Here is a 288,358-nt window from a genome sequence, read left to right on the forward strand (position 1 = left end):
CAATCAAGAACCACCGAGAGTCTTCCCGGAGATGAGCCCTCTAATTGACTGCCCAGTGTAAGGTGGTCAGCCCTAAAAACATGTGCATGAGTAACAATCAGCGAACTCAGCCGGTTGTGTTTATATAGTTGCGCGTTATAAGAAAAATAAAGAAAAAATATATAATTTGAGAGGGGGGTGGGGCGCATGAAAGAAGTTAGCAGGAGAAGGAATGGGGAACTAATGTAGACACAGTGCACACACGTGTAACTTCACATTAATTTATAATCTATGTGTGGCAGCATGTGCCTTTTCACCCAACCACCGGACAAGCAGAGGCGGGTAGGTCTGTGTAGGTTCGGGGTCAGACTGATCTATATAGCAAGTTCCAGAACAGCCGGGACTACATAGACACCCTGTCTCAAAAATTTTTAATTTAGTAAACAAAAAAGCAAATAAATTCTCTGTATTGTTTTGGAGGCTGTCCTGGAACTCGCTCTGTAGACCAGGATGGCCTCGAACTCACAGAGATCCGCCTGCCTCTGCCTCCCGAGTGCTGGGATTAAAGACATGTGCCACCGACACCCGGCTTGTTTTTTTTGTTTTTTTTTTGTTTTTTTTTTTTTGTTTTTTTGGTTTTTAGAGACAGGGTTTCTCTGTGGCTTTGAAGGCTGTCCTGGAACTAGCTCTTGTAGACCAGGCTGGCCTCGAACTCACAGAGATCCGCCTGCCTCTGCCTCCCAAGTGCTGGGATTAAAGGCATGCGCCACCAACACCCGGCTTGTTTTGTTTTTTAACTACACTTTCTCACTAAACCTGGAGCTCAACAGTCTGCTAGGCTGACTCAGCAGTCTGCTAGGCTGACTCAGCAGCCTGCTAGGCTGACTCAGCAGTCTGCTAAGCTGACTGGCTGTGAACGCCGAGGATCCTGTTGTTTCCACTTGCCCAGCTCTGGTATTGCATTTGGGCCCGTTTTGTAGGCAGCTGTTCAGATACAGGTGCTCGGGTTTGTGCAGTCAGTCCTTTACTGACCAAGCTGTCTTTAGAGCCCCAACCTCCTTCACAACCCCTTAAGGCCTTCATATTCAATTTTAGCGTAAAGAAAAGATGAAAACTAACACTTGGCTTTTCCTGACACATTCCTGTCAAGTAAAGACTACATTTGAACACTAACATATTTCAGGGTGGTAATTTCAAACTTTTCTAGAGTCAGAGACCTGTCAGCTTTGGCGAAAGCTATGGGAATCTCCGAAAGAAAAAAAAAAGAGAGAGGGAGAACTGAGGAAGTGTCTCAGTGGGTAGTGTGGTGCTGAGTGCTCATTCTGAATCCTGGGTTCAGTCCTCAGCAACACATAAAGTGGTGGACTAATCGGTAAGCATGTGCCTGTAATTCTAGCAGTTGAGAGGTAGAGGCAGGAGGATAAAAGTTCAAGGTCAACCTTGACTACAAAGTGCATTTCAGGCCAGTTTGGGCTACATCAGACCTGAATGGCTCTCTCTCTCTCTCTCTCTCTCTCTCTCTCTCTCTCTCTCTCTCTCTCTCTCTCTCTCTCTCTCTCTCTCTCTCTCTCTCTCTCTCTCTCTCTCTCTCTCTCTCTCTCTCTCTCTCTCTCTCTCACACACACACACACACACACTTTCCACACAAGTTTGTTTCCTATGTCAGTATTTTTTGGAAACTGTAGAAATGTGGTTGGGTTTTTTTGGGGGCCACAAATAACAACATAGAGACTTATTAATTATGAAGTTGTGGCCTTAGCTTTTTCCCAACTAGCTCTTATAACTTAAATTAACCCATTTATATTAATCTACGTTCTGCCACATGGTGTTACATTTCTCTGTACTGCCCATCCTGCTTCCTCTTCATCTGGCTGGTGACTCCACCTTTTTCTTCCCAGAGTCCTCTAGTCCTCTCTGTGTCTGGAAGGCCGGCCGATGCCTCCTGCCTAGCTGTTCGCTGTTCAGCTTTTTAGTACACAAATCACAGCAAGATATCCTCACACAGTGTACAGATATTTCACAACACTTTCCCCTTTTGTGTAAATAAAAAGGAAAGGGTTTGATTCTAACATGGTAAAACTATATACAATAAGAACAATTATCAAGTACCAAAAGGTTTAGTCTCCAGGGCACTCTAGGCTTCACCTTCACGGCTTCATGCAATGGTCTCTCTAGGCCTCCATACAGTGACACCCCTGACACACACCTTGCCTCAGTTGCTTTCCTTAGTTTTGGAAGGAGATTCCATAACCCATTTCTTATATCTTTGATGAGTACAAGGAAATAACGTTTTCTGGATACCAAAGGGAAGTTGCACGTATGACATGAACTAACAGTGGTTGTGACGGCGTGCACAAGACCTGCACAGCTAGACAAAACTCCCAGCATGAGAAGGAGGGATAACTGGCAATTCACAGCTACTGGGAAACACAGCACCAGGGTTTTGTTTTGGTTTTGTTTGTTTTGTTTTGTAAGGGTGGGGTTCCTGGTAAGTAAATTACACTCCAGGGCATCCACAAAGCCAAAAGTCCAAGGGCAGCATAGATTGAACTTGATACTCGCAGACACACATGTGCACACACACACACATACACACAGAGAGACACACACATGGGTGGAGTTGGAGAAGGAAGTTGACTATGATCAAAATTCTAAAAGAAGTAATAACAAAGAAGATTGATTGATGTGGTGATATTTTGTTTATGATCTCACAAATAAAGCTTACCTGAAGATCAGAGTGCAGAGCAGCCACAGTAGTTAGACATAGAGGCCAGCCAGTGGTGGTACACACCTTTAATCCTAGCACTGAGGAGACGGAGGCAGATGGATCTCTGTAAGTTCAAGGCCACCCGGGGCTACATGAAATTGATCCAGTCTAAAAGAGAACCAGAGCTCAAACAAAGGTGATCCCAGCACTTGGATGGACTTGCCTTTAATTCTAGCACTAAGGAGGTGGAGAGAGGAAGAGATCTGGCTGAGCAGAGAGACAGGAGTATAAAGTGGGAGGAGACAGGGAGCTCACGGCAGTCTGAAGATACAGTCTGAAGCAGGCAGTATGAGGAGCAGTGCAGCCTGAAGGTGCAGTCCGAAGACAGGGTCGCCCCTTTGGTCTGAGCATTGGTAGAGGTGAGAACCCTCTAGCAGCTGGCCACTCTGCTTTTCAGATCTTTCAGCTTTCACCCCGATAGCTGATTCTGAGCCTTTATCATTAAGACCATTAGAATTCATGCTACAGATTGATTGATTGATTGATTGATTGATTGATTGAGACAGGGTCTCATTATATAGCCCTTGCTGGCTTATAACTCTACAACTCACAGAGATTCACCTGCCTCTGACACCTAAATGCTGGGATTAAAGATATGTGCCATCACCACAGGCTGAAAATATAGTTTATATACCCAAGTATAAGTGATAAAAATTGCAGTAGCTTTTTGTCGTTCAGTTGTGTCTTTTAAGTAAAAATAAAGAAATAGCCATATACAACAGATTCCTTAAGTTAAAATAAATAACAGCATACGTTTTATATACACATGTGATAAATGCCTAATATATCAAATGAAATGAAGCAAGCATACATGTTTCTATAGTAAAAGCTGAGAAATTTAAACTTCTTGAGCACGATCGACAAAACCTTCCCAGAAAATCCTTTTAAGTGTCTCTTAGGTGACACAGAAACTTTTCTGTGATGATTTGGATATTTTTTTATTGACCTTTTGCTCTTCAGGATCTCAAAAAATAAGCTTTTTGAATTTGTAAACAATGAACTTTAAGCATATTTCTGCTGGCCTCAGAGATATCTCATTTCTTCAGCTCCTCTTGTACACGTGGGCTACTGGAGGTATCAGCTTGGGGTACTTCTGTGTCCCCCTTTAAAGCAGACTCAGCAGGATCCGAGTGTTCCTGTACACTGGATTTCACAGCATGAGCTGCATAGTTAAGGCTGGTACTTTTACTCCAATGCCAGTACCCTGAGAAGGGATTATAGAACATTCCTGCCACAGTTTGAACCGACAGACCATCTGAAAAAATAAAATAAAATCAGACTCAATAAACAATTAACATTCAATTCACAAGAGTCAACAGTAATTCTTCATATTAATAAAAATTTCCTATTTAGTGAAAAAAAAAACTTTGCAACCATGCTGGGGTCACACTTAACTGCAGGTGAGAATTCATACTCCAAAGCAGAGGACTGGGGTCAAACTCCAGCTCTGACACCTACTGTAATAGTGGCCCTTTCTGAATGCCACATATAGATCATGTATCCTGGAGCATTGGAATCAGAGGAGATATGGCTAAAATAGCTCAGTGCTCAGAGTTCTCTAAGTTCTCAACAAATATTAGCTATCACTTGAGAATATCTGTCAACAAGAGATTGTCTCCATAAGGAATCTTCTTTGGTTTGTTTTTACTTTTCTGGCTGGGCAATGGTGGTGCAGTCCTTTAATCCCAGCACTTGGGAGGCAGAGGCAGGTTAAATCTCTGTGAGCTCAGGGCCATCCTGGTCTACAGAGCTAGTTCCAGGACAGCCAGGGCTACACAAAAAAACCCTGCCTCCAAAAGAAAAAAAAAAGAAAAGAAAAACGAAAACAACAATTTTTCCTAGTCTATTTTCCACAAAATTACAGACATCTCTAAAAGCCACCACGATGCTGTGAACTGACAGAATTTTAAGTAAAATGGTTTGTTATGCATTTTTGTTAACAGAAGCATGGGGAATGGTGTCTACTCAATAAGATCTCTAAAATGCCAAGCACATGAACTAAGAAACATCACTTAACAGAATTCAACAAACAAAGCTTTTACTGTGCCAAAGCACGGTGAGGTGCCGTGTGGAGTACAGAAAGAACATTATGGGCCAGCAAAGAGTGAAAACTGTGAAAATTACATACAACCATACTTAGATCACACTTTTCTGCAGGTGTGAATGAATATATACTCCAAAGCCGATTGCTGGGTTCAAATACCAACTCTCGACATCTACCATGGTGACCCTTGGTCCCTTCTGCAGGTACCAGACAGAAATACATAAAGAATGGCATGGAAGTTGGAAATACATCTGAATATAGGAATCATAAACTAAGCTGAGATAAGCAAGGTTCACCAGGAGAAACTGAGCCATGTAAGTGATACACATTCACACCTATCCTTAAACCAATGAAGACTCCACCAGCCAGGCAAGGGTTTACTGCTCGCTGCTCAAGTCTACATGTGTGCCAGTCAGACAACGTACGTACATCATAAGACATAGCTGAAGAAATAAAACTGACATCTGAAAAAAAATGGTAACCCTCCTAAATAAGTGCCAAACTCTGAGATTAACAATTACAGTCACATTAAAGGTTCACACGGGACTGGAAGACAAACTTAGTACTTACTTGGTTCCAGAATACTCTCTAGCTTTTCAGGTGAAACAAACTTCTCCCATGTGTGAGTGCCTTTTGGAACAATGCCTGCGATTTGCTCTGAGAAAACAATTCCCAGGGCGTAGGACAGCTGTGTTTTGTTGACCGTAGTAATGAATAACGAGCCGCCAGGCTAAGGGGAGGAAACGTATATGCAATTAAAACAATGGCGGTGAAGAATGAAAAGTCAGGTACAACTTCTGAGTAAAGGCTTACTTCCCCACTCTCCTTTCCAAGTGATGTGGTTGCAAGCAAGATGTTTGGTAGATACAAAACGCAATTTACCAATATAGTATTTGTTTTCTCTCTTAGGAAAATCTATTATCACAGGAAATCTACTATAGACACAGTCACTAAGCACGGCTTTCAACTAAAAAAAATTTTTTTTAATTTTTCAAGACAGAGTTTCTCTGTGTAGCCCTGGCTGTCATGGAACTCACACTGCAAACCAGGCTGGCCTTGAACTCATAGATACCTGCCTCTGCTTCCCAAGTGCTGTGATTAAATACATGCACCACCACCGCCTGGCTCAAAATTCGTTTATTTCTATGACATATTTAAATATGCTCTTTTGTGTGTATTAAATAGTTTATCAATCAAGGATGATACATGTCTACATTTACATTCTTTTCCCCCTGTATTGAAAATAGACTTTTTTCTAACAATATGTTCTTATTACTGTTCTTCCTCCACCTCTTACTCCCAGACCCTCCCCATCACCACTCCCATCTGGATCCACGCCCTTCCTGTCTGTTGTTAGAAACAAACAGGCATCTAAGGGATAACAAATAAAATAAAATAAACCAAAAACAAGTCATCAGAATATGACAAAACATCCAATCAAGAAAAAAAAAGCCAAATAAAAAGCACAAGAAACACATTCAGATGCAGGGACACATGTTTGCACACACAGGAATCCCACCAAAAAAATCAAAACTGGAAGCCATAATATACAATGCAAAGGACTTGTAAGATAAAAAAAAATGCACTAAGAGACAAAGAAACTCCAATGGTAGTGACAAGCACACCCTAATATTTTTGTTCCCTTTCTCAGTTTGGATCTAGGGTAGTACTAAAAATTGCTTTTTCTCCCTAATCTGTACACACATTACCTATCTATCTATCTATCATCTATCTATCTATGTATCTATCTATCATCTATCATTTATCAATTTTTAATCTGTTGCAATCAATAGAAAGAGACAAAGACCCATAAGGTAATTTTGGAGTGGCATTTTATGCTCATTAGGCTATGAGACTTAGTAAAAGGAGGTACATTATCTTTGAGAATAAATACAGGAAATATAAATATTGTCATTACATAGGCAGATTAATACTCCCAGAAATGGTTTGCTTTCATCTAAGTGTTTATCTTGATCCCTTCATAATCTTTACACAAAACAAAACAAAAAATGCTTGGACCTTAATCATTAGTGGTTTTGCCAAAGAACTTTCATTTGCTGATGATATAACACTATACAAGCCTATGCTTGTCACTACCCATTGTAGTTCCTCTCTGTAAACGCTAGAGTTTTAAATCTTACTAAGAATGATTACCTGACTCAATCCCTGGGATCTACAACATAGGAGAGAATCAACTTCCTCAAGCTGTTCTCTAACCTCAATGCAGGATCTATGGCATGCACACTCATGAGCAAATGCAAACACACACAAATACCCACAAAATAAATAAATTAAAAAGAAATGAGCCGGGCATTGGTGGCGTACGCCTTTAATCCCAGCACTTGGGAGGCAGAGGCAGGCGGATCTCTGTGAGTTTGAGGCCAGCCTGGTCTACAAGAGCTAGTTCCAGGACAGCCTCCAAAGCCACAGAGAAACCCTGTCTCGAAAAACCAAAAATAAATAAATAAATAAATAAAAAGAAATGAAAAAGGTATAAAATGTCAAAGATGGAAGGTAATTAAGGAGACATAGTAACTAATGCAATGCGATTGCCTAGGTTGGCTACATGATGGGGAAAAAATAAATCAGTGGAGAAATTAATAAGCCCAGCAAGCTCCTTATGCATTAATAGGGCAATGCCACTATCTGTGTCTTAGTCTTTAGATCTGCACCAGGGTTATGTGCAGGAAAAGGACCCTGGAGAGGTAAGTGAGGAGCCTGGGGCACAAAGCTGAAGTCAGTGCAGGCTTTCAGGGCAGTGATATGTGGGCACCTGAGAGGAAGTGCACCCTTCAACGTGGGGCCCTAAGTACCTATTCAGACACAACCCGGAGTCTGCCCATATGTGGGCTGTTAACACAGCAGCTCTCAACCCTATCACAGAAGGCAATGAGCATTGCAACATAACTGAAGCACAAGAAAAGGACCTTAAGACAGCCTTTTATGACAGAGGACCATAAATAAATTTCTTTTTTTGTTTTGGTTTTGTTTTTTTTGTTTTTTTGTTTTTTTTTTTTTTTGGTTTTACGAGACAGGGTTTCTCTGTATTGTTTTGGAGGCTGTCGGTCCAGCCTGGCCTCGAGCTCACAGAGATCCACCTGCCTCTGCCTCCTGAGTGCTGGGATTAAATGCGTGCACTACCACCGCCCGGCTATGAATAAATTTCTTAATGAAATCTATACAAACATAACAGTAGGAGGAAATGAATAAAAAGTCCAAAACTTGAAAGTTGAAATAGAACCAATAAAGAAAACACAAACTAAGGGAAATCTGGAAATGAAAAATTTATGAAGTTTAACAGGAACCTCAGAGGCAAGCCTCACCAGCAGAATACAAAAGATGGAAGAGGAAACTTCACATATTAAAGACACAATGGAAGAAATGGACACCTCAACCAAAGACAACTGTAGGAGGAAACAGTGCTCCGCCATTAACCATGTGACTTACTAGAGGCGCATACAGATGAGGTAATAAAAGGGCAGTTTACCGCACTACTAACCACACCCACTTTAGGCATGACTAAAGACGTATAAGGACGTAGGCAGTGAACTACGGTACTAGCCAGGCCCACTTTTGGGCATGGCTAGGGGCATTACGGAGGAAGGTATAAAAGACTGAACAGTGGAAGTCTAGCTCTCTTTTCTGGCTTTCTGGCTTTAGTTCGGCGGTGGAAAACTACTCGGCTCATCTGGATTATTTTATCGTTGCAGCATCAGACAACATTAAATATAAAAATCTCCTGGCACAAAGAACATTCAGGAAATCTGGGACACTATGAAAAGACCAAATCCAAAAATAAAAAAAATAAAGAGAAGAAACACAGGTCAAAGGCACAGAAAATATTTTCAATAAACTCATAGACAGGCAGACCTATCAAAGTGCAACAAGCATACAGAACACCAAACTGACTCAACCAGAAAAGAAAGTTCCCTCAAAACATTAGATGTACAAACAAGAAAAGAATATTAAAAGTTGCAAGAAAAGAATATTAAAAGTTGCAAGGGAAAAAGACTAGGTAACATATAAAGGCAGACCTATTAGAATAACACCTGCTTTCTCAATGGAGATTATAAAAGCCATAAAGGCCTGGATAAATGTATTGCAGACTCTTAGGAGACCACAGATGCTAGCCTAAACTATTATACCCAACAAAACTTTCAATAATCATAGATGGAGAAAATATGACACTTGTGATAAAATCAAATTTAGTAATGTCTATATACAAATCCAGCCCTATAGAAAGTGCTAGAAGGAAAACTCCAACATTAAGAGGTTAGCCACACCCAAGAAAACACAAGGAATGAAAAACCTCAGAACAGCAAATGAAAAAGGAAAACACACATACATACTAGCACTAACACCATACCTCCACCCACTGCCCCCCCCACAGCAACAACAGCAGTCAACGAAGAGTGGTCATTGATATCTCTCAACATAAATGGTCTCAATCACCCAATAAGAAGACACAGATTAACAGAATGGATGTGAAAACAGAATTCATCCTTTGACTGTATCCAAGAAACACACCTTAACATCAACGTTGGACATTACCTCAGGGTAAAAGTATGAAAAAAGATATTTCAAGCAAATGGACCTAAAAGCAAGTTACTGCAGCCATTTTAATATGTGACAACATAACTTTTGAATCAAAACTAAGCAGAAGAGATTAGGAAGTATGCTACATACTAATCAAAGGGAAAATCTTCCAAAAGGTCTTGGTAAAGCTTAATATCTATGCACTAAACACAAGGACATCCAAATTCATAAAAGAAACATTACTACAACTTAAAATACATATTGACCCTCACACACTGATAGTGGGAGACTTCAGTACCACACTCTCAGCAATGAACAAAAACTAAACAGAGAAATGTTGGAATTAACTGACATTATAAACCAAATGGCCCTAACAGATATCTACAGAACATTTCACCCAAACACAAAAGGTCTCCTCAGTACCTCATGGAACTGTCTCCTAAACTGACCACATACCAGAACACACAAAGAAAGTCTCAACATATACAAGAAAATTGAGTCAGGCAATGGTGACACACACCTTTAATCCCAGCACCCAGAAGACAGAGGCAGACAGATCTCTGAGATCAAGGCCAGCCTGGTCTACTGAGTAAGTTCCAGAACAGACACAGAGAAACGTTGTCTTAGAAAGAAAAAAGGAAGAAAGAAAAAACCAATTCTATCTTACTTTTAATACTTGATAGCAGCACTGAATGAACATTTCAAGGTCGATCACGTGTTCTACGACTTCAGAAGCCACAACAGCATCAAAACCTTGCGCAGTCTCATTGACAATCTCCTCCAGGGCACACGCTTTGTACTCTATCCTCTTATCCAGGACTGGATCAAATGACTTATGGTGCTGTGCTATCTTAATGTTTTCAGCTACAGGATCGATTCCAATAACGGAGGCCCCCAGTCGCCCTAGAGGCTAATGGCATGAAAATTGTTATGCTGAACAAGAAAACAGAACACATGCTAGCAATAAAAAGTTTATCCAAAATACCTATCCAATACCAAGTGGTCAGCCCTAAAAACATACATGTGTGAGTAACACTAAATGGAATCAACAGTATCAGCAGCCTGTGTTCATATATTTATTCTAATACCTATATATAACAATAATAATTAACTTTAAAGAGGCCATAGATTTGACATGAGAGACAGGAGTGAAGGGTGGAGGGAGGAAGAGGAAGAGGAAGAAAGAGAAATGATGTCAATACAGTATATATACATATATACATATAATTTTTAATATAATTCTTTAGTAATTCAAAATTGCTATTCCATTTTCAAAAGGCAGCATATAAAATATGAAAATTATCAAGGATAATATCCATCAAAGATTAAGTTATGGTGCAAAAGATCCTACTGCTGATGAGGGCTATAAGATGCAGCTATAAAACATAAATATTCCTCCCTGGGACAGTAACCACACATCTAAGCACCCTAGAGCACCTAAGAGGACTGATTCCCACAAGTAGTAAGACTCTTGCCTGCTTTATTTGAGATGTATAAAAGGAGAGACTAAACCTGTATTTAATCTCAAAGAGACTGCCTAATTTCTTGAGATAGAAGAGATCAAACAAAGCTTTGAATGACCCATGCCCATTTATTAAAAGTAAACCCCAAAAAACTCCAGTATTCTGAAAATTTTTTTTCAATTTTGAAAATAGAATTTATAACAATGTTAAAATTAGTACTATTCACTTAAAAAATAAGCACTATGTTTGTTAAAAGGGTAAATGAAGCAAAAGGCCACTTCTCAATTTTTTACCCAGTTAAAATTAACAAAATTTTGATCAAAGCACATTAAATGCATATATAAAACTCCTGAGCTATCTGATGAACTAGACATCATTTGAAATGGATCACATTTTCAAACATACTGACATGACCCACTTATTGCTACTGGGATGATTTTAAGAACTGAGCTACTTTCAGTAGCACTGTCAGGCACCCCCAGCAATTCCCAGGTTCATGAAGAATGGAAAACACACTGCACGGCACTTACTTCAGTTAATAAGCCACCACCACAGCCTACGTCAATAATCTTCATCCCACACAGAGGCCTTCCTGGATGGTGACTAGCACTGGTTTTCAAAAGATTGTCTCTTTAAAAACAAAATTCAAAATATACAAAAACGGGTGACTACCTTTATCAACAAAAGGTTTTAGGATATATAATCTCCAAGGAAATATTAACCTTCATTTAATTTAGCTTGCTTATGTAGCTGCACTGCTTGGAGACAGGGGCTCACTACAAAGCTCAGACATGCCTTGAGTCCCCAATCTTCCTTCCTGTCTCCTGGATTCTGAGATCAAAGGAGTGTTGCCGCCATGCAGAGTCTGGAATTCTAATTTGAAATGAGATCATTGAAATTTTTACAAACATACTTTTTATTTTCAGAATTAAATGACCTATTTAGTTTGTACATTTTCAATATGCTAAGTTCTGAACGAATCCAGCATTAATCTATTATTGCTCTAGCAATAATCTAAAGAAAAATTTCAAACTAATCTAGTACAAGTTAAAATAATTTTATTCAAATACTTTTTCAATAAAAATGTCCCAACAATATGGGGTGAAAATTTACAGCCTCTGTTGGCTATGTTGTCAAAAGTTCCTAAGCCAATTAGATGTGTTATTTTACAGATTAAAAAAGCAGATGGAGGACTGGAGAGCTGCTCAATGGTTAAGAGCACTGACTGCTCTTCCAGAGGACCCAGGTTCAATTCCTAGCACCATATGGCAACTCACAACTGTCTATAACTCCTGTTCCAGGGATCCAATGCCCTCATATATTGCAGCCAAAACACCAATGTACATAAAATAAAAATTTTTTTTAAAAAGCAAGATGAAGTCCCACATTTATTTAAGTTGTCTACATTCCCGTCTTTATTATGTCTCTTTTAGTCTCCTAAACTAATGGGGCTTTTTCATGTATGACTATGTAGACAAGCACCAAAATCAAGTAAACTTACTCTAGTATAATCATTGTAATACTTTACCATATGCTCAACATATGTGCACATGCACCTCCATAACCTGATATACACTGTGTAGTATAGCATTGTAAATTAAGCTTTAAATCGAACACATAATTTAATTATGTTTATACTAAAATAAGTATATATATATAAAATGAGCATCTAGTGTATTTAGCATTGCTAGTAAAAGTAACTAAACTCTTAAAATAACCCAGACAATAGCTAAATAGTTCACTTCAGGATGTTATAAAGAAAGATCCTAAGCCGGGCGTTGGTGGCGCTCGCCTTTAATCCCAGCACACAGGAGGCAGAGGCAGGCGGATCTCTGTGAGTTTGAGGCCAGATTGGTCTACAGAGCGAGTTCCAGGACAGCCTCCAAAGCAATACAGAGAAACCCTGTCTCAGAAAAAAAAAGAAAAGAAAAGGAAAGAATGATCCTTTCAAACAGGCACAGAACGACTCTGCTATACTTCTCAGACCATACTGTTTTCTAATGACTTCTATTATGATGAAAACAAAATCCAAACATGCCACCACAGCTTGCACATGAGACGACCTGTTTTATGTGACACACAATAAAGATGCCACAGTAGTTTGCTAAGTTCTCAAACACAGTGATGCTGGAATCACTCAGAAGACCTGCTGAACTAAAAACTGCATCAACGGCAAGCCCTCTGAACCTTGCCTTTCTTTATCCCATTGAAACACATGGTCCACATTCCGTTTATCCAAGCAGCATTCACAGTCTGGTACTAGAGCCCCATGGATATAATCTCTGAAACATTCTTGTTGAACTAATCTGTCTCCGCAAGGTCCCCTTCATCAGAACTGCCTAAAGGTCACCAAGGCCACTGCAGATCAGCAGCTATAAGATGACCTGATGATGTAGCAATTTAGTTCCCTTTCATTAGGACTGAATTCTAACTAACCTAATAGGGCGAAAAAATGTTTATATTTAAGTTTCAAAAGCAACCTGGGTTTTAGTATTGTTTCTGCATGTTAATGTTCAAGAGATTTTTTTAAAATTTTTTAATTGTATAAAGTGACTGGTATGTGCATGCACCCAGCATGCCCATGGAAGCCAGTGAGGATGTCGGATCCCCTGGAACTGGACTGGTTTATGTAACATGTAGTCTTCTCGCCAGCCGCTTGGGAATGTCAGGTTATGAGCTGCCGGATGTGGGTGACAGGAACAAACTCTGGTCCTCTGTGAGCAGCCTGCCTTCTTAACGGCTGAGCCATCTCTCCACCCCCAAAGCTAATACTTTAAAATGGTGGACCCTAATGAATACCTCTAATTTCCAAAGCAAACCTAAGGTGTGGAATTTTGAAGTAAGTAAAGCTAAGGGGAAATGAATGCAAAATAGTGAATTATGCACCTTTAAAGACTTTTAAAAAAGCCGGGCGGTGGTGGCGCACGCCTTTAATCCCAGCACTCAGGAGGCAGAGGCAGGCGGATCTCAGTGAGTTTGAGGCCGGGCTGGACCGATAGCCTCCAAAACAATACAGAGAAACCCTGTCTCGAAAAACCAAAAAAGAAAAAAAAGGCTTCAAAGAAGTTTCTGGAATATTACCTAATGAACGGCACCCTCAGATCATTCATAGAATGTAGAGGCGCAAATGGTCCTTGCTCGTCCCACCACTTGTGAGCCAGGGCCAGGAAGGTTTTTACCTCCTTGCTGTCAACTGTTGTTTGTGAAGTACTGTATAAGCGTTTCCAAGGGGGCCTAAGGGATGAACACAAAGACTCAGACAATGTTGTTGCTCTAAAGAATATGTTAAACAGAATATACTGTATAGAAATATTCTAATGTATTAGATTCTAAATATATAGAGAGTATTGCTAAAATATTATGCTAAACAAAATAGGGATGTCCTAAGATATTTTATTAAGGGAGAAATCACTTATGTGAGAAACCAAGAAAACCGAGAACGCCTGCACGTTGCTTTCCTGGACGAGACCGGAATGCAACCAGAACCAAAAAAAGAGCGAGTGGCCTCCCCCCAGCTCTTTTATCCACCTTTAGGTTCTACATACTTGTAACCACACCCAAATGGGAGTAGCTAGCACTATGAGAACATAGATTTCTCCCTACAATAGAGGGCTCAATTTTGATACTTTAAGATCACAATCACACACTCAATATAAATTCACAATCTTTTGAGGACAAAGCCTGCCCTTCTAGGTCACATCTAACACAACAACAATAATAATAACAATAATAATAGCTTCCACTTATTGAGTACTTACTAAGTGCCAGGTACTTTCTAAGACATGCTATATTTTGGACAAATGTACTATTATCCTTATTTTACGGTTGAGAAAAGAAAAGTTGAGAAGTCAAGTAAGCAGTTGGGCCCCAACTTGAACACAAATGACTCTACCCTCCACCTCCTTCCCTCCACTTCCACAGCCATCAGGAAGTCTAAGTCCACCGCATCCTCCAACCATGGTCTGACTCTTTTAGAGTCTACTGGCTCCAAACATCACCACCTTCTAATTTGTTTTCCATGAGGAACTACAGACAGATTATTCTGAAATAAAAATCTAGATAATTTTTTTCACATAAAATGCTTGCAAGGCTTCCTTCCAATGCCATTAGGAAAAAGATTAAAACCCTTGGCACAGAAGAAAACTTAGAATTACAGAGTCCCCAGCTTCCTCCCTCTCAAAACTCATTTTCTCCTCATCTCCTCCCACAGCTAGGCAGCCTTTGATTGGCCAGGATTGCTCTTCCCTCACATACCTTGTGTGATGTCTCTTCTGTCTGAACCACTTTCCTACAGTCCTCCCTTTCCTCTACTAAGCACTTATGCCTCTCATCCCTCAAATCTTAATTTAGATAGAATATCATCTATAAAATCTTCCTTGATGCTCAAATGTGGGTCACATTCCCCATCTTAACTCCGCTGTCACTTTGCATTTCTTCACGGGGTTGTATTTCTTCATCCGATCACGCTTGTTACTCACCAGACTACCTACTGGGAAGGGAAAGCATGGGTGGTGCCATTCCATTTTATTCCTAGGGACAAGCACAGTCCCTAGAATGTAGCAGCTTCTCAGGAGATAATTGTCAAATAGATATTTGAAGAAAGGAGATCAGAAAAAGTATGTAATTTGTCCTCACTCTTTTAATAACAAGAAAAAGTGGAGCAAAATGAAAATTAGACACAACACTTAATTGCATGTCAGTACAGTGTAGAAAAATACCCCAAAGTTCTGCTTGGCCAAAGATAATTAGGCTGTTAAATCAGAAAAAAGAAAAAATGCCAGTCAACTCTTTATTGTTTCTCTTAGATTCATTTAGAGGCCATTCTATAGTGATCACTCTTTTTATTATTTAAATTCAAGTACCACATGCCAATGAGATGGCTCACTGTGGAAAGGCTCTTGCTTCTAAGCCTGACAACCTGCATTTGATCCTTGGGACCCACATGGTTGAAGAGAACTGACTCCTGGAAGTCATCCTCTGACCTCCATAAGGTGTCAAGGCACAAATGACACCTTCCTACACACACACACACACACACACACACACACACACACACACACACACACACAGAGAGAGAGAGATGAATGTGATTTTTAAAATGTAAATTCAAGTTCTCACTTTCCTCTAATATTTTCTTAGGACTATGGGTTTCCTTGGGCATGATGAAGTCAAACCTTCAGTCACCAAGACTAACTTACAAAAGGTAACACACAGTAAGTAGTTGTTCTGTTGACCAAGAAGAGTTTTACCTACACCTAATCTCAAAGGTTCTCACTCACGAGACATAAGGGTGTGCATTTAGGAAGTAGACTCAGTTTAATAGTACTGGGAGGTATTTCTCACAAGATTAGAAACTAATTTGTAAAATCTAAACACACAGTTTTTGACTTAATACTACTACCTAGCATTATAGACTTCCCCACCTTAGCCTGTTTTTGTTCTATCTCAGGGATTACACAGAAGTAAAACATCTCCATGTCCTAATATAGCCTTCTCTCTTCTCTCTTTTTCTTTTAGTGATAGAGAGGGGGGCTAATAAGAACGAAAAAGGCACTCTCCAGGATGGAAGTGGGCTGGTCAACTGGAAAGAGATGTGCCTAATCTTCTATTAAAAATAAAAATTGCCTCTGAAATTGAATAAATAGTATACTTGACTATATACTGTATTTTTCTTACAACTTTTCAATGAACTTGAAGTTTTCCAAACTGAAAAAGTATTACAACATATTATTTAAGGATATTTAAATGAACAAACACTACTTTAATTAAACCAATGAGCTTTTACATACTGGCCAAGTTTATTAAACACAATCAAAACTAAATTACCATTACATGGAGTCATGTAAATCTCTACAAGAATAATAAATAAACTCACCTGTAAGTTTTCATTCTGGTCAGACAAGAAAAAGTCATGCTGCTGGATCTAAACTGAATAGTCCTGTGTTCACACAATTCCCATGGCTTAATCTGTAGATTTTTTGAGGGCTGATTCCCTGAGTTAGCAGAAAACAAAGTTTAGTATCCAGAGAAAAGCACGTAATTCCTGCTATGAACATAGTTGAATAATTTTATTTTTTTTTTTTTTTTTGGTTTTACGAGACAGGGTTTCTCTGTTTTGGAGGCTGTCGGTCCAGCCTGGCCTCGAACTCACAGAGATCCGCCTGCCTCTGCCTCCCGAGTGCTGGGATTAAAGGCGTGCGCCACCAACGCCCGGCTAGTTGAATAATTTTATATGACATTCTTATGGTGTATTGTAACTAATAAACAGATGAGTTTCTTAAGTTGGGGTTTAATTAAAAACATAAAGATCTTACTTTCTTCCATCTAAAAATAAATTTAAATTATCAAAATAAGTAGTGAACATGTAAAATCTGTCACTGCTTTTTTAACATTGGTGTGTGTGTGTGTGTGTATCTGTGTGAGGGGGGGTTCCGCGCACACACATTATGCACACGCAGGTGCATGTGGAGGCTGGAAAAGGATGTTGGACCCCTGCAGCTGGAGTTATCTGATATGAGTACTGGGAACCAAATTCCAGTCCTTTCCAAGATCAGCAAACGCTCTTAACCAATGAGCCATCTCTCCAGTTCCTGCTATTAATTTTTACACTAGGTTTATTTTTTTAAAAATTCACAATGCCTTTAGTCCCAGCACTTGGGAGGCAGAGACAGGCAGATCTCTGTGAGTGCAAGGTCAACCTGGTCTATAGAGCAAGTTCCAGGACAGGCTGCAAAGATAAACAGTGAAACTCTGTCTTGAAAAAAGAAATCACAAAATATATTCAAATAGAAACTATTTCATCTTTTACAGTGAAATATTAATTTTTAGACAGTCAAAATTAGTTCAAATTCTGCCACTTCCATGCTAGCTACCTGAAATGATTTTGTAGAAATGCTTTTTAGAGAGGAACAAAAGTCGGTGGGAGGGGGGGACTAAACTAAAACCTCATAGACTGTACATTCAAACTTACATAGAAACATGCTTAATGGATTATTGTGTTGCCCAATTAATATTTACACAAAGTATCCTAGAGACAAAAATTACATTAATCATGACAAAAGACAATCCATCAAGATAATAAAGCAATTCTAAATGGGTATGTGCCAAACAGTGGTGTTTCAAAACAAATAAAGCAAAATTGACAGAACTGAAACAAGAAAAAGCAAACTCACAGCTATAGTGGTGGGGAGGGGCAACATTCCTCAGTAAGTGGAACAACCAGCAAAAAAAAAAAAAAAAAAAAAAAAAAGGCAAAAGGATACAAAACCCAACATTGTTGAGCAATACTCCACCCAAACTGCAACAGAACCCACATTCTCTCAATCATTCACAAACTATTTTAAAAGATAAACCAAACTGCAACTATTTAACCTCTACAGAAACTAAATCCATACTTAAAAGCCTTCTAAAAAATGTCCAGGCTTAGATAGTTCCACTATAAAATCTCCTCTGTGAGGGTGGCAAGTTCTCTTAACCACTGAGCCATCTCTTCAACCCATTCCCATAAAATAAAATGTAAACAATAAAAAATAAACCCACTGATGTTCATGCAAGCAACCCTAATTGAACCCAGAGAGTCTCACACAGAGAAAGACCTCACAGTAGGGAGAGTAGGGGTTATAATAGGGAATGACTATGATCTGTGTGTGTGTGTGATTGTGAATGGATAAAACATGTTCAATATTATATTAATGAAAACTAGGTATAAAACAAAAGAAAGTCATGGTGAGAACCACCCACCTATCAAAATGTCTGAAATTGGAAAGCACTGATATCATCAAATGTAGAGCAGGAATGAAGCTACTGTGTCTTTTATATACTGATAGTGGGCATGAAAATAGCTCAGCTACCAGCAGCCCCCAATAAAGCAAAACAGATGCTTAAGATGCATCTCAGCAACTGTACTAGGTGAGCAGTGATCTCAGAGAAGTGGAAATGTATATCCACACAAATCCATCTTGGAACTCACTCTGTAGAACAGGCTGGCCTCAAACTCAGAGATCTGCCTGCCTTGGCCTCCTGGGTGCTGGGACTAAAGGCATGAGCCACCACTGCCCATCTTATATATGAATCTTTTAACAAGTTTGTTTACAAAAGCTTGAAACTGAAAACAACAAATGTTACTACACTAGCTAGCTAGAACATAACTATAAACTATACGAAGAAATTGTAACTATAAACTATATCAAAATAAAAGACATATACTGGATACATGCAGACTTAGATGAATTTAAGGATACTGAGACCAAGTGAGAAAAATCCTCAATATCAAAAGAAACATATAATTCCACTTATGTAATACTTACAATTTTGTTTGTTTGTTTTTGAGAGATGGTCTCACTATATGACCTGGCTGGCCTGCAACTTACTATGTGTACCAAGCTGACCTCAAACTCATAAAGATCTACCTGTCTTTGCCTCCTGAAAGCTAGGATTAAATTTATTTTTTTTAATGTGCATGGGTGTTTTGCATATATGTATGTATGTATGCGTACTACTTCAGTGCCTGGTGCCTGCAGAGGCCAGGAGCCACATAGTGGAATAGCCACAGCTTGGGGAACCCCAATTTAGCCAGCCACAGATCCTGGAAGAAGGATAGCCCAGGGGAGCTATAAGAAAGATAAGCCTGTAGTGATATTATTCATGATTTATTAAAGCTTGCCTGAGGATTCAGAAAGCGAAGTCAGGCACACATCTTTAATCCCAGCAGCCAGAAGCTAGGAGGTGTTGGTACACACTTTTAATCCTAGGATTCAGGATTAAGAGATAGATGATCTGTGTGAGTCCAAGGCCACCCAGATCTACACAAGAGTGAATCAGTCTAAAAGGGTGACAGCTCACACCTTTAATCCCAGCACTAGAGGGGTATAAAACAGAAACCGGGTCTTCAGTCTCCAGATGAGGCATTCATTCTCCAGCCACGCTGAGGAGAGGTTACAGTCTGAGGCTTGGTGAGAGCTCATGGAGACAGGATCAGCCAGTTCAGCCTGAAGTAGAGGTAAGAAGCTAGTGGCCAGCTGCTTTGTTTTTCTGATATTCAGCTTGAAGCTTGAACCCCAATATCAGTCTCTGGGTCTGTTATTTTTCATGTTGCATGAGTCAAAGGGTCAAGTAGGTGAGGGGCTCGTTCAGGGCAGGAGTGCATAAGGCAAGCTAGCTCCACTCTTGGTGGGCAGAACCAGATTTCATCCGCTATGTCCCTGGACTTTGACAGTTCTGACACTGAGTCAGTGGGTAGCCACACTATTGACGATACGTCTCTGTTCTTCACTGCTGAAGTTCATGCATTCTCAAGTTCATACCCACACTGACATCCCTCCAGCAGGGTGCTTGATACTTAGGCCTTGTAGGTAGGACAACAGGCTCTTGGCTTTTACTCATCCCGGCGCTGTGGTCACTTCCCAACTCACTTGGGAGACACCCACAAGCTAAAACAGCTGCCCTGCACTGTATCGTCTGGAAGGTATGACATCTGCCTTGGCCACAGACGGCAAAGCTAATAGAGGCAAGCAGAGGCTTCTGGCACACAAAGAAGGAAAACACCTATAGTGAAGGTTACTCTGGAAGACACTGGACACTTAAAAACACCATGCAGCAATAGCATAACCCAAAGACAAGAGCCCACAAGCTCAGCTGGCTCTCCCTCTTTACGCACTGGACCAAAAGTCTCCAAATTTTGAGGGACCACAAGAAATCTCTCTTCCCCCCACCCTCTCTGGATGTGTGTGCATGTCCCCACTTCTGGGAGTTGGTTCTCTTTCCATCACGTGGGTTCCTGGGACCTAACTCAGGTTGTTAGGCCTGGCATCAAGAGGCATCTTACTAGCTCTTCATCATCTTCTTGTTCTATTAATTAATTAATTAATTAATGTAATCCTATCTATTATTGCATAATATTTGTTTAACCATGCAAAGATGTGTTGTATTTGTTTACCTATGTAAAGATATGGTGCATTTGTTACTGCTACAGAATATTTGTTTAACTATGCAAAGATGTGTTGCATTTGTTTAATTATGTAAAGATGTGTGGCTAAGGCACCTGACTGGTCTAATGAAAAGCTGAATGGCCAATAGTGAGGGAGAAGGCAGAGGCGGGACTTCCAGTCAGAGACAGTAAGTAGGAGGAGGAATTTAGGTTGGGGAGGGGGAGAAAGAGAAACCAGAAAGACTCCAGGAGCCAGCCAGCCAGACACTGAGGGAGCAGGAAAGATATACAGAATGAAAGAAAGGTTTAAAAGCCCCAAGGCAAAACATAAATGAAAAGAAACAGGTTAAATTAAGTTTAAAAAAAAAGTTAGTGGAACAAGCCTGAGCTAAAGCCAAGCATTCATAATTATAAGTCTTTGTGTCTTCATTTGGAAGCTAGTTGGCAACCCAAAGAAAATTCCAACTACAAATTATCTACCTACCTATTTATTTATTTTATGTATGCCTGGATGAATGTATGTGTACCACATCTGTCTAGAGGTCAGAGAAGAGGTTGTGAGCCACCATGTGGGTGCTGGGACCCAAACCCAGATCCTCTGAAAGAGCGGCAAGTGCTCTTAATCACAGAGCCATCTCTCCAGCCCTCTTCCTTTTATTCTGTGTATATCTGTCATTTCCCTTCATCATCTATTTATGCTTTTGCCCCCTCCAATTAAGGGCAGTTGTTTTTCTTATCCTTTGTTTCTTTTTTTCTCCTTCTCTATACTTGGTAGTATTTTGGCTTTACCTTCTGATATGTGAGTCTTTTCTTGTGGAGACACAAACAAATGTCTACTCAGCCCAGATAGGGAACCAAAGGCACTCCACCAAAGTCCAATTTTTTTTATTGTGGAAAAACAGACCAACAAAACTGTGAACTATACAGCACGCCCCTCATTCAGGCAGCTCTAGGACATCCTCTCCCCCTTAGCAAGGGTACAGTGGGCACATGCCTGTCTTCCATATGTCTTTGTGAGCCTTTAGGGAACTGCCAATCGGACTTTAAAGCTTTCCAGACACTCACAGGCGCAGCACTTGGCTTTTCATCTGGTTTCCCCTAGGAACTCCAGCTGGACCCAGACTGCAATGCTTGCTTTCAGCTAACTGGGACGGCACTCATTGTTTGCTTTCTCATTCTTTCGTCCCTTCCTGGGTGCTTCAGCATTTTATGAGCATGATTCAGATGCCAGGCTAGATCACTCAGGGCTGCCAAAGCCTATCCTACCATAGGATTCAGCAAAGCCACTGAAGCCCCTACTGAATCAACTTTCTTAACTTTCCTGTGGACATAGTTCTAACTGAAGAACTCTTATTCTCACTTCCCGGTAATGCATGTCCTTCCCATACTGTATTCTATTTCCTGAACTTCATGTGATCTTACAAGGGAATAACCAAGTGTTCCCAATGGCTTGCAATAAGCCGGTCCACCAGGAACTGACTCTTGTATTGCCTCGGGTTATACAGCCTTTATCTGCAGAAAGGATGGATGGTTCTCTTATTTGGTTTCTCTGCCTCTACAGCACTCAGACTAATCCCATCCATGTAAAACAGGATGCTGTAAACAAAGACTGTGACAGGCTTTAATTGCTTGTTTAAAAGTCTTTTCCAGAGCTGGCTGCAGTGATGCACACCTTTAACCCCAGTACTCGGGAGGCAAAGGCAGATGGGTCTCTGTGAGTTCAAGGCCAGCCTAGTCTACACAGTAAGTTCCAGGATATCTAAAGCTTCATAGAGAGTGAGACTTTGTCTGGAAAACAAAGTCTTTTCCAGGTCACACAGTTGAGAGACGGAATACGCCTTTGCATGGTCTCGTGGATTGATCCATTCCTACATGATCTACATGATCAGTCATGGATTTTCTCTTTCTCTTATCAAAGACTGGACCTGAGGGCTATACTTGGTAGTATCACCTTAACCTTACTTGATCTCTCTTACTTCCCAGGGTTCCAACTTCCTGAATCCCAGGAAGGCTCTTTTCCCTACACCCAACCGGCACTCCTCTTTCACTTGAATCTTGCCAACTGTGAGAAACAACATACTAACACCTCTGTTTCTCCTCTGTTTTTCATTTTCTTTTCCAGATTACTGACTTATACAGAGGCTAGAAACAACATGACTTGTGGTTTGCTTGCTTGCTTTAAAAAAAATTGTAATTCCTCCCTTCCTCCAACAACCTCTTTCTGGAAGACAGCTGAGCCCTCATATGTAATGTTATATTGCCAAAAACAAAGGCTATGTCACCGAAGTCATAGCCTGCTTAAGAAACTGACCCATACATTTCACTTTCCAGGTCTGGTGAACGTCCTTTAGTCCCCTAGCTATTTAGGGAGCATTCCCATAACCCAGGAGGTGGAACCCTTCACCAAGTACAGGAAGATGGCCATCCTGGAATTCCCAGAAACATGCCCCATTCCCAAACGGCTTGGCCTTGGTCACATGTTCTGTCGCCCATCCAGGCCTGAAACCAACACTACAGTAAGGAGGCACATTATCTCGGGACAGGTAGCCTTACTGGAGTTTCTCCCATGGGTGTTTCATCCTCCCATGGAACAGGCGCAGATGCATGTCTTGGTGCCCTGCAACCTTAGGGCCATGCAACCAATCCAACACACCTCATCCCTGGTTCTCTTGGTCCCTTCTTGGGTGCCAAGTGTGTTACATGAGATGTGAACAAACATCTATACACCCAAAATACAAATGGCCAGTAAAGCTTGAAAAAGTGCTCAACAACCTCAGCTCTCAGGGAAACCCGAAGAAACGTGTGCATTGACTATGGAGATCAGTATGGAGGTTGGTCAAAAAAGGAAGCAGAGTCATGGTTAGATTCAGCCACACTGTCCGTGGTGCATACCAAAGTCAAAGCACAGAATACCACCTTCACAACTGAACTATTCATGATAGCCAGGGAATGGAAGCAGCCTAGATATCAGGCAGCCAATATTGCTAGATTTGTTTGCAAACTTTTATCCATATGCAATTATTTTAATATATCAATTACTGTCATTTTACATAACATGCACATCCTTTTGTAGCTGGGTTTTTTTTTTTTGACTCTATCAGTTTTTTTGAGGGGACCACTTCATAAAATTGTATAATGAGGTTCTTTTTGCTTTAAGAACTAGACAGCAATTCATTGCCTGGTTGCATTATAATTTATTCAAGCAGCTCCTTATTAATGGACATTTAGGTTATTTCTTTCTTTCTAATACCATACCATGGGACTGATTTAATAGATATTTTTCTATATGTTCCTTTAGGAAAAAAAAAAGTCCAGCTGGGCGTTGGTGGTGCACGCCTTCAGTGCCAGCACTCGGGAGGCAGAGGCAGGAGGATCTCTGTGAGTTTGAAGCCAACCTGGTCTACAGAGTGAGTGCCAGGACAGCCTCCAAAACAATACAGAGAAACCCTGTCTTGAAAAACCAAAAAAATTAAAAGGTCAAATGTGTGCACATCTGCAAGTTTGCAATTGCCGTTCATAGACATTGAATCAATTTACAGCCCTATAGACAATGTATGTGAGTGAGTGTCTAGTGCCTGGTGACTCACACTGACCACACACAATGTTAACAAAATATTTTATCCTTGATAATTAGTGAAAATGGTTAACTAACGTAGTTTAACTCATCATAAATTTTATGAACATTTACATACCACTTTTGTCTTTTTGTGGTCAGCATACTTATCTTTAAGCCCTTCACATTTTATTGTTGTTGTGGCTATTTGCTTGAGTTGCTCTGAGATGGATATCTCACGATGTATCCCAGCTGTCCTGGAACTTGCTGTGGGACCCTGAGTGACCTCAGATTGGGTAAGATTTCTTTTAATTTTATGTGTTTGCCTATGTGTATATTTCATACACCCCATGCTTGCAGTGCCCATGGAGGTCAGAAGAGGGCATTGAATCTCCTGGGACTCGAGTTTCAAACAGCTGTGAAAAACCATGTGGGTACTGGAGTCAGCTTCTAGCATCCTTATGAGGGAGCTCACCACCAGCTGTAACGCCTGTTCTGGAGACTCTGCTGCCCTCTTCTGGCCTTCCCAGAGACTTTCACTCAGGGCAAACATGTGAAAAGCTGAGTGTGGCAATGTACACCTTTAATTCAAGAACATGGGAGGCAGAGGTAGACAAATCTCTTGAGTTCGAGGCCATCCTGACCTACATAGTGAGTTCCAACTGTTTAAAATAAACAAGCATTATGTCTCATGCTATATTCCTCTTGTCATTTCTAGTTTTCAGGATAGTCACTTTCTGGGAGTATACATGGCTTTTCAGGAGCTTGTCGAGTCCTGAAACTTTTTTTTTTTAAGATTTATTTATTACATATACAGTGTTCTGTCTACATGCCAGAAGAGGGTACCAGACTGAATTGTAGATGGTTGTGAGCCACCATGTGGTTGCTGGGAATTGAACTCAGGGCGCTTGGAAGTGCAGTCAGTACTCTTAACCTCTGAGCCATCTCTCCAGCCCCGAGTCCTGAAACATTTTGTCCCATTTCCTGACCTCTAACACATTTGTTCTCCACCTCATTCAAGACTTTCCCTAATCCCAAATATAGATTAGATGTTCTTCCAACAAAATTTGTAGAGGTTTTATTGGTTCTTTTTTAAAATTTCCGATTATATGTTGGGTGGGCAATCCTAGCACTTGGGAGGCAAAAGCAGGTGGATCTCAGCGAGATCAAGGTAAGCCTGGTCTACAGAGCTTGTTCCAGGATTGCCAGCACTGTTACAGAGAGAAACCCTGTCTCCAAAAACAAAAAATTTCTGATTATATAAGGCATACACTAAAGTATACATGTACACATATGACTAGAAAGATGGCTCAGATTGCTCTTCTAGAGGATCCGGCTTCCTTTCCTGTCAGCAATAGGACAGCTCAAGACCATCAGTAACACCAGTCCCAGGGGATTCAACACCTTCTTCTGGCGTCTGAGAGCTCGAAATACCCACATGGTACACAGATACACATTTAAGCAAAGCACCCATACACATAACATAAAAATCTTTAAAAATAAGTTTAGAAAATAAAAGCATATAAACGATGATAAAATGATACGAGACCACCTATCCCTAAAATTTGCCAAGCCTTGATAGGTACACCCAGCTATATTTCCACGTTTATGACTAATATTGATTTATACTTTGCTCTCTTAAAAAAAACTATCCTAATAATTTTTTCAGGTGAGTACAGGTAGATTTAAGTAGGTTTTGCTACCTTTAAAATTCCTATCCATACCACTCTACCGTATAGTAACTACACATAGTAACTACACATAAAGGATGAACTTAATTTTCTGCTTACTACTTGGGAGTTCAAAATCTATAGCACCAGATGCAACTAGTTACTTTTTAAAAATCTTATTTCCAACAGAGGAACTGTTATTAATCGAGAGCGTAAATAAGGCTGCCGGGCGGTGGTGGCACACAATTTAATCCCAGCCCCTGAAAGGCTTAGGCAGGTGAATCTCAGTGAGTACAAGGCCAGCCTGGTCTACAGAGCGAGTTCCAGGACAGCCTGGGATGTTAGACAGAGAAAAACAAGAAACAAAAGAGCACAAATGCCTTAATTTTTTTGGCGGGGGTGGTAAGATAAAGAGCACAAAACAGTGACAGGGCGCTCTGTGATCAGCAGGTGCGTCTCCCTAAGGAGAGCAAGCACCCCACCGCCTGGGGGCTCCAGCAAGCGAATGCCGGCGCGCGGCCCAGAAGCTCAAAGGTCGTAGGCCCACACGGCGGCGGCCCCGGGAAACCCTCCCCGAGGCCCGGATCCCTAGTTCTCAGCTTTTCCTCGGCTTCTGCGAACTGGAGGACAGGAGGCACCGGGAGAGCCCCGAGGTGAGGACCGTGGCCGAACAGGATGGCACCGGCGACCGCCCGCCGCTCTCTGCCGCGCCTGCGCAGAGCCGCCCCCGGCGACGGAAGGCTGCGGACAAAGTTCCGCAGCGACACTCACCCGACCAGGACGCTACACCAGGAGGCTCGGCTACTGCCCTGGGACACCCCAACCTAAGCGTTTCTAAAAAGCGAACCCCACGAGAGCTCAGCCTTCGACCGTTCCACATCGCGACAAGCATGCCTCCTCCCTTCCGGTCCCTCCTCACAACACATCCCCAGCAGAAGAGTTCCGCTGCCACACTCGCCGTCCGCTACCAGCTGTTGCATTTAAAATACAGTGTGTGAACTTTGTGGCCACTGTTAATACGAGCTCATCTGCCAAATTATATATTCCATGAGACAATAAACTCTCCCTTATAGCATAAAAAGGCTATGAAGATCTTCGGTTCCTACTTATCTCGCCTACATATCACTGTGTGCGGGTTTCAAATTTACCAGTTTATCTCCCCAGAGACATGCGTATTCTTGGAAGACCCCGACTCTAATACTCGAAATCACAAGAATGGACGCACCTCTTCCAAAAGCAGAACTTTCTGTTTCAAGACATTCAGGTATCACAGAGAACATAAGTCCAAATTTAAAGTATGTTTTCTGAAACTGACCTAATATTCTGTACAGCATACACCGCATGCAGCAGCAAAGTTTAGACAGATCAGTACACTTGTGACTGCACATGCTAGCTATTTGTCAACTTAATACTTTAGTCACCAGGGAATGCGGAGCCTCACTTGAATTGCCTTTATTAGAGCAGACTGGATATGTTAAATTTTTTCACTGACTTATGTGGGAGGGTCCAGCACTCCAGCAAGTGGTCTTGGGTTGTGTCAGAAAGCCAAATAGAAAAGACAGTAAGCAGCTTTCATTTAGATCCTGCCCAAACTTCCCTCAGTGATGGATTAGAATCTCTAAATCCTTTTCTCAAATTGCTTTTTGGTCAGTGTTTTATCATAGCAGTTTTTTAACCAGACAGTCTAAGGGAAAAAAAATTTTAAAAAGAGCCTTTCCCCATAAAGAACGGCAAATTTCTAACATTTAGGGCATCGTTCTACATTTTCATCAGAGAGAGTAACTAAGCTCTCATTTACATCTTCTGAGCTAAAACTTTAGCCTCGGAAGAGCAGCTGCAGACTTTTCAGCTGCTGTAACATATTCATGGCCATTTCTCCAAATTAAGGCAAAACGTTCTCCACAAAAGTTAACAGTCTTAATGCTTTTATTGGATTGACAGATTCAAGGGAAGTCAACAGTGCAAACATTGTTAAAATTCTAAGGACTTCCTGTATTGTACTTACAATAAATGTATACCAGTTTCACTTCAACCAAGGCAACCAGTGATACGCCTTAAATACTACTAGGAAGTAAAGAGCTTCCTAAACTCCAGCACATCAACAAAAAACTTTTCCGTGCTGTGTCAGAAATAAAATCGTGTTGACTATAATGCAATTTGTAGTTGCAAACATTTCCCAGAGTAACTCTGGTCTAACTTAAGAACAAGCTATAAACTAGATTATACGTATTTTAGAAAACCCAACACCTATTTAATATTCATGTGTTTTCTAGCTTTCCAATCAAAAATGAGTAATGTCTATACAAGTTTTACCTTTTGAATAATCTACTACTACAGCTGAACTGGTTTTTGTATTTACTCAAAAAGTGTATCACTTGGCAACTCTAAGAAACTCTATGCTGCCAAATTCTATTTAAAACTTAACTTATATGGAAGTTGGAGAGATGGCTGAGGGGGCCAAGTTCCTACACCCACCTGTAACTCACACCCACCTCTAACTCCCTATCTAGGGCATCTAACACCATCTTCAGCCTCTCTGGGCACCTAACATGGAGCGTATACATTCATTATACTTAGTTCAGTTTATAAATTTCAGTATGTTAAAAATACTTTTTAAGCCAGGCAGTTAGTAGCACATGCTTTTAATCTCAGTACTGGGGAGGCAGAGGCAGGTGGATATCTTGAGTTTGAGGCCAGCTTAGTCTACAAAGCAAGTTCCAGGACAGCCGAGAAACTGAGAAAGACTGTCTTTAAAACTCAAAACAGAAAAAGCAGTCAACAAGACAGTCAACAAAGGCAGAAGATACACACATTAATGAAAAATGCACAGTATTTATGTGGGGTCTGAAACAAATCAAGTTTCCTTTTCCAAATTACATTATCTTAATGGGGTGGGGCCTAACCATATTCCACAAAACACTGATTCCTACACTAGAGAATACTGAAATCTTTTAGAAGCCCCCTCCCCCCGCATTCATTGTGTATGTGTAGAAATGCACAAAGCATGTGTGGGATGGTTACAGAACATTTAGTTTAACAATTGCTACAAGCTGCAAGATCACACAGTAATTATACAGCCATCATATCACGAGATAAATCAGAAGAATTAAGGATTCTCCTGATGGATGAAACCATTACAAAATGGAGTTATGGTCTTGTGAATGAATTGACTGTTTCTTGCTGTGAATTCTTCCTGTAGCTTATTCCTTTCTTCTTCTTCTTCTTCTTTTTTTTTTTTTTTTTTTTTTTTTTTTTGGTTTTTCGAGACAAGGTTTCTCTGTGGCGTTGGAGGCTGTCCTGGAACTCACTCTGTAGACCAGGCTGGTCTCGAACTCACAGAGATTCGCCTGCCTCTGCCTCCCGAGTGCTGGGATTAAAGGCGTGCGTCACCAACGCCCGGCAGTTTATTCCTTTCTGCAACAAACTTGGGATTTACTTCCCACAGTTCAGCACTATCTGATCATTTACTGGGAACAAATTCTCCCATGCATTTGGAGTTTACTGATTACACTCCCTAGCTACGTGTGAAACCTGTTCTCCATTACCAGGCCCCAGTTTACTGATTGCTTTCCTTAGCTACCTGTGAGACCTGTTTCCCACTACCAGGTCCTTGTTCTCCTCTCCATTGCAACTGCAGAGATCTGCCTTCCTGCAACTATTCTTATTGATAAGCATTTGGTCAGTGTTCAGGGCCCAGGCAAAAGCATCCTAAGACATTCCCAGATATCCAAGGACTTGGAATTACTACATGTCCAAAGTTGTTGATTCATAGCTGCCTACATGGATAGATAGAAAAAATAAGCATGCCCTAGTTTTTCCTCACTGGCAAACAGAGAAGTGATAACCTAAACTCTGCACGAAAAGATTCCCAAACTTCTTGTATCAACTCAAGATTTTAGCTCAGAGTTACTGCTCCCTCTTGTCCCCCCTAAGATAATCAGCCCATTTGCTCATCCTCAGGGAAAGTAACTTTCTTGAAGGCCAGTAACACCACTGAGGCCAGAGCACTGGAAGGCCTTAGGTTTTGTTTCTTGTGCAAATTAAACTTAGTCCCTTTCCTTGACACACAGCCCTAAGCAACTGACGCTAAAAGTTCTCCTCAAAGTTTTAGTTTATTGCTGTGTGTGTGTAAATCTTATCTGTCTTGCTGAACCCTAGAAACATTGTATTGCAAAAAGAATTATTGTTGCAAACATATAGAAACAGAGAGCTAGAGAAACAGATGAGGAAGGAGAACAAGAAAGAGAGCAGAAGAATACAGAACAGAGGAGCAGCTGTGTGTGAGTCAATGCCTTTTCCCTTCAGATCTTAGTTCGTTTTTGAACTCTCAGAGAAAATTTTAAAAGCAGGCTTTTTAAGGTTTTCATTAAATAATATTAATAGTCAGATACTATTATTAAAGTAAAATTAATATTTCACTTGCAGATTGACCTGCAACACTTTAAGGTGTGAAAAGGGATTAAAGAACAGCTTTCAGAGTTGGTCCTCTCCTTCCACCATTGGGGTCTGAGGATTAAACTCAGGTTACCAGGATTTGTGGCAAGCACCTTTACCTGCTGAGGCAACTTTCAATAGCCCTGAAGAGAATCGATTCACCTCTCTCTAATCTATGCATATGCCTGTGTGTGTGTGTGTGTGTGTGTGTGTGAGAGAGAGAGAGAGAGAGAGAGAGAGAGAGAGAGAGAGAGAGAGAGAGAGAGAGAGAGAGAGAGAGAGAGAGAGAGAGAGAGAGAGAGAGATGTGTGGACTAGAGAGGGTGTCCAACTCACTAGTCCTAGAGTTACAGCAGACTGTGAGTCTGCTTAGGATGGGTGCTGGGAAGCTAATTTGGGTCCTCTGTAAGAGCTACAACAAGTGTTCTTAACCACTGAGGCCTCTTTCCAGACTTTCAAGAGATAATCTCTTAAAAAACAGCTGTGATTAACCAATTCAGACTGAATGTCTCAAACTGAAGGTATTCATTTTTAAAGGATGTCATAACCAAAGTTTACATATAATTAGCTTTTATGTATGATTTAGCATTCACATCCTAAATTACGCAAAGCCCTATTCTAAAATTACTTTTACACTCAGATAAACACTATGTCACATGTAAAAGAAATAATAAAATTCCACAAAAATCTGACAGATGGAAATAAAATCAATCATAACAAAGGTGTAGCTCCTAATAATCATGAATACTTCGTTGGTTTTTCAAGACATGGTTTCTCTGTAGTTTTGGAGCCTGTTCTGGAACTCGGTTCTGTAGACCAGGCTGGCTTTGAACCCACAGAGATCCACATGGCTCTGCCTCCCAGATCAAAGGCATGTGCCACCATCGCTCAGCCTTTGTTGATTTTAAAAATTACAGATTTAAGGATAAAAAGCATGCAAATTATTAAATAAAACTGGCAAAATCCTTTTGGCTCTCATTTATGTCTAAAAATGTATGTATCATAGCCAGCAGAATTTTTCAGTAAAATTTTATTTTGAAAATAATATTTCACTTGAAGTTTGATCTAAAACACTTTAAGGTATGAAAATTTTATACAACTTATCTATTACAAACTAATCAGAAGTTTTCAATTAGGTACACTGTTAGCTCACCTACATAAAAATATTGCACATTTTGTCTCCAGGTGTTACTGATGAGTAAACTATATAGAACTCCAAACTATTTATTCTGTGAAGTGGCAACTTTATAAATATTGGAACTGAATGCACTGTAAACAGCCATTTTGGTAAACATGCATTTATTCACAGATTTATTTCCTTTAGATAAATGCATAACTGCTCAAAATTAAGATGCTATGTGGAGGTACAAGCGCACACAAACAAATCTATCTGTCTTCATTTGGAGGAAACACTGATCTTGGCAGAATTATTTTTTAAATGCACTATTGCTGGTAAGAAAGCTAATACTTTAAAAACTTCTGTATTCTGCACTTGCACGTCTGTTTCAGTTAGAATTTAAAACCACTGTTTGCAGAGATTCAACTCTCACTGCTTAAATGTATCATCTTAAGAATTCAGTCCCTGAGGCAGCTGAACCCTTGTCAAAAGCCGACTACTCAGGGAGCAGTGACTCACACAGGACAACTCACTGGTCACAGTTTTTGGAGACTGACAAAAATAAGACCATCTTAACTTTATGTAATTGACACCATCCTGCATAATGCAGTATTCCTCCGTTAAGCTGAGGCCATATTACAGTTTAAAAATATAAATATACTGACTCACTTATAAGTCCTATTTCTATGGTAACCCCAAGGTGTTATGCATGTAAAACAGGAGTGATTATATAGTGTCAAATATTCATTACAAGTAACTATACTGGTGCAATGGCCTGATTGTTTCCAGCAATTTCATTTTACAGGAGTGAATCACATTTTATACACAGAGAGAATATATTACTTGAACCCCCCCCACCAAAAAAAATTTTGGAAGCCTTCAAATGAAAAGTAAAGCCATTTTCTGGCCCTTTCCCACACCCTTAAAAGTGGAATTTGACAAAGGTCCATGGGCATAATTTACAAACTTTGACAAACTATTAGGTTAAAACCATTTTCTTTGGGGGAAGATGTGAGGAACTTTTAAAACCTGTTATACAAAACTTCAGCTGCCTTTTTATAAAAGTAAGATTAAAACCATAGAATTAAGGTGCAAGAATTTAACAAAAATGAACTGAAGAGCTTTATTGACATCACAGTACATTCAAGAATTATTTTAAGAACATTACAGCTGAAAGAGAATGGCATATTTATAGTCTTATTATGTACTATTTCTTGAAAAAATGTAATACAAAGAAATCCTATTAACTTGGAGCAGCATTTGGAAAAAGACATCTATTTACACAATTAAAAAAAAAATCTGGTTTCACCTACACAGCCACAATGTGCCTCTATAATGAGACAAGCCCTTAAAACTCATGGAATTTTTAAAAACGGCATCATGGCATTCTTGCCACATCATTCCTCAGCGCTTACGACGGGGAGGGGTTGTCGATCTGAAAAAAAAGAAAGTGGGAAAAGACAAAATTTAAAAATAAAAATGTATTTGTACTTAAAATCTGCAATACAAATAAATACTGTTATACAGGATTGCTAACATTATTTAAAAATATTTAACAAATACCAAACTGAGTTTATAAAAGAGAGAGAGAGAGAAAGGACACTTTCAATTTTGAATAAATTCAAAAAAAACTTTAAAAAAATCAGACAAAATACTTTAAAAAGTATACTACCTTGATCGGGACTTAGACTTGTGTTTGCGGCTTGCCTTCTTACCAGACCTTTGAGATTTCTCCACGGAGCGCGACCGACTATGTTTAGGCTTCTTAGCCTTCTTTTCTTTGCTACTTCCAGGGGATTCAGAACTGCTCCTTCCACTAGAATCAGAACCTGAATGCTTTTTACTGTCTTTGGTAACATTTTTCTTACTATCCTGTCTAGAGTCGTGTCTTATGACTTTAACAGATATAGAACCACTCCTACAGAACATCCTCTCGCTTTCTCGCTTCCTTTTTAACCGATCATCCTGACTAGTGAATTTAAAATCTTTGTCTTCCCTTTTCTGTCTCTCTTTTCTTTTGTCCTGCTCACGGTCCCTTTCTTTTTCTTTCTTCCTCCTGTCTTTATCCACGCTCCGACTCCTCTCCTTTCGCCTGTCTAGTTCTTTGGCCTCGCCTTTATGCTTATGACTGCTCCCACTAAGATTTCCACGTAGATCCTCAATTTTACGCCTATCTCGACTCCTACTGCGACTGGAACGATTGGCTCGTCTATCCCTTGAGCGACTTCTGCTTCTACGTCTGTCTCGGGAAGGACTCCGGTTTCTTCGTCTTTCTCTTTCAATGCTACTTCTATTAGATCTCCTCCTGTCTCTTAGCTTCACCCTAGCTCTACTGCTGTCTACCTTCATTCTGCGAGAGTAGCTCCTGCTCCTGCTCCTGCTGCGTCTAGCTTTCACTGTGGGAGACCGGCTCCTACTGTGTCTCTTTTTCCTTTTAGGAGAAGAGGAACGAGAGGACGTGCAGCTGCTGCCTGAGCTGGAGCTGTATGAAGAGCTGGAGACGGAGCTGCTACTGCTGCTACTCCTGCTATTGCTACTGGAGCTGCCGCTACTACTGCTCCCTGACCTACTCCTTCGCTCCTTCTCTTTCCCTTTATGCTCTCTTTTGGGCTCTAGAACTGATGGAGCTTCATTTGGAGTTCTTTTCTTTTCGTTAACCACATCACCGTCTGCTTCACTTGTTTCTAGCAGTGATAAACTATTTTGCTCTCTGTGAATAAATTCATTCATCTCTTTATTAACCCTTTCTGTTTGTTGCTTTTCTTCTGAAACAGAAAAAGACAAAAAAAAAAGACACAGAAAAGCTAAATAAGATATAAAAAATACCATACTATCAAATTATAATAGTTTCATTTTTACTAGAATTAGGGTACAAACTACCTAAATAATTAAAAACTTTCTAACAGCTACATTAAAACGGTAAAAAATAAAGTACAATTAACTTCCACATTTCACTGACCTAGTTATGTCAAAAGTACTAATATTTCAAACACTGAATCAAAAAGAACCAAAACTTTTTTTTTTCAGAGAAAACCTTCAAAGTCTAACACTGTCTACCTATGTCAACACTTCAGTAGAGGGCTAGCTACATTTCAAGTATTCAATATGTACTGAGCTATCTACTGTTCCTGACAGTACAGTAAGGGTATCAAAATGCAGGGGCACATATGACACCAGAAAAGATTTCCCCTTTGCCTAGTACTAGTAAAGAAGAGATGAGCAGTAGGGCGTGGTGGCACATGTCTTTAATCCCAGTACTGGGGAGGCAAAGGCAGGAGGATCTCTGTGAGAGGTCAGCCTGGTATACACAGTGAGCTCCAGGACATCAAGGACTATACCGAGAGCCTACGTCTCAAAATATCAAAAAGAAAAGAAACAAAAACTAAATCCCAACATCAAAAAATTAAGGCAAAAGACAGGGACAGTGATTCTTGGAAAACTGTTAACAAAGCTTAGTCATTTCCTAAGAGTTGTTCAAATAATATTTTTTCAAAAATTAGATCCTAACATTCTTCCACTATTCCTATCACACATTTAAAAACTGTGCTTATGTAAGGGATATTTTAAATAAAGTATTTCTAATCTATTTTCCTTACATAGCTACTTTTGTTTGTTTGTTTGTTTGTTTGTTTTCAAGACAGGGTTTCTCTGTATTGTTTTGGAGGCTGTCCTGGAACTCGCTCGGTAGACCATGCTGGCCTCGAACTCACAGAGATCCGCCTGCCTCTGCCTCCCAAGTGCTGGCATTAAAGGCGTGCGCCACCAACACCCGGCACATAGCTACTTTCTAAGGAGTTTTATAAATATAATCCTTATGAAAGTCTATTTTCATTGCAACAATTTTAACATGAAATAAAGATCTAAATAGCCTGGTTTATGACCATGGCAATGAATGGCTCCTACAGCAAACTGAAACAAAATACAAAATACAGTGTGATCTTAATCTCATCTGTAATCACATATTACAATCAAACCTCCAGCTCTATCTTACTATATTTCTACTTTGTTTTAAAACTGAAACTGTGGTGATACAATTATTATTAAACTATCTTTTACATTCTAAGAGACTGGAACTTTCATCGGACCTCACAGTCAAAGTTACTAATACACTTTGAAGTCAGTTAAGACTGCTACCCTACTGTGTACTCAGACTATTTAACCTGCTTCTAAAGGGAAAACATAACAACCGACTCTACCTGCCTTGGATTTCCCAAGCAATCAACTTTTACAACCTACGCTAATGCAAAGATGTAATTTTAAATAACTACTCTTCTATTCCTCTGAGCCAGACTATGCTCATGTATCATTTGCAGCAAATACAGAGCTGATGGAAACTTCCTACAATTGACCATAATGGCTGCAAAAAACTCTGGATATTAATTAGTTGGTGAAGAGTCATGTTTGTGGGGTTGGGGATTTAGCTCAGTGGTCCAGCACTTGCCTAGCAAGTGCAAGTTCCTAGGTTTGAGCTGGGGGAGAATGATGTTTGTTATCTGGGTCTACTGGGATCGGTTGGAATCAGTGATTTGGCCCATTGTAAAACAGTTAAAGACAAATAGGTTTAGATTCACTCTACAGGCAGAGACAGAGACAGACGACGTGGTGAACATGAAGCAGAGGATGCAAATCTGACCTTTCTCTTGTTTAAATGACTCCAAGGAAGCCAGGCATTGGTGGTGCATGCTTTAATCCCAGCACTCGGGAGGCAGAGGCAGGGGGAAATCTCTGTGAGTTCGAGGCCAGCCTGGTCTACAGAGTGAGTTTCAGATAGGCTCCAAAGCTACACAGAGACATCCTGTCTCAAACAAACAGACTCCGAGGGGAGGTGATTTAACTTCTTTCCTTAATGAAACACTCATGTATTACTGGTGATTCAGATACATCACTAATATGCATAATTCACACATAAAGGCACTATACAAAAGCTACATAATCCTAACATTACCTTCCATCTGTTTATCTTGTAATAGCTGCTGTTCTTTTTCTTTTCTCCAAAAAGCTTCCTGTTTTTGCCGGATTCGATGCCGTAATTCTTCATCATCAGTATCAGATGACTCAGAGCCTCTGTCACTCCTCTCATCTTCACTGTCTCCTGATCCATAACCACCCAGTCCACCTGTGTGCATAGAACTCAATCCATCATATGAAAACGTTACACTACCCACTACAAACTTTTAAAGGTCTGAGAAGAAACTTTTTTTCATTGCCTTTTCCTGGAAGAATATGCTTATTCCAGGTGGGGAGAGGCATAAATTCAAATTTTAAGTTCTCAGAATCCTCAGACAATGGAGATATTAATATCTTATTATTTGGACTATTTTACATATTTCTCACCACCAAGGAGTCATAATAATAGTTTTCTTTTATTTTCCAGAGAAACCAACAAAAGCATTCAACATGGCAATAATGAAATCTTACTAAAGTTTAGCCAATCCAACTACTGTAATAAAGTTCAGGATGACTCTGAAAATACAGCTAAAGTTAATTATTTTATTGTTCAAAGTTTCCTGGATTCAGATAGGATACCTAGCAAATTTTCTCTAATAAATTAGAATATTACAGTTCTTGCTGGTATAGAAATGATATGACTACTCCCCACCCAGAAGTAGTATCAAAACTACATGGGCATTTCATTCTACCCATTTCTCTTGTTCCTTACATAAACTAACATGAAATGAGGATGTAGAAAAGGCAAATTCAAGCTTGTGAGTCTTAATACCGTGCAAATAGCAAATTATGAACACATCACTACTGCTGTAAAATAAACCCATTTCCTCTAAGATGAAACTTGATTTGCTCCAAAACAATTCAGGTAAATCATTAAATCCATTTCTCTCTAGGTAAATGTCTAAATATGCATGCTATAATTCTGAAAGGGAGTTTAGAAACTACCATGGTTAAACCATTCCCTATTAAATACAAACTATGTGTATGTAATATATAACACATATAATTACATATAGTATATTACATACACATTGGAGCAATTAATGAGGAAATGCTCTCTTCATCTTACCCAAACGAACTACATTAACTACTGCATTTATAATCATTTTACTAGGAATGCTTTAGTCAAATAAAGTAGATAAAGCTTTGAGACTGAAGTAAGTCTGACTTCTACGTTTCACAAACTAAACAGGAACAGTGCATTTCCCAACAGAACAGGTAGAAAGACAAAAGTCAGTGAGCCTCCCTTTAGCCCTCTCACACGCACGCAGAGGCACTTACCGAGGCCAGTGAGGGAGGCCAGTGCACTGGACTGTGCCAGCTGTTTTGCAGGAGCTTTGTATCACATCAACAACAGGAACAACATGTTAACACAAATAGCCACGATTTCATAGTCATGAGTCTACGGTATTGTTAAATCTACTACTATAGCTGCTTTTTGGGGAGAGAAGAAACATTAAAAACAAAACATTCATTTTAAACCAGTAACATGTCTGGCTTTGAAATTACAATTCTGATGTGAGCTGAAACTGTCTTACGATGAGGAAAAAGGTTGGTAAGTATATCTGTATTTCTTTCTATGACATATGGTACATAATTTATTTTCTGTATGCTTTTCAGTGTTACTAAAATCATATGGGAAGGTGGTTGACACTTGTGTTCTAAGAATTATAACTGATAAAACTAAAAAATCTGAAGGTTTGATGTCATTTAAAATGTATAAAGTCATATATCAATACAATGGTATCTAGTTTAAAAAAACAAAAACAGCCTCAGGTGAAATAGATTGAACATGAGGAATTTTCCATACTGTATTTTAGAGGAGTACAGGATGAATGCTATCTGTGCTTAGGTAGGTTAGATAAAACAAAGTACTTCTAGAGTTCCATGTTATCTACAAACTGAATTTTTCCCGAAGAGTTAACACATGCAAGGAGAGAATATTTAAGTATTTGGTAGAAATACAGAGGACAACAAAAAAAGTCCAAAATAACCAATGGAATTAAAATTCCCCTACAGAAACAAAACCAAGAACACCCATAATGTACCTTTCGTTGCTTTCCGGTGTGCATCTTTGGCTACATAATAAATTTCTTCATCTGTGACGTCCAGAAGAATTTCAGTTAGAAGCATTTTTGTCAGCACCATCTAAAGAATGATATTTTATATAGTGTTTCCAATTCAATTTTAATACATATGATTATTTTCAAAATAATTAAAATGAAAAGCCTCTTTAATTAAGATATTTTAAGATCAGATCAATCATTACTAAGAATAGAGTATCTTGAAAAACATTAAAACTTGAAAAAATAACCTCAAATTCATAGGTATCAAAGAATGACCATCAACTTGTGACTGGTTTATGGGTGCACACCTGTGACATCAGCAGTAGAGGCCAAAGTTAGGACAGAAGGATTATGAGCTATATATGGCATGGGCCACACAGCAAGACTTATTAATAATAATAAATAATAATAATAAAAGCTATAAACTTCTCTGCAGAGACCCTTTCGCTAGACACAAAAAGGCAAAGCTTGTACTAAGGAACTGTCTGTGGCTGGGAAGATGGCTCAATGGGTAGAGTACTTACTGTGGAAGCATGGGGCTTGAGTGTGGATCCCCAGCATCCACATAAGAAGTCAGGCATGGAGGCATGCACCTGTCATACTGGCTCCAAGAAGGAGGGACAGAGGGGTCCTGGGGACTCCTTTGTGATGGACTCTATCCAACTGGTGTCAGATTCAGTAAGAAACCTTGTCTCAAAAATAATCAACTAAATAATATGATAGAGCATTAGAGACACCTACCATAAACCTCTGGCTTTCACTTACGAATGCATGGGCACCTGCATACAAACATATCACTCCCCAAACATATGTGCATACATACACATGTGTGCACACACACACACAGACACAAATGTCCATAGGACATTTCATTTAACAATATTGGCAAGAATTACAATACCAGTTTCCTAAATCACATTTCAAGGTTAAACTAAAATTCTGTGGGGCAAAATAAGAAAAAGACAAAAACAAAGAACAATGGTACTCTATGTGGCCAGATGGAGTCCTTTCATTCTGGTCTAATATACTCATAACTGTAACAATATCCTAACATATTATAAAATAGAAAGTATAGTATATTTGAGTGAGAGATGGACTGTAGCTGTAGTTTGACTATCAACAATTATTTCAAATGCAGACTCTCAATTCTCAGACTTCCTGTGCCCAAGATCACTTATTAATAGAAATGAAAGCAGACTGAATTACCATGTTCCAGAGATTATGGGAAAAATCCCAATCTTACCAAATGATAATGTCTACATAGGCAAGAAAGGCTTCAAGAATTCTCACACACAAAAAACAGTGAACTCTGCTCAGCCTCTGTGGTAGTTTAAATAAGAATGGTCCCCACAGGCTCATATATATTCGAATGTTTGGTGCCCAGTTAATGGGACTATTTGGGAAGGATTAGGAGGTGTGTACACAGCATTTCTTAGTTGCATGTAGTTTTTGTCTAAGGTTGAGGCCCTTGGAGTTTTCCCATGTCCACGGTCCCAAGACTATTGGTGTTATCCTTGTTCAGGTCTTGCTTAGGTAGCAATGCCTCCATGTCATTTCTAGGAGATACAATCTCACAGCAAACTTCCTGTTCCTCTGGCCCTTACATTCTGTCCCTATGATTCCTGAGTTGTGACTAAGCATTATACAATCTCTTGTTCTCTGTATTTTGTTAAGTTTTGGTGTCCATCTGTTGCAAAGAGAAGAGTTTTTGGTAACAGGTAAGAACTACACCTGTCTGAGGGTATAAGGACAAATACTTAGAATGTTGTTAGGTGTTTTGTTGGTTTAGTGAAGTGCAGTTGTAGCGTCTCCTTCAAGACCCATGACTTCATTCGCCCCTGTAGTTGGCTAGGTTTCCAGTACGAGGCATGTTTCCCTCTTATTGAGTAGGCCCTAAGTCCAATGAGAGAGTTGGTTTCCACCAAGGTAAACATGCTGCCACTACACGATAGGGTTTTTGTGTCATGTCATTGTTGTCCTGCACAGGTGTCAAAACTGGGTAGAACATGGGTTGCTTCCCTCCCTGGGAGCTTTCATGCCTTCTTAGTACCATGAAAGTTAGTCCTCTGAGAGGACTTTCAGATCAGATCAGTGCAGCCCTGAGTCTTCTTCAGAACTAGGACTTAGTGTCATATTGTACGTGTGTGTGCGTGAGAGAGAGAGAGTGAGTGTGAGAGTGAGTGTGTGTGTGTGTGTGTATGTGTGTGTGTGTGTGTGTTTGGGGGGAGGTCAACAGCTAAGGGGGGAAAAAAGCCATGAACTTGATAGCAAAGGAAATATACATGGGAGGGACTGGAGGAAGGAAAAGGAAAAAAGATGTGATTATAATTTTTAAAAATTATTTTAAAAAAGACAGTGAAGGGGCTGGAGACATGGCTCAGCGGTTAAGAACTCTGGCTCCTCTTCCAGAGGTCCTGAGTTCAATTCCCAGCAACCACATGGTGGCTCACAACCACCTGTAATGAGATCTGGCACCCTCTTCTGGCCTGCAGACATACATGCAGGCAAAACACTGTATACATAATAAAAAAAAAGGACAGTTAATAACTACTTTACAGTTTGGTTTTGTACTTCGTGTATTATATAGACTCTTAAAGAGCAGAACAGGTATTGGGAGTAATAACAGCACTCTTTACACATCCTTTACCCAGCACATCTATACCTAAATAAGCTCTTGACAATTGCTTCCGAGTTCTCAGTTTACAGCCATTGTAAATGAACACTTGGGCATGGTGGGAGACATGCCCCTTACCATCTGATATTCCTTCTCTTCTTCGGTCATCTCTGGCTCACTGTGCTCTTCTTGGGGAGCTGGAGATGGACTTCTGGTGACTTTCCCACTGCTCACAGCCTCAGTGTTTTCAGCATCTTCATCTTCTTCATCACTATCCTAGGAAAACAGCATGGGAGCACAGATTTATCACTATGATAAAAGTTTACAAAACAAACATAACAGCGACTGCTTCCTAAATTACTGTCTGAATTCTTTTTTGGTGTTGGCTTCAAAGATGCTAAACATGTAGCCTATTGCTGACCTTTACCTTCAGCCTCTTTAAATTACATTAATTGTTCCTGTTCTATATTTCAGACAATCTTTTTCAACATATTTTCCCCTTGAGAAACCAGCTTCAAACTCATGACCTAGCCTCATGCCCTGGGAATAAATCCCGAGAACACAGTATATGCCACCATAGTTCAGAATTTGTACTATTTCACTTAATAATTGAAAGTGTAAACCTAGGGGGAATTAAGATTATAAAGTTTGATTTTTGTTATTATTTCTGTTTTTTCAAGACAAGGTTTCTCTGCATATCCCTGGCTGTATACCAGGCTGGCCTTGAACTCACACAGATCTGTCTGCCTCTGCCTCCTGAGTGCTGGGATTAAAGGTGTGTTTGCCACGATGCCTAGCTATAAAAAGTTTATGAAAGGCAGTTATTTTGTTTTTTTTTCTCCATGAATTTTGACCTCTTTTGTAAATAATGAGGAATATACATCAAATGCAGAGATGACTCAGTGAATGCCTTCCTCTTCATATGCACCAAATGCAGAAAATCAGTGAATGCCTTCCTGAGACAAAAGCTGGCAGAACTTTGGATACACAGACCACAGTTTAATTTCTACAGTATTAACTACATAACTAATCTGTTCACTTAACATGATTTAATAATATCACATCTCTGGCCAGATCCAAAAATCTCAGCTTGTTCTACCTGAAACTAAGTTCTCTTTGTTTTTTTAATTACAAAATAAAAAATTTTTAACCTTCATTTTTAACTATGTGTATGGATGTTCTGTCTTGTGCACCGTGTGCCTGTAGAAGTCAAAAGAAGGCCTTGGATCTCCTGGGATTGGAGTAATAGATGGTTGGGCTGCCATGTGGATGCTGAGAGTCCAACTCAAGTTTCTTGGAAAAGCAGCCAGTGCTCTTAACCACTAAGCCACCATCCTAACTTCCCTAAATTACATCTTTTGACTACATTATAGACAGATAGATAAGAAACTAGATCTACTTCAGATTGAGAAGCTGTCATGGTATGATTCTGGTACCAAGAAACCACAGACCATATGGTCACTCTTAACAACTGTACTATACTAAATTAAAAAGCAGATGATCATCTAAATACTACCATGTTTTGTTGAGTACTAGAACCAGAGGAAAATTTATGTAACACAAACCCAATTTAGGAAGACAGAGGAAAAACAATCTCTAAAAGAGTGGCTATCAACCTGTGAGTAAAGGTCACCTAAGACCACTAGAAAACAGATATTTATATTATATATATATATAAAACAGAAGGAAATACAGTTATGAAGTAGCAACAAAAATAATTTTACAGTTGGGGGTCACAACATGATAACTGTATTAAAGGGTCACAGCATTAGCATAGTTCAGAACCTCTGCTCTAAACAAAAGTTGACACATAAACAATCAAATCAAAACCAACCAACCAACCAACCAAGTACAGTAGAGGTCAACGGTCAACTTTTTTTATACATGGCTAATTTTCCCTCTTTACTGATGTTTCTTGTTTTTGTAACATCCAGAACAAAAGCTTTGGCATGGGTCTTTTGAGAAACATAAAATCTATGTTTATAAAAAAAAAAAAAAAACTGTATCTTGCTGTACTTAAATCTTACTTCTGAGGCAGTAATCAGCTTTGAAATGCAGCTCATTTCCTAAGACAAACACTTGGCCATGGGTTTGGTTAACACACCAGGTAACATCACTATAGAACAGAAAAATTACTAAACCACTCATGACACATAACTGATGAATAAATGTTAAAAAGATTTAAAGTCTTTTAACTGTCAATGTTTGTGTCAAAAATAATGAAAACTACTAAAGCTTCAGTCAAAAGTATGTATTTACAAAAATCCATCAATGTAATCCACCATATAAACAAGCTAAGAAACAAAAAAACCACATGATCATCTCACTAGACGCTGAAAAAGAATTTAACAAAATCCAACACCCATTCATGATAAAGGTCTTGGAGAGATCTGGAATAACAGGAACATACCTAAACATAATAAAAGCTATATTCAGCAAACCAACAGCCAACATCAAACTAAATGGAGAGAATCTCAATGAGATTCCTCTAAAATCAGGAACAAGACAAGGCTGTCCCCTCTCCCCATACCTCTTCAATACAACAAGGACATCTGTTCCACTAGGTTCATAGCAGCATTATTTGTAATAGCCAGAACTTGGAAGCAACCTAGACGCCCCTCAACCAAAGAGTGGATAGAGAAAATGTGGTACATTTACACAATGGAGTACTATTCAGCAGAAAAAAAAAAACAATGGAATCCTGAAATTTGCAGGCAAATGGATGACACTAGAAGAAACCATCCTGAGTGAGGTAAGCCAGTCACAAAAGACAAACATGGCATGTACTCGCTCATATATGGATTTTAGATATAGATCTGGGGAGTGCCAGCCTACAATCCTACGGCCAGAGAGTCTGGGGAACAGAACCTTCATCCAATGTCTGATGGAATCAGAGATAGACCCCCACAGCTAACCACTGAGCTGAACTCAAGAAATCCAGTAACAGAGAGGGAGGACTGATGAGCAAAGAGGTTAAGACTGGGCTGGTTTAACTCCCACAAACAGCTGACCTGACAAGAGTTAGTTCTTGAATCCCAGACTGATGGCTGGGAATCCAGCATGGGACTGATCAAGACCCCCTGAATGTGGGTGTCAGTGAAGAGGCCTAGGTAATCTATTGAGCCTTGGGCAGTAGATCAGTATTTATCCCTTGCATACAAATGGACTTTGGGTGCCCATCCCACAATGAGAGATGCACTCTCACCCTGGACTCTTGGGGGAGGGTCTAGGCCCTGCCCTGGATAAAATGACAGACTATGGACACCCCCATGGAGGGCTTCACCCTCCCGGGGGAAATGAGGGAGTATTAGGGGGGTTGGTGGGAGGGCATGGGAGGAGAGGAGGGAAAGGGAGAGAGACCTGGAATTGACATGTGAAGCAACCTTGTTTCTAATTTAAATTTAAAAATAAAAAAATTTTTAAAAAGTATGAATTGAGACCTAGAACTTGGGAGACAGAGGCAGGAGAATCTCTGTGAGCTCAAGGCAAGCCTGATCTACAGAGCAGAGTTTCAGGACAGCAGGAGCTGTTACACATAGAAACACTGTCTCAAAAAACCCAAAACAATTAAATATCTATACAAATTCTCAGTTAAACATATGCATTAAATAGCTATTGAAAGGTAAACTCATTCCTTTATGTTATTTAATATTGTTTTGTTTTATATGACCGACTCACTGTTAGGGAGCTAGCTGCACTATAATAAAAACATGTAGAGTATATTAACATAAAAACTAATCAGAACTACTGGAATATCTTTACAGGATAAACTTTTTTTGTTGTTTTTTGTTTGTTTGTTTTTTGTTTTTTGAAACAGGGTTTCTCTGTATTATTTTGGAGGCTGTCCTGGAACTAGCTTTTGTAGACCAGGCTGGTCTCGAACTCACAGTGATCCACCTGCCTCTGCCTCTGGAGTGCTGGGATTAAAGGAGTGTGCCACCAACGCCCGGCTCAGGATAAACATTTTAAGAACTCATTGCCTCCTCACTTTTCTCTTTTACATACCCTCAATAACATACACACAAAAATATAAATACACTGACAAACACATATAATAGTGGTGCACACACATATAATACTTGCGCTGAAGGATAGTGAGTTCAATGGCAGCCAGAGTATTTCAGGCCACCCTGGTCCAAGTAACAAGATCCTCCCTCAGTAAAACAAACACAAAACAACATCAACAACAAACTCCAAACCTCAATATACTTTGCCCAAGAACTCTCAAGAAACCAAGTAGTTTTCTGTAGGCTCAGGCCACTTTTCACACAGACAAAATTAACAATGTCATGTCAGGATCTACTTACAAATTTACTTCTCTGGGGTAAACGAGGGCCATCTCCTCCTTCAGCATCTTCTGTGGCCTTCTTTTCTTTTTTTGACAATTGTGAACGCTGCTGTTCCATTCTTTCTTTCTCTAATTTCTTCTGTTTTTCACGTTCCATTTTCTCAAGGCCTTCACGAATCCACGCTGGAAGAGTCCTACGTTTTACTGCATCTGTTTCACACAAGGGAAAGAATTCACAGGCTTTTGAGCTTTTATGAATGTCATTAGTAAAATTTCTTTACCATTGTACTTTAAAAGTCATTCTTCTGAAAAGGAGGGAGCACACTCTAACACTTTTTGCCAGGGCACAAGAGTGCATTAAACTGTCACCTCACTTCATGCACACAAAAGCCCCAGGTAAGGACTACTGTTCAACCACTTTTGTAGGTGAGGAAACTCAAGTTCAATGAGATAGTGATGGGGTTGCTCAGGGTCAAAAAGCCAGTGACGTGGGCTAGTTCAGACCCGAATTCTTACAGTAGGCAGCTTCTTAAAATATGACAACAGAGCAGAGTCAGGCAAAGGCACAGTTCATTTTCATACTAAGAATTCATCTAGTTAAATTAAAAAAAGCAGTAAGTTAGAATCTCCCTAAGAAAGGTTTAGTTCCTAGCCCATTAAACGGTAAGTGATTTGAAACTTTAGAGATAAAATGTGAACTAATATTAATTTGTCATTACTAGCTTTTTTTGGGGGGGCCGGGGGTTCAAGACAGGGTTTCTCTGTATTGTTTTGGAGCCGTCCTGGAACTCACTTGGTTGACCAGGCTGGTCTTGAACTCACAGAGATCCGCCTGCCTCTGCCTCCCAAATGCTGGGATTAAAGGTGTGCTCCACCAATACCCGGCATTACTAGCTTTAATGGAATTTAAAAATTGATTTGTTGTTGAATAAAGGAAACCAATGTGACGGAAGGCAGAGAACACTGAACTATCAACACTGAAGATGCTACGGCTAGCAAAAATCTACACTATATCACAAACTGCTGTTTAAGGCAAATAACCTGAAAGAAAACTGTGAAATACCCCTTATATTTATACCATTTATATTTAGATCTTTATCTTTCTTCTTTTTTTGTTTAAGATTCACGACTATAAAATGACAGGGTTTTAAAATACCATTATTTCTACCACATCAAAACAGTGCTTGAACAACTTAGGAAACCAAAACATGATTTTTCCAGTGATAAAGACAGCATGGTAATGTGGTTCATGGAGCATTAATAAACAGTTACCAATTTGGGGAGGCTCCTGCTTCACAGGAAGTGAGATTGGTGAGCGCTGCCGGTCCCTGAATGACGGTGGTCTCTCCCTTCGATTCTGTGCAGGTGCTGGAGGTCCTGGAGGTCCTGGTTGCCAATAAGGAGGATGAAATCCACCTTGCGGTGGACCAAAAGCAGCCCCATGCTGAAAGAGTATTGCATTTTAATTTTCCTCAACTTAATAAATATACCCTCTGGGACACACGTGTTATGAAATGGAACAGTAGAAATCCATGTGTGCAGCAAATCCAAGACTTCCATGGTTCTAACATCCAACAGTACTTCTGTAGCCCCAAGAACCTAGGCTTACTTTTCTCAGGAAAGACAAAGATTTTCTGCCTATGCAAATATAAACAGCATTCTATAACCTACCTGATAGATTATTTAAGAACTACAGAAAGGTACATACACAAACACAGTTATATATGTATACGAACATTTTCATTCTAAATTCTTTCATAAATAAACCCTAACACCAGTAAGGTAAGAAAAAAATCCTTTTTTCTATCTCTCTTTTAAGAAAAGCTCTTATTATATAGGCTGATCTGAAACTCAAGAGCCTCCCAGGTGCTAAGGTGACAGTAGGTATCACCACACTTAGCCAATTTTATTTAATCAAAAGCTGTTAAAGGCTACAAAACAATTCTGTTGTTGATAATTTCAACTTCCCACTGCTGAAGAATTCAGATTGTTTCTAAAGTGGGGCAAAATTTATTTCTTTACAACCCCAAAAACCATACTGAATTAACTACTACAGTAAGTGTCTGTTTCTCAATGCTGGTACGTTAGAGGCCTTCTAGGAGAAAGCTGCGAACAGGCTCTTTTCCTTATTCCCATGGGCTTCATCGTGCCAACCTAGGGTGAGAATGGGGCTCCTTGTCACTACAACCCTTCATAACAGAGCAAACCTGCACATGTGAATTCCAAGTGTGAGTACACAAGAATCTAATCCTGCATTAATGAGAGGACTACCATCTCAACATGAACATATTTTCAAATTCACCTCACAATTAATGCTTAAATATGCAGTTTCTAAAAATTTTAATTATGACAGTTTAGTGCATAAAGACAACTACAATTAGTTTTTTCACAATGACATCTAGATTTTTTGTTTGTTTTTCAAGACAGGGTTTCTTTGCATTGCCCTGGCTGTCCTAGAACTAGTTATGTAGACCAGGCTGTCCTTGCCTCTGCTTCCCAAGGGCTAGGATTAAAGTCATATGCCACAACCTCCTGGTGACATCTAGATTTTTAAGGGTAGACTCTAGCAAAGCAGATTAAGAAAATAAAGTTCATAAAATAATACTATTTGCCATAGAGTTATATGTCCCTAGGAATGAACAAAATGTCACAAAGGAAGCGATGAACAATTCCATTAATATGTTGGATAAGAATGGAAAAAAACGCTGAAAAAGAACAGCAATAATTCTACATAATTCTTTAACATTTAATATATCACGCTGAAACTGGAAAACAAGACATCATATAACTATTTGCACTTAATACATTTTTCACCTTATCCTAATTTTTTCCTGTTCGTATCATTTTCCTAATCAACTAAAAGTCTATTGATTTTAATGTTGGTAGATTTTCTGACACTGCTTATCCATACAACGCTGAAAATGACACACATCTTAGGAATTCTTGACAAGACATTTCCAAAGAATGAGTTACGTGCATGTCTATGATAGTAAAGTAACAAAATATCTTTCACCTGATAGTCAAACTGGTTCACTGGCCCCACTGCAAAATTATCGGGTGGTCCACCAAAGTTGTGATTGTTCTGGTTAAATATATGCCTGTTGTCAGGGGCAAACTCCCCACTGTCCTGACTGTTGCTGTCTTCAGAGGGAGGAACAATGTCCATTGGGCCTGGTGTTGGTGGCATCCATGGCTGATCTGGAGGGGGATGTGGGGGCTGCTGATGCATTCCCCATTCTATTCAGGATTTAGGCATAAAGACATTCAACAGGGGGTTATAACAAAATCAATGCAACTTTAAGATCTCAAGAAAGCTAGAAAAAGTTAAGACAGATTTAAAAAGCAACTTATGACATTTTGGTCAAATTCCTTTTGTATTATCTTAAAATAAGTAATGAATTAAACACTATCACATACATAATTTAAATAAGGTCACTCCATTCTAACTCACACTCTAAACAAAATGCCCAGTTATTGTTTTGTTTTGATACTTTGAGACAAGAATCTTGTTTTGCAGACCAAGCGAATCTGGAACTCTCTACATAGCCAAGATGGGTCTCCGACATGAGCCCCTTTGCCTCTGCCTCTCCAGTACTGGGATTACAGGCATATGAGACCACACTCAGCTCCAAAAAGTATTTTTAACAAATTCCAAAGCAACTCGAGTGAACTGCTTGGTTACTGTTCAACGGCAACAACATAAAAATATTACTTCAAATTTTATATTATTCCTTTTTCATAAATACATCATTTATCCTCACAACAACCCTGTGAGGTAGGGAGAAATTCTGGTATTATCTGTTTCAGAAGGAGAAACTGAGGCACACAGAGGTTAATAAGTTCCTTAGTGTCAAAAAACAAAACAAAAAAACCCAGTAAGGTCAAACTAAATGCAGCAGGAATGAAAGGAGAACCAATGATGCCAGGACGAGTAAACTTTTTTAACTTGAGAACTAAAACATTTTCAAAATTGGAAAAATCTGGCCTTCTACAAGACAAAAATCAACCATCTCATAGTATGAAAAGATGAGAATATTTATAATAATATTGAAAATATATCCCATGTTTTCCATTCTCACCAGTAATAACAGAAATAATAATTAAGGGGCTGGAACAATAGCTCAGTGGTTAAGCACACTGGCTATTTGTTCTTCCAGAGGACCTGGGTTCAATTCCCAGCACCTACATGGCAGCTGACAACCCTGTAACTCCACCTGTGTGTTACCCTCATACAGACATACTTGCGGGCAAAACACCAGTGCACATTCAGAAATAAATAAATACGTTCTAAAAATTAATAATAATAGCAAACAGAGGCTATGACTTCCTCAGCAGAATATCCAAATGTGAAATCTCCAGTGTGATGTGATTATTAAAAATACTAACACAATTATAGAAAACTGAATTAGCATTAAGGAATTTAAATCATACTGTGAAGCTTAAAAAAAATAAATAAAAAACAGCCAAGACCTTATGGCAAATCACCACTATCTGAAAAGGGGGTAGGAAAGGTAAGGGGGTGACAGGAGCAGAGCATATCTGACAGGCTTGTTTGTCATACAGTGGCACAACTTTTCTTTAATTAGAGGCTAGACATGTTTTACTCTGCCAGTGCTGCTTCTGAAAAGGCCAGAGGTTGCAACAGAGAGACAAAGAGTGCTCTCTTTCCCCTAGATGCCAAGTGAGGTTTCCAGTGTTCCCAGCCCCTGTCAGCCTAGGAATGAAGAACCAAGAAAAAAATCAAACTGAGTGCCACAATGCTAGCAGACTGTGAACAAAATAATTTAACCACAGAAATGTCAAAATAAAATCAAACTGAGACTATTTTTTAAAGAGCATTAATTTCAAGAAACCATAAAAGTAAACAAGAAAAGCAATGTACTACTAAACCTCATTTTAAGGCATCCTAAAATTTTAGAAACATAAAATAACAAACCTGGTTGCCACATTCTGTTAAAATTTGAATCCCCTTGAAAATTTCCATGATTATTTGGACCAGATTCCATTGCAGGCATATCCTGTCCATTTGGCATCATTCCTGGTGGTTGTTCTACGATGCTCTGCTGTCCTGAAGCTTCTCTTTGTGCAATCCAAGCTTGGGCCAAAGCAGCCCAGTCAATCTGGCCTAAAGTAAATTAACAGAACTTAGCATTCAGAGTGTAGGAGCAAAAAGAATAGCACTTCTCTATACAACATGCATCTCAACTATTCCATTAGTTTTCTTGTTTTCATGTATGTGTGTGTGGTATATATATGTATGTATGTCTATATGTGTATGAGTGTATATGCATTTGGAGGCCTGATGAATCTCTTCTTTACCTCATCTACCCTAATCTTTGAGGAAGGCTCTCTCAATCAAACCCAGAGTTCCCTGATAAGGTTAGTCACTACAGCCAGTTTGCTTAGTGATGCCTCTCTGCCTTGTAAGGCTGGAATTAAAGGTGAGCTATTACACACCCAGCATTTACCATGGCTTCCAGTTATCTTGCTTGCATGGCAAGTGTTTTAACTCCTGAACCATCTGCCCGGCTCCTTCCTTCTCTCTTTCTTCTTCCCTCAGAGTCTTCCCCTTTTTTTCTTCCCCATTTCTCTTCTTCCCCCTCCCCCTTTCATTATCCCTTATTACCAATGATACTTAACTATTACACAAAATTATGCCTATAGGATGCTTAGAAAATAATTCATGTTCAGACCAAAATACACAGGAGTTTCAGAAAGAACTCTATAAAAAAACACTCAGCCAGGGGAAGTGGCAAACACCTTTCATCTCAGTAGAGGCAGAGGCAAAGGCAGGAGGATCTCTGTGAGTTCCACCAGCCTCATCTACACAGGGAGCTCCAGGACAACCAGGACTACATAGAGCCTGTCTCAAAAACAAACAAACAAAAAAACCCAAATAACTCACTCTCCCACTCTTACTCTAACATTATCTCACAGAGAATTTGACTCTCTACCTTAGTTTACTGAGTTTTTAAAAAGACACACAAGCAGTACGTAAGAGCAGTATAAAAATAAGCAAACGCAATTACTTTTTCCTTTGGAATGCTCTGCTCTTTCCAGGCTGCCTTTGAACCTACACAAGATGGAGAGTGTAACTTTCTATCACTGTTCCATCTCACAGCTGTCCTTACACTCATTGCTATCAACAGAAATACCTCTTCAGCAACTTCAAAATTCATTGTTCCTACTATCTTTCAGGTTTTTCCTCTCCAAAATCTATACTAAAATTTTCAGACCTATCATTACTAACAACAAAGTAGTTTAATCAGGTTTCAATAAGCATTCTCATACATTCTAATGAAATAGAAAACTGATGTAACCTGGATGGACGGAATTAGAACTTGGCCAAATATACAAATATATCTTAAACTTCCCACTCTGTAACTATAATCTAGCAAATCTAGCACTTTCACTAAGAAAATACTTTGACAAATGATTAATGTTATGTACACAAAATTAAATTACCTGTTTTAAGCCTGGAAAGGTATAAACAAAAAAAAAAAATCCAGAAGTCTTGTTGTTGCTATCATTGTTGGTTTATATTAGAATAAATTCTTACATTAAGATGTATGTAGCTATCTAAAAAAAAAACAAATTGGGTGCGGTAGTACACGTATGTAATCTAAAACTTGGGAGGTAGAGACAGGAGCACTGTTTGAGCTAGCCTGGGCTATATAGAACATTCTTACCCAGTCTGTACAACATAAGACTACCTCAAAACAGGAAATATATCTCCCTAAGTACAGTGCAGTGTCCAAAACACAAACAAACAAACACACACACACACAAAAAAAAAAATCAAGCACTAAATGAAGCTCCTGATGCTTTAATTTTTACCTCTATATTTTTCTTTTTATGGTAGGGTGAGGTGTTGGGGTGTTAAGACAGGGTCTATGTAGCTCACACTATCCTGGAACTATATATATATATATATATATATATAAAACCCAGGTAGTCTGAAACACAGAGATCTGCCTGCCTCTGTCTCCCCAACACAAGAAGCTATCAGTTAAAAAATGTAAAACTATCAAAAAATTTTCTATCCTTCAAGAAGAATGCATTTATCACTAAATAGCAAGACTAACTCCATCCATGAAGTGATTCAATAAGGCAATCTGAATGCTATCATCATATCCTACCCATCTCCAAATGCCCACTCCCACCCGATTGCAAATGTAGTTATTTTTCCTTACTTGGATCCTGCTGGTGCTGAAATGACTGCATCCACTGTTGCTGGTTCAAAGGCCATTGCTGCCAAGGTTGTCCTCCTTGATCCCACATCCTTTATGTTTCTATGTCCAACAAATTAAACACAGTTAAAGCTGAGACTTTTCATATTTCAAAACTTACACATCAGAAACCTTATGATGATATATTTTACATGATAAATGAACTAAAGTTCCTACAAGTCCAATATTTATCTCATATAAACCTAATACTTTATCAAATACTGTATAACCCTGTTCAAGAACCAATAACAAATTAATTCCAGCATTCAGGAGGCAGAAAGACGATCTTTGTGACTTCTAGGCCAGACAGAGCCACGCAGTGAGGTCCTGTGCCCCTGCATCCCACACCACACCCGCCCAGGGAAAAAAACAAAACAAAAACTAGAAACAAGGCTAGAAACAGTTCAGCAATTAAGAGTACATACTGGTCTTGCAGAGAAACCATGTTTGGATCCAGCATCACATGGAGTGGGCTCACAGTCACCCTTTACTCCAGCTCCAGAGGCTCTGACACCTCTGGCCTCCAAGTGCAGCCACACCCACCCATAGACACACACCTAACACATAATTTAAAATCTTTAGGGGCTGGAGAGATGGCTCAGCAATTCTTGCAGAAAACTCAGCAGCCACACAGTGGTTCACAACCATCCCTAATTCCAGTTCCTGAAGATCTGAAGTCTTCTATTGACTTCTATAGGCAACAGGCACACCTATTAAATTAAATAAATACATCTAAAAAATTTAAATAAAAACAAATCATTAGAAAAAGAGCCAGTAACAGAGGCTCTTGTGTGTAAGGAGATGTACTGCCAGGCAAGAGCTACACTGCTCAGGAGTGGTGTCTGATAGATTTAGACTGAGAAAAACAGATGTCAAATATGGGGAGTAAGAGCCGAGATGACAATAAAAATCAAAGTACCAGGAGCCACTAAAATAGTTTTGTAAGTAGTTTATTAATTTTTATTTTGGTGTTTTGCCTACATGTATGTAAAGGTGCCAGATCCCCTGGAACCAGAGTTACAGACAGTTGTAAGCTGCCATGCGGGTACTGGGAATTGAATTTGGGTACTCCGGAAGAGCAGCCAGTGCTCTTAACCTCTGAACAATCCCTTCCAGCCTCCCACTAAAATGTTTTAAGTAAACCACAAGAATCCTCATGTAGCTCCCGGTGAATGAGGTAAAGACAGCCCACCAAATACCTGGGTCTTTTTGGAAGATTATGTAGCATCACAGTCTCTTAGTAAAATCATAAACATATCCCTCTAGTCTAGCAAATCCCTTTCAGAGACCCCACCAAGGCTGAATATATTCATAGGAAAACTATCTTTAAAATCTTAGCATATTTTCTAATGGTAAACATGTACTTTTAGTGAAATTTAACTAAAACTAAATATTAAGTTAAATAAATTAAATGGACTCTACTATGCAATTAAAATGAGTAGAGCTTTATACACTGACACATACTGATAACAAACTCAGTGAAAGAAAATTACAGCACGAAAACTACCATTTGAAGCTTCTTGTTTGTTCATATTACAGCATATATATATAAGATTCCTAAGTTATATAACCCTTAAGGTTCAGGAAAGCAGACAAAAGTTATCAGGGAACTTCCACTTTATACCTTTTGTGCTCTTTGAATTATTTTATAGTGTATAAGTTTTAGAAATGTATTAACTTTAAGATAAAAGGAATCAGGGAAGTGACAAGCACAATCCATAATGATTTGTTAGGAATAAAAATCACACAAAAGTCGCCTGGATGGAAGACAAACCACCTAACCTTTGTATATTTTCTTACAGAATCTAGAAATCTAGTTCTAAAGAGATTAACTTGCTGGTCATGAAAACTAAACTTTGAATTCCATTAGAAGTCTAAAGAAAACCAGACAGTAGTGACACCTTTAATCCCAGCACTTGTAGATCTGTTTGAGCCCAGCCTTGTTTACTTGATCGAGTTCCAGGACAGCCAGAGTTAGAGTTACACAGAAAAGCCTGTCTCAAGAAACCAAGAGAGTATGTGTTTGAGGGGATGGGGTTGTGGTGGTCTATAGAAAATAGATTAGCAAAGGGAATAGAATTTAGGCAAAAACTTGATTAGAAAAACAATGAATTAATCAAGCATGTAATATATACTTTTGTATGTTTTAAGCCAGCACAATTCTTAATAAACAGCAAAACGGATTCAATGACAAAGATTTAGAAGCCCTATTCTCTATTTCTTCATTCATGTTCACCATAAAATCTTTATATTAAAGAACAAATGCAAAACCTGTAAAACAAAAAAGTCTGACTCCTTACATACAGAAGTCAAAGCACACAGATTATAGTGCCAGGGGTGGCAGCCAGCACTATGGGGGCGGATCTCTGAGTTCACAATCAGTCTGTCTGGCCATATGTCCATAGCAACTTTCAGGCCAGTTTTGAGACCCTATCCCACAACCATAGATATTGTCCTTCAGTATCTGTGGATGATTAATTTGGTATCCACAGGATACCAAAACTTTAGGACGATCTGAGTATGTTTAATATAGATCCATTTTACCAAGTATTTCTGATCTGCAATTGGCTGTAAATCTATAACCCACTGACAGGAAATTCATCTTTTTTTCCCCTTGAGATAGGCAAAGGCAAGCAAACTATTGCTCAACTAAGCCTACAGACCCACTAAGTTTTAACAATAGACTTACAACATGAAAAATCCTAGTAATATACTGGGTGAGTAATGATTTGGAAAAATATCAACTGTTGAAGGTGGTGCTAACCATATTTTTGCTACATATTTCTGTCTAAAAATCTCTGTAAGTTAAAGGCAATATGCAGTTGTTTATAAGGGTTTTGTTCATTCATGTTTTGCTTAGGTTCAAACAAGAATTTTCTTGAGAACAGAGGCAATATTACTGGAATGCTCCACCGTGATGTTTTGTCTATATATTGAAAAGTTAGGTATTTTACTCATTCATTAGTTACCCACTGGATACATAACTTTAACCATGAAAAGTACATTTTAACATTACTATTTATTTCTTTACTATCAGTTTGATTTCTAGTGCCCAGAGAATATACAAGGCCTATATATAATCCCATATACAAACATATATATATGACCCATGACCCCAGTATGTATGTGTAAATATATATACATATATGATCCCATGTATATATGTGTATACATATATGACCCCAGTATGTATGTATGTATATGTGTGTGTATGTATACGATCCCCAGTATATATAATCCCTAGTATATATTGTCTCCAATGTATATACATACATACATATATACACACATATGTATATATATGATTACCAACATATATATGATCCCCAATGTATGTGTATATATATGCGTATACATGATCCCCAGTATATATATGATCATGCTCCCAGCACTCTCGCTTGTCCCCAACACAAAAAAAAATTCTGAGTCATGAAATGGCTCAGTAGGTACAGGAACTTCCCCACCCATCCTGGTAACCTGCATGAATTTGATTCCTGGAACCCACATGATGACAGACAAGAACCAATTCCTGCAAGTAACCCTCTGACCTCCACATGTCATGGTACATATGTCCACACATTTATATGTAATCATACAAAATAAATATGACAATTTTTAAAAGATTGAATCAACTTACTCAGTCTCCTTTCAGACTTATTTTCATACATAGATTATCAACTTTTCAAGTCTGAAAAAGTCTGATTACTTATGACACATGCAACAAGACTTTGTTGACAATATTTCCCTTCACAGGGTCAAGTTAATTGTGATGTACTTGAAAAACAACTTAAATTTGGTAAGAAGAGAAAAGCTAATAACCAAGGATTGCATCTGATCATCAAATGCATCACACTGCTGGAAAAATCTATCACCACAGTTATAGACTAACCTGCAGTCTTCCCAAAGACAGGCAAGTCCTAACCCATGGTATCTCTTCTTATTTGGAAACTGGGGTCTGTGCAGATTCAGTAAGTCAATTTAGAATGAGGTCACATTTGATTAGGGTAAGAACTAATCAAATCCCTAGGAAGGACAGACATAAGCATCCACAGGGAGAATGTCTTGTGTCTCCAATGCCAGAGACTGGACAAGTCTACAAGCTAAGGAACAGAAAGACAAGTGCCATGAAAAGTCAGAAGGAAGGTACCTCTTAAGCTTTGCTCTCATATTTTTTGCCTTTAGAACCACAAGAGAGCACATGATTTCAGTTGTTTTAAGCCACCTAGTTTGCAGTAATCTGCTACAGTGACCACAAATACTAATACAACCAGAATGATCATCATTCAGTCTTTAAATTACTCTATTAGAGCTACAAGTAAAAAACAAACCAAAAACCCCAGAGCTTGAGATAGCTGGACAATTAAAGAAGTGCTGGCTGTTTCTTAGAGAGGACCCAAGTTCAATCCAGCACCACATGGAGCAACTTATACTTCCTGAAATTCCAGATGCAGGGGACCCAGTATCTCCTGACCTCCACAGGTACTCACATTGATATGCATATACATACGCAGGCAGAAACACATGCACACATATATGGCATGAGTCATTCACACACACATATAAAAATAAATCTTAAAAGGAAAAAAATAAAACCTTCAATTGTTTTGAGTTTCCCAAAATAATTTGTTCAAATGATGACCACTAATATTTACAAAGCCCCTTATAGACTGTGTAACAATAAGATAGGAGACTTAAAATGTAAAGCTCTAAGGCCGTTAAGCTGGCAGTCCTGTGGCATGAAGGAGGCACCACCGAAAGCAAAGGCAAGAAGACTGAGTTGGAGGCTACCCTGGGTTGTATAGAGAATAAGACCCTGTCCTTGCCCCAATACTGAAACAAAACAAAGCTCTGTGGTAGCACATGTCTGTAATCTCAACATTTGGGAAGCTGAGACAGGATTGGTGAGCATTCCAGGCCAGTCTTAGTGACAGAGAAACAAAGAAACAGAAGATGTATCAGTCAAAGAATTGGTGGAGAATAGTAGACACCTCAGAGATTAAGCAATGGTCAAAAATAGAAGAATTTGAGTAACAAAATATTGTACTGACCCCAGACATAAAATAATTATTTTTCATATATACTCACACACACACACACACACACACACACACACACACACACAGAGTGGCTAGAGAGATGACTCAGCAGCTAAGAGCACTGGTTGCTCTTGCAGACACAGAGGACCTGGGTTCAATTTCCAGCACCCACATGGCAGCTCACAACCATCAGTAACTCCAGTTCCAAAAGATCTGACACTCTCCTTCAAGCCTCCACAGATATCCTCTCTACACATATACAGAAAAAAGAATTATTATTTTTAAAAGAGATTTTTAAAACTAAGGAGAAAAGCCGAGCGTTGGTGATGCATGTCTTTAATCCCAGCACTCGGGAGGCAGAGGCAGGCGGATCTCTGTGAGTTCGAGGCCGGGCTAGACCTACAGCCTCCAAAACAATACAGAGAGATTCTGTCTCGTAAAACCAAAAAAAAAAAAACTAAGGAGACAGCCATCAGTTAATAATGTAGCAACATCATTCCAGGTTTTTTGAAACAGGGTTTTTCTGTGTAGCTTTGAAGCCTGGCCTTGAACTCACAGAAATCCACTTGCCTCTGCCTCCCGAGTGCTGGGATTAAAGGGATGTGCCACCACTGCCCGGCCGTTCTATTAATTCTGACAAAAGTTTCATACAAGCGCATGCTACTGAGGAAAATATAATAGGTGGGGATGGTTATAAACTATCTGTTCAAATTTTTCTACCGTTAAATTCCAAGGCTTGGTGGGGTGGCAAATGCCTTTAACCCCAGCATTTGAGATCAAAGCAAGTAAGCGGATCTCTGAGTTCCAAGCCAGCCAGAGCCATAAAGTGAGGCCGTCCCAATCACTCACACTCAGTCCCACCCACAGGAAAAAAATCCTAAAATATTAAATTTACAAATGCTTTAAACAGTGCTTCTGAAGAATACCCTAGAACTCATTTATTACATCTCCCTTGTTGCTTAAAAAAAAAAAAAGAACCCCACAAACAATTTCTGGTTTGGTTTTTGCCTTGCTGTACTCAAGAGATTTCAGTATTATCTTGTTTCGCTTAGGGTTAATGAAGTATTAAACATTTAGACTCGCCAGGTGGTGGTGGCGCTCGCCTTTATTTCTAGCACTTGGAAGGCAGAGGCAGTAGGATCTCTGTGAGTTCGTGGCTAGCCTGATCTACAGAGTGAGTTCCAGGACAGCCTCCAAAGTCACAGAGAAACCCTGTCTCGAAAAAAAAAAAAAAAAAGGTTTAGACTGCCCATCTATCTAATCGAGCACTCTCAACATCTTTTTTTTTTAAGATTTATTTATTTACTATGAACAGTGTTGTTACCAGATCTCATTACAGATGGTTGTGAGCCACCATGTGGTTGCTGGGAATTGAACGCAGGTCCTCTGGAAGAACAGCCAGCGCTCTTAACCTCTGAGCCATCTCCCCGGCACTGTTTTAATTTTATTTTTAGATGACAGCAGTATCCACAAAAGGAACGACACAACTGAAATACGGGATGCTACTTGTCTCCTCCGTGATGCTGAACGTATAGCATCCATCACCGGAGAGCGCCCCGAGCCTACAAACACACAAAACACGAAAAAGGCAGGCCACGAAAACCCCACTTTTTCACCAGACGCAGCCGCCTCGGGCTGCGCCTGCGCAGTCCGGTTCGCGGGGCGTGCGTTCCCGGTCCCGGCCCCCGCCGCCTCCGCCCCTCGGCGCCGGCTCCCGGCCCCGCAAGTGCCCTCACTGCGCACGCGCAGTGCTTAACGGCCGGCCCGGAGCCCGACCGTCAGCCCTCGGCCTCCTGTGAGGAAGCCCTCAGTCCGCAACAGCGGCCGCGCACGCTCTCCCTAACCCAGGACGCTTGGTTTGCGGCGGAGCAGCGCTCCCGCTCACCGGCCCGGGCGGACGCCGGCGCCGGTCGGGATGGGGTCCCGCGTCCGCAGCCCGCCTGAGTCCCGCCACCTCCGCCACACACAAGCCGAGAGGGCGTAACACCTCCGGCGAGCCCCCTGCGTGTAACCTCCTCGGCGCTTACCCACTCCGCCTCCCGAATCCCGCCGGCGCCCCCGTTCCTGTGATTCTCTCCAACCCTTTCGAGGCTTCTACTTCTTCATGAACAAGGCAAGATGGCGCCCGGTGGGTCTCACCCGGAAGTGAATCGGAATAACATCCGCCTGTCGTCTGAAGCCATACTTGCCCTCAGCCGGGCTTGGGAGCGAGCGATGATACGGGCTAGACGAGCCCGCGCCATTTTTCTTGTGGGCAAACCTCCCCCGCGCCCCGCATTTCTGCAGCTGAGCGTACGTCCGTGGAGCCTGCGTCACACTCGACACATTTTCATCTACACGGCCAGCGCAGAGCCGAGAGCCTTGACGTGCTTAACTTTAGTAAGGGTTCCCTCCAAGAGGAAATGCGTTTGCTCCTACGGACATTTCCGCTTAGGGAAAAGTGTTCATTTCGCTTCTCCACGTTCAGACCGCAGAGGAGCCCCAGAGTCAAACCCGTCCAACTTGGAGCTCCTTGTGCCAGGCCCACGTGAGACAAGCTGCTGGCATCAGGCTGGACTCCGCTGAGTTCTGCAAGCAGGAGTTTGCCCGGGTCTCTTTGTTACCCTTCTGACACCGCGCCCCCTCGTGGGGACATCCACAGTTCCACTCTGCTCAGCTGCTCTTAAGTAACCGGGAAGCATAGCTTTCTGTTGTTCTTGTTTTGTTTGTTTGTTTTTACTTTTTATTTAAATTAAAATCAATCTTATTTTACATACCAATCCCAGTTCCTTCTCCCTACCGTCCAATGGTGCCCTCCACCAACTCCCGTTCCCCGGAAGCATAGTTTCTACTGGTCTCTACACCTCAACTACAAGGTGGCCTTCCGAAAGGAGGTAAAAGGGGTTTTAGCATGAACAATGTTCATATATCTCAAATGTCCGTTTTCCAGCCAGTAGTTTCGTTAAAAAAAGAAACGAGAATACTTAAAAATACAGTATTTTTAGCTTAAAGATTGGGAAATGACGTTCTAGAAATCTCAGCGTGACTGAAGAATTGTGAAGGAGAATTCCAAGAAGGAGGCTGTCTCCGAAGATTGATTAAAGCTGCAGTAATGTGGATAGGTTGGAATGCTATACTCTGGTCCGGAGGCTGAATGCCCATTCTGGACCTAGCTTTGCCCACTGAAGAGCCAGTCCTTGCCAACCTCTCTGTTGGAGCTAACATACTGTGACTAACAGATAAAAATCTCTTGGGACCTTTCACTTAGCTGACTCCTAGTTTCCACCAACTCAAGAACTAAGAATGTTATCAGATGGCATCTGCAGCCCAGTGAAAGTGTCCCCCATATTGTAACTTGCTCTGTGATGGACAGACCAACACCTTTTAAGCTTGACTTGATTTATGACTGTCTTTGTTCTTTACTGTCATGAAACTGCTTACCCTGGGCCATGATCATTCAAATATGGCTCCACAATAAGCCCTCTCTTATTCGCTTTAAGATGAGAGCTGTATTTTTTGCATACACGGACTACACTAAGCATCTAAGTATGTGAGTTGGGAATTGTGCACAACATCAAATGACTGTAGAAAACAAGACTGCAATTGGCTGGATACAGAAAAAAAAAAGGTAGATGTGAGAATAGGGATGGCCTTTACAAGATATTCTGTCATTCTTAAGCATTTGAAACTCAAGTAACCTGTATTACTAGAATAAAGTCCTCCTAGATAAACACCTGCTGGCCTCAAATTTAGCCTTCAATATGTAATGTCGGGGGAGCATAGTGAAGAAAACTGCCAACTATCTGACAATACTGTGATGTGAGTTGACAATGTTAGTACTAGATTCAAAAGGAAAGCTGTGCATTTTCACTTAACATAACTAAGACTCCACAGTCATCCTTTTTTTTTTTTTTTTCCAGACAGGGTTTCTCTGTGTAGCCCTAGATACCTAGATATCCTGGAACTTGCTCTGTAGACAAAGCTGGCATCGAACTCGGAGATCTGCTTGCCTTTGCCTCTGTATCTCAAGTATTGGGATTAAAAGCATGTGACACCACCTCCCATTTAATCCAATTTTTTAAAAATTCACTTTATGGAACAAAATTAAGACATACATACAACATACCAAAAGTTACCTCTGAGTTAGCTATGTGATATTCTGTATTTTTCCAGGTTTGTTTACCAAGAAACATTCTATTTACTTATCTATGTATTTTGGTTTGGTTTTTGGAGACAGGGGCCTCTGTATGTAACCCTGGCTGTCCTGGAACTGACTATGTAGACCAGGATGGCCCACCCAAGTGAAAGACTTCCTCCAACAAGGCCACATCTCCCAATCCTTTTAATCCTTTCAAATAGTGCCACCCCTTGGTGACTAACCATTAAAATATATGAGCCTGGTGGGGCTATTCTTACTCAAACCACAACATGCCTGTAGTCTGACTTGCTCTGGCGTCTGAGGGCCAAAAATCACTTGAGCCTGGGAGTTAAAGAGCAGACTGGGCCGCACAGTAAAACCATGTATGAGTCTGGGCAGTGGGAGGTGAGTGTTGAAATCAGAAAAGATGGTTTGTGAAAATCAAAACAGAAGAGAACAGAAGCAACCAAGCAACCAGTTTGGTTTGGGTTTTTTTGATCTTCTGATCTTTGTTTGTTTGTTTGTTTTTGAGACAGGGTTTCTCTGTGTAGCCCTGTTTGTTCTGGAACTTGCTATGTAGACCAGGCTGGCCTCTGACTCACAGAGATCCAACTAACTGCCTCTTCTTCCTGAGTGAGCTCTGGGACTGAAGGCATTCACCATCATACCTAGCTAAGGTTGGATTTTTTTTTTTTTTGGCAAGAAACAAGCCAAGCCAATATTGGACATTTATAAGTAAAAATAAGCCTCCATCCATGTGTGATTTATTTGGCAGCTGGGTGGCATGCCCCCAAAGAGCCAAAAGAGAAAAAAACAACTGAAAAGTACAGGATTAAGCCAGGCAGTGGTGGTGCACAGTAGCTTGGTCTACAGAATTAGTCCCTGGATACCCAGGGCTCTCTTGAAAAGCCAAGGGAGAGAGAGAGGGAGGGAGGGAGAGGGAGATGGAGGAGAGACAGAGACAGAGACAGACAGACAGACACACATACACACACACACACAGAGAGAGAGAGAGAGAGAGAGAGAGAGAGAGAGAGAGAGAGAGAGAGAGAGAGAGAGAGAGAGAGAGAGACGGGCAGTGGTACACGCTTTTAATCCCAGCAGAGGCAGAGGCAGGCAGATCTCTGAGTTCAAGACTAGCCTGGTCTACAAGAACTAGTAGGATGGCCTCCAAACCCACAGAGAAACCCCTGTCTCAACCCCTCCCCCCAAAAAAGTAAAGAGCTAGTAGGAGGGAGAAACAGAGAGAGAGAAGATTATTGGGGCTGGAGAAATTGTTCTCTGTTGTGGAGTATTTATCCAGACATGGGTTTAAGCCAATAGAAAGTCTTTATTAGCTGGCTGCTTACTGCACTGAGTATTTGGGATCCCTCCCAGAGTAGCCTGGAGCCTTTCTTGGGGTGTTTTTAAGCACAAAAACCATGTCCTAATTTGACATACTTCAATTAACAGGTAGTCAGATGCAGAACTACAGAAGCCAAAAAAAGCAAGGTTAGTACATTTAGAGACTCCCCCAGAACTCTTTGATGGATTATGCCTTTGTTTTATTTTGGCAGGTGGTGCTGTCTATATGCTGAATTTTACAGCCTGAATGGTACTTACACTATGGAGTCAGTTGTGCTAAGGTCTCATGGCCAAAGGTCTGGGGCCCTCTTACAGCTCAGCAGTTAAGGGCACTGGCTGGTCCTCCAGAGAACCCTGATTCAATTCCCAGTACCCACATGGCAGCTCACAATTGTCTAACTCCAGTTCCAGGGGATCCAATACTCTCACACAGACATACATGCAGGCATAATACCAATGCACACAAAATAAAAATAAATCATTAAAAAAAAAAGAAATACAGGATTACTTGCAAACATTTTGGGTATTTCTACTTGGAAATAATCCTTGGAATGTATGAAAATGCTTCCAGGAAACCCACAAACTTCTAAAACTGCAAATATTTGGCAAATATTGTTTTTCTGGGGACAGACAAATATCAAGATTTCTTTCCTCAGCTTCTGTTACAAGAGGGGACCCTAAAATTAAGTCTCACTCTTTTCCCTTTAGCTTACTCTTTAGTACTACCAGAGCCGTTATCATTGTGACATCCTTCTCTGCTAGCTGTTACTCTGGACAATTTGTCAATAACCTACTTTTATTTTGTGTGCATTGGTATTTTCCCTGTATGTCTGTGTGAGGGTGTTGGGTTTTGAAGTTGCAGACAGTTCTAAGCTGTCAAGTAGATGCTGAGATTTGAATCCAGGTCCTCTGGTAGAGCAGTCAGCGCTCTTAACTGCTGAGCCATCTCTCCAGTTTGTAAGTGTTTGAGGTTTTTTTTTTTTCCTTATGTTAGTTTTATGTTAACACAAGGTAGAGTCAGAGGAGAAGGAACCTGAAGTGAGAAAATACCTCCCTAAGATAGGGCTGTTAGGCAAGCCTATTGGGCATTTTCAAATTAGTGATTGATGTGGGAGGGCCCAGTCCATTGTGAGTGATGCCACCTGTGGGCTGGTCTTCGGTGCTATAAGAAATCCAGTGGGGCTGGAGAGATGGCTCAGAGGTTAAAAGTAATGACTGCTCTTCCAGAGGTCTTGAGTTCAATTTCCAGCAACCACATGGTGGCTCACAACCATCTACAATTCAGTCTGGTGCCCTCTTCTGATATGTAGGCAGAACACTGTATATTCAACAAATAAAATAAATCTTAAAAGAAAAAAAAATAAATCCAACTGACCCTCTGAATGTGGGTGACAGTTATGTGGCTGGATCTATTGCGGGGAGGGATGGCAGGGGCACCAGGACCTATCCCAGGTGCATGAACTGGTTTTTTGGAGGCCATTCCCTGTAGGGAGGGCATGGCTACAGGTGCATACTGGTATGTGGAATAAGGGGCACTCGCCCTCTCTTGGGGTTCCAGTTAGGTCTCAGAGAGCAGTGGAGCACTGACCTTTGGTTCTCAGTTTCTCACATAAGTGATTTCTCCCTAATAAAATAACATACAACATCTCTGTCCTGTGTATGGTAATCTTCCTCTTATAATTCCCTATGATGGGAGACCTTACTCAGCCTGGATATAGGGGGGAGGGGCCTGGTCCTGTCTCAACTTGGTACACCAGACTTTGTTGACTCCCCAAGGAAAACCTTACCCCCTCTCAGGAGTGCATGGGGTAGGGAGGGGGGAAGGTGAGGGGATAAGAGGAGGGGAGGGAGGGGTATGTAAAATGAAAAATAATTTTTTTAAATAAAAAAGAAAGCCAAATAAGAAAGCTGTGGAGAACAAGCCAGTAAGTGGCACCCTGATGACCTCTGTATCAGCTCCTGTCTCCAGGCCCTGCCTTGTGTCCCCTCTGTGATGTGGAAGTGCTACACAAACTCTCTCCTCCCCAAATTGCTTTTGGTCATGGTGTTCCTCACAGCAAGGGACACTGTAACTAAGACTCGGCCACTGACTTATTTTCTCATTACTCCTCACTTGAGAGATTTTTCTAGTTCACAGCCATAACCCTAATGCCAAACAAAGAGCAGGTATAAACAAACCCTTAAGTGCCAGAATCAAAATGAAACTATGTAACTTTCACCATAAGCCTCATGACTCCAGAAAAGTTAAACATGTATACAACACATTTTCTAGTGTACAATCCTATCTAAATAAATCATTCTGCCAGGTTGAACACTCACATTGACAGATACTACAAATGGCCCAGGTAAGGGTTTTTTTTTTTTTTTTTCTGGACTGAGGATGTAACTCAGTGGGAGAATTAGTAGACACAGTCCCAGCACTAGGTTGGGCAGACTTTTTATTTTAAATAGCGCATTCCTAAAACATGCAGGCTGCTATGAACTAAATGTTAATGCTCTATTCACAAACTCCCCCATGTGAGAGTTACATGAACCAGGGCCTTTAGAAAACTGAGTAGGTTATGGGTGTGAAGCCCTCATACATATGACGAGGACCCTCCTAAGAGAGATGTCATAAGGCTCCTTTTCCTTTTAACCAAGTGAACAAACACTGAGATAGCATTAATTATCAGAAAACCTGAAGTAACCTTCCTGTACACAGTGGCTCTAAAGTAGACCTCATGTAGACAGTGGATCTGTTTGTGTTTTGATCTTGAGCTTCCTGACCTCTGGAAGTGTAGGAAATAAATTTTTGTTGTTTATAAGCTCCTCAAATCATATTTTGTTTCAGCAAGCCAAGAGGACTAAAATAGACATAAACACATGTCTATTTAACACTATCAATAACACACATTGCAAAAACTCCAGTTAACATAATTTAATATTTATTATAATGTTTATATATACAGCAATGACAAAATGATGTTCAATAAGTTACATAGATTTTTTAAATACTGTAAAAATGGATAAGAATAGGAATGATACCATGAATTTATTATTCATACTTGAAAATAGTCATCTACCTTTTAAACATATTTGAACTGATGATTTCTACATAAACAAAAATAGTTTAATACAGAAATCATTTTTCCAATAATGCAATGGATGCAACCTAATAGCTTGATTGTTATTGCACATATTTGGCTTGGGTTTATTTGATCAGAGGTCATGCAGAAAAATAAACCTTGTATATAAAGTTCATGAAAGTAGGCAGGATGTTATTTTATACTACAAAAATTCAATGTGTAGTTTCATCAGGAGATTTTATGAAATAGTTGAATAAAATTATTAATTAATCACACATGCAAGCTAAAAGTTTTTAGATACAGTAATTTGGCTCTGTTGATATATTACTCTGAGCTGATCACTTTCTTGACCACTTAAATAGGTGGTCTTCATCTAATTTTTTAAGCATTAAACAACATATCTTAAATATAGATGTATATTTATGTCATTCACATAATTGGCACATCATCCACATTTTATCATTTTAAATATGGAAAAACCAAGGAGAATTGGGGCTAAATATACCCTGTAAACCAGTTTCTAACTAAAAACTTCTCTCTTTTACCTTTCAAATTCACTGTGCCAAAACATTAAGTAGTTGTATTAACCCGTAAACATCCTTGCTTATTTGCACTGTTGCCTGAGGTAATCTGGAAACTACTGTTATTATGGTAGCCTCACAATTATAAAATTCCTGATATGTGCTTTGGAAAACTTCAAAATAAAAACAAAAATTTAAGTGTAGAATTGAGTGATCTTTCTCTATTACAAAAACTTGATAAGAAATTTCTAGATACCAAAATCAAACCATTTTCTTCCATTTTTAGATGACAAGAAAAACACTCCAACTTTAGACCATAAAAGTACACTTCAGAATCTCAATTAGCACTAGGTTATAGATAAAAGCATTTTATTTGCATGTCATTGCTAGAATAATGTGTAAAATGACACAGATTTTAGGTTTTCCCATTTTACAGGGTGATAAAATACTGCTATATGTTAGGATGAGTACCTACCTAGGCCTAGATTGTGTCTGTCTGTCCTTTCTCTCTTTCTTTCTTTCCTTTCTGTTTGTCAAGACAGGGTTTCTCTTGTCCTGGAACTTGCTTAGTAGACCAGGCTGGACTTGAACTCAGAGATCTGCCTACTTCTGCCTCTAAGTGCTGGGATTAAAGGCATGTGCCACCACCACCTGGCCATTTTTAAAAATTATTCTTTCATTTATTATATCCCCATCACAGTATATCCATCACCTCTCTGCAGTATATCTCTTAATAGTATCTTTTCTAGGAGAAAAAAAGGTAACTACTTATTTTTGTTGTGGGGGGGGATGATGGAGAGTTCTATGATCAAGATGCCAACTTGAACAAAATTTTCTAATTAATTGTTCTGGTGCTAGAATATTCTGTCACTGGATTTTAATGAAACAGAAAAGTTCTCTTTAGAAGACACGACTGGGCTCTGCAGGTCGCCATATTTAATATGCAATGGTATTTTTAAATTTCTGCATTAGACAAATCACAGTTTCACCCATCCACACAAAGAGGCCACACTGGTGACTTTATAATGTTAGACATGTCAGAAGGTTCAATACTGGTTAAAGGTTTGCATGGTTTACAGCCTCTCTCCCTGACATTTGTCCCTTGTATCACCACTGGCACAGAGAGTTAGGATACTGAATCAGCCCCTTACATTTAGATTCAATCATGTGTCAGTGAACCGACTCAGTGATTATCTAAATTTGGGGGTAGTAATATTTCTCATGTTGAGTTTCCACAGTTCATTCATGTGTTACCCCTTAATCATTTAAAGGGAACAGAAGGACAAACCCTGTGCCCCATTACAGTAAAATCCAAACCCACCCAAATTTTGTATTTGTGTGGCTGGGGATTGAAGCAGGGCCTTGCACAGGCTAGGTGAGTGGTCAGCCACAGAACTACATCCCCAACTGTCCACCTGAGCTTTTTAATGATGGCTATGAAGACACCTGTCTGATATTTACTGAAGTATAGAAGTAGAAAATGACCTAGCTGGGCATTGGTGGCACACGACTTTAATCCCAGCACTCGGGAGGCAGATTCAGGTGGATCTCTATGAGTTTGAGGCCAGCCTGGTCTACAGAGTGAGTGCCAGGACAGGCTCCAAAGCAATACAGAGAAACTTTGTCTCCAAAAACCGAAAAAAAAAAAAGTAGAAAATGTATTATATTCCCTTGTTAATGATAAGAATATGATTTGATTTTCTACCATTATAATTTGGTCATGTATAGTTCAAAGGCATCCTTAAACTTTAAAGAATCTTATGTTCCTATATGGATTATCAATTTCTATTTACCAGTTCTATGTTACAATTACCTATATTTTATTTTGGCCTTAGGCAGTCACTTACAAATTATCTTTAATAGACTATAAGTAACTATGAAATGTTTCAATATTTTCAATGAAATATTCTAAGAAATAAGAAACAATACATTGCTTGTAAACTCACACTGCCAAAATTACAGTGGCTCTGTTTTACATGACCAAATCCCATAAGCTATGAAAAAGTAATTATGTTACATTAGGCACTAGTGCAGACTGCTCTAGCGACATTTCCTGTATAGTAATTACACACCATTGCAAAGCCCTGAGATGATTTTGAGTGGAGTGGTACAAGGATGAGTGCCTTTTCTTTCATAGTTAAAACTTACTTCAACTTTTTACTAGAAAAATAACAAGCCCATAAAAATATGACATATGATTTAAAACATGGCCAAGATTTTAAGAGGCTAAAACAAAGATTAAGTAAATTGTAACAGGAGACATAGTAGATGCACTCCGGAGGGGGTATTACGTTGAGGAAGCAGTATGTGAAAGGATGATTTTCACCATCATCTCCGAATGTATGTAAGGATGGAGATACATCATAAAGGGGACTTCTCCACCACTATCAAAACCTTTTTTCTTGAGGAAGGGATCTCCAAGGACACGAAAATTAGCATTTTTTTGTTCTGGCTTTTGGGGGGGGGCATGAAACATATTTTTTACATTTAAGAATATAGATTTGAAAGCATTAGCTAATTAATTTTTTTGTTTTGTTTTTTTGAGACAGGGTTTCTCTGTGTAGCCCTGGCTATACTGGAGGTCCCTCTGTAGACCAGGCTGGCCTCGAACTCACAGAGATTCACCTGTCTCCGCCTCCCGAGTGCTGGAATTGAAGGTGTATGCCAGCACTACCTGGTGTATTAATTTTTAAAGGATTCACCACATGATGAAAAAATTAGATAACGCTGGAAGGATACACTATTTCTAAATACTACAAAGGCACATTATATGTTATGCTTACCACCGCAGCATTAGAATACAGATGAGCTAACTAACAGTTAATGGGTAATTACAAGATTCTTTCATAGAAAAGAAGATAAGCTTGTGCGCTCAGTGCTCTTGACTCTGGAACCACCTGCACGTAAGTGTCGCTGACGTGGACCCAGTGGCTTCCCAAGTCACTGTCAGGTTCTTTCAAACCTAGCACAACAAAACGGACAATTCTACAGTTAGTTTATCTACATCCTCTAAATTGTAAACTGCAACACATTCACAAGAAAATATATCTAATTCTAACACTGTATTTTATTTTTCTTAGATTAAGTATTACCTAAGATGGACTAATGCTTTCAAAGCACCAATATCACTAATCAATTATACTAATAATTACTTCCAGCTAATAAAATTTTAATTTAAATATCTCATGAAATATGAGTCCTGTAATACTTAATTGCTCAGAGAAAAGACTCACTTTCTCAGAAAGGAGGAAAGAGGGGCTTGAGAGACAGTGCAGGAAGCATAGGAACCGGCTGTACCAACCTGGCAGCTAGTTTGATCCCCAGAACTCTCACGAAGGTGTGAGAAGAAAACAGAGTATACAGAACTATTCTCTGATTACCAAACATATGCTCATGCAACACAGTAAACACACAGAAACATGAATAATGAATATATTTTGAAAACTAATAAAGGAGTTGGGCATGATAGTGCCTTTAGTCCCAACACTCAGGAAGCAGAGGCAGGCAGATCTCTATGAGTTCGAGGCCAGTCTGGCCTACAGAGCAAATTACAGGACAGCTAGGGATACACAGAAAAACCCTGTCTCAACTCCCTCCCCCCCCAAAAAAAATCACTAAAAAGATACTACTTTGTGATAATTAAGATTCTTAAATATTATCTAAGCGAATTTAAAATTAATAAAATGAATCCTTTTGGAGATCTGTAAAATAATAACTCCTTTAAAAGATAAAACTAAGGATAAATTCTTTCGAGCTTAGGATGGCTTACCTGGTACAGTTTTCCTTCCGGTAATATATTCAGACAACTTCCTGGAGGGCACTCTCACTTTCACATATGCCGTGTAATGGCCACCTCTCATTGAGCCGCTGTGCTCCACGATACCATAGAGACCGTAGAGAACTTTCTCTCCCACATTTATATTCTTTCAAACACAAAAATTGGTAAAATTCAGTGAAATGAGAATGAGAAAGTAAATGCATAGGAGAAATTGTCTTAAAACAATACTGAGATACTTTGTGCTTCTCAGCGAACAGTATTAGCAAAACAGAGGGGAGACTATCAAACCCAAATTTATCCAATCTTCTATAATTACAAATGTCTGTATGTAAAAAACAATAATTACAAGGAGATAATTGTCAAAATCGAAATTGTGGCAAAATATAAGAAAGATTCCAAAAGGAGAAGAAATTATGCATTAAAATAATATTAAAAGAGTTGAGGTCAGCTTGGTCTACATGGTAAGACCCTATCTTAAAACACACACACACACACACACACACACACACACACACACGAGAGTCTGGAAGCTGGGAGAAAGAGAGAGATTGAGTCTCTGAAGTTGTTAAATGTAAATGGACTAGACATTGTTGATGTAATTATTACCTGTATATATTATATATACTTATTGTATATAGTTTTTCTTATGTTACTTGTAGCCTTGTTATATATTGTTTATATATTAGTTATATATATATATGCTAGTTATACATTATATATTATTATGATTTATTAAAGCTTGCCTGAGGATTCAGAAAGCAAAGCCAGCCTCTAGCACCTTTAATCCCAGCAGCCAGAAGCTAGGAGGTAGTGGTACACATCTTCAATCCTAGGACTCAGGATTAAGAGTCCTACTGACTACATGAAATTGATCCAGTCCTAAAAGAAACAGCACATACGACAGGTGCTGAGATCACACGCCTCTAATCCCGTCACTAGGGAGGTGGAGACAGGAGGATATGTAGGTGGAGAAAGGAATATAAGGAGGAGGAGACAGGAATTCAGAGCTTTTTGCCTCTGAAGATTTGTGGAGACAGGATTACCACTTCACCTGGCTAGACTGGATTGCTTCTCTGATCTTTACCTTAAAGTTTGTACCCCAATATCTGTCTCTGAGGCTTTTGTTTATCTTGCTACATCATTAGGTGCTGAAAGAGCCTTGGACAAAATCCAACACCCCTTCATGATAAACTTGAAGAGAGCAGGGATACAAAGAACATACCTAAACATAATAAAGGCAATGTACAACAAGCCAACAGCCAGCATCAAATTAAATGAAAACTCAAAGCACTGAAATCAGGAACAACACAAGGTTGTTCACTCTCTCCATATCTATTCAATAGCTAGAGCAATATGACAACAAAAGGAGATCAAGGAAATACAAATTAGAAAAGAAGTCAAATTTTCAGCATTTGCTGATGATAAAACAGTATACGTAGGTGACCCCAAAAATTCTACCAGTGAACTACTACAATTGATAAACACCTTCAGCAATGTATCAGGATAGAAGATTAACTAGAAAGAAAGAAAGAAGAAATCAGTATCTCTCCTATATACAGATGATAAATGCACTGCAAAAGAAATCAGAGAAACATCACCCTTCACAATTGCCACAAACAACATAAAATACCTTGGGGTAACTCTAACTAAACAAGTGAAAGACCTGTACAACAAGAACTTTAGGTCTTTAAAGAAAGAAATTAAAGAAGAGATCAGAAAATGTAAAGATCTCCCATGCTCTTGGATAAGTAGAATTAACATAGTAAGAATTGCAACCTTGCCAAAAGCAATCTACAGATTCAATGCAATCTCTAACAAAATCCCAGCAGAATTCTTCACAAACTTCTAAATACTCAGCTTCATATGAAAAAACAAAAACAAAAACCCAGGATCACCAAAACAACCCTGTACAATAAAGGAATTTATGGTGGTGTCACCATACCTGACTTCAAAGAGCTATAGTAATGAAAATAGCTTGGTAGTGGCATAAAAACAGACAAGTGGACCAATGGAATCAAATTGAAGACCTTGCTATCAATTCACATACCTACGAACACCTCTGTCTTTTTGACAAAGAAGCTACAATTAAAAAATGGAAAAAAGAAAGAATCTTCAACAAATGGTGATGGCATAAGTGAATGCTGACATGTAAAAGATTGTAGATAGATTCATATCTATCCCCATGCACAAAACTCAAGTCCAAATGGATCAAAGACCTCAATATAAATCTGTCTACACTGAATCTCATGGACGAGAAAGTGCGAAGTTGCCTGGAACACGTTGGCACAGGAAAATATTTCCTAAATAAAACACCAGTAGCACAGATACTGAGATCAATAATGAATAAACAGGACCTCCTGAAACTGAGAAGCTTCTGTAAAGCAAAGGACACAGCCAACAAGACAAAACCACAGCCTACAGAATGGGAAAAGATCATCACCAACCCCACATCTGACAGAAGACTGATCTCCAAAATATACAAAGAACTCAAGAAACTAGCTCACTATTGGCTCACTCAGAGGAACAGGAGGACACAGAGACATTATATCAGCTGCTAATAAGAAACAGGTAGCTTTGGTGTTTGGGATCCATGCCCAACACACCTTGTTCATCTTTGTTCCAAAGAACCAAAGTCATATTTGATGCATTAATATGTCACAATTACCTCCTCAAGAAGAGAAGCATATTTAAACAAAACAAAAGCATTTTCTAATAAACAATAAGCAGTATGCATTTCACCATCTCACTTGCAAGTTAATTAAATGTTTTCATATATCATACCTTACAGGCAGCGGCACAGAATGGTGCTAAATCAAGGGTAAGCGGAAAGTCTACATGCCTGTTCACTTTACGAAGACTCAAGCCAGCCTTAAAAAGACAAAATTATTATTTTTTTTAGTAAAACAAACTTAAGTTTAAAGTACTATGTTAATTAAAACCAAAAGAATTCTAGAAAGTTACTATTCTCATAGATATAAAAAACATGATTAATAATAGTCATACTGCCAGGCAGTGGTGAAACACGTCTTTAATCTCAGCATTCAGGACACAGAGGTGCAGTGGCATTTGCCCTGCCAGTGAACTTGTGGTGGTGGTCACACGCTTTGGGCGTGGGTTCAGATTCAGAAGTGACCCTTTATAAGGTAGAGGAGGGGCTGGCTGGCTTGTGCTCTCTTTGGTGTCTTGGGCACAGACCAAATCTTCTGGAGCAGGAAGATTGAGGCAGTTATTTACTCTTATCTATGTACGTGCTTCCCTAATAAATACCTAATTATCATTTATCTTGGGTCTGGTGAATTCATTTAAACCCCACCCTCAATTGGTGCCCACGTGGGTTGATCCACACCATCAGCCCATGACCCAAAGCCAACCACACCAGCCTCCCTGTGTTCACTAAGTTAGACAAACCAGCCCCCCTCTACCTTTAAAAATGGGTCACCTGAGACCATGCCCAAAGGTGTGGCCACCACCACAAGGTCACAGGCAAGGCAAGATGCCACTACACAGAGGCAGGCAGATCTCTGTGAGTTTGAGACCAGCTTGGTCTACAATGTAAGTTCCAGGACAGTCTCCAAAGCCACACAGAAAAACGCTATATATATATATATATATATATATATATATATATATATATATATATATATATAGAGAGAGAGAGAGAGAGAGAGAGAGAGAGAGAGAGAGAGAGAAAGAAGAAAAAAGAAAAAAAGGTTATTTGTTCACATGGAATTTTTTTAAAATCATGAATAAGGTAAACAATTCCTTTGTGTTTTTACAACAATTCATACAAAATAAGTTTAATGTGCTAAAAGCGAATCCTTTGACACATATTATCATGGAAATGTAGTCAAAGAGTCAAGGATTTAAAAATGAACTTGACTGTAGGCAACCTCATCTAGGTCAAGTCAGAAAATGGGGACAAACAGATCTTACTGAGTACTCTCATTTCTAAAATTCAATGATATTCACTCACTATGAAAGAACTTGAACACTTGCTATATATCTCAATAGAAGCAGACATTACAACATTACATAAAATCAAATGAACTTTCACGATCTTCAGAAAATCCTACTGCTTCTGTTTTCACTTCCCAAAACTAACCTGGAAAAATGCATGTTCTCCATTATGTGATGGTAATGAAAACTAGTGGCGGGCCGGTGACAGGTCTCAGCAGGCGAAGGACGCTTACTGTGCACACCTAATGGCCTCAGCTTGACCCCTGGGACCCACGGTTTAAGGAGAGAACCAACTCTCTGAAGCTGTCTTCTCACTCCATAAACCCAAAGGAGGCACAGCCATCATACCACAAGAACAGTTGCTCAACCATATTCATAGCAGGATAATTTGAATAGCCAGAACCTGGAAACAACCTAGATGCCCCTCAACTGAAGAATGCACAAAGAAAATGTACATGTACACAAATGTACATGTAAAACAAAACAAAACAAAAAACAATGAAATCTTGAAATTCAAAGGCAAATGGATGGAACTAGAAGAAACCATCCTGAGTGAGGTAACCCAGTCACAGAAAGACACACATGGTAGGTATTCACTCATAAGTGGATATTAGACAGAGCAAAGGATAACCAGCCTGCAATCCACAACCCCAAAGAAGCTAGGTAAAAGGGGGGACTCTATGGGGGACACACATGGAGGACCCCAGAAAGGAAAACTATGTGTACATGTACTGGGGATACATGTGAAGACCAGAGGACAACTTCTGGTATCATTCCTGGAATGCTGGGATGTCATTTCCTCAGGTGTCACCATTTTGATTTTTTTGTTTTTGAAACAGGGTCTCCTCTCTCTCTGTCGTCTCTCTCTCTCTGTCTCTCTCTCTCTGTCTCTCTCTCTCTCTCTGTCTCTCTCTCTCTCTCTCTCTGTCTCTCTCTGTCTCTCTGTCTCTCTGTCTCTCTGTCTCTCTGTCTCTCTGTCTCTCTGTCTCTCTGTCTCTGTCTGTTTTTGGCTTTTTGAGACAGTTTCTCTGTATAGATTTGGAGCCTCTCCTGAAACATGGTCTGTATACCAGGCTGGCCCTGAATTCACAGAGATCCACCTGCTTCTGCCTCCTAAGTGCTGGGATTAAAGTGTGCACTGTAACGTGCATTCTCCCCACCAGCCTGGTCCCAGAGCCGCATCAGTCCCATATGAACACACAGGACGCTATATTAATTATGAAGCTGTTGACCATTTGCTATGGTTTCTTATCGGCTAGCTCTGACTTAACTATTAACCCGTAACTGCTAATCTGAGTATTTCCACGTGGTCTTCTCTTACTGGAGAAAGGGTCCAGACCTCTTACTTCTCTCGAGTCCTACATAGTGACTGACTGTGCCTCTGTTTCCCAGAATCCTCCTCGACTCCTAGTCCCACCTATCTTGCTTCCCTATTGGCCAACACTGCTTTATTCATCAACCAATAAGACAAACATCACAGAAGGATTTCCCCATCAGTACACCACCACAGCCCCACAAGACAGAGTTTTCTGCATAGCCCTGACTGTCCTGGAACTCACTCTGTAGACCAGACTGGCCTTGAACTCAGATCTGCCTGCAGCCTCCCAGTACTGGGACAAAAGGTGTGCACCACTGCCACCTGGCCATTACTTTGCTTTTTGAGACAGGGTCTCTTACTGGCCTAGAACTCACCAATTAGGTTACACTGGCTGACATTTCAAAAACATACCAGCATGCCAAGTTTTTTTTTTTTTTTTAACATGGATTCTAGTGACCAAATAAATGCAGGTGCTTATGCTTATGTGGTGGGCACTGTATCGACTGAGCCATTTCTACAGTCTCCAGATGATCACGATAAAAGGATTTACAGGCTAGCTAATATGAAATTATGAGATCATATCCAGGAATAATTATTCAACCTACAGTCAATCTCTTTGCCTTCTTTTTCATCAGGAGACCTCTATAAGTGTCCAGTACCAGCACTGAGGTCATTCACACTAGTGTGCTCTCCATAGCCACTCTGAGATAGCTGAGAAACTCTCCCCAGTAGAAAGGTTTCTGCAAAGGTCTTTTCTAGGGGGTGACTCTTAGAAAATGTCGAGCATTATGTATGTAGTGTCTTGCCGTTTGCTTTTAACAGAATGATTCTCCCTAGTCATTAGAATATAAATCGGATATCCCAGACACTGAGTGCTTAGCTAAATCTTCCACCTAGCTTGATCTGAATAAGGAACGGCTATGCTGGGTCTCTGTCTACTTCAGTTCAAACATCTATCTGCTTCATTTCAAACATCACCTGATAGCCATTACTGACTGACGGTCTGGGTAGTGCTCCCAGCAGACTCCACTGATGGCTCAAATGCCCATCTAGCGTTTCTTTAGCCTCAAACAATTCTGTATCATTGCTGAAGATTACAATTAAGACAGTTACAAAAAAAACTCTCATTTTTCTATTTCATCTGTTGGAAAGGATGGGCCTATTTTGTACTTTACTGGAGTTTGTATTCCCTTTTCTGGAGCTCTACCCTTATTTATTGGGGTCAACATTTTTCTTAGCAGACTTTAAGAGCTGCTTGCAAAGTTATAAAAAATCAATTATTTGATATGTCTATGACAAAGATCTCTATGAGGTCTGCTTTTAAATATAAGTGGTTCTGATACATAGCCTTAAAGTTACTAAACAAAAACAATATTTTAGAGATACTACAGAACAAAATATTAGCTATCACTTAGGAACTCATCCCTGCCATTTCCAGCCCTTGGAACGAGGCTGTAGCTTTGCTGAGGTTACATTCAGATTAAGAACAAAAAGGGACTGAAGTATTCATGAATACTTCCCTTGAAGTACACAAGTTTTTTTTTTTAATTGTTCTTAAAGAAGATGCAATTACCAAATATAACACATTCTGCATCTGGCATGCCCTTCCTCGTTCATAGTCTGTGGAGATAAACTTACACTAGGCATTAGAATGAAATGCCTGTTTCTATAACTTTGGATATGGAGAATAATGATCTCTTTTGTTTAGTTCTTTTGCTGTTGTTTGAGACAAGGTCTCTCAATGTAGCTCTGGATATCCCTGAACTGACAAAGATTCCCCCCTGTCCTAACCAAGTACTAGGATTAAAGGTGTGAGCTTTAATCACTAATAAATATCTTAACTTTTCCCTCCTTCCCCATCTTCTTTCTCCCTCTCCTTCCTTTAGTGACCACTTTACCAACCAAAAGATTTCTCCAGTCCTCAATAACTATTTTAAAATACAAAACAAACAAACAACAAAAACCCTAACTTAAAAAAGAAGTTGGTGCTGGATGATGGTGGTGCATGCCTTTGGTCCCAGCACTTGGGAGGCAGAGACAGATGGATCTCTGCGAGTTAGAGCCAGCCTGGTCTATAGAACAAATTCCAGGACAGCCAGGGCTACCCCGTTTCAAAAAATCAAAACAACAACAAAAGTAATTACAGTACTTGGTAGTCTATACTCTTCTTCCAGAGAAATTGAAAGTCATTAAAAAAAAAGTCAGGGCTGACAACACAGCCTACAATAAGCTGCTTAGGAGCCAGAGCAAGAAGACTGCGGTTTCAAGGTCTTCCCAGGCTACCCAGAAAATTCCAGACTAGCTTGAGCAACTTCTCAAGACCCTGCCTTTAATTTTAAAAATAGAAAACAGGCAAGAGATGTAGTTCAGTGCCAGAACACCTGCCTAACATAGAGAAAACCCTGGATTCAAACCAAACACCAGGAAGAAAAACAAAAGCCAGCTGAACAAGATACAAGGATAAAATAAGTAGTTTTAAAAAGCCATCTTTTCTTTAACACTAACAACATCCAGATTACCAGCACCAGCAGTCTTGTAGACCTCCCTCGAAGCCTTCCTGTGCTGGGTCCCTATCAACACTGCTCAGCCCAAACACCATCTTAGCCCGGTCATGATAGCCCAAAAGGTGTGTGGGTTTTGCCCTTTTGCTCCTTGTAGTTCCCCTTACTAATGCTTAGTCTCCGTTCAAGCACACCTGTGACTGCACGCCTCTCAGAGGCATCACTTGGGTTTCTACCACTTACATCTGTCAATATTGGGTTTGTTTTTTTTTTTGGTTTTATGAGACAGGGTTTCTCTGTATTATTTTGGAGGCTGTCAGTCCAGCCTAGCCTCGAACTCACAGAGATCCGCCTGCCTCTGCCTCCCGAGTGCTGGGATTAAAGGTGTGCGCCACCACCACCCGGCACATCTGTCAATATTGTTATACAAGCCTTTTTTCTCTCCCAGTGCAGGACATCTCACATGACGGTATTTTTAATTCAAGGAAATGCTTAGCAATTTCCCATAAGACCTAGGGCTCTATAAATGTATCATGAAACTGACTACAGTGTTAGTAACTGGGCTCTTACCTGGTGGAATCTTTTAAGATGAAGAATTAGGATAGCTGGAACAGCAGATATAAGTAGTTGCTTCCTGGCATTAGTATAAACTCCTCCTGCTTTCTTTTCTGTATAAAATACAACAAATTTACTTGTAAAAGTCCATTGACTATATTACTTAGAATGTGATAGACATATAGTATTATACCACGTGGTGTGTGTGTGTGTGTGTGTGTGTGTGTGTTTTCTGGATAAGTGTTTTTCTGAATAGCCCTAGCTGTCCTGGAACTTATTCCATAGACCATGCTGGTTTCAAACTAAGAAATCTACCCAACTCTGCCCCCAAGTGCTGGATGTCATAATTTAAGAAAAGCAGCATGCAAGAGAAAGACACCATGGGACAGGGTTCAAGAGGAGGGTTTTTTATTAGAGAAAAGAATCATAAAAAGAGGAAAGGGAAGGGAGAGACCAGCTTCCTGAGACAGGAGTAGCGGGAGAAAGGAAAGAGGGGGAGAAAGAGAAAAAAGGGAGGGGGGAACAAACAGAGGGAGAGAGAGAGAGAGAGAAGGATGGGAGGTGGGAAGGGCCCTTTTAAAAGGGAACATAGTGAACATGCACAGGTGGTGCTCTTAGTGGCTGCAGCTGAGGGCGTGTCCTGTCAGAACCCCAAGGGCAGGCCAATATAGATGCCTGAATACTAACACTGGGACTAAAAGTATGAGCCACAACACCTAACTACACCATGTTTTAAAAATATTAAGAAACTATGTTTATATATGTTTCCATGTGTAGCGATTATGTGTTAGGGGGATACACATCTTGCACAAGCATGTGGAGGCCAAAAGGTGACAGTGGCTAGCAATCAAGTCTCCACATTTCTTTCTTTCTTTTTCTTTGTGGATAGCAATCAATTCTCCACATTTCTTTCTTTCTTTTTCTTTGAGACAGGTTTTCTCTGTGTAGCCCTGGCTGGAATTCATTCTGTAGACCAGGCTGGCCTTGAAATTACGTGTTGGGATTAAAGGCACTTGCTATCACCGCCACCATTGTTTTTGGTTTTTTAAAGGCCTCTGCATGTAGCCCTGGCTATACTGTAGCTCACAATGTAACAACAGAGATTCACCTGCTTCTCCTTCCAAGCGCTAGGATTTCAGGCATGCCTCTGCATTTGGCTTTTTATACAGGTGCCGGGGATCAGCACTCAGGTCTTCATGCTTGTTTCAGCAACCTTTCACCTACTAAGCCCTCTCTCCATCCTAAGCAACAATGCAGTCACTAGTGAGGCACTGAAAATGCATCAGGTGAGAGTCCCTACTTTTCTCTAATCAAGCAAACACTAGATTCGTAGCATAAACATACATAAGAACATCAAATACATATCTTGGATTTAGGACAAATTGATGGGATTTGTGAAGGTCAGTAATCTCAAATCCCACTAGTGATTCAACTGTAAGTTTTCAGATATTTCAGAAAGATTTCAAACCCCTCAGATTAGAATAAATGGGTTTGTGTTTTCAAGACAGAGATGATCTTCTTGGTTTGGTTACTGCAACATCTGGGAATCTACTTTGCCCCGCCAGTGTCCTAAGTGCAGAGACAGATGAGTAAGACAAGGCCTGTGCCTTCGGGCTCAATACACACAGGCCCTCGGAGTGCCCCATTAAGTTCCTATAGGCACTCATCACCTACAATCCATCAGCAACCTAGGAACAAGCAAGCTGGAAGTTCACCTGCAGAGCTGCTTTCTCTTTGGCACTTCTGTTTCTTCTCCGTACAGTCCTCACAGAGAAGCTTGTTGTTGCCCATGAGTAACTCCATGGACGTGAACTGATAGAGACAGGACTGCACTGAGCATTCTTTAGAAGTAGTCACATAGCTCTGAGAAAGAGTCTGAAAAGCATTTTGGGCGCTATGACACTTCATGTGCTTTCCCTCTGAAAAACACAAATTGTTGGGGATATTCAGTGGCTGTTTTTCCCTGTCAAAATCTCTATTTCCGATGACAGTGCTGCCCAAACGAAGTTCGGCAAGAGCTTCAGCCATCTCCTCATCGCCACCACGAGTCTCGGTGTTGTATGGCAATTCACTTGCCAGTGAGAGGTGTAGGTGCGGATCTGTGCGCCCACAGGAGTCGCCACTGGCTGGGAACAGCACAGTTTGCTTGGAAGCGCTCTCGGATTCAGAAGGCTCGCTGTCAGCATCGGCACTGCTTTCAGAAAGGCTGGCTTCTTTCTCGCTGCCGTCGGTGGCGCTTTCGTTCAGCGACGACTCAGTGCTCATGACGGTGGCAAACGGGCTCCCTTCACAGTTTTCATTCTTCCGACGCAGAACACTCTCTTCTCCGGATGGCAGTTTTCTTACTTGTTTTCTGTCTTGACTTAATTGATTCTGTAAGTTGACAGTATTTTTCAGAAAAAAGAATCTTGTGACCTTATTGAAAACAAATGCCCACACCACAGTTATTAAGTAAACATTTCTCTGAGATCCATTTCCAAATCTACCTAAATGAGAATCAACAGACGACAGACTAACTGGCTCTAATTTAAAGCTGTTACCAGGGAGACTAACAACAATGGCTGCCATGTGTGGGAAAGGGAATAGGACTTCTGTAGAACAGGGCTATGAGGGAGACTTAAACCTTTCTTATAGACATAAGACATCTATTTCCATCATTATGTATTTGGTTTGTTAAAGAACACATCATAAAAGATGAGTAATAGCTGGGTGGTTGTGGTGTACACCTTTAATCCCAGAACTTGGAAGGCAAAGAGAAAGAAGGATCTCTGTGAGTTTGAGGCCAGGCTGGTCTATACAGCAAATTCCAGAGACCTTGTCTTAAAACAACCAAACAAACAAACGAGCAAAAACCCCAAACAAAACACCACAAGCTAAAGAAAAGGCATTACACACTCATATAGCTTACTAGCCAACGCTTTTGAAAAGTACAACAAAAACTGAAGTGCCTTCGTCATTTCCAATCCATGAGGTTCCAATCAGAGCACTTCTATTCTTCTTTGTTAGAAAAGGCATGTGTTGAAGTATATTAAACATGCTAAGTATCTTAGGAGGTAGAAATGAGAAAGACTTTAACTGTAATCCTAACAAGTAGGAGGTTGAAGCAAGTTTCAAGACAGCCTGAACTAAATGCTGAGACTCTGTCTCAGAAAACAAACAAACAAACAAAAAAAACAAAACCAACCAGCGAACTAGGCAGACAGATGGACAGATGACTAGTAAAATAAAATAACTATAAAATTAAAACAACAAGAGAAGACCACACATTCTATCTTTTGTAGTTTTGCCACTTATAAGACTTCTAATGGAGTAGCTTCAATTTCACATGTTAGTTTGCCAAGTCAGTACAAATTAATTATCTAAGGACATTCTTCTTAGATAAAATACAAATTCAGATTGATTTCTATTTTAATACAATAGTTAACAACCAGACATGTCTCTAGAAAAAATATTGACAAGATGCTTGAATAGCTAGTAATATGAAAACAGACATACCAAAAGTTTTGTGTCCCTACTTGATTGGAATACATATCACCACTCAAAAATCAGTGTCTCTCCTGTCCTCTACCCAGCTCCATCTCCCCTATTTTGTTTTGTTTATAGTTTCAGAGACAAATCTTGCTACTATAGTTCAGCCCAGGCCAGAATTACTATGAAGCTCTGTAACATGCATTCTTCCCTCAAGCCTGGTCAATGAGCCTCATCAGTCCCAAGTGAACATGCAGGACACTATATTAATTATAACGCTGTTGGCCATTTGCTATGGTTTTTTGATGGCTAGCTCTGACTTAATTATTAACCCATAATTACTAATCTATATATTTTATAAGATTTATTTATTTTTATAAGGACTTATCAAGGACACAACTTTATGCATCCTCTCTTCCTGAGAGATCACATGGCAACTCTCACTTTTGACATTTCCCAGAATCCTCCTGACTCGCAGTTCCCACCCATCTTAAATTACTATTGGCCAAAGGTGCTTTAGTCATCAACATATACACAGAAGGACTTCCCCCATCAAAGCGCAACTTGGGATCCTCCTGCTTCAGTCTCTTGAGTGCTAGAAATACCTGGCTAGAAGTTGTCTTGCTGAAAATTAATCAAAGCTAAAATTTGGCCTCTCCACCTAAATGCAGTGGAGAGGAAGTAATGGAGAGAAAAGAGTCTGTCAGAACCATGGGAACTCAACAGCAAAATAAATTATTGTTGAACATGGGAAAGTACTAACACAAGGATCACATTGCCTCAGTAAACAGATTGAAGAAGGGAATCTTTAGATTATCAAGAGATTTAAAAAGTGTGCTAATCAACTGTAATCTGTTGATCCTTTTTTAGATTATAAATCCAAACTTTAAAACATGTTTGACATTACTAATGAGAGACAATTTCAAGTATATTCTGGTACTTTGGTAATATTTGTGGAGAGCATCTTCATTTTTATTTCTTTGTTGTTCTGGGTGGCGAACATTTGAGCTCTACCACAGGGATCTATCCCAGGCCCCTAAAATGATAACTATTAGTGATGTACTTTCAAATACATGCTATATCTGGGATTTCCTTCAGAATACCTGGGCTGGAGAAAGAGGAAGCAATGGAATATAGATGGTGAAAACATGATCAGCATTGATCTGGTTTTTGTAAAGCTGATAAACAGGAGGGTGGGTGTTTATCAGATACTGTGGTTTTGACTTGGAACATGCTTGAGATTTTTCAAAATGAAAGTATTAAGAACACCCCTCCCAATCTCACTTGCCTTATCTTTAGGTGACGGATGCTTCTTGGCAGCTCTGGGTTGATGGGCACTTTCTACAGTAGCAGTGTTGTTATCATGATCTCGGTCTGTCTCCTGTAAACCTCTGGATTTATTCATTTTTCCCGGAAGTACAGGTTTTGAAACCTATGCCACATGTGACATAAAACATTTTTAGCAAACGTTTCTAACTTACTAGAAATGTAAGAAGATAATTTCCTATTTAAAAAAAATACTTGCTAAACTATTTTATTAGTATGGGTGTTTTGTTGGCATGTGTGTTTGTGCACCACTTCATGCACTGCCCATAAAGGCCAGAAGAAGGTGATGGATGCCCTGGAACTGGAGTTGAAGAATGTGGTAATCTGAATGTAATTGGCCCCCATAATCTCATTGGGAGGGAGGGGCACTATTAGGAAGTGTGGTTTTGTTGGAGTGCATATGGCCTTGTTGGAGGAAGTGTGTCACTGTGGGGGTGGGCTTTGAGGTTTCCTATGCTCAGGACACTGTCCAGGATCTCAGTCAACTTCCTGCCTGTTGTCTGCAAGATGTAGGACTCTCAGATGTTCCTCCAGCACCACATCTGCTTACACACTGCCATACTCTCTGCCATGATGATAACGGACTGAATCTCTGAAACTATAAGCGAGCCACTTCAATCAAACGTTTTCTTTATAAGGGTTGCCATGGTCATAATGTCTCTTCACAGCAATAGAAATCCTACCAAAGACAAGACAGCTGGAAGGTCACAAATCATGTGGGTACTTGGAATTGAACCCAGGTCCTCTGGAAAGGCACACAGTAACTTAACTGCTGAGCCTTCTCTCCAACCAGCTTAAAAAGGTAATTTTCTTAACAATTTCAAAATACAAGTGCTGGATAACCTTTTTGTATAATGTAAAGATGTCTCTGTTTTACCTCACCCACTTAAGGTATCCTCTGATTGGTTTAATAAAGAGCTGAATGGTCAATAGCTAGGCAGGAAGAGGATAGGCAGGACTTCCAGGCAGAGATAGGGACTCTAAGAAAGAATCTGAGTCAGGAGATTTGCAGCCAGACTCAGAAGAAGTCAGACACAAAGCGGTGAAGAGAGGTAATGAGACACAGACACATGGCAGAACCTAGATTAATATAAACTGGTGAATTTAAGTTTTAAGAGCTAGTTGAGAACAAGCCTAAGCTAAAGCCAAGCTTCCATAATTAATAAAAGGCTCCCTGTCGTTATTCTGGAGCCGACTATATACAAGGCCTAAAGATCTGGTTCCAGTAAGAAAATACATACAATTTATGCACATGTACACAAACTTGACAACCAAACACACTATGCAAACACAGTTCTGTGTAAACTGTATGATTCTGAGATACAGACAATAGGCTCAACAGATGTTTAAAAAAATGAATGCACACTTTTCACAGGAGTTCCATGATTACTTCTCCTTACCCTTTCTTCTATAATAGGAAGTGAAATATCAATGAAGGGATCCTTCATGGTGGAGATCTTAAAAAGAAAAAGCAGATTGAGAACTTTAGTTAGAATTCTAACAGAGATACACATTGTTGTTAAAGAGCAAAACAAATCAAGCTTCCTAGGTGACTTAACATCTCAAGTTAAAACACAATATGAAGTGTTAAGAAAAAACAGAAAGCTGGGCAGTGGTGATGCATGCCTTTATTTCCAGCACTTTGGAGGCAATGCAGTTTAGAGCTCTGTGAGTTTAAGGCCTGGTCTACAGAGCAAGTTCCAGGACAGCCAGGGCTGTTGTTACACAAAGAAATCCTGAAAAAGAAAAGAAAAGAAAAAAAAAACAAACAAGTAAAAGCAAAAACAAAAAGCAGAGATAACAATGTTTGGCCATATTCCTAGGATAATTCTGTTTTAAAAGATACCTATGTGAAAAAGAAATCAGTGTCCATGCCCAATGCTCTATAAGCCTTAGTCAAAGTTATAGTCCCATTCTGTTTCAATATCATAGGCAAGAGAAGATATAAATAATAACCTTGATTTTCTAAAACTAGGGAAGGCAAAAAAAAACTGAACATTGTGACTCTTTGAAGATTAAGTCAAAAGTTCACATACCCTTTTGAACATCACACAACCCCCCCCCACACACACAAAATCAAACGTGACAGTCTTATTGTGCCACATTTTAGGGCACTGTGATAGTTAGTCATTTTCACAGAAATTTCTCTCTCACCTCAATCAAAACTAGAAGCTAATATATCCAATCACAGGCTTATCCGGCATGGTGGCATATAGCTGTAATCTTACCACCGGGGAGGCTGACACAAGAGAACTCCAGTTCAAAGTCAGCCTGGGCTACATATACACAGCACAATGAGGAGAGGAGCCCAGAGAAGTGAAGCCAGAATTTCTCAGGTAAGTCAAGAGGAAAAATGAAATGATTTAAACAAACAAGTTGATTTAGAAAAACTTAAAGATATGCTTACATTTTAGAAGTGGAAGGTATATTTTACTATGTAACCACCTATCATATCTTTTTTAATGATTTCAAGACCACATGTAGAAGGAAACCTCTTTGCTGCCATAATCACCAGCTGTTTTAAGAGGAAAAAGCTGAACTGCAAGCTGACTACAGGAGAAATGCACTCTACTCAGAACACTGTTGTGATCTTTGCCCGTCTGATGGCTACAGGAGAGTTAACTGTGATGACTGTTGCCATAACAGCATATTTCTACTTTCTTCCGTAACAGGTTCATGTGCTATAAGCATCTTTGAGCTTGAGTAAGCAGTTGAGTCTTTTATAAAGGAAAAGCAGCTCACTTAACACAAAACTACTTACTTTGAAGACATCACTATTGTCCTTTAAGTTGTTTCGCTTGTGTATGAAGCAATGTTGAAACTCTAAAGTTATTGAAAAGTAATTGTTATTTAAAGTAAGTCTATCAATTTGTCCGCTATCTATCTACAACCACTGTGATACTTGAGCAATAAAACACAATACAACAAAACAACATGATTGAGGTTTATTCTGTGGAGTGAATTCTAAGTACATACATTTGCACATTCTTCACACATGACTGTGCTAGTTAATTCACCAATAAAGATCCGATCTATGAAGTTCATCTTCACACCTTCTTTTCCATAGGCTGCAAAAAGCATCCATTTTTAATTAAAAAATTCACAAAACAGTCACTGATCCAACAATTACATGCCATTATTTATCTATTCCATTATTCATTTATTCAAAGGCCATCTGGATAAAGTATAGCTTCCATATTATATCCAACAATGTATTTATTATACTATGTTGCATCTTTCTCCTTTCCAGTTTTACAAAAGGAGACACGACAGTTGAGCACCATAATCTGCAAAAATTAACATCATGCAGGTCCCAGGGATTGAACTCATGTCATCAGCGTTGGCAGCACCACACCTTTACTTGGTAAGTCATCTTCCCAGTCCAAACTATTTTAAGAGGTAAAATAAATATAGCAGTAACTACTAACTCATATCACACCCCTGCTGCTCCCATCAATTTTCTTGATGCCTCTAATGTAAAGGTAGACAGAATAGGGAAAATAACTGTTTTTTGAGGCTAAATATTCTAGAACCATGGCTGTAAAGAAGGGATGTAAAAAGAAAGTTTGTGAGCCAGGCGGTGGTGGCACATGCCTTTAATCCTAGCGCTCGGGAGGCAGAAGCAGGCAGATCTCTGTGAGTTAAGAGACCAGCCTGGTCTACAAGAGCTAGTTCCAGGACAACCTCCAAAGCCACAGAGAAACCCTGTCTTGAAAAAAAAAACAAAAACCAAAAAGAAACAAAACAAAACAAAAAACAAGTTTGTGAAGTACAGTTAAGGAATCCTGGGCAACTAATAACTCATGTAAACATGTACATACATGTGCTTGGTGATTACTCTTAAAGGTTGAAATTATTTTGTTTATGAAGTACTCACAGATCAATGGAACCGGAGGAAACTAACCACACAATGTGCTATGGATGTAGTTACATTAGGCGACACACACACAAAAGGATGCACTGTGCTAATATTTCTGCTCTGACAGATATTTAAAGTTTTCTCAGTAAAACCTGAGACGGAAGTATATTAACAAAAGGGTTCATCTTGCTTTCAAACTTCTATCGTTTGCAAGCCTCTAGCATCAAAGTGTTGAAAATTAAGAGCATTTTCCAAAGCATTTAATAACTGAAAGACATACTTTAATACCAATAGACATTTTATAGTGACTGCTAAGAAATACAGCATTCCACTAGGAAAAATCAAACAAGGCATTAAAAAGAACTGACCCAAATGGGAAGAAACCAGGGCTGTTGCTGTCAACATGCACTAGATGGCAGCATCACAACACAGAGTAACAAGGCACACACTGGAGAAACTACATCTTCCAGCTGCCTCCCTATGTAGCTCTGGCTGTCCTGCAGCTCGCTCTGCAGATCAGGCTGACCACAAACTCAGAGATCCACCTGCCTCTGCCTCCCAGGTGAGTGCCACTACACCTGACTGAGGAAGTCAGCCTAAAACCTGTAACTACAATAGAATGTTAGAGCACTTATTTATAAATTATAGTCGTGTACTATAAGTAATACTACAAAAATAAAAGTTAGAAATAAAACACGATATCTTCCAGTGCCCTCTACAATGATGGCTTCATACTAACATTAGTATTTCAGTGCAGAATACAAACTAAGAGTAGGAATTGGATGTCACAGGATATAAACTCAAACTGCACTATCTATACAAGATTTGCTTAATCACTGGCCTGTCTTATGCTGACAGTCATGTAGCAAATAACTAGAGCAGGCAAGATTCGCTACTATTATTAGTCTATTAAATAAACAGTCAATCTGCAATGTCTTTAGAGCCTATAGGCATTTTGTGTACATAAAAGAAGGTAGTGTAGCTGCCCTCTGTTTTTATTTTTTTGTTTGCTTGTTTTTGTTTTGTTTTTTTGAGACAGAGTTTCTCTGTATTGTTTTGGAGGCTGTCCTGGAACTTGCTATGTAGACCAGGCTGGCCTCGAACTCACAGAGATCCACCTGCCTCTGCCTCCCGAGTGCTGAGATTAAAGGCGTGCGCCACCAACGCCTGGCTGTGTAGCTGCCCTCCGAATTGAACTCAAAACCCTCTCCACAAAAGTGGTGAACCAATGACTGATACTGTACGCATCAAAGTAGGTGAACAATGTAGTTACAGAGGCAGTAGCCTCAAATGGGGAACTAGACAGAGAAGCCCCTTTTTAAAACACACAATGCTGAGTGCACACTTGTGGCTGCCCCAGGATGCAGAAAATAGAGCCAGTGTGGGCATGGAACACTGAGGGAGAGGGGGCTGTGTCCAGAGGAAAGTCTTTTCCAACACTACCCTTTCTGCGGGCTCTTCGATGCTCCCCCACCCACCCACTCTCCAATGTTCCCTGAGCCTTGTGGGGAGGAAGAAACCTTTACTCTATTGCTCTAGGAAGAACTTAATAGAGTCAACATACCTTTGACTTTTTTTCTAGTTTCATCGTCAGCAGTCTTCGTAGTTGGGTTGTTAAATGCTTTTAAAATGCTAGCTTGTATCCTCTGTAAAACAAAGATAAGAGAATCTAGTGATGTTTAATGAAGATCTCATGCTCGATAAAAGGGCATCCGGATAGCAAGGTACACTATGGTTCCCACCCTGAAACAAAGTATCTGAATCTTAAATGGGTACTGATTGTTGGAATGTGTAGTTTTATTCTGTTTTGAAAGTTCTTTTTATGTGTGAGATTGAGATTTCCCTAACATATGCACATTTAGAAACATTGAGTGTATTCTACCTTTCAGTTCTAAAATCCCACAGAAGCACAAACCCCCTAACTGGACATGACACTGCATGTCTGTAATCTCAGCATTTGGAGGAAGGGACAGGATTGTGAGGCAGGACCAGTCTGGACTACAGAGTGAGACCCTGCTTCTAAAACAAATTAAAAACAAAAGGAATGAAAAGGCTCCAAAACCTCTCTAATGCCAAATTTTCACAGGTGAGAATCACCTTTGTGTTCAGGTTTCCTCTCAGATCTCAAGCATTTTTACCAGTTACAAAAGCAAGTAGCCCAGTTAGTTCAGCTTCTCTTCAGGCTTAGAGTGAGAGTCTCCCCCCACCGCCATCTCCTCCCTATATCTCAACTGGCATTCTTTATCAAGACAAAAATATGAAAAGAGGAAAAAAGATCAGATCACATGAAATGTCTTGTCTATGAAGAAACCTTAATATATAAGAAGCTATCAGACTAGTCACTGCTGTCTCTCCAGAGAAAGTGCTCACACACAGGGACCCTAGAATCCCGACTGTCAATTAACGTCTATCAAGAATTTCCCCAGTCATGATTATGGTGATCATTAGATGAAGTTGTCAGTAATGACTGTGTCTTCAGCTGCTTGCAGATATTTCTACACGTGTGTGTGTGCATGTATTCATATGTGATGCTGAGCTCTGAACCTGGGGCTCACACATGTAAGGAAAGAGTTCGACCACTGAGCCTCACACCCGCAGTCCTTATTTTTATGTTAGGAAAGTTCCAATCTCCCCCCCAAAAAACTTTCAAAATAGAATAAAACGATATATCCCAACAATAAATACATATTTAAGTCAACAAATTATTAGCCTTCAATTAGTTGGGCCTCTAATTAAGAGGAAAGTGTAACTTAACATTGTTACACAGGGTAAAGGGAAGCTTATCATCTTTCAAAAGACATTTTTTCTACACATTGATCACAGGTTTTACTATGTAAAACTATTGCCTGAGAGGTACATCAGTGGGGAGATGGTTCAGTGGGTAAAGTACCTGCCATGTAAGCATGAGAACCAAAAATACGAATTCCCAGAAACCCCACCTTCCACAAAGCCAGGGCGGGTGTGGGGGCCTGTGATCCTGGTATGGGAAAAGTGTAGACAGGAATCCTCTAGCAAGCTGGACTAGCTGAGAGGGTGACTTGTGGGTTCAGTAAGAGACACTGCTTTAACATACAGGAGGAGGAACTATTAAGGATAATATCAAAATCAACTTTGGGTCTCTGTGCAGAAACATACATGCACTCACACATGGGAACACACACATGAACACATATATACACACTCACCAAAACCCAACTCTACTGTCTGAAATCAACCTTAAACAAGGTTTATTATTTATTTATATGTGCCTATGTGTAAGGTATGTGCATATTTTCAGGTACCCATGGAATCCAGAAGAGAGCATTGGGTCCCCTGGGACTGGGGATCTATGGATCTATAATAAACTCACACACACACACACACACACACACACACACACACACACACACACACACGCACGCACGCACGCACGCACGCACGCACGCACACCACCTAAACTTACTCATGCTATAAGAAAAGGAAAGCTAGGGATGGAGTTGCTGAAACACACACGGCAGAGTGCAGCTAGCTGAGACATTCTGCCTTTGACATAATCTTACTCAACACTGAATTAAAATGATGTATCTTTAAAATAGTAAGTCTAATCTTAGTGAAAGCTCAAATTAGAAGGGGAAAAAAAAGCAAATAAAGCTTGAATCTGAAGGTGGAAAGGCTGCCCATAAAAGAAGCACTTATAGTAAATGTGATTATATATTCTGCACATACACAAACATGTGTAATTTGACCCCATGCCCCCTTTAGCATTATATTCAATTTAGCAGTATTACGTTCCTCAACCTTATAGTCACAAGAAAAGCCTTAAGGGAACTATACTGAAGGTCAGTTGTTTTAAGTCATCTCTCCACAATTCTGGTGGCAGACATAACAGTGCAGCCATCAGAAAAGCCAGGGCAGTGACACGGATGCACCACAGCACACTCAGCATCTGCACATTCCCAGGCAAGACAATGCAGGTCCCGTCTGCCGACCCACTGCAACCAAGCAGCGTGACTGTTCCGCCTGTGAGGCTAAATCCATCCACAGACATGACATTTTAATCTTGTCAAACTATCTATGGCCTTCAATTAGCAGAATAAGGGCAATATATACTGCCTGGGTTTTTATGATGCCGTACAGCAGAGAAAAATAATGCGTAGAAAAAGATTTTAATTTGTAATGATGTATGACTATCACATAACAAACATACTTCTGTAGAAAAAAACATAAAATCTGTAAGAAAATGTAATAAAATTTTAGCTCAGGGAAATGTTAATGTCTCTGAAATTTAATTTATCTTTTAAAAAAAACAGGTAAAACATGATGCAGTAGTTATCCACCAACTTATTCAAATGACAATACATTCAAAATAGCTACAAATCCCCAGGAAACCAGAAGGAATAATCTATATAACACTCCAGTTCTCATTAAGAGCTGTAATAAACTTGTTTAACAGTACCCACAGAACTCCATCTGGGTACAAAGGACGGACACAAAAAACGGGTTGAACTCCCGGATTTCAGTTGAAGAAAGGCAGGAGGGATCATATGAACAAGGAGGCTCAAGAGAATGATGGGGAAAACCACAGAGACAGCTGACCAGAGCTAGTGGGAGCTCACAGACTATGGACCGACAGCTGGGGAACCTGCATGGGATCAAACTCAACACTCTGAATGTGGGTGACAGTTTGCATGGCTTGATCTGTTGCGGGCAGTGGGACCAGGACTTATCTATCCCAGGTGCATGAACTGGCTTTTTGGTGACCCATTCCCTATGGAGGGAAACTTTGCTAAGCCTTGATGGGGGGGAGGGGGCAGGGTGTGGCTTGGTCCTGCCTCAATTTAGTATACCAGACTTTGCTGACTCTCCAAGGAAGGCCTTACCCCTTCTGAGGAGTGGATGGGGGTGGGAGGTGGGGAGGACAGGAGAAAGGGAGGGAGAAGGAACTGAGGCTGGTATACAAAATGAAAAAGGGATTTTTTTAATTAAAAAGAATGGTATCTTTCTCAGACAAACTTGTAACTCAAGAAAGGTTTTTAAAAAATCATACAAATCTTTCTTTCGTACAGCTGGTTTTTGAGACAGGGCCTCACTATGTAGCCCAGGCTTGCCCAGAATTTACCACCTTCTATCCTCTTGCCTCCAGAGTGATGGAATTACTAGAATGTGTCACCATGCTAGGCCATGACAAAAATCTTAACAGAAGGTAACCTCAGAATCTCAGAGTGCTGAAGAAGACGGAGTGTGAAGATCCAAAGGTTGAACCCAGTGAGTGAGTCAGGAAGTCAGCAAAGGGTACAATTACAGTGCACACTGTTTTGTAGAACACAGAAATCAACACAGCCTTTGCTGTGCAGAAATAATGTCTAAGACAATATTAGAGCCCTACCACCTCTCTCCACTAAAATGTGGCCATTAAAAAATATTACAGTTCAAAGAAACTGGACTTTTAAGAGTATTTGCTTAGCTTCTGTGGGGCGCTGGGATGAGTGAAGGGGGGAGAAAGGGAAATGTTACCTTGCATAACATTTATTGTAAGAACAGAAACACTTTGTTTACACTTGACTGCTATATTTCTGATTACTAAAAAGATTAAGAAGTGTACTTGCTTTGAGGAGAAGAGAAGTTTTTACCTTATTATCTATAACTAATAGAGTAGTTATAGTGTATGCTTAGACAGTAATTCTGAAGCTAAAAGTAGGCTTCCAACTGTTAGGAACCCTTAGCAATAACTGCTATAAGGGAGAAAATAGAGTGTTAGTCTATTTTCTGTTTCTGTAACAAAATAAATAAAATTAGCCTCAAATTCAAGGTTACTCTGGCCTATAAAGGGAGACCCATCTTTTAAAAGTCAAGGGAGAAAAGAGAAGAGAATCTTAGGACGGCCTTGGCGTTTGACATGGTGGTGGGAGGCATCTTAGGATGTGATAAGGGCAAATGTGCTGCTCGGATCTCTCCTCCTCTTCGTTCTCATACCTTATTTAGCTCTAATTGCCACCAAAGATCCCATTTCCTAATACCATTAACATGTGACTTTAGTGATTATGTTTCTAACGTGTACTTTTAGGGAATACATCAGAAGCACAGCAATGTAGGATATGTGCTGTGTATCTGACATCTTTAGTGTTTTGTACCCTCTCTGATAAATTACATATTATCTACATAAGATCCCCTAATGAGTTAAATTCCACTGATGTCACGTTAAGGCCAATAAACAACTAGCACACCACTGCATAGGGCTGGAACAGCACTCCCTGCAGAGCCTGCTTTAGCAGCTCTTCTTTGTGGAGACCGTTTCCTGACTCACAAAGCTGAAGTTCTACTCCCTGGCCACAGGAGGAAGCTAACCTAGTATGTGGCAAGGAAGGTTTACTCGGAGAACTCAAAATCACCACAGCCGGTTTAGGCTTTGCATATGTGACTCTGAATTACGATGAGAACTGCACTGGATTCAGCATGAGAAGTAAACACTGTTCTGACATCTGAAAAGTGAAAAAACTCTAAAGAGTCAAAGAAACTAGAGGAAAGGAGACTAAGGGGACAAGGGGACAAGGGGACTGCTTTCTAGACCATGGTTCGTCTTCCTGTATTTATATACCTTGGCCTCAATATTTAAGACAACCTTCTACCCTGCTCTTCCTTCCTTCCTTCCTTCCTTCCTTCCTTCCTTCCTTCCTTCCTTCCTTCCTTCCTTCCTTCCTTCCTTCCTTCTCTCTCTCTCTCTCCCCCTCCCTCCCTCCTAGCATTCTGAGACAAGGTCTCACTATGTGGAACAGGCTGGCCTCAAACTCAGAAACTTGCTTGCCTTTGCCTCTCTTGTGCTGGGATTAAAAGAATGCAACTCATGCCTGACTCTTTTTTTTTGGAGAGGGATCTCACTACAAACTCCTGAGTCCACCAATCCTCCTGCCTCAGCTTCTTGAGTAGCTGGGACAGAAGATATATACCACAGTGAGTTTTGTTTCTAAGCTACTTTGAGTTGATTTAAGAGCTGAAGGACATTAAGAAAAAGGGAAAACAGGGCTACAAAGTATAAAAGAAATAATCTTACTGAAGAAAGGCAAAAATATAGACAAAAATTGCTTGGCACTATACTTTAAAATTACAGAAATTATTCCAGATTATTATCCTTGCTTTAAAGAGAACACGTGACACACATTAAGAAATCTGACCTTTGTCTCCTCTGTCCTCACTGCATCCAACAAATGGTGCAAAAGCTCTTGACTGTCCTGTTGCTGGAACCCTTTAAACCGAGGAGCCCTAGGATGTTGAAGCAGAAGCAAGAAAGAAAAAGAGGAATAATCATTCCACAGATGACCAGTAACACATCAGTCTTACTTAAGATCACTTGGAAATAAATTAACGGTCAGTTTACCTCTTCCCAATTAAACAGACAAAATGCTCTTCCTGTCCCAGTGCAAATGAGAGCACTGGGCTGGTACTTACCTTCCATTAGGTACGTCATATAGTACTGACAGTTTTCACGTTTTACCCCCTCCCCCCAAACAATCCCACTCAGAAGTGCTCTGTTCTCAAGCTATAAGTAAGGGACCTGTTGTGGGATAACCGTTTTGTACATTGTGAAGATGTGTCATTCTAATTGGCTTAACAAAGAGCTGAGTGGCCAATAGCTGGGCAGGATTTTCAGGCAATGCTGGAAAGAAGAAGGAAGGGGTCACCAGTCAAGTGGAGAGGAAGCAGCCTGCACAATACAGAGTAAGGGCAGTAAAGCCACAAGACAAAAAGTATATGGATTTTAAAAAATGGGCTAATTTAAGTTGTAAGAGCTAGTCAGTAATGAGCTTAAGTGATCAACCAAGCTTTTACAATTCTGTGTCATTACTGAGGAGCTGGCAGTCCCATCCGAAGGGTCTGACTACAGGAACCAGAAGAGATATTAAAATAATATGCAATGTCACACAGCCAGCAAGAAAAACAACAAAGCCAAGTCTCTGTAATTTATTTTTTTAACTTAAAGAATGAAAAGATTAAGATACATTCTGTATCTTAATATAAATATTCATTTGTTTTTTATCTTGGAAGAAATACAGTTTCACATTTACATAATGTATCTTAATATAACTATACATTGATAAACATGTGCATATATTCCTTCTATGGATTTAATAATTAGCTTTCCTGTGTGACTGAATGAGATAGTTAAGTGCTATGCATGATAGCTTAAGAAATAGCAAAAACTAACAAGACTGCATGAAATTACACTTTTCACAGAAAAATTAACAGCCAGCAGCATGAAGAAAAATCCTTCCCATAAATTACTAGATTAGTATCTAGAATATCTACATAAAGAGCAAAAAAAAAAAAACCCACAGAAAACAACCCAGCAACATAAGGAGAAATGAACACTGAACAGAGCGTACACAGATCGCCAAGAAAATAGGGGGCAAAGTCCATACTCTTAGTCACAGGGAAACTCTAATCAGAACTACACACCCCAGTCAGATGGCTAACATCAAGAAGCCAACAAATGCTGGCAAAGATGTGAAGGAAAAGCAGCCCTCATATACTGTTGGTGGGAATGTACAGTGCCACAGCCACTATGGAGATCAATACAGAGGTTCCTCAGGAAACGAAGAGCAGAGTGACCACACGACCCAGCATTTCTTGACTGAACATTTAAGTCAACATACCCAAGTTATGCAAGTCACAGGATACAGAATTAGTATCAATATACAAGTGGATAAAGAAAATGCATGCTACACAAGAGACTTTAAAACAAGCGTAAAGAAAACTTTGTGTCATTTGCAGATAAATGAATGAACAGATCAAAATGTTAAGTCAGAGAAGCCAGACCCAAAAAGAATAATTTATGTTTTTCTCGGATGTGGAAATCTCAATAAAACAAAAGAAGATATGAAAGTGAAAAGGAATATTTGGGAAGAAGAAAGGGACCAGTGAGGGAGGGGGTGCAAAATTTGTATATAACAAACATGATGAAAATGTCATAATGAAGTCAACTGTTTATACAATGAATACAAGTGAATAAAAAGTTTTAAAGTCTGTATCAAATTCCAAAGTCAAGATAAATGTCTTAAATGAAAGTTAACCCTAGTATGCAGTCTAATCTAAGGTGAATTCTATGAAAAGAACACAGAATAGCATTTAACACAGTACAAAACAAATTTACAATAATTTCACTATGATATATGTGTGTGTGAATGTATATGTATATACAAATACATGTATACACATACACAGATATAAAATCTCCTTTGATATAAACAGCACGGCTAAAGACACTATAAAAATGAACTACATTTTTCTACTTGAGAAGACTGAAGAGGAACAAACTAAATGCCACCAGATACCAACCCAGCTCTTATGGCCCAGAGTCTAGTACTTTAAATAGTATTCCTCATTATCTCATAATTAGCATCCACCCTGCAGTGCACTGATGTGCCTGCCACGAGGCTATGCGAACTGGCAGTGACGTTAATGTAGAAGAGGAAACACCATTCCAGTTAGTCTTTTATTAGGTAGCTGCAAACAGCTTCGTGTTAGAGAATGGTTGTGGGAGTAGATCAGAGAAACTCAGGCTAGAAACAAATCCCAGTGTTACTTGAGCCTCCACAACTGGAATCACAAGAGGTAGAAATCCCATAATAGACTTGTGCTGTCAATATCAAGCGGCGCTAGTGAAATCAACTAAGACAGAAACAGGCATCCTTCTGGTATCTTCCTTCACTGGTGGTCTTCGAGCAGACAGACATACAGGGTGGAGATCACTTCTGAACAAAGAAGCTGCCTTCCTACCCCTCTGTCTCATTCATGTACAAACTGTTTATTGGCTTCTAAATAATTGCTAAACAAAATTAAACCAGGGTTTTTTTCTTATTATTATTCTTTTACTGAGAACTGGAAAACATAATCCAATACCTTATAAAATGTTTGAAGGAGCATATCTGAGGTACCAATATCAAGTGATCTTCAAACTTACTTTTAAAAAAAGTTAACAGATACTGAATGTATGAAGACATTCAGCCTATTAAATAGGAGAACATTCATAGGAAATGTGCCTTAGTATGTTAATTATTTTCTTCATCATGACAATATATGTGACAGGCACACCTGAAATGAAGGGAGCTTTATTTGAGCACAGAGTTCCAGAAGGTGCATTCCATCATGGCGGGGAGGAAATGGCAACTAGATCAGGCTGATTCATGGCAGTAGGAGTGTGTTATGCAGATTATTCACATCTTGGTGGATCAGGGAGCACAGAGGACACTGAGCCCGGACACAGGGCCTGGCTACAATACTCTTGGCCTCACTAAGGGGACCAGGTGTTTAAACACATGAGTCTCTGAAGGGCATTTCAGATTGAAACTGTATCACTTAACAAGAGTCGTGCTGCCCTGAGTGAGGCAGAAGAGCTGGAGGATGGTGCAGTGGTTAAGAACAACCGCTGTTCTCACAGAACACCCGATTTAAGTTCTCCATACCCACAATCACCTGTCACTCCAACCCCAGAGATCCAATGTGCTGTTCTGGCCTCAGAAGACACTAGTACATATGTAGTGCACATAAATACACACACATGAGAGGGCTTTTAAAATCCTCAAGACACAGGGGCTGGGGAGGTAGCTTAGCAGTTAAGAGCACTGGCGATTGGACCAGATGACCCAGATAAGTTCCCAGTTCTGAGTATGCTTGTCTTTGACAGGATGCAGGCAGGAGGTACACAGGCAGGAAATATGTTAGGATATATGCCAAACCCCCCCCCCCGCTCCCCGCAGGCAGGAAATGCGTTAGGATTTATGCTTGCTCCTGATTGGACCTGATGCAAAAGGTGACTCATTGCCATTTTTCTGGAAACTCTGGAATGGACCTGGCCCAAGTCCATCATCCTGACCAGTATTTAATTAAAGCTTGCTTCAAATTTGGCTTGAAAATTGTGGCAGTGGCAGGGCAGTCGTTGCCTATGCCTTTAATCCCAGCACCTGGGAGGCAGAGGCAGGTGGACCTCTGTGAGTTCGAGGCCAGACTGGTGTACAGAGTGAGTTCCAGGACAGCTAAGACTGTTTCACAGAGAAACCCTGTCGGGGGAGGGGAGGGCGTCAGGAGGGGGGAGTAGTGGTCTTATTATCAACCAGTGGCATTGGCAGTATGTTCCTCAGCCCCTCTAAATGAGCTTAATCTTCATCCCGTGGACAGGTTGGGGCCAGGCCCCTCACTGTTTCAGTAAAGCAGTCTCAGCCTGTTGAGACTGAGGTCTGCTTCTCTGCTTTAGTTTTCTTGCAGACATAAAGTCTGGTAAGCCCTTTATGGCATATGTTTATTTCCAGGCATATGAAGATTTTGCTTTTAAACAAATGCTAATACCTGCAGAAATCCACATAAGCTCTATTTGTCTTAAAGCTCATCTGTAAAATGAAGAAGGTAAGAGTCTGAGAATGCAGCTTGGTGGTAGACCTTGCCTGGCACACGTGAGATGCCAACAAAAGAATTTTTTTTTGTTATACTACTTTGTCGATTTAATATTTGGGCAATAGTCCCAAGCCATGAAGAACTGCTTAGCCCCAGCCAGACCATTCAGCTCCACCCCCAGAAACGCTACGTGCAGGTAGCACAAGCAACTCAGCCTGTCAAAACACAAAACAGCTGTAACTTCAGACCTAACACTATATCAGAGAATTGAGTCTCAGTTTTGTTGCCCGCATACTAGGTGTGTTGCCTAATTTCTGAGTCTGTTTCCTAACACATAAAATGGAATTGAGCAATCACTTCTAAAGAGGATGGTGACAATTTGCATAAGGCATACAGGCATGGCCTTGACAGATGTTGCTTCTTTGTCTTGGCAGTCTGGGCAGCAACTACAACAACAGAGCAGGGATAAAACCCTTGTTAAGTGGGAACGCATTGGGACTTTGTGGCCTCATTGTTCATATTAAGAATGTAGACACTCACTTCTGGCAAAGCTGGTTGAAAAGAACTTTAGGAGAAAGTGGTCCTTTTTCAGCCTCCTTCATGCTGTGAAGAAACAGGAACAAGGCTGAAGTCAATGGTCCAGGGCTTGAAAGTTCCACCACTAACGGATCCTTTGAAAACATGATCAATGCTACGTCAGACATACATAATTTTCAAACAAAATATTATCAAGAATCTTAATATCTAAAAGACTAACTAAACTGTCTTAAGTGTATTAATTTTAAGTCCTTCACATATAAAATATTTAAATATAGAAAACAGGATTAAGTGCTGTAACTGGCCTAGCAGAAATGCAGGTATTCTAAAGAGACGAGTCACTCAACTGAATCACTCAATGTGACTATATTGCAGTTGGAACAATGAACTCCAAAGAACAGAGAATTTCCCCAGGAATCTCATGCTTGGTATTTATACAAATTCACAAATAAACACAAATTATATACCAGATCTTCACCTTACTGTTGGGTCTCATTTGTTAGGGGAAAATGGCTGAGGAGCCTATCAAAGCGAATGTTGACCAGCTCTTCCATCACCAATCAGTGCCTGTGGCTCCTCCCGGTTCTCCCAGCATCACTCAGTGCCTGTGGCTCCTCTGGGTACTTCTCCCACCCCGTACCTAAACCTCTCCCTCTCAGAGGCTGGGCTTCTGCCTCCCTTTCCCCCAACTCAATTGCTATCATAACTCGGCCATTTTCTCTCCACTGGTCTCTTGGCCTCTTGGCTAGGCCACCTTAGTCAACTGCTCCTCTTGTAGTCTGGTTTAGTCTGCTGGCCATGTTCAGCCTGGACTCTGCCTGCATTCTCCCTATAACTATAACAAAAGTCTTCTCCATACTTCAGGAGTAGTCATGACCTCCTTTTATTTCATTTTTTAAAAATTCACTTACTTTTTCCCAAACCTTTCACTAATAAATGAAGGAATGGGGAATTACATGACAGAATTGGTATGTTACATCATCTTTTAAAGGAGATATATATAGCTCAATAAAGTAGCAATTGTGCTAAGGACTTTTTTCCCCACCAAGTTTTGTTTCCTTGATAATCCATCTGGGACTCCAGGGAGGTGTGGTCCAGATCACTGCATGAACCTCTTTTTTGTGGCCTCCAGGGAGCTGTGATCCAGATCACTGTGTGGCCACTCTTTTTTGTGGCCTCCAGGGAGGTGTGATACAGAACATTGCATGGACACTTTTTTAACTGCTCTCAAAAGCCAGATCCTGGACCATACTTTCTCCACTAATGTATTTGCTCTATGTGCACATACATACAAAGCAATTACTTTTCTATTTTATTTGCCTGGTGTTAGAGACTGAATGTATAATAAGCAAACACTCACCTTTGAGCTATACACCCAGCCCTGTTTGTTTTGTTTTGCTTTTTCAAATTGGCTATGACAGTGTTGCGACCTCCCAAGCATCCCCTGTACCTGAGCCTGCAAAGAATCTGGAATCCCACACACGAGTACTCACACCCTATGCCTTTTCTTTTCTTTCGTTTTCTTTTACTAAATATGAGGGTCTCACCATGTTGGCTAGGCTGCCTTGAACTACTGGGATCAAACTACCACCTTGCTTCAGCCTCCCATACAAATTGGCCAGGACTACAAGCACAAATACTACCTTAGCTCTCAATAACTACTATCAGTTACTAGTGCCATTCCATTCCAGAAAAAGTCCATTCAAAATGCAAATACAACTAAATAAAATAAGCCAACTACTTGTTGCTACGAGGTGGAAGGTACATTCTTGGTAGAAGGTACATTAGTGTCTCAGTAAGGGGGTAATATAAGAGCCTACAAAATTTGGACTTTGGTTGAGTAATCTGGCATAGAACCTAAAAAAAGAAGATTTTCTCTAGACACAAGCCTTCAGCAGACAGGTAATTCTACCAGACTACCTCATGACCAAGGTTAAGCTTGCTAAAGTGTCTGTTGTTCACTCTCATGCTATCCAACAGGGGCATTGGGTTTTCTACACGGCAAACTTCTTTCATCTGTTTTTAGATAAATTACAAAATGACCTTACTTTGTTCTTATTTTGTCCGAGGAACATGGCCTAGCTTTGGGTATTATAGGCCAGCTTTGACTGTCAGCAACTGCTCTTCCTATTTGACCTATGTTTCTGAACCATAGCATACCTTACAACTATAATTTCTGAAAACCTTACCTGATTATTTATTTTTACAAAGTACTTTTGAATTATGTTTTAAAGCCCTCATACTACAGTTCCATTCGGTAGCTTAGGGAAACAGAAAGAAAATACTTTGGAAACGGGTTATTATGTTTCTGTAGCTGCTGCACTTGCTACTCACCAACTGCGGAGCTGACGAAAGAGAAATCTTGAGCTTGGTGCCATCCTCTTTTATCTCGTTCATCAGCTCAAAGAGAACATGAGTCTGCGCCAAGTTCTAAACAGAGTCAAGCGTCCATCCAGTTAGTGTGGATCTGACGTGATGACGTCAGTGCTCTCTGTTCAGTCAGTGTGGTTCTGAAGCGATGACGTCAGTGCTTTGTGTTAGTGTGGTTCTAGTGTGACGTCAGTGCTCTCAAAGCTCCCAATCTCATCCAACACAGCAAAACATGTTTACTTAAAATCTTAAAGATGTAAATGAACATACTTCACATTTTCTGCCAGTATGACTAATGAAACTATCAAACAGGTTTCCGCCAGGTGTTGGTGGCGCACGCCTTTAATCCCAGCACTCGGGAGGCAGAGGCAGGGGGATCTCTGTGAGTTCGAGACCAGCCTGGTCTACAGAGTGAGTTCCAAGACAGCCTCCAAAACAATACAGAGAAATCCCGTCTCGAAAAACAAACAAACAAACAAAAAAAAATACAACAGGTTTCCAAGTAGCACTGTTGAGTACACATGTGATAGTGACCAACAACTACCGAAACAGAGAAAAACAGAAAGGGCTTTCTAGAATAACATTTCACAGTCATTGGGCAGACTACACTACAGGTGCCTTGATGGGGAAGTCCTGTGTATATGTAAATAAAGCACTGTTGGCCAATAGGGAAGCAAGACAGGTGGGACTAGGAGTCTTGGAGGATTCTGAGAAATGTAGTGAAGGGATTTGTCACCATATGATTCCCGAGAAGAGGGGACACAAGTCTGCGTTCTTGGTAAGATAAGACCTTATAGAACTATATATTAGTAATTATGGGTCAATCATCAAGTCAGAGCTAGCCAGTAAGAAACCAAGCAAATGGCCAACAGCTTCATAATTAATATAGCCTCCTGTATGTTCATTTGGGACTGACTCAGCTCTGGAACCAGGCTGGCAGGAAGACTACATGTTACAGTGCACCTATACTCATATTAACTAGTTCAGATAATTGCCATCATTCTGATAACTTACCTGAATGACTGCATTAAAAAAGCAAGTATTTCCTAAATTTGTAATTCCTTTCACAGATGGCACACAGCTGCCTTGTCTTCCCTTCTTTATTTCACCTGTTTCACGTTTTTCTTCACAAAGTTTTATGATTCTAGAAAATGCACCTATGAAACAAAAGTTCCAGAAAACTTACATGAGATGTAAAATGTGTCACTTGACAATTTAAATACATCATTTAAAATCAAATAAGACTGAATCTTTGAATCGGTGTTCCTGAAGGACAAGACCACAAACACAGTATCTTTGGTTGTATATTTTACTGTTGTTGAATTGAATATATTATTTTAATATAGCTATCTGTACCCTAACATCATGTTATAGAATAATTTCCTGATGAGTGTAAAAGCTTAAAGTGAAAACAAACAGAAAAGCTCTTCCTTCTGAATACAATTCCCCACAAGAGAAGAAATGAATACTTAAAGTCTCGGGTAGGAAAGGTGAGAAATGAGCTTAAAAACTGTTCTTCTGCCAAAGAAAACAGAAGGGTTCAAAATGATAACGAACACTTGAGTCATAGGAAGTGGAGGTAGGATGATCAGAAAGTCAAGGCCATCTTCAGCAATAAATAGAGTTTAAGTCAGCTTGGGCTACAAACAAAGGAACAAACCACTGACTTCAGGCTGCGTGATACATCAGTTCAAGATGTACAGAGTGAATATCAAAGTAATAAGGGTAGAAAAGTAGATGATTACAGAATGACTGCATATTGATAATAGATCTTTATGAGATTAAATGGTAAGAGGAATGTTTTTCATTGATGAACATGCCAGTGAACTACTTAGCATGCCTGATGCCCACAAAGGCCAAAGAGGGCACTGGATCCCCTGGGAATGCAGTTACACATGTTGTGAGCCCCCATGTGGATCAGGGGAAATCAAACCCAGGTCCTCTGAAAGAGCAGCAAGAGCTAACTGCTGAGCCATCTTTTCAGCTCCACTCGGGAAAACTTTTCTTTTTGAGACAGGGTCTCACTATGTAATCCTGGCGGCGCTGGCACTCACTCTGTAGACCAGGCTGGCTTCAAACTCACAGAGATCCACCTGCCTCTGCCTCCAGAGTGCTGGGACTAAAGGAAAGCATCACCACACCATGATCAGAGGGAAAATTTTCAATGAAAAGATGACAACAGAAGAAAGGACCAGGTCAGGAAACTACCTCCTTACAGTGATGCCCTTCGGTAAAACCAGCAAAATTTTCCTATGAGTTTGAAAATTTAAATGTTAAAACAGTTAATGAGATCACAGTATACTACAAAAAGTAAAATATCTAATAAACCTGAGTGCTGTGCTTTGTACTTGACAATTTAGATGCTAACTAATATAGATCTTAAAATTGCACTTTAATTTTGTTTTTGAGATGGGGTCTATATAGCTCTGGAGACAGGGTCTATGTAGCTGTGTTTGGCCTAGTAGAACTTGCTATGTAGACAACGTTGGTTTTGAGCTTGTCTCAGCCTCCCTAGTCCTGGAATTAAAGGTAAGTTAACACCACACCCAGTTGAAAATTGCATTATTAGTTTGTGTTCAATGATAATGTAAGAATGAAGAACAATTCCTAACATTTACACACTGACATGTTGTTCATATCTACATAAAAGATTACTGTGACTCAGGATCATCAGACAGAGGACTGTGGATGCAGCTTACTTCACAGACGGTTTGCTTAGCATACAGGAAAGCCCTAGGTTCATTCCCTATAACACAGAGCACCAGGCTGGTGGCATATGCAAGTAATTCCAGCATGTGGTAGGGGGAAGCAGGAAAATCAGAGAGTCAAGGTCATCCTCAACTACACAGTGAATTTCACACCTTTATAATCATCCCTTGATATATGCACACAACTTCCCCCCCAGAACACAGACACTCAAGTCAATCATGTACATTTTAGGAATTCATCAGGCACAAAAAGGCTGGATTTCTACTAGAGTTGTTGTCTGGTCTTGCAGATAGTCACTGGAAATGGATTCTTATTTCTTTTACTCACATATATTAATTTTATATAATAATGGGTGACATTTTCATGTATCTAATATGTTTTCTGCATTACTCACTTCCTTTATTAAATTCTTGGTTTCCTCCTACTCTTGCTGATCCCTGCTTCCCAGCTTATGCCATTTCTATGTCCCATGGTTGCTGTGCTGCCAGAGATGTTGTTGTGCTGATCCATTTTTTAGTGGTTCATGTAAGATCCCAGGTGAGGGGCCATTTACAAAAGCAATGGCTCCTTACAAGTGGCTACGCCACTAAGAAAATGCTTCTATGTCAGGTGTGGTGGCACATGCCTTTAATCCCAGCACTGTTTCAGACAGGTTAAGTGACCTGCTCAAGGACATAACAGTGATATTCCAATTATAAGTCCATCACCTTACAACCTAAATTCCTAACAATGACCCATGTTCCATGAAAGTAACTATAAAAGACCATAGGCTAAGCTTCTTACAGGTTTGGGTGCATACAGCCCTAAACAAATGAATCCTTAAAAAACCCTCCTTTCTTTAACACTCTAAATAAGTGCTGTTCTAATATGTAACCCATCTGAGACAAGCACTCACATAGCTTACCTGGGTGCGAGCCTCCTGCTTCACCCTCCAACCTTCAGGATTACAGTTATTAACATGTTAGGTTTTATTAAGTGTTGGGGACCGAACCGAGAACTCTTATGTCCTAGTCAAGCACTCTATCAACTGAACTCCACACTAGCCCTATCCGTTTACCTTTTCACACAAAAAACAAATGGTTGGGAGAAATAAGCTACAGAAAGTCACTACAGATAAAGACACAAATCTACTTGGAAAAGAACAGTCCTAGAAATAAGTAACATTAAAATTGTTTTGATATACACTTTGCGTATCTCTGTACCTCATTCATCCATCACTTTTTAAAACATCTGGGATGACATCCCAAAGTAAACAATGTTCATAAGACCATCTGGACAAAACTGCGGGCAAGAAAAAAAAGCATAAACATATGGAAAAACAGATTTTCTCCCTTCCCTTCAGCAGTGAGGAATGACAAATGTCAAATCTGGAGCTAGCCATGCTTCACTGTGCGATGCTTCACAGCACCACCTGGCTCTCCACGCACAGCCACCAAATATGGACCCCACTGCCAGAAAGAACATGCCCACGGGGCAGCAGCAATAAACACAGTTGATTTCACGGTTAAATGGCCACTTCATACAAGTGGCAAGGGTCTGTTTGTTTACTTTTACAGCAAGTCTATGAGAAAATATCCAGGATTAACAAGGCTATTAGGCTTATATATTAAATATGTCAGATAATTTAACCAGAAAACAGAGTAGTATTTTCTGAAAGCTACTTTTTATTTAAAATAATAGGGGAAGTTTCCCAATATGGAACAATTTAAAGCCAGTTTATGGAATGCCTACAGTGTGCCAAGTATTGTGTGAACCACTATTTATATTTATATAGAATACTTATGATTTATGACCAGAAAGCATAGAGCTGGTACATAAAACTTTGAATTTATGGTATGATCTCAGCAGAACTTTCAGGACCCAGGTATTCATTTTGTACATCTATTCACTAATGAACTGTCTGCTGAGCGCTAAGATTCCAGTTTAAAAGAGGGGGGTGTCTGAATTAATCAAATATTTTACATCTAAAGGTATATGTGGCTTTGTTACAAGGTCCAGTTTATGTGCTATTGGGGTCTGAACTCCTGGTTTCTATCCCTAGGCAAATCTAGGCGAGCATGCCAGAAAATGAGCACACCACAACCCTTCCACCTCATTTATAAACACAGAACCAAATATCCTCAAGACTAAACTCCAAGAATTTTTTGTGGAATGTGCTACAATGAAAAAGGCAAAGCTTCTATAAAAAATTTTAAAAAGCATACAATTTTTTTATTGCTGTTCATTTTTTTACCTCATTTTACCCACAACTAAAAATAAAAATGGTGCCCATTATTAGAAAAGGTAAGTTCAGGACTTCAAGGCTATTTTATTTGAAAAGCATATTCTATCTACAATATCAGCATATATTCCTTCACATTAGAATTCTATAGAATGAGAATGCACAGAACAGCGGCATTCTAGCTTTCCGCTTATTTCTTGTTTTGGTTGCTGTGCTGCAGACTGGACCATTACACTTATACCTCTATCGACACTTCTTACAGCTTTTGAAAAAAAATTTTTTGAGACAGGGTTTCTCTGTGTTGTAGCCCTGGCTGTCTTGGAACTAACTGTAGATCAGGCTGGCCTGAACTTACAGAGATTCGCCTGTCTCTGCCTCCTGAATGCTGGGATTAATGTGCTGCCACCACCCAGCAAACGAACCTTCCCTTTTTTTCTCTCTTCAAGACAGGGTTTCTCTGTGTAGCCGTGGCTGTCTTCTTACGGCTTTTTATAACTCTGTACCTCACCTTGGAAGTCTGTAGTCTACATACACAAAGAGCAGGCCTAGCAAGCCAGGGGGCACCAGCCAGTGAGCAGCTCCTCTCTATGGTCTCTGCATCAGTCCCTGCCTCCAGGATCCTGTCCCACCCAAGTTACTCCCCTCACAATTGATGATGAACTGTTTTATGGAACTGTGAGTGAAACAAACTTTCTTCCTCAAGTTGCATTTCATCATGGTGTTTTATCACAGCAACAGTAACCCTAACTAGGACAGACTGGTACCAGGATCATGGGTATGGCTGTGACCAACCTAACCATGATGTTTTGGGAAGAACTGTGGAAAAACTTTAGAAATTTGGAGTAGAAAAGCCATTGAGTGTTGAGAGTTCAGTGGGCTGATGTGTAGGATCTTGGAAGATGAGAGCGTTGAAGGCAGTGCAGACAATGGAGGCCGGGCTTGTGAAGTTCCAGAGGAAGCTCGAGTCCATGAAGACCCCATAGGGCTGTTTGCTATTTTGAATTGAGAATCTGGTTAGCTGGGGCTGAGGTATCAGCTGTGAGTAACAAGAGACCAGAACCACTGAAGAAACACACTTGCTTTGTTGAGAAAATAGATGTTGGTCAGACGGAGCGAAGATATTATAGTAGTGATTGAGAAGAAACCAACATCACTGAGGTGAAGACTGGGAAGTGTTGCCTCAGGGTCAGCACAGAGGCTGTGTTCCAGAGGTGGCTAAGGTTGTACCTTGTGCTGGCAGTCAAACTTGGTAGTGTAGGAGTCTCCTGGGTGGTTCTGGGTTTTGAAGGTGTGAAGGGGCCATGGAGAGCAGCTGAGGCTTGGCACTGTGAGGAGCCAGGATAGACTATGGGTAAAAATGCAGCCTCAGTGTCAGGTAAAGGTCCAAGACTGAAGAGGTCTTGCAGAGAAGCTGAGGCTTGGCACCAAGAAAAGAGCCTATGAGAGGCTATTGATGAAAGTGCAGCCCACTTGCCGCAGTAGATCCAGCATCTGAGATGCCAGTACCAGGGGATGGCCACCAAGAACAGTAATGAGAGGAGCCAGCTGGAGCTTGGAAGACAAAAGCAGAACCTGAGAAGTGACCCAAGCCCTTCTGAGGAGCCCAGGAGATCATGAGTGGATCCCAGATATTGGACACTTGAGTTATTCACAGTTGGGGGTTGGTTTTGCTTTGTTCGGATTGGGACTGTACCCTGGTTCTTCCCTCTTTAATTAAGAAAGTATTCAACTTATTTAATTTATAGGAGAAATGGGCTTGGTCAGTGCTGTGGGTTACGTGAGATCTCCACCTACAGGACCACAGTTGGAAAACACTGGATTTTAATAGTCTGGATTTTAAGAGAGACTGGCTATTTTAAAGAGACTAGATTTTTTTAAGTGTTTGAAATTTTAAAGAATGTGGAGCCTTTTAAGTATGGAAGATGCTCTATGCTGTAACGTCAATATTAATGTGTGATCTCGGGGATGAGTAAGAAAGGAAATGACGTGGCTTACAGTAAAGTACCTGTGTGTCAAGTTGACAAGAGGTCAGCTGTGCTGGCTAGTATCTAACCAATGTGATATAAACTAGAGTCACCTGAGAGGAGGGAACTCCAATTAAGAAAATGCCTCCATAAGCCTGGGCTGCAGGAAAGCATGTAGGGCATTTTCTCAGTGATTGATATGGAAGGACCCTGTCCCTTGTGGGTGGGGCCACTCCTGAATAGCAGTCCTGGGCTCCATAAAGAAAGCAGGCTGGCTGAGCAAGGCAGTAAGCAGCACTCCTCTCTGGCCTCTGAATCAGCTCCTGCTTCCAGGATCCTGTCCTTGCTGTTTTTGATGCGGAACTGTGGGTGACATCAACCCTTTCCTCTCCAGGCTGCTTCTGGTCATGGTGTTTTATCACAGCAATAGTGACCCTAAGACATTTAATCAGGTTGATCTGATGCTCAACACAAAGGGTCTCCACCAACCTGACACATGCAAGCCCAACAAAAGCCCACACAAGCACATAGCGACGGATGGGCTTGGCAGCCTCACAGATTCCAAGTGCGGAGTCTTCATGGATAAGGACAGACTTCAGCTCACCTTGCAAAGTAGTATTAACATCCATTACCCCTCCAGCAGCTAGACCTTCCTCTGCCATGGCTTACAGGTGAAGCAAACCCTGAATACACCTGAGCCACTGCCTCACAGGACTCTGCAGTGGCAGGGATGGAACCAGTGTTCATCTTGTGAAAATACAAATAGGAGCAGAATTTACATTTATGGCAGAAGAAACTGTATTTATCTTTTTACAAGGTATTAAACCACTTTCTAATTTTTACTATATAAGGTCACAGTATTTTAATCCTCAGCTTCAGAACCTAATCAAACCATTTAACGTTTTACTTTAAAAAAAAAGGGGGGGGGGAGTGGGGAGGCCATAAAAACAGTTTCTAAAACAAACACACTTCAGGTCTTTGGTATCCCAAGAAGCATTAGCATATTGCACTCAACAGTACATGCTTTGTTTTCTTCAGTCCTAATAAAAATAGTATCCTTCCAGCCTGACATTTTGAGCTAAATTTTGCTAGAAAGAGCGTGGAACTCTCAATCTTCTGTGTAGTTCACAAAAAGCAAACCAATATTCAACAGTATTCCATTAGGAATCCCTGTATTTGGTATTTGTATAATCTAGTTATACAAGCCTACTGAAGTAACGTGGCTTAATGAACCTTTCAGAGTACATGGGTCAGCTTACAAAAACAAAAACAAAAAAAAAAACTGTGAGCAGATTTTAAGTTCAAAGAAAAATGGACAGGCATTGGTGGCTCACGCCTTTAATCCAAGCACTCGGGAGGCAGAGGCAGGTGGATCTCTGTGAGTTCGAGGCTAGCCTGGTCTATAGAATGAGTTCCAGGACAGCCTCCAAAACAATACAGAGAAACCCTGTCTCGAGAAAAAAAAAAAAAAAGCCAAAGAAAAATGGAGCCAAGCACCCCATCCCCACACATTCAAAACCTCTCCATTATCCACATCCACCACCAGAATGGTCCATTTGTTAGGAATGATGAACCTACACTGACACTTCATTATCACCCAGGATCCACAGTTTACATTAAGTTTCCTCTTGGTGGTGTATGTCCCTTTCAGCTGGACAAATACACAATGACAGATACCGCCCTAGTCATATGGGACAGCTTCCACAGCCCTAAAAGCCCCCTGCGCTTTGTTTGTCCTTCCCTCTCCACGGGCTCTGCCAACTTTATTCACTCTTCTGTTGTTTCCAGGTCTTTGGTCTACTTCTTAACATCTATCTTTCTGGTTGGATCTTGCAAGGCTATTTTTTGCCCCTTTTCAGTCTTGTTATCCATGACCTTTTCATTACGCATATGACAAGGGTGAGCTCCCCGCAAACACACAAATTCAAACATCAGATGTGAGATCTACACAGCTGTAAGCATTCTTCTGGGAACCTGCACTGGATTCATCTCACTTGCTTAATGCAATTACCTAAACCAGTCATGTAGCATTAATGCTAATCTGCCCATTTCTGCAGCTGAAAGAAGTTTGAAGAAAAACTGTTTCCACCACAATCCCTCGACTTTCAATTCACCTATTCTCAAAGTCGAATTCCTAGTTAATTAATCATCAACTTTAGAGACATGTACTTATTTAGTTATATGATAAATGTCACTGATAATGGAATATCCATTTCTATCTGTCTTGCATTATGAGTCAAATAACCTGCTTAAAATATAACATTTAGCAGTGGTTCTCCATTATCCTAAGCACAAATCCTACAGGCAGGAGTCCCTTAAACATCTGCTCCTACTTTGATCCTCACTTCTCACCATCTTCCGCACCACCAAACCCATCCTTCCTGCTTGATAGACGCCCTCACCAACAACCTGATTCTTCTGCCTCAAACACAGCTTTCACTTTCTGACAAATTATAATTAAGTAACTTTCCGATCTTGGCTTAGAAAGCTATTCTACATAAATATCCTTGGCTCTTTTACTCGAGGTTAGATTAGATACCATTAGCCCACTGTACTTGCTGCATTATAACACACACAAACAAGCAGATATTCAGGATTCAGGGAGGATGGAAATGACAAAGGTTTTCCGTTATGCCCTCAGCAACAACTGCTTTGTTCCAGTTCGGTTTAATTCAGCAGGCACTACTGCCTAGCCAAGTTAGAGGCAGACAAAATGTCAACTAGAATCCACTCCTCAAAGACTATGGATTTAGGAGTGAAAACACACATGCACCCACGCACACACGCACACCCTCTCTCACACACACACCCTAAGCACCAAGTAAAGTGTGCTTTTGCTTGCTGTTAGAGTCTAAGTGTACTAAATAGATAATGTATCTCAAAACAAAGACAAGGGTAAAAAAAAAAGTAGTCAGGTAAAACTGAAGACAGAAAACACATATTAGTCTGAAGTTTCTCAATATGCCTGAATACACCCTCCTCCTTGGAAGCTCAGGGTTCCTAAGACCAAAAGTCCTTTCATAAGCCCAAGATGCTCCTTGTCTTCTCACTTTCATGGAGTCTTCACAGTAAACCCGTGGGGAGCGGAGGAAGCACGAGCGTGTGAGGTCCTAAGGGAATGTGTGCTGCTGACATGGGCATGGCCATGTCAAGGACTCGATGCCTCAGCTCCATGGGAGTGGTAAGGCCTTCCCCACGAAAGAATCAAAGGATTAGCAAAACCTTCTTCAGGGGTTTGTGTGTGAATGTTGATAGTGTAAGCTCAAAATGTCCACCATAGCCCCCAACCCCATGTTTACAGTGTGAAGTCTGCTCCTCTACAGAGACTGCTCCTACTATGATCAGCTATACCAGCCTCCCTGATCCAGCCGTACACTATAAACCCAGTCTATCTCCTTGATCTAGCCGTACACTATAAACCCAAACTGCTCAAATCAGCTGTCCATATACAACACTTCCTCTTTGTTCAATAACCACACTGAGCTTCTGGTTTCTCCATCAGAGCCTGGCCCACCCTGTCCCAGTTTTTCTGTGTGTCCCTTGCAGCTGCCGTCTAATGACTGGAGCTGTGCTGGAGCCACTCCTGATACAGGAACAAGATGACAGTACAGCTATTTCTGATGGCTGGTGGTGGCACACGCCTTGAATCCCAGCACTGGGGAGTCAGAGGCAGGCAGAACTCTGAGTTCAAGGCCAGCCTGCTCTACAGAGTGAGTTCTAGGACATCCAGGGTTACATAGAGATGCCTTGTCTCCAGCCAACACCCCCAAAAAAGTAAAACAACACTACTCATTCAACTTTGAAAAGTATTTATCATTCCTAAAAAGTAGTATTTATGTTAAGTGTCATGAAATTATTGACGTTTTTTAGTGAACATTCAAACTTTTTCATTTCACTTCTAACAAAGACTGAGAGACATAGCTACGTAACCAGAGCTCCTTGAGCTTCAAGCATTTTTCAAAAGTACAAAGAGGCAGCAACATCAAAATCTTCAGACTCAAAGAGCTCCTTGTTTTCAGTGGTGCATGGGGAACTAACCTAGACTTCCTATAAATAACATCAAAAGTGTTAGAAAGGAGGCCTTGCATCACTTGAACTGTGCTCATGGAGTTGGCACCAGCTTTCTTCTCAGTGATTATTTCAACTTAGTGCAAAACCACAAAAAGAATTTGTTTAATATCACTCTTTCCTACCCAAAAATGACAGGCAACTGAGAAAATCTGTGAGTGAGAGAGGAGACCCTCCCCAGGGACCAAACACACCAACTGGTTGTCCCGTGACAAATGGACAGCCCTGAAAATGTACATACAGGTAACATTACATATGCTCAAGAGGTTCTATTTGGGAATATATATGTATATACAAATACATATATACATTCTATAACAGTTTATGAAAAAAAGTGGTCATGAATTTGAAGGAGAGCAGGGAGGGGTTTGGAGGGAGGAAAAGGAGGAGGAATGTTGCAATTAATATACAAAGAAAAATTAATAAACAAAGAAAGAAAAAAAATCATTATTTTCCTCCCACCCAAGCACATATCCTTTTAGATTATGGTATGTGGCATTTGACCTGGATAAAGACCTCACAAATATTACTTAATAACTGCATGATCAGAGGTATCATTCTTCCAAATTCCTCCTTGACAGCAATTCTCATTCCACAGTATGACAGATTTCTTCCAACATGCCATGGGGTCTTATTCAAAACAGAACCTGCCTAAGCAGCACAGTAGCTGGAACTTTTGGAAACCATGAATTCAAAAATGTCTCATTGTGAAAGTCTCCTTCAGCTATCTTAAAGTTCCATTTCCTAGGTGCTACTCAAGGCCCCTCAAGCACTGCTGAGGCTTAGGCTACCACCACCTCAAGAGATTTCTTTTGTTCATCCTCCGAGAGACCAGCTGAAAAGCCAAGTTCACCCACTACTGCTTCCTTTCCCAGTGAGCACGCCTGCTTATGGGTACCTGGAGGGCTCAGAACAGCCATCAGAACTCCCAGTGAAGTTATCTTCCTCTTAAAAACTTGTTTGTCATTAACTTATTAGTGAGCAGTGCCTACAGAGGCAAAAGAAAGCATCAGACCTTCTGGAGGTGGATGATCTTGGCTTCTGAATTCATGGTTTCAATGTATTTTAAGAATTCTAAAGTAGCCCAAGAAAAAACAACCATGTGCTAAGGAAAGAAAAAAAAAATGAGGCTATAATGAGCACCTGAGGTCACACAGCTAGCGACTGAAGCCATCTGAATGCCAGGTCCCCTGACTCAAAGCACATGTTCTCAATACCTCAGTGGTTTGAAGGAGACTGTCTCACACAGGCTCAGACATCTGAACACTTGGGCCCCAGTGAGTGGCACCGTGGTACTGATGTGGCCTCACCAGAGGAAGTGTGCCAGTGGGGTAGGCTTTGAGAGGTCACAGCATGGCCCCACTGCCAGATCACTCTCTGCTTTGTGTCTGCAGTTGAAGACGTGACCTCTGGTTCCTGAACTGGCCCCTTGTTTCAACGCTTCCCCTCCAATGAAGGACTCTCACTCCTCTGAAACTATAAGCCTAGACAATCCCTTCTTCCCTAAGTTGCTTTTGGTCATGGCATTCTATCACAGCATTAGGAAAAGAACTAATCCAAATACGAAGCTCTCACCCAACTCTCATGCACTTGGCTTGCACCCCGGTGAAGGTTGCTATTTGGGATGTGCTAGTAACGGAAACGTTAGCAGGAGAGGAAGCAGGTCACTGTGAACCACATGCCCTTGTGGATTGTATCGTACCCTTCCTACCTCACTCCTTTCTTTCTGCTTCCCAGCCACTATGAGGTGGAAAACTTTCCTGTGGCACACACTCATACTACAGTGATCTTCTGACTCAAAAGAGAAAAAAAATGCCAGGTGGTGGTAGAACAGGCCTAACCAGCACCTGGGAGGCAGAAGCAGGAGGATCACTATGAGTTTAAGTCCCTGTTCTACAGAGTCAGTTCCAGGACAGCCAAGGCTGCAGAGAGAAACCCTGTCTCAGAAAAAAACAAACAAACAAACAAAAAAAACCAAACCAACTTACCATGATGTTCTGACTCAACATAAGTCCATAGCAAGGGAGCAAGCTGATCATAGACAAAAGCCTCTGACACCACAAGACAATAAGGGAGTTAACATGAATCCTTCCCACAAGTTTTTTCTCTCAGGTTTTTGTCACAGCAATGAAAAACTAACATACTGCCTTCCTAGCAGTCTTGCTGCAATTGAGTATTCAAGAAATCTGAAAACCTTAGGAGACCTAAGGTAAGAAATGCAGAAAAAAATGGCTTCCCCATCACTGCTGGCATGTGTCCTTAGGGCAACAAAGCAAATACAATGTGAGGTTCTCTGGATTCAATTGCTGAAGCACTCAGGGTCTTTCCCCACATCTCCCTGGTTCCTGGTTTCAGTAGAAACTGAGCCATGACTGGTAGACCTAAGACCAAGTAGGAACCATGCAAATGCTTGTCAAACAAGTTAAGTAGAGAAGTGATAAGATTAATGATTTCTTTTGCTGTCCAGAAGCTGGGCTTATATCTCCCCCTCCTGACTTCACCTCTTCAGAGCAATTGGGAGCTAACATAGACAACTACATACTGGAATACAATTGGAAACTATGGGGTTTTTTGCTCTTGTTGTTTTGTTTGTTTTTGTATTGTCCGACAACCAAAAGGTTGAGGATGTAGCTTACTGGTACAGTGTTTCCCTACCCCACACAAGGCCCTGGGATCTATCCCAGCATTTTTATTGTAACTATATTTTTATAAAAACCTTCCCACTGCTAGTACTACATTCCAAGCAGTTCATTTCTTCAAAGGCATCTCAAGGACCAACGGGATGGGGGGTGGGGTGGGGGTTGTTTAAGAGGACACGCTGCTGAGTCTGATGACATAGTCTGGTCCTCAGGACCCACATGGTGAAAAACAAGAACAGATTCTAACAGGTTGTCCTCCAGCCTCTACACAAGTACCCTGGAATGAGTATCCACATATGCACAGACTCCTCCCTCCATGTGGGTACCAGGGATTGAACCCAAAGTACCAGACTTGCCGGAAAGCATCTTCTCCCACTGAGTCATCTCACAGGCCCAAACAGACGTTAATCCTTGGAAACTTAAAAACTGGGGCCAGCAAGCAGACTGGAGGGCAACGTGATCCCTCAACAGTGATGTCCGGCCTACGTTAGGATCAGAACAGCACTGCAATTGTGCAACACACAACAGCAGACCGCGTTCCAAAACTGTGTCAGGACAAGTCCAGTATTTTCACAAACATTATTTCTAAATCTTCCCAAAGTATTACTGTCAAGCTTCACAACACTCCTCAAAATAGAATTCTTTTTTTTTTAGAGGGGAGGGGTTTCCAGACAGAGTTTCCCTGTGGCTTTGGAGGCTGTCCTGGAACTAGCTCTTGTAGACCAGGTCTCGAAATCACAGAGATCTGCCTGGCTCTGCCTCCCGAGTGCTGGCATTAAAGGCGTGCACCACCACCACCAGGCAAACCGTACCTGACTAGAAGCCATCAAAACAGAATTCTTACACCACTTTTATCATAGGGAAACTAAGGTGTAGAAGCCCACAGCCAATAGTGTAGGAGACAAAATTCAAACTAGGACTGTTACATGTTACAGCTCCTGCTAGCTACATACTTCTGTTTCTCACATTAGAAATACACATACCTAACATGATATGATAGTAAGATGAGACTGCTAGCTAGGGATGTATGAAAGTATGTTTCCTCAAATTACAGAATGAGAAAAGTCTAGTGAAGTCAAAGATGTGATTTGTTTTGTATTTGAGGTAGGTTCTCAACATGTAGTCCCGGATGGACTGGAACACACTATGTAGACCAGTATGGCCTAGAATGCACAGAGATCTACTTGCCTCTCCCTCCTGGGTGCAGGGGTCAAAGGTTTTTTTTTTTTAATTTTCTCCCGCCCCAAAGGTATTCTTTATGACCTCTTTACGCAGAGTACAAATCATACTTTAACCTAAATTGCTTTAGCAAATTGCTTAAGTTACCTGTTTGTGTTTTAGAAACATGTTTCTGGAGAAAGTCAACTATCTGAGCCAAAACCTTCTTGTTACACTGTGTCAATAATTTTTCGTTACATTCATAACACCTGAAAAATATAAAAGGCAAGCCAGTGTTATGAAAGCACTTTCAATAAATACATGCCAGGTATACACTTAACAATTCTCTTTAATTACATAGAAATAGGGAACTCAAAGGGGAAGGTAGGCAATAAACAAGGGACAGTTCACATAGATCCTCACCATCCAAATTTTGCAGTTTGTCACAAGGTTTCAGGCACAGCAGTTATACAGCCCGAGTTACACATGTACCCAATTCGTGGTGTGTGTGTGTGTGTGTGTGTAAGTGGAATTTTTTTTGCTTGCTTTGTTTTGGGCAGTATCCAGTACAAGGAGGCAGAGGCAGCAGGCAGATCTGTGTGAGTTCAAGACCACCTGGTTCAGTTCCAGAACAACCAGAGCTGTGTAGACAGACCTTGTCTCAAAACACAAGACAAAACAGCAACAAAGGTAGGGTCTCTCTTTACAGCATTTGCTGTCCTAGAGCTCACTCTGTAGACCAGGCTGGCCTGCAACTCACAGAGATCCATCTGCCTCTGCCTCCCGAGTGCTGGGATTCAATGTGCACATCAGCATACCTGGTCTTTGTTTTAGGTCTTTTTTATTTTTATTTTATGTGTGTGAGTATTTGATGCATGCAGCACCCACAGAGGCTAGAAAGGGCATCAGATCCCTGGGACTGGAGTTACAGACCATTGTGGGTGCTGGAAATTGGACCCAAGTCCTCTGGAAGAACATCCAGTGTTCCTAACAGCTGAACCATCTCTCCATCCCTGTAATACACACTCTTAACCTCAGAACCTTTTCTTTAGCCACTGTTTTCGGTCTTTCTGAGAGAGGGCTTAGCTATAGAGCCCAGGCTAGCCTGGAACTCACAATCACCTGCCTGTTTTTTCCCAGTGCAGCGATTTCAGTTGTAAAACACAATACTTGACTCCAATAATAGTTTAAGAGCATTACTGTGTAGGTTAGAGAGTCCCTGAACCACCTGAGTGCTTACAGTACCACCCTCCTCTTAGAAGGCTGGAATTCTGCATTAGTTCATTACAGAAAATGCAACAAGACAGACTTTTTCTTTATGGTACAAAGATTATGTGAAAGATAAGTAAGGTTTGTTTTTTTTTTAATTTAAGCCTTATGTTTGGAGGTAAAATTATGTTTTTTGCCAGGCAGTGGTGGTGCACACCTTTAGTCCCAGCACTTTGGAGGCCAGTCTAGTCTACAGATCTAGTCCCAGGACAGCCTCCAAAGTGTGTGTGTGTGTGTGTGTGTGTGTGTGTGTGTGTGTGTGGGTGTGTGTGTGTGTGTGTATGTATATATATATATATATATATACATATAATTTCTTAAATTATCCTACAGATTGTGTACAAGAGAAAAACCTTATACATTGGTATTACATTTTGATTTAGTGGATAAAGTACTAGTAAAAGTTAACTTACCATATGGTCCAGGTACTCAGGCTAATGACAACACAATGGGACTCTGTCCCAGGGCTCTGGAAATGTCTCAGTGAATGCTGGCTTTCTGAATTTTTACTACATCCCTGAAGATGAACAAAACGTTATCTGTATGAGTCACACAGAAGTTTATTTCGAATTGATCAAATCTTAAATTGCACAGTTTTTTGTTTCAAGCAAGAGGGGACAGTTTCAAAGAGCAATATAGATTTTTACCAAATATCATTATTTGTAAAGTAGATAACTTAATGTTCACTATGTATTTACCTGTAATACCCACAGATGATTGATTTCCCTGTCATTTAGGAATGGATGCACTCGCTGTCATATATATTATATACTGTGGGACACTGAGCATCCACTAGCCCAGGGGTCTCCTCCCCTAACACATATTTCCCAGTCCTCCACCCCAAGCCCACCGGAAATGGAAACAGGGCCAGTGTGGTAAAATCCCCCACTAGATAAGTAAGGGAACGAGTATTACATGAGAGGAACAGTTTAGGAAAGCATCATATATCTGCAAAAAGAAAGGGATATACTGTTCCTTCCTCATGAGCATTGGAGATTGCTATGTGACACACAATGCCTGAAGCATCTCCAGTCTCAAAAGCCAGAAAGCTAGAGATGACACAGTAAAACAATAGGAGGCTTGATTTTGAAAGTTTCTTTCTCTTGCTAGCTTTGAAGTGGCTTGACTTCTGTATTTAATTATTTTATTTATTTATCTTAGTTTTTGGGATCAGGGTTTCTCCAAGTAGCCCTGACTGTCCTATAAATAGAACTGGCTTTGAACTCAGAGATCTACCTGCCTCTGCCTCCCGAATGCTGGGATTAAAGGTGTGCGTCACCACTTTTATTTCAGTGGAAAATTCCATTATTAGGGTAAAGGAAACTGCTGATATCCATGTGTGTGTGTGCACAGCAAATTAATAATAATAGTAACAAAAAGGACATAAAGGAATGGAAAAAGGAATCCAAAAGATTAGATCCATTTCCTACAATTCAGGAGGAAAAAAAAGACAAAACAGGTCCAGATATAGCAAGTGCATTAGATTCCCTTTCAAGCTATGAACTACACATGATTACTTTCCAAACACAGCAGATACTTAACCCTCAACATGCCTAAGTCCATCTTAACACAGCAACCTAAATATGAGATGAATCTATCTTAAGGCCTATATCACCAGAAGTCCAACTCATAGTAGGCATTTTAAAGATAAAGATAGAAGACATACATAATAAATGACATGTTTCTTACCTGAAAACCACACTTGAGGCACAAGCAAATATCGGAAGGAAGCACGGGCTGTCCATCACAGAATCTTCTCTCTTTCAAACATTCTGAACAAACGGACCACAGGTTCTCAGCTACAGCCTTCTTCACATGATTTACACTGACAGCATAACTGACGTGTTGGCACGTTAAACCTACTGGATAATACGGGGCAAAATGAAAACATTTCCTCTGCTAGGCAAAAACACTACCATCAGCGAGAGTGCTCATTAGTTTATTAACTTGATACAAGCTGGAGTCGTCTGCAAAGACAGAACCCCAATTGAGAAATTGCCTCCATCAGATTGGCTTGTAGGCAAGTCTGTCTGTAGGCACTTTCTTGATTAATTGATGAGAGACAGCGCAGCCCACATAGGCAGTGCCATCTCTGGGCAGGTGTTCCTGGGTTTTGTAAGAAAGAAAGCTGACTGGACCGACAGCCTCCAAAACAATACAGAGAAACCCTGTCTTGTAAAACCAAAAAAAAAAAAAAAAGAAAGAAAGCAAGCAAGCAAGCTGAGCTAGCCGCAGCAAACGAGCCAGCATACAGTGTTCCTCCATGGCCTCTGCTTTCCTTCTGTTTCCATGTTCCTGCTCTGACTTTCTTCATTGACACATTAGAAACTGTAAGCTGAAATAAGCCTTCACCTCTTCAGCCATTTGTCACGGCTCAGAAAGCAAACCAGGGCAGTCAGCAAAAGCCTGCATCATTAAAATGATACTAAATAAAAAGCACGAATCGGAAAACAAAGTAGCTCAGAAAGATATATAATTGCACCAGTGCATATACATAACATCCTAGAAATAAAGTAATTACAGAAGAGATGAGGGTTCCTAGGAGGTGTGGGTGAGGATATAAATAGGTAACACACAGGATGGTGTAAAGCATGGCTCACTGACATATACAAAAACTACACACATAATAAAACCACAAGTGCACACACACACATACAAAATGTGGTATCTCGATAAGTTCAGGATGATTTCATCAATTTTGATATTGTGTTATAGCAATGTCAGATGTTAACATCGGGTAAGTACAAGTAAAGGTTAAAAGAGACCTCTATATATGTCTTTATGTCTTCATGTTAATCTAAATTAGTCCAAAGCTGGAAATATGATTAAGATTAATTAATATTTACTAAGCCAGGTATAGTGGCACATGCCTTTAATCCCAGCACTCTGAAGGCAGATCTCTGTGAATTGGAGGCCAGCCTGGGCTACATAGTGAGTTTCAGAATAGCCAGAGATACATAGTAAGACCTAAGGGAAAAAAAAAGATTTTTAAAAGACTATTTCCCGAACAGCTACAATGTCTCAAGCACTTTGAATGTCTTTACTGTTCACTAAGCAGTTCCTGTTCTTTCTTTCAGAGGACTAGAGTTCAGCACACACATTAAGAAGCTCACAACATCCTGTAATTCCTCTTCTAAGGGACACAGCACTTTTTTCTGACCTCCACAGGCACTCATACATGTATGACATTCACTGACAAATAAAAAATAATAAAAATTGGGGCTGGAGAAATGGCTCAGAGGTTAAGAGTACTGACTGCTCTTCCAGGGGTCCCGAGTTCAATTCCCAGCAACCACATGGTTGCTCACAACCATCTACAATTCAATCTGGTGCCCTCTCTGGCATGTAGGTAGAACAGTGTATATGTAATAAATAAATAAATCTTTAAAAAAATAATAAAAATTATTTTGAATAAAAATAATAAAAAATATTTTAAATAAGTATCCATATGGTCACTCCCCAGTTCTGCAAGAAGTAGCAGGAAAACACATATTTAGACCAGGAGTGTAGCTCACAGATAGAGTTTGTGCTTAGCACACAGCACCAGGCTCATTTGCTATTACCAATAAGTAAATAAAAGGATACATAAATCTTTTCACCTACATTCATTTTTCTATATCCATCATTGTTAGGATAAAGAAAAACAAAGAGTAGCATAATTTATAGGAATCAGTTCTTTTTTTTTTTTTTCCAGAGGGTTTCTCTGTATATCCCTGACTGTCCTGGAACTTACTCTGTAGATCAGGCTGGCCTTGAATTTAGAGATCCACCTGCCTCTGCTTCCCAAGTGCTGGAATTAGAAGTGTACACCACCACTGCCCAGCTTCAGAATTCTTCTTGAATATTCTCATATGATGAAAATTTATTTTGCCTAGTCCCTAAACATCATTTATAAAAGCTTCCACTACATAGAGACAAATGGCTAAAACTAAGCACAAATAAAACATCTTCAAATAATTATATTCTCCTCCCAAGGGTCCAGGTAATACTTACATTGTCCCCAAATACCTGAACACTTTAATTTCTCTACCTCAGACATCTACATCAAAACTACATTTACAAAGCCATAACCATCTACTAATTAACTAATTAACTAGAAAGGTTAGGTGTAGCCGGGAGTTGGTGGTACACGCCTTTAATCCCAGCACTAGGGAGGCAGAGGCAAGCAGATCTCTGTGAGTTTGTGCAGTTAGCTGTACATTAAAATGAATGTCATTCCTCACTAGGTATTTACAATGAAATATATAAAATATTAAAATTTTTAATTCCACATCAAGGGCAAACCATAAAAACAGACATGAAATGTAGGGGTGACCCTACAATACTGTCCATGCCCAAAAGGGCGGGGACAGGAGTATGGGCACAGGTGAGACATTTAAAGGAAGGAAAAGGAAAACCTCACTCTCTCTTGGAAGCCTGCCACGCTTCTGATCATCCAGCTTGTGTGTAAGTTCTTTCTCTGGTAAATAAATATATTAATTTCCATATTGCATTGACCTCCCTCATCAATGAAAGGACTGGTTCTGGAGCCTGGGTATAGCTCAGTTGAATGCCTGGCATTCACAGCTTTAGCCCCACTACCCTATAACACAGTATAATGACACAAGCCTACAGTCCACCCAAGCCCTCAGCGGGTAGGAACATCTGAGTTTGAGGCTACCCAAGGTTAGAGACCATGGCTCAAAAAGAAAAAGCAAAGCTGGGCGTTGGTGGCGCATGCCTTTAATCCCAACACTCGGGAGGCAGAAGCAGGTGGATCTCTGAGTTCGAGGCCAGCCTGGTCTACAGAGCGAGTTCCAGAACAATCTCCAAAGCAATATAGAAAAACCCTGTCTTGAAAAACCAAAAAAGAAAAACAAATATGTGTGTGTGTGTGTATATATATTTTTTTCAAATAGCAAGGACCCATGCCATTAAAGAAAGGAACAGCTTACAAAATGCCATTACTTTGTATGAATTTTATAATTTAAAATTCTAAAGTGAAAAGTCATTCTATCCTATATATCTTCTTCATAAGCCGTGGGATGGGTTCTGATCAAGATAATGTAAAATACTCTGATGCTGCCATTCAGACTTCTAAAACTGAAATCACTGGTAACCTTAGAAATAAGTGGATGTGCCACATGGTGGTGGCACACACCTTTAATCCCAGCTCGCAGAAGGAGGTAGAGGTAGAGGCAGAGACAGGCAGAACTCTGAGTTTGAGGCCAGCCTGGTCTACAGAGTGAGTTCCAGGACAGTTAGGGCTGTTACACAGAGGAACCCTTTCTTGAAAAAAGAAAAAAGAAACGCAAGTCCTAGCAGGGCAGTGGTACACATCTTTAAACTCAGCACTCAGGAGGCAGAGGCAGATGGATCTCCTGAATTCAAGGATAGCCTGGTCTACAGAATGAGTTCTAGGCCAGTAAAGGCTATGACACTAGTGAGACTGTCTAGAAAAGAAGGAAAGAAAAGAGGGAGGGAGGGAGGGAGGGAGGGAGGGAGGGAGGGAGGGAGGGAGGGAGGGAGGGAGGGAGGGAGGGAGGGAGGGAGGAAGGAAGATAGCTCTGCGGGCTGGACATGTGGCTTGCTGGTAGAACGCTCAGCTGACACATGCAGGCCCTGGGGTAGGAATGTAGCCCTGTTCCAACCATATCACCATAGAAATGAAAGGAAAAGAAGGAGAAAGTAAGGGGGAGAAGAAGCGGGGACAGTGGTGAGGAGGAGGAGGGTAGAGAGGACCAAGCAAGTCCTACAGTTAGCAAAACAAAACCTGTCCACCTCTGGTAGCTTAGAGACTTCATTTTAATGAGTCATGAGGGAAGACAAAGAACAATGTGACAATTTTAATATACTTGTAACTTAAAATCCTAATACGGACACCAACAATGGTTTTGTGGGGGGAACTAGACCAACTAGTTCTCAGATTTATGAAGAAAACGGTGAAAATACAATACTGAATTTAGTGACTGAAAAGCATCTGTTGTTCCTCCTTTACCCCTCTCCTCTGAGATGCCAGATACCACAATTTACCAGCAATGTCATCTGAAGAATCTTCGTCATGAGGTAGCAAGGGTCTTTTATTTCTTTTGCCTTTCTCAGGTAAGTCTTTGGATGGATCTTTTACCCGCATCTGTTATCTACTGAAAAGTTTAAAGAAAAATAATATTTTAATCTTCAAAATTAAACTTTTATATATTTAATGCATATTCAAACTCAATTGGTCTATAAATCAACAGAAGAAAAATAAGGTATACAAATCAGGTAAACAAACCTTTGAACCAATACACGACTGAGCACAACTCGGTGATAGAACATGAATGAAATTCTCGGTCCTAACCACCACCACCACCACACACACACACACACACACACACACACACACCAGTCAATACATAAATGGCACATTTCAGCTACACTGTTATAGATTCCCCAAGTGTCTCAAAATCCCTCTGCTGAAATCTAATCTATACTATGACAGTATGTGGAGTTGGGCCCTAACAAGAGTTAGGTGAAAGAGAAAACATTCATGCATTTATGTGAGGAAACAAGAAAGCCAAGACAAAGAGGTCTTTGGGTCTACCTTACCCTTGCTTGTAGCAAGGCTAGATAAGATCTGTCAGCACCTTGAGCTTGAATTTGCCAGCCTTCAGTACTAACTAACGTTTGCTATTAAGTCACGCAGTGGACAGTAACACGGGGGGGTGGGGGTGGGTGGGGGGGGGGTGTTCTGAACTAAGACATGCCCCCTTCCCCCAGCATCCCTGCAAACATGATGTCGCAGAGGGAAATTTTTCATCAAGGAAATAAGTGCTGCTTCTTGTAATGAGTTATATCCTCGCCCCATCATCTATGTTGATAATGGAAGCTGGAAGACTCACACTGGAGCAGAGAAACTAGAAGCTTAACTAACAGTCAGGAACCTTAATTGCTCTACTGCCTACAGGACTATTGACAGAAAAATTAATTCCTACTTTTAAATTGCTATATTTCTCCCCAAGTTCTCATTATGAATTTTGTTAAATCTACAAAAGTTGAACCATATAATGAATATTCATAGTGTCTAGATTATACATGTATTACCATTTTGCTATACTTGTTTTATCTAAATATCAGCATAAAAAGGCACACAATTTTTGTTGTTGTTGCTGTTTTGTTTTTCAAGACAAAGGTTTCTCTGTGTAGCTTTGGCTGTCCTAGAAATCAACTCTATGGACCAGGCTGGTGCCCAACTCAGAAATCTGCCTGCCTTTGCCTCCAGGGTGCTGATGAGGTTAAAGGTGTGCACCACCACACCTGGGTAGGAACATACAATTTTTAAAATGTAAACCACAGGCAGGATGTAGCCAGGCAGGAAGTATAGGCGGATCTACCCGACTTGGAAAAGGCTGGCTGGAAAGAGAGACTCAGAGAGTCAGTCACTGGGGAGATGCTAAAGAAGAGACCTGGGCAAGACCACTTGGAGATACACAGGTTAATAGAAATAGGTTAATGACTAAGAAAGAACTAGCCAATAAGAAGCCTGAGTCATAAGTCAAGCAGTTTATAATTATGATAAGCCTTTGTGTGTTTATTTGGAACTAGATGGCAGAACAGAAACTTAACACACACACACACACACACACACACACACACACACACACACACACACACTGATTGCCCTTCCAGAGGTCCTGAGTTCAATTCCTAGCAACCACATGGTGGGTCACAACCAGGCATGCATATACCTGTGTATGTGCATGTGTGTGATTATTTTTGATAAATATCTGAAAACAAGTTGTAGAAAAAATAAAAATTTATTCCTATATACTTAAAGATAGTGCTTTAAAAAAAATAGGGAGGGTTGGAGAGGTGACTCAGTGATTAAGAGCACTGACTGTTCTTCCTAAGGACCTGAGTTCAATACCCAGCATCCACATGGCAGCTCACAGATGCCTGTAACTCCCATTCCAGGTCTGACATCCTCACACAGACGTGCATGCAGGCAAAACATCAATGCATATAAAATAAAGATAAATACATTATTTTACAAAGTAAGGAATTGTCCTACATGACACCACTATCATATCTAGGAAAAGTTTTCCTAATATCTTTTATCCTAACATAGTCTAATTTCCTTATCTGACTCAAGTATATTCTATAGGGGTTTTCTGGATGAAGACTCAGCCATTATTTGTACTTCATCTGTTACAGTTCTTCACTCTTTATTAATACTGCTATCCCATATGAATCTCTTTCAAAGTATGTGTGAGGAATAGTATATGCAGATGTCCTTGATAACACACCTCAGCAAAAGTTTCTATACCTACAATACAATGGGGTAAAGGGGAAAGCTTCCAATACAGAACTGGTTTGTTTGTTTGTTTGTTCTTTTGGGTTTTTTGTTTTGTTTTGTTTTTCGAGACAGTTTCTCTGTAGCTTTAGAAGCTGTCCTGGAACCCTGTAGACCAGGCTGGCCTTGAACTCACAGAGATCCACCTGCCTCTGCCTCTCCAGTGCTGGGATTAAAGACGTATGCCACCACCACCCTGCCTCAGAACCTCAGAACTGGTTCTTTCTTTCTTCCTTTTTTTTTTTTTTTTTCCCGAGACAGGGTTTCTCTGTATTGTTTTGGAGGCTGTCCTCGAACTCACAGAGACTCGCCTGCCTCTGCCTCCCAAGTGCTGGGATTAAAGGTGTGTGCCACCAACGCCCAGCTCCAGAACTGGTTCGTAAAGACTTGCCCGAAGCTCCTGTTGCCTGACTATAGAAAATCAAACGGACACATTTAACTTCGGGTAAGTAAACAAACACTACATCACTCATTTAGCAGAAGTCAATTTTAGATGAACACAAGTATTCAGAAAGTCTTAAAAGAAAACATCCTGTGGGCTGGAGAGATGGCTCAGAGGTTAAGAACACTGATTGCTCTTCCAGAGGATCCTGAGTTCAATTCCCAGCAACCACATGGTGGCTCACAACCAGACATGCATACTAACGGAACACTGGATACATAACAAATAAATCTAAAAAAAGAAAGGAAGCATCCCGAGTCTGCCCCTATCCGCCACACCTCTCTCTGGACAACTTGTGTGCACTTCATATACTCAGCCATTTCAAACCCTTTTCAATCTCCTTAACCTCCAACTCTCCCACCTCCCCACAATGAGATGGCCATCTGCTCTTCCTACCTCTACATTTACAATCCAGCATCCACTAACTTTCCATTATCAAAACTGTGTCAGGAACTCTGCAAGACTCTTCTGGCATTGACGAGTCAGCACACGGTTGTGGGTTGTACTCGTGGACATTTCACAGAGCGTTTGAATGAACTCACGACCTGGTTAGAATGCACAGGGGCACTTTTCCATAACTTCCATAAGCTCTCACCCTCTGCGGTGGGCGAGCTTGCTCACAAGGAACAAGTTGGGTATGCTCCGAGTCTCTAATGGGTTCCCCTGAGCTCAGTGCCAAACCGGGACCAAGGCTGCAAGTAGACCCGACAAAACACAGAAGCCTCAGGCCTGATTGTTAACTCTTCACCATAAATACGTTCTGCCCGCCCCCTCCCCCGCGAGGTTTTCTAAACATCAAATGGTACAGCTTAAAAAAAAAAAAAACCTAAGCATTTATTTATTTTGTGGGTAAGAATTTGCACGTGTTTATGCGTTTCGCTTTGCATTCCTGAGGATCTCTTTCACCACGTGGTCCTGGAGAATGAGCTAAAACCTTTACCTGCCGAGCCACCAGCTTCAACTTAAACATTACCTAGTCGCCTGCATTTTCTCTAACACAGGATGTACAGCTAGCATATTTAATATTTTTGCTTTTCAACTGGCTACAAGATTCCCATATCCAAACACTGTTTTTTTTTTAAGTCTTGGGCTGCTATTCTCCAGCATGAGAAGAGGAAACGTAAACATCTTCCTTTTAGCTACCCGGGCTCAGAACACTCAAGAACCTTCTCCCAACTACTGCGAGATACGTCACGATCATCACTATCATCTTCCTCATTTGACACTTGAAACTGGACGGAGGTAAAGTGACTTGCAGAAGTCCGGGAGGCAGGAGTGGACTCAGGTAGCATCTACCCCTAACCTAATATTCGGTGTTGCCAGAAAGCCGTGGTTAGGCTCTCTTCCTCAGGCCACTGACGCACCCCAAGCTGGCAGATTGGAAAGCGCTGCAAGGTTGAGATCGCAAGGGGACGAGAGGCCTGGCTCCCTCCCCGGCCCCGGCTCTTCCCGCAGCTGCCAGGACCCGGCCGGGTGGCAGCCCGGTGCCCCTGTGCATGTGGACGCGAGGGCACGCGGGAAACCTCTCCTGCTCGGCTGATCCACCTAGAAAGAGGCCTGGCCGCCCCAGAGGAGACACAGCGAAGACACAAGGGATGCAGTGACCCCAAAGCCTGGGCCCCGACTCACCCCGCCCGCCGGGCCGCAGCTTCCACACGCAGGAGCTTCTGCGCCTGCGCGGCAGGCAACTCGGAGAAGGCGGGGCCTGGCATCCTGGGTGGAGCGAGGGCGGGGTCTGGTGTTTTGGATAGGCTGGGGGTCGGGTCTGGTGTCCTGGGTGGGGCGAAGTCTGGAGTTCTGGGCAGGCTGAGAGGTGGGGTCTGGTGTTCTGGGTGGGGCGGGGTCTGGCTTCTGGGTGGGGCGAGGGCGGGGCCTGGTGTTCAGGGTAGCCTAGGGGCGGGACTTTGGGTCCAGTCTCTGATCCCAGCTGCTCTTCCCGCAGCCAGGAGATCGAGCGAACCCGAGTGGAGCTAGAGGGTTTAATAAGGGGTGACTCCCTGCAGTAGGTTGGTACAATGCCAGCCACAGGGCCTGGGTTCAAGCTTGGGTGAGCTTCTCTGGTCCTTCTGGCCTGCCCCGCTTTCTGGGCACCTTTTGGAACGGCCTCCCTGGTCTCATCACCCTTCTGGAATTTACTGTAGATGAAGTTTGTTTTTCATGCAGTTCTCACTTCCGAACTAGACAATGCATCACACCTGTAATTCATCAGCGTCCGATCATCTGTTACAGCGATATGCACCTTGCTTTTGAGTAAAAACAATTAATTGGTTTGAAACTATTTTGTTGCAAGCACTAGTCGATGGGTCCTAGAAGTCTCAGCCTTTCACAAAGGACAAGTTGTGGCCTAATGGAGAAGGTGCTGGGTTAGAAGTTAAAAGATTGTAGTTAAGCGCCCAAAGCTGACTGTTACCTTAAAATTCTAATTCATCTCGGTGGGGAAACTTGTCGAAGGAGCTAGCTATTCGTTTACATTGTGTTTAAAGGAGCCAAAAATACAATACGCTGTTAAGGTGCTAGATATGGGAACACACAATTATCTTTTAGGAGGAAAAAAATGTTGCATCAGTAAGAACAATTGTGTTGTGATGTAATTTCAAAGTCAAAATTGTCTGTATGAATAAAGTTTAGCATGTTAATATTGAATTTGAAATAGAGAAAAAGATACGCAAAAGAGAAAATCTAAAATATTTGCATCCTAAATTGCAACAGGAATAGGTCCTTTTTTTTTTTACAGATGTACAAAAGCATCTATGCAATTACACATTAAATTCTGAGGAAACAGTAATGAAAAAATAAAAATGGATTGTATACTTAGCAAAATTATCAGTATGCTGGTAGAAAAATACCCATACTTGTTAAAGACATTTAATTTGCATTTCTATAACTAGGGATGCCTCACCCCAGACACAGTGGATCTAGTCAAGAAATCTGATGACAAATTCTGGTAAATATAGCTAGTAGGGATGCAAACTCGTGTAGCTATATGGAAATAAGTATGATGGCTCCTTGATAAATTACAATTAGACCTATGATATGACCCAACTATATGACTCCTTAGTATCTATCCAGTCTGAATACCTCACTACAAAGATACCCGCACCTCCAGGTTTTACTGCTGGTATGTATGTGATGGCGAAGAACTGGAACTAGCTTAGCTGCCCATCAACAGATGGATGTACAATGAAAATGTGCTTCATACACACAATGGAATTGCATTCAGTGATAAAGGAAAAGAAATTACAAATTTTACAAAAAATATGGACCTGGAAAGTATAACATTAAGCAGGGACACTCAGACTTGGGAAGACATGAACCACATCTTCACTGTCGTTTGCAGAGCCCAGCCTGTAATGCATGAAAGTTCCCATGTGCGTAAATGGGTGGAAATGTAGGCAGAGCCTAAACACCTAAAAGAAACCAAGAGGGCAGAGATGGGTTCTGAGGAATAGAGGTAGAGGGGTACAAAAGACTCATGTGAAGGAGGGACAGAAACTAGGGCTGTGCATTTATAAAGTATCATATTTTAATCAAGGTGGTGGTGGCCTACACCCCCCCCCCGCGCCCCAGTGATTAGTTTGATTTCTTTACTGCTCCTATATTCATTCAGCTACCTTGACATCTAACAGATATGCTCTTCATCTGACCAAAATCTCCAGAGACTGCAAGCCCCATTTAGAGTTGGCAATGGCTATTTGCAGGAAAGTGAACGGAACTAGAGATCGTGTTAAGTATCAGACTCAAAGAGACAAATATTAAACGTTTTTCTCATTTTATGGTTGGCTATTCACCAGAGAAGACTGCTCAGACATGGGTTTAAGTCAAAAGAAAGTCTCTGCTAGTCAGCTGTTACCATACTGGGTGTTCAGGGTTCCAGTGTAGCCCTGTGCCTTTCTCAGGATGAGCTTTAAAGCACAAAAACCATGTTCTGAGTTGACATACTTCAGTTAACAAGAACAGTTAGCCAGAAGCAGAAGTCAAAAGGCAAGGTTAGCCCATTTAGAGACTTTCTAAGAACTGTGGACTTTGAAAGTTTTGGCAGGTGGTGCAGTTTTTACAGCCTGTGCTGAGTTTCACAGCCTGAATGACATTTCTATCATGAGTCAGTTGTGCTAAGATCTCCAAGCCTACCAAGGTCTGGGGCCCTGTTACAATTTCATTTCTGTTACTGTGATAAAATACCCCAACAACAAGCAATTTAGAGGAGAAAAGAAGCCTATCATGTTGGGAAGTCAAAGCAGCAGAACTCAAGACAACTAGACAATAGCCCACTGTAAGAAATACCAAATATAGGACTTTTGTATCAATACTGTCAGGATTCAAGCATTATGCTGTCCTGCCCCTGTCACCTGGCAGAATGCACTCAGGCAGTACCTTGATCAGCCCCAGGGTTCCAAGGTTGCTAGCCTGCATGCAGGTACTAAGGACCCCTTTAAAAGAAAGGCCCCCGCCAGGCGGTGGTGGCACATGCCTTTAATCCCAGCACTCGGGTTCAACACCAGCCTGGTCTACAGAGTGAGTTCCAGGACAGCCTCCAAAGGCACAGAGAAACCCTGTCTCAAACAAACAAACAAACAAACAAACAAAGATCCTCGCCCACTTACACTCTCTTTCCTGCTCCTCTCTTTCTCTCTCTTCCCTGAGGTTCCCCTGGGGCAGACAGAACTTTTCCTGTCTCCTTCTTTTCTTCTGTCTTCTGTCTCTGTGTCTCTTTACCTCTGTTCTCTCTCTTTCCTCCCCCCTCCCTTTCTAATAAAACTTCTCACTTAAGCTCTGTCTGCCTGGCGTGTTAGTCATCCTCACCTGCCATGGAATTTGCCAAGGTTCCCCTTGCCCTTTATCATAACAAAAACTATGAAACTTGTGTTTCGGACAAGGAATTTAAATATTTTTACTCTCCCCCTCCCTCGCTCTTGTCAGACTTAGTTCAAATGTTTTAATTCCCATCAGCACCCAGTAAAACCTTTGTTTACACAAAGGTCCACTACTGCACTCCAGGAATTTGATGGCCTAGAGCAGTAATTCCGTTCTCCTTCACTTTCTAGTCACCAGTTCGTTTCAGTTAAGACTGGGACATCAGTCAGGCGTTGGTGGCGCAAGCCTTTAATCACAGCACTCGGGAAGTAGAGGCAGGCGGATCTTTGTGAAAGCCAGCCTGGTCTACAAGACCCCCAAGACCACAGAGAAACCCTGTCTCGAAAAACCAAAAAAAAAAAAAAAAAAAAAAAAAAAAGATTGCGACAGCGACTTCAGACCCCAGCCAACGGTTAACACCAGTCACCACCAAAGTTTGAATAAAAGCCAAGCGCACTTTCTGTGTGTTAGCTTTCCCAGTGCACCTCTTTATCAAGAGTCAGGTTGGAATGGTGGTCTCTTTCTTTGGGACCCTGCTCTTCCTTCTAACATTACACGCAGTCATGAGCAGAGAGAAATGAACACGTGCACGTTCGCTTGTTTGTGTACAGCTTCATGTTGCCACTTTTAAATAGTGGAATGTTTCTTTTTATGTATGTGTGTGAGAGTGAGTGCCAAGTGTCTATGGGTTTGTGTGCCAGCAAAGTCAGAAGACTGCATTGAGTCCCGCTCACTGATCTCTTCAGCCCTTCCATTCCCCTAGTCTTAAAATATCTCAGGGCCCTCTGTCTAGGTATTGGTGCCACTCAGAGCGGTCTGGGTCTTCCTATATCAGTTAACCTAATTAAGGTAGTCCTCCAAAGACATGACTATAGTAAAATATTAACTGTGTGGCAGTACTCCGTTCTGCCAGTGCTGACAGCGGGGCGCTCAAGAGCCTGGACAGCGCCGGTGGTGAGGAGGCAGGAAGGAGGAGGAGGAGGAGGAGGAGGAAGTGGTCGGCTGCACTAGGGGTCCCGGAGAGCCCTCGGGGATGCTGGCTAGGCGAGTGCTTGGGACCTCACGCAGAGCGGCGCTAAGATCCGTGGAGGCTGCGCTTGGAGGTGAGCTTGATTCCCGAGGAACAAAACCACCCGATTTCGGGTGCCAGGGAGAGGATGACATTGAGCGTGCTCTCGTTAGACTTCCAGTTATTAATATAAGCGAAGCTCGCCCCTCTTGGCACGTAAGGTATGCAGTGCCCACATGCTCCTTTTTCCCTCCGGATCCCATGCTCTCCCAGCCTGGAGATGCGCAGATGAACACAGCGACAGAGTAAACATGGCACCAGGGTTATTTATAATGAGAATGAATTGTGCAAGTTTGAATGATGAAGGTCAATCCGCCACTCAGTGGAGTCGGCAGGAAGGCTCCGGAGCGGCTTAATTTACAAACCCAGACTTTTAACTTACATTGTGACCTACCAGAGGATAAGCCCATCTCTTCATGAACCAGAACCCCCCCACACACAAACACCAAACTCTCTCTCTCTCTCTCTCTCTCTCTCTCTCTCTCTCTCTCTCTCTCTCTCTCTCTCTCTCTCTCTCTCTCTCTCTCTCCCCCCCATTAATTTTGCAAATTTGGGAGTAGGAGAAAACGTAACTGTTGACCTAGCTGAGTCTAAAGTTCAGTCCAGGCTTCAGCTCCTCCCCTGCACCCCTCGTTTTACTATTACTATTATTATTTTATTTTAAATACTGCCCCTTCTTTGACGTCTATTTTCTTCCACAGAAGCAGCTTTATGGGCCCAGCAAGCTAGCCTCTCTTGCTCCTTTCTTTTTTATTTTTATTTATTTATTTATTTTGGCTTTTCGAGACAGGGAGGCTGTCCTGGAACTCACTCAGTAGACCAGGCTGGCCTCGAACTCACAGAGATCCGCCTGCCTCTGCCTCCCGAGTGCTGGGATTAAAGGCCTCTTGCTCCTTTCTTAACATCTTTTGTTACTGAAGATGGGGTTTTCTGTGCAAACTGTCTTCTTTCACCTTTTCGTAGCAACACTAGACAAATCTGCCAGGCCTCCTAGAGGGGATACAACTCCGTAAGGAGTTCACATTTTATACGTGAGTGGGTGAGAGGGAGACAGACACAAGTCCACAGCCCAGTCCAGTGACTGAACTGAAAGAGCCTCGGATCTTGACTTGAACGCAGTGCCAGAGGAAGGTGCCTTTGTGTACTGTTTGTTTTTGAGACAGGGTTTTTCTGTGTAGCTTCAGAGTCTATCCTAGGACTCTCTTGTAGACCAGGCTGGCCTTGAACTCACAGGGATCAGCCTGCTTCTGTGTCTGAATGCTAGGATTAAAGGCTTGCGCCATCACTGCCTCGAATTTTTTTTTTTTTTTGTATTTTAGAAGGCACACAAATAGTACATGGTTATTTTCTCGCTAAAATAAAGCAAAATAACAAAACAACACATCCACAGATCTCCTTTAACAACTCAAATCCCACTCTTCAGATATGGACACAATGACTTCAAGTTTTTCTACAGTCAGAGACAAAAGTTGGCATTATATGTTTGTATTGTGTGTATACTTCTATATATTTTGATTCACTTAGCTATTTAGATTTTAAAACCTGCATATATTCCATAGTGGGCATGTATTACAGTTACTAACCAGTCAGTAATAAAAATTCTCAGTTCCAGATTTTTATTATAAAATTATTTGATCATCATTGTGTAAACTACCCTATGTATACAAACAAGTATTTTAGTAGAATGGATACCTAGAATTGTTAAAGGGAAATGACAAGAAATATTAAATAGGTATGAAAGGAGAGTAGGTGTCCCCTGTAGATATGAAGGGACAGATATTTCTTTTAGAAAGAGAAGTATGGTATAATTAATGAAAAACAGGAATAATTACTGATTGCACTATGTATATACATTAATTTTATTTAAACCCAACAGCATGTATTCATTAGTTTTCTCAGTGTTATAACATAATACCAGACAAAAGCAATTTCAGAAAGGGTTTATTTTGGTTCATGGCTTGAGAAGGGAGATTTTATATACATACTCCAATATCTATATAAACATATATATTCATATCTTACACATATATGTAAATATATATTCTCCAAAACTTAAGACTCAGTCATTTTTTTCTTCAGTGTAAGAACAGATGAATGTTTCTTTGGTTGAACACTAGACCAAGTGGTCAATTTACAAGTAGAGGATATGGTATACAAAACACTGATAGCTTGATGTGGAATAATAGTGTGCAGTGTAGGCTCATGCCGTTGAGAGACTAGGGGAATGTGAGAATAAAGGAAAATACATTGTTGCTTCACGTGTTGATCACTGACTGGAAAGGCAAGGACACTTGTCTTCATTGCCTACTACCTCACAAGTGAGTATAGCTGAATTACAGGAGGTTAAAAGTCTGCCTTTTGATTACAAGACAAAGATGTTATCTTTGATCCAGTTTCAAGAGCTCCTTGTTGTGGGCACATTTTCTATGTCCTTAAACAGGACTAGAACCAAGCTTTACATAATTAATGAAGTTACATAGTTTTCAGTTTCTTACCATGACACATAGAAAGTGTGTGAATTTAGCCTGCTGTCTTTTATTTGAATAGGTTGATTGTAACCTTTTAAAACACTAATTCTGAAGCTAGGCAGTGGTGGCACACATCTTTAATCAGTGCTTGGGAGGCAAAGACAGGCGGATCTCTGTGATTTTGAGGTCAGCCTGGTCTACAGAGTGAGTTCCAGGACAGCCATGACTACACAGAGAAATCCTGACTTGAAAACAAAAACAAAAACCTATATATTTATTATTATTTTATGTGTACAGGTATTTTGTTCACATGCATGTCTCACCTACATAGTTGGTGCCTGAAGAGGGGAAAAGATGGTCCTGGATCCCTCAGAACTGAGGTTACAGATAGTTGTGAACCACCATCAAATAAATCTTGGAATCAAACCCAGGTCCTCTGGGAGAGCAGTAAATGTTCTTAATCATTGAGCCATCTCTCTAGTCCCCCTTTAAGAGTTCTTAATGGCAATGTGTAAGAATCCATTTCAGCCTGGCTTGGTGGCGCACGCCTTTAAATCCAGCACTCGGGAGGCAGAGAAAGGCGGATCTCTGTGAGTTTGAGACCAGCCTGGTCTACAGAGCCAGTTCCAGGATAGCCTCCAAAACAATATAGAGAAACCCTGTCTCAAAAAACAAAAAAAACCAAAACAAAACAAAAAAAAAGAATCCATTTCATCAGACCTTGGCCAATATTTGGTATTATCAATACCTCTAAGCTTTACAGGCCTGACACAAACACTTATACCCCAACCACCCCCCTTTTTGAGACAGGGTTTCTCAATGGCTGTCTTGGAACTTGCTTCACAGATCAGGCTGGCTTCAAACTCACAGAGACCCACCTGCCTTTGCCTCCCAAGTGCTGGAATTAAAGTTGTGTGGCACCATGGCTGGCAGGGGCATATTCTTTATTAAAGATTTATGTAGGAGGGGCCAATCCACTGTAGGTGTGCCACCCCACGCAGGTAATCCTGGGGTGTATAAGAAAGCAGGTTGAGTACGCCATGGAGAACAAGACAACATGAAGCAATCCTCCACGGCCTCTGCCTCAGTTCCCACCTCCTGAATTCATGCCCCCGGCTTCCCTAAGTGATGGACTTATGAACTATGATATGAAACAAACCCTTTCTTCCCCAAGAAATTTTTGGTCATGGTGTTTTATGACAACAGAAACCCTATGACATACAAGTTGCTATCTTTATTTGCAAAGAGAAATGTAACTGAATTTTTCTACACTATTGTCATCTAAGAGTGGGATTGACAAACTGAACCGATAACAATTATTAAATGGTTGACAGGTTCCTAAGGTCTTCCTAGCTAAAGGGTTTGGGGAGAATCTGAAGTGGGAGGCCAGCTGTAAGCGTTAAGAACAAGAACACAGGCTGTCCACTGCTGCCCAGTCAGAGTGTGCGCAGATTGGAAGATGCTTTTCTGTGCTCTGCTTGCACCGCTCTCCTCTTAGGTATGTCAGGGCTGAGCAGGGGCTTACATATTATAATTTAATTCTCTATTTGAGTCTTAAAACTTAATTCTGAACCAACTACCCAGTTCCTGAAGGCACCACAAGGGTTTTGCAGCAAAACTGTCCTTATTTTAGACATGACTCCCAAGTCCTAGCTTTCCTTATTTCTGACCAACTGAACATAAATAAGATGCCCATGACTCCTTCTCCATTGTCAGTAATTCCCTAACAGAAATCAGGTAAGCATTTTTTATCAGTTTATTTTCAACGATTTAATAAAGAATACAAGCCGGGTGGTGGTGGTGCACACCTTTAATCACAGCGCTAAGGAGGCATAGACTAGTGGATCTCTGTGAGTTCGAGGCCAGCCTCAGGTTTATGTATCTAGTTTTTGGAGAGGCTCCAAAGCTACAGAGAAACCCTGTATAAAAAGAAAAAAGAAAAAGATGGATAACCTGCTGAAGAAGTCTTAGTATGAGATTGAGAGGAATCTTAAATGCAAGTGTTTCCATCTTCATGGAACTCGGGTGTGCCGTCTTTGTAAAGCTTGGACATGTTAACCTAGTAGATCTCCAGACTCCAAAGGTATCATCTCCCACTCTGAGAAGTTCTATGTACTTCCAAGTCAGGAACCAGGAACAGAGTATGTGTATCCAGAGTTTATTAAAGTAAAAACGTGAACTCAGTTATGTCATCTAACTATAACCTACTTATAGCTGTTTACATCAATGTCTAATTTTTGTTTTTATAGGTTTGAAGTCAATATGGGGAAGCAGCCAACATTTTTACTCTGCTCTTTCTAAGGATGTCACTTATAGGGAACTAAAAAACCTACTGAACTCCAAAAATATTATGTTAATTGATGTTAGAGATACATGGGAAATTCTTGAGCATGGAAAAATACCTGGATCAATCAATATACCGTGTAAGTGATGTGTGTTTTAAACAGATTCATTGGTATGCTTAATAACTGATTATATTCAAAACTTATTTGACTGCTGTAACATTTTCTTCCAGTGGATGAGGTAGGTGAAGCTCTACAGATGAATCCAAGGGACTTCAAAGAGAAGTATAATGAAGTGAAGCCATCCAAATCTGACAGTCTAGTGTTTTCTTGTTTCGCTGGAGTAAGAAGTAAGCAGGCCATGGACACAGCATTATCTCTGGGCTTTAACAGGTATGTGAATGAAGAAAAAACTATATTGTGCACTGTGGATTGCAATGTTACATAGCCATTTGGGATGCTGGGACTATAGCTCAGTGGTAGCATAATTATCTAGGATATAAAAAAGCCATGGATTCAATCTGCATCCTAACAAAAATGAAAATAACCATCTTAGTCTATTTAAGAATCTCATACTCAGGAGGCAGAGGCAGGTGGATCTCTGAGGCCAGTTTGATTTACAAATCTGAGTTCCAGGGCAGCCAGGACTGTTGTACAGACACCCTATCTTTAAAAACCAAACCAAACCAATCAAACAAACAAAGCAAAGAATCTTTTGGGGAGGGGGCAGGGCTGAAGAGATTGCTCAATGGTTAAGAGCACTGGCTGCAATTCCAGAGGACCCAGGTTTGGTTTCTAGCATCCACATAGTACCTCATAGCTGTCTGTAACTCCAGTTGCAGGAGATCTGACAGACCTGATGCCTTTTTCTCTTAGGGTGCCAGGTATGCATGTGGCATAGACAAAACACGTATGCACATATGAACAAAAATGCAAAGTCAATCAGAGCTACATTGATACCTTGTCTCGAAAAAGAAAAGAAAAGAAAGAAAGAAAGAAAGAAAGAAAGAAAGAAAGAAAGAAAGAAAGTGTCTTAGAGCTGGTGGTATAATTCAGTGGTTCCTCATGTTCTTCGCATGCCTGGCTTTAATCGCTACTACTATAGGAGGAAAAAAAAAACTGTTAATAAACACAGTATAGAGACATTTTTTTAGAAAGACAGAATCTAGATAGTATGGTTGAGTAGCTATTGCAAAGTTCCTCCCAATGTTCTGTTATGAAACCTGCCACTATTTTGTATGTTTTCAGTGCTCAGCACTATGCTGGAGGCTGGAAGGAATGGGTAACCTATGAAATGTCAGAGAACAAACAAGAAAATTGAGTTTTGGAATAAGAGACTCTGTCCTTGTATTCACACAGTCAAGGACAATGGATGAAGCAAAAGAAAACTCCAGTCTTGACATCAAAGGCTAATGGATTCTTTATAACCACTTTGGTAATTGGTTTCCTCGTCTGTGAACCGAAGATACTGCTCCGCTGGAACATCTTCAGTCTACTGAGGACTAAGATAATATGAATTGCCATTGAAATCCTCAGATTCTACACTCAATTCTTAAGTAGTTGGTATCCCAAAATATCAGGTAGCCTGTATTATCTAATCCAGTGGAATCATGCTAAAAGCAAAAATAGTGTGTTAACAAGCAGTCCCAATCTTAAACAACAACTAAGCATCGGTCTTAGATGCATACTTGTAGTTCCAATACTCAGGTGATTGAGGCAGACAGATGGCTCTAAGTTTGAGACCAGCATGGACTTCAGAGACCCTGATGCATGATCCTAATTAGTCTTAATAATAAAAATCCGGAGTCAGATATCGGGGTAAAAGCTGAAAGATCAGAGAAGGACTGGCCACACAGTCATCTCTTACCTTTCTGACTCACCCTGAAAAGGGCGGAGCTCCTGTCTACGCTTCTAGTACTTCCTCTCTGCCCTGCCTTATCATTATGTGTCCCCAGTCTGTGCAGACCTCCAGGCCTCTATGATTAACTAGTAGCTAGTTCCCACCCTCTGATCTTCAGCCAAGCTTTGTGTGTAAGAACGCAAACAAAGTATCACAACAAGACTCTGTTTCAAAAGAAAGGATCTGGGGTTCAAAGAAGTAAACCCTGAACAAGAAAACACATTTACAGCATCTGAAGACTCATGACAATGTGTAACAATGTAATTTTAAAAATGAAAGGTAATGTGAGGATACAAATTTCCCAGATTACGACTGTGGAAGGCAATCTAACCTATAGGTTCGGAAATTTTGTAGGATAGTAGAAATCTTCTGTGGCATGACTTAAATGTCGGATGTGTGTGTCAAAACTTACCAAACACAAAGGTATGTGTTTTTACCTTTTAAAACTAATAAAAACAAATACTTATCCCTGTTTGACTCCTGCTAGCGCAAATGTGCTTCTTTAGAATGTTAGGTTATATGCTTGTCGTCAGTGTGCGGGCATTAATAGTAGCAAACTTGTGTTTTACCACTTCTTCTGACCCCCCTTTTTTTTTCTTCTCATTTATATAGTTTTTTGGGTTTTGTTTGTTTTTCGAGAGACAGGGTTTCTCTGTGGCTTTGGAGCCTGTCCTGGAACTAGCTCTTGAAGACCAGGCTGGTCTGGAATTCACAGAGATCCTCCTGCCTCTGCCTCCCGAGTGCTGGAATTAAAGGCTTGCGCCATCACCACCGGCTCCTGTAAAATTTCTAATGGATATCAAAGTTTTAATTTTATGTTCATGTGTCACCAAATAATCATTCAACTATTTGAAAATATAATAAACATTTTTACCTCAAGGCCAGGCCAAAAAGGAGATACAAACCAGACTTAGCTGTAGGACAGTGTGTGGTTGGCTGAACCAGAGCTGAAGTTTTCACATATAATGTTTAGACTTCTGCGAAAACTTGTTAGGTACAATGTGGGAAGCTCTCTTTCTGGGGCAGCAGCCCACAGTTAGTACCTAAAAGGGGGAGTGTGGATGAAAAGACTGGATAAAGACGTTAAAAGAAAAGATAGAGACACAGGAATAAAATCAGGAGGGCAGATTCAGTCAATACTGAGTTTATTTTTCACCATTCTTAAATACCTTAAAGGAAAAGGGGAACATGGTATTATGTATACAGAAGAAACAGACTTCTTCCTCAATTATCCAAGGATTTGGTAACCACACCTTATATTAAATTTCTTGTTATCAAGAGTAACCACACCTCAGACCTACTCTGTTGTTATTTAGATAAGACCCCCAAGGTCAAAATGGAACATCCTACTGTAGCCACACTTTAGACCTTTAGGTCTTATGACTTACTGAGGGCAGTTTTGAACTCTCCCCTTGAGCCAAGAGTGGAGTCATCTTTATGAGACCCAACAGTACAACAGTAAGCAGGATCTTTTTGTTTTGGGGAGAGGGTTTTAACTTTGTAGCTCTGTCTGGCCCGGAACTTAGAATGTAGACCAGGATGGCAGCAAACTCACAGAGATTACTTGCCTCTGCCTTGCAAATGTTCAAGGTATGTGCCACCAGCAATAAATATGATCTTAAGATTGAAAGACAGTAATAGGAAAAAAAGAGTTGGGTATTTTGGTATATGCTTGTAACCCTGGCACTTGGGAGGTGAAGACAGGAGGAGGAGGAGAAGCTAAAGGACCCAGCTACACAGTGAGTTCAAGGCAAGCTTGAACTATACGAAACCCTCCCTGCCTCAAAGAGACCGTAAACAGAACCAGAATGATTTACATATTGGACTTTCAGACACAATGATTAACGTAACCATGACTAAAAAAGTAAAGTAGCTAAAGTATATTCAGTAATTTGATGACAAAAATAAGGGGAACTATATAAAAACACAAGAAGTATCAAACAGAAGTTCTAGAAAACAAAAGAACTAAGCTAGGCTCAGTGGCACATGCCTGCAATCTCAGTCACTTGCAAGGATGGGGCAGAAGGATTGTGAGTTCAAAGACAACCTAGGCAAATTAATGAGAACCTATTAAAAATGTAAAGAGGGTCAGGGATGTAGTTTAGGGATATCACATTTAGGCAGGAAACACAGGCCCTGATTTAATTCCTGGTAACCAAAAAGAACAACAAAAGACAACACCTAACATGTTTAAACAGGCTTCAGATCAGATTAGACACAGATAAGACTCATGTCGATGAAAAATTAGAGGTTTGCCTTTAATCCCAGCATGTGGGAGGCAGAGGCAGGAGGATCTCTGGTTTGAGACCAGCCTGGTCTACAAAGTGAGTTCCAGGACAGCTAGGGCTATACAGAGAAACCCTGCCTCGAAAACAAAACAAAAAAAGAAAGGAAGGTTCACACATTAAGAGCAAATTATAGAAACATACTATGTAGCCTATTTTTAAAACATGATATTATATCAACTACTAGGCACTTCAATATAGCTATGGAAATAATGAATGCCAATTTCATGATAGTTTCCACTGAGGGAAGAGAAACATATGTATTAACATTATTAATATTCTATTTAATGTTTGTTACTTATTACTGCCATCTTCCCTTTTTTATTTTAATTTAAATTAGAAACAATCCCTTCCATGCTCCCATGGCCCCCACTGGCCCCATCCCATCCCTTTTCTGCTCCATAGAAAGGATGAGACCTTGATGGAGATCATCAAAGTCTGTCACATCATTGGGGCAGAGCCTAGGCCCTCTCCCCTATGTCTAGGCTGAGAGAGTATTCCTTTCTGGGGAATGGGCTCCCAACGTCCACTCCTACACGAGGGATAAATACTGTTCCACTACCAGAGGCCCCATAGACTGCACAGGCCTCCTAACTAACTCACATTCAGAGGCCTGATTGCGTCCTGTGCTAGGTTTCGAGCTGTCAGTCTGGGGTTCATGAGCTTCCCCTTGTTCAGGTCAGCTGTTTTTGTGGGTTTCTTCAGCCTGGTCTTGACCCCTTTGCTCATCACTCATTGCTGACTCATTCCATGGAACAGATGTGAAGATCATAGTGTAAGGAGTTCTTAATTGGTCTAAATAATTTACTCAGAGTCAGATATGAAGGAAAATGCTGACAGATCAAAGGAGCAAGCCAAAAACCACCTTTTACCTCCTTGGCATCTCAGCAGACAACAGATCAAGTTTCTGTTTTTTCCTGCTTATATCCTCTTTCCGCCAGCCAGCTCACTTCCTGTCTGTCTATACAGAGCTCCAGACCTCTATGGTCAGCTAGTGGCAAGCTCCACCCTCTGATCTTCAGACAGTGTCATAACACTTAGCAGATACAGATTCAGCATCTAATGTACTAGAGGTTTTGTATTCTTTTTTATTTGTTTTTGGTTTTTCGAGACAGGGTTTCTCTGTATTGCTTTGGTGGCAGTCCTGGACACTCTGTAGGCCAGGCTGGCCTCGAACTCATAGAAATCTGCCTCCCATGTGCTGGGATTAAAGGCATGTGCCACCAACGCACAGCTTGTAAGAAAAAGATTTACCTGTTTTTATGTATATATATAGTCTTATGTCTTTTTCTGCACTTGGTAGTTCCTGAAATGTGTGCAATGCCCACAGATGCCAAAAAAGGGCGTTGGATCTCCTGGAACCATTGTTACAGGTGGTTATAAGCTGCAATGTGGGTGCTGGCAATTGAACCTGGGTTCTCTGCAAGGGCAGCAAATGTTCTTAGACCTGAGCCACCTCTCCAACACTAAATACTGTATTATCTTTAAAGACTTTTATTATTTTTATGTAGATGGGTATTTTGCCTGCATGTATGGCTATGCATCACTTGTATGACTGGCTCCTGTAAGGGTCAGGAGAGGGCATCAGATGCCCTGGACCCAGAGTTACAAATTGGCCATGTGGGTGTTGAGAATTCAGTCTAACAGCTAGTGCTCTTAACCACTGAGCCATCTCTCCAACCTCCCAAAATGATGTATTTTGTTTTGCTTTTTTTTTTTTTTTTTTTTTGGTTTTTCGAGACAGGGTTTCTCTGTGGCTTTGGAGGCTGTCCTGGAACTCGCTTGGTAGTCCAGGCTGATCTCGAACTTACAGAGATCCGCCTGCCTCTGCCTCCCGAGTGCTGGGATTAAAGGCGTGCACCACCAACGCCCGGCTTTGTTTTGCTTTTTTGAGACAGGGTTTCTCTGTATAGCCATGGAACTCACTCCGTAGACCATGTTAGCCTTGAACTCACAGAGATCTGCCTGCCTCGGTCTCCTGAATGTGCAGATTAAAGGTGTGCACTACCACCGCCAGGCAAAATGATGTATTCTTAAAGAAGTCAACACGGTGGCTCATAACTTTATTCCCAGCATTATAGAGGCTGACACAAGAACATCAGTAGTATGAGGCAACCCTGGGCTGTGTAAGGAGATCCTGTCTAAGTCAATTAGTACCAATGAAAAAGTGAACAATCCCCATGCCTGGCAGCAAAATATGTTGTTCCCTGTGTGGGGAAAAATATTTTTAACATTTTCAACATTGTAAGTTTTTTCAGCACTGAAACAGGCTCCCAGACCTTAGCACAACTTGATCCATCATGGAAGTACCATTCAGGCTGTAACACTCAGCAAGCAGACTGAACCACCAGCCAAAACAAAGACCTATCTATCAAAGTCCACATAGTTCTCGGAAAGTGTCTAAATGGACGAACCTTACCTTTCAGCTTCTGCAGTGCTGCTTCTGGTTAACTGCTCGTGTTAGCTGAAGTTTGTCAACCCAGAACACTTGTACTTAAAAAGCCCACTCTGAGAAAGGCTCAGGGCTACACTGGGATACTGAATACTCAGTATAGTTGCTATCTGGCTAATAGACTTTCCATTGCCTTAAACCCATATCTGAGCAGTCTTCTCTGGTAAATGCCCCACAACAAGCACCAAGCAAAGGGAGGGGGAGAGAAAAGGAGAGCGATTTCAGTAAGGAGGGAGAAGGGGAAAGAAGAGAAACTCCTAGAAGGCGATATCTTGGTAGACTTTGTTTTCTTTGAAGATTAAATCTGACAACAGTTTTTTTAAAAGATTTATTTATTATGAATACAACATCCTGCCTTCATGTATGCCTGCACGCCATAGAGGGCACCAGATCTCATTGTGGGTGGTTGTGAGCCACCATGTGGTTGCTGGGAATTGAACTCAGGACCTCTGGAAGAGCAGTCGGTGCTCTTAACCTCTGAACCATCTCTCCAGCCCTGACAACAGTTTTTAAAAAAGATTCATGTATTTATTATGTTTACAGTGTTCTATCTGCATGTATGCCTGCAGGCCAAAAGAGGGCACCAGATCTCATCACTGATGGTTGTGAGCCACCATGTGGTTGCTGGGAAGTGAACTCAGGACCTCTAGAACAGTCAGTGCTCTTAACCTCTGAGCTAATTATTCTCCAGCCCCAAAGACAGTTTTAAACTTTGATTCTAAGCTATCCTTATATTAACACACAGAGATTCCAAAATCCTTCTGTCTTCTCAAATATGTAGGACTCTTTAAATTATGACAACATTTTAACTTGAAACAGTGTGACTAAACCAAACAGAAGAAAAGGACTGTCAAGAAAACTATTAAAACTGGGAGCAGCCCGGCGGTGGTGGCGCACGCCTTTAATCCCAGCACTCGGGAGGCAGAGGCAGGCGGATCTCTGTGAGTTCGAGGCCAGGCTGGACCGACAGCCTCCAAAACAATACAGAGAAACCCTGTCTCGTAAAACCAAAACAAACAAACAAACAAACAAACAAAAAAAACCTGGGAGCAAGTAACTGTGTGGTAGTGGTGCACACTTTAAATCCCAGCACCCAGGAGGCAGATGCAGGCAGATCTGAGTTCAAGGTCAGCTTGGGCTACTCCTGTCTTGGAAAAAAACAAAACAGAGCAAAGAATGATTTAAAACCTAATACCCTTAGAGAAAGAACTGCACTCTCAAAAAAGAACAGGTGCTTTGCCTTAAAGGTCTGAAATATGCCTATCTTTGGTAACTACACAAGAGAAAAGGGGAATTACAATCCAGTCAGTTCTACGACAGCAGTGACACTTGGCTTGAAAGCAGTCATTCTTGCTCGGAGGACAATACACCCAGTAGTCTTCACTAAGTGTGACTGTTAAACTACAAACAACAAATGATTCTGGACTAAAAAAAAAAAGAAAAAAAAGAAAAAAGAAAAAAAAAAAAAAAGAGACACTAAACAAAGCCCAATAGTGGTGCATACCTTTAATCCTAGCACTTGGGAGGTAGGAGGATCTCTGTGAAGAGGCCAGCCTGGTCTACAGAGTGAGTTCCAGGACAACCTCCAAAGCAATACAGAGAAACCCTGTCTCGAAAAACCAAAAAGTAAAACACTATATATATAACCAAGGTAACTTATATAAAGTATCTTAAAGAAATCAGATTATAGAAGACTATTATCTATATACCTATATATACTGAACATTGTACACCTTGTCATTTGGAGATACTGTTGTTCAGGCTGGCCTCAAACTCTTCACATGTAGATCAGGTTAGACTTGAACTTCTGATCCTCCTGACTCCATACTCTAAGTGCTAGTACTAAAGGTGTGTGCCAGCTTAAACTGTATAAATAAATTGTAGAAGTCCCATCATAGGGGTGAAGGGGAAATGTTTGAGAAGTCAAGATCTTCCATCTTCCACAGCAGGGTAATATTTACTACTAAAAATAAGTAAAAGGGGAGGGGTAAGCAGAAGAGGTAGCAAGGTAGCGCATTTGGAGTTCAGACGCCTAGGGTTTATGGAACAGAATCTGTATCTAAGCTGTCGCTTACTTCAATTATGACTGAATGAGTTCTTTTCTCTGGAGTAAACCTACTGTGAGAACTGGCTCAAACTCAGCACACAGGGTATATTTGGCACACAGTAAGTGCTCAAATGAGCCATATTAAGAGCTTGATAATTGGAAATGTTGAAGTAAATAGCAAAGAAATGACTAAGTTAAAAGGAAAGCAGGAATGGGAAAGAGAGGCAGGCAGCAGGTGGGATGAGACAGGGGTCTAACATTTTCATTATTATCTGGCAGCAGCACTGTCCAATGCAAGCCACTCTGTGATTTTAAATATCCTTACATTTTAAAAAATTAAAAAGAAACAAGAAAAATTAATTTTAATAATGTTTTATTTAATTCTATGTATTCAAAATATTATCATTTAAAACATACTGGTTATAAACAAATTAAGATTTTAACATTCTTTTGTAATAAGTACCTGAAATCCAACATGTTTGCACATTTATAGCATATCTGCATTCAGACAAGCCACATGGTAACTGTTCAACCTTAAGTGGCTAGTGGCTATGATACTGGACAGTGTGCCTAAGACAGTAATTGATTCTGAAAAACAATACTTGTCATTAAGTGGGTGACAATACAGCAACGGCCACTATTTACTAATGGAAGAGACTGCAACCTTATACAGTAGTCTAGCCAAAACAAAGAGAATCTCAATGTGATCAGCCTTCATATTCAATTACCAATTTACAGACATAGGAAGGAAACAAAGAAACAAAAAAACCCTACATTAAATGGCATGCTAAAACACAGTAAAATTTAGGCTATGGGAAACTTAAAAGATGAACAAATGAAAACAGGGAATTTTTTGTTAATAACATGGAGGAAGAATCCATGAATATAAAACTAAAAGGATTTATAAATGAATACATAGAATGTTCTGCAACTTCCAGGAAACTGAAACTTTTAATATATGATCAGATAATTATTTTCATTAATTTGTAAGTAAAGTATACAAAAGTATATTAAAACTATAAAATACCTGTTTTAAGGAGCCATTACCTCTCAGGAGTAAATACTGATGAAATAATATATCTGGATTTTCTTCAAAACAATATGCAAACTAGAGACTGGTGTGGAAACTGAAATAAGATGAAACTGGCTACAAATCAGTAATTGCTAAGACTAGATCAGATACACATGAGGTTTATTACACTGCTTTGTCTGCTCTCATAAATTTAAAATTTTTTACAATGAGAGACTGCAAGGAAAACTATGAAGGACAGAGATTAGACTGTGATGAGCAATCACAGAGCATCCAAGCTAAGCTCAGATTAACTCCTTAAGATCTGGAGAGAGCTTGTTTTCTTGCTTCTTATCCTTCTACACCCTTAGGAGGTCCCATATTATACCAATGCATCATTTCCTTCTCAGCTCATCTGATACTCTCCATAAGGAATCAAGACATTTCTTGCAATTATTCATAAACCACATAAAATCACCTCTTTACAAAGCATAGGGGCTTTATTTAACATGCAGAAAGGCTCAGAAAACCTAAGTCAAACTTAACAAAATGAACTTAAGACACTAGGAAATATAGCTGAAGAACTTATTCTTTATTCTTCAAATTTTAATTAGGAAGTCAATGCTTAGTAATTTTTTCATGACTTATCTTTTAAAAGTGCAAAACTACACATTAATATCCTATTACTCCAAGTTTCTATGTCACTATTCCTTCAAGTCTGAAGAAAATGAGGAATTTATGAAGTTTCAGAGATACCAGTTCCATAAATGTAGCACCTGTTCTGAAGTCTACACTCAGGAAAATGAACAATAGTCAGTATCACACTGGCCTGAAACCTGACTAGGTTCTTCACTCAGAACACTTGCTGAACATCTGTTGGTTCTCACTACAACACAAAATTAGACTGGCATGTATGTATCTCATAAAAATTTTCAGAACAGATTAAAGATTAACATTAAAACTTAACTAAATTTCAATTTCATTGTTTAACCAAATTGCAAATAATTTTTTCTTTCAGGTCTCCCAGCATTTCAAAACAGCTAATAAGTCAATATAACCATTAAAATGTAAACGTATACTATACATATTGCACTTTTCTAACAGGCTGGGCTAGTATCTTCTGTGATGACACAAAAAGTACTGAATAAAATAATTTAAGAAAACAGTAAGTTCTAGATTAATTTCCCTCAAATTGTAAATATCATTCCCAAAATATTCTAGGTTTTCCTAAGATTTTATTTCTTAAATAAAGTTTTAAACTTAAATTGGGGAGTGGGGGGCTCTTTCTTTTTATTTGGTCCCTTGATTTCCAAAGAGGATTTTAAACAAATGACATTTCAGGTTTTCTGCCTCAATTTTTTAAAAGCTACTAGAGGTAGGCAGATCTCTGTGAGTTCTAGGCCAGCCTGGTCTACAGAGCAAGTTCCAGGAGAGGCTCCAAAGCTACACAGAGAAACCCTGTCTTGAAAAAAAACAAAAAAAAAAAAACCAAAAGGCTATTAATAAAAAACTTCAATTATCATAATCAAATATTAGTGTGTCTATATCGGTTTCTGTGTGAGAGAAGTTAACTCTGAAATGTCTGCTTATGTCTACAATAGATCCCCTCAGAGTTTTACTAAACTCTATAATTAAGATTTAATAATTGCTGGGCACTGGTGGTGCACACCTTTAAATCCAGCACTTGGGAGGCAGAGACAGGTGGATCTCTGTGAGTTCGAGGCCAGTCTGGTCTACAGAGCGAGTCCCAGGACAGCCTCCAAAACAATACAGAGAAACCCTGTCTCCAAAAACCAAAAATTTAATATATTACACACTAGAATCAAATTAAGTAAGGTAAACTTATTTTGTAAAAATTAAGTCAATTCCCAATATGCTTGACAAAACAAGCTATTCATTTGCATCTGATTTCCAATGAAGACTTTACTCAAACTGTCCAATGCTTTACTTCCAAGTGGTCCACTACAGGATTCTTCAGGGTGTTTTAAGATTGGCTGTAGCTAGAGTTCTGACTTCCATTTGGACCCTGTTCTCCTTCACTGTTCAAATGGGGAAGAAAGAAATTTTATGCCAATTAAGATTCATTTTCAACACCTGATAGTATTACTAGTTTCTGAAGTTAATTATTCTGTGGCACTATTCTACAAAACAAAGACATTTCTGATTATGACACAGGCGTAGAAAATTAAAATCCAGAAACTACCATTTGGTTTTATGTTTTTATTCTTCTGTAACTTTGGGCCCTCATACACAATAAGCAGTCTGGAAGTTAGTGTGCATATACATTAAAAGATTTAAGTTAGCGTTTGGGATTTCACTATTATTACAGGTATCACTCAACATAGAGATTACAAGTTCTGGACAATTTCCTACGAAATTAATCTGACATGTAAAACTCTATTTCTACTCTTTAGGAAAATCCAAAGTGTCTTTCAAAAAAAGAACAAAAACAAAACCAAACCAAAAACAAAAACAAACCTGCTGTCCAATGACATAATAAAATCATATGGTAGTGATAACAAACTTTTATACATCAAAAAATATGGTAATTTCCTAGAAAAAATGGTGAATATTAAAATAAAAATAACTAAAGCTGGAAATACCAGTAACTGTGACAATAGAAGATTGCCTTATCTTGTCCATCATCATCTTGCAGCTTCAGGCCCTGCCATTAGTGGAGAATCACTCAGGGAGCTTCTGTAAAAAACGCATCCAAAGGTAGCTGTTTGAATGACTGCCTTAAGCAGCTGCTCGTAACAGTTAAGCATCAGTTTCTTCTCAAGTGTAACATTGCGGTAAACAGCAGCATCTATAAATGCATCTCAGTGCTATACAATCTTTGAAGTAACAACTGAGCTGACAGCATTTATTTTCCTTCTCACCTTTTTCTCTTCCTTGAATGATCTGACACACAGTGAGGCAAAGAGCCATTCAATCAATGAACAGATTAATTTAAAACAAAAGTTTCTTAGCAGAGGAGATTCACTTTTGGCAAAATCATATGTAACTGTTTCCTATGGATCATAGGATCACTCAGAAGCCAACATTTATTATCTTTAGTATATCAGATCATCAAAAATTTTGAAAATGGCTACTGAAATGCATAAAATAATCATTACTGAAGGGAAAGGAATGCAGAGTCAATGTAAAGAATTATTTGAGCTTTTTATGGCAGAATTTCAAATGAGTTTGCCTAGTTCAGTTCCATTTATGTACAGAATGTGGCTATATGTTGAGGGATACCTGTAATAGACCTCCATTGCAAAAGGAAAAGTTACTAGACAGGATTTATCTAAAAACTGAGACATATCGCAATTTATCAAGACAGAAATTATATAAAGAGAAATTAAGAAAATTTAGTATAAGTTTTTAGAAAAAGATAAAACATGACACAATTTAAGGAAAATACAATTTGAGAACACTATATAATGGAATTAAATCAGTAATTAAGTCTACAATGTACCTGTTTGGAGGTGGTTTTGGCTTCGGCATCTTACTAAGAATTGTTGCCATCTCTTTTCTCTCATCAAAATTCTTCCACTGCTCATATAGTTTTAAAATAACCCTGATTATTTCCAAAATCTAGAAGAAAGTATTTGAAAACCTTTCAGTAACTAAACTAGCAATGTATTAGCATTTAAAGAACACACAACATGCCTTAACCTAACTTGGGAGAGAGAGGCAGGTGGATTTTGATGCATTGGGGCCAGCCTGATCTAAATAGCAAGTTCCAGGCAAGGCAGGGCTGTATAGTAAGACTATGTCTTCAAAAAAGAAGAGTACCTTCTCCATATCCACAGAAAGTTCTGCAAACCATTGCCTAGCATCTTTCTGTTGTACAACACAGGCTACATGTAGGCAAGCTAAAAAAAAAAAGAAACAATTGTTCAAAATTAACAGCAAACAGTCTTAAAAACTAAAGATTTTCATAAAGATTTTATCTTATTTTCCAGTACTATTTTTAAAAATATAGCTACATGTTGAGATATCTCTCCCCCCCTCCTTTTGACACACTGCCTTCAATGTATACTGGCCACTGTGAGTACCTCGAGGCACATTTGTTACAAGAGAAACAACTCCAGCCAAGAAATTAAACAGGAGCCGGGCGTTGGTGGCGCACGCCTTTAATCCCAGCACTCGGGAGGCAGAGGCAGGCGGATCTCTGTGAGTTCGAGACCAGCCTGGTCTACAGAGTGAGTTCCAGGACAGCCTCCAAAGCCACAGAGAAACCCTGTCTCGAAAAACCAAAAAAAAAAAAAAAAAAAAAAAAAAAAAAGAAATTAAACAGGAAAAAAAAATCATCTATGAAAAGCAGTGCAAAGTACTCATACCACACCCAGAAATCATTGCCAGAAAACAAAACCCTACCTCACCAATGAACTACTAAGTCTTAAAAAATGTTGGGAGCACAAAAGTCCTTGTACCCACAGATTGCTGGGAAAATCAGGAATGTTAATCATGCAGGGGTTGTCTCCTCAAAGGAGGAAATAAAATACCAGCTTTCCATGCAGCAAGTAGGGAGTGGACATTATTAACAACCTGGTGACCTTTTGCTATCTATAGAGGCAGAACCCACCCAAATACCCCAGAATGCTTATCCCAGACTTTCCCTCCCTAAACCTGTATCTTTAGCTCTCAATTAATGGAATTCATCCTTAAGGAACATAATCTAAATTTTAAAAAGTTAAATTTCACTTAAGCATTTACTGATCTTTGCACTACAGCCAATGGTTTGGTCAGACAAGCTTTTAAGATGGTCTTGTAGGCTGGAGAGGTGACTCAGAGGTTAAGAGCACTGGCTGCTCTTCCAGAGGTCCTGAGTTCAGTTCCCAGCAACCACATGGTGGCTCACAACCATCTTATAGTGGGATCTGATGCCCTCTTCTGGCAATAGTAACATGCGGATAAGGCGCTCCTATCCATAAAATAAATAAATCTTGATGGATGGTAGTTGCGCACGCCTTTAATCCCAGTAATCAGCAGGAGGCAGAGACAGTGGATCTCTGAGTTCAAGGTCAGCCTGGTCTATAAAGTGAATTCCAGGACAGCCAGGGCTGTTACACAGAGAAACCCTGTCTCGAAAAACCAAAATAAATAGATAGATAAATCATTTTCGCTAATTCAGAATACTACCAAGTCCAGTGCTTTACAAGAGTCACCAGTGCTGCAGAAGTGTTAAGTACAGCCCATGTATGACCTCTACTATTCTTACTACTAATAAGAAAGGAGCCAGGAAAATCAACAGGAGAAGAAAGAAGGAGCAGGAACTATTAAGTGCCTTGGATATAACAGACATTTGGTGCTCTATAGGCTGTTTCACTTAGCTCTTGAAGCAATTCTTCATGAAGTTATTATCCCTCCCACAATTTTACAAGCTCAGAAAAATTACATAATTGTTTCTACAACTGTAGAGAAAGCCATGTCTCAGTGTGGTCTACTTAACTCTAGCCCATCCCTGCATGCCTTCTCCACCCTGTGGGATGCCAGTTAACTTCTCCTAGCAACAGCAGCACAGGTGCTACTTTCTTTTTTTTTTATCATCATTTATTTATATTAAATAAATATTATATTAAATAGAAATGTGCAATGATTGACTGAAGTTTATAATACTGTTTGCTTGATTAATTTCTTTGTGAACCATTATGACCAAAAGATAAGTGTTGAATGGTAATTACATGGAATTTATAAAAATATGGAACGCTTCACGAATTTGCGTGTCATCCTTGCGCAGGGGCCATGCTAATCTTCTCTGTATCGTTCCCATTTTAGTATATGTGCTGCCGAAGCGAGCACTTGAGCTTTTACTGGATCCAGAAATGGGAGTCAGAACCAGTTACTTAAGACAACTAGTAACAGCAGATTTACACCCAAATTTTTCCCTTTAAGCAAACAAAAACATTGTTTAGGTACTGATTAAAACGTTTTAAATGAATTAAGGGGGGAACCTATCAAAAAAGGGATTGAGGATCAGCAACGCTAATCTGTTGTAGTACATATTACTGAAAGCTCACACTAAAGGATTAGTCTACCACTTCATAAAAACAAATTACAATCAGACGGAATGTGTTTTAGGGTGACCTAAATAGGCAAAAACAGTTTAACCAAGAAAGGCACTCCAAATTTACATACCTAAAGCTATCATGAAAGGAGGATACAGCAGACAAAGATCCGTCCTGTAGGTATCATTCACTATTCTCCTGTAGAAATGTAAATCTTATCATTACTAACAGCACAACTACTTCATTGATTACGTAACTTCTCCCAGACAGAGCCAGATTTCCATCTTTGTGCATTTACATCACTGTTCTATTACTGAGAAGAGTCACAAAGATGAAAACAGAAGCAAAATAATGGATGCCTGAATGTGACAACAGATACACTCACTGGATTAATGTACTAGTGAGCATATTTTTGATGTTGGGACCTCATCACAAGTTATATAAAATAAGTTCTTCATATTTGTGAAAAATAAAAAGTTAAATTAAAAAGTCATTATTTGAAATGGATTTGTACTGAATCCAATCAAAAAGTATTATTTTAAGAATAAATTCATTCTACAGGTGGTGGTGCAAGCCTTTAATCCCAGCACTTGGGAGGCAGACGCAGGCGAATCTCTGAGTTTGAAGCCAGCATGATCTACAGAGTGAGTTCCAGGCCAGCCTCAAAAGCTACAGAGAAACCCTGTCTTAAAAAAACCAAAAGACCAAAAAAAAAAAAAAAAAAAAAAAGAGAGAGAGAGAGAGAAAATTTTCATTCTTAATTTTCATGGAAAGTCTTGTTTTCCATCTGAAACATTAACAGATATACTTATCAAATAGGTAATTCAAGATATATATGACTTTATAACTCTATACCACTATAGCTATTAAAATTTAACAAGCACTTAAACTACTAAACCACATATTTAGTTGTCAACCCTCCTATCTAGTAACAGGTTACATATGAGTAACTTCTGTTCTAGTTACCATGCCAGGGGAAGCAACACGTCTTCTTGGCCCATGTCCTGCACATACTGGAGCAGAGGTCTATAAGGATGATACACTATCAAGCAACAATCCTAGAAACAGTTTAAAAACATGTATGTATAAAAGCAGATTATTACAACATAAAGCGTTATCATTTCCAACTAATTGTTCTGTGTATTTCAAACTAATTTCTCTTGCTTCTCCCTTCTTATTCTTTTACTCAAATACGACCTGAGCTACTGTGAGAGTGAAGGCAGTGCTCTCTCTGGAATACACCTTGGTAAATCAGTTGGCAGCAAGTCAGCATCCACTCTTCCCCTTAGAGACGCAAAGTGTCACATCTGCAACACACTGACACCCTCACTAGCCTATAACGCCATGGAGGAGAGCTCTGCCCAAGACATCATCTGACTTTAGTTCTGCATACACATACGTACGTACACACACACACACACACACACACACACACACACACCACGCAAATTGTGCACCCAGTTTGCAGTGGCTTAACTTCCTGGCTTATTTGCTTGTAATCCTTATTATAACTATATAAAATTTAAAAAAATTTCCCAGCCCAAGTAAGATATACAAATTATTTTACAGGCCTCAGAAGGAAAAAACAGGTGATAAAGCTATTATAGTTCTATGATTTTTGACATCACATATCATTTAGACAAATTTAAAATTTACCCCCTTCAGAATAACTCATTAAATTAAGTTTTACTGTATTATGGAAAAATATACATACCATTAATTCTAAAAGGTAGAATTCACATTCTAGTATCTGTTAAAAAAATCATCCAGTGCAAATAAGCATAATTATACGAATATTCCTTGTTTAAAGTAACAACTTCCACAGATAAATTAAAGAATTTACCAGTCTTATATAAAATTTCTAAACAAGAAAATAAACACAGCAATTTACATTAGCATTAACAGTCACAATAATGTTTTCTTTTTTGGTTTGTTTGGGGTTTTTTTGTTGTTTTTTTTTTTTGAGACAGGGTTTCTCTGTGTAGCTTTGGAGCCTCTCACTCGCTCTGTAGACCAGGCTGGTCTCAAACTCATGGAGATCACCTGCCTCTGCCTCCCAAGTGCTGGGACCAAAGGTGTGTGCCACCACTGCCAGGCAAAATACAGTTACTAGTTTTGTTTGTTTGACTGTCTACACCAGCTGGCCTCAATGACACAGAGATTGCCTGCCTCTGTCTCCTGAGTGCTAGAAGTAAATAGCAAATATGGAGTCCTGGTAAAAAATAGCACTTTACTGTTACATGTTTTAAATCCTTATAAGGAAAAGGCAATGTCATATGTTCTTCTTTTGGGGAATGGGAGTAACATGGAACTGAACCCAAAGTCTCAAATATGTTAAGCATTTACTCTACTACTGAGCTACGACCCCAGAATTCTCTCGACTTAAAAAAATAAATCCTGTTAGAAAGCTTAAAAAGTTTAAATTTGAGCCAAGTATGTGGCACCTGCCTTTAACTCCAGCATCAGAGTCCAGCCTGATCTACACAGACAAACCCTGTCTCAAACAACAACAACAAAAAAACTAACAAAAACTTCCTAAACTTCCTAAGGTGATTTAACTGGCATCCAAGATTAATAATCACTATTGTTAAGTATTGCCAGAAAAAGAGAAGTTACTGAGATTTTTAATATAAAATAATGTCTATGTTTTACATTACTTGAAACTTCCATTTCTAAGAGACTATGTTTGTTCTAACATAAAGTAAGTTAATACAAAGCTTTATATAATATACTTACATGATTCATCCTGTAAGGAAATTCCTTTGGAAAGGCATATGAAAATCTAGTTTTTACTATAAGAAACAAAACAAAACAATTAAAACCAAGAAAATGCCAACATTAAATTTGTTCAAAATGCCTTTAATGTAGCACAAAATGTCAGAAGGTATGCTGTATTTATTACTCGCAGTAGGAACTCTCACAAATACTTAAAAAAACCCGGAGCTTTGTTTTCAGGGAGGACAAAGCTGAGTGGTAGGAAGCACCCTTGCTCACACAACTGGAGAGCTTCAATTTCAGAGAGAAAAAAGGTTCATACTGGATGGGCCGGGTGTCTGCCCTCCCAGTACTTGGGAGTACAGACAAGATGACTGGAAAAGTAAAGGAAAAGGGAAGAAAGAGGGAAGGTGGGGGAGGGGAAGGACAGGGAAAGAGAAGCCAAGGGAAAGAAAAGCCAAGAAGGGAAAGGAGGAAGAAAAGGAAAAAGCTCCTATTGCTTTTTAAAGGATCAAAAGACTGAAAAAAAAATCACTAGATTCTATCATCTGTAAATCTTTTCAACTCTAAAGTTTTTCTATCTGCTTGTAATTTATCTTAGAAAGAATATAGGACACAATTTTAGATAGATTTATGTATGAATTTATTGGTTTTTCAATTCTGAGACAAGGGATCATTATGAATCCTTGGGGAGCCTGGAACCTGCTATGTAGGTTAGGCAGGCCTCAAGGTAATAGAGATCTGTTGGCCTCTGCCTTGGGTTGGTATTATAGGCATGCACCACCACACCTCATCAAAACATATTTTAATAAAAGCATCATGATACATGCAAAGTCTCTAGGTCATTTTCCTATAGAACATAGTTACCATTTGTAGTCACTAATAAAGTACAAATGAAAAACCACTGTTAACTATCATCTCAAGAAGTCAGGAGATACACACACTTAAGTACTATTGAGAAAACTGTACTCCAGTCATTTAGGTTCAAATACTTAAACCAATTAAGGTAGCAAGCTCTGGTTTATAATTTCTTCCACTGGTACAAGTGACTTCCTTCACTAAGAGGAATTCTGTGCTTTTTTTTTTTTTTTTTTTTTTTTTTTGGTTTTACGAGACAGGGTTTCTCTGTTTTGGAGGCTGTCGGTCCAGCCTGGCCTCGAACTCACAGAGAACCGCCTGCCTCTGCCTCCCGAGTGCTGGGATTAAAGGCGTGCCACCAACGCCCGGCGAAGTCTGTGCATTTTATGTATTACATTTCAACAAGGTAAAATAATGTCTATACAGGACTGGCATAGTGGTGCATGCTTTTAATCCCAGCAATTGGGAAGTAGACAGATCTCTGAGTCTGAGGTCAGTTTGGTCCAGATCCTGTTTCGAAAGTTTGTAATTGACACATATCATTAAACCTGGACTTGGACACCTAACACCTCCATTGATATCAGATTTACATTATGAAGTCAGCTTCTATCCCACTTAATACCAAAATGATATGATCCACTTTTTTTGTTGTTTTGTTTTTTGAGACAGGGTTTCTTTGTGGAGCCCTGGCTGTCCTGGAACTCACTCTGTAGACCAGGCTGGCCTTGAACTCAAAGATCCATCTTCCTCTGCCTCCCAAGTGCTGGGATTAAAGGCATATACTACCACCACCAGACCCACATTTTTAAAACATTTACTATTTATCTTGTGTTTGTGCATGCATACACATGTACACCCAATAAGGTGGAATTCAGAGAACATATTATGGGTCCTAGGGATCAAACCCAGGTCATCTGGTTGAGCCATCTCTCCAAGGTTATGTAGTAAAACTCTCTAAAAACACTACAACAAAACCATAATTTACTTGCTTAAGTCCTAATCCCTACTACCTCAGAAGGGGATTATACCTGGAGAAACCTTTGCAGCAATGGAGAGGCTTAGCGGTTAAGAACACTCATTGCTCTTGCAGATGACCAGAGTTCAGTTTTCAACCCACGTGACTACAGCTCCTGGGAATGCAACACTTTTTTTTTTAACTTCTTCAGGTGCCCATATGTACCACGCAGACGCAAACACCAAAGCACATACATAAATCATTTTTAAAAAGGGGTAAAGGTTAAATTAAGTCATAAGGGCAGGATGTAATTCTACAGGAGTACTTGATGTGGTTTGACATAAAGTATCCCCATGAGGCATGTTGAAGGCTAAGCCACAGCTGGAGAATGCAATCACTGACAGGTGGTATTTCACTGAATCACTGAAAGATGAAGTTTCTCAACACTAATGGAGTCATAACTGAACATCCAAATGGGAGGTGGTAGAGCCTAATTAGAGGACGTGGATCCCTGGCAGATTGTCACTCAAGAAATTCTTCTCAGCCCCAGTCTCCTCCACTCTTTCTGCTTCTTGGCCATCATGATGTAAGTACTCTCCTCTGTTACACCCCTGTATTGTGATGTTTCTGCCTTGCCAGAGGCCTAACAGTGACAGAAGCAGCAAATCGCAGACAGAAACTTCTGAAGCTACGAGTCAAAATGAACCCTTCCTTTAAAACTGCTTCAAAAAAATCAAATAAAAGAAAACAAAGAAACAAAAAAAGCCAACAAATAAAACTACTTCACTCGGTATTTGCAGCACCAAAACGTCTGTTGTCTTTTTAATTCCCCCAGAGACTGGGTCTCACTATGTAGGCCTGGCTGTCCTAGAACTCACTATGTACAAACCAGGATGGCCTCAAACTCACAGAGGTCTGTCTGCTTCTGTGTCCCAAGTGCTAGAACTAAAGGCATATGTCACCACACCTGACTACTCCTGTTTTAATGATATGCTGCAGAAGATACATGGGGGATGGGTAGAGATGGCTCAGTGGTTAAGAGCACTTACTGCTCTTTCTTGCAGAGGACCCAGGTTTGGTTCCTAGCACCCACATGGCTACCACTATTATGTCCAGTTCCAGTGGACACAATACTCTCTTTTTGATCTCCACAGCACCAGCATGGTGTACACACAGGCAAGATACTTACAGGTATAAAATAAGTAAGTCTTTAAAAGAAAGAAAGAAAGAAAAGCTGCAGGCACACAAAGAGCAATGAAAAAATGACCATAAAAGCCAAAACAAGAAGGCCAGAAGAGAAACTAAACTTGTTGGTGTCTTGATTTTTGAACCTTCAGACTCTAGAACTTTCAGAAAATCCCTTTCTGTTTAAATATCCAATCAGGTATTTTGCTATAATAATCCTACAATAATCCTAGAAAAGAAACAGCAAGGCATTGTTCAACATGCTGGTTTTATCCTCATAGTAACTCTACATCTTGCAGATGAGAAAAGAGATTAAATGTTTCCAGAAAACAATGCAAAGCATCATTAAGGTAACATAGAATGGTGTTATTAAACTTTTCCAGCAAAATTCTACTCTTAAGCCTAAGATGTGGTCTAGGAAGATGTGTCAGCAGTTGAAGTGCTTGCTACAAGCTTGAGGAAACCAGTTTGGATCCCAGACACACAAATGGCATGTGTGGCAGTCATCTGTGACTCTAGCCTCAGAAAGCAGAGACAGGAGGCCCACAGTAACCAGGCAAGTGACAACACTAGCCACACTGGCAAGCTCCCAGTTTAACTGAGACACACTGCCTCAACAAATGAGGTGGAAGAAAAATGAAGGATAATTCTATACACCAACCTCGGGTCTTGCCATGTATACATATACAAGGATGTATGCCCACCACATACAAATATGCATGCGTGCACAGCAAACCACATGCACAAGCTCGCAGACACACACATACATATTTAAAAAGGATTGATGTGAATGGAGAAAGATGGTGTGGGTTATGCCTGTAATCTCAGCATTTAGGAGCTGAGGCATGAGAACAACCATGAGTCAAGCCAAGACTACACAGTGAGTATCTGTCTCAAAAGTCTAAAAACAAACCAACCAACCTAAAGCTTTTGTTTTGTTTTTTTTTTCAAGACAGGATTTCTCTGTGGCTTTGGAAGCTGCCCTGGAACTAGCTCTTGTAGACCAGGGTGGTCTCAAACCTGCAGGGATTAAAGGCATGCGCCACCACCGCCCGGTTGAGCAACTTGTTTTAAAGGTTGTGTAACTGAATAGGGATGGACACAAATATAGAGAGACAGGCTGGAGTAAAAGTCGGCTTAACTGGGGTTAGAGATGACTCAGCAGTTAAGATCTTTTTTAGAGGACCCGAATTTTATTCTCAGCACCCACACCAGGAAGTCCACACTCTGTACTTCCAGCTACAGGTGACTGATGCCTCTGGTCCCCTTGGGCACCTACACACGGATTCACATACCCACATGCAAACACATACCTACTCGTAATTAAAAATAATTCTTTAAAAACACAAGAGTCACTAGATGTGAGGACAAGCCTTTAATCCCAACATTTAAGAGGCAGAGCTCTCTGAGTTCCAGGACAGACAGGGTTATACAGTCACACCTGTCTCAAAATGCCAAAAAGCAAACAAAAATGAACTCAGCTGACTACCTACTCAGCACTCTTTTCTATACCATACAATTTGAAGGTTTGAAAATATATAATTCCCATCAACACAGCTCATTTTTTTTTAACCACTGAAAAGGATTATTTTAAACTAGGCATGGCAGCCCATACCCATAATCTCACCAGGAGATTAACAATCCTTCTTGGTAAGTAAAAGCAGGAAGAGCCCATGTGTCAGATGAGATGATGTCTCAAAAAAAAAAGTAATATCATAATGAATGTAAAAACGTGTGTTTTAGGCTGGAGAGTTGGCTCTGGGGTTAAGAATACTTGTTGTTGCTGAGAACCTGGGTTCGACTCCCAGCATCCACAAGGAGGCTCACCACCTCCCTGGGCACCAAGCACAAATGTTTACAGAGACACATACAGGCAAAACATACATACACATAAAATAGTAAAAATAAATCCAAGAGACATTTTGGGGCTGGAGAGATGGCTCAGCAAATGGCTGCTCTTCCAGAGGACCTGGATTCAATTCACAGCACCCACATGGCAGCTCACACCTGTCTATAATCCCAGTTCCAGGCTTCTGACACCCCCACACAGACACACAATGCAGGCAAAACACCAATGCACATAAAACAAAAATATGTCCTTTACCTCCTAAGCACTGAGATTACAGATTTGTACTCTACATCAGCAAAAAACATCTTTTTAGACTTTTTTCCCCCATCTAACAAGCTAAGGATATTCTTTGGAGCTGTAATAAATCCACCTACATTTGGGTCATAAACAAAACAAAACAAAATCTGTATGTTACAGAGCCTTCTTTAGATTTCATCCTTCAAGCAGAATACACTTTTGCACTTACACACAGAAGTAGTAGCAGCGATCAATCTTGTATTTGAGACCACACCAAATTCCTAGAGAAAAGTGAATGAGATCAAGCACTTATTAACCCAGTAAATATTAGAGATATCTGAGATCTGTTCAAAAAGTTTTTCCAAGCTCCTCTCATGTCTACAGTCTGTTCAGTTGCTACCTACTTAATCTATGAAGCATTTAAATCTCTAAATGTATTACCTTTTCTTAAAATTCCAATAATTTGGGTTGGAGTATAGCTCAGAAATATATGGTTTGCTTATCAAGAATGTTCAGAAAAAAAAAAAAGAATGTCAGTCCTTAGCACAAGTAGTCAACCAACCAGTCAATTAATAAACAAATGCTGATACTACCCACAATTCTGAAAGAATGAAGCAGCTGGAATAAATATAAGGCTTCTTAGGTAAGTTATTTCCTTTTCAACCTGATATACTATCATGTAGTGTACTTTAAATATATTCTCATTTAATTTCAGATAAACCACTTAAGATCCTAAACCATTCACTTACTATAAAAAAATAGAAAAAGCAAGAATTGGTCCTTTATTTAAGAAGTTAAAACTATTCAAATACCTTTAATTAAAAATCTGTAATCTGCCAGGCATTGGTGGCACATGCCTTTAATCCTAGCACTTGGGAGGCAAAGGCAGGAGGATCTCTGTGAGTACAAGGTCAGCTTGCTCTGCAGAGAGAGTTCCAGGACAGCCTCCAAAACAGTACAGAGAAACCCTGTCTCAAAAGAAAAACAACAAAAAACAAACAAACAAAAAATCAAATCACCTGTAATCTAAGATGGGCAGTGTCAGTACATGCCTTTAATCCTAGTAGGAGGATCTCTGGGAGTTTGAGGCCAGCCTGCTCTATGCCTTACTTTCCTCATTTATAAAACGGGATGTAAGCGTTACAGCTCTGAGAGGAAAGGCTTCCCCTATGGAAGCGTCTCATGTATGCAGGGAACGGCATCCTGGCAGTCAGGAGCCAAGCATACCACAAAGTCACTCTGCACAACAAACTTCACACAGAGATTTATTGGGAGGGAAGAACCCAGGAGGGTGGCTGCCTCTACTTAGATGACAAACAGTAGGGAACTGAGTAGAAGGCAGGCTTTATATAGAGTTTCTTGGTGAACAGAGACTTCCAGGGTAGCATGGGATTGGTGGGATTTTTGTGGCCTGATTTTGTGCAAGTTCAAGGATTGGTGGATTCTTTTTCTTGGTTCTGGTCTCAGGCTTGGTGTCAAATCAGAGTCAGGGTGTTCTCTCCCTGGCTCTGGTCTGAGATCAAGTCAAGGTCAAGGCCCTTTTACCCTACTGCTATATACTCCACAGTTATAGGATTAAACAAAAACTTACAGTCTCATTAAAGCATCTGATACATAGTAAGTGCCATATTTATTAAATATATAAAATAACTTGTAAGATGTATATGTTGGGGAAGTCCTGTGCATTTGTCAATAAAGTACTGTCTGGCCAATAGGGAATCTAGATAGGAGGGACTAGGAGTCCAGGAGGACTCTGGGTAGGAGAAACAAGAGGAGTTCGAGATGTAACCGCCATGGGGTAGGAAGCCCGGAACTATTCTCCGGTAAGAGAAATACTTAGATTAACAATTATGGGGTAATTACTTAAGTCAGAGCTAGCCAGTAAGAAACAAGCAAGGCCAACAGCTTCATAATTAATACAGCGTCTTGTGTGTTATTTGGGGACTACAACTCGGCAGAGCCCAGGTGACTGGCAGGTGATAAACCACAGCAGCTAGCAAAGAAAACCTTCTCTTAACATGTATATATTATCTTATATAAATTTCCACCTATGATTTTCTATACAAAGGCAATATAAAAAATTAACCGTACATAACGATTATATTTTGATGAAGAACAAAAAATTGTTTTATACCTCTACTTTGGATGCCAGAAACACACATGTAGGAGCCATTAACACAGGATCGATACTTTTCAGAGAATACCTAAAACATGGTTAGACAAGAGTTAAATTATGTCCATTTGGAAGACATACTGGGTGATCGGGGAATCATAACTATATAGCAAACAAGTGACTTACTTATATATGGCATATGGAAATTAGAAAAGAAATCTCAAACAGACTAACAATAAATAAATAAATAAAACAGTCATACCTGGCATAGAACCTCTTGAAATAGACTGTAGCAGTAGCAATAACCTGTTGTCTTAATTTAAGATGTTCACCTAATGCTTGGATAACTAAAAGGGAAATAATAAAAATTTAGTGTATCATCTGGCACCATTATAACATTAATAATATTAACTTTTAACAGTAATTTCTACATGTTACAATTATGTCCACTCATAGCTCAGTACTCCACGACACCCCTGAACCACAGCTGCCTAAGACTTGCAAATATAGCAACATGCATAAACAAGAAAAAGAAACTGCCTACAAATTATCTTGCTATAAGGAGGTTGACTATCAAATATTCCTCTTTTAATGCTTCTCATATTATTTACATAAAAAGTCCTATTCTTGCAGAAGACCCAAGTTCCATTCCCAGCACCCATATGGTGGCTCACAATCATTTGTAACTCCAGTCCCTAGGGATCCAAGTCTCCTCAATACTATATAACATATAGTGCACAGATACACATGCAGGCAAAATATTCATACATAAAATACCCATACACAAACAAATAAAATTTATTTTAAAAAATACCAGGCAACAAAGGTATCCTAGCACAGTAAAGGTCTCTTGATTAAACCCCCTTCTTGCTAATGTAAAATTATAAGGTAAAAATGACAACTACAGGATGTCAATTTAATTTATTTTTACTTTGTCTTAACCAACCTTAAAAGGGGCTGCACTAGAAAGACCCAAGGAGATTAGCTAACACTGTGCTTCCAACACATAAAGTGCAAAAAGTGTCACCCAGCACACTAAAATGATAAATGTATAAACAAAAGCATTAACTACAGACTGTAATAATCCACTGAAAATAACCATAAAAGAATCTCAAAGGTGACCAGCTATACTATACTACTTCAACCAACTTAAAACTTTACCATTTGTAAAAAATATTTGTAACTTCCAATACTCTTCTTCTGAGAGAAACTTTAAGTCCTTCTGGCGCTCTTTCAACAGATCTTGTTTATCCAAAATCCACTGCAAACTGGAAAAAGCAAGGAAGATAAAACACAGTATAGAAAACCAACAAGCAAAAGCACCTAAAACTTTAAGATTTAACAAGCTGATCATATTCTAAGAAGTACATTCCTTCTTTTCTCCTCTGAGACAGGGTTAGTCCTGGAACTCACTCTGTAGACCAGGCTGGCTTCAAACGCAGAGATCCACCTGTCAACAACACCCCACCCCCATCACTGCTAGGATTAAAGGCATGTGGTACCACACCCAGCTTCTTTTTCTTCTTCTTTTTTTTGGAGGTACATCCCTTTTTGTTTGCTTGTTTGTTTTTCGAGACAGGGTTTCCATGTGGCTTTGGAGGCTGTCCTGGAACTAGCTCTTGTAGACCAGGCTGTCCTGGAACTCACAGAGATCCGCTTGCCTCTGCCTCCAGAGTGCTGGGATTAAAGGTGTGCGTCACCACTGCCCAGCCTGAGAGGAAATTAAACATTTTTCTAATGAGATTTTTTTTTCCACCAGAATTTTCACTATCATCCCTCAAGTTTCACAATCTTGTTGGTAAACCAATTTAATTCCTTTGGTTCTTGACACTACTTGTCAGGGCTTTGCTGACTATCTTCAGATAATTCTGTGTCAGTCTTTTGTGTTTGACTCTCTTTCTGCCTGGTCATAAATAAGGATGCTATGGATGTCATTTTAAACTCTCAGGGGAGTTACTCATCTGGCTTCTCTAGCTTTTCAGCAGCTCACATAGTCTCAGCAGGGAAAAAACAAAACAAAACAAAACAAAACAAAACAAAAAAAACCCAAGAGAACTTGAAGGCAAAGGATTGGCTTTAATCCCAGTACTCAGGAGGCAGAGACTGGGGAATCTCCGTGAGTTTGAGGTCAGATTGGTCTACTGAGTGAGTTCCAGGACAGTCAGAGCTGTTACACAGAGAAACCCTATCTTGAAAAACAAAACAAGACAAAAGAGAATCTCTTGATGTTTTTCAAAGGCTCTCTACCTCTTTCTGGATTTCCTTCATACTGTCATTCGCACAAAGAACCAGCACCCAGGTTCTCCTACCCTTTATACAAAGGCCCTTCCTCAAAGACAGACTCTTACTATATCTAAAGACTTACTGTCTGCTCCAGTATTACATCACTGAGACAGTTGATGAGGGCAGTACCCAAGTACCAGGATTACAGGCTCCAACTTTATCTAAAACATCTCGGTGACTAAAAACAACGAGAAATACTATGTCGCATAGTGATGCTCCCTAAAATCACTTTGTATCAAGGGAAAACATGCTTTCTGGAAACAGGTTAACAAATTCAGTTTCTTTTTTCCCCGTTCTTGGGTAAAGAGGAAAAGGAGCTAATTCAATTCACAGAACTAAAATTTCAGTTAGTTTCTTCATCCTAAGATTTACTTAAACTACGATGTCTTGTATCAAGTCCCATTCAGTTTTTATATATTCAGTGAAAAACCTCCTCAAAGCTTAGCCCGGTCACACAACCTCGCTGCACGTTTAACCAATGCATTTAGAGAGAAATGTCTCAAATGTTACTTTAGCTCTTCCATGACCACTGACGGGCAGGCACCCGAATTCATTCATTTAAATGGTTTAAGGAATAGATAAAATCTGAAAAAAATACACACTTTTAACGCAAAATGGAAGACACTGGCTAATGAATGAAAACTGTTACCTGTTGACAGCACCTGCGCTATATCTATATTCTAAGGGCATAAACGTCAATTAAGAAGCTGGGAAGTGGTGGCGCACACCTTTAATCTAATCCCACGACTCAGGAGGAAACCGCAGGCGGAAAAAAAAAACCAAAACACCAAACCAAAACAAACAACAAAACAAAAACCGGATCAACAATCTAGGCGAATGACAAGAAATTACTACGTCGTTGCTCTCAACAAGACCTAGCAAAAGCAGCCATACCTGCCCGGATCAGGCAACCTCACAACGCTACAACGTGCCCGGACCCACACATCCCGCTCACAGTTAAGCCCCAAATTCACACAGCCACAGTCTTCCATCGGACACCGGTCCTCTTGCCCATCCTTCAGGCTCACCCAGCCCCCGAGGCCGGCCAACAAGGCCGCCCAGTTTCCCCCGGAGGGCTCGCCCACACTCCAAGAGCGGCAGCCCGTAGGGAGCCGCAGGCCCAGTCCCCCTCTCGCCCCCAGAAGCCCCAGTCCCCCTCTCGCCCCCAGAAGCGGTCCCGCGGGAGCAAACGGAAGCTCACTCACTAGTGGGAACTCTGCCAGAAGTTCCCTGCCATGGAATACTGCCTGCCCCGATACAAAAGCACCAGCCAGCAGAGCGGCCCACGGAGCCACCATAGACCCAGTCCAGCCGGCCGTGCTCCTCAACCACACTGGCTGGCTGAGGTCCGCAGCGACCGCAGCCGGAGGGAGAGAGCAGCGCCGTCGTCGCCTAGACGCCGGTCGGCAACACGGAACTGCTTACACCGGTTCCGGATGACAATAGTTCCGGCCCGCCCTAGCGGCGGAGGAAGCGAGAGAAAGGCCTGAGATCGGAACTAGAGCCAGCAAAGGCGGAAACGCGCGGTGGAGAGCCGCTCTCCAGCGAGATTTCGGGGGAGATCCGCACTAAAGCAGCCACTTTCTGGATTTCTGTTCTTTTTTACAGTTTTTCATCTGGATCCGCCTAGGGATCTTCCTAACCCACCTGGTAGGCCTTCAGAAATAGTACTGTGGCATTGTAAGAAAGTGTGAATTTATATGACTGCTCGTTTTCCTAGGACTGGAAGGAGAAACATATAAGCGCCTTTAGTGAGTTCCTGCGGGCACTGAGCCTAATGAGTTAAAGGGTTTTAGTGTGGACATTTTAAAGTAGCAATCTTTTAATGTTAGAGCCATGGTTTGTCCACCTGAAACATACGGATACACATGTAGCCACACGGATGCACATGCTTGCCCCCAGAATTGAAACACTACAGAAATGCAATAATGTAGTTTTACAGAATAAATAATACCGAGTTTCTGTTATCATTGTAACATTGCACTGAGTACTGTACTTCGGTGGCTGAGGCAGAGACGGTAGGAATATCAGGCCAGTTCTTCTTGTTTGCTGATACCTGTCTCAGAAAAGAAACAAGCAGGTCAAAGGATGTAGCTAAGTTGATAGAGTGCTTGCTAGTGTCGCAGAAGCCCTGGGTGCAATTCCCGTCACTATATACACCGCCATGTTAAGGTCATGCTCAGCTTGAATCATCAAGACAGAGCCCCCATACACTTGCCTGCAGACCAGTCTGCTGGAGACATTTGCTCGGTTGAGGTTCCTGCTTTCCGAATGACCCTAGCTTATATGGAGTTGACAAAACCTTAACCAGGACAATGACAAATGATTCTAAGCACATTAGGTGTCTTGTGCAACTTTGGCCTCTCAAACACAATTATTAGGGATCATATAATAACTTTAATTAAATTGTTATCCTCATTATTCTGCCTTGAAACACGGTATTTGTTGTAAAAACAGCAGCAACAACAAAACCTTTCCCTGTATCGAATCATTAACCTTTCTCCATCATTTTAAATCCTGGATAGCTATGCTTGTTGGCAATAACTAAACCTCAAACTATTATAAAGTGTAGTAGTTAAGAACTCAATTTTAGCCAGGTTTGGTGATGCATGCCCTTAGCTAGGTATCAAACTGTGACAAACAGATGCGGTGCCTATTTAATGTATCAAAGCAGAGTCATCCTGGCTGGCACACCCAAGCCCTACCCTGAACTCTCCAGCCCAGGGAGCTTGGGTGCTCTTCCCTATATAATCTAACCATTTTGAATGCCTGCTTGTCTTTCTTTGTCCCCAACTTCAGCTCCCAAATAATGATATGGAGACTTATTCTTAATTATGAAAGCTTGGCTGATAGCTTAGGCTTGTTTCTAGCTAGCTCTTATAACTTAACCCATATCTTTTACTGTATGCTTTTAAAGGGCTTGATTGCCTTTACTTTGTAAAGCATGTGCTGCTTGCTCTGCATCCCTGGTGTCTCCTCGCAAAGTTGCCCTTCTTTTTCCCAGCATTCTTTGTGCCTGGAAATCATGCCTAGCTATTGGCTTGGCTGTTCAGCTCTTTTTTTTTTTTTTTTTTTTGTTTTTCGAGACAGGGTTTCTCTGTATTGTTTTGGAGGCTGTAATGGATCTCGCTCTGTAGACCAGGCTGGCTGTCTCTGCCTCCCCAGCATTTGGAAGGTGGAGGCAGGCAGATCTCTGAGTTCCAGGCTAGCCTAATCTATAGAAGGAGTTCCATATCTGGGCGTTGGTGGTGCATGTCTTTAATCCCAGCACTCCAGAAGCTGAGTCAGGCAGATCTCTGTGAGTTTGAGGCCAGCCTGGTCTACAGAGCAAGTTCCAGGACAGGCTCCAAAGCAATATAGAGAAACCATGTCTCGAAAAACAAAAACAAAAACAAAACAAAAAAAAAAAAAAGAAAGAAAGAAGAAAGAAAAAAATTCTAGGGCAGCCAAGACAACACAGAGAAACTCTGTCTCAATAAATCAAACTAAACTAAAACAAAAATCTCAATCTCATCAGGCATGGTTGTGAATGCCTCTAATTCCAGCTTTCAGGAGGCAGAAGCCAGCAGATCTCCATGAGTTCAAGGCCAGCGTGATCTACGTAGTGAGACTCTTTCTGTCTTTAAAAAATGAAAAGCCAGCCAGGCGTTGGTGGCGCATGCCTTTAATCCCAGCACTCGGGAGGCAGAGGCAGGCGGATCTCTGTGAGTTCGAGACCAGCCTGGACTACCAAGCGAGTTCCAGGACAGCCTCCAAAGCCACAGAGAAACCCTGTCTCGAAAAACCAAAAATAAATAAATAAAATAAAAATAAAAATAAAAAATGAAAAGCCAAAAGCAAACAAACAGAAGAACTCAGTCTTGGTCTGCAATATGGCTCAGTGGGTAAAAGCATTTTCATGATGACCTAAGTTATTTTTAAAAAGGTGCACTAATGGTGTTCCTCTGTAACTGGAGCATTCATACAAAGTCCTGTCATCCCTAGCTCATGGGCCCGCTAGCCTGAAGTACACTGTATAACAGGAACAGCAAGAGAGACCCTGCTCTGGGCAGGTGGATGGAGAGAACCAACCCTAGACAGTTGTCCTCTGACCTCCACGTGCATACAGTGGAATATTTGTCTGCACTCATGCACAGAAACAAGAAAGAACCCAGTCTCACAGGTATGATGACAAAGGTCCATAATCCCCGAATTCAGGGAAGGAGTCAGGAGGATTGGGTGTTCAAGGCCAAGATGGGTTACAGAATAAGCACCTGTTTAACAAACAAACAAAAACCTCAGTGTCTAAACTAGGGTGGCTTTGCTACATACTTCACTTGTAAGCTTAATTAAAACTTCAGTTCATCTGTAAGACAGGGATAATCAAGGTATCTAAGTCACGTGTTTGTATATTTTCAATGAAATTAAGATAATACCAAGTGCAAGGTAAGAATGACAGATTATTATATTTTCTTTTTTTGACATGGTCTCAATATGTGGCCCTGGCTTGTCTAGAACTCACTCTGTAGACCAAACTGTCCTGGAACACAGAGATCTGCCTGCCTCTGCCTCCAGAATGCCGGGATTAAAGGCGTGTGCCACCATGCCTGGCCTACTCTTAGCTCCTATTATATAAGAAAGTCTAAATTACAGTACAGATTAAAAAGATCTTGGTTTTAGTAACACAGTGCTGCCTTGATATGAGAAAGGACTTCTCTGTCTGACCACTAGCTCCTGATACATAAAGCAGTTATCTCTGCAGTGACCAGTGATTGTATTGATTTAGAGTATAAAATCCTAGTTCATGTCATTATCATTTGTTCTGCTCTGTAGTCCTAATTTTGGAGTGACTAAAAGTTTGGGGGAATTTCAGGATTCACTTTTTCGATTCAGTTAGTTGGGAATGGCTTTTGAAGAACAAAATAAGTGTCAATAAGACATTTTAGGAGAGGCTAGACAGATGACTCAGAAATTGAGTGTTTGTGGCTCTTTCAGAAGACACACACATCAGGTGGCTTACAACTACCTGCTGCAATGGCCAGCCCCAGGGGATCAACAACTTTCAACCTCCGTGGGTACCTGCATCCACTGTGCTTGTCTACATACACACACACACACACACACACACACACACACACACACACACACACAATCTTTTAAATTTTATTTTTAATTAAAATATAGTTATATTACATCATTCTCTTCTCCCTCATCTCCCTCCTTGAGTGGACTGACAGTCTGGTTAGTTCCTACCCTTGTGTAGTATGAAGGTCAGGGGTGTAAGCATAACCAGCAATCTTGGCCAGTTTCTAGATGAGATTGATTAACTTGAAAGGTGGGACTCTGACCCAGCTGTGGTAAATGCTTTTGAAGGGGAGAGGTGGGTGGAACCTTGGCCCAGGGAGGAGATCTTTGTTGAGACCCAAAGGTCTGGGAGCCTGGGGGCAGTTTTTTTCTAGGTAGTAAGTCTATCTCCAGAGGCCCTTCCTGTAGCATAGAGTCTGATTCATCAGGTTCTCCCTACTTCCCAAAGCCAGAATATTGAAGGAATTTTTTAGACCTTTAACTTATGGCCAAGAGGTTACATTTCCTGTGTGTGTGTGTGTGTGTGTGTGTGTGTGTGTGTGTGTGTGTCCATTTGCTTTCAGAAAGGTTCTGTTTCACAATCCTAGTTTTTACAATGGAAATTCCCTTGTTTTTGGTGATTAGTGGGCCCAGTCACAGGGAGTGCTTATAGTATTGTAAACTCTATATTTTTATCTCAAAAGATAAATGCCCACATCTTTCCTTTCCCTAATACAGCCAGACATTTAAAGTGGGCATCAGTGAGTAAAGATCAAGATGAATATGAGTTGTAGTCTTGATACCCATCACCTCTCCTATAACTGTCTTCATTAGTTTTCAGGTCCAGGCTTAGGGGTGGTGGAGGTTGGATCAGGACCCTGTATTCATACCAAACATAAGACTCAGGAAGAGGTAGAGGGGTATGGAGTGGAAGGACCACGGACCCAATAAAACCTTAATTTTAATGTAGGCAGAATTTCTCTGTGTCTCGGCAGCTGCCCTCAAATAGCCATCCAGAGACTTGTTATTAATTACAGATGCTCAGTCGGTAGCTCAGGCTGGCTAGTAGCTGACTCTGATATTATAAATTAACTCATTTATATTAATCTGCATTCTTCCATGTGCATCTCCTGTTTCCTCTCTGTGTCTGACTGCTGACTCCTCTCACTCTGCCCTTCTTCTTCCCAGTGTCCGTAGTCTGGTTTTTCCACCTAACTTTATCCTGTTCAGCTATTGGCCAGTCAACTTCTTTATTAAACCAATCACAGGCCGGGCGTTGGTGGCGCACGCCTTTAATCCCAGCACTTGGGAGGCAGAGACAGGCGGATCTTTGTGAGTTCGAGACCAGCCTGGTCTACAAGAGCTAGTTCCAGGACAGCCTCCAAAGCCACAGAGAAACCCTGTCTCGAAAAACTAAAAAAAAACAAAAAAAACAAACAAAAAAAACCAATCACAGTGACATATATTCACACAGTGTAAAGGAATATTACATATTTCCCCCTTTTTGTATAATTAAAAAAGGAAAGCTTTAATTTTTAACATAGTAAATACAACAAAAAACAGTTGTTAAGTAAGAATTACAGTTACGATATCCAGTCCATTTGTATTTGGCAAATTTAGAGAAAATACTCTATTATTTATCTTTGTGAGTCTAAAGTTTTATACCTAATTTACCTTTTATCATAACTAAGTAAATGGGCGGTGGTGGCACACACCTTTAATCCCAGCACTGGGGAGGCAGAGGAAGATGGATCTCTGTGAGTTCGAGGCCAGCCTGGTCTACAAGACTTAGTTCCAGGACAGCCTCCAAAGCCACAGAGAAACCATGTTTTGAAAAAAAAAAAGAACTAAGTAAAAAATTTTGACTATGACTATCTAGTCTTTAACTCCATCAAAGACCCAGAAGGGTGAAATATTACCTAATGACAGGGACATCTGGCTGCCTGGACAGTCACTGTCACCAAAGTTCTTCTGTAATGTTGGGGCATCCATTTTTGGCCTACAGGCCTAGTATACCTGACAGAATTTTCAGAGAAGCAGGAAATTTTGAAGGACTGTCCTACCCCGTCTAGGTAAAGTTTGACAGTCACTTTCTTTTGCATCCTGCTGGTCCAGTTTGAACTATATATTGTCAGCAGTTGAAGCAACGGTAGTTTCTTGCCCAAATGTCTAGCTTTTGTCATAAAGAAAGTAAACTCCATAGTGAGTTTCTTTGATGCCCATCATCTCATCTGAAGCAGATTGGTGCTGTCAGGAGCAGATGTGTCTTACTGTCATGAAAAGCCTTAGGCTATTAAATATAATAAATGTCATATTCTTCAACACTTCAACTTTGAAGTCTTTGAAGACTATCTATCTACTTAAATATATTTGTGTATGACCTTGAAAACATACTTAACATGACTATAAGTTTGATTTTTATAGATGACTATTAATCTGTATGTTGTAACTACACATTACATGTTAAAATGAGCTGTATAAGCATAATACCTTAACAGGAGTAGAAACATATGTACAGTATAACAAAATTAATTTTAAATTTGTATCAATAAGTTAAAATCCACATCAATGTAAAATATTTTGAGATTAATTTTTTTGTATTAGATTCAATAATCTATCCTTTTATCTCATCATTCCTATATCATAACTAAATCTCTATCACTCTATTTCACCAATAAAAACTTGGGAGCCAGAGCTGGGGTGAAAATTTGCTAACTCAGAGAGGCAGAGAAAGCAGCCAGCTGACCTCCCTCCTCCACCGTCATCTTAGAAAGAGAGCTCTCTCCTAGACTGTCTGAAACAAAACTCCTCCAACCAGATGTCCCTCCCCTCTACTTCCTGTGCCTCTCTCTCTCTCCCACCTCTCAACTTCCTCACTCTCTATGGTACTTCCAGCCAGTTGATTGTATTTAAATAATATAATCTCATGGTTCACAGTGTGGCAGATACACCACGGTAGTTCTCCATTGTTGAACACCTTTTGAGCTATCACCAGCACATTTTCTGACTTTTATAACTATTTTTCTAATTTCTGCGACCAACTAGGTGACAGGGAAAGTATTTTTAGCAGGTAAAAATTCTAAAAAGGACCAAGCAAAAATTGTTTAAAGTATCCTAGGTCAGTTTTGGACAGAAGGAAAAATCCATTTTATCCAGACTGCATTGTGCAACAGAGATATCAACTCTCACATACCCCCAGCACTTATCCACAGCATGGATTTCTCCTTTTTTTCCACACAGTGGTAGGTTTTGAGATTTCCAATTACATGGAACAGTGGCTGAAAATAAATCATGAAAGAGGAATGAATAGAATTTCCCCTTTTTCCTCTTGGGGAACTATTTTCCTTTCCCTGTATGCATCCCTCTGAGATGGCCGTGGACCCTAGATAATAGGCCTGGCCTCTCCCCACCTCTACACAGGGACAGGAACCTATCTAGACCTTGAGCAGAAGTAAAGAGAGCAATCCACTTGTGGGACAGATGCAAGTTTTTTTGTTTTGTTTTGTTTTGTTTTTGGTTTCTCTGGGTGACCGGGTAGAGCCAGAAGGATTTGAGTCCCCAACAAGAAGGCATAGTTCTTAAGTTGGTGAGGGGAGGAGTCCTTGGAGTTGGGGTGTCTCACACCAGAAAAAGCCACAGGGGAACAGAATCGACACAAAGACAGACACAAGGAGAGACACACAGTAAAGTCAACCAGGGGTGGCCACCATACAGTCATATACCTGAAAGAACCTGGGGTGGGAGTTTTAGCGATGTCCCACCTGAACCTGGACACTGCATCAGTGGCCACATCCAGCCTTCCCTTTGTGTTCCAAACAGAGGGCGCCTTACCAGATTTACCTTTGGAGGTGACAGACCAGGTGCCTTTCTAATTGATTTCCCTTTGGGGTAGATGTGTCAGACTCCTTTGAAGTATTAGGCAGCAGTTGACCACAGGGATTCCTGGGGCCATGGTCAGTTTTCTCATCCCCTAGGAGTCCTCTGACCACTCTTCCTCCCTCAGAGTGGATCTGAGACCCGCAGTGTCTTGGGTCTGTGAACGAAAAGAGAACATGACCACTTCAAGGTATGATTAAGGAGAAGGGATTTTGTTTTATTGTAGACATGAGGGAGACATCTGGAAGAGTCCAGAGCAGCAAGACAAAGTAGTAGAGCAAGCATGGTCAGCAGACATAACTGGGCCATGAGAGGAGAAAGAGGGGAATAGAGGAAGAAAGAAGGACCAAGAGGGTGCATGGCCAACATAGCAGGTTTTCGTAGGGATCAGAAGGTGGGGGAAGAGAAGCAAAGCCTCTGGGCTGGAAAAGGATAAGGGGCAGGGTGAGAAGAGCTGAGGGAGCCAGGACTCTGTAACAGGCTATTGCAATGTAGAGAGAGCCTAGAGGACAGTATGTGCTTTTGGTGTGCTAATAGGCACCACACTTGGCATTTGTCCCTGGTTTCTTTGGGACCTGATATTTTGGTCTCCGGGGATTTCACTGGGGCCTCCAGAAATGTTGTGGGGTATCCAGTGAAGACTACATGCCAATAGAAAGTCTTTATTAGCTGTCCAGAAACTACACTGGGTATTATGGAGCCCAGTGTAGCCTGATTCTTTCTTTCTTTCTTTCTTTCTTTCTTTCTTTCTTTCTTTCTTTCTTTCTTTCTTTCTTTCTTTTTCTTTCTTTATTCCTTCCTTCCTTTCTTTCTTTCTTTTGGTTTTTCGAGACAGGGTTTCTCTGTATTGTTTTGGAGGTTGTACTGGAACTCACTCTGTAGACCTGGCTGGCCTCAAACTCACAGAGATCTGCCTGCCACTGCCTTTCACAGCGTGAGTTTTTAAGCACAGAAGAAAAACAAAACAAAACAAAAACAGCAGCAGCAACAACAAAAAACCATATCCATACTTCATGTAATAAGAGCAGTTAGCCCGAAGCAGATCTACAGAAACTGAAAAGCAAGATTAGTACATTTAGACGCTTTCCCAGAACTATGGATTTTGATGAATTAGGTCTTCATTTTCATTTTGGCAGGTGGTGTAATTAACATGCTGTCCTGATTGGTTTTGAGTGTCAACTTGACATCAGAGAGGAAGGAGCCTCAAAGAGGAAATGTCTCCATGAGACCCAGCTGTAAGGCATTTTCTCAATTAGTGATCAATCAGAGAGAGCCCAGCCTATGGTGGATGGTACCAGCCCTGGGCTGGTGGTCCTGGGTTCTGTAAGAAAGAAGGCTGAACAAGCCAGGGGAAGCAAGCCAGAAATCAACACTCCTACATGTCCTCTTCATCCGCTCCTGCCTCCAGGTTCCTGCTCGAGTTCCTGTTCTGACTTCCTTCAGTGATGAACAGCAACATGGAAGTGGAAGTTGAATAAATCCTTCCCTCCCCAGCTTGTTTTATTTTTGTCATGGTGTTTTGTTGTAGCAATAGAAGCCTTAACTAAAACACATGCTGAGTTTTATGTCCTAAATGATACTTTCATCATAGAATCAGTTGTGTTAAAGTCTGGAGGACATATAATACTAGTAACTTAATAACTCACATGAAAATTCCAGAACAAGAAGAAATCACACCCCAAAGGAGAAGATGGCAAGAAATAATTGCTCAGTGCTAAAATCAGTAAAATATAAATGCACAAACAAAAAGCCCTGGAAAAAAATCCAAGAATCAAGGAAACAAAGATGTGTTAGTTTGAATGAAGATGGTCTGCATAGGCTCATAGGGAGTGGCACTATTAGGAAGCTCGGCCTTGTTGGAGGAAGTCAGTCAATGGGGTGGCACTTTGAGGTTTCAGATGTTCAAGACAGGTCTAGTGTCTGTCTGTCTGTCTGTCGTCTCTTCCTGCTGCCTGCCAATCCAGATGTAGCACTCTCAGCTACCTCTCCAGCACCATGTCTGCCTGTGTTCTGCCATTCCTGCCAGGATGATAATGGACTCAACCTCTGAATTGTAAGCCAGACCCAATGTTTTCTTCATAAGAGTTGTTGTGGTCATAGTGCCTCTTCACAGCAATAGAAACCATAAATAAGACAGAGTGTTGGTTCTTTTAGGAAGTCAATTAAAATTGGCAAACTCTTATCCAAATTAACCACACCGCAGAGAAAGTATATCCAAATTAATAAAATTAAAAGTTAAATAGGGGTTATAACAAAAGATGCTGAGGAAATCCAGAGAATCATAAGGACATAGTACCCACCAAACTGGTGAAACTAAAAGAAATTGATAGTTTTCTCAATAGGTACCACTTACCTATGTTAAATCAAGACCAAATAAGGAATTTAAACAGATAGAAATAGAAGCAGTTATTTCAACAGATAGAAATAGAAGCCACACAATCATGTAACTAGATACAGAAAAGGCCTTTGACATAAATCTAACATTCTTTCAGTATAAAACTCCTGGAGAGATTAGGGATACAAGGGACATAACAACTTAATAAAGGCAGTTGACAGTTCACCAAGCCAATAGCCAACATCAACTTAAATGAAGAGATACACAAAGCAATTCCATTAAAATCAGAGACAAGACAAGGCTGTCCCCTCTCTTCATGTCAATACGATATAGAACTTGGAGTTTTAGCTAGAGAAAGAAGACAACTCAAGAAGATCAAGGAGATGCAAATTGAAAAGGAAAAAAAGTCAAAATATCTTTATTTGCAGATGATATGACAACATATATAAATGACTCTAAAAATTCCACCATCAGAATCCTATAGCTGATAAACTTCTTCATCAAAGTAGATGGTTACAAAATTACCTCAGAAAACCCATCAGACCCCCTATATACAGATGATAAACAGATCAAGGGAAAAACGCCTTCCACAATAGCCTTAAATAATATAAAATATATCTGGCTAACTCTAACCAAGCAACTGAAAGATTTGTATGATAAAAACTTTAAGACATTGAAGAAAGAAGTTGAAGAAGATATCAAAAGATGGAAAGATCTTCTATGCTCATGGATCAGTAGAATTCATAGAGTAAAAATAGCCAACTTACCAAAAGCAATCTACAAATTCAATGCAACCTTCATTAAAATTCCATCAAAATTCTTCACATATCTCTAGAGGAGAATTTTCAACTTCATATAGAACTCAAAAAACACAGGACAGCTAAAACAATTCTGAATAATCAAATAATTGTTGGAGGTATCACCACCCCCAATTTCAAGCTGTACTATAGAGCTATATATAATAACATATTACTACATAATAATTTATGTAATAAAACAGCATGGTATTGTTCTTATTAGATACACATTGATCAATGCAATCCAATTGACATAAGTCCACACACCTATGGGTGCCTGAGTTTTTATAAAAAGGCCATAAATATATACTGGAAAAAAGACAGCATCTTCAACAAATGGTGCTGGTCAAACTGGATGATTGCATGAGGAAGAATTCAAATAGACTCAACTCCAAATGGATCAATACCTTAATGTAAAACTCAATACACTGAACCTGATAGAAGAGAAAGTGGGAAACAACCTTGAATTCACTGGCACAGAAAAAGACACTGAACAGAACACCAATAGCACAGGCAGTGAGACCAATAAATGGACCTCATGAAGCTGAGAAGATTCCACACAGAAAAGGACACCATATTTCAGACAAAGAAGCAGCCTACAGAATGGGAAAAATTTTAACAACTACAGTTCAATAGAAGGCTAATATCCAAAATATATAATGAACTAAAGAAAAACCCCTAAATATCAAGAAAAAATAACAAAATTAAAAAGTGGGCTATAGAGAGGTGTTGGTGCACACCTTTAATCCCAGAATTTAGGAGGAAGAGGAAGGCATATCTCTAATTTTGAGGCCATCCTGTTCTACAGAACAAGTTCCAGGACAGCCATTACTACACACATAGAAACTGTCTAAAAAAAAAACCCCACAATATCAAAAAAGGCTACTCAAATGACAGAGAAGACTTGAAATGTTCAGCATTTTTAGCCATCATGGAAATGACAATCTAAATACTTGGAGATTTCATCTTAGACCTGTCAGTTAGCATAGCTAAGGTCGACAAAACAAGTTGGAGTACAAGCTTGTACAGCTACTATAGAAATCACTGTGGTGATTCCTCAGGAAGATGGAACTTGACCTACTTCATGATCCAGCTATACCTCTCTCGTACCTAAAGGATGCTTCATTCGACTACAGAGATACTTGCTCAACTGTGTTCACTGCTGCTGTATTCATAATACCCAGAAACTGGAAACTAGATGTCCCCCAAGAGAAGAATGGATAAAGAAAATGTAGTACATTTACTTAATGGAGTATTACTTTGCTATTTAAAAAATGACATCATAAAGTTTGCAGATAAATGGATGGAACTAGCAAAAAAATCATCCCAAGTAAGTACCCCAGATCCAGAAATACAAATATGGTATGTATACACTTATCTGTAGATATTAACTGTGAAGTCATTGACAACCAAGCTTCAATCCTTAGGACCATAGAGTTTAGGTATGGAGTAAGAGACTAAAGGGTACAGATAGATCTCAGATAGATTAGGAAAGGAAAATAGAATAGTGTTTATGGATGGGGTAGGTTGGAATGGGATGATCAAGTGGGGGAGGTGAAGGGAAGAAACAGTTAAAATCAAGGACCATTTGAGGGTTAGTAGAGAAAATTAATACAGTTGGAGCTTCCTAAAATATATACATATATGAAGGTGATCTAAATAAAATAATTGGGGAGACAGAGTCCTAAGTGGCCATCTCTTGCCATCAAATGAAGCTTCCAGGCCTAGGATCTGATATTACTAGGAGACACAATCTCATACTAACCAACCTTATCCTCCTGCTCTTACAGTCTTTCTACCCTCTCTTCTAGAATGTTCCTTGAGCCTTAGTTGAGAGTGTTATGTAGATGTATCCATTGGAACTGGGCTCCACTCTGCATTTTGATTGGCTGTGGTTTCCTTCGGTGGTCTGTCTGTTGCAAAAGGAAGTTTCCTTGACGTAGGGTGAGGACTACACTACATAGACTCGGCTGGTCTCAAACTTGCTGTGTAGACCATGTTAGCCTCAAATTCATGGAACTATGCCTGTCTCTCCTTCCTGACTTCTGAAATTAAAGATGTGTATCACTATGCTTGGCGCCCACTTTTAATTTTAAAATATTTGTGGTTTTCTGTGTGTGGGTGTTTTGCCTGAGTATATGTATGCACACCACATGTATGTGGTGCCCAGATGTCAGAAGAGTGACTAGATCCCCTGGGGCTAGAGTTACAGATGTTTATGAACTGCCATGTGAATGGCAGGAGTCAAACTCAGTTCCTCTGGAAGAGCTGCCAGGAGAGTTATCTCCTCAAGTCCCCTTCCCATTTTAAAAGTATTTCATTAATGAGTCTAAGAGCACAAAAGGGAACCCCAGTTTCCATGGTAACAGTAACATCTATACATCAACAACACTTTCTTAATTTTTTATTCTTTTTTATTTTTTATTTTTAAATTTAAATTAAAAACAAGGTTGCTTCACATGTCAATTCCAGGTCCCTCTCCGTTTCCCTCCCCTCCTCCTGCGCCCTCCCACCAACCCCTCCAATATTCCCTCATATCCCCAGGGAGGATGAGGCCCTCCATGTGGGTGTCCATAGTCTGTCATTTCATCCAGGGCAGGGCCTAGACCCTCCCCCAAGAGTCCAGGGTGAGAGTCTCATTGTTGGATGGGAGTCCAAAGTCCATTTGTATACCCGAGATAAATACTGATCTACTGCCCAAGGCCCCATAGATTACCTAGGCCTCCTCACTGACACCCACATTCAGGAGGATATCTGTGGGTTCAAGACCAACCTGATCTACAGAGCAAGTTCCAGGATGGGCTCCAAAGCCACAGAGAGACCCTGTCTCAGAAAGCAAAACAAAAAACTATTTTTTTGACTTCAGGAAGAATTTAATGTCCAAATTGTAAAGTCTCTGTGAAATAAGGATGGTTATGATTTACTCAAAGCTCTGACATCCAGCTTTTCATCTTAGCACAACAGGCCATGGCAGTTAGAACTAAGATCGTACCCTTCTTCATATTAATAAGTGAATGCAAGACTCTCTAGATCTGACAAGTGGGTTTCATTTTGAAATAAGACATTTGCATAAAAATGTGCTAGACTGAAAGGGAAGGAAGCCCACTGCTCTCAGCATTGTGATATACTCTTTCCTAAACACTCACAATCATGTACTACTTCCTGCTTTACTTAATAGAATTGTTCCATCAAAGGTCAGCTTCAGTGTGTTCAGCGTTTCAACTATCCCCAAGTCCTGTCCTGTGGAATGTTTCTGTCCAGTGTATTTTCCAGTTACAGACAGCATGAGAAGAACATGGAAGGAGTGCAGAGGTCAAAACAAAAGGTGTCTGCTGTCTTTTCTTCATAGAAAGTGTCTGCAGTTTAGTCACTCTCCAAGGCCACCATGGAAATTAAGATCATTGAAGGAGATACTGTCCAGAGTTGAAATATCAAAAATTTTAAGAACTGATTCATTGGTTATCTGAGTAATTCATCCTTGACCAAAAATCTATGGTTAGTAAAAATGGAGCAAATGCTAAAAACTGTAAACTATACCTTGAGTTTTTTCATTAGGAAGTAATGTCACTTTGAGGATCCTTTAAATATTTCTTTTCATTCACGTGAAGTCTATACATTGTATTACCGTTAAACACACAGGAACACTCGAGTTATCCCACAGTCCATCTCTACAGAGACTGTTATTACAAATGTTCCCTGAGCTTATACTTGCTCTCTGATGGCTCTAAAGAGATTGTCTGTGTTTTCTCCCACATAAGCATCATTTATTTGTGGTAATGAGAAGTACTCCTTGTTTTGGATTATAAGATCTAGAGAAGAAGGTAGCTTTTAAATACAGCTAAATGGACAAATAAGACAGAGAACACAAGTAGGAAACAACAGCTTTCATACATTCATCTGTTCTGATATCAACATCAGGTCAAGATGTTCTTTTGGGTTTAATTGAGCAACTGAGAAGGGTCACTTTTTTGTTTTTGTTTTTTTTTTTGAGACAGGGTTTCTCTGTATTGCTTTGGATTCTGGCCTGGAACTCGCTCTGTAGACCAAGCTGGCCTCGAACTCACAGAAATCCTCCTGCCTCTGCCTCCCGAGTGCTGGGTTAAAGGCGTGTGCCACCAACGCCAGGCCTGAGAAGGGTCTTTCTGACTTTATTTATGTTACATATTGCATATATTTGTTTGAATATAATAATAGTATAATTTTTGATGATGCTACAGGTCTAACCTTGTGTGTGCTAGAAAAGCATGCTACAACTGAGACGTATCTCCAGCATGAGATAGGGTTTCATTATGTTTCTCACGCTGGTCTTATAACAAGCTCCCAGACTTTAGCACTGCTGACACCATGATAGAAGTACCTTCCAAGCCATTAAACACACAGACAGCAACATCTGCCAAAGTGAAAACAAAGATCTATTCCATCAAAGTCCACAGTAATGTACTAACCTTGCTTTCTTGGCTTCTGTAGTTCTTCTTCTGGTTAACTGTTCTAACTGTTCTTGTGAATTGGAGTATGTAAATCCAGAATATGGTTTTTGTGCTTAAAAATTAACTATGAGAAAGGCTTGGGCTACACTGGAATCTCAGTGTAGGTGCCAGCTAAATAATAAAGACTTTTTTTTACTGACTTAAGGCCATGTCTCCAATAGGCTTCTCTGTTGGATACCTTACAACATTTCTGGAAATTTCACTGAGGTCCCAAGAGACCAGACCTCTCAAGACACAGGGAGTCTTGGAGTCCCTTGTTGGGGAAGAGTACAGTGGTCAAGGATCTCCTAGAGGGTGTGCAACTTTAGAGGTTAGTTCCATAGCCCCTGGAATCCCTTGGGTTATTTGTTGCTTAATGTTTAGGAGGAGTCTGACACCTCTACCCCCAAATGAAACTAATTAGAAAGTCACCTGGTCTGTTACCTCCTGAGGTAAGTCTGGTTAAGTCATCTTCCATTTAGGACACAAAGGAGATGCCAGACATGGCCTCTGCTTCAGTGTTAGGGGTCCGTGTGAGAGGTCACCAGACTTCCCTACTCTGTTTAGGTGTATGAATGTGTGGTTCCTGCTTCCTCAGCCCGACTTTACTGAGTGTATCTTTCGGTGTGTCTCTCTGTGTGTTTCTGTCGGTTCCATTGACAGGAGAAACAAATCTAAAATGAAAAGGGGAGTGAGTCATCCTTAGACTGAAGCCACCCCCTGCTGTCCCTGGGACTACTTCCCATAGACTCACAGTCAACACTGCATTGTGCTGCAGCTGCAGTGGGTGGCTGCTGCTGTTGCTATGGTGACGTTGATAGCGAAGTTGGGCATGGGATGCCTTGATGCAATGAGAGTTTTGTTGCTGAGGATGGATATGCTGCCTGTTTGTCACACAGAAAAACTCCAGACCTTCTGTGAAATCAACTGGCCCTCTTGTGGAGTTGGGTGACCCAACGATGGTTCAGGCTGTCTGGAATATGAAACCCCTACCACCCTGACCAGTGGCTTTTCTCTGGTGCAAAACCCACACTGGTTTGAGACCTGTGACATCTTGTTGGGGACCAGAATCCTTTTGGTGCTGCCAGATCTCCCAGAGAAACCCCCAGATCCCTTCATGTTCTCTCAGCCATACCAAGGAAACTGACCTCTTCCATTCCATTCCCTGAGTGTTCACTTATTTGGATGCTTGACTCCCTACTTGTGGTCAGATTCCTGTGTGGAGGTTGGGTGGGACTTGGCCTCCTAACTGGGGTAGGGGGGCTGCCATCTAAACAGACTGCAGATACTGAGGGAGAAATAGTTCCTTAACCCCACCTGCCCTACCCTAAGCAGTCTGGAGGGGGGAAAGTTCTCCCAGGCCCTGCCCTGGGGAAAAGAGAAAGTTTCTACTCTTTCCTCTTTCATGGGTTTTGTCTTCCTTTCAACCAGTAATCTGTATTATTGGAAAAACTCAGAACCACTGCCAGCACTTGGGAGGCAGAGGCAGGCAGATCTTTTGTTACACAGTTGGCCCTAGATATTAGAAAAAACTTCAAATAATTAAAAAGATTTACAAATATAAATATGTCTCAAGGCTGGAGAGATAGCTCAGCATTTATGAACACTGACTGCTCTTCCAGAGGTCCTGAGTTCAATTCCCAGCAACCATATGGTGGCTCCCAACCATCTGTAATGAGATCTGGTGCCCTCTTCTGGGATGCAAAGATACATGCAGTCAGAACACAATATACTTATGTATAAATAAGTAAATCTTTAAAAAAAGATTTAAAAAATATAAATATGTCTCAATTATTGGAGATTGCTAAAATACAATATAAAAGAGATCCCAAACGATAAGCCAGAGACATAGGAAGGGTGGGGCTTGCAGCAAAAGATGCCCTGTTCTATAAAGGGGATCCTCACCCAGGCACTGGGACCCTAAAGGAAGCCAGTTGCCTATTTGTCCAAAAAAACTTGACTGTGTTTCTGCTGGCAGCAGGCTTGTTTGCAGGCAGTGCCAATAAAAGCTAACAAACTACCTTTGGGCCAGGAACTGCCCCTAACCGCCCCACACACTGTAGTGGCTCTCTCAGGGGAATCCCAGAAGGTTGTATATACAACACTCAAATAACACATTATCAAGCATTTTTTTTTCTGGGGCCAGCCTCATATCCAATTCTGTAAACCTTCAACCATCAACCCAGCCAGCTTGCTGCTTGATGATACCCCAGCAGTGATGGGGATGTCTTCTGTATATATGTTTCTCTTATTGGTTGATGAATAAAACACTGTGACCAATGAGGTAGGAAGTATAGGTGGGGCTAGGAGACAAAGAGAATTCTGGGAAGTATAGACAGACAGCAGATGCCATGTGAAACTGAGAAGGTAGGGCGTGCCAGATCCTTCTCCATTAAGATAAGACCACGTAAATACTTAGATTAGTAGAAATGGGTTAATAATTAAGACAGAGTTAGCCAATAAGCCCTAGTCATTGACCAACAGTTTCATAATTAATATATCGTCTATATGTTTATTATGTGGAACTGGGTGTGGTGTTCCATAACACAACAGAGCCTCTTCCTTGGAGGGGCAAGTTAGGTTCACTGAACTCCACCAACCAGATAGCAGCCTGGTGGAGTGTGGTTTCTTGTTGGTACTGTGGATGTGGATGTGGTCCTCTCGCACCCATGCTTGTGGGGAGTGATGCCCCAGCTCCTCTGTCTTCAGCTAGCAGGAGATTGAAGCTCAGCTTGTCCAGGCAGGCGTGGCAATTCAAAATTGCTCATGGCTGCAATGAAAGATCAACTCAGCTCCCACTTCCTGCCCGTGCTGCTGCCGCCCCTACAGCTACAGCCGCTGAATCCTCTGCTCTGCTCCAGGATGTGGACCCTCTGGCCTTTGTCCATACTTTTGATCTCTACTTTCACTGAAAAAGACTGAAAGGGTCCAATTGATGAGACCTGACCTAACATACAAGAAATGGAAGTGGCGCTGTACACTGGAAGGAGCAGTTTTGTTCAAGATGAAATCTGGTATGCCAGGACCTCAGTTGTCACCTCCAACAGGATAACATGGGTCCAGTCCTTCAACCGAGGCACTTTAAGACAAAGGGTTGAGTTTCTGAAGTTAGCCCAGGCACTTTGCTGGGGGAAAGCTATTACTGTATACATGGACAGTCAGTATGCATTTTCCATGGCCCATGCCTGTGGGGCCCTCCATATAGAGATGGGGGCTCCTCACCTCAGCCAGGAAGGGAAGAAGGGGTGTCCCCAGAGGCCTGAGGGAACAGGGAAGCAGACTGGGCCACTGGGAAGTCTTCCTTAAAATCAGTGGGGTCTTTCCAGATCTCGGCTATCCTACCTGAACTTGAATTGTTCCAGGGCCCAACCCACATAAAGAAACAAAGTAGACAAGAATGAAAACTGCCAAACAGGAGACAAACAGGTTCTTGCTAGATGAGAACCCAGTACACCCTGCCATTATCAGGAGATAGATGGCTGCCAAACTCCACCTGGGAGTAACTAAAACTGCAATTACTCAAACTCAGATATTATTTCTAGACTTGGGTTGCCCCTCTCCCTGAATTATGACAATGGCCTGGACTTCAACAGCCAAAGTTTGCTTAAATCTGACATTGGCCCTAAATGTTGATTAGCAATTACATTGTGCCTATAGGCCACGATGCTAAGGATAGTTTTAAAAAGGGTTGGAGAGCACAGAAACAGTTGATCTGAACAAGGGGGAGTTCTTGAACCCCAGGCTGATGGCTGGGAATCCGGCATGGGACTGATCCAGACCCCCTGAATATGGGTATCAGTGAGGAGGCCTAGGCAATCTATGGGGCCTTTGATAGTAGATAGTATTTATCCCTGGCATACAAATGGACTTTGGGTGCCCATCCCACAATGAGAGATGCTCTCAGCCTGGACTCTTGGGGGAGGGCCTAGGCCCTGCCCTGGATGAAATGACAGACTATGGATACCCCTCCATGAAGGTCCTCACCCTCCCTGGGGAAAGGAGTGGGGATTGGGGGAGGAGGGTAGGGAGTTGGTAGGAGGGTGTGAGAGGAGGGGAGGGAGAGGGAGAGGGAGCTAGGATTGACATGCAAAGCAACCTTGTTTCTAATTTAAGTTTAAAAATTAAAATTAAAAATTAAAAAAAGGGTTGGGGAGGTGGAAAAACACTTTTAAAATATGTCCTTGAGACCAGAAAAACTTGTGCTAACTTTCTACCTTCTGCCTTCCTAAGGGACAGGTGCATCCTATATTGAGACGCTCTTAAGATAAAAATTGCTAACCATTTCCTCTTTGCTTGTTCTGCAACAGACCCAGAGGGTTATTCATCAGAAAGTTCAAGAGGCTGTATCCTTTCCCATGTCTGAGCCTGCCTACAAATTCCAACCTGGTGACCTTATTTGGGTTAAAGGGAATCTCAATCTGAAATAGCAATGAAGGTTTCTGATGTCACTCCATGGACCCACTGCACCCAGCTGAAGACTACAGATGATAATGACAGATGAGTTGTTGCCGGTCCTCCAACCTCCTAAAGATAAGACTGACACAGGCTTTATAGTTACGGTCTGCTCATAGGCAAAACCCCCAAATTCCATTAGCTAGGACTGTGGTTATGAGAATTAACAAAGCCAACCTATCCACAGAGACACAACCCACCTTCTCAGTAGATCTCTGAAAACATTTAGAGGCTACTGGGGGATGGCTTGCTCACTCTTAGGGAGATGCATGCCCCCAAGGGTTTACACATGAAGAGACGGGCCTCTGATCTATCCAGTACTATACCTGCCCAGCTGGTGCTCCCCTGAGCTGCCAGAAGCCGGGTAAATACCATTGTGCTCCATGGGGTTACAAATCCCAATCTTCCTGGGGTCACACAGATTTCTTCATAATACTTACCTGTGGAAACCAGGCAGTTCCTTATTCATGAAGGTCAGGGCCTGGCAGGAAGCCAAAAACCATTATTGGAAAACCAGTAGAACAAGAGGAGTCAGATTATACCTGAATGGTCCAGACCCAGGCAGTAAATTCACTATCAAAAGGAAACCTGCAACTAGAATCACTGGGCCCACTTGGCCCAAAATGACCCATCTTGATACCTCTGTAATATGGAGCCCCAAACTCCAATTTCCCCAGGAATTCCTTTGATAACCTCAAAGATAAAGGTTCAGAAGGTAGTGGAAGCCAGACCCTCAGCATTCAGGATTCTAGGAAGAGTATATAATTTCCTTAACCATTCTCAACTGGACATAGATCAGGACTGTTGACTGTGCCTGGACCCCAAGCCCCCATAAACAATAAGCTCCACTTCTGACACTAATAGCTGTAAATGTTCCCAACCCAACATCACCCTGGGCAACTGTCTTAGGGTTTCTATTGCTGGAAAAAACCCACTATGACTAAAATGCAGCTTGGGGAAGAAAGAGTTTATTAGCTTACACTTCCATATTGTTGTTCATCATTGAAGAAAGTCAGGACAGGAACTCAAGCAGGTCAGGATCCTGGAGGCAGAAGCTGATACAGAGACCATGGAGGAGTCCTACTTCCTGGCTTACTTCCCCTGGCTTGCTCAGCCTGCTTCTTTATAGAACCCAGGACCACCAGCCCAGGGATGCTACCATCCACAATGAACTGGGCTCTCACCCATCAATCACTAATTAAGAAGATACCTCACATAGGAAGATACCTCACAGTCAGATTTTATGGGGGCATATTCTCTCTCTCTCTCTCTCTCTCTCTCTCTCTCTCTCTCTCTCTCTCTCTCTGTCTCTCTGTGTCTCTGTCTCTGTCTGTCTCTCTCTCTCTCTCTCTCTCTCTCTCTCTCTCTCTCTCTCTCTCTCTCTCTCTCCAGGGTTTCTCTGTATTGTTTTGGAGGCTGTGGGCATTTTCTCAATTGAGTTTCCATCCTTTCAGATAACTCAAGTTTGTGTGTCAAGATAACATTGGACTAGTCAGCACAAATACCTCCAGGGGAAGGGTGCCTGTTTAATATCACCAAGATAGTCCCAAGATAGTCCCCTCATGAAGATTCCTGTAGCCACTCACAGGTGGTTAATTCAAGAAATGGCAATGTAATGTATTTCCAGGCCCCAGAGACTACCTGGCTTGCTTGCACTAATGGCTTAACTTAGTGTGCATCTTCTGAATTGTTTACACAGGAGAAAAACTCACACCATTGTTTCATCGTGCTTGTTATATTTTCATCGTGCATGTTATATGCCGCAGGCAGCCATCTATAATGAAAAAGAAGGCAGGGCCCACCTAAATCTCGATTCTGGGCTCTCCCATGTGAGATGAGCCTTCACCCTTTTCATTCCCCATTGGTAGAGGCAATGTAGACTGGGGCCATCTAAGTGTTTGAAGCTTGCGATGAAGATCACTGCCAGGCAATTTGGAATGTAAATAACTATGTACAGGTTCATCTTTAGCTGCCTCCTTCGTTCCGATATACTTGGATTTTGTGAATCGCTTCATGGTTTTAACAGTGATTAGGGAGAGTCAGTTCCTTTGCTTCCCAACAGGAGGCGTGAGAGCACCAGGATGAAAAGCTAACGTTACGTCTCTCTCCTTCCCTCTACCAGACTACACTAAGAAATGATGCCAGCCCGAAGTGCTTGTTTTGTACGTGTTACTGCCACTTGACGACAAGGTTAAACGCTAATAGTTTTGCATATGAAATGTATCCTCTGTACTGTACAACTTTATATGTTCATCTTTAAAACACTGTGCCAGGTGAAATAGTCCAAAAACAAAAGGACAACTTTTGAATGAGTTTACTGTGTGTGGGACCTGGTATGGTCAAATTCGTGGAGAATGAAGGTAAAAGGCAGGTCAGCGGGTGGAGAGAGGGTGGCTAGGGGACAAGAGTTGTTATTTAATGAATACAAAGTTTGTGTTTGGAGAGTGGGTAGTGAAGCTTGCACAATGGTCTGAATGTATTTAATGCACCGAATGCTACCCTTAAATGTGATAGAGGTGGGAATAAATGAATAATTAAAAATGGAAAAAAGACTACAGTAAGGAGAGGATGGGTTGAACTCAAACACAATTATATATATGAATATTAAAATATTTAATAAAAACTACATTAGGAAAACACGACGAGGTGCAAAGGGTAGCTGAATCTCTCACTGGCTTTGGACAAGCATAGCTTTTCTGTGTTTCAGTTTCTTATAAAATAACAAGAAGACTGGATAAGATAATCTTTAAGGCCCTCTCACTTTTGTGATTTGGTGAGCAGTAAGAAGGAATGCTATGAGGTTTGAGTTGCTGAAATTCTTCTCTGTGAGATTAAAGCCAGTCTGGTCTGCAGATCCAATTCTAGGACAGCCAGTGCTACACAGAGAAACACTGTCTTGAAAAACCTAACCACAAAGGAAAACCTTTTAAACAACACTGCTTAAGAGGAAACCAGTCAGGCGGTGGTGGCACATGCTTTTAATCCCAGAACTCTGTGGGTTCAAGACCAACCTGGTGTACAAGAGTTAGTTCCAGCACAGCTTCCAAAGTCACAGAGAAACCCTGTATTGAAAAACAAAAACAAAAACGAACAAACAAAAAACCCCAAACAAACAAAAAACAAAAAAAAAGGAAACCATCTTCATAGGCGAAAATGCCCAGAAGAACATATTTTCTTTTCTTTGTTTATTTAAATTAGGAACGATCTTACGTTATATGTCAATCTCAGTTCCTTCACTCTCCCATCCTCCCGTACACCCCATCCACCCCCATCCCATCCCCCTTCTGCTCCATAGAAAGGGTGAGGCCTTCTACAGGGCATCATCAAAGTCTGTTACATCATTCAGGGCAGGGCCTAGGCTCTCCCCGGTGTGTCTAGGCTGAGAGAGTATCCCTCCATGGGGAATGAGCTCCCAATGACCATTGGAGAACAGGATACTTTCATGAGATAATCACACTGCATTAAAGGCATGGGGATCCCCAACATCCATTCACACCATGCCAGATACCAGAGAAAAATGGCAGCAGCAAACATGTAAAGGCACAGCAGTAGCAAGAGACATTTTGGGGCCAAAGCCTTGCCCATCTGAGATTCACCCAACAGTGCTTTGCATCCTGGTGGACCAAACTCCTAAGTAAGCTGCCACCTGCTGCTTCTCTGACACGGTCACTGACATCCAGTCTTCTTCACCTTAGTAAATGACAAAGCCGCATCTAACAATTTGCTTTTGTCAAAAACCCAGTAGCCATTTGAGTCCTCTCCCCATTACACCCTAGCTACTTCAATTAGGAAATCTTGGAGTCTACACTTTAAAGACATTTTTTCAGAAATTTTCTTCTCTTCAGCACCATCACCCCCTCCCCATCACCACCACTACTTGTATCCTGTTCCATACATGTTCCTTCTGTATATTACAGTAGATTCCCGGAAAAATTCCTCCACTTTTGTCCTCATTATCTTATTACCCATACTATAGCCAGCACAAACATTCTCACATAAAATTATCACACATTTGTGCAAATCCAGATGATTTCCATCATAAGAATATCTATAGTCTTTAATATAATTCAAAAGAACCTGCACAAATAGAAGTCATTTTCTCTTTGCTATCACCGACCCCCTACCCCTGCACCGCTCACATTTTCTGTTCCACTCACTTTGGCCTTCTTGCTAAACTTTGAAACTACAGGGTGCACTTCTAACTCAGGGCATGTCTTAGTTAGTTTTGCTGCAACAAAACACCATGACCAAAACCAAGTTGGGGAGGAAAGGCTTTATTTGGATTACTCTCCCACTCCTCATCACTGTAGAAGTCAGGACTGGGAGTCAAACAGGGCAATAACCTGGAGGCAGGAGCTGATTCAGAGCCCATGGAGAGGTGCTGCTTATTGGCTTGCTTCTCATGACTTGCTCAGCCTGCTTTCTTTCTTTCTGGATTTTGTTTGGTTATTTGTTTGTTTGTTCCCAAGATAGGGATTTTTTTTGTGTAGCTCTAGCTGTCCTAGAACTCTTTCTGAAGATCAGTCTGGCCTCAAACTCATAGAGATCTGCCTGCCTCTGCTTCCCAAGTGTGGGGATTAAAGGTGTGTGCTACCAACACGCTCAGGTGGTTCTCATAGAACCCAGGACCACCAGCCCAGGGTTGGCACCACTCACAATGGGCTGGGACCTACTCCATCAACAACCTTATAGCCAGATCTTATGGAGGCATTTTCTCAACCAAGGCTCCCTCCTTTCCAATAACTCTAGTTTAAATGTCAAGCTGATATAAGACTAGCCAGTACAGGGCATTTATGTGTGCCCCAACATTTTACAATGACTGTCTTCCTTCCTTCCTTCCAATCAAATAATGTCAGAGAGATCTTTTTTGAGCCACTCCATATAAAACAGCACCTTCTTCAGTACTGGCCTTGCTTTTTTCTGCTTCATAGAACTTACTAACTGAAGGACCTAATGCATGGTGGTGAATGCCTTTAATACCAAAGGTGGAGGCAGACAGAGAGCTGTGAGTTCTAGGTAAGACTGGTATACATAATGAGTTCTAGGACAGCCAGAGCTGCACAGTGAGACCCTGTCTTGAACTTTCCCCCACCGAAAAAAGAAAACCAACCAACCAAAGAAAGAAACTTACCACCTGAAGTACTATTTACTAAAAGGTGGATCTGCTGTAAATTGATTAAATTAGTTGTGGCACAAATTCTAATTGTTCTTAATGATAAAATCTCAGAGTCAGATATTGGGGTTAAAGCTGAAGATCAGAAAAGCAAAGTGACCAAGCCACTAGAGAGTTCTCATCTCTACCAATGCTCAGACCGAAGGGGTGATCTTGTCCTCAGATTGCATCTTTTTGTTTGGGATGGCGGAAGAGAAGCTTTGTCTGAGATACCAGCTAAAGAGGAAGGTGAGTTGGTTACTCCTCTGCCTCTTTGAGCTAGGAGGTTCCCACCCCAACATCTGACTCCCAGGTTTTTATTGGTAAAATCAAGGTTAAAAACAAAATGTACATCCCCCAAAACTTGGTCTCATGCCTTTAGGGCCAGACAGGGACACTGTTACTCTACTCATAAACAAAAAGAACTGTCATTTCCGATTTAAGGTAATCAAGACTCACCTATTGGGGCTTAGGGGAATCTAGAATTTCCTAAATCTCTCCTTGTAGGTGACCTTTTTGAGGGGATGTAAACTTAATATTACCTACAAGCTGAGATGACTTGGAAGAAACCTAAAGAACGACGTATCCAAGTTTATCTGGCTGAGTAAAATGACTTTTATTAGTGGTTGCTTACAGAGTCATGGTTGACTACAGACAGGCCCATTTCCTACAAGTGGCCAGCTTCAACCTTACCAGGCTCCTATTTTTTTTGAGGCTCTCAGGCTGCAGCATAGATCCTGCAAACTCAGGTTCAGAACACTAACTTGTGTCAAAGCAGAGTCAGACCATTTAAGACACAGACAAAACAAGACTCTGGGGGAAATATAGAATTGTGTGCATTCCATTCTTGCACTTATCAGGACTCTACTTTTTAGCTAGTATTCTTCATGCCAGCCTGGTCCCTGCATCAACCCCAAATAATACATAGAGTCTCTATTGGTTACAATGCTATCAGCCAATGTCCAGGGCTTCTCATTAGTTCTGTCTTAAGTATTAACCAATGACTACTAATATATATGTATATTTCTATAAGGTCTTATCTTACTGAGGATGCCAGCCCTCATGGGTCCTCTTTCCCTGGGATCAGTCTCTACTCTTAACTACATTTCCCAGAATCCTTCTTGACTCCTAATCCCACCTATCTTGCCTCCCTATTAACCAACAGTGCTTTATTTATCAACCAATAAGACAAACATATACACAGAAGGACTTCCCTTATCACTATTTGGCTAGGCAAACACCATCATTTGGTGGGAAACATGGCTAGTTTTGCATGCCCCCTGGCATGCTAAGTGACGGGAGAGCAGGAAAAGGCTGCTGATGACTTGAATCCCAGAGGATCTCTCTAGCCTTCCCTGCCTTCTATCTTTGCTGTACTTCATTTAAGGAAGTTCTGTTTCCTATTCCTAAATAGTTAATTATACAGGAAGTTAGTGACAAGACAATGTATGCTCCCACAATTTTGCAGTCTGGGCTGTTCTTACCTCAATGGATTGTTACTCATCTTACGTATTCTAACTCAAATGGCTACAGTCATTGGGTGGACAGCTGGAGTTTAGGACTCTGTCTTCAGCAGCTTTTTTAAAAAACTGAAAATAGATTATTTTCTCATACGATATATCATGACCATACTTTCCTTCCCTCCACTCCTCCCAGCTCCCCATTACAACCTCCCCTCTCCCCAAGATTTACCCTCCCCGTTTCCCTTCAGAAAAGAGCAAGCCTCTAAGAGACAACACCAAACACAACCAAACAAGATACAGATACAAGACAAGGCAATAGGCCTTATGACAAAGTTGGACAAAGCAACCCAGTAAGAGGTAAAGAGTCTGAAGAGCAGGCAAAAGAGTCAGAGACATGGGGCTAGAGAGATGTCTCAGCGGTTAAGAGCATTGCCTGCTCTTCCAAAAGTCCTGAGTTTGATTTTCAGCCACCCCATGGTGGCTCACAATTATCTGTGATGAGATCTGGTGCCCTCTTCTGGTCTGCAGTCGCACAATCGAGGGCAGAATAATGTATGTGCAAATAAATGTTTTTAAATTTTTTTTAAAAGTGGGACTTTTCTTACATTTTTGAGACTAAGAGGTGTGTTATCAAAGGAGAAAGATAAACATCAAACCAGATACAAACCCTGTGATCAACACTGATGACCCACCTGCAAGATAAACTGGTGAGATAGTGGCACAAAAGTTGTGGGCGTAACTGATTGGATTTAAGGGTTAAGGCACATTCTATGAGATGGAACTCATCCCAACACTGGCTGGGTGGCCAAAATCCCAAGACTAGGTAGGCTAGAGACCTATCAGAAAACCAAATATTACTGTTCTACTAAAGGAACAAAGCAATAAAATGGGTCCTAACAAAATTCTGCTATACTCATAGATTAGTGTCTTGTTCAGTCATCATGAAAGAAGCTTTCTCCTGCAATAAATGGGAACAAATACAGAGAGAGACCCACAACTGGATAAGGTGCAGAGAGTTTGAGTCCTTGGAACACTCAGTGCTAAATGGGATGTCTCTATCAAATCCCTCCACGGACAGATGCACATATAAGCTCACAGAGACCGTGACAAGACACAAGCCAGATACAGTCCCAGCACTGAGAAGGGGAAGTGGACACAAGCCCCCACAACTGACAACCACTCACATGTGAAAAATTAGTTTTTTCCAAGGACATCTCACAGGTAAGGGCAGGTCCCATGCCCAGTAGTAGATGGTCTACAAAAAACAAACTCAGTAGTATTTTTGGAGAGGTTTTTTTTTCCCTCTGATAATGTTTTGCCTGGGCTTTTTTTCCATTACAGATCTTTTGCTTATACATTATGGTTTCTGAGTTTGTATCTTTATGGGATTTCTGTATGTGCTAATGTGTGTATCTATGCATCTGTTTTATTTCTTGTGCTTTCTCTTTGGCTCTTTTTTCCCTGTTTGTTTATCTTGTCCTATTCATATTTGTTTGTTGTTACTTTATCTTATTTTACTATTATTTTTTAGATACTTATTTTCTAATGAGAGAAAGAAATGGTGTGGATTTGGAGAGGTTGGGACGTTCTGGGAGAAGCTGGTGGAAGATAAGCTATCATCAGAATATATTGTATGAAAATAACTTATTTTCAACTAAAAGAAAAGACTAGATGAAGTCATGAGGGTAGGGTCTCTATAATATAATGATTAACTTTGTGAGAGGATGAGAGACCCAGGCTGATAAGCTTGTTCTATCTCACCACGTGATGTCCTGTTCTTTCTCTCTCTGTCTTTGTCCCTGTCTCTGTCTCTCAATAAAGATGCTAGTTTTAAGTAGTTTGTTAAAGCAACAGAAAGCGAACTAACACAAACTCTAAAATCATGATGCTAAAATGATGCAATCCAGTCACAAAAGAACACATATGAGCTGGATATATGAAATACCTAGAAAAAGCAAATCTTTGCATATGGAAGATACATTGGTGGCTGCCTAGAATATATGTTCTTGCAGTTGGAAATAGAAACTTTCTAAAAATAGATAGTTGCAATGGTTGCCCATGTCTGTGAATCTACAAAATTTTGAGTTCAAATGGGTAAATTTACAATGTGGGGACTATTATAATGTGGGGGTTAGGAGTTCAACTCAGTAGCAGAGCACATGTGAATCCCAAGGCTTGATCTTTAGTATGCCCCCAAAGCACTGTATCTTTATAAAGCCATTTAGAAAGAAAAACAATGTTTTTGTGAATTTGCATAAAATTTCATTTTTATAATCTTATCTATGTTTTGCATTACCATTCCATATATTTGAAAGAGTCTTTGAATGTGAACCCCTACTGCATAATGAGCATATAACACTCAAACAGGATTTCAGGAGTCTAAGCCTATCACTCACTTACGAACACAGGAATACAAGTGATGTAGCTGTTCATGCATGAGACAAGCCCATGATCGGTAAGGAGCTAGGTTCCAGTGGTAAGGTTGTTAATTGTTTTAGGAGATGGAGCTTACGTGGCTGAGTTTAGTTCATGGTGGTGACATAGCTGGAAATTTCTATTGCTTTGCTCCTATTTCCATTGTAATGAATATCCGATAAACTTCTATCATACATAGTTTGCTCCAATTCCTACAAATATGTCTCTACAGCTTCCTTCCACCTTCCAAGAAGTTAGACAATAGCAGCTAATAAGAAGGATGAACATGATCAGAGTAAGTCAAGAATATATATAAATTCCACAGTGAAACTAATCACTTGGTACAATTAACATATGCCAATCAAAAGATGTAAAGAGGGCTCGTGAGATGGCTGGATCCTGGGAACTAATGATAAAAGGAGAGAACTGACTGTATAAGTTATCCTGTGATCTACACACATGTGCAACAGTACACACACACACACACACACACATACACGTAAATAAATAGATAAATGAAATGTAATAACTTTTTTAAAGGAATAACGAGTAACGACAGCAACAACAAACAAAATTTCAGGAAGGTCTGTTTTCTATAGAACACAGACTTGTGCTCTGTAATGATAATGCAGGCTATCCTGGGAAGAAAGGAAACTTTGAGTTCTGTTGAGGAATTGAAAAGGGAAAATATCTAACTCCTGGGAGTTTGTTCTCGTGTCACATGGTTATCTCTTATCCAGAATCCCCAACATAGTTGGAAAGCACAACTTTCCACTACAGTCTCTTCAGGGCTTGGGAATTCTGGATTTTGTGTGGTTAGTAAGGTACCAGAGTCAGAGTGGGAGTCAAATCTTGAGTAAGAATTTATCACAGAAGCTACCGGTTACTGTTTCCTCCAGAGCCTTACTTTTTCCTTCCCCTTGCACTCAAAGAGTCATCTTTGAGTCTTAGTAAGAACTTTTATTTTATTTTTAAATTTAAATTTAAATTAGAAACAAGGCTGCTTCACATGTCAATTCCAGGTCCCTCTCTCTTTCCCTCCCCTCCTCCCACACCCTCCCACCAACTTCTCCAATATCCCCTCATTTCCCCAGGGAGGGTGAGGCCCTCCATGGGGGTGTCCATAGTTCTGTTATTTCATCCAGGACAGGGCCTAGACTCTCCCCCAAGAGTCCACTTAGTAAGAACTTTTAATTGAAAATGTATTCTTGTATGGTCTTACTTTACCAAATCCAAAATGGTACCCAAGAGAGTGTGGTGAGAAGTCTCCCTCTTATTCTGTGCCCTGACATCCAATGCTTCTAGAAACCAATCTAAGAAACCAATGCTTCTAGGTGGAGTCAAACAACTCAGAAACCAAGAAAATCCTGAGAATGCCTGAAACCCTTAGTGTTTACCTTATCTTTTAGGTTTCTCTGCTCTTGGGGGCTGTCTGGGGTGGGGACTGGAGGAGGATGCCATTGCTCTGTTTGGAAAAGTGTCTCAGCCTCAGCTCCATGCCAGTTCCCGGCTTTTAAAAGGTTTTGTCACCTCATCCCAAAACCTCAGTGCGCACTTCTGTACTGAGATTGGCAGGTAGACCGTAGATCCAGACCCACAATTTGTCTTCACATGAAGATACGTTTTATTCATATGGTTAGTCACTGTGCATATATTTAACACACTGATCAGGAAACTTTCCCGGGATTATTTGAACATGACCTTTTCATCATGCAAAAGTTACTTTTATTTCCTATGTGATTCCTTGCTGTCCGTTTCAAGTCTGTGAAATATGGTATGACTTCTTCTTCGAGAGAGTGTTGCTCTGGGGTGATGAAGAATGGCAGCAGAGATAAGGAGAAATAAAGGCAGTTCCTTCAGGGGAAAGAAAAAAAGGAAGGGGCGTTTGGGAGCCTCGAGAACATCTTCATTTCGCCTTTTAACTCTCCGCCTTTCAGATTAGAGTTCGGACCTGCTCTTCCCCTCCCCCCTCACCGCCCTCTCTCAATTATCTGTAGTTTCTTTTCTGCGAAGCCGCCACCTCCACTAGCTGAACTGCAGCTCCATCCTGGGCCCTTTTCCTTTCGTCTTTCTTTCCTCAGTTTCTCCCCGCAATCTTTATAAATCTCCCTTGGAGGAGGAGCGTCCGAGCGGGTGGAAGTCTGAAGACAATGCAACCTGAGAATTTCTGTCAGTCTCTGCATATGCTCCTAAGTGCTTTAATCCCAATTAGGGGCGGCTGACACACGGTCCTATTCATTCCCATCAGCTCTTGAATACATTTGCCTAGAAATGAACTTCACAAATAGAGGAGCTCCTAAATGTGCCCAATAGCAAGGAAAATCGAATTGAGCGCGGGCTCCTCGGGCAGAGGCCGGCAGAGAAGCGTGAATGTGGAGGTGCCCCAAGACATTGCAATTCAGCAGCACGCTCGCTGACTTTTCTTTGCACCATGTCAACCGAAAGAACCAAGAAATAAGTTGGGGAGCTCCGGTTAAAAGGCAACTTGAGAGGGACTCTGAATACTTTTATTGAGTCGTTTCCAATGGCAGACTTTAAAAAAAAGAAAAGAAAAAAAAAACCAACCCCAAAACAAAACAAAACAAAAAGGCACCACAAAACCCACCAGCGGTGTCCGGGCTGCGTCCTTGGCTACAAGTTTGAAGACTCCCGGCCGCCGCGCACCCACCGTCCACGCAATTAAGGGGGAAAAAGCCTCGATGCGGGCGCGTCATCTGGTGGCGTTCCCAGAGCCTGTCGCAGCCTCCCTATTCAGAGCCGGTCTTAATGTCCCACCCGCGCCTCGGGGGCAGAGCAGCTGGTCTACCCCGACCTGGCCGCCAGGCCGCCACAGACACCCGCAGGGGGCGCTTCCCGGGCCAGGGCAGTCCCGAAGGCGGCGGCTGAAGCGGCGGCTCCGGTCCGCTTACGGCCTCCCGGGCTATCCCCATCTCAGGTGGGGGCTGTGCTGCGCAGTAGCGGGGACCTGGCAGTCGTTCGGTGACTCCTGAACCCACGCTGGGCAGCCAGCTCAGCCTCCTGGGGTACCCCGAGACCGAGGCCTTTGCCTAGCCGAGACCGATCGCTCCCCAAAACATGACGAGACGAACCTCTGCGCTCGGCCCGGAAGGCCTAGGGAGGCTCTTTCCAGTGTGGAGGAGCCCCGCAGGTCGTGCGAGCTTCGTGGCTAGAGCCGGGCGAGCGGGAGCTGCGGACCAGGCGGAGCCGCTGGCTTTCCCGCCGGCTGCGGCTCTCTGTGAGCCAGCCTCCCTAGGCAACCTGTTACCGCCGCGGGAGCCGAGTACCATCCGCGCTGGGCAGGCTGCAGGACCGCCCCAAACCACGCTGTCCTTGCACCTCCGTGTTGGACGGATTTCGCTTTAACAGGGCCTCTGGACGCCCATTTTAAGTCGATAAAAAAGCCGAGTGGAATGTTTTGATTGAGTCTCGACATTGTCTTTGAATAAGGCTGAGACCATGTAATTAATGTGTCTTTTTAATAAGGGACAATACGGCCGTTCAAGCTATTTAATTTCATTTAATTTTCCATCCCATTTGCTGCACAGCCCGCTTTTACTTTTAACACCCAGCCTTTCACGGCCCATCTTGCTCCACTGGGCACATTAGATTGGTTTCACCCTTGCTTTTTAGGGGAGGAAAAATAAAAGAAAATGTGTTCCTTTTCTCCTTTGTGGACAATTTATTTCACTTGGGGAACTGCAACTCTGAGCCACAGGACAGAATAAAACTCGGCGAGCTGGTGTGAATGCCTCTGGCGCAGTGTCTTTCTTCTCGCAGAGCTGGGAACCAGTCACAATTGGCTATATTAATAAATAACTTTCCTCACAGTCGGCCTTTACATGGTCCTATTGATAAAATTGTTCGCGTGTCGTTCACGCTTTTTCACTGGTTAAGAAGGGCTAGGGAGGAGCCCCGAACCCAGGCCCTGAGCTCGCCCCCTTCTCGCTCGCTCTTGCAATGCTGGTAAGTTAAACTGGGTGTCACTCGGAGTCGCCAGGCCAGAGGTTAGAGGGACATGTTCATGGCTTAAAATTTATTGCCCTGGACTCATCGGAGAGACTTCCTCAGCCCGCCTCCCCCTCCCCCAGTTTAGCCATTCATAGGCCCTGGGATCAAAGGCTCCTTTCTATCTGTGGAGGATAGCCTTCTTACCCCCCCCCCCCGAGAAGCCATTGGAAGGTTGAGCGTGAAACTGAGAGTTTGCCATCTTAGAAAACAGTTCCGGGCAAGGCGCACGGTCAGTGACGCAGTTATGACTGCTCAAAGCTCTCCGGTGTCCCAAGCAGGTGAAGCTCCATAGGCCGCAGAGCGGACACCAAGTCTGCCTTCTTTGTGGTCTTGTCTTGGTTTGCTTAGACTTGAGACCTTTGACCTGGCCTGGCTTTCCCATTGCTGCAAGCAACGAGTTTTGTGGCGTTCTTAGTGCCACTGTTGCCCACTTTGCTGATAACCTGGGGTGAATAGTGAAAAGAGGCAAGGGACCGGTGACACTCAGCACTCCCACTTTAGAGATCTGAACACCGAGGCAACAAGTGATCCCTGGTCCTGTCTGTTGCTGTGAATTCAAGTTTCCAACAGAGAGCAGCTTAGGGCCCTCCCTCTTCGCGTGCCTACTAGCCAGAGCCACTCCTGATCCCGGAGGCACAACTGCCTCTTCTTGGGCAAAGCCACCGGAAGGAACCAGTGAGCGTGCTGCCCAGGCTCCTCTGTTCTGTTTTCTGAGAGGGGATCGGGGTGGGAGTGAGGACACAACATTATTGGAGCCTCTGTAGGAGTGTCCTGGTGGCTTCGGTGGTGCCAACGTGGGATTTGGGAAAAGGTGCTCGGAGTTGACCCAAATGCCTGCTATGACTTACCTGGGACCTTATTGAGAGACTGCGATGTTTTTTTGGTGGTGGTTTGTTTGCTGAAAAAAAAAAATAAGTAAAAACCCAGTCTTTTGGTTTTGGAGAAATTAGTGTCAGGACTTTCTCTTCGTGTTAAACTTAAAAGCAAAACAAGGTTTGAATTGATGAGTCGCCTCTGTGTGTGTGTGTGTGTGTGTGTGTGTGTGTGTGTGTGTGTGTATGGGGGGTGATTAACAACCCAGCAGAGAACTCCCCTCCCTTCAAGGCTGCAGCTTGATCCGCAGCACAGCACATCTCGTATGAAGCTCTTGACTCTGTGGCTGCCCCTACCCTCAGAGAAAGTGTGGGCCTTGAGTGCGACCCGACCCGGAGCAGTGATACTCAGCTGGCTTTGCCCTCTCCAACTGTTGTGGTGGCTTCATATTTTGGGGGCAAATCGGGGTATAAGGAACAACCAAAGCCGTTCTAAATGGTGGACTGGCCTGAACCCAATCCCTGAAATGGTGCTATGGTCGTTATTTAGAAAGTGTAGGTATTTTCTGGTGTTTCCCCATCAAGTACCTGCCTAACTTCTGTATGGCACACGCCAGAAATCAATAGAAGTTAACAAGTCCTCCAAACAGTCTCCATCTCTTTGTTTAATCTCCTTTACAATAAAGCCAAGGGGAGAGAATTAAGAATCTTTGAAGTAGACCAAGGCTCAAAGGAATCAGCCAAGTAGACTTAAAGTAGTCACTTATTTCCCAAAACTGGTTTGTCGGCGAACAATAAAAGGAAGTAAAATTTATGGAGAAATTATACAGTGGATTTGTCACTTAAAATATCGTAACTGTCTCGAGGACAATACCCCATGCTGAGGATTAATGGTCCCGCCGGACCTTTGATTCCCCAGCGTCTTTTCTTCGCCCTTGACAAATTGGATTTTTAGGAATGGGAAGGTCGCCTGGACCATTGTGTGCTAGCCATTCAGAGGCCTCGATTATGCAGGGGGCTGAGGGAACCACTCCATGTGACCCTCTCGGGTGGGACTCTGCAGCTGCTTCACAGCACAACTCTCTCACCAAACTCCGCGCCCTTGCGCTGGTGGTGCCAAAAGGCGCCCGCCCGGATTGAAAAGGCGCAGTGCATGCCCGCCCGCGTCACTCGGCAGGCAGAAGACGCACGTCGGGGTGCGGCTCCTTCATCGCATGAGGCTGCTCCTGGTTCTGTCACTCGCTCCTCGTGGAGGACCCCGCGAGTCCCAGCGCTTGCCTGGCGGCGGTGGCAACAATGCACGGAACTTCCCGCACTCCGGCCACCAGCGTGAACGCTGACTGCTGCATCCCCGCTGGCTTGCGCCTGGGGCCCGTGCCTGGCACCTTCAAGCTGGGCAAGTACCTGTCAGATCGCAGGGAACCAGGGCCCAAGAAAAAGGTACTGGGCCATTCTGGATCTCCGTCCCTTGCCGTTCTCCCTCCATTGCTGGGATCCAGGAAAGGGAGAGGAAAAGCGGAGAAAAGGGGGGTACCTGTTAATTCTGCAGGGTAGAATTATTCGACTGTCCTTAGAATGTCGCATAACTGAGCTGAGGGCTGAAGGGAGGGCAGAGCTGAGCCGGCAAGGCACAGACTCTAGTTCGGTGTGCCAGGGTCTGTAGGTTTGGGGGCCCGTGGGAACGGATAGTTTTCCCAGCGCTCTGCGGGTGTCCTCGACAAGGTGATGAGGGTTCCTAAGTTCCACCTCAACCCTTGCTTCTCTGGGCAAATGTACCCATTTTCCTCCGGAGGCATAGGATGGGAAGGACCCCCCCCCCGCCTCCTCCCTCCCTCCCCGCGGTTCTGTTCACTAGTTTGAAACTTACATTTTGCTTTAAACAAGTTAATCCCATTTCACAGAATGGATACTTCTTGTTGAGGCTCTTAGTTCTTGGACTGTACCAAGCCCCCATTTGCTTGCAGGTTTGGGTAGAAAATGGGCAGAGGATGAGCCAGGTGGTGATTAATTTTGATGCCAGTTGAGAGCCCCACCCTCGAGGGGACACCCATTTGGGACTCTCAGAGTCCAAGATCCCAGCTGAGAGGTGCCAGGGACAACTCTCCAACGCTGATACCCGCCTCCACCCCACCCCGTCTTGATCCCTGGCTATAGAGGGAATTTAAAGTCTCTTGCGGGGGGGGGGGGGGTGCCTTAGCTGTCAAGGACTGGCAGACAGCAACCGGGAAATTAAGTCAAAGGCTTGTTTAAAAAGGGAAGACCTTGGTTTTAGTAGCCGCCTAGAGCTTTCTTGCAAGAAGTGTTGTCTTCCGTGTCTGAGTGCAGGACCTTCCTTCTGGTGCTGGAAAGCCCCCCTGCCTCTCCTTCTGGTCACCCGGTTTTTTAGCTAACCACGCCTCTCTCTTTAAAAGCGATTTAATTGCTTTTAAATGGCCTGCTAGCTGCAGGCAAAATTTCTCTGTGCTGGCTTTGTTCTGAGCATTTCACCGCGGAGGTCACTTGCACCTAGGAGCAGCAGTACCAGAGAAATGGAGGGTTGAGAAACAGTGTAGGGGCACTGCACCAGGCTTCAGGACCAGCCTGGACCCCAGAACTGCACGTGGGGAGAGGTGGGGAGTGTTTTACAGCCAGATGCATCCCGGAGCTCTGAAAGGATGCCTTTTTCGGCTGGTGTTTCCAAGGTGTGTGGTGGTGGCCACGGTCCATGGTGGAGGTCCAGTCTACCACTCATGTCCCTTATTTCCCCATCCTCTAAACTGGGGCCCTAAGGAATTATTCTCCTAGCAACTCATAGAGGTTGGGTCCGAGAGGACACAGCCATTTTCCTGAGTTGGGTGGGATGGAGGGTAATCTTTCCTCTGGGCTGGGAGTCTGGATGTGGCAATGTGGGAGAATGACCACTGCTTGTATTGCAGGTGCGCATGGTGAGGGGGGAGCTGGTGGACGAGTCAGGGGACTCCCCTCTGGAGTGGATAGGGTTAATCCGGGCAGCCAGGAACCCCCAGGAACAGACTCTGGAAGCTGTGGCGGACTTGCCGGGAGGACAGGTACTGTCAGTGCCCCTCATTCTTGTCAATTCCAATTCCATCCGGAATGGTCCTCCCTAAGGCAGCCAGGCTTTTTATAAGCAAAGAACTTTGAAAGGCAAGAGTTCTTTAAACGTGCCAATGACCCTCCCTGTAAGGAAGATATTTTTGTTTTGCCATTTGAAGAATGAAGGATGAGATTGAAAGCTGTCCAATAGCTTCTCCAGGACCACAAAGTCAGCACTTGAACCTTTATTCTCAAGCATCAAGAAATAGCAGAGAACGTGGTTGTTGTTGTTATTACTATTACTATTATTATTATTGCATCCTAGATCTTCTATCGAGCATTGCGAGATGTCCAGCCAGGTGAAGAGCTGACTGTGTGGTATTCCAACTCCTTGGCTCAGTGGTTTGACATCCCCACAACTGCGACCCCAACTCATGATGAGAAAGGTACTGCCTGTAAGATGGTCTCCCCAATTGTGAGCCTTTCTGTAGAGAGGGAACTGCTTTGTTAAAACCAGCAGCAAACGATAACTGGGTAGTAGCCTGGTCCTCAGTGCAGAGGATTACTCCCCAATGAACTTCATGGCTTCTTTCTTTCCCATTGCATGCCCCAAATGACAAGTATTTAATTAATGAAGAACCAGTAAAGGAGATTTAATATGCTGCAGCAGTTTCTTCTTGAGTTCTAGACGCCAACGTTTAAACCTAGAATACTTTTTTAAAAAGTTCGAGGGTGCTCTTTATGTGTTAGTTTTTTGGGAAAGCATTGTCTTTGGCAGCGTTTTAGAAACATTATGGTACTTACAGCTGGTTCCTTGGCAGGTACTGGTTCCTTTAAGGTCCTTCCTTAAAATGGTATTTCTTCATTTCCCCCTACTAAGTCTACTTAAATTGAATCTGGGATGTATCCCAGTTTCTTCTCAGATTTATTTGATTCCTTCCAAGCCAAGAACCAATGCATGCAAATTAAGGGGCAGCAACTAAAGAGGAACACATTTCAAATCCTCCACACAGCAGCATTGAAGGTCATTTCCTGTGGGAAGAAGGCTGGGAGGGGCTAAAATAGTCAAGGTCTTGAGAGTCCCTGCTCAATCCTTCATAAAGCTTCCCCTGGCCTTCTTTCCCTTCTTGCTAATTGTTTCAGCTTGTTTATAATTTCTCCCAAGAAGCTATTTTTTTCACAGACTACAAAAAAGTGTTCCAAAATAGTTTAACACACTCTCCTCCATAACTGCCACTCCACTGTATGCGTTTAGAAACAGGTAAATATTGATACAAGTGTAATTAGGACACACTTCATGATCTGGACAGGTTATTTAGAGAAATGAGTCATTTCACTTCAAAGTACTGCTGCCTTCTGCAAGCTAATTCTATTTGTTTTAAAATAGATTTGCATGGCCAATATTCATAAGAATTATCATAACTTAGTTTGTTCATTGAGCCACATTTTCAGAATCTTTTGTTAAGTTTTTTAGTAATAATGCAGCTAGCTGTCTCCTAGGGGAACTCTCAAACTGGCCACTCCACAATAAATCGTGCCAGCCACTTCTGCACAGAACATTTTTCCATAGGGACAACCAGAGAAAAGCTATTTGTTTAACCCATGTATTTTATTACAGTCAACTGGTTTTCTAAATGCCATATGGCAACTGATAATAAAAAATCCATCATTTCACTGCTGGGGAAGCCTATTTTGAATGTGACATTTCTACACTGGGCATGTCTGAAATCTTTAAAGTTACATGAGGAGGTGGAGCAAGGTCATTTATGAAAGGTGTTTGACTCACTTGACAACAGTTGAACCTTAGGATCTGCAGAACCTGTTGATGAAGATAAGCTGGAAAATCAATGTGAGGAATAAAACACACACACACACACACACACACACACACACACACACACACACACTTGTCTTAACTTTTGGGAAGAGGAAGTACTTTTTTTTTTTTTTTTTTGGTTTTTACGAGACAGGGTTTCTCTGTATTGTTTTGGAGGCTGTCAGTCCAGCCTGGCCTCGAACTCACAGAGATCCGCCTGCCTCTGCCTCCCGAGTGCTGGGATTAAAGGCGTGCGCCACCACTGCCCGGCGAGGAAGTACTTTTTACAGTAGTGGCTAGCTTCAGTTATTTTCAACTTCATAGAAAGATTGAGTTATTGCCCCTTCATTTAAGAACCAAGAGTACCTGGCTTTGCATTGGCAGAGCCCTTCTGGAACAGACTGAAAACTCTTGAAGAGCTGCTGTAGCAAAGGACTTTTGAAACTCCAAGAAAACCAAAGGGTCACCTTCCTCTTTTTCCAGGGATTGTTTTACGTAGATGTTTCACACAGGCAGCAGGAATATTGAGATGCTCTTATGGTTAGAGAATTATAAGCAAATCCTCTGTTCCCCCTATTTCTCCCAGCTCTCCTTTGCCCTCTATTGGAATAAACTGCTCCCTTCAGGGGAGACAGTCTTACTATACAGCCCTGGCTTGCCTGGAACTTACTCTGTAGGCCAAGCTGGCCTCAAACTCACAAAGATCCACCTGCTTCTGCTTTCCGAGTGCTGGGATTAAAGGCGTGTGCCACCATGACAAGCTCTGTAGTAATGCTTTAAAGTGGGGAATGCACATAAAGAAGGAGAGTGTAATGCTTTTTGTTGTTGTTGTTTTTTTTTGTTTTTTGTTTTTGGTTGTTCTGAGAAAGGCGAGAAAGGGTTTCTCTGTGGTTTTGGAGGCTGTCCTGGAACTAGCTGTTGTAGATCAGACTGGTCTTGAACTCACAGAGATCTGCCTGCCTCTGCCTCCCCAGTGCTGAGATTAAAGGCCACCATCACCACCACCACTGCCCGGTTTTCTAGTGAATGTTAAGGGACCTACAGTTTACTCTGGTATTGCCTTGTGGCCCAATCAGCTTCTTTCTCACAGGCATATTTAGCATTATCAGTCAATCATTTTAAAACATTTTGCGTTTGTATGCACAGCAGTACATAGAAATTAGTTCCTAGCACCTGATCAGTAGGTGTCTCATGCACTCCTCTCTGGATTGTGTTCAGAGACTCCAGCAAGTCAAGACAGTTCCAATGTAAGGGACACAAAGAGCTGAAACCAGGCAAGCACCACTCATGGCAGGGAACTCGGCACTTTTAAAAGCAGAGTGCCTTTCTCGTTTGTCTACATTTATTAAATGAAATATATCTCTCTCAAGTACTTTTCTAAGCTTGTGTCTGCGCACCTATCTAGGGGTTAATTAACTTCCAGGTAGAACTGATGAGACAATACTCCAGAATCCTTCTCAGAATATAATCAACTCATCATAGAATACCAGGAGGTAGGGCTTTTTTCTTCAGTCCAATCAGACGAAGTTGAAATGGGAAATAAGGATGCACACAGTTTTGAAGGATAGCAAGCCACAATCCTTATGTGGGGATTCATTTGGTCACGCTCCAGGAAATCCTCGGGCAAGTGTTTAAGTCTGGGAGGGGGTAGAAAGGGCAGAGAGCCCACACAAAAGACATTGTTATATGAAAAGGAATGATTACATATGGCCCATACATACAGGATATTGTCTCGCCTGGTAATGAGGCGCTCACGACTATTAGATTGGCCTTTGTTCAGTTTATCCAAACTCCTTGACATACGCCACCTATTCTGTAAACGCCAACAGATGGGCACAGGCACAGCATAGCCTCAACACTTGATTTAAGGCAACAGCTGCTCTCTGCTCTTCCCGGTCAGCCTTCCTGAGCCCTGCTCTTCCAAGGGAGATTTACTACGAGGGCTTGGAGGAAGTCTTCATTGGAAAGGCTCAGGTCACCTGTTTTGCTATTTGAGTAGGATGGAAGAGACAAGAGTTGGCTGTTTACACGCTTTGGGAGGGTCTACACACATTGATAGGGTTTCCCGAACTTTATCTCTCTCTCGGTCCTAAGACCCTTATTCCCCTCTCCACCCCCCCCCCCAACCACCACGCGATTGTGCCACACTGTGGGTCAAAACCTGGGCTTTGCCCGGTGCGCTGGCACTTTCCTCCTGTCCCCTTTTCTTCTCACGGGGTTACTCTCCCACTCTTTTGCCCAGGGGAGGAGCGCTACATCTGCTGGTACTGCTGGAGGACGTTTAGATACCCCAACAGTCTCAAGGCACACCTGCGTTTTCACTGCGTGCTCAGCGGCGGCGGGGGCCGTGCCTTCTTGCATCAGGAGCACGCGGCCAGGCCCGGTGGTGGCCCGACGGCAGAAGGCCTTGGCCTCCCTCCGAAACCCACCGCTCCGGACTTGACCTCAGCGGTGCATGCAGGCGCTCTGCGGCCCCAGGCACAGGCCCCTCAACTCGCCCAGGCATTCGGGGCGCGGGAGAGCATCAAGCGCGAGGGTTCCTTGGCGCCCCCGGCCACCTCACCATCTCCGGGCAAGTGGGGAACTCCAAGGAAGGGCAAAGAGCAGTCAGATCGCGCCCTGGATTCCAGCGGGGTGCCCCGCGCACACAGTCACTTCCTGGGCATAGTGGGCGGCTCCGGAGCCGGCGGTGGTGGCGGCGGCTTGACTTTCTACCCCGGCGCGCGATCCGCTTTCAAACCCGCTGGCCTGGCCCGGGCAGCCTCGCAGGGCGACCCCTACCGGGAAGAGGGCGGCGGCAAGGGACCCGGGCTGGCATTGGGCCGGCTGCTGGGCGGGGGCCGAGCGGGCGGGCGCCCCGGCAGTGGGGAAAGCCCAGCTGGCCACCATCACCATCACCACCACGCTCATCACCACCATCACCACCCCAAGTGCCTGCTCGCGGGGGACCCGTCGCCACCCGGTCTGGCGTGTCCCGGGGCCCTGCGAGCCTTCCCCCTGCTAGCAGGCCACACGGAGGAGGTGTCCGCCTTCAAGCACGTGGAGCGCGCCCCGCCCGCCGCTGCCGCGCTGCCCGCCGCGCGCTACGCTGCTCTCCCCGCACCCGGGCTCCCCCTGGAGCGTTGCACGCTGCCGCCCCTCGACGCCACCGGCGGCCTCAAAGCCTACTCCGGCAGCGAGTGCAGTCCCCTGCCCGCGGTCATGCCGGCCTTCACGGTGTACAGCGGGGACCTGCTCTACGGCCCCCCTGCCGCCTACTACCCGCTCAAGCTGCACTTGGGCGGGCTGCTCAAATACCCCGAATCCATCTCCTATTTGAGCGGGCCCGCGGCGGCGGCAGCGGCAGCGGCGATCGGCCCGGCCGAGCTGGGCTCCCTGGCCAGCATCGACCGCGAGATCGCCATGCACACGCAGCAGCTGTCCGAGATGGCAGTCGGGAAGGGTCGCGCCCGCCTGGACTCGGGGACGCTGCCTCCTGCCGTAGTGGCGGCGGCTGGCAGCGGCGGCGGGGGCGCAGTGGGCAAGCCCAAGACGGGCCACTTGTGCCTCTACTGCGGCAAACTGTACTCGCGCAAGTACGGGCTCAAGATCCACATGCGGACGCACACCGGCTACAAGCCGCTCAAGTGCAAGGTGTGCTTGCGGCCCTTCGGCGACCCCAGCAACCTCAACAAGCACATCCGACTGCACGCGGAGGGCAACACGCCCTATCGCTGTGAGTTCTGCGGCAAGGTGCTGGTGCGCCGCCGGGACCTGGAGCGTCACGTCAAGTCCCGCCACCCGGGCCAGAGCCTGATCGCCAAGGCGGGCGACGGCCCGGGTGCAGAGCCGGGCTATGCCCTGGAGCCTGGGGATCCCAAGAGCGAGGACAGTGATGTGGATGTCTGCTTCACCGACGACCAGAGCGACCCCGAGGCTGGGGGCCGAGGCCAGCGCGACTCCTAACATTCCCGAGCAAGGGGGAGGGGCGTGGACAGAGTAGAGTGAAGTGGTGACAGGAAGGACTTGGGTGATTATTCTGGGGAAGATGTCGGATTTGGAACAGTGAGCACACCCCTATCCCCCGCCACCCCCCCCCCGCTCTGCAGTGGGGCAGCGTTTAAGAATGGGTTGAAAAGCAGCCACAGAGCAACCCAGAGGATGTGGGTCTCCACAATTCAGGCCTCTAGACTGGAGCGCGCTCTCCCTGAAGGCATTTTGGTCTTGGGACTCAGCATCACGTCAATTCAAGTATTTCACTGCCCTCAAAGGTGATGATTTTAGCCGCCATGCATTCTTAAAACGTTCTTTTCTGTGGAGGAACTCGTGCCTTTTGAAAAGATGTTTCGCGTGAATCTTATGTTAGCGTTTCACTGAGTAGGCAAAACAGTAGATGTGACACCCACACACTTGTTTCCGTTTTTAATATCCGTTCTCCGGTCAAAGGCCACTTCTTGCCACGTTGAGTATACTGTGGTAGTGGATGTACAAATTGGTCAAGTTGCAATTATTTATGAGAGAATAATGATAAATGTAAAATAACGCATGCATCTAAGAGCACGCAATATATAAAATTTTAAAGATTATCCTATTTGGTAGAGTCCACAAATGTGTATGTTGTTTTATAATGAATGATGTACAGTGTTGCTCTTGTTTCCATTTTGTGCAATCTTTAAGAATAATAAAGATACAAATGAGAGTTCAATTGCGTGGCAACTTCAGAGGACCCTTCAAAGAAGTAGTCTAGTTCGAAAACCACCTTTGGGGAGATTTCACAACAAGGCAAGTCACAGGAGATTTATATTATTTGCAGAATTAATGTTACTCAGGGTTGTACAGAGAACAGGCAAAATCCATCGACTTCTAAAACCATTGTTCGGGCTACATGTTTTTATGTTCACTTCCAGAACCTTCAAGGAAAAACAAACAACACCAAAAACAAACAAACAACAACAACAACAGCAAAAAATCTTCACATATGTTTCCTTGTTGTCTACCATTTTGACAGAGCTTACCTTGGGGACATAAGAGGAAATTTGCTCCAAGCCTTTTATGGGTCATGCATTTTAGTATTAATTCAACAAACACCACAGGTTGTTGGAGGTGTGACAGTCTCCTTTCCCTTTGTAGTTCTTCCAGTGACTTTGTGTGTCAGTTTTGGTTCCATTTTATGAAAGAGAAAATGTAATTGATCACAGTGTATAGACAATAATTAGGGTAGCAAAATCATTAGTTATTTTTAAAAGCTGATGTTGGATATACATTCTAGGAAGATTTTTCCCCCTCTCCTTGGAGAAGTAGGCTCTTAGTTAAAGACAGGAACACTGAAGACCCAGGTCTACAACAGTTTTCTCAGAGGTTAGCAAATTTTGTAGGTCAGCAGACTCTCTGGATAGAGTTCCATGGTCACATTCCATTCATCCAGTCTTGTCCTTTGAATCCTGAATCTTATTGCCTTGGTCACTAGGAGGTTGTCAGGAACTGTGTGTGTGTGTGTGTGTGTGTGTGTGTGTGTGTGTGTGTGTGTGATATCGAAATCAAGAACATTTGATTTCTTTCTATTAATGGTGATCTTCAGAGAGGTTCCTTCTGTGAAGAGATGTGAAGATATGTGTGTAGGAGACAGCATAAAGAGGGGTGGGAGATGGAGAAAGAAACACACACATGCACACATGCACACAAAGACACACACACTCACACAGCAAGAGACAGAGACAGAGAAAGACAGAGAAACTCAGAGACAGATAGACAGACTTATTGTGGGCATAAAGGTAAACATGCATTTGTTGAGGAACTATTCTGTGTCAGATTCACAGGCTACTTGCATTTCTCTCCTTTCCACAAAAGAGGCTCAGGGATGGTCTTGACACCCATCACTGGAAGTGGACTTAAGTTTTTGTTTGCTAAACTTAGGTTCGTTCCATAATTCAGTTTTCCACCACCTGCTCAGTCATCATGTTTTTGTCCTTTGTAAAACTGACACTTGAAAGCAGAGGCATCCTTGGGTAGAAGGTTGAAAAGATTTTTACCTTTTTCTTCTGAGATCAGATCTTGTAAGTCCCCAAGGGAAACTTAGAAATCCAGATTTGAAACACAGGAGGTACTCCGTTGCTGTAGAAGTATAGTCTGCACTTCATGTCCTGGTTTAGAACTAATTGCTATAACTTTTGTTTTGTGGAAAAATAGTCAATAAACAAACAAGTTAAGAATTGTTTGGTTAAATGAAATATGTGAAGAGTTGATAGTGATTTAATAAAACAAAACTCCAGCCACCTGTTTCTCCCTATCAGAATAAATTATGACATTAAAAATAAAAATTAGACATAGATTTACAAAGCTCTTAATTGCAGATTGTTTGTAATTCTACATAGCTTGACTAAGACAATCGTGCTATTTGTTCATGAATGAATTCTTAGTCCAGAGATAATTAATGCTATTATTTATCTCCACATCAAAGTCAAATCAGCAAAACACAGTCATCTAAATGAGGCTTTCTCGGCTTTTTTAAAAAGGTTTTTTTTTTAAAGCTTTGTTTGTTTGTTTTTGTTTTTTGTTTTCAGACAAGCTGTTGCTATGTACCCTAGGCTGGCCTCGAACTCAGGGAATCATCCTTCCTCAATCTTCCTAGTTCTGGAATTCCTTTCTCCTTACTCTCTTTTTACTCAATAGTTCTTATCTTGGTGACCATGTCATTCTGAGAGCAGTGCTGAAGGTACTGAATATTTCCTAGATTTTAACAGAATATTCTGTGCCACGATATGAAACATAAATGAAAAAAAAAAAAGAGGAGGACGGTTCATGCCTCCCTGAATCAAAAGACTCCAGAGTATTTAGCTTTAGTTAATTGGGATACTGAAAAGTTTTGCTAACTGGATTTTGATTTTGCCGTTGGCACATATTAGTGTCGCATTCTGGGCCAGATCCTCTGTTGCTATATTTCTTCATTTGCAACACAGTGTAAAAGAAAGCAATAGGATAGTTTTGAACATTATGAGGTCACGCCCGCCCGTGAGCGGCTTAGAATCATTCCTGATGCACCTTCACCACTTTCATTTAAGACTTCACCATAAGGAGAAGGGTTGAGGCAGGGTTTTCTAAGCACTAACAGCTTGTGCAGGACCCTGGCTTTGTTCTTCTAGCTCCGGGTGAAGCCACATCAATTTCAGTAAATAGAGGTTTTCCAAACTTCGAGAAACTTCTTCAGATTTCTTGTTTAGTTTCCATGTTGAACCCAGAAACCAGGTCCAAAGGCCGGTGACGTGGAGAGAATGCTGTTTTCGGTTCCAGTTACCAACTTTTGAAAAGCCTGGCTCTGGGCTGTGAGGGTTGAGCTTACACACAAGCACAGGGAAAAGTCGAGCACACGCACAGAGGAAAGACTCCGACAAGTGCAGTGTGTCTGGCCATGGTGGAGAAAGTGCCTTTAGTGTTTCTAAGCTCCGAGCAGGAGAATAGTAGGCGCTTCTGCCACCGGAGTTGAGCCGAATGGGCGGTCATTGTCATGACTCCTAGAGTTCCCATTGGCTCATCCCTTTCAGTCCGGGCTGCTGTTGGTGGCGGACCAGCAGAGCGCTGGAGCCTGGGCGGCAGCCGCAGGACTTCTGGAGCCTAGCGGTGGCATCGTGACTGCCAGGGACACCGCGTGCCAGCGGGGCTCTCCGTGCGGCTTCAGCGACTCAGCTTCGCTCTCCAAGTACAGGGGTTTCCAGGTTGATCAATGGAATGGGAGTTTCACCTCCTTTGAGAGCACAGCCCAGGAGCCTCTGGAGCAAAAGCGCCCGAAAAACTCCTGCGACCCGCAGCAGGCGAAGGGTCGCAGCCCGGCTTGTCTCTGTTACCGGTCTTGCCAGGCTGAGGCAGGGAGCTGAGCACCAGCGCCCTATGCCCTCGCCATCTGCCGCCTCCCCACAGGGAAGAAGGCAGAGGCACTCCCATGCACGGTCGAGGTCATATGTGACCTTTGGCCACTCAGTAGTGACCAGCACAAGTGTTTAGTTCCAGAAGGAGCTCCCGGCTTGCTCGCTAGGAGCTGGGCGACTTTCCTACAAAAGATGAGAGGCCAGCTTCTGCCACCAGCAACTATAGTTTAATTCAAATTAGGAGAAAACGTGTGACAGACACCTTGTTAATGCCTTTGACCTGGAAACTATCCAAGGGTCCTACAAAATGGGACCAAGATTGGGGGGATAGCCCCTTTAAAGATATTGATTTCATTACCAGTACAATATGTTATTTAAACATAAGCGTTTTATGTAAATAGATAAAAACCTAAAAGACAAGTTTGCTGAAAAATGTAAAAGTCATACCATTAAGGGGAGATTTGGTCATTTGAGTTAAACAGATAAAGACAAAGGTTTTCATGTAGTGTGAATAAATTTAAATTTAAATTTCGTTTAAAATGAAATATACAAGCCATCTAAATATCACATCTTCACTTTTTCACTGTTACTGTGCACATTTTCATAGTTATTATAGACATGGATGCAAATGCATTCTTCCTATTTTTAATGTTGTCAGTGTAATAATGTCCTGAAGTTACTTTAAGTAGTGGATTGCTTAAAATCTAAGGTTCTATGACAAGATGTATCCGAACAGGAGGCACTCAGATATAGACTAGAAATAACTTATGTGACAGGAGACACATCCAGAGGAGATGCAACAGCAGATGGCTTTACATAAGACAGCGAAGGCCAAAGGCTTCTTTACATTTTTTAAAATTTTATTCACTGAAAAAGAAGCAGGAAGACTCTGTATCTGACATGGAGCTCTTTCCTGTATTATTATATTACCGTAAGGAAAATGGAGACATGACCAGGTTAGATTCAAATTAACTTGGGGGCACTGGGCCACAGAGAAACACATATGTGAGCAGTAAGATGCTTTCAGGTATGCTAACAGTCACTCCGATGAGAAGTGAGTCAATGTGGACTGTCACATTTCATAAGTGTATCTGCGATTTTCAGAAAGCAGGAGAAAGAAATGTCTTAGCAATCAAGATGACGTAGAAAATGAACAGGAAGATGATAGGATAGGCTTTCTAAATTATTTAAGGCTAACAGGATGAAATCTGGCTTTGGCATCTATAGGTATTTGTACACATATTGTTACCACTGTTTGGAAAATCAGCTTGTGTACCAAAATGAATTGGTGATTTGGGACACTATAATTTTTATGTTGATCAGTGTTCTCATATGAGAGAGAAAGGGAGGGAGGGAGAGAGGGAGGGAGGGAGAGAGGGAGAGAATCAACTTTACCTTAAAACACTTATTTCATCAAATCTTTATTATCTCATTTCATCTTTGCAACAATTTATGTCTCAAATGAAGGAAATGAATCATATGTTTTACATCCAGTGAGGCATTCCCCCAAGATTCACCTTTTCCTACTGAACCCATAGACTCACTCTAATATACACATGGTTTCTAAACACCATTTCTGTACAAATGGCGAGGAAATATTTGAAAAAGTGTTCAATGTCCTCCAGAGAACTATAACATCTTTGGGGTTCCATCTCCCAGGAATGGAAATAGCTTACCAAGAAAATGACATCAAATGCTGGTAACAATGTGAGGGGGGACCCTTACACACTACTGGGAAGATGTAAGCTAGTGTGCAATCAATATGGAAATCAGTGTGAAAGTTTCTCCAAAATCTAAAAAAAGGAGCCAGTATAAGACCACTTCTCAGTATGTAACCCAAAAGACTCTTGAGTCAACATTGCAGGGATATAATTACACATCTTTGTTTATTAATGTGTTATGCATAATAACTAAGAAATGGGGTCAACCTACATATCTGTCGACAGATGAATAAGGAAATGTGGTGCATATACATACTAGAGTTTTATTCAGTCATGAGGAAGTTATATCATGACATTTGCAGGAAATGTGTATAACTGGATATCATTACATTAAGTGAAATACACTAGACACAAAGACAAATATTGCATTTTTTCATATATGGAACACAGATTCAAATTTGTATGTGTGTATGGACACCGATGCATGTGTGTAGGTCATGAAAACAGAGAAACAGTCATAGGAGAGAAAGAACGAATCCTAAGGGAGAGGGTAGGGAGGGAAGAGAGTGACCAAGTGCTCATGATGAGAAAGCATGAGAGGGAATTGTTTGGGGGGAAGGAAGAGGGCGGTTAGCAATTGGGGGCACGGAGGACAGAGCTAGGGGGACTGAATCAGAGCAAAGTATACTGACATATATGTTGAAGATGAAACTTCTTTGCATGTTAATTAGAAATATAGTAAGAATATGATGCTGTAAAACATTACTATCTGATAAAGGAGGTGATCCGAAATTCTGTTGGCCTAGATTTATCAAGTTGTGAGGAATGATGAAGTATTAGTGCTGGAAGATGAGTGAGTTCCTAGACTTCACAACCGAAGGCAGAGTTAAATTTAGGGTCAAACACAGAAACAGCTGTCCTGAGCAAGTGGGAGCTCATGGACCCCAGACTGACAGCTAGGGAACCAGCATTGAACCAAAACAAGTCCCCTGAGCATGGGTGTGAGTTAGGAGGCCTAAGCAGTCTATGGGGCCTCTGGCAGTGGAACCAGTGTTTATGTTAGTGCATGAATGGGCTTTGGGACCCCTTTCCCATGGAGGGATACTCTCTCAGTCTAGATACAGGTTTGGGGGGCAGCTAGGCCCTGCCCCAAATGATGTGACAGCTTTTGATGATCCCCCATGGGAGGCCTCACCCTCCCTAGGAGTAGGTGGGGCATGGGATGGGGAGTGGGTGGGGGGAATGGGAGGACAGGAGGAAGAGGGAAAAGGGATTGGTATTTAAAATAAGATTGTTTTTAATTTAAATAAAATTTATTTTAAAAAATTCGGGGTCAGCTTGTGCCTAGAATCATTTGAGTTCTGTCATATCCCTATAATGTTCACTTCAGTCCAATATAGCTCATTGGACTGTTCATTCAACCATGTTAAACACAGAAATACACAAACAGGGATGGTCTAGATTGGCAAATGTATGATATCTTAACTCCAGTTAGAAGTTTTTCAGGACAGAAAACAGACGGTTTCCCATTCTCCTAGTGACTTTTGTTATTGGAGCCCGTCTGTGATGAGGTTTAATGTTGAAATGCTTTAGGTAGCAGGCTGGGTTCCAGGTGCTGCTTGTGGGTCTGACAAAGCTGGCAGCTTTGATAGAGGTGATAGAGACAGAGATCTTAAACCAAGTGGAAGGATAATTATTATTAAACTTAGTGTATGTGTGTGCATAACATGTGTTCAGGAACCCTGGGAGACAGAAGATGGTATCGGATCCCCTAGAACTTGGGCTACGGCAAACTTAAGCCTCCACGTGGGTGCTGGAATCTTACCCTAGGTCCTCTAAAAGAAGTAGCAATGGCTCTTGACCATTGAGTCATCTCTCCAGCAAAAGGATTTATGTAAAAGTTAATTTTGTGTTTTAATCTGGTACTGACTCATATTTTGAAGGTCAAGCTATAAATACGCATAAACTTAAAAGTCTTCTATTTATTATGTAGTGTTCTGCCTGCATGTACACATACACACCAGAAGAGGGCACCAGATCTCATTAGAGATAGTTGTGAGGCACCATGCGGTTGCTGGGAATTGAACTCAGGACCTCTGGTGGAGGAGCCAGGGCTCTTAACCTCTGAGTCATCTCTCCAACCCCAAATTTAGTAGTCTTAAATCCACCTAATTTCTGTTTTTTTTTTTCTATCTACCACACACTGCTAATTACACGTGTTAGGAGTCTTGCTGTCAAGAGATTTTTAGAAGACTTGCACATTTTATGTTGTGTTCACTTTTAAAGTGGAACCCCAAATTCTGTGAGTTTCAGAACCAACACTATGTGGATATTCATTTTGAAAATAACTTGCTAACATTTGTGTGCATATGTACATGCTGGTGTGTGTGTGTGTAAGCATGTTGAAGACAGAGGTTGAGGTAATATTTCTTCCTTAAATGCTTTCCATCTTTATTTTTGGAAACACGGTGTCTCACTGATCCTGGAGTTCCCAACTGAGCTTGGATGCCTGTCAAGGGAACCCTAAGCATCCTACATCCTTCAGTCTCTGCCTTCCTGGTGCTGGAGTTTCAGGCATGGGCTCTGTACCCATGGGTTTACATGGGTTCTGGGAGATAGAAGTCAGGTCCTTATGCATGTACGGGAAGCATTTTCTTTCTTCTTTAACAGACTTAATTCACTTTGTTTTTGTGATATAAAAAAATCCATTATGGTGGCCACAACTGGAGCCTGGGCCCTCTGAATGGAAACTCCGATGTGGGTTTTCACAAGATAGTGTATTCCTAGTAGAGACTTGGTGAGCAGTCTCTTTCTAGAGACTGAGGGTCAGGTAGTTGTAGGTCTTGGAGGCAGCATCAAAGCTGGTCATGGCCAACTTGCTTAAGGTGGCAGTGTTGCCCCTGGCTGCCGTTCAGCAGTCATCCTTGACCATCAGCATCATTTCTTGGCCACTGGAGAGGAGGTCATGTCAGTTCTTCTTGGGGCAGGGAGGAGGCACCTCAGTGCCGAACCACGGCAACACTTTGTTATTATTATTTGTATGAGTGTTTTGTCTGCATGTATATGTATAGCATCATGTGTGCTGGGAAAGGTCAGAAGAGGGTGTTAGAGCCACTGGAACTGGAGTTGCATATGGTTGTCAGCCACTGTGTGGGTTCTGGGAAATGAACCCAGGTCCTCTGCAAGAGCAGCTGGTGTTCTTAACCACTGCGCTGTCTCTCCAGACCCAATACCTTATTATTTTTTATTTTATTTATTTGTGTGTGTGTGTGTGTGTGTGTGTGTGTGTGTGTGACTGTGTCTGTGTGAGCGTAGGCACACATGAATGTCATGGCACATATATGTAAGTCAGAAGACAACTTGAAGGAATCAGTTCTCACCTGCCACTGTGTAGGTCTTGGGACTTGAACTCAGGTCATCAGGCTTTACTAGGGGGGCCCTTTACTTACTTAGCCGTCTTGCCTGCCTAGCAAGTACACTATGACTGAGCCACCTCTCTGGTCCTTATTTTTATTTCTTATGTACTCCAGTTTTCCTTACTGTTATTACTGTTGTTATTATTGTGTATGTATGGTGTATGTGAGTGTCCACATGCTCTTGAAATCATATGGAGGTTAGACAAAAGATTTCAGTAGTTGTCTCTTTCCTTCCACAGTAGTTCTTAGGGATGAACCTCAGGTTGTCAGGTGTGTGTGGCAGGTGCTTTTATCTACCGGACCACCTCACCAGTCCCAGTCTTTGTTTTTGAAGTACAAGTAACCAACAGTGTATACTTGTCTTCTCCTCCGTGTTGTAAAGAGAACTTCCTCATGCCTCTCTCTCTTTTGCTCTTCTACAGCACCCCATTGTGCAGGTGTACAAAGATTATCTAGCGAGTTCTCCTTTTGATGGACAGTCAGATTGTTTGAATGTTTCAATGGATAATTAATGCTAAGTAATTTTGTAGAAAGGCTGCAGGTGTGTTTTAGAAGGTTTTATTGCCACCAGGACAGTAGAAAAACCCACTGAGAACAATGGATCAGAGCAGTGTCAGAAGTGGATGGAGCTCTCACAGAAGGATGCTGGGATAGCTGTTTAACTCTGTCATCTGCTCTATCCTTGGAAGATGCAGAGTTTCAGTCTTAACTGTACACACAGTGAGACACCAGTAGGCAGTAAAGCATCCACTCCATTTTTGGTTTCTTTTCCTTTTAGGATTTGCAAGAATTGATGAGACTCCTTAATTGTAGAACTGTACCTTTTTAGGTCAGGCAATACTTTTGTTTGTTTGTTTGTTTTTGAGGCATGGTTTCTATAGCCCAGGCTGGCCTCAAACTCGCTTTGTAGATGAGGATAGCCTTAATCCTCCTGACTCTGCCTCTCAAGTTGTGGGATTACAGGTTTATGCCACCACATCTGGTCATCATGGGGATTTCAAAGCTAGTCTAACTCGGAGAAGGAATGTTGTTTGCATGCCCATGAGTCTCAACATTTCAAGTTTTTCCCCATGAATACTATTATTGAGTTATTTTCCTCTTATGTAACCATTGGAACTTAACCTGTGAGAACGCCACTGGGGTTATTATGCAGGCCTGTGGCTGAATGACTACAGTATGGATGTGTGGCCAGCAGCAGGTACTGAGCACAACCCCCACCAGCTGTGGAACAGCACTCCAGTCGGGAAACAAACGAATGCAAATGAGATGTTCTTGGCCATGGAACAAAGATGAAAATGACATTCACTTGTAAATGAGTTTTCTGTGTTTGATGTAAACAGAATGACATGCATTCTGTAGGAAGACCTCCACGACCTTAGGAAAGTAATTGAGTATGTTACACGAGGCTGCACGTGTTTCTTATGGTTTGATCATTATTAGTGTATCTCACGACATAACAGTCTCTAGGTTTTTAATTTATACACACCACTTTTCATGATTTTCTATTGTGACCCAAGAGACACCATGAGAAGTTTCTCTTTGGACATCCCTGGAATAGAACTGAAATCTGACACCTTGATTTTAGATGAGGGAAGGGTCAATCTGATAGTCACGATGAAGAGGAGCAAGAGCAACCCCTCAGCTTGGCCATGCATTGCTAATCATGGTCCTAACTTACACATTTGTTCAAATATTTGAATGAATGATGTGTGACTTTGCTTTCTGAAAGGTATTCTTTTAAAAGCAGCTTTAAGTCCCCCTCATTTCTCCTCATCCCCCTGGAGAATGCTAGCTCTGAAGGCATTTTATAAGCAAATGACAGTTTATGCCCAATACATGAACTTGACAAAATAAAGTGGCAAACTATAAAAGACCACCTGCTGTGGACACAGGCTGGGGTGGGAGTTGGGGGTTGCCTGAATGTATGTATGAGCTCCAGGTTTAGTGAGAGATCCCTTGTCAAATAAGGTGAAGAGGAAGTACAGAGGACAACCAAAGTTGAGCTCTGCCCTTAAGATCCATCTTAAAAGATGGGTCTTCTGAGTCTGAAAAAGATGGGCAAGTTATCTGGGTCAAAGATGAAGGGACATGGAAGGATATTTCTAAGAGACATACTAGCATGAGTGGGGAATCAATATGGATGAACTTTAGGAAGTGCAGACATAGCAGTGTTTTTTGCAGGCAGCCGCAGACAGGCAGGCAAGTGTTGTCCACAGATGAGAGTCCTACTGCGAGGAGGAGTGGTGTGTGATTTAGGTTAGGACAGAGGCAAGTCTGTATCCTGGTTGTGCATCTTCCAAGTTGGAAGAACCTGGCAAAATAACTTAACAGTTTTTATGCTTCCATTTCCTCATCTGCAAAACAGAATAATTGACCTTATTTAGAGGCCTCTTGTGAAGATAAATCCAATTAATTTTTGCAGAGAATTTAAAAGCATCTTGGTGAATTATTTCTGAGAATATGAATAATTATGTAGGTCCAGAAAGGAAGAGGCTTCTGGAAGGTGTAACGTGGCCTGGGCAGCTTCCTGCAGAAAAGGGTGGTTTTGGAGGCAGGGAGACGAATTGGGAGGCAGCTGCATTCTGCAGCTCTGGAGCCGGCTGCAAGGAGAGGGTGGCACTCAGAGTCTTTAGGAGGTGACACTGGTGAAGCCTGTGACTTCAGTGTAGGTCATGAGAGGGAGGAAGGAGCCTTACGCGTGAGAGGCCGTGTGACGAGGTACTGCCCGTGGAGAGTGTGGACAGCAATCTCCAGGAAGAGAGCGAGATGAACCAAGCAAACGGACGCGAACGCAGCTTCAGCATTAAAAACCACGTAGAACTATTTAGAGCATCATAGGATGGTGTGAAGTGATGTCAACTCCAGTAAGACAGTGGGAAGTGACGAAAGCGTCGGATGAGGACATCCGACTAAAGAAAGTTGTCCAGTGGGCTATGGCTCTGTGGATAAAGGGCATGCTGTGCCAGCACGGGGGCCTGCGTTTGGATCCCAGCATTGATGACAAAAGCCGGATGCAGTGGTCCACACCTGTAATCCCAGCACTGGAGAGGCAGAGGCAGGTGGATCCCTGGACTCCTTGGCTAGCCAACCTGATAGAACTGGTGAACTCAGTTCAGTGAGAGACCTTATCTATAATAGCAATTGTGGAAGATGCTAAGGCTGGCTGTCACACAAATACTCACGCATGAGAATGTGTACCCATCGGAGAACATGCACACAAACGTGCAACTCCCCCACACAAAGATTGCCCCTTATGATGATAATTACATAAGGACACGTGTTATAAATGAAGACCGGAAAATTAAATGCAAAACACTGGCATCATATGCGCTTGCTACCTTTTGGTTTTCCTGTAGCGGGTCTAGTTTTGCTGCTTTTATTTAGTAATTGCTAACACATTTTAAAGTACACTATTGTTCTTATCACAAGTTAACCCTTGTTATTTTAGCATGCATAGCACACCATCAAACACAATTAATTCCCTAACAGCATCTGATATGCAGGCCACAGATGAATTTTGTATTTTCTTGCCAAAATGAAATAACTTGATAAAGCTGCCCAGCCCAGTGAGGTCGTTTTCTGCTAGGTAGAGAGCGCTGGAGCCACCAGGGAGAGAATCTTCAGGCTGCTGGCTGGGTAGGATTGTCCATCAGCAGCCCCTCCCCCTCCGTGTGGAGGATCGAGGAGGAGGGCAGCTGGCTCAGCCACATGGGGAGGGGTGTACCGGCTCTGAGTCCCTTGGCGCCAGCTGGCAGCAAGCAGCGGGAAAGCAGCCAGTAGGTCTGTGCTTGGGGTGAGGAACTTTGCCACATTTTCTTTGTCAAGCCAGTTGTTCGGGTCCTGTGTTTTCTCACAGAGCTCCCCACTTGCTTGGTGACAGCCCCTAACCATCTCCCCGAGCTGCTGACTCACCTTCTCTGGGGTTTGTATAAAGCACTGTCTCTCTTAATTAGCTGGACCGTTTGAATTAAATCAGGCCTTTAAAAAAAGTCTGTAAGGAAGGATGTGCCTACTTAATTACGTTGTCAAGAATATCCGGGAACCTTTATGAAACAAAAAAGCCGAGCACACCAGATCAAAACACACTATCAATAGCAAAACAAGGCAGTCAAGCAACCCAAAATTTAACCTGAATTTCCCCAGATATCACAAATTGGAGAAAAGAAAAGGTTAAAAAAGACTTCTCCCTTGATGACTTACTAATCTTGTTTCATTTACTTCTGTGTAAGTATTTTAAAGTTCAAGCACACGACGATGCTTTCTAACTGACTGAACTGACAAATATTCCCTGACACCATCTAATCCTCACCCCATAATGAGTTGCTTATCTTGAACCATTCTTTTTATAGATGAATTTGGTATTTTATCGAAGTCTACACATATCTTTTTTTGTTGTTCAACACATTCCATAAATAGGTAGTTAACAACTAGAAGACTGTTTAGATTTGCGCTTCATTTTGGGAGAACAAGAAAATAGGGCTATGAAGTCCCTATGCTCCCTTCATCCTTGGAGGCCAGTATCGAATGCTCTAGTTTTAGAAATAATTAGCTCTAAAATTCAAGGGAAGCCATTTTTCTCTTTCTCTTGCTTCTCTGGAGGGTTAGGCAATGAAACTCAGGTTCTCAAACATGTTAGATTTGACCACCAAAAGCTACATTTTCAGTAAGTGTGTGTGTGTGTGTGTGTGTGTGTGTGTGTGTGTGTATGTGTGATGGCATATTTGCCTATTTGTTGAGGTCAGAGGACAACCTGAAGTGTTCGCTCTCATCCTTCGCCTCATTTGAGTAGGGTCTCTTGTTGCTGGTTGCTGAGTATGAGTGTTTGAGGCTATCTGGTCTGAGAACTTTCAGAGATTCTCCCATGTCCATCTCCTACTTCACTGAGGCATTTCTGAATTACAGATATCTGCTATGAAGGCTTCATGTGGGTTACAGGCATTCAAACTCAGGTCCTCCTGGCATTTCTCCATTGTTTAAGCATCTTTTTAGTTAATGTTTCTTGGCATTTCTTGATGAAATTTGCATAGATCCATTCTTTTATTTGGGTGCAAAAATAGTAGTTTCCTAGTTTTACTTTTCTTCATGCGTTTGTTATTTTTTTGGACACCCTTTCGTATGCAAGTGTCTGTATTATAGCCATCATCCACTTTACTCTTCCTTTCCCCCCCAGAGTAGGTTATGGTCAATGTTCTGACTCTGTCAGAATTTAGCTGCTCTGATTCTAACTCTGCTTTGAGGAATGGTCTTGGAGTCAGGGTTTTGGTGGGAGCTTTCTTTCCCCATCGACTCCAAAGTGTTGAGTTGCAATGTGATAGACAGGAGCAGCTTTCTGATGTCCCTGTGATCTGAGCTGAGAGTTGCTGAAAGGAGAACTCGTAGACATCCTCTGCTCTTCTCCAACTGTAGTGTCTGATGATGCCAACATGCTGTATCTCCTCTGAGGGCTTCAGAACTGCAGCTATGTCACAGAATGACATTGCCAAGATGCCAAGAGCAGAGAGGAGAAAAATCAAACATTATTATATTAGCAACAATGCACTTATTTTGTTGACTGGTTGCTGCCAGCTGTGCCCATGGAGTATGATTTTGAAAAGAACATGGGATTATTTGTAAGTTAGAGCTGGTTGCAACCAGAAAAGATAATGTGCTTACTCGGAGTGTGCTTTTGGCTTTTATGTGGGAGTCTCTAGGAATGAAGACAGAGAAAATGGGGCAGAAGGCAGAGAAAGGAAACCTTGAAAGATGGGGGAAAGCAAGTTACCTGCTTTATGCATTTGTTGAGGATGACATGCTCCTCTGTTACACAACAAATAAAAGACCCAGAGACAGATATTGGGGTTCAAGTTTCAAGCTGAAGATCAGAGGAGCAAAGCAGCCAGTCTCTAGTTCTTACCTCTGCCTCAGCTCAGACCAAAGGGGTACTCCACATTGCTTCTCAGATTGACTCAAACTGCTATGCTCCCCTCAAAGTGGCTAGAGACTAATCCTGAGACTGAATGCCAGCTCTGAGACCTTGCTCCTGTCTTATATACCTTCCTAATGGTGGTATTAAAAGTGTGTGATCCCAAGTGCTGAGATCATCTTTATGTGAGCTGTTTCTCTTCGTGTGGTCAGCGTGGCCTTGAACTAACAGAGATCTGTCTACGAGTCCTGGGATTAAAGGTGTGTGTCACTACTATATAATGTCTATACCTAACTAGTGTGGCTGGCTTTGCAAACTGATCTCTAGTGGCTTTATTAGATCATAAACAATATGTCACCATTCCTCAAAGGTTTCAGTTTTAAAGGCTTGGTCTCTAATGTGGCACTATTGGGAGGTGCCTTTAGGAGATGGGACCTTATGGAAGGCCTTTAGGCCATTGAGAATGCTCCACCGAAGGGAATTGTGGGGCCTTTCCAGCCCTTCTCTCCACTTTCTGGTTTATGAGGATTAAGGAGTTTGTTATGTCACATTACATTAACATACTGCCATTATGATAAGCTATAGTCAGCAGAGAACCAAAGGAAACAGCCATTTGATCTATGATTAAATCCTCCAGAACCATTTGCTCTGTGTGTGTGTGTGTGTGTGTGTGTGTGTGTGTGTTTCACAGATGAGGAGTAACAGAACACAAAAAGTTTGAAGAATTAGCTTAAGGTGGAATGCTTGCAAATATAAGTAAAATATAGGAAGGATCACTTTTTTGGAGGGACAGCAGAATGAGAAATTGATCCCCTTGGGCACAGAAGAATGTTCAGATTACTATTGTCTAAAGGGACCATTTTTCCTTCCCATCTACTCAGAAACTAGTCCTAATAAAGAGGTTCCAGTATTTGTATCTTCATGATAATTCCAGAAACAGTTGCCTATTTATTCCTAATAATGTTACCGAAAAATACCAGCAATTATATAATGACTGTAAGAAATCACATTTTAAGCAAATGAAGAGGAAAATGATCCTTGTTATTATATGTCCCCAATTTATATGTAATTACCATCTGTGAAAGAACCTTCCTGGTATGCCTAATAACCGCCTTTTGTCCTTGCATGAAAAGTCGAGCCTTTATTTTTTTATTTTTATTTTTTATCTGAGGCTTTGTTCTGCTCAGCTTATTCCCAGCTGGTTGGGGAGATAGAGGCAGTTTTTACTACATGTCTCCCGGACCTTCCTCAAGACTGGGACCAGTGGCTGGTTCTGAGACAGCATGGTTTCTTTAAGCCACCAGTTTCTAATGACCTGCAACTCCTCTGATTGCTAGATAATAACAAACTATAAAAACATACCTTTTTTCCCTTTAACTTTGGCTTTGTTGGTTATTTCATCATTATGAACCATCTTTTGGAAACAGAAAATAACAAAATCAGAGTTTTCGTTTCTTACTTAAGATCAGGTGGGTGAATGTTTGGTGTAACGCAGCAACATCAGGAGTAAGAATTTTCTTCTTAATAAAAATACACCTTTTAGCCACTTTTCCTTTCATAGATTTATCATCTACCCATAGCAGAGTGCCAACATGGCTGATTTTTGTAATTGGTGTTATCGTGGCTAAAAAGAAAACCTAAACTGAAGAGTTGTCTTGATCACATGGCTTGTGGGCATGAGTGTGCAGCACTTTCTTGATGGCTAATTGATGTAGGAACCCCTCTCCCAGGTCTCAGCGTCAGTCCTTGCCTTGAGGCTCCTGCCTTGAGTTCCTGTCCTGGCTTCCCTTCATGATGACCTATAACCTTTAAGCCAAAATAAACCCCCACCTCTCCCAAGTTATGTTTGGTCTTGTTTTTTTCCTATAGTACCAGAAACCAAACTAGAAAAAATATGTCCAGACGCTATGCACCATAGTACTTTCATCAAGCTGAAATATTTTCTGTTCAATACTTTAGCATATATAGGTATCGTGTTGTTTTAAACATTAAGATGAGTGCATATATTATAAATGTCTGTCTTCACTCATCTCTAAGGTTTCTTTCTTCATTTGTTCTTTCAATCCTTCAAAAAACTTTTACTGGGTATCCAGTTAGTGCCAGATGCTGTGCAGTTATTAGAGTTATGGACACAAAGATGGACCAGAGATCATTTTGGCTGCTTGATGGGGAAGGTACTGTGGAGTGAAGCTAGACTTACTGCCTGTGTGCTGTGAAAGAGTACATTCTTGGGATATAAAAGGTTCAAACATTCAGTTTCTTGGGGATGCAAAGGAAAACTGGTTTTTCCGATAATATACATACTCCAATATATATACTCCTATAGTAATTAGTTTTCAACTTAGTGATGATGTCAATTTATTATCAGAGTAAGATGTTGGAATTTTTCCAGGGGACCGAACTAGGCCCTCCATGTGTGGGAGACAGTTGTGAAGCTTGGATTATCAGAGTGGCCCCTGGCTGTAGGACCACCACACAAATGTGGTACATGAGCTAGCTTGTTGAAACCCACTCCCCAGGGTGGGATGCCTTGCTCAGTCTTAATGTATGGGAGAAAGGTCTGGTCCTGCCCCAACCGATTGTGCCAGACTATGTTGACTCCTCATGGGACCCCTTACTGGTGAGGAGGAGTGGACTGGGGATGGGCTAGAGGGGAAGGTGAGGGGGGATGGGAGGAGGTAAAGAGGTGGGAGGAGGGGCGGGAGGGAGAACTGCAGATGGAATGTAAAATGAAATAAAAAATTTAAAAAATGAGAAAAAATGATGTTTTTAATGTGTTGTGAGTATTACAGGCGTCTACCATGCTTACGTTGATTACACTGGGACCTATGGCACAGGCATACACCTAGTATAGTGTGAAGTGAGGGGTGACTGGACAGCCCTATCTTTACTTAGTCTCGTGTGACTTAAGATATATCAAAATGTTATTGTGTGGATGATGATTGGGGCTAACAAGGATGCAGAGGGACTTGGCATGGACTACTAGTCACTTGTGATGTCCATGTAGAAGGAGGGTCCAGCTCAGATTCCACTTCTCTGGTCAAGAGTTTCTGTATTTTCCTTGTGACAGTAATTGCTCTTAGCAAGTTTTGTGCACATGTACATTGTATTTGCTTATCAATCTATCACCCTTGCTAAAATTTGAGCTCTTCTAGGATGAAAACAGCTTCTAGGTACTGAACCCTATGGTTTTCATTTGTTAGGTACAAATTCCACTACTCACCTACATTCCCCGATGTTTATTTTGAGATAGGGTCTTAGTTTCACTGTGTTAATGAATTAATATATAGTAGTTCTGGAACTTTTCTGACTAGATACTGACCTTAATAATTTTTTTTTAATGTTTGACTTTGAGACATGTAGCTCAGACTGACTTTGAGCTCACGACTCTCTTGCCTCCACTGCCCATGTGCCTGGGTGTGTGCTATTAAGCCTGGATTGACCTTTAAATTACATACTTATTTATTTAATTTAACAGGCAATAATAGCAAATTGTGTTGGAGAAATTATTCTGTACCTTTTGTATACATTGACTGTTTTGATTGTTGTCATAACCCTATGAATTCATGCTCACCACTTAACTGACAAGGAATGCTAATAAGCTATAGCTCCACTCCAGGCTGTATTTAAATTCATTCAACAAATATACAAGTGTCTGCTTTGTGCCAGGTGCCCCTCAGGTGTTAGTAGGCATGGTGGGCTCTCCTTTTATGTACTTTACCGTTTAGTAACAGAAGAAAACAGGAACAAATAAATAGGGGAACAAAATGTGGGGGCAAACACATGCAGGCAGAAAAATTCAGCAGTGTGGCAGAAGGGGCTGGGAGCCTTTGTAAATCATTCTGTCAAAGGGCTGTTTGTGGGGAAGTCACATTTAAGATGAGGACCGAATGACCAGAGGAACCAGGCATTGTGTTTCCAGGGGAGATTCATTAACACAAAGGACAAGGCTAATGTAAATGTCCTTTGCAGCTATAAATCTGGTACTTCCAAGAGGGAGAGCCCAACACGCTGGGGGACAAGAATGATGGGATGTGCCTAGACACCCGAGGTTGGCAAATGGGGAGGAAAGTCACAACAAGGCTGCTGACTTTCATTTTGAGGGTGGTGGGAAGTCATTAGAAAGCTTTAGTCAGGGAAGATGATATTGACTCCTGAGTAAGGAAGAGTGTATCAAGAGGAAATCAGAAAGGCTGTGTGGACCATGACTGCAGCGTGTCAAGGGACAAGGGACTGTGAGGTGGGCATCAGATTAACGGTAAAGGCTGTGACCTGCATAAGAGAGGATCTTAAGTACCAGGAGGTGGATTTTATATTGGAGAGAAATTAGTGTTATCTTCTGGTATGGGAGCTTGCAGACAGCTTAAGGGGTAGTTACCGAGGATCAGCAAGGCCAAGAGAAGGTGGGGGGAACCGGTTATCATTACTATGTGACATAACACACCTTATTTTACATCCCAGAAGTCATGGACTATGATGGATGACAAATAGAGAAGCAAATGCAATTTAGTATTTAGGCAAATCGATGCTAGCTGCTTAAGCCAAATGCTTCGAGAAGTTCTTTAGATGAGCCTTTCTCATTTATCCCACTCTCTTCTACCTCCATGGCCCCTGTAGTGGAGGAGCCACAGGCTTTGTGCTGAAACTGAGGCTGCAGGGTTGCCATCCTAGCTGGGTCTTCATTTTGTTCTAGCCTTGTCAGTCATGACAGCTGGCCATTAAAAAAAAGGTGTGCTCTGATTTTTATACATGAATACATGCTAGTTAACAAAAAAAACATGTCTGTTTCCTTCCTTCTCCCAATGGGGCAGTGGGGGGGGGTTTCTGGAGCAGCTGGTGGGATGGTCTAAAACAACAAGCATGTTAGACTGTCTTTGGAGAGAGTTCTTGGTACAGGGGCTCACCTTGCACTATATCCTGAGGGTTTCAAAACAGTTTTTACTAATTTTTTTATGTGTTTGGGTGTTTTACTTGTATGTATGCCTGTGTACCACATGGGTGTCTACTGCCTGAAGGCGTCAGAAAAGAGTATCCGATGCCCTGGAACTAGAATTACACATGATTGATATCTGTCATGTGAGTGCTAGGAAGTGAACCTGGGTTCCCTGAAAAAGCAGCCAGTGTTCCCTTGAGCCTTCTCTCTAGTCTCTGCTTTGGAGGTTTTACTCTTAATTTTGGAGTCCTCCCTTATGTTAACTGAAAAGATTAGCCTACCTTTGAGATAGAATATATTTAAAAAAGAATGGCCCAATTTTACTGAGATTTTATAGAGGTAGGATAAAGGAAAGTGTATTAAAGAGCCCAGTTTAGTCCACATACTTAGATCAGATAACTGAAAGCCTGGAGTGATGGGGCACACCTTTAATACAGCACTCAGGAGGCAGAGCAGGTGGATCTCTGTGAGTTCAACACCAGTCTGCTTTACAAGGTGAATTCCAGGAGAGCCAGGGCTGCACAGAGAAACCCTATCTTGAAAAACCAAACCAAACCAAACCACACCACACCAAACCACACCAAAAAAAAAAAAAAAAACAAAAAACAAAAAACAAAAAACTAAAATAACACAAAAGAAGCAAGCAAACTTTTCCAACTAGGGATAATTTTCTTCCCATCGTTCTCTCCCTTCCATCCTCCTTCTTTTCTTCTCTGTATTGGGGAGAAAAGACTAAAGCATGAAAACAGTGCTTACGTCTGTAATCTGTAAGGTTGTCTACTGCTGTGCATGCAGATGTGTGGTTCTTACATAATGAGACCCTAGTGGGCAAATGTTATAATCTGATTTAAAAAACTTAACAATGTGTCATTATGTTTTTCAGCCCTAGCAGTTCTTTCGGCATCGTCGATGAATTGTATTTCTTTTTCTTTTCTTTCTTTATTTATTTATTATGTATACAGTGTTCTATCTGCATGTATCCCTGAAGGCCAGAAGAGGGTACCAATTCTCATTACAGATGGTTGTGAGCCACCATATGGTTGCTGGGGATTGAACTGAGGTCTTCTGGAAGAGCAGTCAGTGCTCTTAACCTCTGAGCCATCTCTCAAGCCCCACAAGAATTGTCTTTTCAAAGCAGCCATAATTGTTATAATGAGGGATCTTACACTGCTGTGTGGCCCAGACTCATTCACCAAAAACTCATCTTTAGTGGTGTGTAATTGTTGAAAAACTCTGTTAAGAACGAACAAGGTGTTGGTGGTTCTAGAGGCTGCCCAGTGCCCCTAGAAAGTAGCTTGTGAATTTGGTTCTATGAGGGAAATCCCTGAGAAGTTGAGCAGTTTGGCTGCTCAACGCCAATCCTGTATCTCATCAGATTGTACAACATAATCTCCCTGGGGCAAAGGATGGCAGGGCAGGAGCAAAAGGGCCAGACTGAAAGAGAAAAGCACTAAATAGCTTTACAGAGATGCCAGTTCATCACACATGTGGGCCATCAGGCAATGGAAGTGACATTCCAAACAGTGTGTTTTTTTTTTTCTCTGCATACTAAAAATGCTTGTGTTAATTGACAGAAGATAAAAGGTGAGGGAACACAATGCACACTGACTCATTTTAAAGCCTACAGGTAAGAGACTGAATTCTTACGTGAAATAAATGGCTTTCCACTTAATAAACTGGAGTTGTTCCAAGGACATCTTTTCATTAATGGAGCAGGTGCAGATGAAGTTTTGAGAAACTTGTACAGTATTTTAAAAAATAAAACATTTAATTAACAAGCTTGAAAACAGTGGCACACTTGAAGTGGAAATAAAACAATTGTTTTATATCAAACAGTGCAAATCCAATTTGTGAATGCAACTGCATTGAAAAGCTTCAAAATATTAATAAACCACTGTGGGCTTTAAGAAAGAAGTTTCCATTTTCTTTCAAGGTTTTCTCTTGAGACAAGTTCTAAACCAGAAGAGATGCTGAAAAGAATGCAAAAAAGTACATTCTTTTTGAAGGTCCAAAAATATTATCTATAAGAAACAAAGATAAAAAGGAGTTAGAATATTTATAAGCCTTAAAAAAGAAATTGTGTGTGGATTATTTTTTGCTAGAGTTACTTGGAATTACGGTCTTTCTACTACTCTTCAATACCTTATTCTTAGGATTTAAATGTCACAGATTTGGTAAAAAAAATAATGTCAAAGATACGTGCTGTTTTCCAACTGATTAAATCATGGAGATACATAAAATGTTTCATAACAAAAAAAACAAGACAGATACCATTTTAAGATAAGCAAACTTCAGTTAAAGGTTTACATTTTATTTATATTAAAATCTCCATTCACTAATCCTCTCTGAGTATAGCCTTTTCCATCAAAGGGTCTTGATGGGGAATGCTCTTCTGTATATATGTTTCTCTTATTGGTTGATGAATAAAACACTGTTTGGCCAATGAGGCAGGAAGATAGGTGGGACTAGGAGAGAAGGAGAATTTTGGGAAAGGTAGGTAGAGGGAGCCCACCATAGAGTCTCTGTGTAGCTACCAAAAGGAGCAACAGGTCTGGACATTCTCCAGTAAACCAAGACCAGGTGGAAATACATAGATTAAAAGAAATGTGTTAACAATTAAGACAGAGCTAGCCAGTAAGAAGCCCTAGTCATTGGCCAACAATTTTTTAACTAATATAGCATCTGAGTGTTTATTTGGGGTTGAGGTGGCTATGGGACCAGGCTAGTAGGAAAGAACCAACAGCAACAGGTCTGGTAGCAGAACATACTGTTGGTCAGTTCAGGCTTCAGGGATGACACAGCTTTTAGGTCATTTCTTCCCCAGTGACCTGGTTAAACTCCCTCAGTTAAATCTCAGATTAGGTGAGCAATCTGCAAAACAAACTGGGTAAGCCCTCCAGAGGACAGCCAGGCTTCCAGCCAGAGCCTCCACTCAGGGCTTGTCACCGGGCTTCCTTTCCTGTGCATCTTCTGTTTGTGAAAACAGGCAGCAATTACAAGGCATAAGCAAGCAGGCAGGAAGGCTGGCCTGCACTCGGCTGTAAAGATTTGACTATTTGCTTTTATTTCCATTTTCAGATCTTGAACAGTTTCCATCCACTGTTTGTTTTTTCTTTGCTTTGTTAACATTTTTTGGGGGAGTTATTGATTTTCTCACATTTCTTGATTGTCTTTTCCTTTATTTCTTTCAGGGATTTATTAATTTCCTCATTAAGGACCTCTATTATCATCATCAGAAAGTTGGTTTTAAGGTTGTTTTCTTCTGCTTCAGCTGTGTTGGAATATTCAGAGCTTGCTGTAGTGGAATTCTTCGGCTGTGATTAGAAAATATTGCCCTGGCTGTTGTTTGTGTTCTTAAACTTACGTTTAGGCATCTGTATTTGGAGTGATTATAGATTTAAGAGCTAATTTTTGGATTTGTCTTTGGTGGACAGCTGTTTTCCTTGGTTTTTGTATAGCAAGCACTACTTACTCACTGAGCCATCTCCCCAGCACCCAGATGACATTATATCAAAAGAAAAAAACAGGCAAATATTGCATTCTCTCACTTACATGCAGGATAAAAAAGTGGTGATTTCATGAAAACCAAGTTATAATGGTGGTTACCAGAGGATGGGGATGGGGAAGTAGTGAGAATGGGAAGATACTAGCAAAAGAATATAAATTTTGAGTTAGATAGAGGTAATACATTCAAGAGAGAATGAACTTGAAATGGCCCAAGTCTTTAAACTCTGAAAATGCACGCTCAGTGGTGACCTCCTAAGCCTGCCCTAGAAAGACGATCAACTGGGGAAGTATTCAAATGCCCAAGAGTACGGGGCACATCTCATTCACATCACCACATTATACCAGGTGTTGTTTGTTTGCTTGTTGCTGTGGCAAAATATGTGAAACAACTTAAGTGAGGCAAAATACCATGGCACCGGACCAGGGCTGAAGGCTACTTACCTGTGGTGACCAGGAGGCAGAGAGGGAAAGGGACTGTGACCTGGCTAGTTTTTATTGTCAACTCAGCACAAGCTAGTGTCTTATATTCAAAAGATTAAAAAATGCTTTCATCAGATTGGCTAGTGGACATGACTGTGGGACATTAGCTTGGCTGAAAACTGATGAAGGCCCAGACCAATGTTGGTAGGACCACTTCTAGATAGGTAGTCCTGTTAGACCAAAATGTAACATGAGTTCTAATAGGTCTCTGAGTCCTGGGATTAAAGGTCTGTACCACCACTGCCTGGAGTCTGACTAACTGGTGTGGCTGGCTTTATATTCTGATCCCCAGGCAAGCTTTAAATCATTAACAAGATCTCACCACAGGGTTATGACTGGGAAGTAGAAGCCAAGCAAACCTTTGCTTCCTAAGTTGTTTTGGTCAGAATGTGTGTGTGTGTGTGTGTGTGTGTGTGTGTGTGTGTGTGTGTGTGTGTGTGTGTGTGTTTTAATTCACAGCAAACTAAATCAGAACCTATTAAGAATACAGGCTAACTTTCAAAGATGCTTCCAAGCTATTTACCTTGTCAGTTAGGCTCCATTTCCTGAATTTCCTCCCAGAGAAGATTCACACCAGCTGTGGAACTGTTAAACCTGAAAATCTGGAGGAGAAAAACCAAATCCATGATTGTTCAATTAAAGCAAGCTGTGTTTTGAGGTGCACCTGGGACTGGCCAGCTGGTTGTATCACCCTGTCAGGATTTGAGACAGCAGCCCCTGTCCCTTTTACAGGAGAGATAAACTGTTTCCAGAAGCAAGAGAAGTGGCTGTTACACATTGTCAGAAAGACACAGTGAAAAGGGAAGAGCAAGGGTAAGGATTACATCATGGGAATGGGGTCTCATGGTCAGTGTTTTGCAGTTTACGTCAGATCTACGAAACAGGAACTCATTCTTAATTATTAATAGAAACCTTAACTTGAAAGGACTTAACACAGGACAAACAGGAACTTACTCTTTTTTTCTTTTAAAACAATCTTACCAATCCCAGTTCCCACTCCCTCCCTTCCTCCTCTCCCCCACCTTCCCTCCACTCTATCACATCCACTCCTCAGAGAGGGTGACGCTTACCATAGGGAGTCAACGAAGTCTGTCACATCTCTTTGAGGCAGGACCAAGGCCCTCACCCCTATATCTAGGCTAAGCAAGATATCCCTCCAAAGAGAATGGGCTCCAAAAAGCCAGAGGAACTTATTCAACTGTCTTAACTGCAAGCAGAACCTTTAATTTGCAAGGGCTGTTGTTCCTGTTTTAGCCTCACAGATCAACCATTCAGCAGATCAGATCACGGAACATTTCATATTCAAAGGGCACTTTCTGCCTCATAGCCATCTCGTTAAAGATTCAAGAGTTTCCAAAATACTAGTGTATTTTTTCAAGATTTATTTTTATTTTATATGCACTTACATGCATGTATGTGCACCACATGCGGGCTTGGTGGCCACAGAGGTCAGAAGAAGGCATGAAATCCCTTGGGCCTGAAGTTAGGATGGCTGTGAGTCACCATGTGAGTGCTGGGAACTGAACTAGGCCCTCCACACCAGCAACCGTTTCTTCAGCCTCCATCGTAACGGCTTTAATAATATTCAGAAGTCCAACTTTAAAGTCTCTTCTTAGATTCAAGGTAATCTTTTAGATGCAGCCATCTGAGAAATCAAAAGATAATTATGCCATTATAAGAAACATTTCTACAGAGTGAGTAGTCTTACTCCAAAAGGGAGGAATAGGAGAATAGTAAGGAAGGATTCTACTGGAGAAGGACTGAAATTCTGTAGCCCAAACATTAAACCCTGCAGCTCAATGCCTGGCATCTGGCCTCTCTTGTGGGCTAGTTATACTTACCTTCTGTGCATTCTCAGTGAACATTTAATGTTTCATAATACCCTATGGTCTCCATGTTACCATTGAGACCATGTTACACATTGTACCTTTAGGGACTGCCTGCCTGGTCTCTGACCCTATCACATATTTTTGGGTTTTATAGGCCTTCTTTGGAATCTGGGTGCAAACTTCCATTAATCTTGAATTCTGGATATCTGCAAAACTAGCATTCCAAGGACATTGCCAAAGCCTGAGGTAAGTCTGAATGGTATCTGGAACTCTTGGATAATGGCCTCATTGATTTCTGAGCATCTGGGTTGCTGAATCAGGTAAAATGAATCCTGGAGACACAACTTCCTAGGTGGTCCTGTGTAAGTAAAATGAACACGATAAATGACTCAGACATGTTCTTTTCTCAAAGGGGAGTCTTTCAAATGAGTTTATATTCTTCTACCCTTCAGTCTGTGATGGGAGGGGATCGGGCATTTCTGAAAACGCCTTTGAGGTGCTGTTCCTGTTGTCCCAATGCAAAATATTTTGGGCTTCTTTTTAATGGCACTAATCTCTTTAGAAATCATGACTTTATCTCAAGTTTACATTAAATTTCTCAATCGAACTGCACGTTTTCCTGCCCTACTTCCTCCCGTAACTTTTAAAAATTGATTCTTTGTGAATATCACATCATGCGCCCCAATATCCCTCATTTCCCAGTCCTTCCATATCCACCCTCTACCCTTGTAACCACCCCTCCCAAAGAAAACATGAAAAAAGTCCTTCGGTGGAAGCTATGGCATCACACAGTATACCCCTTTGTCCAACCAGCTGTACTTGCAAATGTTCATTGCAATGAGTCATTAGTTTAGTTTGAGGCATCTGGCTCCTGCTATACCATCAACACTGGCCCCTCATCGAGCCCCCTCTTGGATACCCTGCTACTTCCCTGAGTCATGGAGATTCCAAAGCTTTGGTTCTGCAGGGCTGGCCGTTTCATGTGTTCCAGTGGCTTATAGATGGGATACGGGTTGGGATGGGCCACCTGAAAGTCCTGGATCTGAGCCTGAGTGGCAGCTGAGTTGGTCAGCCCACCGGCTTTTCGGAGTCCCCTGGGGCCAGCTCTCCCCACTGCCAAGGTGAGGAGCGGGGCCAGCTCTCCTGAATACTTGCAATGGGTGACAGCTCTCCTGAACAGGCATCACCAGGGCTAGTTTTCCTGTACTGCCCAGACAGCGTTCAGGGCCAGCTCTCCTGAGTGCTAAGGCCAGTGGGGGGTCAGGGCCAGCTCTCTCACACCCATGCCCGGGACCAGCTCTCAGAAACTGCCCAGGTGAGGGGTGGAGCCATCTACTCTACTTTCCTATCCCAAGTCTCTCTGTACTTTAATAGCAATAGGGGTTAACTCTAGGTTGTGTCAAGTTGACAATAAATACTGCTGGCTAAAAGCAGGTAGTAATAATCACGCCTTATCCTGAATACTGAACTGCCTTGAAATTTCTTCTGTCAGATCAGATAGGCAATTACTTTTATTTTTATTTTTAAATTTAAATTTGAAACAAGGTTGCTTCATAAGTCAATCCCAGGTCCCTCTCCCTCCTCCCATGCCCTCCCACCAATCCCCCCAACACCCCTCATTTCCCCAAGGAGGGTGAGGCCCTCCATGGGGGTATCCATAGTCTGTCATTTCATCCAGGGCAGGGCCTAGACCCTACCCCAAGAATTCAGGGTGAGAGTGCATCTCTTGTTGTGGGATGGGCACCCAGAGTCCATTTGTATGCAAGGGATAAATACTGATCTACTACACAAGGCCCCATAGATTGCCTAGGCTTTCTCACTGATACTCACATTCAGGGGGTCTTGATCAGTCCCATGCTGGATTCCCAGCCATCAGTCTAGGATTCAAGAGCTAACTCTTGTTCAGGTCAGCTGTTTCTGTGGGTTAAACAAGCCCAGTTTTGATCCCTATGCTCATCAGTCCTACATCTCTGTCACTTGGTTCCCTGAGTTCAGCTCAGTGTTTAGCTGTTGGAGTCTGCCTCTGCTTCCATCAGACATTGGATGAAGGTTCTTTTCCCCAGACTCTCTGGCCGTGGGATTGTAGGCTGGCACTCCACAGATCTATGTCTAAAATCCATATATGAAAGAGTACATACCATGTTTGTCTTTTTGTGACTGGGTTACCTCACTCAGGATGGTTTCTTCTTGTGCCATCCATTTGCTTGCAAATTTCAGGATTCCATTGTTTTTTTTCTGCTGAATAGTACTCCATTGTGTAAATGTACCACATTTTCTCTATCCACTCTTCAGTTGTGGGGCATAAGTCCGGAGGGGACACTTCATCTTCTGATGTGGGAAGTCCTATGATTATGTCAATAAAGCACTGTTGGGCTAATAGGAATCTAGATAGGTGGGACTAGGAGTCCAGGAGGACTCTGGGAAGGAGAAACATAGAGTTGAGATGTAATGCCATGGGGTAGGAAGCCCGGAACTATTCTCCGGTAAGAGACATACTTAGATTAACAATTATGGGGCAATTACTTAAGTCAGAGCTAGCCAGTAAGAAACAAGCAAGGCCAACAGCTTCATAATTAATATAGCCTCCTGTGTGTTTATTTGGGACTGATGCGGCACTGGAACCAGGATGGTGGGAAGGCTTTGCTCAAGGAAAAGGCTTCTCTTTACAATATTCAAGTCTGGAAATTTATTATAGTTAATAAAACTGTGTCATGCTTATGAAAATTGCTAAAAGAGTAGATTTTAAATGATCTCATTACAAAAATTGATAAGTACATAAAGTAATACAACTTAGCCATTCCAGAAAGCACATATATTTTAAGTTTGCGGTACGTGATAAATGCATATTTAAGGAGTTACAGTACACAGCAACAGATTGGGCAAAGTTGACATAAAACTACCCAGTGTACTTATGAAACACCTCCTATTTACGAAAGGCCTCAGGGTAGAGATAGCTCGAGGAGGCATGGTGCCTTGTCCCATTGGAGAGTGGGGGAATTGAGAGGAAATACAATAGTGTGAAAGACCCAGTCTTTTTCTCTTCCTATGAAATGACTTTATGGCTAAAAGCACTTTTTTTGTGTGTGTGTGATTCTTTTTGTGTGAGTGTTCAAGATGTGTAGCGTTGACAGATTGACTTCTCTACAAATGAGCTATTATTTTGTATTTTGTGTTTATACCTAGGTAGCACTGTGGGCATCGATGTGGGTGTAGCTGGTTTTCCTGAGCAAACAAAACACTTTCAATTTAAGTGTGGCTTTGATCACATGGCTTCATAGTTCCTAATGTTCATTTGATTTTTTGCTAAAATGTGTACATTCGCCAGTTATTTTAGTTCTCCATACTGTTGTTAGCTTCAGATTTGTTCCATCTCATCCCTCTGAATATGCTAGCCTATTCCTCATTATTTTTCTGCTATTGAGCCCAATGTTCCACAGAAAAGTTGATTTGTTAATTAGTTTAATCGCCTCTTCTCATAATGGCGGGGTAAGATTGGTGAGGAAGCTTGTTATCAATCCGTGCTACTGGTAAGCAGTAATTACGGATAATGATGCCTTTGTCTTGCCGCATTCTGAAGATTGTCTTGAACTCCTCACTGAATTAGCAAATGGACTGTCAGTTGAATTCTCCCCTGGTTTCTTCTCCAACTTGTCCTCTACTCTCCCCGCAATGAAACAAAATTGCAGCTTGTTAGGTGGAAGCTCATTTGAAGTCTCAATTTTCTTGAGTATTCAGCTCTGCCACAAAGTACCAGGTGCTCAGCCGCCGCCACGGCCCTTGCCTTTGGCTTCAGATTCCTACTCAACTGGCATCCTACAAGTCTTTGATTTTGCCTTTGCTTGAAGAGGCTTCGGTTGTCTTGACAGCAGCGCTAAAGCTTTGCCCTTGTACTTTGATACACATTGTGGTACAATCTAATAATTAAAGTCATTTGTCAAGAAACAGGGCATTCACACTTTCCTCTGAAGAGATTGGAACAAACAGCAGATTTCACGTGGACAGGAGCCAGAAGGACAGCCACTATCACTTAAAAAATATGCCTGGAATGCTGAGCCCTGCTTAGTTGTAATCTAACTTGTGTTTTTATGTCTAGTTTTCAAGTAGGGAAATGTTTCACTCCCAGCGGGGTGTTCTACAGTGTCTGGTGATGTTTTTTCATTCTATGACTGTGAAGGGAAGATGCGTAGCCAGAGGGCAGAATTCTGCTTAACAGCCTGCAAAAGGTAGGGAAGTCTGTCACAGTAAAGAATTCTCTAGATTGACAATACAGTGCATATTCGATCCTGTTCCCAACAGTCAGTAATATATAGTAGTCTAGGGAGTGATTTGTTTTGTAAGAAACTTGGAACTAACTGCATAGAAGATGGATTTTTTCTCATGCCTTTCTATGGGGAATCATTATAATCATACAACAAGGACCAATAATAATAGTAATAGTAATAAACCAAATAATTCTTATAATTATAGTGGAAACTTTCTTTGATTTTTAAATATAGGAAATATCCTTTTGCCAGGTAAGAATGCTGTAACTGTGTACGGTTTGACTGAAGTCTGCTTGTGTGTTCCATCTTGTAAGGCCAGGCTCTGATCTGGAAGAAAGGTAATGTCAAATCTTGATGTCAATTCCAGTCTTATTGACAGCAACTTGGAGAGAGTAGGACGTACGTTTATTTTTCTCATCAAAGTAAAGTGTTTGCTTGAACAGACTCAGTTTCTAGGGGTCTGTGGATGTAATAACCTTGCAGATGATGCTACCAAGTTTTCTGACTGTGAATGACATAAACAGGAGTCTATCCTGAGCCCTTAGGCCTGCCAGGAGGAGGGATGGTTCCTTAGTTTCTTTAAACATCTCTGGGGTCAATCGTAGAACAGTGATGCGTTTAAAAACAGGACATTTTGAATCAGTACTCTTCACGAAATGATGGTGAATTTTCATTTTCTTGCTGGAAAATTCCTGGGTTTAAGGCTGTAGGGAACAATGAGTGTTTTGTTGCCTAGAGCTAGAAATGATGTCAGATGATGTCTGCAGGTTTCTTTTTTAACCAGGATTTCTGGCTCAGTGCTTTTGGAGCTTGTGCAGCCTCACATTCCACAGCTCCCTTTTTCTTCATGTGTTTTCCCCAACTTGGTTACCCCCATTGCTTACCTCATCACCGCATCTAGAACACCACTCAGAGAAGCATCTCCTCTGCACCCAGCACACAGTACTGCCTTTCGGTATCTCACTCTAGAATGTCCTGTGCAAACTTAACTCACAGTCAACCTTTCATGAAACGCTTTCCTGTTTTTCCATAGTAAACTCTCACTGAACCTGGAGTTCATTGATTTGGCAAGACTAGATGGCCAGTGAACTCCAGGGATTCTCCATTTCCAGGGGTCATCCAGGGAACCCTCAGCCACCCCCAGGCTGGGTATACAGACGTGCATCCCATTCTTGGATTTTTTTCCATGGGTGCCATTTACCTCATGCTTACACAGTCGGCTCTTTACCTGCCGAGCTATCTCTTCAGCCCTCCATTGTCTTTTAAAAGGGCTGAATAGTACAGAAGAGATAGAGCTGAAATGACTCAGGAAAAAAAAGGAAGAAGGACTACGAATCTTTCAAAAGGGATTGCTGAGGTAGAACAACAGCCCCCTGATTTCTTTGTGAGAAAGAGGACGCAATCTCAAACGTTAGTAGACACTCCGTTGCCTTTCTTTGCTGTTTAATGCGGCCACAGTTGGAGCCACTGATGCTGCTCGCTGTCACACCGACTCTTCACCACCTGAGCCCACTCTCCTAGGAGAAAGCTGCTGTGCGAACTTGTGCACACCAGAATGGGGCTACTCTCCTGGATTTGGGTGCAGCAGCTATTTTGCTGATTTGGATTATTCTTCTGGAGTCAGCTTTTGCTTTTCTCTCCGTCAACTTGGTGTCCTAGGCACGACTTTCAAGTGCCAGTGTTGCTTCTTAGGTGAAGTTCTTTCCTATTATCTTTTGGTCATGCTTTCTAAGAAGTGGTTTGGCTTCTCTTGTGGGCTTGTGAGTCAGCCCTTAACTGTAGGCCAACAACAAGAGCCCTGTCCATTTGTCCTCTAGACCCGGATGCTTTCTTTGGATCACTGTTGTTCTGTATGAAGGAAGAGTCAACAGAGGTATCAGATAATTCCATTTCTCTTTGCACCACACATGGAGTCTAGATCTCCTTCTACTTCTCAGATTTGGACATGGGATTGTCATTGGCCCGACTAGTAGTTCATTTCTGTGAGTATCTAGGTCAGGTGCATAAGTTTTGAGGTAGATCTGTATTCTTTCCCTGGCTCAAAATGTAGGGTACATTGTACCTGGATAGAATCATGCTTTTCAAACTTAACTTGGGTGACCTGAACCGTCTATGTAATTTGCTAGAGGAAGAGAAATCGAGTTAGCCTGAATTGCCCAAGATTTCATGAGATATTTAAAAGATGGAATGAATGTAATGCATGTGTTTCCTCTAACCCACGTGCTAAAATCCTGACCTCCAGTGTATTAGAAAGGCAGTTTGTGGAATTAATTTGGGTAGAGGGGGTAAACTTTATTATTATTACTAATTATTTTTTGAGACACAGTTTCTCTGGGTAGTCCTGGCTGTCCTGGAATTTGGTCTGTAGACCAGGCTGATCTTGAAATCACAGAGATCTGCCTGTCTTTGCCTCCCTAGTGCTGGGATTAAAGGCATGTGCCACTAACACCCAGACTAATTTTATTTTTTGTTTTATTTCAAGCTTGCTTCACATGGCAATCCTAGCTCCTTCTCCCCCACATCCCTACCAGCTTCCCCAGACCCCCATCCAATCCCCACTATATTCCCCAGGGAGGGTGAGACCCTCCATGGAGGATCCCCAGAATCTTCCATTTCATGCAGGGCAGGGCCCAGGTCCTTCCTCAAGAGATCAGGCTGAGAGAACATCCCTCATTGTGGGAGGGGCACCAAAGGCCATCTGTATGCCTGGGACAAACACCAATCCACTGCCCAAGGCCCCACAGATTGTCCAGGCCTGCTCACTGACACCCACATTTAGGGGGTCTGGATCAGTCCCATGTTGGTCTCCCAGCCATCAGGCGGGGGTCCAAGAGCTCCCCCTTGTTCAGGTCAGCTGTTTCTGTGGGTTTCACCAGCCCATTCTTTACCCTTTGCTCATCATTCCTCTCTGTCATTGGGTTTCAGGAGTTCAGTTCAATGTTCAGCTTTGGGTGTCTGCTTCTGCTTCCATCAGTCACTAGATGAAGGTTGTAGGATGGCATATAAGGAGGTTATCAAACTCATTATCAGGGATGTGCATTTAAGGTACTCTCTCCACTATTGCTTAGTTTGCAGTTGGTGTCATCCTTGTAGATCTCTGGAAATCTCACTAGTGCCAGGTCTCTCTCCACCAGACTAATTTTTAAAGAGAGGATTTCACTGCATAGCCCTCAGATACACACAGTGTAGACTGGACTAGCCTCAGACTCACAGAGATTCACCTACCTTTGCTTCTCAAGTGCTGAGATTGAAGGTTTGGTCCAGCATGCATGGCCTGGAAAGTTAAACTAAATACTGATTTATTTTCTCATGTATTACACCCTGACTGCAGTCTCTCTTCCCTTCTCTCCTCCCAACCTCTCTCTATCCACGCCTCATCAGTTTCCCTCAGAAAAGGGCAGGCCTCCTGGGCATCTAGGCACCTCCCCTCATATTAAGGCTGGATTAGTGTGATAGCTTGAATGTAATTGGCCCTATAATCCCATAGACTCATGGGGAGTGGTACTACTAGGAGGTTTGGCCTTGTAGAAAGTGTGTGTGGTGCCTTTACTCCAGACCTTGAGGCTGGAGGGCACACCTTTAATCCAGGCCACATCTTCTGTTGGAAGTGTGTCACTGTGGGGGCAGGTTTTGATATCTTTTCTCAAATTTCACGCAGTGTGACAGTGGACTTCCTGTTACCTTTGAGTCAATGACTCTCAGCTCCAGCGCCACATCTTCCTGCATGCTTCTATGATCTCTGCCAGATGGGCGGAACCTCCAAACTGTAAGGAAACTCCCTCTTTTTTTTTTAAGAGTTGCCACAGTCACGGTGTTTCCTCCCAGCAGCAGAAACATAACTGACAACTAGGCAAACCAGTAGGAGGAAAAGGGTCCTGAAAGCAGGCAAGAGCATCAGAGATACCTCCCATTCCCAGTGTTAGGACTCCCACAGGAACACCAATATATATTCAAAGGGTCTACCTAGGCCTGACCCAGGCAGATTCCCTGATTGTTGGTTCAGTCTCTGTGAGCCCCTATAGGTGAGTTGATTCTGTGGGTTTTCTTGTGGTAGTTCAAATAGGTATGGTCTCTGTAGACTCATGTATTTAGATGCTTGATCCATAGGGAATGGTACCATTAGGGGATATAGCCTTGTTGGAGAAAGTGTGCCACTGTGCAGGAGGGCTTCGAGGTCTCATATATGCTCATGTTATGCCCAGTGTGGTTTACAATCTTCACTTTTGCTGCCTGTGGACCAAGATTTAAAACTCTCAGCTTCTTCTCTAACACCATGTCTGCCTTCCTGCTGCCATGTCTGGCCATGGTAATAGACTACACCTCTGAAACCCTAAGCCAGCCCCAGTGAAATGTTTTCCTTTATAGGAGTTGCTGTGGTCATGGTGTCTCTTCACAGCAATAGAAACCCTAAGACAGTATCCTTGACTCCTGTGTCTCCTACAGGATCCTTTGTTCACATCTTCCATAGGATTCACCGAGCTCTGTGTAATGTTTGGCTGCATCTGAGCAAGTTCTACTTTTAACAGAGACCGTTGAGGGCTTCCTCATCCTCTTCTCACAAACTCAAACATGTACTGAGAAGTCTGCAGTTCTGCATGATGGAAAAAGGCTCTTCAAAACCAGCTTAATGGACACCTGCTTTTAACCTCTCATTTTCAGAGCCGTGAGAAGCATCCCTGTTGGCCACAAGCCACATAGTCTATGCATTTCGTTAGAGAAGTCCAAAAGGATCAGAATGTTGATAATGTGAAAAAAATGTTTCTGTGGCCAGATGCTTCGTGCAGAATGAATTAAACATAGTTAAACACTGTCCTTAACTCAAAAGTTCTTAGATTTGCATTTCTCTGATGGTTAGGGATGCTTATCATTTTTTATGTGTTTCTCAGCCATTTGAGATTACTCTTTAGATCAGTACCCCATTTAAAAATTAGATTATTTAGCTTTTTGATATCATATATATGATATCAGCCCTCTATTGGATGGGAGTTGCTGAAAAATCTTTTCCCATTCTGTAGGCTGTTGCTTTGTCTGAATGATGGTGTCTTTTGTTGTGTAAAAGATTTTCAGTTTCATGAGGTTCAATTTATTAATTATTGATATTAGTACTTATGCTCTTGGAATTCTGTTCAGAAAGTCTTCTCTTGTACCAATGAATTCAAGATTATCCTCCACTTTCTCTTCTTTTAGCTTCAGTGTATCTGGTTTTATGTTGACCCATTTGTTGTTGCCTGGATCTATTCTTCTTTTTTTAAAATTACATTTTTAAATGTTCAGTCTAAGTGTAAGCTGTTCAAAGCTTTCTGTGAGAGTCCTTATTTACTGTTTGGATTCTTCTTCTATATGCAGTATTCAGTTTGACCATCACTATTTGTTGAAGGTGCTGTCTTTTTGTTTTTGATTTTTGAGTGTGTGTATTTGCTTTTTTAAAACAATCAGGTTTGTACAGGTGTGTGGATTTATGTGGGGGTCTTCAGTTTGATTCCATTGATAAATGTGTCTATTCTTGTGTCAATACCATACTGTTTTTATTATGACAGTTTTGTAGTACAACTTGAGATTGGGAATGGTGAGACATGTGCAGTTCTTCTATTTTTCAGGATTTCTAAAAACTATCCTGGGTTTTTTTGTGTTTCCATGTGAAGTTGAGAATTTTCCTTTCAAGATCTGTGGTGAATTGTGTTGGTGGGGGCTGTATTGAATCTGTAAATTGCTTTTGGTAGTTTTGTGACAAGTTGCAAAGTCCCCAGAGACCATCAGAAAGACAGACCCACTAAACTGCAAAAGCAAGGTTTAATGATTGTTCATCCAACCATAACAGGGACCCCATCTATTAAGCTGACCCAGCAGCCCCCAGAGGGAGTGAAGTTCCCTGTCTACTGTTAGGCTTTATAGACAAAAGTTACAGGATTACATCAGTAGGTAAGGGTTGGTTTCTGATTGGCTGACATTTGGGAACAATTAGGAGAATTTCTCAAAGTCATATTTTGGCATGAAATACCTGTGTACCAATTATTTTCATTGGTCAGTGCTGAGAGGAAACATTCTGTGGTTTCTATGGCATTGTCTTGTTACTTGCAGGTGGTCTGTTGTACATAGATATCAATAGTTCTCAGAACTATATCCTGGAGACTACAGGGGAGGTTTTGGTCCCCTCTGGAGTTTCTTTTGTGGCTAAACAGTTCCCAGGAACCAAGCATCTAGGAAGCTGGGGGTGGGGGGGGGGGATCTGCAGTTTCTTTGTGTTCAGTTTTGGCCCTAGACTCTGAGAGGCCAGAGGATCTGGAGTTTCCTTGTGTCAGAGGCCTATGTGTCTCTTCTGTAGCCTGTTATGGCTACTAAAGCAAGGGGCTGAGTGAGGGTTTGGTCCCTTTATTTCTAAATTATTAGAAGTAAAGCCCTTGAGTTTCATTTACCCTTTCAGTAGGAGGGTCATTTTTACTGTTAATCCTTCTTATCTATGAGCATTGGAGATCTTTCCATCTTCTGATAGCTTCAGTTTTTTTCCTTAAATACTTGGAGTTTTTATCATTCAAGTCTTTCACTTACTAGGTTAGAGTTGTCCTAAGCTACTTTGCATTATTTGAGGCTGTTGTGAAGGGTGGTGTTTCCCTGTTTTCTTTCCCAAGTTGTCACTTGTATATAGAAGGGGAACTTACATTTGTGAGTTATTTTTGTGTCCAGTCATTTCTCTGAATGTGTTTATCAGCTGTAGGAGTTCTCACGTGGCACTTTTAAGGTCATTTATGTATACTATCATATCATGTGCAGATAAAGATAATTTGACTTCTTCTTTTCCTATGTGTATTCCCTTGATTTCCTTTAGTTGTTCCTTTAGCTAACGCTTAGGTACTAAATTGAGTAGGTATGGAAAAAGTGGACAGCCTTGTCTTGTTCCTTATTTTAGCAGAAATGCTTAGTTTTTCTCCATTTAAGTTGATATCAGATATGGGCTTGCTGTAAACTTTCATTACAAGGTATGTCTCTTGTATCTATAATCTCTCCAAGACTTTTATCATGAAGGGATGTTGGATTTTGTCAACATTTTCTGCATCTAATGAGATGATCATGTGGTTTCTGTCATTCAGTTTGTTATGTTGTGGATTACATTTATCAATTTACATATGTTGAATCTTTTTTTTAAATTTATTTATTTATTATGTATACAGTGTTCTGCTTGCATATCAGAAGAGGGCACCAGATCTCATTATAGATGGTTGTGAGCCACCATGTGGTTGCTGGGAATTGAACTCAGGACCTCTGGAAGAGCAGACAGTGCTCTTAACCTCTGAGCCATCTCTCCAACCCCACATATGTTGAATCTTAAACATCCCTGCATCTTTGGAATAAGATTGTGGAATCTTTTTTGTGAATGATTTTTAAGTATGTCGGGTGGAACATTCCTGCCTTATCTGGGTGTCAGTATAGAGTTAGATAGAATGATGCTCTAATGTTCTTAGACACATATGAGGAAAAGAAAAAATGTTAGAAGGGCCTCCTGACAATGGACAGACTGATCTTCATGATCATCCTGTCATAATTCTAGGCCATTGACTTTTCTTATTTGCAAAGCGATTGGTTAACATCAACTAGCCCATGCAAACAAACACTAAAAATAAAAAAGCCACAGCCTTCATAAGCAGAAATGATCCCAATGTTTGTTTGCTTGCTTGATCATTCAGGGAAAGCAGCAGGTTTTTAATGACATTTTTATAAGTGCTTAGTTTTAATTGTCTTTCTCCCAGTTCCCTCCCCTTCATCATCACCTTGCTATCCCCATCCTAAACGATCACTACCCTCAGTGTTCCCCTTTCACTTTTTTTTTTTTTTTTGGTTTTTACGAGACAGGGTTTCTCTGTACTGTTTTTGAGGCTGTTGGTCCAGCCTGGCCTCGAACTCACAGAGATCCTCCTGCCTCTGCCTCCCGAGTGCTGGGATTAAAGGCGTGCGCCCCTTTCACTTTCATATCAAATGTCCTCTATTGCACTTTTCCCCATAAAGCCCCTTTTTTCCTTTTCTAATGGGATCTTTACTCATATATATGAGAACATGCTGTGTTTGTCTTTCTGTCAGGGATGTGCCTGAATATAATTCTACTGTATATTTATTTGTGCTGCATTTGTATTATCCATTCATCTACAAGACTGACTCTATTCTCTTGCCACTGTGAAAAAAGCACCAAAAACATGGATGAGCAAGTAAGTGTCTCTGTAGTAAAATGTAGAATTTTTTTTTGTTGAATCTTAGAGATAAACAGGGTTTTATTGTGTTCTATTGCTGTCAAGAGACACCATGACAATGACAACTCTTATAAAATAAAACATTTAATTGGGGCTTGCTTGCTTACAGTTTCAGCGGTTTAGTCCTTATCATCGTAGTGGCATGCAGGCAGATATGGTGCTGGAGTAGTAGATGAGAGTTCTACATCTCCATCTGCAGGCAGCAGTAAGAGAGAGAAGCTGGACTTGGTGTGAGCTTTTTGAAACCTCAAAGCCTGCGTTCAATTACACTTCCTCTATCAAGGCCGCACACACCTCCCATTCTTTCAAATTGCCCCACTCCCTGGTGACCAAGTATTTAAATCTATGAGCCTCTTATGGTGGTCATTCTCATCCAAACCAGTACAAACCGTGTCTTAGATTCACTCACATTTCACGGACAACTAACTTGTTGGTCCTGTCAAGGCTATGCGAGTTGTTCAACTGATTGATTGTCTTAGATGTACTTTAAAAAAATATAATGTTCATAAGACAATGATACATAGTTTAAGAGACAGTGTATGTTACATAAATGTCATCTCTGTGTAGTTTGTACTACACTTGACATCAATGATTTCCTTTTATTATATCTTCTTGGCAGTAGTTCCTCTGTGATTAATAAGACTACAGTTATGAGCAAAGTTCAGCACAGCTGAATACTGATCTAGAAAGGCTACCTTTGGCTGGAGATGATGCATAGTAAAATTTACAGCAAAATGTCTTTGGGTAAGGAGAGAAAGAAGAGAGTAGCAACATTACCCTAATTCATCTGTAATTTACTGTTGTAAGTTCAGTAGTAAAGACACTTTAGTCAATTGCCCTGATCCCAATAAAGTTTTAAAACTGAGGATGTTATTGTTTATGTTAACTGGAAGTCAAATGTGCATAGCTCCTTTCCTTCCTGGATTCAACAGATAGGTATAATTATACTAAAATGGTTTAAAAAATAATACTTTGGGGGTACTAGTACTATGTGATTGTATTAGAATTTATAGGCAGAGAGTAAAGCTTGTCCTGAATAATGGAAATAACTATTCAGAGAAAGTCACAGTTAAGTTTGTTGTATGAAAATGACCTCTGTGATAATTAATATGTATTTAAACTCAATTTATATTTGTGAATGTTTATAGTAATAACAGTGGAGGAACTATCAATTTAATTATTTAACAAAGGCATAAGAGATGCTTGTATTTTGAGCCCTTTTAGACCGTGATGTGGAAATAAAATTCCATATAATAAGTATGTCTTTGTCAGAAGGTTCTAAAGTCAATTACCAGTTCCTCAATGGACATTATTTGAGAACCCCAAATGCTGATATTTTAATCTTTACTTTACCATCATGTTCAACTCTCTCAGCTCTCTTGGCTTCATTCAGAACTCTATTAGTTTGCTATTATCCGAGTTTTTCTTTCATTTCTCTAGATTACAGATTCTTTTTTTTAAAGTTCTTTTCCTTTTTTTATTTAAATTAGAAACAATCTTATTTTAAATGTCAATCTGAGTTCCCTCTCCCTCCCATCCTTACCTCCCCCCCCACCGGCCCCCTATCTCATTCCCTTTCTTTTCCCCTGGGGAGGGTGAGGTCTTCCATGTGGGATCTTCAAAGTCTGTCAGATCATTTGGAGCAGAGCCTCCCCCATGTGTCTAGGCTGAGAGAGTATTCCTCTATGTGGAATGGGCTCCCAAAGTCCACTCGAATACTAGGGATAAATACTGATCCACTGTCAGAGGCCTTATAGACTGCCCAGGCCTCCTAACTGACACCCACGTTCAGGGTATCTGGGTTGGTTCTGTGCTGGTTTCCCTGCTATCAGTTCAGGTCAGTTGTTTCTGTGGGTTTCCCCAGTCTGTTCTTGACCCCTTTGGTCATCACTCCTCCCTCTCTGTAATTGGATTCCAGGAGTTCAGTTCAGTGTTTAGCTGTGGGTGTCTGCTTCTGCATCCATCAGCTAGCTACTGGATGAAGGTTCTAGGATGATACATAAGGTAGTTATCAATCTCATTATCGGGGAAGGACATTTAAGGTAGCCTCTCCACTATTGCTTAGATTGTTAGTTGGTGTCATCTTTGTAGATCTCTGGACATTTCCCTAGTGCCATATTTGTCTTTAAACCTATAATGGCTCCCTCCATTATGGTATCTCTTTACTTGCTTTCCTCTATTCTTCCCTTGACTCCATCTTCCTGCTCCATCTTATCCTCTTCTCCCCTCCTCTTCTCTCCTTCTCTTTCTCCTAACTCTCTTTCCCCTCCCCCCATGTTCCCGATTTGCTCAGGAGATCTTGTCCCTTTCCCTTTCTCTGGAGGACCATATATGTCTCTCTTTGGGCCCTCGTTTTATAGATTCTCTGGCTATGTGGACTGTAGGCTGATGATCCTTTGCTTTATGTCTAAAGTCCATATATGAGTGAGTACATACCATGTTTGTCTTTTTTTGTGGCTGGGTTACCTCACTCAGGATGGTTTCTTCTAGTTCCATCCATTTGCCTGCGAACATCTGCCTCTGGAGTGCTGGGATTAAAGGCATATGCTACCACTGCCCAGCTACCCAGTAATTTTTTGTGTCTAGTACCCTGTCTCCTCTTGGGTATGGTCTGCTAGTGTGGTGACCTCATCTGGTGTGAGTTTGGGCAGCCAATTGTTTTTTTTTAGTAAACACTTGAAGCCTCGCCGAAGCTCCCTCCCAGTGCCATCTAGTAATGGTGCAGGTAGTCAGCTTGGGCCACTCCCTCTTCTGGTGGGACATAATCTGTGCTCCTCCACATTGTGGAATCTGTTGGCTGCAAAAGAAACTTCTTTAGTGAGGTGGGAGAGACACTTGTGGGTGTAAGGATGCATAGAGTGCAGTTAGGGATTAGACCAGTTTAGGACAGTAGCAGCAGTACGTTCTCTAGGGTCCATGAGCTCACTAATCCCTGGTAGTTGGCTATGTTTCCCATACCATAATTTCCCACTTAATAAGAGGGTCTTGAATTCCAAAATAGGAGTGCCACAATTGCATATTTAGTAACATCTTGCCTTCATGGTAAGTTGCAGTTCGTAGGTATTACAGTGGGTAAAGCTATGGATTGCCTATCTTAGTAGCTTGCATAGTGCCTGCTGGTCCTCAGGGGAAAAGCTAGCTCAAATCTTTTAAGCCCTGTACCAGAAGTTTGTGGCGTTTTCATCAATGGGCACTTCCTTCAACTTCTGGGCTTCCTTCCCTCTCAATTATTTCCTTAACTGTACAGAAGCTTTTTAGTTTTATGAAGTCCCACTCACCAATTGTTGTCCTTAATTCTTGGACAAAGGGAGTCCTATTCAGGAAGTCCTTTCTTTTTTTTTTTTCTCAATATATGTTTTTATTTCAATTAGAAACATGAATGTTTCACATGTCAGTCCCAGCTCCCTCTCCCACCCCTCCTCCCTTGTCCCTCCACTAGCCCTCCAGCCCCCCACCCAATCCCCAACATCATTCCCGAGGGAGGGTGAGGCCCTCCTTGGGGAGATCTCTAAATTCTGTCATTTCATTCTGGGCAGAACCCAGGCCCTTCCCCATGTGTCCAGGCTGAGAGAGCATCCCTCTATTTGGAATGGGCTCCCAAAGTTCATTCATAAACCATGGTAAACACTGATCTACTACCCAAGGCCCCAGTGATTTCTGTGGCCTCCTCACTGGCACTACATTCATGGAGTCTGGATCAATCCCCTGTTGGCCTCTCAGCCATCAGTCTGGGATTCAAGAGCTTCCCCTTATCTGGTCAGCTGTCTTTGTGGGTTTCATCATCATGGTCTTGACCCCTTTGCTCATCCCTCTTCCATCTGTGTCACTAGGTTCCAGGAGTTCAGTTCAGTGTTTATCTGTGGGTATCTGTCTCATTCTACTATAGCATATAGTCTTGCTGGGCGCAATGGTATAGGTTGGCATCTGTCTTAGAGTTTCTAGTACTGTGAGGAAACAAATGATCAACAGCAGCTTGGGGAAGGAAAGGGTTTATTACAGTTCCACAGTACCCTGAGGGAAGTCAGATCAGAGACTCATACAGGGCAGGAACCTGGAGGCAGGAGTTAATGCAGAGGCCATGGAGGGTGCTGCTTACTAGACTGCTTCCCATGACTCAGCTTGCTACCCCACCCTGTCCCCCAGACAGGGTTTCTCTGTGTAGTCCTGGATGTTATGGAACTCAGTCTGTCAACAGAGATCCACCTGCCTCTGCCTCCTGAGTAGTGGGATTAATGGTATGTGCCACCTCTGCCCAACTTAGCCTGATTTCTTGTCTCCTAGGACCACCAGCCTAGGGATGGCACTTCCCACAGTGAGATGGATCCTCCCACTTTAACTGCCAGTCAACAGAATGTACCACAGGCCAGTTCCCTCTCCCCAAGCACACCTACTCCAACAAGGCCATACCTCTTTGTAGCGCCACCCTCAATGGGCCAAGCATTCAAACACATGGGTCTATGGGGGCCATACCTATTCAAACCACCACACTGAGGGACACTCTTGGAATGTTTGCCTTTGACATCAGTGGGTAGGAATGGAATGATTCTTAGTTTTTCTACCACAAAATTTTTGACTCAAATTCATATTGCTAAAAATACCCAGAATTTTACTACAGCAAACTTCCCTGGATCCTTTGCAAACTTTTCTGAAAGAGTAATACTCCTCAGATGTTTGTTGACAACTTGTTTCATAACAATCATATAGGAAGAGTTTCTTGTTTGTTTATTTGTTTTGTTTTTTTTAAGGCATAGTTTCCCCAAGGCATAGTTCCTAGCTGTTCTGGAACTCGCTCTGTATACCAAGCTAGCCTTGAACTCACAGAGATCTCCTACTTTTACCTTCAGAGAGCTGGAATTGAATGCGTGCCCACAGGTGACAGGTTCTTGTTTTGATCAAATTGTTTTTCCCTTCCTTGCTTCCTTCCTTGCTTCCTTGCTTCCTTGCTTCCTTGCTTCCTTCCTTCCTTCCTTCCTTCCTTCCTTCCTTCCTTCCTTCCTTCCTTCCTTCCTTCCTTCCTTCCTCCCACTCCCTCCCTCCCTTCCTCCCTCTCTCTGTCTCTCTTTCTGTCTTTCTCCACAGGCCCTCCTTCACTTTCCACCCTGCCTTTCTCTTCCTATGTACTTCAAGATGGCCTATTCCTCTTAATGCTCCAGCCCCAACCTCTCAAGTACTGAGATTACAGCTGTACACTACCATATTCAGCCATGAGATGTATTTCTAAGGCTAGAAGAAAGGTTTAAGATGCACATTGTTTATATATGCCATACAAAGGAATGCCATAATTCTTTGAAAAATAATATAATATAAAATAATCAAAATGTTTGCTACAGAGTATTTTATAAATATAGTGGACAAAGTAGGGTGACAGTGGCCAGTGAGTGCATTCACCTCCTAGTTCTAACAACAGTGAAGTCACAACTAATCTTATTTCCTGTATGTAAGTCATTCTGAGAAAATCTCTTCTCTGCTTACCATTCATTGATCCTCCCCATCATAACTCTGGTGTGCATGTGTGCACATGAGTGTGTGTACATGGAAGTGTGTGTAATATACTCACATGAGTATACATGTGTGCCCACCCTTTGAATGTCTGTGTGCAGGTTAGAGGTCAGTGTCCTCCTCCATCTCTCACTAAACCTGTTTCAGCCGGGTTGGCAGGTCAAAAGCCAACTGGGATCCACCTGTCTCTCTCTGCCTCCTGGCTTTAAGGCACACACACCCAAAAACCCAGCCTTTACAGTGATGCTTGGAATTCTGACTCAGGTCACAGGGCTCCTAGAGCAAACACTTGCTAATTGAGCTTTCTCTTTACTACACATGATGACAACTTAATGATTAAAAATGTTTCCTTGCTGAAAATTTCTTCCAAGAACTTTCTCTCCTCTATGTTTGTGTTTATGTGGAGTGACAGGAGCTGCTTGCCCCATAGATGAGAACAGAGCTGGTCTGCTCAGACGGAAACTGTCCCTGAGGCCCCTTGCGGTGCTCTGCTTTCATTGTCTGTATCCAGTGACTGCTATCAGTTGTTTTCCAAAGGATAAGAGAGATTTGTGCTTTTAGGTGGTGCCAGCAGAGACACAGCTTTTAAAAAGTCTCGGCTGTCATGTATCCAGCTGCCTGTGTTTGCACAGAGGGTGAAGACTGGTAGTCACAGAGCAAGTCTGACCCCCTAGAAATATTTTACACCAGTCCCCCACCCCACTGGTTTTGATGAAAATAATGAAGAGCGAGGGCTTTGCTCCTAAAGACTCTTCTTCCCCTAGTCCCCTCTCTTTGTGCTTTTACTGTCTCAGTTGTGTGGGTACAATGGAGAGAGTAACCCTGGAGACCCTTTGGCCAAGCTGCTATTCCATCTGTCTGTGGCAAACCAGGAAAATCTGTGTTAGGTCTTGCCTTATGGCAGATTCAGATCTGCAGTTGCTGTTTTCCCACACCTACTTAAGCGTCTTTGCATATGTCTTTGGGCACAAAGCCTGCAGGCCTCCTCCTGAGTGTGAGATGCTTTTACATATCGAGGCCCTCTGGCCTTGCCTCTAGCAGATACAAACACACAAAAGGCCTCTTGAGAAGTAGAAACTGGTTCCTAGGCAGGAGACAAGAAGGCTTATCAGAATGGCAAGTGTGTGCTGTCAGAGGTGGGTGATAATTTGTAATTCCAGGGGGTTGGGGGGCTGGTATATCCACTTCTTATATAATCTTTCAGAACTAATTGTTAAAAAGGACTGTAATTAGGGCAAAGTGACTGATTTTATATGAAGACCAGTTTAAAATTGTAATGTGATTGGAAAAGAGTTGAGTGGTTCTGATGAATTTGGAGGAGCTATTTAAAAGATAAATGTTGGCTTAGATCTTAGGATAGTACTTGTAGAATGCAGAAAGTATAGATTAAGGTCTCAGTACCATGTGTTGTTGCACGGTATCTAACTTGGGCTTGTTCTGATATAATTTTGTAACCTTCTTACTTCACACGTCAACAACCAGATTTGGTCTGGACGCCTCATGGGAAATTAAAGATTTAAGTAAAATGGTACATGTTTATTGTTCTCAGTAATCCATGGCTTTTGTTTCTTTCAGCTACTAATCTTCCACTAAAACAATTACAGTGGCAATGAGGAGACATAGTCCAACACTGATACCTGTAATCTGTGGAGTGCCCCCTCACCATGAACCCCAATCCTAGGGACTTCTAGTCAAGCAAAGCAAGGTTCTTGGCTGGGTCTGCTGACATAGGACTGTAATGCCACCAATTAATGGAAACCGATGCAAAGTTGGAAGGTCAAAGCCAGCCTGGGTAATTGTGGTAGTTTTAAGAAGAGTGACCCCATAGGCTCATATACTTGAATGCTTAGTCATCAGGGAGTGGCACTACTTGAGAAGGATTAGGAGGTGTGGCCTTGTTGGAGGAACTGTGTCACTGGGGGTGGGCTTTGAGGTCTCAAAAACCCAAACCAGGCCAGTGTCTCTTTCTGCTGTCTATAGATCCAGGTGTAGAAGTCTCAGCTACCTCTCTAGCACCATGTCTGCCTACATGCCACCATGCTCCCTGCCATGAAGATAGTGGACTAAATCCTGAACCTGTAAGACAGCCCCAATTAAAATCTTTCCTTCATAAGGGTTGCTGTGGTCATGGCATTCTTCACAACAATAGAACACTGACTAAAATGGTAATTTAGTGAGAACCCATCCTTTAAACTTTTTCATTAATTTTTAGAATTTCATAAATATATATGATATATTTTGATCATTTTCACCCTCAGTCTCCACCCCCAGCTCCTTGGGGACCTGTCTTAATGTGAAGTATAAGAAAGGGGTTCAATGGGCGTTAGAACAGAGAAAACTGAGTAAACTTATTAAGCAGAGGTGAGAGCTACTTCACATTCTAGATTTAAGCAGAGGAATTCAGAGAGGTAGATACTCTTGAGCAAAGGCCAATAGTCTGAACCTAATGCACATATGCAGGCTTCTTAAGAAAGACAATCATACCGAAGTGTTTTAGCAATAATATATACAAGAATGTGTATACATACAAAACCCATAAACCTGCACACACACACACACACACACACACACACACACACACACTTTTGTGGCTTTTAGAATTACGTTGCTCAAAAGATGTAATATGCAACCAGATTTAAAGATTAAGCAAACTTTAAAAAGTATAGTTTAAAATTTAAATGACACTGGGTGGTCATGGCGGCGCACGTCTTTAATCCCAGTATTCGAGAGGCAGAGGAAGGCAGATCTCTGTGAGTTTGATGCCAGCCTGGTCTAGAGAGTGAGGCAGGGCTACATAGAGAAACCCTGTCTCGACAAACCAAAAGAAAAAAAAAAACCTTAAATACATATTGCTTTTATCTTACGTAATTGCCTACTCAAGATGGTGGTGCATACCTACAATCCGAGCCCTTAGACGTAGAGTCGAGGGCTAAAGACACGACGTAGCAAAAAAAAAAAAAAAAAAAGTGGGGGCTGGAGAGATGGCTCAGCAGTTAAGCGCACTGGCCGTTCTTCCAGAAGACCTGGGTTCAATTCCCAGCACCCACATGGCAGCTCACAACTGTCTGTGACTCCAGTTCCAGGGGATCTGATACCTTCACACAAATGGGTATAAAATAAAGTTAAAATGTATAAAAAAAAAAAGACACGGTGTAGCAGTTAGGAGCACTGACTGCTCCTCCAGAGGTCCTATGTTTGAATCCTAGTACCCACTTGGTTGTTCAATAACCTCTGTAACTTCAGTTCCCGGGGATCAATGCCTTCTTCTTGCCTCCATAGTCACAGGACATACTTGTGATGCACAAATGTACATAACTTTCATAAATATGAAACAAAAAATTTAAAAAAAGAATAAAATGGAGCAACAAGAAGGAAGAGGAGGAGGAAAAGAGGAGGAGCCAGGAGGATCAGGAGTTTAAGGTCGTCTTAGACTATTTGATTCCTCAGTTAATTACCACCCAGCCTGGGCTACATGAAAGTCTGTCAGTCAAGCAAGCAAACAACCCTCCTCTCCAAACAATAAAGAAACAAAACCACAACAAATTTTCTTCTTATAAACAAAGTTGTAAGGCTCATTTTTCAAATGTAGGGGTGAGAGGGATGTTAGTTACCATGGTTACTTTTAAATACACAAACATTCCGGTGCCAAACACAATTTACTTGACGACTTTAGCATACTTTTTGGAGACAGGAAGAAGAAATGCTGCTCTTGCATTTGTCATTTGTGTGGAGGTCCCGGACTGTTAGAAAACACAGCTTGGATTCTGGGGTGAATTTCCCTTCCCATATCTCCCTAGTTTTCCCTGTCATTCTTCTCTGTCTCCTGAACAACTTTCTACTTTGAAAGTTGACATAGGTTACAACATTGAACCCAATGGTTGGATCTGAGATTTTGGAGAAATGGAATTTGAAAATTTTTAGGCCTCTCATGCTGGAGCCTAATCTCTCTCCAGAGTCCTGCCATGATGTTTTTCAGCTGTCTGTCCACAGCAGTAGTAACTCTTCAAATGAACTCTGTTTTCTCAAACACTCTGTCTCAATGCCTGTATTGAACCGAGGCCTTTCAGATATAAGTTTGCCTACCATGTCTGCTTCCTTGGGAATTTTGACACCTACTGTGTTGACAAGCATTAGCTAATTTCTCATTTATCCCATCCAATGATGCTACTGAAATGGCTGTTGGGTGTAGCTGTTTCTCCTTGGCACGTGCTCCTCCGTATGATGTTTTGGGAAGTTGAGAGCATATCATACCTGCATCACTGTGTGACATTAAAGACACAGAGAACTGGGAATCTAGCCACTGTTTATTTTCCAGGACTAGTGTCTACCTCCTCTGCAATGAACTCCTAGGAGCAACCAGCTGGTTCAGGTGATTTAGCTTCTTCTTGCCAAAGTCTATGCCATCAAAGGGGTTTGTAAGATACCATCCTTTTAGAATTCATAGCCTATATTAGTATAATAAAGTCTTTGATAAATTCTGCCCCTCTGTATTGATTCAGTGTTTACAAGGCTTATTTAATCTTGGAAGCTGCAAGTTGTCCTTGTTTCTTAATACCTTTTGGGATTTTCATTCAAAAGAGTGCTGTGTTCTTTATTTTGATGTAGGCTTTTTCTCATTGTGATACAAGAGATGACTTAATGTAAAGCACAATTTATAAATGCCATAATGAAGCCAATTGCTGCACATATTAACTTAGAAATAAAATGTGTTTTAACAAAGTAAACATGTTCTCTTGTGATGACCTTCACACTCGTCAGACACTAATTAGTTAACAAAAGAATCTGTAGTTACAGACGCTGAAGAGAAATGTAAATTTATGGTACTCTGGATACTTAGGATGCCTCATTGGTTTGGTGTTGAATTCTTTGAGCTCTTTTGAACCTTTACTGTGAGAATGGAACGAATACAGGCTGTGGTAGAAAAGCCAGCACTGAAACATCATTTCCTCCTCTTTTTTTTTTGGTTTTTACGAGACAGGGTTTCTCTGTATTGTTTCGGAGGCTATCGGTCCAGCCTGGCCTCGAACGCACAAAGATCTGCCTGCCTCTGCCTCCCGAGTGCTGGGATTAAAGGCGTGCGCCACCACCGCCCGGCTTCATTTCCTCCTCTTAGTAACTTAAGTCTTTTAGATGGAGAAACAACCAGTTAGAAACAAACACCCAAAATGTGGTTGCTAGTATCATTGTTTAAGATTCTGCTGTCACAGCTCAGCGGATAGGGTTTTAATTTGGTCCATTCAGTTTAGAGCTTTTTCTTTTCCTTCCTTCCTTCCTTCCTTCCTTCCTTCCTTCCTTCCTTCCTTCCTCCCTCCCTCCCTCCCTCCCTCCCTCCCTCCCTCCCTCCTTCCTTCTCTCTCTCTCTCTGTTTCTATTTTGGCAAGAGTCTCTCTCTTCTCACAACACAATCATGTGATAATCTACACCATCAATTGTCCTGTACAGATCTCTCATTAACCCCCTGCTGTCCATGGATTTCTCTGACTTGGCTTTATATTTAGTTTCTGCTGGATGGAATTTAAACCTTCAGTAGGACAAGAAAGTCAGGGCCAGTGTCCTCCGCCCCTTGTGTGCCTCCTGACCACATGGGGCCCAGCTCTGGCTCACCACATCCTCCCTGCTGTGTCTGCCCTGCAGGTATATTGACACAGTGACACCCTTTCTTACTGTCTTTGTCCTTTCCTACAGGCTGTTTGCTCTGCTTAAGTTTGTCATGTTTATAAACAACTTCTCTTTTTCCAGCATCAGGTTAAGAGTGAGGGAATGATGATGACACACTTCCCTGATCATTTAAGGCTCGAAGGGAAACAGGGAAACAAATGGGTCATTTAAATATAATGCAAGTTTCACATTTCATTAGAGAGAAAGACACCAGGGGAGGGAAGTCACAGAACATTCCTGGGGACAGTGACCTGAGCCTGGGATGGCAAGTGAGAAATAAGCAGCCCCACCACAGGGCTCAGGAAACATCACAGAATGGGGGACGGAGGATGTAAGAGCAGGATGGGGAGGAGGAGGGCTCTGAAGCAGTCTTCTGGACATGGCGTGGCCGTTGCACTCATGAACTCCTAGAAGCTAAGGATATTCGTGCATAATATGTCAGTCAGCGTGCTAGCATGTATAGGGGAGGGCTTGTGGCATACCGTCCCTAGCTGAGGGATTAGCACCAATTGATAGCTACCGGGGAAAGGAGAGGCATTTTCTTCATGAGGCTGGCCACTGGTATGTTGTTATGTCCTAGTGAATGTCCTCACACTCATGTGCATACAGGCAGCATTAACTGATCTCAGTGGGCTATACAAATACATAAGAGGACATGAAGTCAGGAGGAGGAAGTGTTGGGGGGGGCTGAAGGGGAGTGGGAGGAAGGAGTTGGGGTGGATATGATAAATATACATTGAAAACATGTATTAAATTGTCAAAGAATAAATTAAAAATATTCTAAGAGATAAGAAAGAAATAAGCAAACTCACTGGGGCCTTGTTTTGAGGGTACATTTTCTAGGCAGAGGAAGGAGTAAGCCATGGATATTTTGGTACTGTGGAAGTATGGCCTTTTCTGGTAAGGAAGGCAGGAACAGCACCCCTGGATGCTGTTTGTGGACTAACTTGGCTCAAATGAGTAACTTCCTGAAGAGTGGCATTCTTTACTTATGCTAGGACCTAACTGCAGCAAAGAAGAAGGAATCCCACCATCTGCAAATATCACACTGCACAAGCTGAAGTGGGGGCGGACAGTGATGGTTTCCAGTCCCCTGGGGCATTTCCTCCACTTCTCCATTTCCCTCTGCACTTGAATAAGCTACACTTGGTGTGAAAACCGTTCTTGCTAGATAGGAAGCTGTGCCATGCTTAGAAAGCACTGTCACATACCCACGTGCTGTACACAGATATCCTGACGATGGCACTGACTCGTGGTTTGCACAGGTTAACCACCGATGCACGGCTGTCTTGCTCATGGGCAGACACTCCCTTAGGTTCTATATATGCGTGCTGTACACAGATATCCTGACGATGGCACTGACTTGTGGTTTGCACAGGTTAACCACCGATGCACGGCTGTCTTGCTCATGGGCAGACACTCCCTTAGGTTCTATATATGCGCTGCTGAACCGCACAGCTCAGATTTTTGCTGCCTTGAGCCATGTGGCAAAGAGCGAATTGAGAAAATAATTGCAATGTTGTCACAAACAGGAGGGAACTCTGCTCTGTGAGCAACGTCTGATTAGTAATGCGAGTTTCAAGCATAAGTGGCAATGGGAGCATACAGGCAACAGAAAGGGGATGGCTACTGGGCTAGATGTTATTAACTCTGCGATCATGCTTGTTAGTGTTGGGATTTCCTATTCGAAAAGAAACGACAGAGCTGGGCAAAGGCTAGCTTAGAATCGATCACTTTAATGTGTGAGAGCAACTTCTAATAACAAAACGTAACTTTGTAAAAGATTAAACTCTTTATCAAAAGCCCGGGAATATTTTAAGCAAGGCCTCCATCTGTCAGTAGGAGAGCTGCAGTGTGGATTCTCAGGGGTTAGGTAATTTCGCCAGAAGCTCACCAACTGCAGCTTGTGACAAATGACTGACCCCTAAGGCCACCAACCCTGGCTGCCTGGTGTTCTGCTCGGCCCTTGCCTAGTAGTTCCTATTCTCCTGCCTTGGACTAGACCACTCTTCTAGCCCTAGGCAGGTATTTTCATTATGATCCATAATTAAGTTGAATAGACGCTGTAATTGAACAAGCGGCATACACCGGGGACTTTGGATGGGCTTAGCTCATCAGGATTTAAGAGGTCTGTGTGAAGGGAAGGGATAGTGGGGGCTGGCCTCACTTGCTGACTTTCCCAGGCATTTTTTTGTTGACACATTTCAAACACGGGTGTGTTTCAGAGACTAGGAACTCAGTTCCCTATAGAATGGATCACGAGCAATGGTGACTGAAAGCAAACCAAACTAGAATTCCCGAATTGTGAGAATGAGCATTCTCCCACATTGTTCATGAGGCAAGCTGTTCTTGCCTCAGGACCCTGGTCTCTGGATGTGTCAGTAGACACCAGGACGTAAGTGAAATGAGGCCGTCTCTGTCTCTGTCTGGGCAGGGGTCATGTGATGAGAACAGGAAAGAGGCAAAGCTACATGTCTTTGCCTCTTTCCCCATCTGCTTATAGCTTAAGTTCTCTGTCAGTCAAACTCTTAGTTGGTTCACTAGTGACTGCTGAGACACTTTCCAGTGAGGCTGCTACTCCAAATAGTGTGAACAATGAGTACAGTTTAATGAATTGCACAGCCAAGGGAGACATAAAGGAAGGGTGTATAGTGAGTGAGGCAAACAGATTTATTATTGCTAGATCAATGTGATTACCTTTATAATTCCCAATAAAGGAAGATACATCTAGGATGTGTGCTAATTTATATTTCAAACTTGCATGTTTGTATTACAGGAAGTGGTAGCACCGCACTTTATTCATTTAGAGCCTTTAATGCATATTTCTTAAATTACTTGAATGCTAACAGATAATTTTCTCTTTACAATATAGTTTGATGTGTGTCAGTTAAAATACAGTACAAGAAAAGATACATGGTTGAACCAGGCCTCATGCAAGAGGCAGGGGGTAGCTGAGGAGTCTCTAGCTTGTTGGCTACTGTACTATTCATCTTTCTGTTGCTGTCATATAATACCTGAGACAATGGATTAAAATGTAGGGAAAATACATCTTGTTTCACAGTTTCAGTTCTTGAATACTTAGTACTGTTGCATTAGGCCTGAGGCAGCATAGTACATCACGGTGGGAGTTTAAGTTGGAGGACACTGCTTATATCATGGCAGCTGGGAAGCAAAAGAGAGAGAAAGAGGAAGGACCACTGTCATAATAGCTCCTTTCAAAGGCTTTCCCCAAATGATCTAACCTCCTTCCACATGGCCCTACCTCCTAAAATTTCCATTTCCTCTCAAGAGTACCCTAGGCAGAAGAGAAGCCTGTGACACAGGATTTTGGGAAAATTTAAAAACCAAAATGTAGCAGCCACAATGGGATGGGGAATTCAGATAAACATGAAGTCTAGGATGGCTGGGAGCTAAGTTATCTTTCAGTCAAAGGAATCATGACAAGTCACTGTCCAAAGAATGTTGTGGTAGTGTGTTCCAAGTGTGAGGAATTGGGGAATGAACACCATCCAAAAAATGGAGATGCCAGACAAGTGCTGTTCTTTCAGAAGTGACTCAGACCTGAGGTATCTCAGGCTGACTAGGAATATGGCTACAGAAAAGAAGCATGTTTTCAATGCAGGTCTGGAAAAGTGTGAATGAAAACTCAGATGCTGATTGGGAGTTTGGGGAAAAATGTAAGAACTTCACGTTGTAAATAATTGAATTATAGTTAAGATGACTCAAAAATTTCAATGGATAACAAAGCCTTTCGAGTAAGGTTTGACCAGAAGATGTTGAGGGGCTTCCTCCAAAAGAGTGGTTTTGATTATCACAAAATAATGAATGAAACACATGTATCCTCTGAAATGTGCTTCTGGGACTGGGTCTTTTTGAAAACCTGGAATCTGTAATGGTTCAAGAAGTTCCCCTCTTTCACTTAAAAGAGCATACACAGAATATTTGTGACTTACAACAGGGCTTGTTCAAAAATGGCACAATGTTTGGTAATAGATGTGCCAACTAATTTGACTGTGGTCGTCAATTCATAATATATGTGCACGTCAAATAACTACACTGTGCATTATGAATACATATAATTTGTTTTTACTAGTTAGACTTCAATAAAACTGAAAAATTCTCAGGCGATATGTTATGAAAACAAAATTTTGAGATTGTTTATAGTAGTTCTAGGGAAGAATGAGTTGAAAATTTGAATGTTTAACCAAGTAGACTAGTATCCATCTGTGTGTTTTCTCTTGGGAATTGCTGCCTGTGCTATCTTGACGGTACAGTTGCTAAAGAGAACACTTGCTGTTAGAGAATAATCTGTGAAAATTACAGAGAGAATGTATGTTATTTATTTAGGGTCAGTCCCTAAACCTAGACCAGTCTAGGCCTTCTGTTAATCCAAGAGATTTCAGCTTTTTCCTGTGATTTTTATGACTTGTTACGTTATTAATTTACTACTGGACAGCTAGAAAGCAATTTCATCATGCTTGGATTCCGTACTACTTTCAAAACACAGCATGGTTTAACTTCTAGTGGTCTGGGGTTGCAGGCAGTATAAGGCATGATTGTACGAATGGCTACAACACACAGCTTGCATTTCAGTCTGGGAGTTCCAAAATGGACCAAAGAGCAGGTGGTGAGTTTCTTACACAAAATTTAATAGCCAATTTCTGTACCTATTCTTACCAAAATGTCAACAATCATAGGACTCTTCTGAGTCTCATTGCAATGTAAATTTATATATTGTAATATTTGTTTTGAAAATTTATATACTGGCTCACATATGAACATGTTCTCATTGCCTACTCGGGCCTTTGAGCAATTTGCAGTCTTTTGTTAGCAAATAAAGGCCCTCAGAGCCTCCTATTTTCAGCCCAAGTTTACCAGCTGCTATCCACTACTGGGCCTCATTAGGGGCCTGCGGCTCTGCTGAGAAACACACCACATGCTACACCCTCTCTTGTCTACATATTAGCCTGTTGCTGCTCTTTAAATTGCCTGGTACAAAGGCTTACTCTATTTCTCCACAGAGAGCTCCCACTCCTGTCTAGCTTGAAGAGGCTCTGTATCATGATCTCTCAAACTAATTAAGGGCTGTGGGTAGGCCACAGGTTGCTACAGTGGAACCTTCCTGAAGCCTGATATCTATGAATGTTTTCTTTTTTCCCCTCCCCTGCCTTTCTACAAAAAATTACTACTGCTATAGCTCATGTTCAAAAGTCTGCTTTTAAATGTAAAAACTGCTTGCTTGTATTGATATAGAGATGTAAGCAACTGTGCATTTCAAAAATATGAATAAAATATCTGAAATAAAAATATGCACTATTTACTACAAGGATTAGGCTAGTAAGTAACTGGATAAGTATTTCCATAAATAATAGATTAGGCCCAGTATTTATGCTATTTGGCAGCTAATTTGTATTTTAAGCAAAAAACATGAAAATTTTGCAACAAATTTTAGGGGAGTTTGTTTGCAGTGTAATGGATTGAGAAATGGATTCAGCTGTGTCAGTTTCTTAACCCAAGTGATCAAAATAAGATTTCAAGTTTCCTGGGAAGATAATTTGATATTTTTAGTCACAAATTCTGAGAAGAGAGTGCTCCACTGTGGGTGTTATATAACAAAATGAGTTGATGGAAGCCTGTGTCAACACAAAATATGAATTACTGGATACTGCTTCATTAAAAATGACAGTTAACAGAGGACTGTCAGGTGGCAAAGCTGCTGTCACAGGTTGGTTGTAATCCAGCTAATGGAAACTCTACTGTGCACTGTGAGAGGCAGGGAGGTTTGAGGTTGGAAAGGGTCTGACTTCCCAGCCCCTTGCACCTATCAGCACAACCCAGCGTTTCGTATCTGCTCATTTTGTGGACCCTGGAGTGTTGTTTCTTTCCCTCTCATTTCTCCTTGATGTTCTTTCTACTTTTTTTTGTGGTTTATGAGAATCATATCTATTGACTGAAATACAGTTTTCACATTTATCCCTTTTCTAATGTTTTTGGGGGAAATTTCATTATTGCTGTGTTCCTCCTGCCTCTTTTCCCAGGTCTCCTCTTATGTTTCCCCTTCTTTTCTGTTTAATACTTTCCCAGATGTCTCACTGATCTAAGTGAATACCATTTTAGCAACCATAGTACAGAGAATCCTTTGATGACTCAACTTCAAGTATACAAGGAAACATTTTGTGTGACTTATATATACCTAATTTATTGGTATATACAGCAAGTATATTTGTCTATTCTAGCTTAATAGGAACAATATAACAAAAAGCATGGATATACATGGGGGATATATTCTGACCAACTAGTCTATAATGGATTCATGAAATAAATAATTCCTGAATCATATTTATTTATATCTGTGAATGAAGAAGCGTTGGTAGTTATATCTTATTTTTGCTCTCTATGAAGCTTCAGAAAGATAGCAAGTGCTTATTAGAAGCGAACTCTCAGGGGATTATGGAATCTGTTGTTCCCGTGACACTGTTGAGCAGGCAAGCAGAAGAGATCATGCATCTACTATTATATATTAATTTAAAGAAATATTCACTAACAAGTCACTGTGTATCAGACTTTGCTTCAGGTATTTTTAGGGCAACAACTGAAGTACAGATATGTCCTCATGTAGCTCATGGGATGGCAGAAAATAGAGACAAACAAATGATTTTCTGTGTGCTAACTGGAGTGATAATGGCTAAAAGCAAAATGTGCTGAGAAGACAGATTGGTCCTGTAGGTAGCAGAAATCATCATGTGTGGATGAGAGAAAAAGACCTGGGGACTCTCTTCTACTGAGAATTTCGGGTCTGGAAGTATCCACCTTCACCTGCCGTTCTAGAAACAACCATTGCTGCTGTTACCTCAAAATGCTCCTTTAAGACTTCTTCTACTCCACTCACTACACCAAAGTCCTAGTATGAGGTCACCTGCTTGGTGTAGAACAGCATGAATGCATAGTTACTCCATTTAAAAGTAACCTGGAAACATCATTAGACTTTATTTGGTGTCTCTTATAAAGGAGATCTGGGGCTAGAGATATGACTTGGAGTTTAAGAGCCCTGGTAGCACTCTTGGGCATAGACCCAAAGGATGCTCAATTATACCACAAGGCCACTTGCTAAATAATGTTCATAGCAGCTTTATTCATAATAGTCATAACCAGGAAACAACCCAAATGCCCCTCAACCGAAGAATGGATAAAGAAAATGTGGTACATTTACACGATGGAGTATTACTCAGCTGTAAAAAACGAGAGTATCATGAAATTTGTAAACAAATGGATTGAGCTAGAAAAAAACATCCTGAGTGAGGAAACCCAGACTCAGAAAGACAAACACGGTATGTACTCACTCATAAGTGGATACTAGATGTAAAGCAAAGGATAACTGGACAAAAATCCACAGCTTCAGAGAAATTAGGTAACAAGGAGGACCCTAAGAGGGATGCATGGATTGCCCTGGCAAGGAGAATTAGATGAGATCTCCTAGGTAAAGTGGGGCAAAGGGGGGTGATAAAGAGGAGGGATGGGAGATGAGAGCATGAGGGAACTGATGGTTGAGTTGGGGAAGGGATGAGGTGGGAGAGCAATGAGAGACATCTTTATAGAGAGAGTCATTATGGGGTTAGGGAGAAACCTGGTGCAAGGGAAGTTCTCAGGAATCCACAAGGATAACCCCAGCTAAGACTCCCAGCAATAGTGGAGGGAGTGCCTAAATGGGCCTTCCTTTGTAATCAGATTGGTGAACACCCCAACTGTGATCAGAGAGCCTTCGTAAGAAATTGATGGAACCAGATGCAGGGATCCACACCGAAGCACAAGGCCAAGCTCCAGGAATCCAGCCTAAGAGAGGGAGGAGGGAATATATAAGGAAATGAGATCAAGATCATGAAGGGAAAATCTACAGGGACGGCTGAACCAAGCTTGTGGGAACTCATGAACTTTAGAACAAGAGCTGTGGAGATTCCATGGGACTGAACTAGGCCCTCCATATGTGGGAGATAGTTGTGAAGCTTGGGCTATCTGAGCGTCTCCTGGCAGTAGGACCAGGATCCTTCCTTGGTGCATGAGCTAGCTTGTTGGAGCCCATTTCCTATGGTGGAATGCCATGCTCAACTTTAATCCAGGGGGGAAGGGGCTTGGTCCTGCCTCAATGTGTCAGGTTTTGTTGACTCTCCATGGGAGGCTTTACCCTTTTTGGGGGTGGGGGTGGTTGTGGGGTGGCAATGGGGGGGAACTTGTTGCAATGTAAAATGAAATAAAAAAATAAAGGAAATAAAAGAAGAAGACTAGTAACTCTTTCAGAGGACTTGGGTTCAATTCCTAGCACCCACTTGGTTGATCACAATTGTCTATAACTCTAGTTCGAGTGGATATGACACCGCTTTCTGGCCCTTGAAGACACTGAACACATGTGGTACACAGATATGCATGAATGCAAAAACCCTACACAATAAAGTAAAATAATGGAAAAAAGGTGCTTATTCCTACACAAATCACATCATTCTCTAAAAGAAAAAAAAAAAACAAGCAAAACTCAATGAAACTAGGGTACATTTTAAAATGTTCCTAATTGTTTTAAGCAGGTCTTCCTTCTTTTCTTTCCTTTCCATCCCCCTTCTCTCCTTCTTTTGTTTTTAAAGACAAGAGTTCACTATGCAGCTCTGGTCTCTGGTTAGTCTTGATGATTGGTGGATGATTCTGTCTTGACTGTTGGGTTTTTCCTGGAAGGCAAAGTGTTTACAGAACTATATCACGGTTAAGGCTTGACTCTGTAGCATATCATTTGATCTGTAATCACCTTTTGGTAGAATTATTCTGAGTTTAAACACAAGAACACAGAAGTTGTAAGAAGTTAGGTAACTTGACTATTTCACATACAGATAGCAGGCAGAACACTTGATTAGAAGCCATCCTTGGCTGACTCCAAAATTTAGAGTTTTGATGGAGGCTGTCCTTCGGTATAGGTTTCTCTTATTGGTCGATGAATAAAATTCTGTCCAGTAGTCAGGTAGGAAGTTTAAGTGGGGTTACCAAAGGAGGAGAATTCTGGAGAGAGGAAGGCAGAGAGAAGGCAGTGAGGAGATGCCATGTAGCTACCAGGAAGATAGGACTCCTGGGGATTCTCTTGTAAGATAAGGCCATATAGAAATACATAGGTTAATGGATTGGTTATGGGTTAATACTTAATAGAGACCTAGCCAGTAAGAAGCTTGAGCCAACAGCTAAACAGTTTATAATTAATATAAGCCTCTGTGTATTTATTTGGGGCTGAAGAGAGGTGGGACCAGGTGAGAAAGAAACTCCATCTACAAAATTTCCCTAAACCTCTGCTCTGTCTGCACAGCAGGAAGGGAGAGAAGAGTTTCCCACAATTGACAGGTGCCCCACCAAAGGTGCAACATTTCTAATTTCTCCTAAGATTTGGGAACTGATAAAGTGGAGATCATAAAGAAAAAGTTATTCAGAGCTAACCATGGATGGAAAAGCTAGAGATAGGGATGCCATCTTCTGTCTGGGAATCACTGTGCAATTTCCTTAGACTCATCATCCCAGTTCTCTCCTTTTGGGTCTTGTGTCTACTCCTTTTGTCAAAACCACTGAGTTTCTCTCTGGTACTATAGTGGCTGGTTTCTTTTATTTTTCCTTTGGTTTTGCCTGTAAGATCTTTGCTCCTAGTCCTTCCCAACAGTACATGTATAGAGGCTTTTCTAAGATTTTACTTGGTAGATTATTTTGGACTAGGAATTTGGAGAAAGTAAAGAATATGGGATTATTGGGAATTGTGGTTATGGGAACTTCAGTGTGTATATAAAAAATAAGTGGCTTATGTAATTAATTATGTCAACCTAATAAATTAATGACCAAGAACCATTTTGTATCACTACACGATAAAAAGGAGAAAACTAGGCATTAGTGCTGAATTGTTCTGCATTCGTGGTATACACAAGTCCCTGAAGAAATGTACAAACTTGTTCCAAGTTGTGTCAGAAAGAGAACTTTCTACATTTTTAGCTGACTTGAGAAGGTGAGACACAATACAGGCTGGCCTGAGAGGCTTCAGTGGTCTGTGTTTGAACTCACAATGATGGCAGCCAATATGTTTTATTAGAGAATGTCTTGTGGGTAAAGTTATCTCTCATAAATGATTGGGCTGGGAGAGTCCTTGGGAATATAACCTATTTCAAAATAGTAATACAGTACCTGATTAAATAACCACAATTTTGTACCTCGCTGGCAGAATCATGGGAGAGGTAGGAGTAAGAGGGGGAAGAGTGCTGTGATTTGTGTAGGTGCCTAGAAAAATTGGAAGCGGAACAAACAAACCACCTGTGAACAGAATGCCCTGTCTGTTCTGCTGAACCTCTAACAGGAGATTGGCAAGGTATCTAAACAGAAAGTACATGTGTGGGGGCCATTTGGGGATTGTTGGACTTGGAAGAGTTAGGTTTGCTGTGGCTCATGGCAGGAAGCTGCCTCCATCTCTCCCTGTTAATGCAGATGGTGCACAGAGGGGTTTGTGTTGACTCTTTGTAGCCTCATATGCATCAAAGACATGTTTTCTCTGAACACGTTCATTCTCCGCATGAAATAAGGTGCCTCAAGCAAAGCCAGAAAGACATTGATTATCCAAGCTATGACAAGTTCATTGGGTTTGGATGGGAAACTGCACACCCCAAATTCATTTCCACATAAATTTTTGTTTTCTTCTAGGCAAGAGTATCTTTAGGCCTGTTTTAATGTTTTGGAGGCTTAGATCTATTGAGGAAAAATTGACATGAAGTCTCCCCATCAAGTCTGACCCAATTCCTGGCTTTCTTGAAGAGTTGCAGAGGGAGGTTGACAAGTAAGATTCCCAGAGTGTTAGGTCCTAATGGAGAATTACTAAGGATGACAACTGTTCTGGAGGAATTATGCTCCTCCCCCCACCCATGTATTGAAGTCCAAATCCCTGATACCTCAAACTTTAATGGTATTTGGAGAGAATCTTTTAAAGGTAAAATGAAGCTGCTATGATGGACTCTAATACAATATGAATGGTACCCTTATAAGAGGAGAAATCTGGAGCCATGGAGAGATGCTAGGAATCTTTGTACATAAAGAAAAGTTCATGTGAGGCCTGAGTAAGACAGTGACCATCTGAGGGCCAAATCTCTAACTGATTCTGGAACATTAGCCCCCAGAACTATGGGGAGTAAACTTTTGTTAAATAATTTAGTCTGGGGGCATTTTGTCATAGCCCTAAAAATAATAGATCAGAGATTACCCAACTTCATAAAGGAGTATTTTCTTTACAGACTGCTGGTCAGATTCTATTCAGCACCTTATGAGCCTTGATCTATCTATCTATATCTATCTATCTATCTATCTATCTATCTATCTATCTATCTATCGTCTGTCTGTCTGCCTGCCTGTCTGTCTATTTTATGGTCTTACTATATAGCTCACCTGAAACTTGAACTCATTATGTAGTCTAGGCTGCCTTAGTGTTTGCAGTCATTTAGCCTCAATATTCTTTTTTATATATGTTTTTATTTAAATTAGAAACATGCTTGCTTCACATGTCAATCCCAGCTCCCTCTCCCACCCCTCTTCCCTTGTCCCTCCACCAACCCCTCCCCCCCAACCCCCCATCCAATCCCCTCATCTTTCCCCAGGGAGGGTGAGGCCCTCCTTGGGGGGATCTCCAGAGTCTGTCATTTCATCCTGGGCAGGACCTAGGGCCTTCCCCATGTGTCCAGGCTGAGAGAGCATCCCTCCATGTGGAATGGGCTCCCAAAGTTCATTCGTACGCCATGGTAAACACTGATCTACTACCCAAGACCCGAGATTGCTGAGGCCTCCTCATTGAAACTACATTCAAGGGGTCTGGATCAGTTCCCTGCTGGCCTCTCAGCCATCAGTCTGGGATTCAAGAGCTCCCCCCTTGTCCAGTCAGCAGTCTGTGGGTTTCACCAGAATGGTCTTGACCCCTTTGCTCATCACTCCTCCATCTCTGTCACTGGGTTCCAGGAGTTCAGTTCAGTGTTTAGCTGTGGGTATCTGTTTCTGCTTCCATCAGTCACTGGATGAAGGTTCATGTTTGTCTTTTTGTGACTGGGTTACCTCACTCAGGATGGTTTCTTCTAGTGCCATCCATTTGCCTGCAAATTTCAAGATTCCATTGTTTTTTTCCCGCTGAGTAGTACTCCATTGTGTAAATGTATCACATTTTCTCTATCCACTCTTCAGTTGTGGGGCATCTAGGTTGCTTCCAGGATCTTAGCCTCAACATTCTAAGTGCTGGGGGATTATAGGCATACACTTATTTTATTAGTGTTTTAAACTAGGAAAGTGTCATAAAGATGTTTCATTGTAGAAAAATTAAAATATACAAAGCAGGTGGGATATTACAATGCATCTCCATGCACTGACCACTCACCTCTGTGACCCATAAATCACAGTTTATCTGAGACCTGCTTTGGCAAGACAACATATGTAAAAAGTTTGGTTTTCATTGAAATCAGGATCCATATATATTCTATACATGGACCCTAGAGATGTATGTCAAAATAGTTTATAATTTATAGATTTTCTTTTACATTGGCCTTTTCTTCCTGTAGTTTGTTGGTTGGAGAACCTGTGTTGTTTGTTTTATGTTGCCTATACTTGGCTGGTGTGACTCCAAGGTATGCCTTCCTCTCTGTATTTCTTATGAGTTTTGTAGTTGAATCTAGAGGTTTAATCAGATTCAAATTCAATTTTCTCTATCTGTCTGTCTATCTTTCTTATTTTAATCAGACTGCTCTGGTGATTTGAATGAGAATGACCCCATAGGCTCACATATTTGAATTCTTGGTCACCAGGGAATGTATCTGTTCAAAATGTTTAGCAGGATTAGGAGGCGTGACCTTATTGGTGTAGGTGTGACCTTTTTGGAGGAAGTGTGTCACTAGGGGTGGGTTTTAAGTTTTCAAAAGCCTATGGTAGGTCAAGTCTCTCTTTCTCTCTGCCTACAGATCAGGATGTGGTTCTCAGCTTCTGCTCCAGTGCCTTGCATGCTACCATGCTCTCATAATGACCACTATGGACCAAACCCCTGAAACTGTGAGCAAGTCCCTAATTAAATGCTTTCCTTTTTAAGTCTTACCTTGGTCATGATGTTTCTTCACAGCAATAGAATAGTGACTAAGATGGAAGTTGGTACCAGGGACTGGGGTATACTGTGACAAGCCTGATCATAGTGTTTGTTGGAGAAATATGGGAGACTTGGGGACTTTGGACCAGAAAAGCAGTTGAATTCTTTTCTTTCTTTTTTTCACTTTTTAAAATTAATTTTTTTTATATTCCAATCTGTTCCCCATCTGTCCCACTATGCCCCTCCCCTCTCCCATCTACTCCACGGAGAGGGTAAGGCCTCCCCTAGGAAGTCTACTAAGTCTGTCCCATCATCTCATTGAGGCAGAACCAAGGCACCTCTCCAACCCCACACCCCTGTGTCTTGGCTGGGCAAGGTATCTCTCCATATAGAATGGGCTCCACTAAGTCAGTTTGTACATTAGGGTTAGACCTTGGACACACTGCCAGCGGCCTCATATATTGTCCCAGTCACACAATTGTCACCTATATTAAGGGAGTCTTTTTGGGCTTATTCAGGTTCCTGCAGTGGAATTCTTTTTTTTTTTTTTTTTTTGGGGGGGGTTTTCGAGACAGGGTTTCTCTGTGGCTTTGGAGGCTGTCCTGGAACTCGCTTGGTAGTCCAGGCTGGTCTCGAACTCACAGAGATCCGCCTACCTCTGCCTCCCGAGTGCTGCGCTTTAAGTGGTTTTTAATGAGCTTCCCTAGTAGGGTCATGGAAAACTGATGCTGAGAGTGATATAAATTATAATGGACTGGTTCAAGAGGTTTCACTAAGGAAGAATATTAGTAAGTGACCTAGAGATCATTCTTGTGATATTTTGGCAAAAAAATGTCACTGCTTTTTGCACTTGCCCTAAAAGTCTGCCTGAAAAGTTTTGAGTTAATGTCATTGTAGGCAGGGAAGATGTCAAGACAGCCTAATATTGCCTCTGTCATGCGGTTATTCATAACCACTCCTATAGATCTCTAATGAAAAGGATCAAGCTGGACATAGTGAAATATGGATGAATGTTTAGTTTGAGCTCTAAAGGAGCACCAGGAAGTATAATGGAGCTAAATCCAGTGTTCAAGGAGATAAAAAGCATAAAGAAAATCCTGATCTTAAAGGGAGTGGTAGCCTCAGGGAAAGATTCCATGCAGTTAAATTTCTAACTTGTAAAAAGGAATTAAGTAGTGAAGGATAACATTAAAAACAGAAAGCTGGTGAAAATGTAATTGAAAGAAGGGGCAATGTTCTAGTCCCAGCAAGCAGCAGAACTTGGTATCTTTGGCCTTGTGGTTCTGGCTTTAGTGTCAGTAATACCAGAAAGGGGTTATGGCATCGCCCTCCATGACTAAGAAAGATGCTGAGGCCAGGTGTGTAGCAAGGGAGCCCTGACATGGATACTTGGAGAGGCTGCTGTGTGTTGCTAGCATTTCCTTGTCTTGCCAGGTCCCACTGCCCCTCTCGGCCCCAAAGAAACACAGGGATATTATATTAATTATAAAACTATTGGCCAATAGCTAGTTCTGTCTTAACTATTAACCATTAATTACTAATCTACGTATTTCTACATAGCCTTATCTTACCCCAGAATGCCTGGTATATCCTATCCTCTCAGTCCCTCTAGAAGTCTCAGAGAACGTCTGAGCTACATGTTTGGAAAAAGACATTCCAGGCTTGAGTACATTTCAAGTCCTTACCCTGGATGGAGCCCTGACCTCTTTGTGCTGCTAGGTTGGTCGTTATTATTTATTATAATTTTTAAGGCTCTCAGGAAGAGAAGTTTGTATTGTGAGCCCAGACAATGATGGCACATACTCCACATTCTCGTCTTCTTAAAAATCCTCAGGAAGGGCCAGGGCAGACGGATATTGGGTGTTCCTTCTTTATTTGGTCTGTTATTCCAGACAAAATCCAATGGAAAGAGAGTAACATTAGTTGCCCTGGTGACCATCAACACAATCAGTTTGCCCTTTAATTTCTTTCAGAGAATTAGTTTGTGACTTTCATGTGCTGCCTACTGCAGCACAGGCATAAATGAAATCATTTAGGGATAGTTTAATCCTCATAGTTGCCAAGAGACATTCGGAGTGTGGCGGTTAATATACAGTCTCCCCATAGGAAGAATTTATTCTAAGGAGGAAACTGACATTACATTAGTGATGAACACACTTCGAGCAGGGTACATTGATGCATACCATATGTAAACTGCTGCTACTTCCCCAGGGAACTGCCTTGGTCTGGGTCAGGAGTTTGTCAAGATATGACAGATGCATTTGTTTCTGAAGAATGATTAAGAGTTTCTCAGATGGAAATTCAGGGAAAGGGTTTCAGAGCAGGTGTTGTTGGCTACTCAGTAGTCATTCTATTTCCTCCTTGTTGTCCGTCCACTAATGAAGGCTAGAAATACTGACTGTCACACAGTTTCTTATAGTTGGGATTGGCCATTTGACATCATTTTAGACCAGGAGATAGAAAGTCACGCCTTCTTGGCATAAGTGAAGGAGCTTCTGGAGAGGGTATACAGAGACAGAGAGAATTGACTCCATTCCTTATTTCCTCCTTGAGAATAAGGTATGCGCATTTATGATTTGACACCGAGGCAGTCCCCTCATAACCATGAGATGACAGGCCTTAGGACAGATAAGACAAACTGCTGTGGATGGCAGGTGAGAAGTGAGTAAGGCAAACCTCACAGCCCTTTTGTGAAAAGTGAAATGAGTTCATTTTTTACATCTTGTTGCTCAGAGACTCAGCTACTGACAGCCAAACGTGGATTAAATGATTCAGCGTGAAGACCAGCATGCTGGTTACTGCACTTGCCAGGTAAGCTGTACCACTGCTGGGGCACACGGATGGAGACCTCATCTTAGATGTACCCCATCTTAGGCTTTCAACTAGAGAATCTTTGCTTCCGCACTCTGTAAAGTAATTTCTTGTCAGATTTGCATATGTCTCGATCCTCCACTGCCGAACATTTCATTTCCTGAAGCTCAAATTCTCTAACATGTCAAGATATTTCTGGGACAAACAGATTTTGGAGTTTCTCAAGTAGAAAGGGCTGGGTAAGTTGTCATCCTACATTGTGTTACTTTGAAGGGTGAAAAACTCTAAGGTTTAGAAATGACTTGGATCTTTTGGTGAATATCTGCAGCACTCTGGGTAGCGCATGCTCCCTGACTACAGCTGTTCAGTGCTGCTGTTATTGCAGATGAGGTGAGACCACAGGTGTAAGGTAAAACATGGATAAGCTAACCCAACCCAACCATCCTGCTAAGAGGAAAGTAAATAACAATGAGTAAAAGAATGCATATTGTTTCTGTAATATAGTAAGCATTTATCATACTCAAGGAACTCCTCTAAGATCTTTAGAGCTGTTAAACTTGGTATAAGCCAGTGTAAGCCCTGTTTCATAGATATGCACCCTGGAGCACAGAGGCTGGAGTGATATATCCCATTGACATGGTTTTGTCAGCAGTGGACCTGGTTCAAATGCATACAATTTGGTTGAAGAGGCCACGTTCTTAACCTTTGCATTCCTGTGCCCCTCCACTGTGGATTTATATTTAAGAGAAAAGGCCATATAAAGCATGCATTTAAAATAAGGTCCATGGTTTGGTTTTCTGAAAGGATGTGGGGTGAGCTGCTTTTCTCGAACTCCCCAGGCCCTTACAGTTTGTTATGACATTATTAATAACTGTCCTAACAATTGAGCCCTCTTCCTTAAGCTGTGCAGTGACACAGCTGTGTAGGAAGATCAATTAGAGTTTAACAAAGAGATACTAATTGTTTATGGATGCATCCAGAAGAAAAGATTTCAGATGTTATTGTTATGGTTACTGAAGGCAAGATGAAAGTAGTGGCGGATATTTATGATAATTTCATCTGGTATCCCTCTGCTAAATGTTCTGCCAGCTATAATTGACAGAAGACTCTCTATACAACCTTGTTTTGCTACAATCTTCGGATGTTGCTCTGCTGTATACACAGGGTGATCAGCTTTTTATAGCTTGTGGAGACCAGTGGAAGTTCAGCTGTCCTTAAGGAAGATGGGAAAATATTGGATCAGGTCTTCTTGAAGGACTGCATTTTGTTTCTATTTAGAGAAGTGGGCTGTTTATTTTTCATTTATTTATTTTTGACTGTTAGCTAATAACTGGGATGATATAGATTACATGGGAATCCAATGGTAGAGCAGACACTTTCAAAATGAAGCTGATGAATACTTATTTATGTAAAAGTAATGTCCTCTTTTATCTAGATTTATCAGGGCTGTTAAACACACACACACACACACACACACACACACACACACACACACACGTACGCACCAAGGAAATCTGAAGCATTTAATTCCTAATGTGGTCATCCTGAGATTGAGTTTAAGGAAGATTAATAGTTTTGGGGTCACTTCCAGAATTCACAGTGTCCTAGTATATATGTTTAAACAAAGGTTCCCCCATTTAGTGAGATAATTAGAAAAGGGTATCACTTTTTATTAGCAATGACTAATCATATGACATGAAAGGAGTTAGATTTTTCTTCCTATATCTCTCTCCCTTTCTTTTGTTTTGAGAAAGGGTCTCTCTATCATGTAGCTCTGGCTGTCCTGAAATTCTAAAATCTGCCTGCCTCTGCCCTCCCAATTCTGGGATTAAAGACATGTGACACCACACCCAGCTGATAAGGGTTAGATTTCAAACCACACCTGGATGCCTGGGCTGCATGCCTTTACCCCAGAGGTAATTGATGAAGCCACGTGTGGTTGGTTATGTAAGGCAGTTCAGCAAGATTTACTAGAGGCATGGGTTTGTCTCCGCTGCTACACTTAAGTGAATTTTACACTGAGGTCAAGTTAGATCTATGTATATCTTCAAGAAGGGGGGCACTATTGGAACTCTATAAGTATAAAAATTAAGTTCATGACAAACTGTGGGTTAATTTCTTACCTTTCCCCTTAAGATGTATCCTTTACAAATAAGATCTATGGTTTAAAACATTTATGTCATTCAAGAAACTCCTGTGCGCAAGGCATTCTCCATATGTGCAGCTAAGTGTGGAATTTTACAAAATTAATTTGGGTCAGCAGTCTCTGGGTGTAGAGGCAGGCTTGGGTCAGATAGGAACTGCCTAAGGCATGTGGACTGGCCTGGGCACCTGCGGCTTGGGTAGGCTGGCTGCAGTTTCTCCTACATAAGCTCAGACTGTCAAGTCCATGGAAGTTGCCTTCACTTGCTGAGCTGCCCAGCCACCATCTCATGTTCTTCAAAGTAGAGCTCATACTAATCAATAAGTGCCAACAGGAGACAAGTCCACCTATTGACGAATGGGTGAAGAAAATGTGACACATGTAAAGTGGATGAAATCATCTCATCTGAGACAACCCAGTGGAAACAGAGGTCATTATATAAATGAAATAAGCCAGACACAGAAGGACAAGCATCACACAATGCCACTCAGACACGGAATCTAAAAGAGTTGATACAATGAAATTGTCTATGCATCTTAAAAAGTTTGGAGAAAGTACCTTGAATGTTTTTTTCGATGCCAATGATAAATGTTTAGAAAACATACATGTTTGGCCAAACTTAAATATCAACAATATATTTGCATTAAAGCATCACATTGGATCCCATAAATATGTACAATTTTATTTTTATGTATGAGTTAAGAAAAGGTGACTAAGGAGAACTACCAGTCACAAAAAGGAGATAAAGCTCAGCACTTGGGAGGCAGAGGCAGGCGGATCTCTGTGAATTTATTTTTATTTTATGTGCATTGATGTTTGGCCTGCATATATGTCTCTGTGAGGATGCTAGATCTGCTAGAACTGGAGTTACAGACAGCTGTGATCTGCCATGTGGGTGTTTGGATTTGAACTCAGGTCCTCTGGAAGAGCAGCCAGTGCTCTTAACCACTGAGCCATCTCTCCAGGTCCCCATCATCACTATTCGATTTATTATTATTATTAATTATTATTGCATCTTTGTTTTGTCTAGGGCATTCGGTACAATGCTGAGTAGGAGAGTGAAATTTGGATCTTATTTTTGATCTTAGTAGAGATTCTTGGCCATCGCCAGCCCCTCAGCTCTCTAACACTCATTCACAGAGTTCCAGTCAAAGAAGGAGGGGGATAAGGGAATCTTTGTATAGTGCTCACACCGGATGTTAAAGCACCCAGGAAACAAGCCTTTCCAAAAGCCTTTCAAGTGTGCCCTCTACTGGAGTGGTGGAGAAACCTCGCCCTGATAGACTTGAAGACCTAGAGGTGATCAGGATGAAGATGAACTTCTGATTCATAAATTGCTTTTCCGGAGCCTGGTGTGAGGATTGCTCAGCTTTTCAAAAACAGGTCTGCACGCCCAGTGGGCAGTGATCTGTGTTTTGCAAGAGGCAAGCGAGGCCTATCTGGTTGGCCTTTGTGGAGATAGCAATTTGTGTGTGTTGTCTGTGCAAAGGTGTGGTAATTACGTTTAAGTATCTCCAGCTAGCTTGCTAGATACTTGGAGATTGTGCTTAAGAATTCAGAGTGAAGAGAAACATTTCATTCTCAAAACAAAACAAAATAAAATCCTAGAACATTACCTATCTTCTCCCTGTTAATGGTAGTTCTGAATGTCACCCCTGTAGTACTTATAAACAAACTTACTAAAAATTTCTGGACAATGATGGCATTTAGCAAATATCTTACTGGTGGCAGCTAAATGGTGTAGCATTTTTAATTTCACAGATTCTATCTATTTGCTCTGTTTTTATTATTTCATTTCTTCATTTGTTTTTGGTGAAACAATGAGTTTACTAAGGTACTTAGAGGAACCTGAGTGGTGCTGGTAGCTGTGCCACTGAGAAGCCTACCCCAGCATGGATGATAACTCACGAAGGTTCTATCACTGGATTCTTCTGTGCTACGTGTTGACTGCCACCGTATAGACAAATCTCTCCCATGGGGAGGGACTATATACTGCTTATATAGTCTTGTGGGGGTGTGTGTGACTTCATGAATCCTGTAAGCTTTATGAATCTCCTGAACCTTGTTTATTTCCTGTGAGTTTATGAACCTCTTGAGTAAAAGGGAGTATTTTCAGTTTGGAGTAAATAGTTACCCTAAACTCTCTCATTTTCTTCTAAACTTAGGTTAAAAATTGACTTTTCTTCAAAACTTTCAAGGAGCTCTATTTTAAGGGACCTATAAATAGCACCAACTTCCCTGTCAACACGTTGGATAAATAAAAAAAATAGCAAGTAAAAGATGATGAATCATCACTGTCATAATTAATAAAGACTATCCACTAATCTGCCAGCAGATGTGTTGTGTGTGTTACTAAACACCCATGGCAAAAAGGCTTATCTGTCAGGTCACAGGAAGAACCAGGTTGGGGTAGAAGGAAATGCTTCTTCACTGGAACAGCATAATGGAGTTCTTTTAGTGCATATTCCCTTGAAACACTTTGTAAATCTAAGAACCTTTACTCTCAAGTCATCTGAGCTCACAGGTAGAATTGGTATAGCTGCCTTCTTTAACCTGTGGTACAACATACTTCAGTGTTCACATTATCACACAACGCCCTTGATGAACATTCAGTGGTCTTGATGAGTTTTCCGGCAGGCCTAGCTGGACCGCACCCTGTGTGAAGCAGTGTGCTTAGTGGTACAGCAGCTGTGCCAATGCTTGAGGTTGGAGTCTCTTTCAGTGTGGTCCTGCTCAGCCAGTAGCCTGAAAAATGCCTTCTGGACATCTAATTTTCTTCCTGTGGATGAACAGAAATCCATCTATGGTTATGTTCAGGTCCCCAAGGCTTACTTATCGCTCACGGATGTTTATTCAAGTGACAGTTAAATGGAAGATGCAGTATCTATATTTCTCTAAGTGTCAATTGTATGGCAAATATTTATATAAATGTAAATATGCACAGTTCTGGTCAGGCATGTTTAGTGAGTGATCTAACCAGCAAATATTAATAAGGAGATTGGCAAATTAGATATTTGTACTTGTCAGAGTGGTTAAGATACAGTGACAACTTATCCTGAAATCGCCTTTTCCCCATTAGAAATAAATTCTTTTCTCATTTGACATATACTGATTATAGTTTCCCCTTCTTCTACTGCTCTCCTCTGTATCCACTCCCTTTCTGTCTCTCATTAGAAAAGAACAGGCTTCTAAGAGCTAACAATCAATCATGACAAAATAAAATATAATATGATGAAGGAAAAACTATCATATTGAAGATAGACACAGAAACCAACAGGAGGAAAAGAGTCCCAAGAGCAAGCCCAAGAGTCAGAGGAGACCATTTGTTCTCATAGGAATCCCATAAAAATACTGAGCTAATAGCTATAACCTATATGCAGAGTACTTGATGTAGACCCATGCAGGCCCTGTGTTTGCTGCTTCTGTCTCTGTGATTTCACACGTGCCTTTCTTAGTTGATTCAGTAGCGCTTGTTCTCCTGGTGTTGTCCATTTCCTCTGGCTCTTATAATCTTGCCACCACCTCTTCTGTAGAATTCCCTGAGTTCTGAGAGGAGAGATTTGATGAAGACCTCCAACTTAGACTTTATCTTCAGGTAGTGTCTGGTTGTGGATGCACTGATCTCTTAAGTATAGCAGAATACCATTAGGAGTCATTTAATTGACTTTTTTTTTGACCAGCGGTATTTGGCCTTACCCTAGGTCTCTGGACTATCTAATCTATGGTTCTTGATTACACAAGCAGTGTCAGGTAGGGATTCCTTCTCAGAGTGGGCCTTAAATAAAATCAGACATAGGTCGGCTACCCCCACAAGTTCTCTGCCATTATTGACCTAGCATAAAAATTTTGCAGGCAGGGTAGATTGTAGGTCAAAGGTTTTTGTGGCTGGGTTGGTGTCCATGTTTCTTTTTTGGTAGCTTGCAGAGTACCTTCCTGTACCAGAGAGACTAGGATGTAGGGTTGAAGGCTCCATATAGGCACTAGCTCCACTTTCTTATGCTCGATGGGTTGTTGTGTGGGCATTATCCTTGGAAATGGTGTCTAGCTGTAAGTTTTTGGAGAGCAATCCTTTGTCTTAGAAATAGTCTGGGTTGTTTGGGGATTTCTATGGGACACCCCTGGCCAACAACTCAATTGAATGTAACCCAGTCCCTCAACTGATAGCCTTGCCTGGCAACAAGAGATGGTAGGTTGAGACTCCTTCCCCAGGAGTCCTACATCCAGATTCCATCATGAGGACTTCTCATTAGGGTCACCCTCATAAATTCTAGGAAGTTTCCACTGTGCTAGGTTTCCACACCACCTTCCAACTCCCCCCAATTCCAGTCATCTTTCTCCACACTCTCTATCCACCTCATTTCTGCCCTCCACTTGATCCCGCCAACCTACTCCTGTTCCCACCCATTCCTGTCCATCCATAAAATCTATTCTATTTTGCCCTCCCAGGACGATTCATGTGTTCCCCCTAGAGCCCTGCTCTTTACCGAACCTCTCTGGCTTTACAGATTATAGCTTGATTATAACTTACTTAATGGCTAATATCTATTTATAAGCAAATATATATCATATTTATCTTTTGGGGTCTCTACTACCACACTCAGGATGATTTTTTTCTAGTTCCATCCATTTGCCTCCAAATTTCATGATGCCATTTTTTTAACAGATGAGTAATACTCCATTTTGTAAATGCACCACATTTTCTTTATCAATTATTTGGTTGCAGGCCATCTATGCTGTTCCCAGTTTCTGACTGTTATGAATAATAGCACAGTGAACACAGTTGAGCTAATGTCCTTGTGGTAGGATGTGGAGTCTTTTGGGTATATGCCCAAAAGTGGTATGCCTAGATTTTGAGGTTTATTGATTCCCAATTTTTTGAGAAACCACCATATTGGTTTCCATAGTGACTATACAAGTTTGTACTCCCACGATCAGTGGAGGAGTGTGCCCTCTTGCTCCACATCCTCTCCAGCATGAGCTGTCACTTGTGTTATTGATCTTAGCCATTTTGACAGATGTAAGATGGAATCTTAGAGTCATTTTGATTTGCTTTTCCCTGATGGTTAAGTAAGTTGAAGATTTCATTGTTTCTCAGTTATTTGAGATTCTTCTATTGAGAATTGTCTGCTTAGATCTGTATCCCATTTTAAAATTGGATTATTTGTTTTTTTGATCTGGTTTCTTGATTTCTTTATGTATTTTGGATGTTAGTCCTCTATGGGATGTGAAGTTGGTAAAAACATCTTTCCCCATTCTGTAGGCTGCTGTTTTGTCTAATTGTGTCTTTGTCTTATAGAAGTTGTTACAAACAATGCTGCCATGAACATTGTTGAACAGATGCCCTTGTTGTATGAATGTGCAAGTTTTGGGTATATGCCTAAGAGTGGAATTGCTGGCTCTTGTGGTAGACTGACTCCCATCTTCCTGAGGAACTGCCATACTGATTAACAAAGTGGCTGTACAAATTTGCACTCCCACTAGCAGTTGAGGAGTGTTCCCCTTTCTCCTTATCCTCTCCAGCATAAACTGTCATTGTTTTTGTTTTTAGCCCTTCTGACAGTAGTAAGATGGTATCTCAGAGTTGTTTTGATTTGTGTTTCCCTGATGGCTAAGGATGTTGAACACTTTCGTAAGAGTCTTTCAGTTGTTTTAGATTCCTCTATGGAGACTTCTCTATTTAGTTCTGTTCCCCACTTTTTAATTGGATTATTTGGTGTTTTGGAGACTAGCTTCTTGAGTTATTTGTATATTTTGGAAATCAGCCCTCTGTCTGATGTGAGGTTGGTGACTATCTTTTCCCATTCTGTGGGCTGCTGTTTTGTTTTGTTGACTGTGTCCTTTGCCTTACAGAAGCTTCTTAGTTTCAGGAGGTCCTATTTATCAATTGTCGATCTCAGTGTTTGTGCTACTGCTGTTATGTTCAGGAATCAGTCTCCTGTACCAATTAGTTCAAGGGTACCTCCCACTTTCTCTTCTAACAGGTTCAGTGTGGCTGCATTTATGTTCAGGTCTTTGATCCATTTGGACTTTAGTTTTGTGCATGGAGATAGACATGGATCTACCTGCAGTCTTCTACATGCCAGCCTCCAGTTATGCCAGCACCATTTGTTGAAGATTCTTTCTTTTTTCCATTGTATAATCTTAGCTTCTTTGTCAAAAATTAGGCGTTCATAGGTGTTTAGGTTAATATCAGGGTTTTCAATTCGGTTCCATTGATCAACCTGTCTACTTTTGTGCCAATACCAAGCTGTTTTCAGGACTATAGCTCTATAATAGTGATTGAAGTCAGGGATGGTGCTTCCAGAAGTTCCTTTATTGTACAGAGTTCTTTTGGCTATCCTGAGTCTTTTCTTTTTCAATATGAAGTTGAGTGTTGTTCTTTTAAGGTCTATGAAGAATTGTGCTGGTATTTTGATGGGGGATTGCATTGAATCTGTAGTTTGCTTTTGACAAGATTGCCATTTTTTTTAAAAGAGTGACATATGTTTACTTAGGGAGCACTCACACAATGATGGTCAATAACTGCCATGGTCTTCTGCCCCTGGAGGCACAGGGTCTGCAATCTAGGATGCTGAGACCATAACCCAAAACAGAGCCTAAGTGAAATGCTCCTCTTCCTTATAAGGGGTCATGTCTGAACACTAAAGCCACAATAGCCATTACCTCAAGTCTATTGGTGGAACAAGATGCCACTACAGGCCCAGGTTTGATTTGAAGTACCTACATGTTATACCACAACCATCTGGAAACTCTAGTTGAAGGGGATCTGATATCCTCTTCTGACGTCTGTCAGCACCATACATAAATGTGATACACATACTTAAAAATTGGCAAAGCATACATAAAATGAATAAAAATATAATTAAAAATAAGTTGTCAAGATTATTTTCTAATGCCAAACTAGTTAGAGAAAAGTCCATGAGGCCTCAACCCTACACAAAGAGCTATAGGTAAATGAAGAAAACTGGGAGCTGGAGAGGTAGTCTTCTCCAGGGAAGAGCATGCCAATTGGTTGTCCAGTGCCAAATGGTCAAATCTGAAAACATAAAAATTGCATTAGACAAGCTGAACAGGCTATTCTTAGGACTATATATGTGTGTATGTATACACATATATGTAATAAAAGTGACAAATGAGGCAATGAATTTGAAGGAGAGAAGGGATGGGAAATGGAAGGATTTGGAGGGAGGAAAGGGATAAATGTTATAGCAAAATTATCTTGAAAATAAAAAGAATATATATTAATAAAACAAGTTTACCATTTTTATTATGTTGATCCTACCGATCCAAGAGCATGGGAGATCTTTCCATTTTGTGGTACCTTGTTTAATTTTTTTCTTTAAAGACTTAAAGTTCTTGCTATACAGGTCTTTCACTTGTTTGCTTACTGTTACCCCAAGAGATTTTATGTTGTTTGTGGCTATTGTAAAGGGTGATGTTTCTCTGATTTCTTTCTCAGCCCACTTAGCATCTGTATATAATAGGGTTATGATTTTTTTGAGTTAATCCTGTATTCTTCCACTTTGCTGAAGGTGTTTATCAGCTGTAGGAATTCCCTGGTAGAGTTTTTCAGGTCACTTATGTAAGCTCTCATATCATGTGCAAATAGTGAAAGTTTGACCTCTTCCTTTCCAATTTGTATCCCCTTGATCTCCTTTTGTTGTCTTATTGCTCTAACTAGAACTTCAAGTACAATATTGAAGAGATATGGAGAGAGTGTACAATCTTGTCTTGTTCCTGATTTTAGAGGAATTGTGTTGAGTTTCTCTCCATTTAGTTTGATGTTGGATGTTGGTTTACTGTATATTGCTTTTATTATGTTCAGGTATGTTCCTGTTATCCCTGACCTCTCCAGGAACTTTATCATGAGATGATCATGTGGATTTTCTTTTTCAGTTTGTTTATATGATGGACTACACTGATGGATTTTCATGTGTTGAACCATCCCTGCATCCCTGGGATGAAGCCCACTTGATCATGGTGGATGATTTCTCTGATGTATTCTTGGATTCCATTTGCCAGTATTTTATGTGTGTTTTTGTACCAATGTTCATCAGAGTTATTTGTCTGTAATTCTCTTAGTTGTGTCTTTGTGTGACTTTGGTACCAAGGTAATTGTAGCCTCATAAAAAGAGTTTGGCAATGAACATCCTGCTTCTGTTTTGCGGAACAATTTAGGAGTATTGGTATTAGCTATTTTTGAATTTTTGGTAGAATTCTGCACTGAAACCATCTGACCCTGGGCTTTTTTTGGTTTGGAGACTTTTGATGACAACTTTTATTTCATTAGGGATTATATGTCGGTTTAGGTTACTTATCTGTTTTTGGTTTAATTTTGGTAAGTGATATCTATCCAGAAAATTATCTATTTCCCTTAAATTTTCAAATTTTGTGGAGTACAGGTTTTCAAAGCATGACCTGAAGATTCTCTGGATTTCCTCAGTATCTGTTGTTACTTCCCTCTTTTCATTTCTGATTTTCTCAGTTTGCATGCTCTCTTTCTACTTTTTAGTTAGTTTGGAGAAGGCTTGTCTATCTCGTTGATTTTCTGGAAGAACCAACTCTTTTTTTTTTCTTGTTTTTCTTGAGGCAGGTTTTCTCTGGGTCTTTGGAGGCTGTCCTGGAACTAGCTCTTGTAGACTAGGCTGGTCTTGAATTCACAGAGATCTGCCTGCCTCTGCCTCCCTAGTACCGGTATTAAAGGCGTGCACCACCACCGCCTGCCAGAACCAACTCTGTTAAACTGATCCTTTGTATTGTTTTCTTTGTTTACACTTTATTGATTTCAGCCCTCAGTTTGCTTATTTCCTGGCATCTACTCCTTCTAGGTGAGTTTGATTTTTTTTTGTTCTAGAACTTTCAGTTGTGCTGTTAATTCTCTAGTGTGACTATTCTCCAGTTTCTTCATGTGGGCACTTAGTGCTATGAACTTTCCTCTTAGTACTGCTTTCAAAATGTCCCATAAATTTGGATATGTTGTGTATTCATTTTCATTGAAGTCTTGGAAGTCTTTAATATCTTTCTTGATCCAGGAATGGTGCAATTATGTGTTGTTCAATTTCCATGAGTTTGTAGGGTTTCTGCAATTTGTGTTGTTGTTGAATTCTAGCTTTAAAGATTGTTGTCTGATAAGATACAGGGGGTTATTCCAATTTTCTGCACCTGTTGAAGTTTGCTATGTTGCCAAGTATGTGGTCAATTTTAGAGAAGGTTCCATGAGACTCTGAGAAGAAGGTATATTCTTTTGTGTTTGGATGGAATGTTCTATAGGTGTCTATTAAACCCAATTAGGTCATAGCTTCTGTTAGTTCTTTTGTTTCTTTGTTAATTTTCTGTCTGGTGGTCCTATCTAGTGGTGAGGGTGTTGAAGTCTCCCAGTACAACTGTGGGAGGTTTTATGTGTGATTTGAGTTTTAGTAATGTTTCTTTTACGAACGTGGGTGCCTTTGTATTTAGGACATAGATGTTCAGAATTGAGACTTCATCCTGATGAATTTTTCCTGCGATGAATATGAAATGACCTTCTTCATCTCTTTTGTTTGATTTTAGTTTGAAGTCTAATTTGTTAGCTACACCAGTTTGTTTCTTGGGTCCATTTGACTGGAAAAACTTATCCCAATCCTTTACTCTGAGGTAATGTCTGTCTTTGAAGTTGAGGTGTGTTTCTTGTATGCAGCAGAAGGATGGATTGTGTCCTCGCATTCATTCTCTTAGCCTGTGTCCTTTTATAGGCAAGTTAAGACCATTAATATTGAGGGAAATTAGGGACCATAAAGTGCTAATTCTTGTTTGTTTTGGATTTGTTGTCGTTGGTAGTATTTTGTGTGGATTTACCCTGCTTTTTCTTTTGGCTCTTGGTAAAGTGGGATTACCTATTGCCTATGTTTTTGTGAGTATATTTAACTTCCTTAGGTTGGAGTTTTCCTTCCAGTACTTTCTGTATGGCTGGATTAGTGGATATGCATTGTTTAAATCTGATTTTGCTATGGAATATCTTGTTTTCTCCATCTATAGTGATTGAAAACTTTGTTGCATACAGTAGTATGGGCTGGTATCCGTGGTCTCTTAGTGTTGGTAGAATATCTATCCAACACCTTCTGGCTTTCAGAGTTTCCATGGGAATGTCAGGTGTAATTCTGATAGGTTTGCCTTTATATATTACGTGGCCTTTAGCCTTTGCTGCTGCTAATATTCTTTTTTTATTCTGTATGTTTGGGGTTTTGATTATTATGTGACAAGGGGACTTTTTTGTGGTCCACTATTTGTGGTGTTTTGAAGACTTCTTGTACTTTCATTGGTATGTCTTTCTTTAGGTTGGGAAAATTTTCTTCTATGATTTTGTGGTATATGTTTTCTGCACCTTTGAGTTGGGTTTCTTCACCTTCTTCTATACCTCTTATTCTTAGGTTTTGCCTTTTCATAGTGTCCCATATTTCCTGGATATTTTGTGTTAGTGATTTTCTGGACTTAAGAATTTCTTGGGTTAATGAATCTATTTCTGCTATTGTGTCTTCAGCGCCTGAGATTCTCTCTTTACATTTCATGTATTCTGTTGGTTATGCTTGCATCTGTAGTTCCTGATCATTTACCCAGCTTTTCTAATTCTAACATTCCCTCAGACTGTGTTTTTTTATTGTCTGTATTTCAGCTTTCAAACCTTGCACTGTTTGAATTGTTTCTTGCAATTTTTTGTTTGTCTTTTTGTTAATTTCCTGATTTTGTTTGTTTTTTCTTGTATTTCTTTAAAGGATTTCCTCATTTCCCCTTTTAGGGTCTCTAGCATCTTCATGAAGTGGATTTTAAGGTCATTCTCTTCTGCTTATCTGTGTTGGGATGTTCAGGTCTGTTAAGAGAAGCTTTTTCCTTGAGAGAAGCCTTTCCGCCAGCCTGGTTCTAGATCCGCATCAGTCCCAAATAAACACACAGGAGGCTATATTAATTATGAAGCTGTTGGCCTTGTTTGTTTCTTACTAGCTAGCTCTGACTTAAGTAATTACCCCATAATTGTTAATCTAAGTATGTCTCTTACCGGAGAGGTTTCCGGGCTTCCTACCCCAATGGCGTTACACCTCGACTCTCCTGTTTCTCCTTCCCAGAATCCTCCTGGACTCCTAGCCCCACCTATCTAGATTCCTATAGGCTCAACAGTACTTTATTGACAAATAACAGGCAAATAACAGGACTTCCCCAACAAGGTCTTGCTGGTAGAGTTCCAAGACTCTGGTGGCATCATATTGATTTTTCTGTTGTTGAATGTATTTTTATATTGTGGTCTTCCCATCCCTTCTTCCAATGGGTTCAGTTTGGGTCTCTTCCTCTCCTGGTGGGTATAGATCAAAGGTTCTCTTCTGGTGGGTACAAGAATGTTCAATATGCTGTTGGGTCTCATGACCCAACAGGGTCATGGTACAGGGGGTACAGGGGGGTCTGAGACACCCTCTCTCCTGGTGAGTGGAGGTGAGACTAGCAGACTCTGAATGGCCTGAAATGATGGGGGCAAGTCCCAGGCCAGGAGACCCCAAAAAGGACAAACCGAAGTTGGGCCTCAGACAGGGGCCCATGCTCACCTCTCTCCCGAGTGGTTGTGGGACTAGCAATGCAATATCAGCAGACTCTGGGTGGCTTATAATATCTGGGGTGAGTCGACCTGCCTGTAGTCCCCAGGCTAGGAGACCCCAAAGAGGACAGGTGGAAGTTGGGCCTGAGACAGGGACCCACACTTACCTCTTCCTTGAGTGGGGGCAGGACTAGTACAGAGATGTCAGCAGACTCTGAGTGGCTTGGTCAACCATGGGCCTGCCTGCAGTCCCCAGCCTGGAAGATTACAAAGAGGATAAGCGCAAGTCAGGCCTCAAGATTACTCCTTTAGCTCAGGATTGCTTTGACTCTCTGGTGTCTCTTGGTTTCATGTGAATTTTTGGAGTTCTTTTTATATCTCTGAATGCCATTCTATTTACATAGCAATCTTTTTTCTCTTTTCTAAACTCTGTCCAAGGTGAAAAAGTTCACAAGTCTTTTTGTTGTTGTTGTTGTTGTAGTTTGCCACTCTTTAGAATCTGGTTATCTTTGCCTCACCTCCTATATCCTTAAAAGTTACAAGTTTAGATGCTCTCTGTTTTCAGCGTGGGAGTGACTTCTCTTGTCCTTCTATATTCTAACAAAACTCAAAACATCATTGATTTCCTATGCTTCACTCATTTTGCAAATATTATTGGGTTTATGTTGTTGAATTCAAAGTAGCATAAAATGGTGATCAAAAAGTAATACAATTTGTAGATAAAATTGACAGGAATCAATGTTAATTTATATAAAAGAATGAGAAAACTT

General features: G+C 41.3%; 6 protein-coding genes, 1 long non-coding RNA gene and 1 other non-coding gene across 17 annotated transcripts; 3 read left to right on the top strand and 5 right to left on the bottom strand.

Annotated features, from left to right (window-relative positions):
- Positions 1 to 3,668: 3,668 nt before the first annotated feature.
- Positions 3,669 to 26,858, bottom strand: Coq3 (coenzyme Q3, methyltransferase). 2 transcript variants are annotated; one of them, XM_005066232.4, is made up of 7 exons: positions 26,709 to 26,857; positions 16,665 to 16,782; positions 13,871 to 14,023; positions 11,320 to 11,419; positions 9,994 to 10,236; positions 5,361 to 5,520; positions 3,669 to 4,001 (listed from the first exon to the last, which is right to left on the bottom strand). In XM_005066232.4, the coding sequence occupies exons 1-7, from the start codon at positions 26,827 to 26,829 to the stop codon at positions 3,781 to 3,783; spliced, it is 1,116 nt and encodes a 371-aa protein (XP_005066289.2). In that variant the 5' UTR covers positions 26,830 to 26,857; the 3' UTR covers positions 3,669 to 3,780. The 2 variants fall into 2 exon arrangements, with proteins under 2 accessions (XP_005066289.2, XP_012965712.1); XM_013110258.3 differs by lacking the exon at positions 13,871 to 14,023 and having other exon boundaries at positions 26,709 to 26,858.
- Positions 26,859 to 32,585: 5,727 nt separating this feature from the next.
- Positions 32,586 to 59,829, bottom strand: Pnisr (PNN interacting serine and arginine rich protein). Of its 3 annotated transcripts, XM_005066231.4 has the most exons (12): positions 59,695 to 59,829; positions 52,596 to 52,694; positions 50,339 to 50,527; positions 48,416 to 48,639; positions 46,675 to 46,846; positions 45,422 to 45,612; positions 41,253 to 41,390; positions 38,483 to 38,582; positions 37,716 to 37,769; positions 36,433 to 36,603; positions 33,160 to 34,252; positions 32,586 to 32,922 (listed from the first exon to the last, which is right to left on the bottom strand). In XM_005066231.4, the coding sequence occupies exons 2-12, from the start codon at positions 52,681 to 52,683 to the stop codon at positions 32,892 to 32,894; spliced, it is 2,451 nt and encodes an 816-aa protein (XP_005066288.1). In that variant the 5' UTR covers positions 52,684 to 52,694; positions 59,695 to 59,829; the 3' UTR covers positions 32,586 to 32,891. The 3 variants fall into 3 exon arrangements, with proteins under 3 accessions (XP_005066288.1, XP_021080336.1, XP_021080337.1); XM_021224677.2 differs by lacking the exons at positions 32,586 to 32,922; positions 33,160 to 34,252; positions 36,433 to 36,603; ... (1 more) ...; positions 38,483 to 38,582; positions 41,253 to 41,390 and having other exon boundaries at positions 45,533 to 45,612; positions 46,675 to 46,788; XM_021224678.2 differs by lacking the exons at positions 32,586 to 32,922; positions 33,160 to 34,252; positions 36,433 to 36,603; ... (4 more) ...; positions 46,675 to 46,846; positions 48,416 to 48,639 and adding an exon at positions 49,111 to 50,116.
- Positions 59,830 to 66,035: 6,206 nt separating this feature from the next.
- Positions 66,036 to 128,249, bottom strand: Usp45 (ubiquitin specific peptidase 45). Of its 4 annotated transcripts, none has more exons than XM_013110260.3 (18): positions 128,155 to 128,249; positions 123,785 to 123,894; positions 119,462 to 119,631; positions 118,186 to 118,289; positions 116,672 to 116,772; positions 102,759 to 102,901; positions 101,709 to 101,804; positions 99,378 to 99,508; positions 94,625 to 94,712; positions 89,041 to 89,122; positions 86,594 to 86,685; positions 85,018 to 85,074; positions 83,580 to 83,723; positions 80,539 to 81,196; positions 78,839 to 78,936; positions 73,274 to 73,360; positions 70,484 to 70,637; positions 66,036 to 69,676 (listed from the first exon to the last, which is right to left on the bottom strand). In XM_013110260.3, exons 2-18 carry the CDS (start codon positions 123,882 to 123,884, stop codon positions 69,546 to 69,548), a joined length of 2,436 nt encoding a protein of 811 aa, XP_012965714.1. In that variant the 5' UTR covers positions 123,885 to 123,894; positions 128,155 to 128,249; the 3' UTR covers positions 66,036 to 69,545. The 4 variants fall into 4 exon arrangements, with proteins under 4 accessions (XP_012965714.1, XP_005066287.1, XP_021080335.1 ...); XM_005066230.4 differs by having other exon boundaries at positions 119,462 to 119,634; XM_021224674.2 differs by lacking the exons at positions 66,036 to 69,676; positions 70,484 to 70,637 and having other exon boundaries at positions 73,268 to 73,360; positions 119,462 to 119,634.
- A 4,078-nt stretch (positions 128,250 to 132,327) lies between these two features.
- On the top strand, positions 132,328 to 139,572 carry Tstd3 (thiosulfate sulfurtransferase like domain containing 3). Of its 2 annotated transcripts, none has more exons than XM_013110278.2 (4): positions 132,328 to 132,479; positions 137,163 to 137,336; positions 137,429 to 137,588; positions 138,555 to 139,572. In XM_013110278.2, the coding sequence occupies exons 1-4, from the start codon at positions 132,410 to 132,412 to the stop codon at positions 138,709 to 138,711; spliced, it is 561 nt and encodes a 186-aa protein (XP_012965732.1). In that variant the 5' UTR covers positions 132,328 to 132,409; the 3' UTR covers positions 138,712 to 139,572. The 2 variants fall into 2 exon arrangements, with proteins under 2 accessions (XP_012965732.1, XP_005066281.1); XM_005066224.4 differs by having other exon boundaries at positions 138,444 to 138,698.
- Positions 139,573 to 146,235: 6,663 nt separating this feature from the next.
- On the bottom strand, positions 146,236 to 166,465 carry Ccnc (cyclin C). Of its 3 annotated transcripts, XM_040740786.1 has the most exons (13): positions 166,288 to 166,465; positions 163,961 to 164,067; positions 163,062 to 163,146; positions 162,821 to 162,890; positions 160,916 to 160,967; positions 155,624 to 155,679; positions 154,602 to 154,637; positions 153,854 to 153,945; positions 153,018 to 153,085; positions 150,672 to 150,751; positions 150,352 to 150,470; positions 149,492 to 149,585; positions 146,236 to 148,927 (listed from the first exon to the last, which is right to left on the bottom strand). In XM_040740786.1, exons 1-12 carry the CDS (start codon positions 166,317 to 166,319, stop codon positions 149,534 to 149,536), a joined length of 849 nt encoding a protein of 282 aa, XP_040596720.1. In that variant the 5' UTR covers positions 166,320 to 166,465; the 3' UTR covers positions 146,236 to 148,927; positions 149,492 to 149,533. The 3 variants fall into 3 exon arrangements, with proteins under 3 accessions (XP_040596720.1, XP_005066282.1, XP_005066283.1); XM_005066225.4 differs by lacking the exon at positions 149,492 to 149,585; XM_005066226.4 differs by lacking the exon at positions 146,236 to 148,927 and having other exon boundaries at positions 149,094 to 149,585.
- Positions 152,575 to 152,681, bottom strand: LOC121139093. The gene has a single exon (XR_005875929.1). It is a non-coding gene; the product is annotated as a U6 spliceosomal RNA (small nuclear RNA).
- A 72-nt stretch (positions 166,466 to 166,537) lies between the features above and the next one.
- Positions 166,538 to 175,554, top strand: LOC106020794. Its single transcript, XR_001196214.3, has 3 exons — positions 166,538 to 166,732; positions 169,067 to 169,244; positions 175,138 to 175,554. It is a non-coding gene; the product is annotated as an uncharacterized LOC106020794 (long non-coding RNA).
- A 25,500-nt stretch (positions 175,555 to 201,054) lies between these two features.
- On the top strand, positions 201,055 to 208,695 carry Prdm13 (PR/SET domain 13). The gene is given in 5 exon segments (XM_005066223.2): positions 201,055 to 201,115; positions 201,118 to 201,341; positions 202,817 to 202,948; positions 203,260 to 203,380; positions 206,993 to 208,695. Coding segments are annotated over 5 exon segments (2,241 nt in total).
- Positions 208,696 to 288,358: the final 79,663 nt, after the last annotated feature.

Source organism: Mesocricetus auratus, unplaced genomic scaffold (assembly GCF_017639785.1).
Source record: "Mesocricetus auratus isolate SY011 unplaced genomic scaffold, BCM_Maur_2.0 Super-Scaffold_6730, whole genome shotgun sequence".
Taxonomy (NCBI): domain Eukaryota; kingdom Metazoa; phylum Chordata; class Mammalia; order Rodentia; family Cricetidae; genus Mesocricetus; species Mesocricetus auratus.

Bases quoted from the DNA above. Each gene is read 5' to 3' on its own strand.
- Coq3 (XM_005066232.4), bottom strand. From the start codon at position 26,829: ATGCTTGTCGCGATGTGGAACGGTCGAAGGCTGAGCTCTCGTGGGGTT. The intron at 10,237-11,319 runs GTAAGTGCCGTG...TCATGCCATTAG, and splicing joins GTGGTGGCTTATTAACTGAA to CCTCTAGGGCGACTGGGGGC. The intron at 5,521-9,993 runs GTAAGATAGAAT...TCCTCCCCTTAG, and splicing joins GCTGCTATCAAGTATTAAAA to CCTGGCGGCTCGTTATTCAT.
- Pnisr (XM_005066231.4), bottom strand. From the start codon at position 52,683: ATGTGGGATCAAGGAGGACAACCTTGGCAGCAATGGCCTTTGAACCAG. The intron at 38,583-41,252 runs GTAAGGGGCATG...ATCATTCTTTAG, and splicing joins AAGAGAAGGAATATCAGATG to ATGGTGCTGACAAAAATGCT. The intron at 36,604-37,715 runs GTAAGTGCCTCT...CTATGCACACAG, and splicing joins GGCCTCCCTCACTGGCCTCG to GTGGACTGGGTGGTTATGGA.
- Usp45 (XM_005066230.4), bottom strand. From the start codon at position 123,884: ATGCGGGTAAAAGATCCATCCAAAGACTTACCTGAGAAAGGCAAAAGA. The intron at 83,724-85,017 runs GTAAGGAGAAGT...CATGTGGCATAG, and splicing joins TTCCTATTATAGAAGAAAGG to GTTTCAAAACCTGTACTTCC. The intron at 69,677-70,483 runs GTAAGCCATCCT...TTGTTGTGCTAG, and splicing joins CGGAAGGAAAACTGTACCAG to GTTTGAAAGAACCTGACAGT.
- Tstd3 (XM_013110278.2), top strand. From the start codon at position 132,410: ATGCTGGCTAGGCGAGTGCTTGGGACCTCACGCAGAGCGGCGCTAAGA. The intron at 137,337-137,428 runs GTAAGTGATGTG...ATTTTCTTCCAG, and splicing joins TGGATCAATCAATATACCGT to TGGATGAGGTAGGTGAAGCT. The intron at 137,589-138,554 runs GTATGTGAATGA...GTATTCACACAG, and splicing joins TTATCTCTGGGCTTTAACAG to TCAAGGACAATGGATGAAGC.
- Ccnc (XM_005066225.4), bottom strand. From the start codon at position 166,319: ATGGCAGGGAACTTCTGGCAGAGTTCCCACTA. The intron at 164,068-166,287 runs GTGAGTGAGCTT...TGCTTTTTCCAG, and splicing joins TTCTGGCAGAGTTCCCACTA to TTTGCAGTGGATTTTGGATA. The intron at 153,086-153,853 runs GTAACTAGAACA...ACATTTCTACAG, and splicing joins GTGTTGCTTCCCCTGGCATG to GAGAATAGTGAATGATACCT.